Source organism: Drosophila miranda, chromosome XL (assembly GCF_003369915.1).
Source record: "Drosophila miranda strain MSH22 chromosome XL, D.miranda_PacBio2.1, whole genome shotgun sequence".
NCBI classification, from domain to species: domain Eukaryota; kingdom Metazoa; phylum Arthropoda; class Insecta; order Diptera; family Drosophilidae; genus Drosophila; species Drosophila miranda.
The window spans coordinates 5,053,148-5,280,915 of NC_046673.1; the positions used below are offsets into that span (position 1 = coordinate 5,053,148).

Here is a 227,768-nt window from a genome sequence, read left to right on the forward strand (position 1 = left end):
GGTAAGATGCCAGATGCAAGATAACTAAAAAAACACAGAAAAATATTTGGTAGCTTGGAAAAATAACACTGAACCACAGAAGCACTTCTGTTTTTGGTAACGTAACGTCAGGTCTTTTTTTGGCTTATATCTTAAAGACCGTATGTTTGATTTTTGTGATTTTTCTGGCAGAAATCGAAACTCGAATTAAGTACCAAAATATTTCTAGTAATTACGCAAAAGGAAAGGTATGTAAAGTGTTTTAGGAAGAGAAAGGAATCTAGTAGTTTATACAACATGGGGCATGGGTATCTGAGCTTCGTCACAGCAAACATATTCAGTATGGAATTTTACTTTTGTGCATTGCGGCACCTGTTGACGGCATAGCTTGCTCCTGTGCAAGTCCGCCGCCTCTTACACCAGGGATGTGTTGTGTCAATTAATCCCAAAGCGTAAATGTTAGACAACAGAAAAATGAGGGCGGAAATTCCTTGAACAAAATCTCTTTTCTGCCAGTTCCTGTAACCGCCGTGACCTCCCACAGCTGGGATATTGAAAACATCACGCAAATATTCTTTGACAAATTAAGCCGAAAATTGCTTGGCAGATGTCCGACACAAAGCAAAGGCAATTGGTAGAAAATTCTTGCCTCTCTTTAGGCCTCTTTTGGGCCGCAGGGTTAGGACTAGAAATTTCTGCTACAATTCCGAGCTTGCTCCGCTTTTTACCTCCTTTCAGATGGCACTATCAAAGGCCAAGGTGCCTGCCCGAGTCCTCTTACATTGATGTATGATAAATAAGGCGATTGTGTGGCGTCTCGAAAGAGATGTATGTGTGTGTGTGTGTGGTATTCAACGGACCCACACTCATACCAAATTCCAGTCGAGAATAGAATTGCCCGTACAATGGGCTTCTTTGCATGTGTGGGTTTTTTGTGTACATTGGAGAAAGGGTATCATTTTTCCTAGCAATTACCCAAGGATTTTGGTACTTTCTTGAAAATTTATCAGCAAATTCTTTGACCAGCTTTGGCATTATTCAGAGGGGGATATCTCCATAGGGAATAGCATTAGGAAGGATGTGATAATGTGTTCTTACAACACCCAATCAAATGGCCATTTTTCCGGAACATTTTTCGTCGAATTCCCCTTGGTCCAATCGCATTCGTGCGCCTTGGAAACCTTTGGGAGAAATGTAAAGATATTCTTCCTTGCAAGTTCAACTTATTTTAAGAGTCAATGAGAATCTTGCGAGTATAGGCTAATGGATATTATGCTTTTGGGTTAATGTGAATTATGGAAACGTTTTTCGACGTTTTCTTGGAAATTTTCCATCGAATTGGAAATCCAGAATTATTCAGGCATTCTAGCCACCAGCCATTCCCTTTGCAGTGTATCAATGCTTCGTTGTATTGCATTCTGTTAGGGTTTTCTCTCCCTTTTATCCTTATTTTTAGGGGGGTTTTCTTTCTTGTTACAATATTCAAATTGGCCAGGCAAAGATATGCAAACTCAAAGAAGTCTGCTCTCTCCACCGACCCTCTCACGATGCACACACCTACATACGTACATACGTATACCTTCGATATAACTTTAGCTTTTGCTGGAGTATGCGTCCGGGTGCCAGGAGATGTGCAGCTTTGCTACCATATACTGTAAGTCTGTGGCATTCAAACGAGTACAAAAATCTGCCGCCCAGACTCGATTTGATGCACGAAAGTGGGGTCGAGGGCTCCCAAGAGAGGCACGCTAATTTCTCTACTGGAAAGCTGGGGCGAATGAAATACTACCTCAATCGTCATAGCACCTTTGGAGCCATCAAGATAGGATGATGATCACAGTCAATCATGTCTACATATATAGGAACACGATCTATGCGAAGTAGTTGAAAGCCATGGACTTATCATAATATATCGTATGTGGGTTCTGAGGAAAGATAGATCTGCGAGTAGCCACCCTCATGCATATCTACATTTTTTGTTCAGCGTCTAAATTGAAGTGTGGAACACAGACACACGAAATAGGGGGTGTGGCAGCCCTGGCCCGACACTGTTTATCGGTACTTGAGCGCAGGAGGCAGGGGCAGGAATTTCCGTTCGCCGTTGGGTAACGGTACCGGTAAAGGTAACGGTTACGGTTACGGTAAAAGTGAAATGTCTTGCAATTTATTGGATACTACGAAGGCACGAGAGTGCGACACCAATGGCCATTGATTGCAAGTTGATTTGTCGTGTGCCGGAGCTGGGGCTGGGGCTGGGGCTGGGGCTGGGACTGGACAGGGACTGACCTAAGGGCGTGGCTGGTCGGTAAAGTGTTTCAAACTTAAAGAACGAAGGACAAAGTTGATCGTTTGGGTGTCTGGGTTGTGTGTCGGTCTGTGTGTCGGTCAGTGTGTCGGTCGGTGTGTCTGTGGGTGCCAGTGTGAGCATGTGCCAGGCCAAGCCAAGCCTCAAATTTAAACAATTTCGCAGCTAACTTATAAACGGCTGAACGGGGTAATGGAGCAGGATCTGTAGGTAAAACACGAGCAGGGAGCAATGGGAGCAGTAGCAGGAGCTGGGCAGGACTTGCATATTCGTTAAATTTACCGCAGAACGAGAACGACTCAGAGGGAGTGAGGTTTTGTAAGGTCCCTGGCCTGATAGGCGACAGGCAACCGCATAGCTTATGCAGACGAGACCAACAACGGAGATGGAGATGGTGAAAAGCCCCCGGACCCGGACCAAGACCCAGACCCAAGCCCAGACACAGACGCAGACCGAGACCCAGGCCCGGACCAGGAGATCTGATGGGCGCAGGACCTGCAACGGTAACGGCAAGGATATGGCAAAGAGGTACAGACAAAAGCACGTAAAAACTTTGTTGCAAAACACTTAGCGCACACACACACGAGTCCAACATGGATACATATGTATCTACGAGTATGTGCAGCACCCAAGCGAATGGGGCAGGCGACAAAAGTGTCAACCGTTGAACTCCTGTAGGATACGGTCAGGCAAAGCAGTAGATCCTTATTCACAGTCATCAATACTGGCGAGCAAAGCAAATACTGCCTCCAAGATGAAAGTCTTCATCTTAGGACCTAGGAACAGATAAACAATTTGTATGTGAAAACCCGGAGACCCAAGGGACGCTTAAGTCGCTCAAGTCATCCAAAATCTAAAAGTTTTGATACATTTTTTTAAGAGACCTGATGGATATACTATATACACACATACATATCTATTCTCTAGGTAGTTCTACTGAAGTCTAAGTACAAGCTGCTGATTTGCCTTGAATGTCCTTTGAATTGGACGAGCTCGTCGCCTGGCCTTCGCATGTTAAATGCGCCCCGCCACACATATCTCATTGAGTGTGGCCATGCTGTGAAAGTGATGGTGGCCATGTAGTGCGAGTGCGAGTGCGAGTGTTGTGCATTGTCTGGTTAGTCCTTTCCGCATATATTTGAAAATAAAGTTACGACAAGTTGCACTCAATTTTCAGCATTTACTGTCAGCGCACAGGCACGCCACGCCACGCCACGCCATGCCGACCAGTCATCCAGCCAGGCAGTTGAGAAGTCCACTAAAGTAACAAAAAGGCACAAAGCTCCGCTCCCCCTTCTATAAAGAGAGACAGAGGGAAACACGACAAGAGAGAGAGAGAGAGCGAGAGAGAGAAGGAGTGCAGGACATGCCACTGTGTGGCAACAAAAACTGTGTCAGATCCAATGATTGTGGACAGTGGCTAGGACATGGTAAAAACAAAAGCCAAGCAACGCATAAAAACGCTTGAAATGAATACGTGTAACATTTGTTGGTCCTCGTTTTCCCATAGTCCACAACCGGGCCCAGTCCCAGTACCAGTCCCAGTCCCATCCAGAACACTATCAACTATTGCACACGGACCCAGGGGCATATCAACACCCGTTCCGACGCGGGACTGCCAACTAGCAGATGAGCCTGCTCTTTTCTCTTGCACAGCTTCCGCCGGCCTTGTGCGATTTGCAAACCCTTTCATTACACTCTTACGGACAGCATTTCGCTGCGTTCTACTATGATCTGGAAAGCCCTTTCAAGAGTATTCAGAGTGCGCTATAGCCCAGCAGTATTGCCGCGTTTTCCAACAGCTGGGCTTTCTCATTAAAACGTGTGCGTCGGTAGAGATTCGGTGATCCTGAAATCCCCACCATCAAGGGAACCGTTGAAGTCGGAAACTTCTCGCCTTCTACAAACTGAACAAAAATCGTCAAGAAAATTCCTGCAAGAGTCGTGATTTTTGATTCCGCGATCGCATAGCCTTCTCTAAGAACCGATTATGATTAGGTTTAATCACAAGTCCCGAAAGTGGCTAGAAATGCGAGCGACGAAGCAGAGATACCCCTTTCTAGTGCTCCTTAATTTCAGTCCTTCGGTGGACAGTTGTGCTCGTGACATTTTCGCTGTCTCCTGGCCCATCCCAAGCCCAAGGCTTGGATGCGGGTGCACCATTGTTGTGGGACGTCGCTGCTCGACTCGTACCGGAGAGATAAGCTCTGCAGGTGGTCGGGTACGGACCGGACCATGCCGGACATACTCTGGTACATTTGCATACGGAATTTCGTTGTGCGTGTGAGGTGATGCCAGCGTCAACGTAGGCGACGGACGATGGGAAATGTAGAACGTGTGGCATCAACAGCTCAACACCCACACAGCCACTCATCCACTCAGCCACTCAGCCACTCATCCACTCAGTGGCTGGGGAATCGGGAAAGGGAAAATCTCATTTTGAAGAGTGTCACAACATGCCGGGCATCAGGCTGTCACTGCCTCCGGCAGCTGCAAGTGTATTTAAATTTCAACAAATTAGCTTAGTAAATTAGCTGCTCATAAATCTGCGGCCGTAAATGCACACAGACGACACAAGGCCCTGGAGACAAGCAGACAGCTCAAGAGACTGCATCTATCATCGGTTTAGTTACCATTTAGATCTTAGCATGGCCATACTCGTAATTAAGTGACGCCAGTGGCCCACATAAACCACTCGAGTAGTGTTTGGTATCTGTATTTGGGATTACCCTACACTGAATGGCACCTGTTTCTGCTTCTGTTTCAGTTCCTATTTCTGCTCCTGTTCCTGGGGCCATCCCCATCCCCATCCACCTATTCATCACTCAAAGAAACAAACAAAACTCAGACGAATATTCCTCCATTCGACACAATGCCATCAATATTTAATGCACGGAATTCAAGAGATTCCGAAACGTCATTCATCAATCAACAAGTAGCTAAATGCAATGGATCTCGTGGTCGGCATAACTATAAATATCTATTGCCTGGAGTATGCTGAAAAATCGGCGATAGTTTTTACACTCCTTCCCAAAGTTCATCCTCACCCCAAAAATTAAGCAATAAGATATTCAAAAACTCTGCAACAGTGCCCACATTGTATAGATTTTTATATTTTACCAAAAAGAAAAAACAGACTTTAACGAAATGTTGCACATTCGGATTATAGAGCTCATAGTTCTCAGAATGGTTTCACTTTATTCTGACTATTTTATGATAAATGTATTTTAAAATTATAATGGGAACTCTAGTTCGGCCAACCGGGGCTGTCCACAGATTTTCTGAGTCATATGACATAAAGGTTTCAAAAGGGTAGTAATCTTATTGAAAAGGTACTCATTTTGCTGAACAAAAAGTCTGGCTTTAATTGCATGGAAAGCCTGGTTTTGTCAGAGCTGACACATTATGATAATTATTTCCAGAGGTGAATCCCTCCCCTGCCACCCATCTATGATTGTGGTCTTATATTGACCGCAATTTCTGGATATTTTCCGGCCTCGAGGCACTTGCCATCAATTCGTTCGAGGCCCTGGGACCCTTTTGACAAGGTGCCGTTGACTTTTTAATTAATAACAACATTTGCATACCAGTACGAAATAAATTAATTAAATACATCTTTATTAATTTTCCAATGAATAATGACAAAGCCGTATGAGGGGTTCGCTTGGGGTTCCATGAGGGGGAAGCCTTCGACACAGACATCCTGACCGGCAAGATTTCAGTCTACATCAAAGAGTATCCTGAAATTTGGTCTCCCACAGAGAGGAGCCAGAGCCTGGTCTTCAGCAGGACCTGTCGGTGTTGGATGCCGTATTTCTCGACATTGGGTTCCGGGGCTGACGCCTTTGAAAGCACTGAAATGATAGCTCTATTAAATTAAAATTATGAAATAAAATCTTAAAATTCTCTGCGGGCTGCCGAAAATGTAATTAATTTAATTTGCCACATTTTTTCAGTACAAGATATTTCAAAATGGCGGCACCCGCGATGCTGTGTCCAACTAACCCAAGGGATCCAAGTGATAGCAAATAATCCTCCTGCCTATGTAGCCTCTGATTGTAGATGATGATGTAGTCGATGCAATTAGAAATTACCTGCTTAACTTTATTCTCAAAATGTGGTATGTGAAACATCTATTTTCGCCGTTTCCATGTGGCCATAGTTGTGTGAGTTTATTATTATTTTCTTTGCTTTACAATTTGGTACTGCCAAAATATCTTGTCCTGCTTTAGAATTTGTCTAACAACCAACGAACTGCGAATCGATCTTGAAGTACCATCGTATCTACGACACGGTAGTCTACGCACAGCCCCTGAGTTGTATCCTTCGTTTTGACTAGTGCAACATTACTCCAGAAGTCAGAGTAGATTCTCGTATAATGGCCTGTTGCAAGCATTCTTGGCTGTCTCTCTACTGCTGAATATCCACTTGGCTGCTCTCTGAATGCCACATTCTTACAATTAAGGTAATTTTCATCTCCTCTCGTAACATATTATGCCTCCCCACATTGTATGCATCATTAGCCAGCCAACCCAGCAACGCCTTTGCTCACAAAGATACGAGGGCTGCTATTTATATTTCGGGAATTGGCAATATGTGTAATTGGCAATAGTGTCGAGAAAGCACCATCTAAAACGACAGATAATCGCTGGTATGCAGAATTTAATCGTGGTCGTAGTTCAGTCGATGACAAGTTCCGTGAAGGTCGTCTGAAATCATTTGTTGTGCCACGAAACATCGATGGTGTGCGGGAACTGGTAGAGCAAGATCGACATGTGACATATCGTGAGATAGAGGCATCCTTGCACATTAGTTCACTTCAATAACATACATTCCATTTTCCATGAACACTTACTTGTAAAAAAGGTTTGTTCTTGTTGGATACCCCGTAACTTATCAATCGCTGTACACATATTATCACATTCTGCATGTGAAGGTTTTATAATTGCTGGCATTAGGCGACTATTTCATTTTCGGTTTCTGGGCTTACGTAAAGGGTACTTTACTTAAGCATTCTTTAAGTATTATGACACTTTGAAGAAGCTTGCCACATATAAGCAGAAGAACTGTTTTTTGGTATATGCTTTATATGCTAATGAACTTTTAATAATAAATAATATTTTTCATACATGATTTCACATTAGAATAGTTGTCCAATAGGGTATTCAAGGTGTGAAGTGTGTATATGTAAACCTTTTTCATTCAATACATATGAGTATAAAATATATTTCAAATTTGATGAGCACGTATGACACTGCAATCTGTATAGACCCACTTCATGCCTATTTATATGTCATATATGTCCATAACCATCGATGATTATGGCGCAGCACCAAAAAGTAAGATCCACCAGGACGCGAAATACACCATGATTCGCGGGGAAATGGACAACAATAAGGGGGAAGAGGACGGGGCGAAATACACGGGTAACACTGTGACATCACAGAGTCTGGATACAAAATTTGGTTGCCTTAGACTCTGAAACACTCTGAAACTCTGACAGTCATTTGGGGTCGATAGTGCTTCCCTCTGGGTGTTGCACACACCCACATCCACCACAAGACTAATACATATGTACCCAGACTCTTCGAGTAACGGGTATTAAAATATAACAAACCTGTCAAATGCGGTTGTTGTTTGCGGTTTACTGCATCGAAGTAATTATACCTTTGGTTTTAATCTACTGGCAGTAATATTCGCTCAGAGTTTCAATTAGTTCTTTTAATCGCTTCTTGCATGCAAAAAAAAACTTGGGCTTGATCACATACACAATATGTTTTAATTTGCAGAACGAAACGACGATAAAATTTGACATGTTACAGGGAAATTGCGTATTATCATAATTTGTGGTGTGGCCAAGATGGAAGCGAATCTGTAGTGGATGGAGAGTCGAAAATGTGGCTAGCCACTAGCCACTAATTGGAGAATGTATCCTCAGTCGCCCTCCAATTGCGGCAATCGTTGGCGCCTGGGTCCCCAGCGCACTCAGTAGTTGCGGCCAAGACTGGAGTGGGGGCAACCAAGCGGTTCTTGTAGATGCCAGTCGAGCGGAGGCGCTTCTCGACCTCCGCACTCGAGGGCCAGATCGGATTTTCTTTCTTCGGTTCGGCCAATTGATCGGCTAACAGAAGACCGATGGTCAGCATCTGACCGCGACGGGCAATGACGTGTTCGCCACTGCCGTGTCCATCGGTGATTGGTTCTGGTTTGATTGACAGCTTGGCCATTTCAGGGCAGTTGGCTAGTGACTTTGGCCAGGCCATTGTTGGATCGCTGAAGTCGGGATGTGGCCCAACCCTGTTGTAGAGCCTCTTTTTGATATTGTCGCAATCTTGCTGGCTCATCAGATTGGACATTCTATTGGATGCGAGCCCCAGTGGCATTCAGATGATTGCAATCCAAATATCAAGGGTCTTACCTGATTTTCAATCAGAAAAATAATTTCCTTGTCCGGAAAAAATATTTCAAAATCCAAAACTAGATTCGAAACGGTGTAGTTGCTTGACTGTCTGAATGACAATGATTCTGGCTATCTAATGACAGGGTGTTCAAATCCCAGCCTACTTGGTCAAGAGTGAAAACTTGATTTTGAATGTAGCCAGATCTAGTACCCCACCCCATAAAAGTCGTATATCATTTAAACTGAAGAAATGTTTGACAATTTAATTATTGTAATTGTAATTTGTATTACGACGAGGCGCGTCGTCCAGGGGTGGCGCCATTGCCTGGAGGAGGACGGTCATTGAAAGACGAGCCAAAGCTTGGAGACCGCTGGAATCCGCTGATCGAGCTCAATCCCCGAAAGGCCTCTCCTCGGCGATGGGCGGCCTGCCCTCCTGTGGCGCCGTTCAAGCCATTTGGGTTCCCTCGGTTTCCCGGTGCTTGGTTTTGGTTTTGGTTTTGGTTTCGGCCGTGGTAATTGCGGCCATCGTTGCGTGTCGGTGGATCGTAAAAGCCAGAGTTAGTCCACTGGTTGCGATGGCCATGCGGCCCATGGTTCTGGCGGGGCTCCCGCTCCCGATCCCACTGCTGGTGGCCCTGGAATTCCGAGCGGACGCGCGTCTGTTGCCCCTGGCTGCCACGGGACGGTTCTGCGGCAGGAGTGCCGCGATGCCCCTGGTTGCTATTGCCTTGATTGTAGTTTCTCGAGTTCGACTGGAGGCGATCATTGTTGTGATCTAAGTGTCGGCGCCAGCTGCTGCCTGGAGCGGCTCCTGCATCTATTGCTGATTGTGGTGCTGGGCGATCGCGCCAGTTTTCAATTGGTGGCCTGCTCTCAGCTGGATACATCCCCAATGGTGTACATACTCCACAAATGGTGGCATGACGTTCCTTAAGGTAGGAGGACCAAGTCAGAACCAAGGCATAGTCCGGCTGCTCCTGATACACGGGGCCCGACTCGAAAGAGTTGGAAAATAGTTCATCGTCGTCTAGAAGATGATCCTCAGCTCCAGATGCACTACCACGTGCCCCATAAGTGCCACTCCTGTTGCGTGATGGCTCGGCTGGGGATAGCGGTGGCCGGGCCCTCCAATTTTCCGGCTGTTTCACACTCGTCGACTGCTCCTTTCGATTGATGCGCATAAAGTATTCGCGCTCAATGGGCGCCAGGAGCGCTATGTCATAGCCTTGTAGAGGGTTCTCTGCAGTGGCATCAGAGCTGTTGACAGGGGATCTTGGATCTTAAATTCATATTAAAGCTTACCTTTCTCAGCATTTGACTGCATGTTGGGATTGCGGCTCCCCTCTGGGTTCTGCTGGTCGGCCTCGTGTTTGGCCTTTACCGGCTCCTTATTCTCATTTGATGACATTTGGCCAAAAACTTATCCACGTTTTACCGGGTGGAACAAATATAATTTAAACAATATGTGAAGTTGCACAAAAAAAATGTGAATAATATGATACGGAATATTATATGTCCGATCAGTATGAGCACTAAAAATGGTTTGAGAGTTTTGAAATCTGGGGCCAGAACAGGGGCAAAAACAGAGGCAGAGCCGATTGAAATCAAAGTTTGAGCCTGCTTTTCTACTTAAAATTTTGTGCTTTGTTCAAAATAAATGAAAAACGAGTGTTCGGAACAATTTTAAGGGGAAATGGAAATCTTCTGCGCAGGTCATTTTACTCATTTCCACCTGAGTTGAGTTGTTTTTACCCATGCCAAATGCATCATGATTTTGAGCACATACTTGCAGCGGTAGAAAGGGAATAAATCCCCACCCAAACACCCAACCCAAACCATACTTATGTATATTGTACGAGCATATTCCTGGCATCCCTAGCGCTGCTCCTGCTCCTGGCCCTGGCCCTGCCCCTGCCCCTGCCCCACCGCTCGTCTGTGCATCTGTGTGTTTGTTCCATAGTTTTTATTGTAATTGATATGTGGCTGTGGAATATGGTTAAGTACACTACTACTCGTCACACTATACTGTCGTCCCACACTGAGAGGGAAGTCAAGAATTTATTGGACAGGCTTTTCCAATGAATTTCCCTGGGTATTAGGCGGATGTGCCGCATGGACATGGCCTGTATCGCCCCCAAAGAAGCTGTAAACTGCCAGAGGGTGAGTGGACTGCCTCATAAGTGGACGCGGGGAGGAGGGTCGCCTGGGAGGGAGGTGCAATTCCCAAGCAGTTAAAATAATTGCAACAAATTTTCAAGTTTCCTTATTATCCCATTTTGCATGCTCCTGCACATAATCCCAAGCAAACAACGAACTCCCGCCAAGGCTATGACAGTTTCCCGGGCCCGGTGACAAAGGGCAGTTTAACAGACGGGGGGCAGAAGGGGAGAGAGTGTGGAGGAGATGAGCAGGGCAGGGACTGGGGCCCGGCGAGCGCTGGGCGGCAGCCACATAAATGTTTTAAGCTGTTGTGAATTATGGTAATGAATGTCAGCGCAAACTTCCGGATGCCTGGGCATAGACCCCCAGTTCATAGCCAGAGCCAGAGCCAGACCCAGACCCAGACCCCCGAAGCAGACTAGACCCCCGAAGCAGACCACACCAGTCCACCCCAGACCAGACCAGACCAGACCAGACCAGACCGGACCCCCGGAGCACCGTGGCACCCTTTTTGCACTGTCTTTTGTTTTGACCATCTTTTGTTCTCGGCCACGTTGCCACTCGACATTGGCCCGAGGCGATGGCAGTGGCACAGTGGCAACGGCAGCGTCAGCGGAAATGCAACGTTTTCAACTTCATAAGAAACACAATTGACAAACGGTGACTGTGGCAAAGCCAGCGATGGTGCACAGTGGTCCCGGGCCCACCAAAAAGTGGTAAAAAATATGCTTACTTTTTGCAAAAATTTAATTTGACATTTAATGAAAAGCATGCATGTTGGAAATTACTCTGAGAGAGTATTAATGAATAAGTAAAGAAATTCCACCAAAGTGGAAAATTATGACTAATATTTTTTTGCCAACATTCCCAGAGCCCTTTTATAATTAATTTTGTTTGAACCTGCGGCAAATTTTGCCTCAACCTGAAAAAATACAAATTTACTGTTCACATTATCACGACTTTTATTTCTGAAGAACAAAATCAGCTGTTTTTATTATATTGATATTGAAATATTGATGACCAACAAAGCAAAAATAAGTGAGAGCCAGAGCCCAACATTCCATCACAATTTGTACATTCATTTGAATATAAGTTATTCATATTCAGAGAAGAAGAAGATTTCATGGGGATCGAGGGACACTGTACCACTGTATCACAGAGGCTCAACGCGCTCGTTTTCGGTTGAAACAGAAAGGGAATTTTTAATTTCCTTGATGCGGTTAAAGATGCCATCAAAGCCTTTGGACTGATTATTGACCGGGCGACCAACCGAAGGGAGAAAAGAGCTCGAGGCAGTGAGGGTGAGCCCCCGTCCTTATGGGGATGATTACTGCTCTTGCCCCACGGTTCGGAGCGGTCCTGCCCCAAGACAAAGCCGCTTGCCACCGGTCGGTCCCTAAGGGTCTCCTTTGAGGCACCAGGACGCAACGAAAAATAAGCGCAGAGAGGCAGAGAGAGAGTGAGGACCACAGGCACACCTGATTTACGGCGTCGCGCATTGCCACTTTTAGCTGTCCATAACAAATTGGACACCAGTTGATAGAGGCGCCAACTTGTCGCAATGCAGGCAGAGGCCTCCCCTCGTTCCTGCTAACCACAGTCCCATCTCCCCGTCCCGTAGCATCCACCACAAATAGCTTTCAGACAGCGGGCTTCTCCCACACACGATTGAAGGGAGACTACTTACTGTCGAGTGGACACTGGGTCACTGGGGGGGCGGGGAGCACAAGCGTAATCGAAAATAATCGCCACTTATCGATGTGTAAACTTTCTTGGTGAAGAGCACTTGGAGGACGTTCTTGATAGCTTCAGAACTATTGGGAGCAAATTGTATTTGATGAATACTTGGCTGCACAAATATGCGAGTTTTTTAAAGATTCATTTGTTGGCTAATGCGTGGAGAGGATTCTCTGAATTGTTCTCAAACCTGTTTTGAGAGTGGGGAAAACATAGGGAGAAATAGAGGTACCACGACCTTCAGTTAAGCTTTCATTCGGAACTCCAGAATATTTTATCTATTTTCATTTTTATGCTACTGGTTGTGATTCCCCTCTCGCTTCTCACACCAAAACTAGCTATTATATCTCGCTCCCCTCCGCCGAAGGCGCACACTGCACGAGAAAGAGTGTGTGTGTAAGAGAGAGAGAGAGAGAGAGCGGGTTGCGTAGCCACTGCAAATTGATTTGTTTGTTCTGGCTATAATAATAATCTGCTCTGATCGTACCTCGGCAATCTGGTAGTTATGGTCATCCTCTGTGGTTCTGCGGTTTTGTATCATCAAATTTTTGATGGGAACAGTCCCAGCAAAAGTGCAAAGTTTGTCGATAGTCCCGGTTAAATCTCGATAAATCTGGTTTGCAATCAAGCACATGACTTCCATTGACTTTTTAATCTTTATACTCTGCTTCCGTTGGGGCTTTTTCGTCGAATTTTGATTTGATTCCCTGTAGAAAGTGTCCATAAGTGAACGACCAAATGAACCTCTATCTACAGCCGCTCAGCGGGAAGCAGGGCAACGTTTAAGAGGACATTCAACAAGATGTTCATTTAGAACTTGGCTAATTCGCTTGCAGTATCTAAAACAGATATAAACGGGAGTTAGCTCGCTGGAGAAACTTTTAATTGGACCAAAGAAAAGCACATTTCGAACAACTTCAAAATGGAGCCCTAAGGAATTGTTGGCAGCAGCAGCAGCAGCCGATGGCAGGACTAGTGACAACTTAAGTGCTATATTTAGTTGGTTTGTAACTATTGTCCCACCTGCCTCTTGCTCCCTCCACCTTCCGCCCTTCTCTCTCCCCCTGTCAGTGCCTCTAGAGCTGCGAGCGCATGCATACTCCCGATGTAATTCCTTTAATCGATATAATGTCAAATGAACAGTGCTCAACATCGGTAATGACAACCGAAAACAGCCTCAAAGGATGGAGTGGGGACGACAATGCTTTCGACACCGCAGTTGAGCTCTGACCGCTCCACCACCGCACAAAATCGAATTAGGAGGGGGGTGGAGCATTGGGGATCCCCCATGAATACTCCATTAATGCATTTCACACCTCAGTCCCTTTCCCTTCGCTCCCTCAATGTCCCATTAGTCACACAAAGGAAGATGTTTGATTAAATAACCAGCGATATAGTATACACAGATGTTCCACGCCCACATATACTATATAAATGCATCCCCCACGAACTGCCTCGAACTGCCTCGAACCCCGCCCCCGCCCCGCCACCGCCACCGCCACCGCTGTCGATTTCCATTTCCATCTGCAACTCTCCTTCGTGGGGGATCGACATTTGCAATTGCATTTGCCTGATACGCTTCATTTGGCTGAAACTCAAATTCGATTAGCCAAAAGTGTTTGTGTCCGTATCGGAATCCAAATCTGTATTCCTGCCGTATCCTATCGCTGTCTGTACCTGCATCTGGCACCGTGTGTCCATCGTCCATCACCGTGTATTCGAAAAGTCCTGAAGTCTATGTCCACATCACGACGAATGCCAATAACGCAAAGTCCTGGCTTATATTCCTGCCAAAAGGAACTGCCATCGGGCCATGGTACAAGTATGGTTGGGCATGCACGATGGTTAGGTGTTGATTGGCAACAAAATCAGAGGAGTGGACCAGAGTAGCGGCAAAGTACCGTCCAGAGTGGGGGCAGAGTGGGGCCAGAGTGAAGCCAAAGTGGAGCCAGAGGGCGGGAAGGTTGCCGTTCGCCATGCAAAAGTTGCAAATGCCAAAGAACAAACAGCAACAGCAATAAAATGAATCGGTATCGAATCGAATCGAATCGAATCGAAGCGAATGAAATGGAATGACTACTGCAGGAACTTGTTGCATTCACCCCCCCTCCAGCAGACGGGGAGAACCTGCTTCTGGGGAGGGTCTCTCCGTATGTGTGTGCGTCTGTGGCAAGGTTGCACTGTGGTTGGAATGCTGTCGGATGGATTTTCATGCGCAAATACATTTGACAGCTGCTAGCCGGGGTTAGGATAGTGCTCTTACCCTCTCTCTTACTCTGGAACGTTGGATGTGTCTGACCTATGACTGGATTTGTTGCAGATAATATGTGTTATATTCCAATCGCATTTCAATAGTCCACTGTTGCATTCCAATTACATTAATCTTGTAATCTATTATTGAATCTCAGTGTTTTTCCCCACCTATTCCAAGGCAATCCCAATGTTATTCTCGTTTCATTTTCCACCACTGACATTCCAATTGATCCTTTTTCGTTACAGACATATGTCAATGTTCCACTGCATCACTCATTCCTCTCCTCTCTCTTAACAATCGAAAATTGATTGATGCCTATTTTCTGCCTAAAATCCCTGCAAGAATTGGAAAGGGCATAACAGATTCGTTCTTTTTTCCTATTCCCCAAATCTCTCTTTTGTTATGGCGTCCTTTTTCTCGCTTGTTTTTCGCTTCTTTTTGTTGCATACTTTGTGTGATTTTGCAACGAGCTTGTCAACACCGAATGCCGCTCAGGTGGGATTGGTGGGGCCAATGCGATGGCGGCCAACGGATGGCTTAGAAACGGAGAAAGGCTGGTGCTTCCCCAATGCAGAGTTGTGATTTGTTTTTTCCAAATGCATTTCATCTGCATATTGACCAGCTTTTCCTGTTCCCAGTTCCTCGTTCCGAGTTACCCGTTCCAGTTTTCCCAGAGACACAGACAGACAGAGAGAACCCACCTGTGCCGTGCCGTTCTTTTCCATCCGTATTGAGCATAATTTTTTAAGCACATTTCAAATCAATTTGAGTGTTAAGCTCTGTCCGACTGACCAATCAGTTGGCCATGTGGAAATGAATGGATCACAGGTCACGGGTCACAGGGAGGAGCGAATGCGAATGCGAATGCGAACGTGAATCCGATTCCGATTCCAATTCCAATTCCGAATGCTAATGCGAATGGATGGGAGGCCGGACGGGAGGCCCTGGAGAGTGGAATGCTCTGTTAATCATTTAACTCAATTAGATATAATTAAGTTGGGTTGCCATTTTTTATCCGTTTGTTTGTGGGGCATTTTTAATGAACCAGCCAGCATTCTGGCTGACTGCCTGAAACACCGGGTACGGGTACGGTGCTGGAAATTGTATACGACTGTTATATACATACATCTGTACGGGAGTCTGAAACATGCGTATAAATATTTCATTATCAATTAATTCCAAATGAAACGTGCTGCTCTTCCTGTTAATTTCATTCAAATTTTAAGACTATTATTTGATTTCAAAAGTCTGTTTTCATTCCGTGTCATTCCATTCAATTTCAGCTTTTTATACCCGATACTCAAAATGAGTATTGGGGTATATCAGTTTTGTGGTAAAAGTGGATGTGTGTAACGTCCAGAAGGAATCGTTTCCGACCCCATAAAGTATATATATTCTTGATCAGCATCAATAGCCGAGTCGTCCGTCCGTCCGTCCGTCCGTCCGTCCGTCCGTCCGTCCGTCCGTCCGTCTGTCCGTCTGTCCGTCCCCTTCAGCGCCTAGTGCTTAAAGACTATAAGAGCTAGAGCAACGATGTTTTGTATCCAGACTTCTGTGATATGTCACTGCTACAAAAATATTTCAAAACTTTGCCCCGCCCACTTCCGCCCCCACAAAGGGCGAAAATCTGTGGCATCCACAATTTCGACGATACGAGAAAACTAAAAACGCAGAATCGTAGAAAATGACTATATCTTCTAGAGTGCAAAATCTGAACCAGATCGTATAATTATTATAGCCAGAATCAAGAAAACAATTTCATTCTTTCTCGCTCTGTCTCTCTCTAACACACAGGTTTCATGGTCGGTTTTGCCAATTGCAAAATATGAGTTCAAGGATCTCAGAACCTATAAGAGCCAGAGCAACCAAATTTGGTATCCACACTCCTGTGATATCGGACCTTGACCGTTTCGTGTCCAAATTTCGCCACACCCCCTTCCGCCCACGCAAAGGACGAAAATCTGGGGCATCCACAAATCTCAGAGACTATTAAGGCTAGAGTAACCAAATTTGGTATCCGCACTTCTGTTAGATCTCACTATAAAACGTATATCTCAGAATTTCGCCCCACCCCCTTCCGCCCCCACAAAAGACGAAAATCTGTTGCATCCACAATATTGCACATTCGAGAAAACTAAAAACGCAGAATCATAGATAATGACCATATCTATCAGATTGCCGATCTATCAGATCGGATCATTTTTATAGCCAAAAGGAAAAAATCAATTTGCAGTGGCTACGCAGCCCCCGACGTCACGCTCAGACTGATTTTCTGTCTCTCTCGCACGCACTCTTTGTCGTGTCGTTTAATATTAGCGGCGTCTGCCGGAGGAGAGCCATACTGACTTAGTATCGGGTATAACTGTAGAGTTGCGGTGTCCGCAGCAACTCACAACGTTCCACCTCGTTTTTTTTGTCCTGAATTGGAAATTATCTCCTTCATTAGCTTTCATTTCATTTGAGTTCAATAGAACCACATTTTACTGCACTATCTCTATTTCTATCTCTTCTGAAGCTATAGAAGACCTGCACTCCTATTAAACTCCTGGCATTAAGCTCTTGGATACATCCATCCCACAACGCTTTCAAATCAAAGTCCTTCTCAGGCTTGTGCGGCGTACAGCAATCCCCAGAGACCATGGAGTGCCGTGCCGCCCATTGTCCAGGAGATCTCAGATAAAGTACAGACTAGACAGCCACATCAATCCGCTTACACGACAGTGGCTACATTGCACCTCCCGCCTAATAGCTCCCCCCCTCGAATCCGTAACACTTTCCTCCTGTCATTACCTGTAATTTGAATGGTGCTTTTCGATAGATTTTAGATACAAAGATACGGAAAATGTTTGTGTTTAACAACTCATTTTCGAGTGCTCCTTTCGGAGTTTATCCAGTCATTTCCACGATTAAATTCACTTCACATGTCCGCTGTTCCCGAAATAAAAGCAATCAGTAGAGTAGATATATCTACATTTTATATTGCAAATATTTGTAAATATTTTGCAAGTCTTTTATTCGGTTTTGTTTCCAAGATCTATTCGAAGTCTTTCCAGCCCCGTTTTCAGCTCTTTAATTCCACTTGGACTTGTTTGCTTTTCCGCTTCCGTTCCATTCCACAGGTCCGATTTTGTGTGTATAAATTACAAACAATACCATTCGCTTAATGGTATTTCATGTTTAATTTAATCAACTTTTTGTTTTGGCCAATTTCCTTGGCAACCTTCCCAATTTCCTGGACCCTTTTAAATCGCATTCTCCCTCATCCGTTCTCCAAAACCTCATTCTTAAGCCATTTGTTGATGGTGGAAATTTCTCCCAAAGCACCCAAAGGTAGGCAGCACTTTTTTTTGCCATTTTAGATGCAAGAAGCAAGAAAAAAGTTTTCCATGGATTTGTGATTCTGATTTGCGTGTGTCCAAGCGAAGCCAAGCGGAGAAAAACAAGCAAACAACTCAGGAAGAGCGAATCTCCAACTCAAACTCAAAACACAGACACACTCACACTCACTCACACACAAATACTCCAGCCCACACACACGCAAGGAGCACACTTTCCCTCTTTCTGACAAGTTTGACCGACGCGTCGTTGGTCCTCGCCATCGGTTCAGCCAACTTGTTGCACGATTGCAAGCATCCGGCTCACAACAGTACGACTACGAATACGACCTGTGCGTGGGCGGGGCCAGCAGGCCCTGAGCTGAGTGCAAAACGTCGAGCCATGTGTATGTTGTGACGAGTGCAATTATGATGAACCTGCAATTGGATGCAAAAGCACAGTCAAAGGCGTCGTTTCAATCAGTCCAAAGGCACCTTTTTCCCACAATAATTTCCCCTTTTGCATGCCCTACCACAGAGGGTGCATGGACTTCAATCAAACATTTGCCAAGCGAAAAGCTTTCATCTACTAATAATAGTATATGGATATAAAGATATATTGTACATATCTATACATACCTTCTATAATTTCAAGATCTAAGAATTATATAGATAGTTTTAGGAAAAGCTTAAATGGAAGGGGGCTATTTATCATTTTTCTGAATACCCTACCAATTCTTAATTATAGCTAGACTGCTCGGGTATCAAAAACCACGACCGCCGAAACTTTATGGTTTTTTTTGACCCCCGTTTTATCAAAAACCTCCTCCTTTCCGTGTGTGGCTGTGTCTTTAATTGTTGTGTTGATAATTAACTGAAATCGCATTAATAAAGTTGCTCGAAAACGCGCTTTATGTGTGATGTGTGTGTGTGTGTGTGTGTGTGTGTGTGTGTGCCAGGGATGAGCTCGTGCCACTTTCGTGCTCGTGATTGCTTTCCCCTTGAAAATATGTACTTGAAGTTGTGTACATAATGTATGTAAATGGTATAATGATGCAAGAGGAGGCATTCAATTAAGCGTAATTAAATTAAGGAAAGTCTTTAACGAAGCCAACTCCTTTATGATGTACAGCGGCTCCCCTTAACGTTACGTTAATATCACTATTTCACTCACGTTCACAGGGCGATTAAATGATTTTATCGTAATTATACAAATTATATTTATTTATACCTACAATTTCAAACGTACCCTGCAGGAAGCAACTAATAACCCAAACCGGATCACCATAGTGTCGACATATATGCGATGATTTTATCTGTTCCGTGGGTATAACCCTTATTTTCTAGGGTATATGCAATTCGATGCCCTTAGTTCGCTTTTTAATTCGTTAAGGCCTTTGAGCCCTTTTATACACATATGTACTCGAATCCCTTTGATTATCAATTCAAAAAGAACCTGTGCTTATCATTTGATTTAACAGTTGAATGCAAAAGCCACTTTCACGTCAATCATTGAACCCAACTGTACCTATTTTGCTCCTTTTTCCTGTTAACTGTATTCGCTTTACTTTACATTTACATTTTTCCTTGAATTCGCGAGTGTGATTTTGAAAAATGATACATTCCATTCATTCATATCAGATGGAAATTATAAATTTGTAAACTTGTTTGTTTCCCAAGGTTTTTCGAATTCAATGATGTTTTTTATATTATATATACATATATCTATATACATATGTATGTGTGTGCATATTGTATTTTTTTTATGATTTTTTTTTCAAACAACAAAACAATGTGGATTTCTATAATGCTATAAATGACGACCCTATAAACAGAAACAACAAATTTTAAGAATAAATGTACAAGAACAAACCTGAAGCAAGACAATTGTTATATAATTTGAACTCTAGCATAAGGAATGGAACTCTATCCCAAGGAAATTCAAATGATCTTCTATGTACAAAATGGCACTCAGTCAAGGGAAGCAGTGATAGTGATGGTAATGGTGATGTGGATGATGGTGGATGTTGCTTTAGAACTTGGCCTGTGGACCAAATTTTTGGGCGACATCGTAGTGGGGATTGGGGATGTACATACTGTTCCACTTGGTATATTAATGGAATGATGTTGATTCGTTGTACAAATTTCCCGTAAGTGAACGGAAACATTCGTTTTGAATGGCATCCCTCGTTCGATTTGGGACTTGGGATTCGCGAATGCGAATGGCACTCGTAACTGCCTGACGATCGTGAGTCACGCTGCGGTACACAACTCCGATCTGGCATCTCTGGTGGCAGCGCTTCCCCTCCTCAATACTTTTGTGGGCGCCATGGAGGTCGCCGCAGCGCATACAAAGTTTTAATTGGCAGGCGACGAAGTTGACCTGTGACCCCTGGCGGGGGACAGACACGCACACATATGTATGCAGAGAGGAGCGAAAACAATTTTTAAGTGCATTTTGAAATGCATGCACATTTTATTTCGCATCTTTCTCTTGCGTGCTGCTGCTGCTGCTTCTGCTTTTGCACTCATTTGCTGCTCATCCCAAAAGGAGTGGAAACTGAAGGCTATACAATCAGAGACAGAGATAGAGAGAGAGAGAGAGAGAAATAGCTGAGAGCTGGCGACGGAGGCACGCACACAACTTGCAATTGCATTACATTTTGAATACATTTTCGTATGGGTGTGTGTGTGTGTGTATAATTTTAATGCAATGCAGGGGAAAAACGCCAAGTTTAATAGCCAAAATGTGTTGTTAACACACTTAAATAACGAGGACGAAAATGCGAGGGGAAGTAGTCCAAAGAGAGGGCCAAAAGCAATAAGAACTTATTTATTTAGCGCACTCGTACATGCATTTTCCATTAAACCCCTCCTGTACAGTCAATTTTCAATGCGAACAAAAGTTTGCGCAAAATCATCAAAAGTGCGCATCCACTAATTATTATCCTCCTGCAGCAGCTTCCAGCCGCAACACCAACCTGTGGAGGAGTACAAGAACTTTGCCGAAAGTCACTCAAAGACACTCACTTTCATATGTAACCGCCTTCGAGGGGTAATTCTGCTCAGGCCATACTCCAGCGCACCCACGGGGCAGTCATTCGACACAATTGTTAACAAATTTCAAACAGCAGCAGCAACAAAAAACCGTCCATTAATTAGCCTCTGCTGCAGCGATTTTCCCGACGATCCGTTCGGCAGCGCTAGGAGTTACGGTACACCAAAAGTCACTCAAAGACCGTTCAAATGTAACCGCCTTCGATGGGAATCTGCTCACTCAAACGAAGGCCAGGCGCCAGATGGCGCTAGTCGGAGGGCCATTCGCTTACTCCAGCACGAGTGCTTATTCCGATAGGCTGTGGGACAGTGAAACCAAAGGGATTTGCTTTGAGTGATTTCACATTATGGCATTAGGTGATCGTCTATACGACCATTTTCTTATATGTATATGAATGTGCATGCCATAAAGATACAAATATACTCTAAATGACATTATTAAATGGAATTCATGAACAAAATTCACTCAAATTATAATTTTCCCCATCTTTTTATAGCACTATACATACCTTCTTATAGATTTTATTATAAAAAAATTTATATTCGTTTTGATTTTCTCATGAAATATATATTATTATTATTGAATGCTTTCATTTAAATAGCTAAAGAAAAATAAATATTGACTGTAATTTCCATTCCACCTTCCTATGCAGAAAAAACATGCATCGTATATTTATACATTTACTAAGGAAATTATTATTTTACGCCTTTAAACACTACAATGCAATACAACCAACCTTTTGAATCCCTTATGTCCACCAATATCAACAGCTTCACATTTGGCGCAATGCAGACCACTGTGCGACGCTGGCTGGCACTGCTGTGGCTGCTTGTCGCTGCCTCTGCTCGTGCCGACGTCAGCGTTGGCGTCGCCGTCGCCGGAGCCAAACCAAGCTGGCCCACCAATGCTGCTCTTCAGCAGCAGCACAGTTTGTTTTCTGCCTGCGCGCATAACGGTTGTTCTTGCCGACTACGTCGCATCGTCGTCGTCATTTTCGTCGTCGCTCGTCGTTCGTCGCTTTCGGTTGCTCCACTGCTGCTGCTTCTGTGTTTTGAAACACCAGACCGGAGTAGGAAGAAGTCTAACGAAGCAAATGGTTAATAAAAGAAACAACATTAAAAGCAGGCGCAAGAGAAGTAAATAAAAGTTGTCCTATTCCATTCCCCCGATCTCCGTCTCCGTCTCTCGCTCTTTCTGTTTCTCTTGTGTTTTTTTCTGGGAATTGTGCAGCGATCGCGCGCGCTGCTGCAGCGATCCCTCAGTCTCCCTCTCACCCAACATTTTTGTTACTATTTTTTTGTGTTTCATTCTGTTTTTTTGTGAGTGTATGTGAGTGAAAACAAGCAAAACAAAAGGGAAAGAAATGCGCCAAAATGAAAACAAAAAGAGCGCCGAAAACATATTTTATAAACAAAATTAAACAACTTTTTGGTTCGAATTCGAACTTGAGAATGTGTCTGTGAGTTTGTTTGTGTGTGCGTGAGAGAATTGCATATGGGAAAAACTGGTTCTTGCAACCAGTCCAAAAAACAAAAGTCCAAAAGCGAAAAAGGGTTCAAACAAACAGCAAAAGAGAGAGGCAAGCATTTGCCGAGTGAGAGAGTCTGGTCAGAAGAGAGTGGAGTGGATCGTGGTTGTGTGTAGCGTGGCGAGAGAGCGAGAGAGACGATTCCAATTAAATTTGTGGCCTGGCTTTGTCCAAGGTGTTCCTTGTTTAAGGTGAGGCATTGCCGATCCCTCGAGCTGCTGTTTCGGTTCTGTCGCTGTCTATCTCTTATGCTCATGCCGCATCGAAATTAAAATTAGTTAAATTTTGTTTGGCTGCTCTCTGACATGCCTCACCTTATTTAAATACTCCTTGGGCTTAGTTTGGCGGCTGATCGTGATCGCTCTGTCTCTCTCTGACCACAGACGTTTGGTTTTAAAGCGTGCCTCCCTCTCTTTTCCTCTCTCTGACTCAGAGCGAACGCGCTCTGTCTTTCCCGCTGCTGCTACCTGTGGCAGGTGTGCCTATGACTGTGTGTGTGTTTGTGTGTGCGTCTGGGCGAATGACTGACACAAAGCAAATGAGAAAACTAAAATAACGTTTACCATGTTTCATGTTTTGGTTAATGTTTGTTCTCTCTCTTTCTCATTCTCTCTCCCAGAGTCAACATGAATTAAGAAAAACGCAAGAAAATTCAAAAACAATTTAACTTTAATCAAACAAAACAAAAAAAAAACAAAAAAAAAAGCCAGAAGCAGCCAAAAAGAATCAACGATATCGAAGAAAAGCAGCCGAAAGAGAGAGAGCCAAAAATGATGAGAGACCAGCGGCGATCTTTAGCGTCGTCGCTGCGTCGCAGTCGTCGTCAGCGCGTTGACGTCAACGAAGCAGGAACACGAATGTGGCTCAAAATATCGCTGTCGCAGTCGCTGGTAACGTCGCTGCTTTTGCTGGCAGCGCTGCTGCTGCTCAACGCGGACAGCTGCTCATGTTACGCGGGTAAGTGCTGTTCTCCCTTATGAACTCCGCTTCGTGCTTCCCCCTCCCCCATTTTCGGTTCTCGTTTTTCCTTTTGAGGTTCTTTCGGTTTCAAGAAAAACAAGTACATACAAAACAAACAGCCGTGGGAATTTCGGAAGCCCGAACGGCGGGCGCATTCGACTCTTTCGATGTCGAATTTCGTCGATCGCATACGATTTCGATCTGTTTTGCGTCTTATCAAGAGTAGAAACCCCTGAAAGACGTACTTACAGTGGATCTTCGCCCCGTCGGTGGCGGGGGTGGTGGCCCACTTCACATTTTAAACCCAAAATATTTGCACTTTTTTAGAATTTGAATGTGAGAGCATTAGCGATAAGGTTTTTCGTCGTCTGCCACTTCGCTGTGTGAAAATTTTCAACACTTTTCCACGATCTGCCGGAATTTGTGTTCTTATTTTATTTAGTGTTTTTTTTTTTTACGAATTTCTTACTTTATTGTTTTCTGTGAAGTGAAAATAGAACCGCCCGTGGCTGTTATGCGAACCATCAAGAAGTAACTGTAAGATGATAGGCAAGGTTTTGAGGCCCAAAGAGACACAGTGTTGACTGTTCATCCGAGGAAGATTCTCTCGAACTGAGAATTGCAGAACTTCCAATTTCGCTGGGACTGAAAATCATCTCGTGTTGAAAACAATCTCTCTCGAAACATGTGGGAATGCAATTTGTATAATCTCCGCGCGTACCTTTCGCTGGGTAATTCTTCGACGAGATGTTCTGCCTTATCGCCTGTGAGCCGTACTGTACACGCGTACACGTTGCATGCCCCCAATTGTATTTGTGCAATATTTGCATACCCGGTAGGCCTGGACAACCAAATATAAGCTTCAGGGGTACAACGTATATAATACCCACTTAAATCAAATATTTAATACAAAATCAACAAATTTCCGATTCGAATTTCGCGGCACTCGGATAACCTCCAACCCCTCCTCGCATTTTCACTCATTTGTGGGGCGATTGTTGCTGTTGTTGGTGGTTGGGGAGGGGTTAGGGGGTACCACAATGGGTCCCTCAGGCTGATTGTTCAGGCTCTGTTTGTGCTGTTTGGAGGCTATTTCGGTATTCGGAATTCGGGCCTCTGGTTTTTGCGGGGGCGTTCCTTGAAGCTTGAAATCGTTGTTCGAATTGTTCAACTCTACAGATACAGATACTGTCCAGAATCGAGAGATTTTCCACTGACAAAAAATATTTTGATGTACCCATCCCTCTTTTCGGATGTTATCCGTTCGCTTATGATATTGCACGACTGATTTGCACGAAGGCAAAAATTCTATGGACTTTGCTGGTATCGCAATTTTCTCTCTTCTTGTTCCTATTTTTTTCTAGTGGCAGGTGCATGTCAAACTGTATGCGTCCCTCCACCCCTTGCCCTACACGAAAAAAGGGAAGAAAAGAGAGGAGAGAATCATCTAAAATCTGACAGAAAATGCAAATTGTTTGTCCAGCTGTTTATACTTTCGTCTCTCATCTGTTTCTTCTGCCGCCTTTGGGTGTTTCTTGCCTTCTTTGCTTCGTTTTTTTTTTCTGTACCGCCTCCTTTCTGCTTTGCTAAGACATTTGTGGCATCATCTCTCGGGTTACAAGGCAAACAGAACAAGTGACGTCCAAACTGAATCCGAAACAGCACTACATCGAAGACAGTTTTATAATTGGCTTCAACTTTCAGTTGTTCTGTTGCATGCACCTTCTGTCTATGCCACGGACACGACTGTCTGCCTGTCTGCCTGTCCGTCCGTCTGTCTGGTCTATTCATTAACTTGTGACATCTATTTAACAGCGCATGGAAATCGCTTTTCCAACCAAAAGCGAATAACAAAGAAAGCTAAATTCCAGCCAATCCGAAGATTGTACACCTTTCCCTCATTTCTGCCCCTCGCTTGCCTCACAAAGACCGTCCGATTCAATATATTCCCATTCTCAACAACAAAAAGTCCCGAATTATTCCTTGATATCTAGAAAAAAACATATAGAAAAATAAATATATTTATTCATAATAACCCTAGAGAGTCTAAGACCTTAGTATAGCCTATAGCTCCATCTCTCTTGATAGTTTCTAATTCAATACTATGATCGTAGATACGGAAGACGGAAAACTAGAAGAACAAATTCTAGAGAATTTGAGCAACAGAAAACAACAACTACATAGATCAAAATATTTTGCAAAATATTTAAGAATAATATAACATGAAATATAATTCATAAATTAAGAATATGAAGGATGAAAACTATATTCAGAAATCGTGTTGGGGAATATCTTTTAAATTGGCAGATTAAATGACAGGAAAAATGCACGGAAACCGCCTGTTGCTGTGTGACTCATGGGGGGAGGGGGGTTTCTTGGTAATACAGATGCTTGGCCAAATTTATAACACCCTCAACCTCGGCGTAGGGCATAAGGAAACCCGCAAAACTGTAAAATCCGTCCAAAAGAAACACGAAATGGCTTTTTAAGCTCTTTTTGCGCTGCGTAGCGTAGCAGCGAAGGGTGGGGAAGGGTGGGTTATGGTGGAGAGGGGAGGGGAAGGAGGAAGGTTAAGGCGACAAAAAAGAAGCGAAAACGTTTAAAAAGATTGTCCAAGGGAATTGACTGTGAAAGATACTCGTATAAGATACTCCAAGTGGGGTACACGGGGCATATATAGAGCATGATGGATGGATGGTGCGTTTCGTAACTGTAATTCACAGAGAAGAGTACATAATACCATGTAATGCTTTTCCCTTTGTTTTTCTCCGTTTGCGGTGCGGGGAGGCTGATTTTAGCGAGAGTTTTTTTTCTGCATAAACATCTTGGTTTATGTTTTTGCAGAAGAAAACATCATTTCAAAACAAGAACCACCTACGGGAAAAATGTATCGAAAAATGTAGTTACACTATGCAACAGCCAATTAAACTCTGGCATTAAAAGCCCACCTTTTCCGATAGACTCCAAGAATGGGATGCAGCTTATCCGTTTATACCGTTTATCCGTTTACAGATCTTAGACAGCCTTTACGAATATTATATGAAAACAAAATAATTCCTTGCTCGACTTTTCCTGAGTTCAAATGTAAAAATTGGTTGGAAAAAAATACGACAAAAAAATGATTCATCTTGCACTCGAAAGCTTAATATTTCCCACACGATAAACAGTTTTTGAAACCAATTGATTGCTGCATTCATTTACATCTACAACATTTGTGTTGCAAGCTTTTTTCTTAAAAAATAAAATAAATTATAAAAAACAAATTTTTTTTGTTGTATCTAAATAAAAAAATTTGTAAACAAAAAATTAAAATGTTTTTTTATTTTAAAAAAGTCAAATAAGCTAAATATTTAATTGTAATACTGAATATAGTAAAATAAAAATATTCTTAGAATAAAATTAAATTATTTAAACCTTTTTTTTTAATAAAAAAAATAATTTAATGAAAATTATTTTTAAATAAATATTTTTTAATTTAAAAAAAATCAAATTTGGAGAAACACCAGAAGAGTTGTTGTCCTGCCAAGTAGTAAAATATTTTTAAAAATTCCAAAAATATCTTCAGATGGAATCTTGTTTTCTTCGTAGATTTTTCCATATAATTGAGCAAACGTTTCAAAGAAAAGCCATCGTTATCCCGATATCTATATTTGTGCCCATCATTGGATAATGTATGTAATACTGGGAAATCTATTGTTGGTTTGCTTTGAGGACATGGAAAATCATTCAGCTTTCATTAACCATTTTCGATTTGGGAGGTAGTCCAATCCCCAGAGAAGAAATCATCAACGGACAAAGGCGCGGCATTAGAGATTCCCCCCCTTTGGGGGCCATGATTTTTGCTGCATGATTAGTTGCGTTTCATCCATCCATCCAACCATCGCTATGCTGCAATTATTCAAATGCAAAATGACAATCGAATTTAAATTTAAATTATTTAAAAAGCATTCCCCCGCCCCGTTGCAACGAAGCGGCTAAACACTACAGAAACACCATTTGTTTTATGGGTATTTTTTGAAAGGTTTCCCCATCAGCATACCCCTTATTCGAGGGTATGCAAACATTTTAGCTTCCGACTAATTAAATGAGGAATTTCGTGTTGGCTTTTGTTTGAGGCGGCACCCGAAATGGATCATCGCCGACCGCCATCGAGCGACCGCATTCGATAAATCACATTTTTCCAGCGGCCGCCGAATATTTTGCTGCGTCAAAAATTGATTGACCCACAAAATGGGTTTTTGTGGAGGCACGGGGCAGGCGGCTAGAGCATTATTCTTATTCATTTCTATTGACATTTGTGAGGCGGGAGAATGCGACGATCGGGATTTGCATTTGACAAATATTTTTGTGCACACACGCAATGATTTTGCTCACAAAAAAAACAACGGGAAAAGCCGCAGCCAGCAGGCAGCAAAGGCACACACGACACGTTTTCCACCGATGGAGGACTCTAGAGCGTCGGTAAAGTTTTGCCATTCCAACGAGGCTTCCATTTCATGAAGAACTGTCACAATTTATATTTATTTTTTATAGTTTTTAGCGTCCGAAGGGAAGCGGAGGCATGATCATATTTTTATCGGTTCATCGGTGCCATGTTTTGATGGAAAATTGCATTTATTTGTGTAATTGAACGATTTCATGGATGAAAAGTAAAGGAATTGCAGGGGAAAGAGGCACAAAGAGCGATGAAAAGAGAGAGGAAGGGGCGCTCATAAATAACAACAATAACAGTTATCAACGATCTGTTGACACTCGGTACAGGGCCCAGCCTCCTCTATGGCGCCCCCTCCTCTCGGCCAAAATTGTTGTGGCATGTGGGGAAAATCCAGGCGGGGGGATGGGGCGAAAAATCAGCACAAAAGCTGTAATGCCAAATTACAACCAACGCAACGGGGAGGCGGGGGGATGTAGGGACATTGTGTTTTTGACCATCAAAAGCGGTGTCCCCTGATCCCCTGGCTCGCCCCTTTGGATTGTCGGCCCCCTTCCCGCAATGCAGTTTTCCACAGAATTATTTTGTTTTTTTTTTTTTTTTGGCTAAAACCCATATATGATGGGGCTTTTGCCTAGCCGTCCCTAAAAGTCCATTGGATTGGCTCCCAGGGAGCGCCGAATGCGTCTCGCACAGTTTGAGATTATGCCCAAAGGAAGTGCATTTCAAACCCCAAAAATAGAGCTTGCAATGGGCAGAGCTTTGAGACTCGTGAGGCGTGTGGAAATCATACAATATAGTGATCCTATCTTTCCCACTTGGTCGAAGAATCCGTTTTGATGCAGAAATGTGAGACTTTCGATATTGAAAACTGCAGATCGATTTTCGGTATCCGAAAGTAGTGGATCTCAAACTTCAGACATGTGGAACTGGGCTTAGTAAAGTGCATTTCAAACTGCATTCCGAGCGGGATCTTTCGAAATATTTGGCTTACAGTTTTCGAGCGTCGAGTGCGCGGCGGGCGAGTGCCCCTCAAACTGTGCGTGCCCAATTTCTGTTAATTGCCCCGAACAAATACATACACACACCGGTGGAGCCACACAGGTGCTTTGTGCTTTCGTGTGTGTGTGTGTGTGTTTTTTTGCTTTGTTTTATTTTATTTCTGCTTGCCACGCATTTCAATTAGCATTGAAATCCACTTGCCACACATAAAAGAAACTTCAAAAGAAGCACAAGAGCGCAAGAGCACAAGAGCAATAAATGCAATCAGAAATTGTAAAAATCCACCCATGCAACCACCCACCCACCCACCCGTGCACATCCACCGATGCACAACATTCTCTTTAACCTTACCCGAAAATTTTCATTTTTTTTTCCTTTTTTTATACATTAATTTATAAATATATATTACAGCAACAAAGAGCATAGTTTTTCGGTGTTGTTGCTGTTAATGAAGCACGTATGAATGAATGAATGAATGCCATTGGCTCTGAAGTACAGTCAAAGTTGACTAATTGCATTGTTTTCTTGGATTCCACAAGAATTTCATTGCCTCAAACCCCCGCTCCCCGCCACCATCCAATTTTGTGTTCAATGTTCAATTAATATGCGAAAGAAGTAGAAACCAAACAAATCGACAAAAAGAAGAACTCGAAACAAGAAGCAAGGGAGAGAGAGAAACAAAGCCATAGTCAAGAGTCAGAGATACCCTGTAATCGGGGGTACATTGGAATATTTGCAATCTTTTATGAGATCTATTCGTATCCATTCGGAATGGAATGCGGAATGGAGAATGGAGAATGGAGACCCCTTCAAAGGGTATACGTAATGACTGAATGATGATGATGAACCATGCCAAAAAGGGGCAGAATGGAGAGGGACAGAGAGAGATGGTTGGGTGGGGGGTGCCTTGCAGACAGTGCATGTCAAACCGAGGCGCGAGAGCCGACTGAGCCGAATGATTGAGTGTGGAATTTCCACATGCAACGGCGCGGCAGAAGCAACGCCACGATCAAGGCCAGGCCAAATGGGTGAGGCCTAGAAGTGAAGAGTGAGAGAGGAGGGGGGAGGGGGGATCTGAGACGTGAGCTGCACATAGGTTACGGACAGGGGAAGGGGAAGGGGGGAATGGGCATAGGCATTTGCATAAGCGGCAAAAAACAGCAGCAAAAGCAACAAACAGAAACACACACATCGCTTCGGCGACTCGCATACAAAACAGAAGCAAAAGGACGGAGCAAGAGCAAGAGAGCCATCACAGCTGATACCCTGTACCGCAGTTTATTCCGCTTCAATTTGATGAAACATTCAGGGTGCTCCACCCGTGCACTGGGGAGCAGCGAGTGGTAGGACCCATCCAGGTGCAAATTGAAGGCACAAACAGAACGAACATTCGCCAGCCTGTGGAATAGTTCTTTCGTTCTTCGAGGGGCCTTTGACTGCTGCGAGGCGCCGACGACGACGCTGCCCGACGAATGCTATCATTAGACATTTCCGGTCTTTGGACTGCATTCACACACACTCACACAGATAGCCGCACTCCCTCCCACACACACACACACACACACACACTCACTCACACATGTGCTGCACACATGGTCTCACGTTTCAAGGGAAGCAGCAGCAGGTAGCTGCCACCAAATGTATGCCTCCTGAGGCAGACAGAGGGAGAGAGAGAGAGAGAGAGAGAGAGAGAGAGAGAGCGCGCGAGGGAGAGCGAGCGAATGAGCCCACAAAATAGGAAAATAATCTGTGGATTGGAGTTTCAAGAGGTTTTCTTTTTCGGGAAACCAAGCAAACAACAAAAGGAATAAAATAATTGTGGGGGAAAAGTGCAAGGAAAAGTCAGAGCATCTGGGGGATTTTGTTTCGCAATTAACTTTAGCAGCAAAGTCTTTAAAAGGTGGAGAGCTTTTCGAAGAAAATAACTTTCGAACGGAACGGAAGATGGCAAAGAGATCGTCACTTTTTGAAAATGATCTCTCGGACAACGGATTGAATCAGTGGCAAATTATCGCATTAATATCCCCCTCTCTCTCTTTCCCTGCCCTCCCTTTATTCCCTACACCCTTGCTACCCCCCTTTTTTGAAACCCTTTTGTTGGGGTCGAAAACATTTCATTAGCTATGCGCTTACACGTTCTTATCTTTTCCTTTTGGCCTACATAACTGTCTTGCAGCTTATACGCAGGGTCAGGGGTTGGGTGCGCGACTGTACCTATCGCTAATTTTATTATGCACACACACACATTCCTATTCCTCCGGCAAACCTCCTCTTTACATTCTACACGCTTTATCATCTTTTGCTTCCACTGGAATCTGGTCACACCTCTAAACCCCCCACCCCCATATTGTGCCAGGAGTATTTGTTCATTTTTGGCCCCCCTCCCCCCCCGCTCAACCACCACCGCGGGCAACGCCTTGTTGACGCTTTAAAATATTAAATAACAACAAAACAAAAAAAGAAGCAGGAAAAAACAAGCACGAAAAACAACGAAAATATAAAAAGACTGCAGAAGGACGGAAGGAGCGATAGGGGGGGGGGGGGGGGGCAATAGAAAGAAAGGAAAGGAGAGGGCAGTGCAGGGCAGGAGGAAGAAAAGGTGTACGGCCAGAAGACTTTTTCCAGGCAATAATCATCCGGTACGCGTATCTTCAGGCGAAATGTCAAATGAATTTGCTTAGGTTTTTGCATACGCTCTTCACGGATATTATTATTGTGTTGAGAGGTTGGCAAAAATTGCAAAAAAAGAAAGCAGATCCCTTGGGTTCTATATCAAGACAGTAAGAAACAAGAGAAACAGCCGTTTGCAATGAGTCGATCAGCGTCCACGCACTGCCTCCACACACCGTGTGCATTTTGTTTTCGCATTCTCGGCCCCGAGCTTTGATCTCCTCGCCACTGCGCAGTCGACGTGAATGCCCGAGCATTCTCTCTCTTGCAATCATGCAAGAAGTTGGTAGCAAAAGGGTCTGAATCCTACGCGTCTCCTATCGATACATTGCAGGGATTGCAAGCTCTCTTTTTCCCTCACAGAGAAAGAGAGGAGATACGAGTACGAGGCATCCCTTGCTCTCTTTTTTTGTATCGTGTTCTGATCGCCTTCTATGTACAGTGTCCTGTTTTTTTTTTCCTTTTGCCTGCCACGCTGTTGGCAAGATGCCGCCCCCTGCCCTGCTCCTCCTCCTGTTCCTGTTCCTGTTCTCCCCCCTTGTGGGTGGCTCATTGTCTTGTCGCTGTGGGCTACTTCATCTTGTTTCCCTTCGCTTCTTTTGCCACCTTGCCACTTAATTGCGGCCACTTGATGGTGGCGTGGCGGCAATGGGAATGGGGCAATGGGGCGGGTGGCGGGTGGCGCATGGCTCGAGGGGGCAGGTGTATGTCCTGCACCTTTCGCTCGCTTACTTTTTATTGCTTTTGTGTTTTATGGCGCCTTGGCGTATGCTATAATTTATTTGAATTTTCATACCTCCTTCGTTTATCCTTGACATCCATCCTCCGACAATCTCCGCTTTCTGCCCCGCCCCATCCATTATCCGCCGCCCCTCCTCACCCCGCCCCGCCTTATCCGATGTATATTCCAATTAAGCTGAAACTCTAATTTCTCATAATTTGCCAATTTAAGTGTGGAAATTTCGCCTAAGATAAACGAACCTAAATCCCAAAGGAAACTTAATTCTAACGAAATAATTAAACTTAAACATTCACACATTATATTCTATGAATATTCCATCGCTTTATAGCTCGTAATCGAACTGCCTATCGCTCAAAAGTTTTCATCTTATCATTGGGAGATATATAATCTGTGGAGAACGATCAATCGCCGCAAATTGCAGTTTTCCTGATATAAATTCGCTGTATAGAAACCTTCGTAATAGAGATGTTCGACTGTGTGTCTCTCTCTCATTTATATTCATATTCTTCCCTGTTTTTCTTTCATCTGCTTCCCTTTTCCAATTCAGACTTGATCTCTTTTCTGATGTGGGGCCTATCACTTGCAGAGATTTTACCTTTCATATCTCTGCAACTGTCTCATCAGATTCCCTATACCTTGGGGTCTTAGCCGATTTTTGGTAGCCTTTCGTCCCCTTGATTTTCGGTTTCCTGCCACTTCAAACACACACACAGCACACATTTGTTGCACAGACAATCTCCGCTCAACTCTGACCGAATTCGCTCCTGCCAGAACCCGCTCTGATAATACTAATAACAGCAGACATAATGAGTCCAAGAGCCGTAGACGGTGGCGGTGTGGGACGGGGAGATGGCCAGAAGTGGAGCACATGCATAATTTGTGATAATGGTTGCCACCGCACCGCAGCGGCCAACCCCAATCCACAATCAACTGCAACAAAAAGCGAATCGACGAGAGACAAAAACCCCAAAAATCTTATCGCACACAAAACTGTTGACAAAGACAAAAAAAGAAAAAATAAAATATAAAAGAGTTATGTACCTGTTACCTGGCTTTTGTTTGCATTGAATGTGCAACCCCACCACCACCACCACCACCGCCACCACCATCATCATCGCCCCACTCTAATGAGCCTCATGTGTGCTGGCTTTAATGTTTCAACATTGTATTTTGTCTTTTTGCGTTACTTTCCATTCTATCGCTGAATACCCTCACGGACAGGGGAGTACGACGATTCGAAAGTGGTGATTATCATTTGGTTTTTTAATTGATTAGGTTTTAATTAGTCCTGGCTATATCTGGAATCGGTTCCACTATATTTGTATCGTATTTTCTTTCAAGAAAACCTTTCTTCCTCTCGCCAATGGCATCTCCATAGCAACACTATCCGTATCCCTCATCCCATACAAATATTTCCTTCAGTTGTGAAAGAAATGTTCTTTATTTCAACAACGCATATGCGACCTTCTGCTTCTGGGGACCTTCTGCTTTTTAAAGGAAACGCAAGGGTATCCCCAGCTTCGCTCTTCTTTGCTCTTTGTTCTCTTTTTCGTTATCGTTTATCAATTTGGGTTTCACTTGTGGCCGCCTGCCATGTTCCATGTGCTTTGGTACTCGGTATCGATGATGGATGTTGGCCCGGCGATTAGCTAATAGCCCAAAACACAGCACACAACAGCAGAAAAGGCTAAAGCAAAAGCCAAAGGTATAGCCAATACAACGGCGAGGTGTATGCCATGAAACCGAAATGAGAAATCGGGAAATGGGAAATGAGAAGTTGGGGCCGCGAGGGCAAGGGGTGCCCCCTTGGGCAGTGCGGTCGAATCGAATTGAAACGAGTTCCGAGTTTTTGTCAACCAAAAGAATGGTGCTTAACTCATAAAGACCGGCACCCAATGGCTCGGACTTGGACTCCGACTCCGACTCGGACTCGGACTTGGACTCGGACTCCAAAAGCCCACCTCTTTGCTGTGCCCCAGCTCCCTCTTTCAATATAAGAGTTCCCGCATTTCTAACCAGATGCATGCCAGTGGCATGATTCATGAATATTGATCTCCCTCTCCGAATCGAGTCTTGTGTTTGTGACTCAGTTCTGCTGTGGTTTGCCTTCGGTTCTGCCTCCGCCTCCACCTCCGCCCTGCTGCCTCGAATGTTTCTCTTTCTGACTGTTGCCAGCCAGCCGCTTTTTGGCCAAGTGCATTATGATGGGAAGCGAATGAGTACGGGGCAGGGGGCGAGGGGAACCCATAAACAAGAAACGGAAATGGCCAACAGCAGTAGCAGCAGCAGCAGCAGCAGCGGCGGCACAAGTTGAATGTATTCGAAAAATTTTCAAAATGAAATTAGCATCATCATCGTTTTCGTGCTGCGGCCATTGGCGACACCTGGCGGGCGGACAATGATATTTGCATGAGGCATAATGACGGGGAGGGGGAGGGTGGTGGGAAGGGGTAGGCCCCAGTACGGGGAATCTCTTGATGAATCAGCCTGGGAATAGTGGATGAATGAATGAATGAACCCATTCAAAACCTGCCTTACAACGATTGGTTATCGATGCATCGATTCATCGAGATTTATCGATCGATTATAAACGATTGAATTATCATCATGTATGTATTAGCAGTATCGAATCGTCAATTATTATAGTTTATTGGAAGAGTGATTCTAGATTTATAGAGTATCGAGTATCCATAAGATTATCGAATTGTCTATTATCGACTACTGAATTATAGATTGTCGAGTTATAGATAACATTCTATGATCACTGATCCATAGCAGACGACTCTGTATTTGCGTGATCAGCGATCAATGGCTGAATGGATTAGAATTCACAGAGGTCTACCGAAGATCCCAATCTATGGGGACTGTATGAACTATGATCGAAAGACCCCTTTTGTAATGCAAAATCCCAACCTGGAGTATATATCCCTCTCATCCTCTAGTTTTTTCTCATGTGACATTCTCCAGAGGTGTTTTTCCAACCTTTGACTATGACCTTCGTTTCAACTTTAATTTAAAATTAATTCGAGCTTTCTGATATAAAAATTCTCAAACGAATTGCTGATTGATGTAACATTTGCCTAGACTTTTTCCTAGGCCTGCTTTCTGGTGGCGCTTCTCCCGCTCATCCGCCGCTCTGATGGGAGCCCTCCCAACAGTCGCTTCCCCTAATTGGGGTAAGTGGCATAGATTCTTTCAGCCCCTATTTACCTCGCCCCAGGCCCTGCCTGTCCCTCTCCCTGCCTCTGGCTTTTGTCTGTTCATTGTTCAACTAAATATTTGAGTTATTTGCAGTTTGCGTGCGGGCCAAGCATTTGGCATTCCCATGGAATGTTTTCGAGTCTCTGCCGGAGTCGGAGACGGATTCGGATACGAGCTCGGATCCGGACTAGGTCCCTCCCCCCTCCGTTCCCGTCTACCAGACCATGTCTCATGCAATTGTTGAGATTTTTTCCTGTCTAAACTGGCGACTGTAAGGGGCGGGAGGTGCTTAAGGGTTGACCGATTGAAAGCTTTGAAAAACGCCACAAAGAAAGCCGGGCCGAAGTCTGAGATACCCTTGCATATCGATCGATTCCCAGCATCAGTCACATTCGTGCCTGAATGGCACTTTCACGTGCTAATGGAAATTTCCAACTGGGTTTCCAGTAATGCGTACTGAGATATTGAATAATTAATTTATAAACTAAATCAATTTGACAATTAATAAGTAACGGTGATAATAAATCAAGCAATAATTCGACTAAATATAAAAATATAAAAATATAAACTATAAAAATATAAACTATAAAAATAATAAATTAAAAATAATAAATAAAAAATAATAAATAAAAAATAATAAATAAAAAATAATAAATAAAAAATAATAAATTAAAAATAATAAATTAAAAATAATAAATTAAAAAGAATAATCTTAAAATAATAAACTAAAAATAATAAATTAAAAATAATAAATTAAAAAAAAAAAAAAAATAATAAATATAAAATAATAAATAAAAAATTTAAAATAATAAATAATAAATTAACAATTAAAAATACTAAACTAAAAATTAAAAATATTAAATAATAATTAAAAATAATAAATAACAAATTAAAAATAATAAATTAACATTAATATTGAAATACATATACATATATATTAATATATCTCCGTTCGTTGCATTCGTGTATCAACTGTGTCCATTCGCTTATGGGAACATTTTTGCAGGCAATCTCGGGGATGCGTCTCAAGCCTCGCCCTAAAATTCATTAACCCTCGCGGTGGAAGAGTGCACAAAAAAATGAAGAAATTTTTGTATCAAAGCGAAGCAAAAACTTTCGTTTTGATGTAATTTTTGTTGTTGTCTTCTTTTTTATTGTGGCTGTTGTTTCTGTAGTTGTTGTTGTTGCTCCAAAGAAGAGCAGCATTAGGGGAGGGGCGGAGTGGGGGTGGCGTGGCACCCCATACTTATATAATTATGTGGTAATTATGTTGTTCAGCTCTTTGTCCCAATTGTTGTATGTCTGGCTGTCTTTCTGTCGGTTTGTCTGACGGTTTGTTTGTTCACCGTTATAATAACAGTCGCCGCAAATTGTATGACAATTGACAAACGAGCGGGTGAGAGGGAGATGGGCTGAGGGGGCATGCCTCGCTCTTTTAAATCGAAGTTTAAGTGGTCCCCACGCCCCGTGGGGACCACCCAAACAAAGAGGCATCTGCTGCCTCGTTCTGTTACAGTTTTGCTACCCAGCATTCAAGTGCAACGAGGGGTATATTGTGTTCGTGCAACACTCAAGAAAAGCCTTTATAAACCTTTAAAGGGTATGTGGAATCCCCAATGACTGAAGGGTATCTCTACGGTCGTGTGGCTCTTACTCTTTCTCGTGCGAAAGCATCTTCGTAATTAATTTGACATAAATTTCAGGCAAAATAAAGTGCAAGAAAAGGACAAAACATGTGCATTGGGCTACAGAGATACCCCCGCCACAGAATTCCATGCCAAATACTACACACACACACGCACATACGCACACAGTCACTGCCAACCAGTTGCACAGTCAGTGGCAAAAGTTTGCGCTCAGCAAATTTGTTTGCTTAAGCTCTTTGTCTGCTCGGATGTGTGCGTGCGTGTGCGTTTGTGTGTGTGTGCTGTTCTGTGCCGTGCTGTGCTGTGCATTCGAGTGTCTCTGCTTTCTGTTTGTTTGGGCCGCCCTGAAAGGACGATTGGGCAATGTAAACTTTTAATTGCACTCACTTTGCCTCCCACACATCCGCATCCACATATCCACATCAACGTCCGCACACATAAGTATCTATAGACCTAATTGGGTATACTATTGGTCGGGGCGATGCATCGGACGAGGGACTCCATTAGGCTGCTTTTCAATAAAGTAAAAGCTCTCCACTTTAATCAGTTGATTGATTAAAAGTAATTGAAAAAAATTCCCCCAACAATGCCAATCAATTTCTCCGATTAACAATTTCATTGCAAAAGTATATTTGATTTGCATTCGAAATTTCGGAATAATACAGAGGATATTTTAATTAATTATATCCATTGGATATCCATATCCCAGGTGTTCCATGTGGCATTTTTAGTAGATGATCTCTCTAGATTCCTAGGATTCTATTCATCATCTATAACGGGCTTCATCGAGCGCAAACGGCATTTTGTTCATCTCTTTTACATTCCTTTTTTTTCCTTTGGTTCATAAACTTTTTGCATCAACTGTTCTGATGCATTTTATCGCAGCTTCCTTAACTTGTTTTTTCTTTCTCTTTTTTTGTTCTTTTGTTTCTTCCTACCGGGGGTGCCCCTTTCTCGTTCCTCTGTGGGAATCCCCGACTGTGCTTCTGTTTGTGGGTGGATTGTAGGTTGCTGCTGCGATAACCTTTTGATTCGGTACATATCTCAGTGGGCTAACGGTGCTTTAGATACCCTGAAACATCCATGTTTCTTATCGGAGATACACAGATGATATCATCTTTGGAAATAATTGCTTCCCATTGAAGTTCTATGATATAGTGATCCGATCTGCAGCCGAGTCTGTGAAAAGTCTACAGGCTATGAATGGATAGAAAGGTGATAGGGAAACAACAGGTAGGACCTTCGGTTACTCTCGTGGATTGCATTGGATTCCCACAATGATCCGAACAGCTTTAGCCCTAAAAACTGAGAAACTATAGCGCTATCGAATCGGCTATCGAATTGTTGTTCAGAAATATCCATACGGAGCTTCTCTGCTTCCACTTCGTTTATATTAGGCCTTGGGCGCAGCCGCAATTGTCTTATCTCTTGATCTGCATTTTATCTACGAGCTTTGCTCCTCTCTCGCAATGCATGCTCTTGCAATTTCTGCATTCTGTTGCGCTCCCTCTCTCTCTCAGCGATGCCTACTGCTCTTTGTTCTATCGCTCTTTCGCAGCAGTTCCGACTGCTCCGTCTTCGTTAGCTCTCTCGCAGCAGCAACAACATTCGGGCGCTTTCGCTCCTCGGCTCTCAGCAAATGCAAAGCTCTGGGAACAACGAACGGGACTCCGACTCGAGTTTGCGGTGTAGCTTCTTGTCTTTATTTCGATCTTCTCTTATTGCTATGCATTTTGACTAGACGACTACAGGTGCCCTTTGATTCTTTATTCCCCGACTTGCACATGTATGTATGTGTTTACTCTCTGGGGATGTGCCCTTTTTAAGATGCAAATGTCTGCTGGAAATCATAATACCCTCGTGGCGCAAGGGTACGATTCAATGATTCCGTGGATGAGTGGGTGAGTGGTGGGGACCGTTGGGTCATCATCATTGGGAAAGCCAACAGCACCTACATACTTCCATATTCCCACCTATTTTTCTGCATTTTCTTCGCGTTTGTTAATTTTAATGCCGTAATTTTTGTTTACTTCTGTTGGGCTCTTTATTCCTCCCTCCCTCTCTCTACCTCTTTTATATTCATTTAACGCAATCGTAGTCGAGAAAAACCGATGGTGAATTTTCCATTTGCTGTTGTTTTTACCTTTTGGCTCTTTTTTTGTCGCTTTCCTTTTGCTTTTGCTTTTCGATTTTTAATTTCAGTCGCAGCTGAGCGTGACGAAGAGGGAGGGGAATGGGGACTGGGGAGTGGGAAGAGGGAAGAGCTACATATTATTATTTGTGAAGTCGCGAAATCTATATAGATACGAGTATTTTGCTTATTAAAGTTGAATGAGTCGAAAAAGAACGGTGGGAATTTTGACATGTTGACAGATTAGATGAGAAATAAAGCTGTAAATAACTGGATATTAACCCTCGAGAAATCCGAAGACATATGCCAAAGGGAGCTCTCCATCGCGACACGAGAGGCACGGAAAGTGATTAAGAAATTGGATTCGGAAAGAGCTCCCAAAAAGTCTTCCTTTCTCCGACTCGGCCTTTTGTATCCTAGCTACAAACTGTCCTTCAAATCTCGCTTCATTCTTGCAAAGTCTTTCCTTAAAGGCTAGCAAATATTTTCAGCCGAATTCCGGAGTCAAAGTTTTACTTTTGTTTTGGGAACTCATTCAGAAAATGTTGCAGAAAGTGAGAAAACAAATTGAATGAGACGAGAGACTGGTTCTTACACCTTGAGTTGTTTTTCTCACTCTCCCACTCCCTCTCTCCCCCTCCCTCCCTCTCTCGCTCTCTCTCCCTCTCTCTCTTGCCGTTTGTTATAATTGTTTTATTTGTTTTTGCTGTTTTGCTGTTGTGCTCTTTCATTTCTCTCGCTTTCCGCCTTGCAATTTCTTCATCTTCTTTTTTTATATTTTTATTTGCTTCCTTTTTTCGTATATATATATATATATTTTTTTTTTTTTCGTTGCGTCGTTAATGACTTTCGGTTTATTTACGAGTATTTACGAAAATTTTATCACATTTAATTATAATTTTTAATAATTTTTCATTCCTTTCAACTTTTGCCTCTGCCACACACTTTCTCACACTCTTTGTTTGCACTTTTTGATGCCCTGGACTAGGGGTATGATGGTGAAGCCGGCATTGATCCATATAATACCAATAAATTTTCACAGAGAGAGTGGAAATTGATGAAAGTCAAAGTCAAAGTCAAATAAATATATTTCATATTTAAAATAAATCTATGCATTTATAGATTAAATAAATATCCTAAAATATTTACGCTTGAAGCAAAGTGAATTCTATTTTATTCATTCTTTTTGTGTTTTTAAAAGCACCCAATCCGGAGTTTTCTTTTGGTTTTCCTCATGAGTTTAGCGATGGATGCTTCGAGGGTATTTATAGCGTCGGTGCCCCCCTACGAAAGGTAGTCTTACTTTCTTGTTTATTTTTTGAGCATATTTTTGTTGGTCTGCTCTGCTTTTCTGTTGCTTTTTGTGGCATTACGCAAATATTTACACCGCATGACGGTTCGCCTTTTGCAGCAGTTACCACACGACCCACACACCCACCCGCTACCCCGCTACCCCGCTACCCCGCTCTTTGCCTCATCTCTGTTTTCTAAGTGAATTTTTCAATAATTGCGCAAATATAATTCATTTAAATTCTTCCTCTGGTTTTGCTTATGCGATTACATCGTTTTCCTTTCGGATTTTCACTCAATTTATGGACAATAAAGAGACCACTTTAGCCCTTTTCCCACAAATATGCGCCATTGTTTTCCGAATATTGGAAATTCTGGGGATATAAATCGCCTGTCAGACGCTTGGGGGTTAGAGCATCTGAGATTCAGTTTAGAGCATGTTAAGTCTTCAAGCCGGATATTTCCTTCCCTTCGAGAGCTTAGGCCCCCGTGAAATTTTCGTGTGAAAAGCGGTTTTGATGTGGGGGCGGCTCCACGTCGCATCCACACCCACACACACACACACACACACACACACACACACACACACACACGTATGAGCGCCTATCTCTTCAACATTTATGTTGATTTTAATTTTCACTCTTTTCTTGTATTTTTACTTATTTTTTAATGGTGTTTTCGCTTCATTAAATTTGGTTTTCCTTAAAACAAATACAAAAAACCCGCAGAAGCAACATCAACAAAAAGAGTAGCGAAGAGCGGGAGAAGAGCAGCAGAAGAGAGGCGCAGAGCAGGGCAGAGCAGAGCTGCTGTGTCACCGTCACCGAGACTTAAGCACTGGCTGAACGAGGTGGCAGCTGCGTTGCTCCATGAGCGATTAAGCGTAATACAGTGTGAATCGATCAGCTGATTGAAAACAGCTGTGAATCAAAGGTTTGACATTTGATGGAATTTCAACTATCAGTCGCGCCTTAACACTCATTTGCTATATGCCCGTAAAGGATTATTCAAAGTATATTTTTATGGTCGAATTTATTATTATTTATATTGTGTATCATAAGTAGATGGCCTGCTGTTCAGCTGCTGCATTGTTTGGCAAGTACTTCCAACATTTTGCCCTGTTTTTCTAATTCTTTTGCCGCACCCTCTGCCGACGACGCTGCTGCTCCTCTCCTGGCGCTGCTTTTTGCTTTGCATTTCTGCTGCTGCGTTTCCATTTGTCTCCGCTTTGGCGTGGCTTTGGCTTTGACTTTGGCTGCAGCTGCATTTTGATGCTGCTTCTGTTTCTGTTTCTGTTTTTTGTTGCTGCCTTATCTTCTGCTGCAGTTGCGCTTGTGCTTTTTTTTATTCTCTGTCGCTGTCGCTGCCACTGTCACTGTCTCTGTCTCTGTCTGTGGGCTTTCTCTGCTGCCCTTCTGCTCTACTTCTGCTTTGGCCTCTGCTCTGTCGCTTAATTGAGCTTCAATTAAAAATGTCTCGCCTCATTAAATATACGTTAAAGAAAAGCAAAAACACAAAAACCAAACATCGATCGGTATATACCCTTTACACTAAAAGGGTGTTCCCCCTGCTATATCCCCCTGCTCATGCCCCAGAGAGGGTGTACAAAGGAGGAGCTTCAGTCTGCTGGCGATCTGCAGTCTCTCCCCCCCATATTTTTTGCACGGCTCTGTTTATCGGCAATTATCACAACCACCCCCCTGCCCCCTGAAAATCTCCTTTTAATGGGAGCCTCTTCGCAAGCGAGTTGTGTATTCTGTCATGACTCGTTTGCATATAAAAGCCTCTCTCATAGGGGGATGGGGTCTCGAGGCATGAATGCAGTTATTTATCAAGAGCCCAAGCGGGCGGGGCACGTTGAATCATCCGAAGAAGAGACACAGATACAGATAAAATGGCTGAGAGTGCGAGGTGGTATGTTGGTCATCTGAAGGTCAACGAAATACGGACTTAACTCCCGAACGAAAGTCGCCACGAACTAGGGAGAGTCTGTTGTAGCGCTCGAATCGCCATAGAGGCCAACGAGTACATCGAGCATTCACATGCGCTTCGAGTACGAGCCAAATATTGAATATTCCGCTCATCCGAAAGTGCTGATTGGTGCTCACATCAGGATAAGTGCCACTATACAATATATCTTCGAACTGCAGGTATTTCTACCAATACAATGCTGTCAAATGCTGTCCTCGAGAGCGTTTCAATTGCTTTTCTATCATTTGAGTGTATCTTTTATTAGTTTTGATATCTCATTTTGAATGAATGCCATGAAATCACGATTACGAGTACTTTCCCTTTCAATTCTTGATTCTCTGAAGTGTTAATCACTGATTGAACCCCTACAGTCGGCTGATCGTTTTTCTCTGACCTCCAACCTTTGGCCCACTTCTGTCGTAATTAGATTGCATACAGTAGACCCTCTCCCCCCCTGCCCCTGTCTCTGCATGAATGTGTATCTGTCTCTCCCTCTCTTCCCATGACCAAATTAAAATAATTCCAGAGAACATAAATGCCAAGTCCTTGCATATAAATCAAATCTTTTACACTCCTCCAACCGCCGCCCTTTTCGGGCTTGTAATTAAAAGATGCACAGCATCCAGAGGCAGAACCAGAAGTCGAAGCAGAAACAGCAGGCAGTCGGTGGGTGGCTGCTATAGGCAGAGGGGAGGGGTAAGGGTGGGGCAGGGCGATTTTCTTTTTTGGGATGGTAGGTGGTGGGGTCTGTTTCACACATGTTTGACACAGAAACTCACACAGAAAGCTCGTAAAATGCCAGAAAAAAAATAAAGCAAAGGCGAAAGGGAAAGGGAAAGATGTTCCATTTTATGAGCTCAGTTTTTGTAGCAAAGTGTAATGGAGAACAACTATGATGTGTAGTGCAGTGGGAACGGTGGGAGTGGAACGCAAAGCGGCTTACGTACCGCGCCACACGACAACAGCCAATGCTCAGCTACTCTGTGAAAGAGAGCGGATGCGCGGGCACTCGTGCTGACTGCAAAAACAGAACCGAATGAACCGATCGCAGCCAGACTCTGAAATCTTGTAGATAATCTTTTTTAGATTTTCTTGCCTCTTCAGAGGACACATAATGATATCGGATTACATTCTGTAGAAGACTGAAGCCACTCTGTACTGGTCCTTAAACAATTGAAATTCCTGTGCAATGTACACGCAGAGAAAAAGGGCTTAGTAAAAAGAAAAGCACACCCATATTTAAATTAAAAATTAAATAGATTTGATTCCAACATAAATGTAAGATTCTTTTTAAATCTCAAACACTTCAAAAAAAAATATTATGTACTTAATATTTGGGAAATATATTTAATTTAAATATGCAAGATATCGAATCATCTCTATTATTGGCATACATTTTTAGATCGAATTTTAAATAGGGAAATTTTCTCTGGTCGTAGTACGGTGTAATGCCACGGAGCGCCAAAAGCCAGAAAGAGGGAAATCAAAAAGGAAAATCCAAGAAAATGTAAAAAAAAAAACCACAAACTGTAGCTTAGTGGTGGATTTAGTATGGTCGGATGGTGTGATGGGGGAAGGGTAACGGAAAAGGGACGTCAGGATCGCGGGGTGCACAAAATGCACAGGGGGGTCAACCGCTGATATGCGACTATCTCTCGTTCTATCATTCATCCAAATGCCGCCGCATGTCCCCCCGAAAACCGCTCTTAAAGCGCATCCTAACCTCACAAAACAAAAACGCGAGAGGGATTCTTCGTGTGCCCACGGGCTCTCTCCCTCTCCGAGTGGAGTACATGTGTGTCCCTCTGTACGTGTGTGTGTGCAACGTGGCGGACTTCCTGGTTGGGGGCGCAGGTTTCTCTTCTACTCCTCCTCCACCTCCTCCTTCTTCTTCTGCTTGTGCTTCCTTCCTTTCCACCGTTGTTCTCCTCCTCCTCCTTCTGTTTGTTAATGAAAAGAATGAAGTAACGACATGAAGAGCATCGAAACGGATATACCCTGTACAAAGAACAGGGAAAGAAATCGGAATACTTGGGGAAATCTGAGAGAGAATTCCCTGAATCCTTCGAGGACTAATAAATAGAGACTCCATAAGATCTTCTTATCGTTTCCCTTGAATATTTTGTACAGGGTATACATAATTACAGATGTGTGTGTGTGTGCGAGAGCAACACGGAAGCGTCAACAGCGCTCCCTGCCGTCTCATCGCCTCCTCAGATTGTTGTTTGTTTGTTCAGGACGCGCGTTCCCCCACGTTCCAGACACATTTTGCGCCGTGGCCCTACCCCTCTCACAGGCACTGCCACTGCCTCTGTCGTTGGTTGCCGCTGCAACTATTTTGCAACAATTTTTCCAGTACTCGTTTGTCAAATTATTTGTTGTTCCATTCCTCATCGTTAAAGCTCTTTTTTCCACTGTGCCACTTTACGGATTGAACCACGGGGGCTTTTCCATCGCGACAGATACATAGATAGATGTTTTGCCGGAGCGTGTTCTCAAGTTATCCCCCCCCCCCCCCCCCCCCCTACCCTGCCCCTATCCATTACCATTTCTATCTACAATTTAGTCTGTGTTTTTGTAGTAATTAAAATGCCAAATGCCCATAAATATAATATCTAGAAATGGGAATGAAGATGAACCAGAAACAGAAACAGAAACAGAGACAGAGACAGAGTGGAGAAAGAGTGGAAGCCTGCGATCGAGACTGGGAATTGAGTGAACAAAAACACAGTCACAGACACACAAGATCTTGTCTTTAATTGATCATAATTCTCTGGAACTGCACTCTGCACAGCAGTCCATTTCATTCCCCCATTCCATATGCCACGACTGACGATCCCTTAAAAACAAAACCCGAAATGAAGCGTACAAAATACTACGAATACTCATACGAACACTCATACTATTCGTACGCTTAAAAAGAAGACGCACAAACATTTTGTCTGTTCGTTCATTCGTTTGGTTTCGATTCGATGGAATCCAAACAGGAAGTTTGTATTTAAAACAAAAACTAGACGCAGGTCACAAACCCGGGGACCCAAGGGACGGACACGGACACGGGCACGGGCATGGCTTTACGACGGACGGATACGGGGTAAAGAGACAATTAGCATAAGAGACCGACCTTTGACTTCTGTGTTCCACTGCTGTAAAGATACACATACACATATTTACGTACACTGTAACTCAATCGGAAATTTAATTAAAGTTTTACAGAGCTACCCACACCGAAACACTAAGATCTATTAAGATCTAAAAAAACTTAAAGATGTTCGTCGAACTTCTCTATGGCGACCTCCTTTACAACTAGGTTTTCTTTATAACGTACGACTACGACTAATCTCAATGACCGATTCGTTTGATAATTTCCACGATCATGCTTGGACTATGCAAATATCATCGGGGAAAATTCCAAATTCAAAAATAATACATCAAAGAAACTTTCAAAGAAAATGTGTGTCCGAAAGTTTTCGTGGTGTTTGCCTAGAAAATGTGCAGAGGAATAGATCAAAAACACTTTCCTACAGGGTCTCTGAGTTTTCTTCATTAGATGGTTCGTACCCTCCTCCATTTGTCTCTTCTGGGCTTCTGTTTGTTTCTCCCTTTATCTCCCACCAGGTTTGTGTTTGTTTCTCCCTCCATCTCTTACCAGTTTTGTGTTTGTTTGGTTTGTTCTCGTTTTGTTCGTCTTCGGTTCTTGGGTTCTTGGGCTCTTGGGCTCTTGGGTTCTGTGTTTGCGTTGGTACTGTCGTTTTAACGCATTTAAAAGTCATTAGTCGCAGGCCTCCATCGGCATTTTCCTGTCCATATTTGTTCAAAGATAGAGAGAGAGAGAGAGCCCCTCTGCTTCCCCTTTCTCCTTTTATTCTGTTTTGATATACCCTACCAGAAGAGGGGGCATTAAGATTCTGACGATGACGTGGGGAAAAGATGGATCTGGAAGGGTATCTAGCACTTGGTTGCCGTCTCCGTCTGGCCCTGTTTTCCTGTTGCTGTGATCAGTTATAGCCAAGTTGTGGCTCTTTCCCTCTCTCCTGGCTTTATCTATCATGCCCTGTCATTAATTGTCGTTTAGTTTGGTCTTGGTTTATGGTTTCTCCAATCCACCTACCCCCTTCGGGCCTGCTCTGCCCCCTGCCCCATGCCCCATGCCCCAGCATAATTATGTCCATTAGCGTGCCGTGCCAAAGGGAACCCAGAGGCTAGAGCCAGAGCCAGAGCCAGCGTCTGAGCAAAGCCCAAGGATGGTCAGCAAAGCCATTTGGCTCAATTGTCTTAGCACGTTTCCTGGGCCCTGTTCTGGGACTTCAAATGAATTTGTGCAACTCACGCACACAAAATACAGAAACAGATACGAATACGAATACGAATACTAGTATCTGTATCTGTATGCGAATAGTCGGAACGGTCGGGATGGCCGGCGTAAAATATTCCTTCTGTTAGAAGATTTATGCTGCTCTTATGCCTGGTTTAAAAATAATTTCCTTTATTTTTTTGTTCCCCCCTTTCTGCTGGTTTCTGCTGCTTTGCATAGGCTCCAACGATGACGACGGCCTATTTATATAAACCAAATCGAGACGAGGCGGGAAGGAAGGGGGGAGGGCATTGGGGAAGGGTTCAGCTATGGATTTTCCCAACGTTTCGACGGAAACATAAACAGAAGATTTCTTCAAGTTTAAGTACAACTATTTTCCCCGAATGCCACGCAACAATATGAGCGATTCCCGCAAGTTCCTTTTTCCCTGTTCGAGTGAGTTGTCTCGTTGTCGTCTTGCATACCTTTCAAGATGCCGCGCGCGGCCCCCTCATCGGTGGCGCCACCCCTCGCAAATGTTTCGGCAATGCAATTCCTTGCGTTCTCCTTTGAGAGGGTCGCCTCGCCATCTCGCCATCTCTCCATCTCTACATCTCGATTCCCTCAATTTTTATTTGATTTTATTTATTTATTTGTTTACTCATGCCACCACGTCCACGTCCTCTACTCGCTCTCCTCCGATGGCGGAGTCCCCGACAGTCAGTTTTTGTTTGTTTGCCTCCACTTTGGCTTTTGGCACACGGCACTCGGCACACGAGACACTGCCGCAATCGGGCTGAAGGAAGGAGTAACAATTTGTAGCCGAAATGCAAGAAAAGCGACCCAGAAGCAGGTTGCGATTCTATGATATCCTTGGTTCTGACGCGATTCTGGACTTGATTAATTTAATGGCACTTTTGATTGATTAAAGAACCAGTGTTCCATACCCACCGTCCCATATGCACTGTTTTATTCTATTATTAGCATGCTCATATTTTCTCCATGATAATTTGATTATCCATTTCCACCGTTCTTTATATGTATACTACTGAGTTGTCCATAATCCGTTGATGTTCCATTTCAATTGTACCATGAATTTGCAGTGTAGTCTGTATTTTTTTAAAATAGCGTTCCATTCCATCATTCCACGTGAATGTTTTTTGTTGTACATTTTGGGTTACATGCTCCAAACTAATGTTCCAAACCATTAGTACCGTTCCGTAACAAATTTTGAATATTTATTCCTTATCCATCATTTACGATCGATGCAGTAATATTCCTCACGTGTTCACGTGAATATTTCATGTTCCGTTCCCAATAGTTCCGATCCTTTTGTTCCATTTACCTGTATTCTTCATCTGTGTGTTTTCTTCCTAATTGCCCCTATTACTGTCCCATAATTTTGTCCTCATCCCATCATTCCTTCGTGTTTCAGACTTCTATATTCGTTCCCTATTCTCAGCCCCGATGCCGAGGCGCCACAGTCGTGTCGTGTCATGTCTTGAGCGTTACCCTTGTCAACAATGAAAGCGAGTCGCAATGTTCCTCTTGCTTCCCATTCCGTACGCCATTCCCCACTCCATGCATTCCCCTAGTTCCCATTCCACATTCCCGTTTCCGAATATGTCTCGTATTTCATTCCGAATGCAGATGGTCAATTTCTTTTAGCCAAACCGGAATGTTTTGACAGCTTCTTCTCCCCCAAAACATACAAAAAAAAAAACAACAGGGGAAGAGGAAGAAGTCGATGTCTGAACCGCATTCCCCCCTAAATCCTCCCCCCTGTTGACAGGGCTCTTGTTTGTTTTGTCGCTTGTAGTCGGCGTTTAATTGGGCATATAACGTCGCGACGGGTTCATCGTCATCGGCATGAAGAAATCATTGTTATTGCTTATGCCCCCACACATCCAAGAGTGCGGGGCAGCCGAAAATAAATGCTCGACATTTGCCTAAATCATCTCTCCGAGCGGCTGCCCCTCACTCGTCTTGGGGCGCCCACAAGTACACACAATTTAGAGAAGTAGCTGCCACTTGACCACGCTCCCACTGCCACTCCCTCTCCCACTTCCACTGCCACTCCCTCTCCCACTGCCACTCCCTCTCCCACTCCATCCTGGACAAAAGAGCACTCCAGTGCTGCTGAAGCCCTCCTTCAAGTGCAGTCTGCAGTGTCCATCTCGTATGCTTATTGCCCTAATCCCAGCAGCCTAACAATACCATATTTTGACTTGGGCGCAGCTCTAATTAATTTTCCCCCCACCCATTGTCTCTTTCCAGGTGAGTTTCCTTCCGCATAATTACAAAATCCAACTCCAGGCCCTCCTCCGGACGATGGGAAGCCTCTTAGCGTTTGGTTTGTATGCGGCCAGCGCACTGATAATCGGTTTAAATTTGTGGCACTCAAATAAGCATGAAAATAATATAGTTATATTGCAGAAAATACATCTAATTTAAACTTTCCATCGACTCAGCTCGTGTAAGCAACGGTATCACAATTCGTGTATATCCGATCCGATCCTCATCTATAACTCGGGATTGAATAAATACTTGTACACCTCTGCTCTTATTTTTTAAATATTTTGTGTGTGTGGAAGTTTGAATTTTCTTTTATGAATATTTAAACAATTTAACGTTTTTACACTTGCATTGCCAGCGGATAGCCGGAAAAAATGCCATATTTTAGTGTTTGTATTTTCCATATTCTCTTTCACAGCTCTATGCGAGTACGGGTACGAGTACGGCCAGTTGTGTGGGCGGTGGCTGGACGGAGGGACGTTCTGCTCGCAGTCGCAATTGCAATCGTAATGAAAAAAATCGCCCGATTTTGTTGCGCTCCTTCCCCGCTGCCACAGTTATCCAGTTCAGCAGCCACAAAGTCAAATTCCTTCATTACGCTTCTGTTGCACAGTTGTTGACTGCACGGCTCGTGTTGGTGCATTTTTATACGAGCGAGGAGAGGTCGAAAAAATCCCCCTGCTCAGCCACAGTGGAAGAGGGGAAACTATACATAATCTATCTTTTTTTTTTGCTCGACATGTATCTTGTTTTTGCATTCTCGGCCATTCCCAGTGGCCTTTTTGTGGGTCGCTTGTGGGTCGTATTAGTGGAAGCAATTGCAACAAAACGAGTACTATCCTTAGCGTTGAGGTCCAAGGACTGTAAATAGCCATCAAGCACACCTGAATCTGAAGATGGGATACGATGCTGAAGGGAGATTTCTTGGGATTTTCTTTTGAGCGAGAATTAGTGGGTATCTTAAGGTCGGATGAGCAGTAGCTGGCGGAGGAGGAGGGGCTCCGTCGCTCTTCATTCTGCTGATTACATTTGAGTGCACTTTTGCCCCAGCCCCAGCAGTCAGCCCCCAGCCCCCATCCCCTTCGCCCATCCATTCATCCAGAGATGTTCTGGGAAAGTGAAGTGTTTTTTCTGTGGCATTCAAGATCTGTCCACAGTTATTCCAAGCGTATTCTGTAAAGTACAAATGCATGCAATATAAATTGTATTTCAAATTTTATAGCCTGACATTTTATTGGCACCTTCGACCGCACTCCCTCCCAGCCACCCCGCCTGCCTGCCCCCTCCCCCCTTTCAGTCTATCACTTTTATGGCTCTCCATTCGTCAGGCCATAATTCATTGGGAAATTCGATTTTCTTCCGCACACACAAACACACACACACACACACACCGGACAATTATTCCATTATAATAAACCAGAATTTATTTATTTTTTGGCTATTTTTAATTAAGTAATTGATAGATTCTGAAGAGACAGACGAAGGCTGAGAGAGAGAGAGAGAGAGAGAGACAGAAACAGATTCTGAAGAGGCCAAAATCGATGAAATTTAATTAAATATATTTTCCGTTTTCTTCGGCATAAAGTTTTATGAATTCAGGGGAGAAAAAACCCTTTTAGCGCTGGCCCAGCTCTCGACTTCCGCTTTGGGGTGGTCCCCCCTCCGCCACCCCCTCTCTCTCTCTCTCTCTCTCTCTCTCTCTCTCTCTCTCTCTCTCTCTCTCTCTCTCTCTCTCTCTCTCTCTCTCTCTCTCTCTCTCTCTCTCTCTCTCTCTCTCTCTCTCTCTCTCTCTCTCTCTCTCTCTCTCTCACTCCCACTCCCACTCGTTTTGCTGTTATTTGATTTTGTTTGTAATTGCCATGCAAGTTGATTAGCTCCACGCGTTGATAACTGAAATCTGGTCACTTGTTTAATTACCGGGCGTCGGGGGTTGGGCGGGGGTGTACTCACCTCCTTCTAACGGTCCTCCCACTTCCTGCTTACTGGTAGGCTACCTCCAGACTACCTCCATTCATGCCATGATATTTCCGTCTCTCTCTCTCTCTCTCAATCAGTGAAAAATCACCCCCTAACTGCTAAGCCACAATGGGAGAGAGAGAGAGAGATAGAGAGATATTCACTCTCATTTTCCACCACTATTTATCAACACTAATTAAAAGCCCCATGTTCTCGAAACTAAACCAATTTTCAAAGTCAATGTCGCGACATGCCCAGCCCCCCAGCCCCCCACCCGAAACCCCACTTCCGGCGCACCCCCTTTCTGGCACATTATCCGTACTTACCCCCTCCCTCCCTTCCATAACCCTTTTTCAACCTAACCCAAGAGTTTTCGCCTCGATCTGGTACCCTTACGGAGCCTTGGGTTGGAAACTTCCTTCCCCAACGTGTGTGTGCGTGAGAAGTTTTCATTATATATTCATGGAAGGCAGCACAAACATTCACACACTCGGCACCCGCATGGAAACACTAGCTAACACATACACCAACACCAACACACACATTCACACACAATTTGCTATTAGACGCTCGTTGAAAAGTTTTCGACTTTTTGGTTCTCACAATTCAATCAACAACAAGAATGAAATTTCAGCTTTTCGGGGTAGTCGAAGCCTTGGATACCTTGGAGGGAAAGGTCTGTTTGGGACCCGAGCAAAGCCACTCGGCTGTTCCGTTCCTGTTCCAGAAATTCCCCATAACCGAACGGCCCGACGAACGGTTCACTGTTTCCCCTAAGCAAACGGCTCGCACACCGAAAATACCCTCGGGCTGAAAGGGTATATGCAACGAATGCAATGGCAACCACTTTCTTGTTGAAAGTAGGGCCCCTCGAGGAGCAGCAGGAGCAGGGAGGTAGTTATAGAAGCTGTATAACTATTCAGACTTGGATTTGTTCTCAATGAGTACCAGAGAGAGAGGGAGAGAGAGGAGTGGGTGCTATAACAAAAACGTGTTGATTTGCTGAAATGATATTCATTTTGATTTTCATTGCTTGCACAAAAGTTTTCCCTCGAATGTGGCAAAGTCAATTGTTTCAGCTTCTTCTTGATTGTGTTGTTTTTGGGCACAGATTTTCTGCTGCCACTCTCCATCTCTGTCCCTCCCTGGGCTTCTTTCCATTCTTCGATTTGGTGTTGACTTCCGTTCAACTGAATCCAGAGAGCACATACTTCTATATATGTACATATGTGTATCTATATCGCCACGTTTTGTATTGTAATGGAAAGTGTTTCCCCTGAAAGGAATCCACTGGCATTCGTATACGAATAGTTTTGCTCTTTTTTTTCTTTTGATTGAATAACCAAACCAATTCCTTGATTGAAATTTGTGTTCTTTTATTGCCTTCTGGCGGTGCACAATAGACTTCTAATCGACGTTCCGACTATAATCGACTCATTCATAATTGATTCCATTCGCCCAAATGATTCGTAGCCCGTTAATATCATCTTATTCCCGATTTAAACCCGACTCCAGCCAGTCCCGCCCCAAAAAGTTGCTTCAATGAAATCCCAACTTTTAGGGCAATTTCCCACAATTTGTGGGCGTGAACTTTTTCCTTATTTTCCCACTCCAACAATCTCCGTCTCTCTCTCCCTCTATCTATGGTTTTTCCGTAACACAGTCCCGTACAGTGAGTCCCGTAAATATTTTCCACGCAGCATTAGATCAGCTCAGCCCCGTTTCCATGGAAAATTGTCCCTTGTGCCAATGTTCCGCAAAGCGTGTGCCACGGCAAAAAGTCGGGGTTTTGTAAAGATAAAGCCCCGCCTCGTTGGGCGGAGACACCCCATGCGGGGCGGGGACGATCGATGAAGAGATGAGATCAGCCTTTTCGACGATTGCGCCAAATTTTCAGTTAACCAGGCTTAGATTTCTTACTGAATGAATTTAGTAACAATATTAATAAATATTAAATAAATATTTATTTCCCTTGGCTCTTGATTTGATAGATCTGCCTTACTCTGCAGGCAGCCCATGAGTCGGAACCGTCCAGATCAGATCACATTATCAGATCGCGCTCTTTCCCATTGTGGCTTAGCAGCAAGCGTGGGCATTTACTCCCAGAGATCCGCTCTATGTCTGTGTGAACAACAATGAAATAAATCATCTAAAATGGTTCCAGATCGTCTGTATCTTCATCTTGCATTCACGCCATGGGAAGTATCCATCCTCCAGGGTATCTGAAGTCTCCAAAAGTCGCCTTTCTTAGCTGCTTTGCTGCTTTCCTGCTCTACTCGTCGGGTATCTGTTGATGCGAGGAACGCGAATAAAAGTCAGAAAGCAAAAATTGAAAAAGGAACAATTTGTTTGTCCATATGCTGGCGGTGGGACTGTCGGAGTATCCTGGCGGTCCTGGGGGTAACTGTTGCATTTCGTCCTGAAATGGAAATAATTGGAGCTGCTGTGTCGACAGCCGGCAGTTGGACGCTGATTAGCTTTTGTGAAGATGCGATTCCAGCCGGAACTCTGGCTGCAGTTGCCTGCCACTGCGTATCCGTGTACGGGTCCTGTACCATCGTATCCGCCTGTGGCCCGGCAACGTGCGTCTACCTCTGAACTGTACCTTTGGCTCTACTTTCCATGGGGCTGCCCTCGCTCGGGTTTTGGCATTTGATTGATCAAAATATTTTGTGTGTCCGTATTGTCCATCCCGTCCCGCACTACAGGGGTCCGACAGTTTTTGGTCAAATGTTTGCGCATCCCCAAGAAGGCCGAAAATCAAATCAAAATACGGTGGAAGCTGTTTGCTGTTTGTTGTTTGCTGTCTGGAGATGTAATCAATTTACCTTGCTTCATGGCTTTTGTGACAAGATTCCAACGAATTTTCATAATATTCAAAGCAGAGAATGGAATGTGCGTCCAGGATACACAGGGCCTGGAATTTACTTGCTTTGCGAGCGTTGGAGCTCTTTATGTGTCCTTGATACAAAATAGTAATATCTCCCCTTTAAGAGTTCTTTTCGTTATTTGCTTTTCCTTTGATTAGTAATTACGCTGCTCCCTGGCCCCCTGGCCCCCTGGCCCGACTTTTCATCAACAGAATGCCCCGCGCTTTGATGGATGATTCACTGAGTGAATGAGTAACCAAGTGAATGAATGCATCCCCGATAAGCCACTGAATAAGTTGTGCAGCTCTGTTTGCACAACTGCATTTATTTTCCTATTTACTTTCCACATTTCCGCACCCCCCCACCATCCCCCCCCCCCCCCCACCACCACGTCCCCCGTCCCCTGGACTGTGACCATTACTATGACTGCAATCATTTAACTTTCTCCTGATTTGTGTGTTGTCCGAGGGGAGGGACGCTCTCGTGCATTCTTCTTTATTTTTGTATCAGTTTTGCAAATGTTATTCATACTCCTGGCCTTTTCTATTAGTCGCAGCAGCAGCAGCTGGAATGATAAGAAAACTTTTCATTTTCAAAAGGAAAACATTCCGGAACGCAGACTAAAAAAAAGACCTATGAAAAATATTCCACACAAAAATAAAGCAAAGCTTGTTGTCTTTCAAGTTGTTTTTCCAATTGGATGTACGCTTAGAGTTTCTTTATTAATTCTTAAACTTATTTTTTTTGTAATGTAGAAATTTTTGATTTTGTTCTTTAGTTTTAAATATTTAAAAAAATTTTATTTTACTTAAATTTTTTTTTTTTTTTTTCACTTTATCTAAACATTTTCCTTAGATTTTATTTGTATCTAAATTTAAATTTTTTACAATTATTGATTTTTTTTACTTTGAATTTGGAAAAGTTTTCTTGAATTTTACATATTTGTAAAATGGTCTTTTACTTTTATTTTTTAATTTTAAATATTTTTAAATTTTAAATATTTTTAAATTTTTTTTATTTAAATTTTTTTTAGAATTTATTTCTATATAAATTAAAATTTTTTACAAATATTTTTTTTTATTCTTTTAAATATATATTGCTAAAATTGATTTATTCTTATTTTAAAAATGTAAATTTTGTTTTTTTTTTTGTTGGATATATTTAGGATAATTATCCCCCTGTATATAGACACGATCTCTCTAGCGCTTCCCTCCCCGTTCCCTCTGTGGTAGACAAGACCTCATCCCCAGCGGAATATAGAGTTTCCTCTCTTGCGGATTTTTGTTCTATTTTAATTAAATAACTCGCCTCAGACGATGTAATTACCCTTGGATCCCGTCCATATAGCCCCTGCTCCAGTCTCTCCGTGATCCCGCTCTCTTTGAGTCTGGGGGATGATGCATTTTGTGAGCTAATTAAAATTAAGAAAGAAATAATAATAAAACAAAAATGAGCTGGAATGATGTGAGTGTGCTCCATGGCTTATCGCTGTATTGGGGGGCAGACATAGGGGCATTCCCTCAAAGGGCAGAGGGCGGGGGAAAAGGGGAAATCCAACTTTTGATTCTTGGCTGCTGTCTAGAGAGGCGATAACAACAACACACAAGTTGACTGCACTTTTTAGAGTAGTTTTTCTTTTTTTTTTTCTGTCAAAGATTAAAGGAATGGAGAGGGGAGCGAGGTGGAGGTGTAGGGGGGGGGGGGGAGTGAGGCAGGCACTCTTATTTGGAAATTATAAAACTTTGCCTCCATATGAAATGGGGATGCTCCTTTTGATGCTGCTCTTCCTCCTCCACCATTTCCATTTCCATTCACATTTCCGTTTCCGTTCCTGGGCTTCGTGTGTCCTGAAGTTGTCAACAAAGTTTTTGGAATGATAGCCTCTCTATCCTCTATCCTCTTCCTGCTTCCCCTTTCCCCATCATCATCATCGTCGCCGAAGATTTTAGCCAAATTTTGGTTTCAGCTGCGGGCTTCCAACAAGAAACTCTCCCCCCCTCGCTCTCCCGTCAAGTGTGGGGCGGAGGAGGAGGAGCTGCAAGTGCGGAGCGAGGGAGAGTCTTCTTGACGACTGCCCTGCGACTGATTGCTCTGATTACAGCCACCGACAGACATCAATTCCTCAAGCGAAGGGAGGGGCATGCCGCACGGACAGGGACACGGACTAAGTGGATGAGCTGAAATGAGTTGAGATGCATCCACTTCAGCCGGAGAGGGAGATAGAGAGAGGGTTAAGGGTCATCTAGCGTTCGCTGGTGGACTGCAGAAACTTCCCCCTAAGCGAACGGACACATCGGGAGCAGTCCAGCTCTAGCTTACATCTAAGACAACGAAAACATTACAGAACGCCTTGTTCTTGCCCCACTTTACATTCGGTTTGCTTTTGGGTTAGCTTCGTTATCTGCAGCGCGATAGCGATAAGAGTGAAGCGCAAACAACCCCCCCCCCCATTGACCCTCCCCAGCACCCCCACCGCCCAAATGGTATGTAAAGATGTGTGTCTGGTGTGTCCCTGTCTGGTGATTGGCTTTGCAGCCAAAAGAATGGATCGATCGTCGGCATTGTCGGACATTTCGATTCGAATTACTGTTCAGAATGACACACACTCGTTTGTCTGGGGCTTTGCGTCATGTGCTATCGATGATAATGGCTATCGATATGATAAGTTTTTAATGCCCTGTCTTTTATTTCTGTCCACGAATCGTGCTCTGATGCAATGCAGTAAAAGTAATTTATTTGATGGCTATCGTAATCGCTTATATCGTTCGATTGTACATATATCGATGAATATTTTTATATTTATAAAACCAGTTTTATTCACTGGTTATCGTTTATCGCAGAAATGTTTACTTTTATCGATGATTAGCTAATCGATTGTTCGTAATCGAAGGTATTTTTTATTTGTTTTCCCTTTCCATATCCGATAATTGTACCGATAATTGGCATTCTTGCTTGGACATTTACCCAAAAATGTAGCTTTAAGCCATCGAAGAAACAGAAAACTGGGGCTAAAGCATTAATTGAATTACGTCCAAGCTTCCCCGTCCTCCTCCTGGTACACTAGCGGATTTCCAACAGTAGAATGTCCAGGATTCTACATACCTTCCCGAGATTCCTTTGCGTCTTAGTAGGGGACTATTGTGGAATCCGCCATAAGATCACCCGTGGCTGTGGCTCCTGCTTTGGATCTCGTCGTCTCCCCCACATCGAGTGAAGCCTAGTAGTTCCCTCTGTGGGGCAAAAAGATGGCCTCCAGGCCCTCAAAGAAGGCACATATCTTACGGCTTTTGAGGGACGACCACCCAAGCCGGAAGTCGGATTGGTCATCTTCCGCTCGGTGACCAAAGACGCTTTATGTTCCTGCTCGTCTCACACATGAAAGGAAATCGGATTTTTACAGCCGACAGTATGGTTTTTCTTTCTCTGCCATGGCCTTGCGGGCCACCTGTGGCAAGGTGAAAAGGTGGAGACGGAGCGAAGGTTTGAATGCCTTGTTTGCGCCTCTGTATGTCCCTCGGCCTTGGCACCTCATCTTTGGACAATCTGGACATTGGGCTGCTTCGATTATGATCGCCTCTTGATGCACATCTGTATTCGATTATAGCTACGATTTACGACTCGCATGTCGCAAAACTTTTTACCTTTATCGATGGTTCATATTCGATAAACATTGCATGCATGCATTTTGCAATTTTATCGATGGTTCATGTTCGATAAACATTTTAAGAAGAATAATTGTAATTGAATTTGTACTCGAATGTTATCGATTATCGACTTACCTACACGAATCGATAATTTAGAAGTTTGGACCATCTGTCGCTAGTCGTTCAAGAGTCACATATGTATGTTGTGTGTCTTGTGTATCTGCTTGTTTGGTGCGGCTCCAGCCGCCCCTCGAGCGGCGCTCGAGTGGAACGAACCATCGGATCCACCCTCGTCTGGCGCGAACGATAACCTTGCCACCGGGCTTCACCTGGCCTGCTGCTGCCGCCGCTGCGCCGGCACGCCCGCCCGTATCCTGAAATATGAAAATTTAAATTAACAAATAAACGAAATTGGCCCGTGAATTGAGTTAACTTCCGTTGCAGTTGTTCGCATTCTTTCGGGGTGTATTCCCCCGGTGCCCGGTGCCCGGTCCCCCACTCCCCGACTCCCCGAGAGCGTTGCATGATGCATGTGACTCGCTGCTGTCGTTGTCGTTGTTGGGGCAGCTCTAGAGTTGCCACAACAATTTGGGTTAAAATGATTGCCGAGCAAATGAAAGAGCAACAAAGCGAGAGGCAAAGGCAAGGCAAGGCAGCAAGGAGCATCGGAGGCAGCGGCGGAGGAGGCCTGAAAAGGGGAACAAAAGTCAATAGCGCGCAGCAACAAAAGAAGCGAATAAAAGAGCAAAACAAAAAGGCCAAATTCAAAAAAATGCGATTCCTCTCATTCGCATTCGCATCTCTCTCTCTCTCTCTCTCTCTCTCACTCTCCCTCCCTCTTGGATTGTGGGTGTGTGTGTGTGTCTGTGTCTGTGTGTGTTTGCTGCAGCAACATTTCATTTTATTTTTTTTTTTGTTCTCATGCTATCGACACTTGGCGATTTGTTGCAGCGTCCACTCTTGGCTTTTGTCGATTGCGTCGCTCGCCGCGCTCTTTGTGTGTGTGTTCCACTTTCGAGCACAGAAGGTGCTACCCTGTACGCCGGCAGAGGGGCGACTGAGGTGTTTCGGCAGCACTCAAGCAGAGAGCTCTCCAACAGAGAAAGACAGAGGAAGACAGAGAGAGAGAGAGAGAGAGAGAGAGAGAAAGAGATGTATCCCTCCTTGGGCATCAGAATCACTCAAATCTGATTCATCATTCGATATTTATGTCTTACAGAAATCATCAAAAGATCACACATTATTCGATAGCTGCATATATCGAAAGACTAGTCAAGAATCTTCTCTCATCGATATACATATCGCTAAAGTAGTCGATTAATCGATTTCGATGGATATCCATAAGACGTCTCAACATTTTCTCTTCTTTGGCTGAGACTTTGGCTTTTGGTGATGGGAGAGATCCCCCCCCCCCCCCGATATCAGATCAGAACTTGTACTGTGATTCATTGATTGATTGACCGACTGACTGATTGATTTATTGCCCTGAGATTACAGGTCATCCACACGGTCGGTGGCTTCGTCTCTCTTTGGCTTTTCTTAGCCGTTTCTGTTTCGATTTCTGTTGTTAACTGCTGCCACATGTGGAAACTGACCCCACCCAAGACTGGCAGGGGGGAGGGGGGGCAGTGCAGCAGAGAGAGAGAGGGTAAATCTATGGAAAAGAGAAAGAGGGGCAGGAGCAGCATGCAAAAAGGCGGAAATAAGCCACTTGAAGTGACCTCAAAAGGAGGAGCACCACCAGCAGCTAAGAGTGCCGGCAAAAGGTGGAAGATGGGAGGGGAGGGGGGAACATGTGAGTAATCGTGCGCGCCACTTGCCACACACACACACACACACACACACACACTGGTGTACACACACTCGTACACTTGCACAGTGGCCACCAAAAGTCTCCCAGCGATTGTGTTCTCTCTGCCGCTGCTGCTGGAGTGGAGCCCCAGCTGAATGGAGCTGCCACAGTTTGAGTCGCTCTCTGCCTGCTTGCCACCACCCCCCCTCCCCGTGACCCTCTCTGTTGCACACCTGAGCCGAGCTGCTGTGGCAGTGGCACTGGCACTGGCAGCTGCTCTCCCTGCCCCCTGCCCCCTGCCCACAGCTCTGAATGAGTTTCCTTCGATTCTTTTTCTTTTGTGGAATAAAATGCTTGAAATATTTCAGATGCAGGCAGGAAGGCAGTCTCCAAGCCCAAAAGGTTAATACTTTGACGACCAAAAACCAGATTTACTTGTTCTCAACGAACCCCCTCCATGCAGCCCCATGCCACATGCCCCATGCCACAGCATGACTCTGCCTCGACTTTTTCTACAGCCTTTTGTGTACCCTTTGCAGCGAGGGTAGAGGCCAGTTTCTTCGCCATGCCATGCATATTATATTCCCTAAATACATCGGCTATAATTCTGCCAAAAAAGGTCTGAATCGGTTTTATATCTCCCAGTGTTTCAATGGAAATGAAAGCGAAGAATGTAATGGTATATATCGGTGTCAACAAAGTATAGATAGGAATCCTTATCGATATTTAGCAATGGTATTTATACTTCAACATAAACGATAAACGATTGATTTGTAATCGTTTCCAGTGTGGCTTAGCAGGTTAAAGGTGACTGATCATCCACTTACGATACGATATATAGCAACCATCTGACGATCTATCTGCAATCCCTTCTTGCCTCTTGCTGGATGATCTGCAGCAAGCATTTTTCCAGCCCTCTCTGAATTTTCTCCCACATCTTCTCTGTGGTGAATACGAGTATGTTGAGCATATGGCTTCCGAGTGCAGTTCTTCGGGTATCTACACACGAGTATCTATGAGAGTAATTGCCTCTACGTGTGTCTGTGTGTGTGGAGTCTATTGCTGCAATTTACTCCCTCCTTGCCACCCAAAACCCAACGCCAAACACCGAAAATAGAAAAATAAACAATACCATTTTTAGACGATTTCATCATCATCAAGCATCGAACATCGAACATCCAACGGATGCAGCAGCTCCACCGCTCATGCCGCCCACCCCGCCCGCTCGTGTACCTAATTCCCGACGTGCTCCCAAAAAGATTCGTTCCCTTTCTGCGTTCTTCTGCGTTTGGTAAAATTGTTTATAGATCCGAAGCAATTGCAATTTGCTTTGATGGGGCGGGCGGGCTGACGGGCTGGCAGTCAAGCGATAAGGAGGGTATACCAATTCCAGTCTCTCTGTGGAGCCTCTAAGTCGCAAATCCTGGCAATCAAGGGGTAGGGAGGGGCACGGAGGTCCGGCAGGGGTCGATTAAAGTGGGAGCGCCGCGCGATGCGTTTTGTAAATTGGGTTAATGCGAATCACAATTCGAAATCTATCGAGTGTGTGAGAAAACTTGCAACTTGCAACTGCAGCTAAGTGATTGGAAAAGTGAAAAATCGGAGAAGAAAAACAAACGGTAACCGTTTTAAAGCGTCTGCGAAACGGTTCAAACTGAGGATTCACCAAAAAAGATATCCTTTGAAACTCTTTTGGGATCATGCACAAAACAGGCTGTTGAAGCGGTTATAAAACGGGTAAAAAACTGCTATAAAAAAAAAACGGCATCATAATCAGGTGTAAGAGGTCATGCAATCGGCTAAAAAAAGCATTCAAAATAAAGACTAAAACGGTTACTTATTTTTATTTTTTTCCCCCCCCAGAGTTTGTGGCTCTCTAAAAAATATATTTTATTTTAATTTTATTTTAAATAGTAAAGCCTTTGTATTTTATTATAAAATAATAATACTAATTATAATTGCAACTTATACAACAGTCACAGAAAAAATATGGTGATTTAAAAAATAAAAATTAAAAAAGCGTGTTATCAAGGTCGAAGAATTTGGCGGGGGATATCATTTGGTTCAGATTTCTAGGGTAGAGGTCTTCTTAGATTATCCTGTTGGGCAGGTCGACTGGGTGCCTTCTGCGCTTACAAATATCGGTATGAAACGGGGTTTTTTTTAAGAATTATTTGTTATATTCAATTTCTATGGAAATAGTTTTTCAATGAAAATATTTATTTTCCGAAAGAAAGACAGAAGAAGGGCACAAAACGATTATTAAATGGGTATAAAATGATTATACAAAAAAAAAGGGAATGTGAATTGGGAGAAATCTCTTAGAACTTCTGGGAAAAGTTAAAAACTTAATTTCCCAAAAAGAGACGGAAACGGTTATTGAAGCGGTCCTGAAAAGATAGTTTTTTAAGAACTCTCCAGACAATCAAAAACATAAGTCTATTGGCACGAAACGGAAAAAGGCCAAACATTTAAGGACCTCGAAAACCAAACCACTTGAGTATCCATCAGGCCCACTCCCCTACCGCCTCCTACCGCCACCCACCGCCCTCTTGGGTCTCGTGCTCTCGAATGGCCTGTGGAGAGGGTGGCGGAGGGTGGGCAGAGGTCCAGAGGGGCGTTGTAAAAATAAATTGCTTTGCTCAATTAGCGGTTTCTCCTCTTATTTCTCCACCCGCTATCTCTGGCTCCCTGCCCATCGCTTTCCCTCTCTCTTGTCCCTTATTGCATTTCTCAATTGCCTCGAGGAGACTCTCGAGTCCGAAGCTCTTTTCAATTTGTCGACCCATCATCATCCATCTACTATCTGAAGCGGTGGGCGGGGCCCCGCCTGCTTCTCCGCTGGCCATTTTCCCAATTGATAGAGGGCCCCCGCTCTGCCCGCACGCCCAGCGATTAGTCAGGTGACCCAGGTCCTCTCCGCTCTCGCCCGCTCCTTTTCTGGTGGCGTTTTTTTCATTTCATTTCGTTTCCGTCTTGGCCTGAAATCTGAGTCGGACGAGCGTCTCGAATTGTGAGAGTTAATCGAGCTGTAAATTGTCAGACATAAAGCAGCTGGTGGCGGTGGCTCCCCCGGCTCCCCCCGGCTCCCCCCGGCTCCACTGGCTCCTGCCTCCACCGCACATGGCAGGCCCCGACGCATCTCCAATGAGTGTTACGCTTCAGCGGCGGCAAACAAAACTTAATTATAATAATCAGGGGCACAAGAGAACAACTTACATATGACAGAGGGCCAGGAGTGATGTGGGGGCACCCTCAGAGATGGCACTTCCAGACGCCACACAGATGATGCAGCTCCTTTGTGAGGACACATTCCTTGCAGTGTTTGTTGCCGAACTATCGGGATCTGTGTCACGCTGCCATCTCGAGGCGATGAAGCCGAGGCATTGTTTCAATGTCACGTTATCATGCCATGCCATGCCATGCCATGCTCCCGCGCCAGACTCCTCCCCCTCCGCCCTGGCAGAGTGCGTGTTTGAAGTGCCAGACACTCTTAAGTGGCGAACGGGTGGGGCATGCAGGCAGGGGCAGGGGCAGGCAGTGCCAGGCGTTTCACGCTCCTCAGACACGGATGATGCTCCTGTTACAGCTGCTGCTGCTGCTGCCACTGTCAGTGGCACGAAGGAAATGCGCTAATTATGTTGTTCTTGCCGCACTCAGGCGAACTTCCTTCAGTTGCAGCCACGACCTTGATTGCAACCGAAGAAGGCGAAGACCCAGCAAGTGCAGGAGGATGGAGTGGATATGGAAGCAGAAGGAACAATAGGCAAAGTTTTGATGCTATGAAAACGTCAACAGGAAGAGAAGACACAGAAGACAGAACACAGGAACAACAAGTGCAACAAAGCGAAGAAAGAAAGGACCTTTGCCTGATTGTGGCCAAAAAAAAAAAAAAAAACAAACGGTTCCGAAGGTAAACTTTGCAAGAAATCCTATAATGATTTTAACAATGAGAAGTGAAAGATGATGCCAAGAGAGAGGCTCTAAAGGATCACTCGGGGAACAGAAGAAAACTGATCGAGAAGAAGGCCTCCCATCCTCCATACAATCCCAGGAATCAACGGATGTTCCCAAAAGTAGAACTCGTTTAATGGCTTCAAGCAATGCCAAAGGGCGGCCCCCCAAAGTTTTGTGTAACTTGTATTTCATTAGATTTAAATTTGTATCCCACCAAAGCGGATTTTAATTTTATTTCTTCCGTCTGTCTGTCTGTCTTTCTGCCTTTATCTGGTGCTTGTTTTTCGACAAGAAAAAAACCCACAGGCTGGACAATAAAAGGTTCAGAGAGTTGGGTGGGGTGGGGGGGAACATGGAGTGCTTAAAATAAAAAATCATTTATATGTAACATTCATACGAGTCTACTCGTAATTCCAAGAAGCTGCCAGCCCAAATTAAACTACTTAAAGCACATGAAACGAGGGGAAGGGGGCTTTGGGGGGGGCTTTCCTGCTTTATGTTGGTGTGTTCGTTGCCAAGTTCGTGTCCAAGTCGCAACGAGATGGGGCAGGTTGTTCCATGTGTTGCCAGCCAACCAGAAGACAACAGCGACAGCTCTGAGAGAGCTTGTCTGGGAAAGGAAAGAAACTACATAAATAAAGGGAAAGGGACGACAGGAGAACTCTGGAAAAACGGCAGCAAACAGACAATGACAATTGCTGGAAAATCATATTAAAATAAAAGCGCAATAAACAACAGAGAGAGAGAAGCCCAGAGGAGGGGGATACTCCTTGTCCCACCACCTGGCGAGAGTCGGATCAAAGCAGTCATAAATTACCCAAGATTTGGCCAAAAATTTCGGAATTAAAGGAACAAAATGGGGAGACTGCACTTTTTTCTGCATAAAAATAGCAAAAATAAATGATAGGCATCTCCGATCAAGGCTCAAATGTGCTGCAAGGACCCCAAGGATGTCCTGCAACGCTGGTGTGCGATCACTTAAAGGAAATATTTAATTGAGTGTTCGTACAATGATGAATTCCACGACTGCTCCGCAAACAGTTTCGCAACAAATTGCACTGGATTGGAGCCCCCTTGAGAGGAGCCCCCTTTGCGCTGTACCACGGAAAGTACCACGAAATGCAAAGCAATGAATGAATGAACTTCCTTGTTAGAATAATTTAAAAATATGATCTATATACTCGTGCAGATTGCGTCCTTCATGCTCAAATGATTTCCTCCGACGTCCCACGTCCGCCGTCCCCCGTCCGCTGTCGTTCTCTGTCTCGTTGTTGATGTTTTATGTTGATGCCGAACGAGCAGGAGACGGAGCAGGAGCAGGAGCCGGAGACGGAGCCGGAGACGGTGTCGCGCTGTTTTGTTGCTGTTCTGCTTGGCACAAATGCCTTTCCACTTCTGGCTTTTCTTTAGTGGATTTGCCAAGCACGGCTCTTGTTGTGTCTTGTGTTGTGTTCCACATATTTTCCTCTATTTTTCTTTCCTGCTGCTGCTGCTGCTGCAACTCAGGTGCATTGTTGCCCCACCGCCTGTTTATAATGAGCCAGAGAGTGAGAGTCTTGGGTAGCAATGGCAGCAGCAGCAGCAGCAGCAGCAGCTGATAAAGAAGCTTGACAGCAAAAGCAGGAGAATGGCCATGCCAAAGTCTACTAAAAGAAAATTGCATGCCAACCGAGCACAAACACCAATGGAGACAGAGACCAAGACAGAGACCAAGAGCAAGACGGAAAAACAGGTTTTCCTGTGCGAATTTTCATCTAAAGATGAGAAATTGTTGGACGCACAAGAGAGCACTATACCTAAGGACGGCGATGCAGATGGAACTGGTTCACTGAACATAATGTGGCTAAATGCTTTCGGTTCAAGCCCCATGCCCGTGCCCGTACTCCTACCCGTTTATATGTACATACATACGTATCTGCGTATCTGCGAATATTTCACTGCCTGGGAAACTTTACGTTTGTTAATTGTTGCCGGCAACTGATTATCGCTTCTATGCAAATGTGCGCCAGGGGCAGGTCACAGGCGCGGCGCAGTGTGGCAAAAAAAAAAAACTAATCGAAAAAAATGAACAATAATAATGCAGGGGAAAAATGAGGATAGTACAGCCCTGCCATGCTCCGGTTTTCCGATTTGTGAAAACGTAAGAAACTTGCGATTTGCGATAACCGGAGCATGGCTGTACCTACAATATATATCGTGACTGATTTATCGTATTATAGATTTTAATGTGAATGTTAAAGCAGTTAAGTTAGGGGATTACCTGAACCAAGATCGATTCGGAAGAGGTTTGATTGAATCCCTCAATCTTTCGTTCGAAAGACATCCCACTTTAACCAAGACTCAAGGATATTTACACACGATGCCTAGCACAAGGAACCTGTGTCGTAGAGTTTTCTTTTTGGCATGTAATTCCCACAGTAATACTCTTTTGTGGTAAAAAGAAAAGGAGGGAGCTCCCTTTTCTGAGAAAAAAAAGTTCTTGACCAACAGCAGATACATATATGTATATTCGATTGTCGCAGTCCATTATGAATCGAGACAACAAACAAGCAAAACACGCATCGTTCGTTGGCTATTTTTATCCCAGATGCAGTTTCAGTTACAGTTCTCTTTCCCCACAAAACGATGGCCGATGGCCATTTGCCTCGGAGTCTTAGCAAAATACATGCTCGTACTCGTATATTTTTCTACAACTGGCCTCACTATCCTCTTGGCCCTCTCGCCAACCCTCCGATCCTGTCGGACAACGACCACTTTTGTTGGCCATGGCTGTTGTGTCAAATGGCAAACTAAATGCCTTCCAGCGGCATCCATCGGTCCAGCAGAAGCAGCAGAAACAACGGCAACGGCACAACTTGTGTGAAAAAGAACGAAAACATCGTGAAAATCAATAAACTCTGAACTTAAGTTTTTTGAACTTTCTTGTTCGAGTTGTCGGGCCAATTCATTGTCATTCTCGTACAATACATATATGCACGGGTCGGGAATCGGAAGTCGGGAGTCGGGAGTCGATGCACATAAATATATGTTCGGTCCATGTTTCGGGGCATAGCCGCCGGATCGGGCGGATTATTGTCTGATGTAACCGGATGGGGATGGGGATGGTGCTGGTGATCCACCTTCATCTTCAGCCGGCAAGGTGTGCTCATTCGAACGCTAGTGATTCGTAACTCACTTTCACGAGTCGGAAACTGTTATTCGTGAGTGGGATTCTGTTCTTCGAGAGTGAAGTAAAAAAGAGCAAGAACTAGCATAGAAATAAATATATATATCTTATGGGTTATACTGCTTGAGTATCAGGTACAAATGCAGAGCCGCGGCCCTTGCCGCGTTCCCGATCCCGTACAATATATGTGCATATATTTTGAGCTTACTCCATCTCCTACAATACTCGTAAGAGCATTCAATATTCAGTTATAATTTCTTTTCCCATCGGGGTATTGCTTCTGTTAATTCAGTTTCGAGTTGTGTCGAGGAGGAATTTCAGCCTGCCAGCACACATACTCATGGACTCGTGTACTCATGTACGCATGGATTGGGTGTATGTGTGTGTGTGTTTCGCCGCTTGGGTGCCAAGAATTTCGGAAATGTCATTTTAATAGTTTCGCCTTCGCTTGCAACATGCGATTGTTATAGCAGTTGTCCTTGCAGTTGTCTAGTCACAGTTCTCCTGGTAGTCCCAATTTGGCCATTTGTCGCATTCCAACTTTGCATAGATTCAATGCCCCACAGAGACGGGGCATGCGAATTGGAAGTTTATCTTTGGTCTTTGGTCCTTGGTCTTTGGTTCTGGGCTTCATTGATTCTGCTGCCTTTCGCTGACGACACAAAGTCACTTGAGTTTTGAAATGTTTGTAAGTGAATAATGTCTTGCATCCCCTGGAGATGTTCCCATTTTCGGATCTCATCCGCCATTACGTGACTCCACATGGTCGCCATAGATTAAAGCTGAAATCACGGAATGAATTTAAGGAATGAACCATATAGCACCACCAGTGAAAGATGGGATGGGAGAGCGAGGGCCAGCAGAGAGGAAGGACAAGTGATAGGTGCAATTTCTCACGTGACACAAGAGAGAGAGAGAGAGAGAGAGAGGAGGGAGAAATAGAGGGTAGGGCGGGAAAGGAAAACGCGGATTAGGCAACGGACCAGCGACAGCCATGAAATTTATGAGACGTGTCAACGGCGGCTGTTGGTCAGGAAGGGAGTAAACCCAGAGGGCGAGAGGGATAACACAGGGGAAAGGCGAAAGAGAGATAAGGAGAGAACACTGCTGGAAAGAGGAGGGTCAGAGAGGTGTACTGTGGGTAACCTCCGTTTGACAAACGACAAAAACGTCAGCTGGCAACGAAATAAAATGAAATTAAATTAAACGAAACGAAACAGGGAAAGTGGTCCAAAGTGGCCCAAAGTAACCTTTGGTTACTCTCGTGGATTGGATTGGTTCCCCATGATGACCCGATCTTGATCCCATCAGATTTAGCCCTAAAGACTGAGGAGCTATACCGCTATCGAATCGGCTATCGAATTGTTGTTCAGAAATATCCATACGGAGTTTCTCTGCTTCCACTTCGTTTCCATTGTGCCTTTGGCGCAGTCGCAATTGTCTTATCTCTTGATCTGCATTTTATCTACGAGCTTTGCTTCTCTCTCGCAATGCATGCTCTTGCAATTTCTGCATTCTGTTGCGCTCCCTCTCTCTCAGCGATGCCTACTGCTCTTTCGTCTATCGCTCTCTCGCAGCAGTTCGTTCGCTCTCTCGCAGCAGCAACAACCTTCGGGCGCTTGCACTCCTCGGCTCTCAGCAAATGCAAAGCTCTGGAAACAACGAACGGGACACCGACTCGAGTTTGCGGTGTAGCTTCTTGTCTTTATATTGATTTTCTCTATACTTTTTGACTGGCGACGAATATCACACAAAATTATATACTTTTTGTGTTGGATATGCTTCCTGTTTTGCTTGGAACTGAACGAAATGGAATGGCATTCAATGTAAAAGTGGTTGGTGGAAAATCCTCTGGGTTTGCAGTGACACCCGCTTCTTTTCTCCCTCTTCCACTACATATGTACATCCATCCATCTCCCTCTCCTTGCACATACTGTTTCTATCCCTCTCCCTTGCCCGCCAGCACGCTCAAAAGTAATTTAAGGCGTCACATGCGGTTTAAGTGGGATCCGGAGGGGTGTAATTTTGGTTTTTGTGTTTTTTCTGTTTTGTTTTGTATAAATTATTCGCTTCTTGAGTTTGGAAATCTCCCACAAAACCCTAGGGGAAAACCGCACCACACCCGCTGTACTCCGTACCTCATTCGAAGTCTATAATTACCGAAAATCCTCCTCCTGCACCACCGGCATGCCGCCCAAAATGGTGTACTGCGTGGTTCCCCCGCCCGGCCTAAAATACTTTATTTTTTTTTTTTGGGGGGGGTGAGGATTTTTATTATTATTGAAAATTTGTTGCCCATGTATCTTTAATTCTAGTCTCTCGTTCACTTATTCTCATTCTCCCTTTCGTTCTCTCTAGCTCTCTCTCTCTCTCTCTCGCTCTCTCTGTTAGTTGTAGTATTCGTGCAAGTATTTCTATACATATTTGAAGGAAAATTGAATAAGATCATTAACGTGAATGTTCCGCCCATTTATAGGGGCCAGCGACGGATTTAACGAGGCCGAGAGAAAGTACGAACCGAATATGAAAATAGGTTTCAGAAATATTCTAGCTTTAAATTTATGTAATATCTATATAATATTAGAGATCAAATAATTGTTGTCATCAAATGCATGGAAATATCACAATATCACATCAGTCATCGTGCGATGGCTCCTAACGATAGTTGGAATCCGTAAAAACATCTCAAACGATATCTGTCAGGCAGAAGCCAACATTTTCTTCTTCCTTTGCTTAAGCTCCTCCAATATTTTCGTAGATTTTTAACTTCTGGCTCTGAAATATGGGTTAAAGAGTAAACTGGGGAAAAAAGAGGCAGATAGAGAGAGTGAGAGAGGAAGGGAGAGCAATGAGTGGGAGTGGGAGCCGGAGACGAACCATAGCTAAACCAAAGAAATCAAGTTTGAATTGTTTGTGCGGGTTAAAGTTTGATTGATGTGCCGTGCTCGTCGTGCAGACAACATGAAAATTAGTTGAGAGACTCTCTCGAAACTTGAATGCTGAACCCCCCGACAGGGGGAAGGGGAGCATTTGTGTGTGTGTCTGTGTGGCCTGCAGTCGGATTGATTGACAGCCAAACAAACGAGACGGCACTCTGGAAACAAGTTTCGGGGCAACAGAATTCGAGGGATATAACTTGGTCTAGGATAAATCTTAGAATTCGACACCTACCAGATACTTTCAGTTTCTAAATGAGTATCTAAAAGAACTTGGACGCGTCTGAGCTACTCGTTCTTTGATTTTAGTTTTCGGAAGTCCCAAGAGAGAAGCCAACACACTGATAAGAAACAACGCGATAGCTGGCGATACTTTTATTTACATTATCAGCAACAGATTGTCAACCATCGGCAGTCCCGATCTGTGACTGAAAGTTACTGTTGCTCCATCCATGAACTTTCCCTGCCCCTCACTCGAGTCCATCGTTTAACTGGAACATTAGATACATATATGAGGCCTTATCCTGTGGGATCATCGTATCCTTTACTGTCCGGGCCCACCCAAGATTTCTGGGCAACTGCAATGCCTCCTCCTCCTCCTGGAGCATCATCCACTTGAAAAGGGGACGGACGAGCAGAGGAGGCCGATGCTATCACAACTACTCGAAGCACTATCCCATTTCACACTCACAGCATGGGTCCGTAAGTGTGTGTGTGTGTGTGTGCGGTGTGTGTGTGTGTGTGTGTGTGGCTGTTTTATCATTAACTTGAGATGCCTCATGAGGAAGTTACTTGGGAATCTGCCTGCCTGGCGTTTCTTGTCCTGCCTGCCGGAGAATGGATGGAGGGAGAGGCGGCGGCCGAGGGCCTGGGGTTGGGCTGGGGCAAGCATTGGGCAAACAAATTCAGGCAACAAAAGCCCAGCCCAATATACGGAGGACAAGTGTCGTGGGCTGCTGGAGAGGGTTTGAGGAATGAGAAATGAGGCATGCGGCATGCGGCATGCAGCATGCAGCATGAGACTAAGGCTGACACAGTTTCCTGTCTGTCGTCAGTGGCCTGCAGCACTTGAGTGCGTGTTGCAAATTGAGCGCATCACTAAAAACAGCAGCAGCTGCCACAGCCTTGCAAAGGGGCAGTGTTGCAGTTGCGAAGCAATCGAGGCAGCAACAAGGTTGTCAGACCTGTAAGTGTCATAGCATATCAAATGTCCCACACTCCCCCGCCCCATATGGACACTAAGGGAAGGGGAGCCGCTGCCGCTGCCGAAGCTGAAGCCCTGCAATACGCGGTGGCTGCGCATGCGCAGAAACCAACCGCAGAAACCCCAGAGACCAGAGCAAAGCAAATTAAACCAAGAGCAGCAGCAGCAGCAGCAGAATCGCTGACAAGAGCGTGCCAGCAACAGCCCTCCCCTGGATTCCGTGTTGGCAATTTAATGCCTGCTTTGTTTGGCGGGTGGACAGGACACTGGGGGCTAGGGGGCTAGGGGGCTAGGGGGCTGGGCGGCTGGGCGGCTGGGCGACTAGGCGACTAGGAGTGTGAGTGGGTCAACTGCCAGACCAATGGATAGATGGACGGATGGCTAGTTGGTTGGATGAATGAATAGATGAATGGATGGACGGTCATCATGGCAACAACGCCTCCAGTGGCTGCCTGCGGCTGTAGGCGCCATTGGCTTGAACCGAAACCAAACAACGGCTCAAACAACAGGAATATAAACAGCCAACATCGAACAGCCAATATCCAACAGGCAGGACGCACGCCGCCGCCATTCAGGCTTGCACTAATGAATGGGGCGCCGGCGTTCCATACTGCACACTGCACACTGCACACTGCACACTGCGGCAACGAGCAATGAGGTGGCAAACAATCTACTCGTAAAATGAACATTTGATAGCCATTAGATCAACAATCAACGGACAATGGGCTGTCCGGAATCGGCAGGGGATTGTTAGCGAATGTTTAAGGGCTTTAATGCAGGTACAGTTCTGTTTAAACTTTAAAGTCAACTGACAACATTGAAGTACAGTTGTGCCGGAAATTTGACATTCAAACGTCTTTTCAGTACAGTTGCAATTTTAGCCCCTAGAACTGATGATTTCTCTATCCTGTATCTGGATCTGTGTCTATTCTGAATCAATAAACGCTTTTGTCTAGTAAATATCCTGCATTATTTTGCGATTTCTATCACGATTTAAGGTCCAATGAATGCAAATTGTCGCTCCTTTGATAATTGTCAATATTACTCCCCATCTGTAGCTGTGTGTATCTGTGTGCGTGTGCAGACATAAAACGAATATTTTATAAAAATAATTTACTCTGCCACTATATTCACCGCCCTCTCCTGTACCCTTGTGCCAGCCCATTGGAGTCCTTGGTGGCAAAACGTATAAAATATTGTTCTGCAAAACGAATTTATAATCCCCACAAACGGGGGTGCACAAATGTTTGTAATATCAGTGTGGGAGAGGCAGTTGAATTCTGTTTATTTTCCGGTACATACTCTACATGCCACAGGCCTCATGCATCACGAGAACCCGTTTCTTCTACAACAGATCTCTTCGGGAATTTCAGGAATTTAAATAAATAATTATTGATGATTTTTCTGCTAAAGATTGCTCCCTTCCTTCGTTATTTCTTCTTTCCAAAACAACACACATTGCGTGTGCATGACTCCCACTGCATATGGATAGGGTATAGGTTATGTTTGTGTACATCCGGTTCTTGGTAAATGGTGCCCTTTCTGATGGTGCATATTGCCACCACAGGAGCGGTTCGAATTCAGTTTTGGGTTCGATTTGTGTCTGAAAATTAAATAAAAATGCAAATAAAATAAAAACAGGTACACAAATAAAACGGCAAATATATTTACATACATACATGAAATGTGATATTTTTTACACAAATGAAATAATATGCATAGGGGTTTTTGTACCCGATACTCGAGGAGTATAGGGGTATATTAGATTTGTGCTAAAAGTGGATGTATGTAACGCCAAGAAGGAAGGAATAGCCTCCGGCGGAGGAAAGCGGGATGAAACGGCTGGTGTTGGTGTGAAAATAAAAGAGAGACAGAAGTAAATAAAAAATGTTAAGCAAAATGAAAACAGATAAAACCTAATATATTATATAAAAATCTCCAAAATGGTTCTGCCTGAATACCGGGTACAAAAGTAGAGCCGCGGCCTCTGCCGCGCCTCACAACATGCTCGCTCGTATTCTTTCGGCTATGTTTTTCATTAAGGTTTCAATTTATTGTGGCCCTCCCACCATATTGCTGTTGTTCCGCTAACAAAATATACTTTGTCCAAAAAACAGAAACAGAAACCACGGATGGCCCCTTCCAACCGAAAGTTGGACACAAAAAATCAGAAGCAGAAATGAGAAATGGGAAATTTGAAATGCATCTGCGACTGCAACTACCATCGATCTCTGTTGTTCTCTCTATCGTGCACTCGTATGAGAACAGAGTCGGTTTGTCTCCCCACCTCCCGGTGTATAAATCACGCATTTCCATCTGTAAGCCTCTCGGATTTAAGCCAAAAGCCGAACCAAATCTCGTGTCTCTTCCACAATTGGTCTGCAAAGTATATTTAAAGTCATTTCCTTTAAAAATATGTCATTCTATGGCTGGATTGTGGGATCTGTACAGAATAAGACTTCGAAATTTGGATATTTTGTCGCTAATAAGCAGAAGGACTTTTGGTTAGGAGTTCATGAGTTGGCCACCTTTTAAATTAGTTTTAATGAATTATTGTTGGTATATTCGCTACTCGCAGACTATAGGGGATGTGTGTGACGCCCAGAAGGAAGCATTTCCGACTCCATAAGTATATATATTCCTGATCAGCATCAATAGCCGAGTCGATATATAGCTATGTCTGTGTAACCGTCTTGTTTGACGCCTATTTCTCAGAGTTCATAAGATCTGGAGCAAGCAAATTTTGTATCCAGACTGCTGGAATATTACCCTTAATCAAGTTGTATTGAACTTTGCAATTCCGACAAGGTAATAAATGCAGGTAATGCACCCGACATGTATTTTGTTTCGGGCATTTCTCAGAGCAATTTTTGAGAGATCAGTCATTGGTGGTTTCCATAGAGCTCCCATGTCTAACGTGACTATATCGTGGCATCGGGAAGCATCCTTTTGATCTGCCAAAAAAGTTCCCTTTCCATCTTTCATCCATTCCCCGAAATTGTCCCTGCGCCCCTCCTGTAAAGCGGTCGGTAAAGCCATAATAAGAATTACTTAGACCTAAGTTGGGCAAATTCCGTGAATGCCTTGAGCCCAGGCCCCCTCCCCCTCCCCCCTTCATTGACAACTGAAACTTAAAGTGTCCATCACTCTTACCCTTACCTCTCTCTCTCTCTGTTTAATTCCAGATGCCAATCCGCAGCAGCAACAGCAGCTGGTCCAGCAGCAGCAACAACTCCAGGCGCCACGTTTCACCACGCACCCATCGTCATCGGGCTCGATTGTGAGCGAAGGCAGCACCAAGATCCTACAGTGCCATGCTTTGGGTAAGTTTTTCTCTCCCACCTTCTGCAGAGTGGCCCGTTTTCGTTCTAAACATAATACTTGTCCCTCAAAGCGCCCTGACAGCTAAAACGGGGATCCGGATTGGAGTTTGGGTCTTTAACTTCGACTCCGACGCATTTGACTCTGACTCCGGGGCTGGGGCTGGGGCGGGGGCATGGGGTGTAAAATGAAACCATAAACGAAAACACTTTTTCTTTCTTTGGGCACAGCGCCCTTTTGAAAGATAATGAAGTAGAAAAACAATAACTTTTATGAGGTTTCCCCCCAGCTGGGGCGTGTGTCCGAGCCGTGTCCGTGTCTGTGTCCGTGTCCGTTCCCGTACCCGTTCCCATGCGGCCGCTCGTGTAATCCTTTGAGCGCTTAAGGGCGTTGCCATGGCCGAGCTCCGGTCCGCCCGGACCAGGTCTGGCAAGCTCGCACAATGGCCAGGTACACGTAATGTTTCCTCTTGGGCCTCTTGGGCTTCGCCCTCGTTCACGTCCTTGTCCTGCATTTGACAGTTTCGAGTATCGGTTTTATATTTTGTGTATGTCTGTGTGTTTACCTTACAATGGCCCCCGGTGTGTGTGTGTGCCCCCGGTTCCCCGAAAAAATGAAATGTTATGAACTTCATTCTAACCATGTCCTTCGGCTTCTGCTGTTTACTGCCCGCCACCCACTCCCCTTTGCTTCCCACGAAGCCCGGGTGCTAGCAGTATTTTATGGCCGGCGGATTCGCAAAATTAGTCGTGAAATGTGTACTCGGACCGGGGACTTTGGGGCCTGCCGGGCCTCTTGGGCCTGTTGGGCGAGTATCTTATTTAAGATGGCAAATTACAGCTAAACGGCGGCCAAAGGTACTCGCACATTTATTTGAAGGTATTTCCGGGCCAACATTGTTGGCATAGGCAACATCCAACAGACAACAGATTAAAGGCTCGATTTTAATGTCAATAAAGTATCAAACGACTGCATATCCCAGATTTTCTCCGAGAGTAAAAACTGTTAAAAGAAATTTTTTTCACTTACATTTTGATAAAAATATGAAAATATTTTATTTAAAATAAATATATTTCAATTAAATATGTTTTATATTTGGGTTTAATATATTTTATGTTTAAGATAAATAAAGTTAATATTTAAAATAAATATATTTCATATTTAAATTAAATATATTTCAAGTTGAAATGAAGTACGCTTCATATTTAATTTATGTATTAAATATTTCTTAATTAAAATAAAATATCATATTAGATAATAATGGGTAATAATAATTTTTAAAAATCTTTGAATACATTTATGTTTAAATCACAGTGAATTCTTTCCAGTTTCCCGAATATTTATTGTAAATATGGGTGCCATTACTATGCCATTTTTCTCTGAGTGTAAGTGTCCCAAGTCTTAAAAAAGAGTTTAGAAATTTAGTCAAATATATGTCCTTGTCGCAATTGTAATAATTATATTAGCTGGACTGGCTTTATGGACTCCGAATCCTTTTCTTTATCACAAATAAATAACACGCATGAGTACCGGAGGCATCTAAATAGTAATTATCAATTGTCCTGTGTCCATCATATTTCCATAGGGCAGTGGAGTCCCCATCGAGTGAGGGGTGAGCTGTCGGATGTGGAAGTATTTGATTTTACTTTGATGCCACCCGGTGGCTTCTGCGGTGTGTCGTCGCGCGGGCGTTTTGATGCACATTTGAGCAATTCAATCTGCCACACACGGATACCTTCCAGGGCTTTCCGCGTCCTGTGTGTCGTCCTCGTTGTCTACGAGTATGTGGGGGATCTACGGAACGTATCCAAGAGCCATGCACTCTGCATAAGCGGCAGGCCCCGAAAGCCGAAGCTTTAGACACTCTTTTGCTGCAACCCAAGGCTTTTACATTCTATATGCTCTGCCCAAAGAATATGGCCCTTTAAAAGGGTATGCAAAAAATGGCAAACAAGAAAAAAAAAAATGGGAATCTCTTAAGCTGCTCTTTGGGGTACATACATCATGATGATGATGATGATGTAGATGTAGATGTTGTTGGTGTTGTCACATATGCCGCAACAAGCGTTGGCGTTGGCGTTTGCAGTCACTTTGGCGGTTTTAGATGTCAACACACACGAGATACTCGCGCCAAAGCTCGTCCCTGAAGATGGTTGATGGATGGGGGGGAGGGTTGGGTTAGGGACACGGATACGGCTGCGATGGAAAAGGGAAAAGCAGGTGGAAAGCCGCGGCTGTCTATACGAGGAAGTTTTTCTTTTTTTCTTTCTGTTTTTGGTCCGTCGCTGATGCTGGATGTTTTTTCGCCTAGTTTTTCCGATGGATTCTCAAGTGAAAACGAGTTCCCCCCCACTCCCCACTCCCCACTCTGTCTCCTCTGCCGTGTCTCCTTTTGGTCTTTGGCAGCGTTTCTTTCGCGACAATCATGAAAACTACACAAAAATAAGAAAACGGAGCGAGTCAGTGTCGGAAAAGAAGCTATCAGAACTATACCAATACCCTGTCCTGTACGAGGAGATCCATTACTTGAGTACACTTTCATTGAGACCCAAGGAGTCGTAGGTCCGAAGTCCATTCGCACTTGTGGAACGCTTATTCCTCTCCAAGTGAATGCCCACAGATGCGATTTTGTGGTGTAATTTTGAGATATGGATGATATTGGATTCTCCCGGACACCCTAATGAATATTCCAGCTTAACCCCTCCCCAGCCACCCATCAAGTGTAGGGCATGCAAGCGGCACAAAAAGCTAAGCAAAGTGTGTGTGTGTGTGTGTGTGTGTTTTTGTGTGTTGAAGGAATTGTTTTCTGGCCAACAAAATGAAATGCGATGTGGCAGCATTAGAGTGTGCGAGAGAGAGGAGGGGCAGGAGCTGGAGCAGTCGGTTTTTCTTGTGCTTCGTTTTCTGTTGTTGCTTCTCTCAAATGTAGCGCATTCACTTGCAACAAAGACTTTTATATATGGAAACAGCAACAAGAACAAAGCCGCCAAAGCTGTTTTCAGCGGCAAATGCACCCAGAAGCATAGGGGGCGGAAAGAGGCTGTGGGATGGGGCAGCAATAGAGGAAACCTCGACAAAAGAGATGCCCAGTGCACTCAGTGGTGGCCATTGCGGGGGGATCTCCGTACATGAGCCCATAGAATAGGCTCACAGTTCCACGGCGATGCTTCCCATTCAGTTTAACAACAAAAACAGATCATTTTCTATATTCCTTTCAATCCTATTACATATTGGCCCAAAATATTGGCAACATCCATATCTGGTTTGTCAAAAAACAAACCCTGTATCGCTCGGGGTTCATCTTATTCAAAAATAACTGGGCCGTTCGCTTATGGGAAATTTTCACAGCTAATGTTGCAATGTGCCCGAATGTATCCTAGAAGAGAACTTTATGGAAACAACTTTTGCAGAATTGTGGATCTCATACTTTTTTCTATTTTTATACCCGATACTCAAAATGAGTATTGAGGTATATTAGATTTGTGGTAAAAGTGGATGTGTGTAACGTCCAGAAGGAATCGTTTCCGACCCCATAAAGTATATATATTCTTGATCAGCATCAATAGCCGAGTCGATTGAGCCCTGTCTGTCTGTCCGTCCGTCCGTCCGTCCGTCCGTCCGTCTGTCCGTCTGTCCGTCCGTCCGTCCGTCCGTCCGTCCGTCCCCTTCAGCGCCTAGTGCTCAAAGACTATAAGAGCTAGAGCAACGATGTTTTGGATCCAGACTTCTGTGATATGTCACTGCTACAAAAATATTTCAAAACTTCGCCCCGCCCACTTCCGCCCCCACAAAGGACGAAAATCTGTGGCATCCACATTTTTAAAGATACGATAAAACCAAAAACGCAGAATCGGGGAGGATGACCATATCTTCTACAGTGCAAAATCTAAACCAGATCGTATAATGATTATAGCCAGAATCAAGAAAACAATTTCATTCTTTCTCGCTCTGTCTCTCTCTAACACACAGGTTTCATGGTCGGTTTTGTCAATTGCAAAATATGAGTTCAAGGATCTCAGAACCTATAAAAGCCAGAGCAACCAAATTGGGTATCCACACTCCAGTGATATCGGACCTTGACCGTTTCGTGTCCAAATTTCGCCACACCCCCTTCCGCCCCCGCAAAGGACGAAAATCTGGGGCATCCACAAATCTCAGAGACTATTAAGGCTAGAGTAACCAAATTTGGTATCCGCACTTCTGTTAGATCTCACTATAAAACGTATATCTCAGAATTTCGCCCCACCCTTTTCCGCCCCCACAAAAGACGAAAATCTGTTGCATCCACAATATTGCACATTCGAGAAAACTAAAAACGCAGAATCATAGATAATGACCATATCTATCAGATTGCTGAATCTGGATCAGATCGGATAATTTTTGTAGCCAAAAGCAAGAAATCAATTTTCAGTGGCTACGCAGCGCCCGACGTCACGCTCAGACTGATTTTCTGTCTCTCTCGCACGCACTCTTTGTCGTGTCGTTTAATATTAGCGGCGTCTGCCGCAGGAGAGCCATACTGACTTAGTATCGGGTATAACTGTAGAGTTGCGGTGTCCGCAGCAACTCACAACGTTCCACCTCGTTTATTATCGATTAATACCCATTAAAATCAACAAAAATTGATTCTATCGGTTTTTATTTTATCATTTTTTCTCTTTTTATTTTCTATAAAATATATCATTCAGGATAAAAGTACTTACACAGAGACTTTGTGTGCTTATTCAAATACCCAAAAAATCCCAGAAAAGTTGTTCATTCTCGGCTAACGATATATATTTTTTAACTTCTTAAACCTTCTTTTTACCTAAAAAAAGATGATGTAATTTGTAGGTAAAATCGAAAATATTTTTAAGAGAAATCAATGCATTCTGGTATTTAAAAATTGTTCAAATTGAAATATTGCCTCAGATATCTTGAGAACGAGAAATTTCCCAATATAAATCTTAGCAGAAATGATTTATTTATTCACTTCAATTGCATTTGAAATGCCGCTACATATGTATATCGATCTTCGGGTTGGAAATGATTCTTATGACTGTCGAACAGGATATACCTTTGTCCTTTACGAGGTGCGGGGTATAAGAGGAAAAAGTGCTGGGACTGGGGCTGTTGGAGGGAGAGACATAGGATACAGTTGGAGACACAGTCGTCATCGCGTGCGTGGTTACTTACAGCGTTTCTCCCTTGCCTCCAGTCTCCTCGGGCTCCTCCAGTCTCCTTCCACTGCGTCTGCAGCTTCTTATGCCCTCTCCTCTTGCATTCTATCCTTTCCCCCCACTGCATTTTCCTCGTCGTCGCTTGCAAACAGCAACAGAGAGTGGAATAAGTAGAAGATGCTGAAAAGGGAAAGGGAAGCGGGGTGCTGAGGGGCGGAGAGGAAGGAAGAAAAAAGTAAGCTGAAAAATTGCAAACTATTGTTTTTGGTGGTGCCAGGTTTTTGTCGCAGTTTTTTGTACCCTTTCAGAGGGCATCACGAGGTTACAGAATAACATTTCCGATCCATTTTTTTGCGAGCAGCATTCCCCTTTGCAGATATACCCCTGTCCAAGGGTCTCTTCCAACGCTGAACAGATCAAAGTACGTGTATCCTTCGACCAAATGTGCTTCAATTTGTTTCTCAAAATGGAAACGGCACTCGTCTCGTAATCGAATGATTCAAATAAAAGAACAATTAATTTGTAAGGGTATTAGTAGTTTTCTTTATTGCAATTTCTCGCCTCTGCTGTTGGTGGGGCTTTCCTTTCTCTCCTTTGTTCCTTCTGTTCCTGGTGATTGCTGTTATTGTTGCTCTCCTTCTTTCTACTTGCTTTTAAGGCTGCTGCCTTCCTCCTTGCTCCGGCTGGAAATCCCCTTGTTTACGTTTGCCAGCAGCATCTTATCGGAAGGGTTTAGGGGGGCCGTGGGCTGCAGCTGGAGAAAGCCGAGTAGGGAAAGAGCATAAACGATATGCCTATGTGCAACTCGTGTCGTCATCTTCGGCTCAAGTGTGCTGGAAGGCTGTTTCTAAATGGTTTTTGAAGGAAACAAACAGACGAGAAACTTGAAATTCGGAATTTGGCAAACATTACACAAAAAAAAAGGGAAGCAGAAAGATACAATGTTTTCAGGGATTAATCATATACATAATCTTGCAACTTTATGATGGATATACTCGTATGTAATCGCCACTTAAATGGGACCCCCTTAAGTCTGTTTTCTGTCATCCACTGACTTTATTATATCGAACGACCAAAGAGAAGGTTTAGTTCTAATGCTTTAAGAAGGCCTTAATCCAAGGCGGCAATACCAGCAAAGTCATCGGCCTTCAGCCGAATTACCGGCTAAGCGATCCAAGAGATCTCCAGTGAAAATATTGGCAAGGATCGCTCGTCTCTGACAAGGAAAAAGACGAAAAATAACGAATGAATAATAGATCAATTAATTTTAATTTTAAATATACCTGCAGTGGTTTCATCTCATTTTTCCCCATTTTTAGAATATTTTTTGTTGGCTCTAAACAGCCAAAACGGTGGCCACACCCGAACCACTTTCCCTACGTATTAATATTAATAATATTCATTAATATTAGTTTAAAACAGAGGAGGGAGAATGGGAGAAGAATGAAACATATACTCGTACTTGTATGTAAAAAGCTCTACTGTATCCTGGAAATACATTGGCACCTCGAGGGGTATATATTCAGATACATTCAATCTGCATTCATCTAGAAGATGGAAACCAAATTGGAAGCTTGAAAAATGCCACAGAAATACGGGGATCCTTATAACGTATATCCTCAGGTCAGGCCAGTGGATCCTGCTTACGTAGTACTCTAATTGTTCACAGAAGAATAGCATCCAGCAGAACAGGTACCCAAATACCTTAAGCCGCAACGTGTGGCAGCAAAAATAAAATTGCCCTGACCAACCAATTCCGTCCACTCGTGTGGTGGACAGTTGCCAGGCGGAAACGGGGCCCGGCGAGGAGGAGCAAGGGAGACTAACAAAATGTGTAAACAATGGCAAAGGCACAAAAGTTAAATGCATAGCAACTACGACTACGACTACGAGTAAAACGAATAAAACGAATAGCAGAAGGGCAGAGTAGAGCAGAGCAGAAAAAAGAAAACAACGAAAGCGAAAAAAGGCTTTTAGGCACTTTTAAAGTTTACACCACGCTTCGCTTCGAGTGTGCTGCAACGCAACCAGGGAACAGCCGAACACCCGTACAGCCGCGCACCCGGACACCCGTACCCCCGGACACCTGGCTGATGGTTGTTGGTTTTGTTTGTTTGGCTGGTTGTTTTGTTGGCCAGTTGCAAAAGGTGTCAGCGCAGTGCACTGTGCATAATTTAGTAAACATGTGCCACGACTGCCACAACGACAACAACAACAACAACAACAACAACAGAAGGAACAAAAGTAGCAATTTCTCAGAGACATTTACGATAGAAGGATGTACATCTAGAGAAAAAAGCCCTGAGAATCGAATAGTTATGTATACTTACATTTTAATACTTACACCAATATACTAAATATATACCACAACTAAAATACTACCAAAATACTACTAATATTAATACCGTTTTAAAAAATCTTGTAGATACACTTATGTTTGAATCAAACTGATCACTAAGTTGGTATTTAAAAACCGAATTTTTAATCTAAATATGTGTGTTTGTCTATTTCGTATAGTATTTTTCTCTAAGTGTACTTGCTCTTGGGTTCGGGGGTGGGGGAACAGGCCGATATTCAAATTGAAGATTTGTAAGAAAGACCAAAAAAAAGACCAGAAAAATAACATGTTCACGGTTACAAAAACAAGAACTCCAGAAAAGAAAAACAACGAAAATTCCATCAAGCTCCTGAAGGAGGAAGAATTTCCAACACAGCACTGAAATGAAAGGATTAGCTTCTTTTAATCATAATAGCATCGGAATCACAGACTTAATTACAGTAGATCGCATTATTCACAGCAAAAACTCCCCCTCTCTCTCTCTATCTCTATCTCTATGTTCCCTCGATTCCTTTCGAATACGAAACACTCTCCAAGGGGCCGCCGGGGAACCCGGATGACCAGATTATGTCAGACTTTCGCTTCAGACTTGGTGAGCCATGAGCTCTATACTAGGTCAAAGTCCTCAGACCTCGCTTCCGTCCTCTCGTTTCGCTGAAAGAAAATGCCCGTGGAAGTTCAAATGACTGTAAATATAACGTATACGCACTGTGTGTGTGTGCCTTGGTGAATGGGCGGGAGGTTGCTGGGGGGATTTTGCGGAGACAGAGACGGAGACGGCGCATAGACTGACGGATTGGCAAAGGGACTTGTGGGCACCCCCCCCGCCCACGGTACATGTACTCGACAAACACTGATAGACCCGAGAGTTATGAATGGCGTCCCGTACCGTCCGTAGGGTAAAGAGGTTGAGAGCCAGGTCTGGGTCGGTTCCTGTTCCTGTTCCTTTTTTCTGTTTCTGCTCTCGTTTTCCCTTCTGTCTCGACCGTCTTTGCTCTGTTCTGCGTCTGCCTCTGCTCTGTGTAAATGCAATTGATTTCGCAGAGCGGTTAGATGCAGTCGATGGCTATGTGGCTCTAGCCACAACTCAAACAATTTCCTCTATGCGTGCCACCAAAAGGGCCACATCCCACATCTAAACTCAGAGCCAGAGCGAGATCCAAAATGCAATTTGTAGCATTGCCTTGGCTGTTTATTGAATTTATTTATATGCAGGCGGGGCTTGCGCTTGCTTCACTGACTGATTGATTGATTGACTAACCGATTGACTGTCTCACTGGCTGACTGGCTGGCTGGCTGGCTGCATGGCTGCATGGCTTCATGGCTGATTGAGTGAGTGGCATTTGGCTGCTGACAAAAACCACAGCCCACAAAACAAGGACTTGTTGCGAGATGAACAATTTCATAGCATACTTCACAGGGGGTTTTGGGCGGCAAAAGGGGGACGCGCAACGAATTTCAATCCTGTGGATGGCTGGAAAGTGGATAAAATCTTCAGAATGATTGAATTGAGCCACTTGATAACATTCCTCGGCTACATTGATAAGCGAATCAACAAAATTTGCTTAAACTTTTAGGGCCCGCAGACCCAGAGGCGGGGGCGGCAGCGCGTCAGATGTCTGGCGGCGGCGGGACGGGGAAAGGTAGGGGAAACCAGCAGGAATAGGAAATGGAATCTTTAGTTCGGAATTCTGTTCTTTGTCAATTCCATTTTGGGTTTCATTTTGCTTAAAGAAAAGAGGGCGCTCCCCTCCCCCACCCCCCTCCTGACACACTATCTGATTGACTTTGGCCGCTTCCCAAGAGAATGTAAATTTCTTCTCTGTGCTTCCTCTTTCCTTGAAGGGACGGTGGGTGTTTCTTTCTCGCCTTCGCCTTCGTTTTTGTTCGCTTTTCTTCTCTTCTCTTTTCTTTGGGTTTTTCCTCTCCTTTTGCTGCTTCTTTGGAGTGACAGTGACTTTGTATGGCTTCGGCTTAAAGGATTTTTGTCAGTTTAGTTATTAAAAACTCATTACACATACACAAACACACATGTGTTTGCATACATACCCGTACATGTGTGTGTGTGGGTGTGTGTGTGTGTGTGGTGCCATTGAGTCCGTCAGGGACCTGCTGCCTCTTCTCTGTCTGCCCTTTGCCTTCATACCCAGTAATCGTGACTCCCAGGGGGTATATTGTATTCGATTTTTGAGACACATGTGACTGGCAGAAGAACACAATCCCCACACAAAAAACACCCATATTTAAATTAAGTATTCGACTTTTAAATGAAAACATAGCTAAAATGGAAATATAAACGGATTAATGCTGCCCATATTTAATTAAATTACAAAATACTTTCAAATAAATATGTAAGAACACATTTGTAGGAAATATATTTAATATAATTATGAAATATTCGTATTTAAATAATTGAAAAATATATTTGTAAATCGAGTATTTTCATTTGAATGTCAAAATGTAAGTGAAAACAATCTCTTTTTACAATTTCCACCCTCGGAGAAAACTAATTGTTATGCATTTTGAATACGTATTTCAGGGCATTTTCTCTCCGAGTATATAGTATATGATGTATCTAATTGATCGATTTCGTAATTAGTAGACATTTTTATAGTGATCATCCTTAGATATTCATGAGGGGGTGAACTATACTTTATTTTATTTTATTTATTCATACAATCTATAGTAAAATGTACACAAATACATCTATAGATCGGCTTTCAAAGTAATTGATCCGAAAACTTAAAGATATGTTGATGAAATTCGATTGTGTTCTGGCATACACCTACTCTATACGGAACTGCGAAAATAGGTAGCAGTCAGTCCTCTATTGTAGAGAACTAATTACAGGGTATTCCCCTAATAGAAGGGATATACTGGTAGGCATATATGTACCTCTTTCTCTCTCTCTCCCTCTGTCTCTCTGTCCCTTTTCGTCTCTGCTTATTGGACTATCGCTTCGATTTAGCGCTGTCACATTTCGCTGGAGAATGTTTGTTTCCCTGCTTCTCCTCTCCCCTCCACTCTTCCTAGTCTCTTACTCTTTGGCTGCTGCTGTTGACTAACGGCACTCTCATGTGTATATGTGTATGTATGCACATACATACATATATGTCTCTGGCTGTGTCTGTATTTGCCTTACAATTCCCCAAATTGTAATTTTATAGCAGCGTCATTGCCCAAAATGCTCAAATAGACTTTTGGTCCGCTTTTTTTCTTTCGAGGAAACTTTTTTTTCTTCTGTTGTGCAGCTTCCTTTTGCTCTTGGCTCGTCTTTTTTTATCCTTGGGGCTTTTTCCTTTTTCTTTGCTGCTGCTGCTGTTACTGGGCCAACACTTGGGAAACTTTTGGCTGCTTCTCCGTGTCCGTCTCCGGGTCCGTCTGCCCTTCTACCCTTCTGGCTGGCTCTTCTTCCCTTCGTGAAGTTGATTCCAGTTTGCTTCCATTTGATTCTTATTCTCGGCCTGTAGTTTCTAGTTTCGCCTCCTAACTCGGGCTCAATTCGATTTTGTCTGCAAACTGAATGAAGAGAATTGCATTGCCATTGGCCACGTTTGGGCCATCATGATGTTGGGGGAGAGATACCCTGTAAGTGGTAAGGAGTCAATCTGAGAGGTGTTTGGTGTTTGGTGTCGAGGGGTATCCAAATAGTAGGGTAATATCTACATCCTCACGATTCTAGCTGACGAATCGATCATCGATTGAACGAATTATGGATATCCCATGACTGTGAGGTGTTTGAAAAGGGATATATTACATGCCAGAGACGCTCTGGCCCAGAGCTCACTTCGGACCAATTTCTGAGCCTGATTAAAGCCTTGCTGACGCGTCGAAAGCACAGCCATGAGTCAGGGTTCCCCCTGGCTTGATGATCCAATCTGTCTGCTCCCGTTTTGACCTCGCTTTGACCCCCCCGCTGCAGCGTCCTGTTGCATCGTGGCCGTCCCGACCGTCCAGGCCGTCCGGCGGCCAGGCCAGTTAGGTGAATCTCATATTTTATTCAGGGTTTCATTTAGTTCGGTCAGAGCCCACTCACATGTAATTTTTGTTTAGCCATTCCAATTGCAATTCCATTTCGCAAAGGGAGATGGGCTGACGGTCTGACGGACTGATGGGGTGACAAGCTGACGGGCTGACTGGCCGGAGAGCCGTATAAATCAACTTTAATTTAAATGCTTGACTGCTGCTGCTGCTGCACCGACATCCAGCGTCCAGTGGATGTCGCTCGCTCCCAATTCCCGGAGAGTGTGGACAGTGGGACAGTGTTCCGGGCATCGGCATCCTGAACCTGTCCCCTGATAGGCGACGGAAGTTCCAACAACTGTTGGCCGGGTGTCCGAATCTCTCACTCTTTTTTTTTTTTTAATTTTTATTTTATCGCTGGGAAAGTTTGCGAGAATGGGATTTCCATGGATTTTGTATAGTGTTTTGGTTGTGGGGGCCAGGGATGGCGCTAAAAGGGTCAAAAATGATCTAATGGAAAGGTTTTCCCAACAAAAAAAAAAACGAAATAAAAAGTGAAAGGTGTTACCGGATAGTTTATCAATGATTAATCAAATAACACCCCACTTTAAAGTTCAAACTAATCTGATGGAACACCCAATCTCCATTAGAATATTGCAGTTCCTTTTATTTTATATGCTGTACGAGTATGTCTGTTATCGAATCTATTGGCAGTGCCATGCCTCACGTCTCTGACAATTTCTATGATGTTTATTGATATGAATTTCTATCTCTTGTTGCAGGCTACCCACAGCCCACATATCGCTGGCTGAAGGACGGCAAGCCCGTGGGCGATTTTTCATCGAGCCAGTTCTATCGGTTCCACAGCACACGGCGCGAGGATGCGGGCAGCTATCAGTGCATTGCCAAGAACGACGCCGGATCCATATTCAGCGAGAAGAGCGACGTTGTAGTGGCCTGTAAGTGCGCCAAGGATTTGGAAGGGAGTGTAGGGAGTGTGCTTTGCCTATAGGTCCATTCTGTTGGGGCAGACAAAGAGCCGGGCCGGGCCGGGCCGGAACATAAGCGCATTATGCCTCCATTACATCCAGTCGATCATTGGAGGCACCAGCAGAACCAATAGCAAAGGAAATGCACTTCAATCGAAAGATGCAAATGTGCGAAATGAGAGAGAATTAAGTTTCGGGGATTAAGTCTTTCCGAGAAGAACGAGGAAGCAATCAAGCCATAACAATGGGACTTGAGTTACCAATTATACCCCGAGAATACTCAACCCGTACCCCAGCCCGATAGCATCGCTCGTTTCATTGGCTTTCGGGATGAATCGACCCTTCCAAGTGTCGATTTTCCAGCGAAGAAGAGGTCGGAGGTCTTCTACGTTCTGGTTCTAGGTGGAGTCTCTCCTCTTCAAACACTCTTGATGAATGTTTAGCTGCTAATTTTTCTTTAATGCGAACTTAATTACATCAAGACCGACGGGGACAGAGATCGACGGGGGATGGGGGATGGGTGATGGCTGATGGGTGACGGGTGACGAGGGATAGGGGATGCTGGGGAAGCCAAGTAACGAACAATTAGACAAGTAAGTGTGAGTGACACTTGAGCTCTCGTGTGTGCCTGTGTGTGTGCGTGGACGGGTGCTTATTACCCCACTACTTGAACCTAATAAATCGAGCTCTCGGCATGAGACCAACCTCCGAGAACTCTCCACTGCTGCTGCTGTTGCCACTCCCCTTTCGCTCTGGTGACCTTCTTTTTGGGGGGGTAAGCACGAAGATGGCGATGATGGCCGCCCATCCGGGCGTTTTCTTGGGAGTGGCTCTCACTGACAGACTCACGGACCCATTGACTGACTTGACTGCTTGACTCGGAGCAGTCGAGCAACGCCTTGAGCACTTAATTAATTGTAGGAGTGCGCTTAAACTGAACTAATAACCTTTAAAGCTCAGTTGGGGTCGGGACCAGGTCAGAGATGGCTTGTGGATGGAATGGAATGGTCTGGAGTGGAGTGGAGTGTGCCTCGTGAATCCGCAAGGCGATGACGATGACGATGAGCGAGGTTAAACTGCCGTGCCCGCAGGCCGGCTTGCCTTCAATTCAATTAGCGATTGACACCACAGGAAGAAACTCCAGAGTTCCCAGGCTGCTTCTGTGGCTGAACCACGCTCTATATGGACCGGGGATACGGGGAAATCCGGCAGTGGATAAATGGAGAAACGAATAACCGGCAATCAAGGACTCGACCTAAATTTATAGAATTATCGATAATTCTCGACTATTGGTTTTGATCGATAATACAATCTAGTTTATGGCATCGATAGGCGTAAAGTAATCGATTGTAGATTACAGATTAGAGATAGATTATAGAAATGTATCTTTTGCATAGAATATTCCTTGCCATTAATCGTCTCTGTCTATCGATTCTCCCGCCTAGACATGGGTATCTTTGAGAACGTCACCGAGGGCCGGCTAACAGTCGTGAGCGGACATCCGGCCATCTTCGACATGCCGGCCATTGAGTCGGTGCCCACGCCATCGGTTCTGTGGCAGTCGGCGGACGGGTCCCTCAACTACGACATCAAGTACGCCTTCACCCAGTCGAACCAGCTGATTATCCTGAGCGTGGACGAGAACGACCGGAAGGGCTACCGAGCGCGGGCGATCAACACGCAGCTGGGCAAGGAGGAGATCAGCGCGTTCGTGCACCTCAACGTCAGTGGTGACCCCTACATCGAGGTGGCGCCCGAGATTATTGTTCGGCCGCAGGATGTCAAGGTCAAGACCGGCACCGGCGTCCTCGAGCTGCAGTGCATCGCCAACGCCCGACCCCTGCACGAGCTGGAGACGATTTGGCTGAAGGACGGTCTGGCCGTGGACACGGCCGGGGTCCGGCACACCCTCAACGATCCCTGGAACCGCACCCTGGCCCTCCTGCAGGCCAACAGCTCCCACTCCGGCGAGTACACCTGCCAGGTGCGTCTGCGCAGCGGCGGCTATCCAACGGTCAGCGCCTCGGCCCGCGTCCAAATCCTCGAGCCCCCGGTCTTCTTCACGCCCATGCGAGCGGAAACCTTTGGCGAATTTGGCGGCCAGGTGCAGCTGCCCTGCGATGTGGTGGGAGAGCCGACGCCCCAAGTTGAGTGGTTCCGGAATGCAGAGTCCGTCGAGGCGAATGTACAAAGCGGAAGGTGGGTAAACCAGGCACCAGAGTGTCTGAATATAGAATCATCATGGTCGATGATTGCATCTCTGATCTAATCGCTGTGCATTCAATCCGTTTCAGATACTCTCTGGGAGAGGACAATACGCTGATAATTAAGAAACTAATCCTGGACGATGCGGCCATGTTTCAGTGCCTGGCCAGAAACGAGGCCGGCGAGAACTCCGCCAGCACCTGGCTGCGCGTGAAAAGTAAGTCCAGAGGAGATCCAAGACCCAAAGCAAGCGAATGAAACGACTGACTAAACAACGATGCCTGCCCCCCGCCCCTCCAATCTTCATATCTATATGCCATATCTATATGTATCTCTCTCTCTCTCTCTCTCTCTCTCTCTCCCTTCTATATACTGCATACATACATACATATATTGCTATGCCCTTAATATCGTTTTGCATTTTGCATTAACCATTTTGATTAACATGAATCCATATAGCAGAAGCAGCCAACAGCCGCATCAAGCGCTTGGCCCAGCCACGAATCCTAAGAGTAAGAGCTTCGCATGGTGGTTCGGGATCGGTCGCGGGATCGGGATCGGTATCGGGATCAGGACCTGGTTCCTCCACCAACTCCCATCAGCTGGGTAGACGCAAGCAGTTTCGCTTTGGTATGGGCATTAAGCAATGCAACACGCACTCATACTCACACTCACACTCACACTCACACCCACTCTCACTCTCGCACTCATGCACTCAAAATCACACTCACGCACTCAAGCAATCAAGCACCCCCTACATAAAGCACATGCATGCCACACGCACACACACACACACACACACACACACACACACACACACTGGTACACACTGAACTGCACTGCACCCCCGAATCCCTCGTAGAATTTTGATTGTTTTGTGATGGAATTTGTTTGTTTATTAGCCTGGCTTGTTGTAAGTTTTCTTCGGGTGCCGGCTGCCTGTCTGACTGCTGCTTCCTGCCTCCTGCCTGTCTGCCTGGGGTTGTACTAAGTCTAAGCTAAAATATTATCTTTAGTTCTCCATTCTCCCATCTGTACCATTTTTGCCATCTCTACCATCTTTGCCCTATTTTCCATTCCTAATTTGTTTGCGCCCTTCGGCTGATGAAGCTTTGTTTCAGTCAGCTGCAGCTACTACTTAGCTCTAAAGGGCACTTTGCTCGGGGCCAGAGCAAGGAATTTCATTTGCCCCCCTCCATCACTACTCTTTCACTATCTCCATCCGCCGCTCGAAATTTGTCGAAACGCAAAACGAATTTTGTATTCAAGTTGATTACCCGAAACCTCCTTCAACCTTCCACCACCCTTCCTCCTCATCTCTCTCAATTTTTTAACATGCTTGCAGAGTTTTAATATCATTCATCCCAAAAGTTTACGAACGCACAGATTGAAGTGTAGAAAATGTTTTTGGTTTTAGTAGCATAACTTTTTAGTAGATCCAAAGGACAGATCGAAATTTCTTTACACACACATTACTCGTATTTACAGTGCACTAAAAAGTAAAGCAAAATCGGTTAAGTATGTACATATATGTATACCAGACCATACCAATCTTAACTAATAAAATGTCATAAACCAGCGGTGGGCACGTCCCGACTCACACACAAAGTGCCACCTTGATGCTCGAGCGAATGCTGCAAAACTGCAATAGCAACATATGTACATTGCGTGTGCATGATTGGCCTATTGCTGTGCGAATCGAGTTTCTGTTGCTGTCAAGGCCTGCCCACCGCTGCTCTAAGCACCCCATCTAAACATCATAGACAAATACTCGTACTGTATATCTGTAATTTTAGGTTCTATGGTAAACTCGGATTATGAATTGCTATTAAGTGACAGCAGATAATAATGGGTAAACTCATTTGGAAGCTGGCCGACTTCATTGCATTCCTCCGCCTGCCAACCTGCCACCGTGGTGGTCTGTTGCGCATTTGTTGTGACACCCAAGTACCGTTAAGTGCTTGACAAATGGCTGCCTTAGGGTTGCCACCCACACCCAGGCAGCTCTCCACACAGCCACACAGCCGGAGCTACAGGCCACTCTGGCTGTGGGACAATTTTGCATTTTAATGAATTTCATAATGCGAAAATTAAGACTGACACACACAAACACAAACACACACACACACATATATATACTCGGAGAGGGAGAACAGGGTCCTTTCGTACTTATGGTAGGGTTGTCAGATATGCGGGTGTTTTTCTTATTTTTTTTGGGAGCCCAGCTCTTGAGAGACTTATTCATTCATGAGCCTAACCAACGGACTCCGCTGACGTTTTAAATATTTGACAGACGGACAAACAGACGGACGGACAGGCAGAACTGAGAGCCGAGAACTGAGGGTCCTGCTCCTGCTGCTCCTTGTGCTGCAATCGTTTGGCTTGAATTATGATGCAGGAGAAGAGCAAGAGCTGGGGGAAGGAGAAGGAAGGAAACTTCCAGCTTTCAACTACGAGAAGAGGAGACATATTGTTTTGCTGGGGCCAGAATAAGTTTCTATCTCCCTGGTTGTTTGATGGGACTTTAAGCAGAGTTTCTGCTCTGCTCTGCTCTGCTTTTGCTCCAGTTAAATTTTGATGGCCAGTTGTCGGAGCTGTAGCTGGAGCCTGGGACTCATGTAAATTTCAAATTTCTATGCATATTTTGTTGAGTTATTCTTATGTTGCAGTATCTCCATCCTTTATCGTCTGTCTCCCTTCCGTTTCTGTATCGCCCGCCGCATTGTATTCGAGTTAAACTAGTTTAAGGATTTTGTCGTCGTCGTCGTCCTCGGCGGCGGCGGCTTATTGAAAAACTTTTTAGCATCCAGCCCCCCTCTGCCGCATGGGAACCAATCGTTGCGGCTCATTTAATTTTATTTGCCTAGGATAATTCGAGTCAATTTGTTTGTCTGCGCCAACGCACTTTATGAGAGTCGGCCATCCGCCAGCAGCCAGCAACCAGCAACCAGCAGCCAGCCATTCGCCATCCGCCATCATTTAGCTGAGCCAAGTCTCTAATTCTCTGCCTTCAGTCCGCCCTATAAATCTCCCTGCGAAGGGATAAGTTTTATTGCTGGCAGGAGTTTCCTTCTGTTTCGTTGTTTGACTGCTGCCGCTACCTCTACCGCTGCATGCAATCCGTGGGCGAGTGGGTGGCGGCCGCTACGGACTTGTCTCTTCTCTCAGAACTCCGGGCCTGGCTGGGTCTAATTGGTCTTCTCCAAGGGATTATCCATATCAAGATCAAATCCGTATTATAAACACCTTTCTCTGTGCTTTTGTGCATCTCGCATCTCGTATCTCTTGCAATTGGCTTCTGGAGGGCCCTTCGCGGAGCTACCCCAAGGTGCGCACTTGGGAATCGCTTGATTTCATTTGCAATTTCATTCGTTTATTGTTCGTTTCTTCATTTCACTCCAGCTACTCTAGTACTTGCTCTCGCTTCTGCCCCAGCTCCAGCTCCAGCTCCAGCTCCAGCTCCTGCTCCTGCCTCTGCTCCTGCTTCTGATCAGGCTCCTTAGCCTTCGCTATGGTCACAAGTGTTTAGCATTTGTAGCGCTGATACCCCTGGCCCGCCCCCTTGCTGCCATTTTCCGCTTGGAAGGCAACTTGAAGGATAATCCTTGTGCAGGAGCACTTTTCACTTAGATAGAGGGGCAGCTGAAGGAGAAGTTGAGTTGCGAAAAAATTTTCCAGCTAGCCGCGTTCAAGGAATCCGGGGTGTGGGAAGTGCTGGCAAAACTGGCTACATTTTAATTGCAGCCCGTTGCCACCCACCCCCTCCCCTCCACAATGTTTATCAAAGTTTTTCATCGCTCTCTCCCTCTCTCTCTCTCTGTCTCTCTGTCTCTCTTTCTTTTTGGCCTCTGATGGAGCCCCCACCCAGGTTTTTCACTTCATTTTTGTTAAGTTGGCGCAAATCGTCGCTCCCTCTTCTACATCTGCTCCGTCTCTCGCTCCCATTAGCACTCCCCGAAAAAGTTGCACCTGCCACAGTCAGAGCTTTCCACATTGCTGTTTCTGTTTCTGTTTCTGTTGTTGCTGTTGGGTGTGCATTTTCCGGCTGCCTGAGCTTTCCCGCCCGTCGTCGTCGACGCCTCAACTCGAGTAACATAATTTCGTAATTTCCCGAAACGCAAAAGTGATTTTAATCGCTGCTTCCTGCCATTTCTAAGGCGCCCTCCACACTCTGGCTCCTCACCGCCCTCTCTCCCTGTCTGTGTGTGTGTGTGTGTGTGTGTGTGTAATTAGGTGACTTTTGGGGGTTAGGCGTGGCCGGACATCCGTTGGCTGACGGCTCAATGCGGATTTCACTGTGGGAATTCGCTTTTTGCTGCGCTGCCACTTGCCTGCCCGACCGCCAGCAACAGTTGGCACCCCCGAGGTCATTGGTGGGTCCCCCAAAAGGCGACGGCGACGGCGACGGATTGTTAGGAGTGGAGTGAGGTGCCCTGGAGGGTGCCCTAAGCTTGATTTGGCAGCGACATGCAAACCCCTCTTCGAATCGGATGTGACCACTGCCTTTAGCTGAGGAATATCCAGGGACATAAACATGGATTAGAACTCAAAGAGCAAATCGTATCCGCATTGGGATTCTTGATAATTCCATATGGTGGATTAGGTTTATTTGGGCCCTGTTCACTGGTCTCTTAGCGTTCCCCTTGTTCGGTCTGATTAGCGCCTAGAAATGGTGTAAAATTGCCAGCGGAGTTTCAGGGCAAACCGTTCTCAAAGGACCTGCCTTTATGCTTATTAAAATGCGAAAAACGAGCCACAACTAAAAAAGGAAAACTGAAACGAAAAACCATTTAATCGGGCGGCGGGCGAGAGAGGTCCGCAGTCCGCTAAGTTTTAGCGCGAGCACAAAAGACGTAGGCAAATGGCGATGGCGATTCCCATGCAAATGTTGGAGCTCCCAAGGATGGGTGGGTCGGGTGGGCTGACCATACCAGACCCACTTCAATGGCCAAGTAATGGCAATTATTGCCATCGCATGCCATTCCAGAGCTCCTCTGGGGTCCGGGGTCCTGGGGTCCTGGGGTCCTAGGCCCTGGCTGACTGAGCGTTTTATTATGACTTTAAGTTGATGGCGCGCAACCTCTTTAGTGGGTCAACTTGAAATTAATTACGTTCAAACGTAACGACTATGGCAGGGATGGCAGGCACGGCAGGCACGGCAGGCATGGCGAGAAGTGGCAATGCGAAATGTGGTCGACTTGGGCCATTCGATTGCGAGTACGCAACCTCGAACGTCGAACGTCGAATAAATCAGTCGGCCACAATTATCAGTTCGTTTGCAGTTCAATTTCGTTGGGTTTGGTCGGGGCTGGTCGCAGATATATCATAGATACGAGTAGTACACGCATAGATGCAAGTGTAACCATTCCGTACACTTCACTTCACTACACTCCGCCCTGCAGTGCAGTGCCCTGCCCACCCGGGCGGGCCCGGCGCGAAGTCCTGTCCCCTTTTCAGGCTTCCCCGGCTCCGACTCAAGTGTGCCACAAATTGTTTCTCAGCTCTCGCTTGTAGGGTCGCTCTTCGTGTCTTTAATATGCGCCTTGCGTGAGCCATAAAAACCCTGTTCTCAAAGGCGGGGTTGCAGCAGCAGCAGCAGCAGCAGCAGCGGAAGACCGAAACCGAGACCAAGAAGCAGCAGGAGAAGAGGCTGAGGTAGAGGTAGAGGAGGCTTAAGCACACTTAACACGTTGCTGGCCAGAAGAGTTATCTGGGAATATTTTTCTTAAATTTCCCACACTTTTCCGGGTCCCTGTTTGCCTTTGTCTTGCCTGCTGGCTGGGAGTATGATAATATTCACCAGACGAACAATTTGCGTACATATGTAAGCATGTATTGTATGCACATAACTGAAATAGATTCCATCGTAAACTTCTATTTGAAAACCTATTAAAATCAACAACAAATCATTTGTTCGGCATATCTAATACATACCATGTTATTCTTTATCATTATTTCCAATAACAAAGGTTATTCACGATTATTTTTGCCACATATTCTATTTATATACCCACAATAAAAATGCCCCAAGCTCGGCTAAAGGTATATACTTTGTAACTTTTATTAGTTACAGATGCATAAGCTTTTTTTTGCGGATTAAAACGAAAAAATTAACAAATAAAATTACATTTAACAAATTGGAAAATGAACACTCAATATTTCATACGAGCCGAGGTACTTTTAGTACAAAAAAATTGTACATCCGTAATGTTCCAGCCCGATTCGCAGAGTTTGGTCAAAACCCACTTCTGGTTTTTGCAACGTCACGCCAGGGCTTTGGCTTATAGATTTTTGTATTATTTTTTGATGTACCAAAATTAGAGTTACAGTAAAAACTGGTTGTTTCTTTTTTATTGGTTTTTTATATGTTGTACGATTGTCATGTCACGCCCATAGATTAGTGTCCCCCAAGTGGATGTGCAGACTAGTGTGTTACATCTGTTATTTTGATACCTTTTTATCCTCTTTATGGAGCTCTTTATCTCTCTCTCACAGAGTAGCTTTGCAGTTAAAGGTGTCAGTCTCTGCCTCTCTGTCCTAGTGAGACCCGTACTCGAAAAGATTGATCACTGTGCTTTGCCACGGAATGCAACAATCAACGAGAGTTGCTAAAGCTTCAGCTTCCCTTTCCTTTCTGGTTTCACTATCCTTTTATTAGCTTAATGGTCCTCTAAGTGGATATTAATAAAAACCTCAACAGCCACCCTCTTGGCGCCCCCCCGTCAGCCCCCGCTATCCATCATCTTTTGTGGGATTCTGGCTTTAAGATACTTGGAGGTCTGTTACTTCCCCGCGGAGCCTGTTTAATCATACAATGTATTGTGCTAACCCCCCGTTAAAGTTGCCCGCATGATGTACCCCCATTTACATACATACATATATGCATGTACACACACACACAAATATATACCCATATATGTACATATGTATATGTAAATATCCGTTTTTCCCAGTGATTCACTGTTCAGTCCTTAATTTCAAGCAGAGTTGATGTCTTTATGATTTCCAACAATTGCACTTGCTTGCTGCTTGCAGCTGCAACATTGTTGCATACCTTGTGGCGTACCACTCACACACACACACACACACACACACACACACACACACGTGGAGCACTTAATATCTTAATGTTGAAGGAAAACAGCAACAGTCGGGAAAAAACTTTTATTGTAATTTTATGCACTTATTTACATAAGCGTAGTTAACGGGACTGCTTCATCATGGGAAATTATTGCGAAGATTATTACATATCGGGCAATGGAGTCGGAAGAGAAACGAGGCAGCTATTGGGTACACTACAGCACTGGCTATAGCCTTAATATGGCTTTAACAGCGCGTGGCATTTGGCCATAAGAATGAAAAGCAAGCGACGTTGCGACGTCATCATCGCCATCACCATTATTCGCCAGTGGCACGAGCTGGAGAAGGAGAGCTGCAAGGACCATGGGCAGGGGCAGGGGCAGGGGCAGGAGAAGGAGCAGGAGCAGTATGTGTGTGCCACTCAAAATCCAATAAATAATTTACATTATCCGAACCGCCAGCAAAAATGGAGAAGGATAAAGGAGTGCACAGCGCAACTGTGGAGCTGTGCAACTGTGGAGCTGTCTGAACAAAAAGAAGCATCAGGCATCAGGCATCAGGCATCATGATTAATTGCCCTGCCTTTAATTCCGTGTAATAATAATTGCAAAAGTCAGCTCAGTGGCAGGGCGAAAACAAGAAGGAAGGAAGATTGCCCCAATGAAGCAGTTAATCGCTGTAATCATTGGTTGGATAAATGTCCAAAGAGAATATTGATACGACCGCGGGGTGGGGCCAATAATGGCTAACAAAAGAGCATTGCATGAATGTTGCTAGAACAAGTAAATGTAAGATCTAGACTTAGGAACAGAAACAATTAGCGTAAATAGATGTACACCTAGGATATATATATATATTTGTGACACACACACACCTCGCCGCCACAACACGTACCGACACCCCTTTTACTTACGCAATAATTGATTTGATTTGATTTGATCTTCCATCGAACGGTGTCAAGTCCTTGTGGAACACCACACCAATATTGGCATTGCTCTAATCCATCGTGATCTGTCTCCTTCGTTTTGTACAGCCTCAGCGCCCGTATTTGAGCAGCCGCCCCAGAACGTGACCGCCCTGGATGGGAAGGATGCAACGATCTCATGCCGGGCCATTGGCTCGCCCAATCCCAACGTCACCTGGATCTATAATGGTGAGTGTGCCACTGCCAGTGCCAGTCTATCTGTCCCGTGTCGCCTGCAGCATGGACCAGACGGACAGACCAGCCACGGACCAACTAATGCTAATTTCATGTTCTCTTTCGTGTCTCTGTGTTCTTTTTGTACGCCCTCTAACCAATTGATAATCCTAACATACAAAAATGACCAAATGAAACCGTTGTGACCGCTTGACAATTGCTTGCTGCGGAACCCGTATCTGTACCTGTACCTGTACCTGCTACTGCACCTGCTAACTACCAACCTACTACTACTACTACTACTACTACTACCACTACTACAACTACATCTCGGCCTCCAACTGTCGCATGCCTGCCGCATCCGACGGACAATCGACGCACAATCAACGACTCGCCCATCGCCTATCGCCCAACAGAAACCCAACTGGTTGAGATATCCAGTCGCGTTCAGATACTCGAATCGGGTGATTTACTTATTTCGAATATCCGGCCCTCGGACGCGGGCCTCTACATCTGTGTGCGGGCCAACGAGGCGGGCAGCGTCAAGGGCGAGGCCTTACTGAGCGTGTTAGGTAAGTAATGCGAATGCCCATAGCCCCACGTAGCCCCATAGCCCCATAGCCGCATAGCCGCACAGCCCCATAGCCCCACAGACCAGCTCTAGCCCCGGGTATCATCCTCCCCCACTGAGTCGCCGAAATTTAATTGCTTGCTGGCTGCTCTACCACTCTGTCTGCTAGTTTTAAGCGAGTCTGTTTTGGTCTGGTCTACGTCCGACCGAGTTGAGTGTTTAACGTTTAGTTAACAAGGCTTTCGACTGTTTTTGTGCGCTCCCCGGTTTCGTTTGTGTACCCGGTAGCCGTGTGGCAGGGAAGGGTAGCTTGTTTCCGTGCTAGTGATGGTGACAAAGCAACAGTTGCAGAATCGAATCGATTGCTTTGTACAGCAATACATAGGTGTGATCTATCATTTAAACGGACAGCATTAGGTATCCCCGAGTCGGATCCCTCGACGCTAGTGCGGAGCTAAAACTTGTTGTTGTTGTTTTTACTGTTTTTTGTTGTGGCATTTTCAAGTGATTGCATTCCATGCGTAAGAGTTCGGCTTGTGGCACAGCAATAACAAAAGCCCCAGAAATTCCCTATAAGCCCAACCTCCAGCTCTGGTTTCGGCCGGGAGAGTGCTCCCTCCACGCCCATCAATTGTTTGGTGACAGGGCTTTGATGTGGCAAACGCACATCCTTCGACTGTAACTGAAATGTTGTCAGCCGTGTGACCACAAAAGAGATTCAAATTGAGTTTACTTAACGAAAAGTTCTCTCCACCTGATTCTGGTCGTGGGTAGGTATGGTGCCGCCCCAAAATCTCTATGCCACTCACTCTCTGCTGTATCCTGTCTGTCTGATTGCCAATGACATTTGAGAGCTGCAGCAGTAGACTGACATTGTATCAAATCAACTAAAATGCATGGTCCAATAATAATAATGTACGAACTATGACATCGCGGCTGACACAGCAACAGCAACAGCAGCAGCAGGGCACCATCACCGATGGACATTCAGGCCACAGCCACGCCACTCGCCGTGGCCCCAGCAGTGGTACTCGTGGTTCCATTTGAAGTACACCCTGATGCCCCTGGGCAGCATCAATTGCTTTTGAAATAATACAAAAATCTGCTCTCCGCCAGCCATAGATGGCATGGCGGGGCTTTGACTGCCCCACCACAAATGCCCGATTCCCATGATTCTTTAAAAGCTGTTGATGCTGTCGCTGCCGCTGCTGCTGCTGCTGCTGCTGCTGCTGCTGTGTGGCACAGAGGTCCTCCATTGTGTTGTTTGTGCAATTAAAGTTGATTCGCGGGTCTGGGGCATGCAATTCATACACATACTAACTCGAATTTTTGGCCATGCGCTAAGCTCTAAAAGGAAACATCGTAGTGCAGCTAATTGGGAGAACACGCTGTCGCTCAGCCAAAACCAGGAGCACCACCACCACCACACCAGCACCACCAAAATGATGCCAGTTTTCCACCACTCAAAGGGAGTGTGTGCTGTGCAGTGTGTGATGTTGCATAAAATACAGTGGTGGCCCAAGTCCGGCAAAGAAATGCAAAAAAAAAAAAAGCGGGAGGGGGGGGAGCCACAGTATAAAACTTCCATTTGCAAGGACCTTTCGCTGGTGATGGTGCTAATGCCATTCAGCTCAGCCGAGGCCCAGTTCGGTTGATCCCGTCCCGGCCCGTCCCATCCAGTCCCATCCCGTCCCATATGGATGTGTGGGGGGGGGGGGGGACTAGCAGACCCCACAACAACACCAAAAGCAAAACCAACAATGTCTGGGCCACGGGGCACGTTGAACTTTTGATGCATGCGGGCCAAGTGACTGAAAAGAGCTAAAAAATGAGCAAAAAAAAAAAATAAAATAAATAAAAAAGAACGCGAGAGAGAAAAGAAAGAAAAAAACAGGGAAGTGAAAAAAACATACATAAAATAAATAAAATCAAAAGAGAAAGCCAAACAGAAAGGAACCAGCCAGAGAAGAATGAGACCCCGACGAATCATTGGCCCCGACTAAGGGATACCCAGTAGTCCTCGAAGCTGGCAGCCAACCCAGAGAATGCCTAGCACAATCCGTAGACTCGCGATTTAAGCTCTATTTGTTGTTAATTTGCATGTTTGTCCCCCCCGTAGTTGGAGTCGTTTCACTAACAAAATAAAGAAAAAGAAAACAAGACTGGCATGAAGCGAAGCATGTTCGAACCCTCAATGGGAGTTCCGATGGACGATGGAATCACCAAGGGAAACTCAAAAGCTCCCCACTGGAAGGAAATCCGTAAAGCCGTATCTAAAGAGAAACTCCACTTTAAACTTGTGGACTCCATTACCGCTATTTACCTGTGGCATGCGCAGCCCCTGGCCGGGCATGCCCCGCTATCTGGAGCAGCCTGAGACCAGGCTGCCACCATGCGGGCCTTGTGTGTCAGTCTGTTTGGGGCTTTAAAACTTAATTCCCTTACTATCTTCGCGAGTCCACACGGGGGGATCGAGAGGTGGCATAGTACGTCTGTCTGCCTGTCTGCCAGTCTGCCAGAGGGGCTGGTAATGAAAAGGGGAGGGGCGCTGTCACGACTTGTCATTGCCACTTGCGGTCGGTGCAACATTGGCCGTCGTCTCGCGGCACTTTTAATCTGCATTGCCGTGTTGTTAATGTTTTCCCGTACCCATTTTTCTCTCTCTTCCGTCTCTTCTGGTTTTGCCCGCAGTGCGGACACAAATCATACAGCCGCCAGTGGACACCATCGTGCTCCTGGGCCTGACCGCGACACTGCAGTGCAAGGTGTCCAGCGACCCGAGCGTGCCGTACAACATCGACTGGTACCGAGAGGGCCAAATGGCGCCCATCAGCAACTCGCAGCGGATCGGAGTGCAGGCGGACGGGCAGCTGGAGATCCAGGCGGTGCGGGCCAGCGACGTGGGCAGCTATTCGTGCGTGGTTACATCGCCGGGCGGCAACGAGACACGGGCGGCCCGGCTCAGTGTCATCGAGCTGCCCTTCCCGCCCAGCAACGTGAGGGTGGAACGTCTGCCGGAGCCGCAGCAGCGCAGCATCAATGTGTCCTGGACGCCCGGATTCGATGGCAACAGTCCAATCTCCAAATTTATTATCCAGCGACGTGAGGTCTCCGAATTGGGTAGGTTTCCCCTCTTGTTGCTTGTTTTGTTTTTTTTTTTGTACTTTCCTTTTCGGGGTCCTTTTTGGTACTGTAGTTTTTGGTTATTGGTTGCGGGTGGCCTCCTCCGGATCGGATCGGATTGGATTGGATTGGATTTATGATTTATACCCGAAAAGGGAGAGCAGGTGGAATTTGAAACGAAGGAAGCAACGTAAAATGAAGATAAAGATAAACATTAATCCGTTCCGCGAGGAAGGGGCAAGGGAGAACTTTTCACAGCATTTTCAATAACAAACAAATATTCCATTTAGACAACAAAATACAAGATTTTGATACATATATTATGTTTTCTTTCTCTCTCTTGCTCTCTCTCTCTCTCTCTCTCTCTCTCTCTATCTCTCTTTTCTTCTAATAATTATGTATATTTTATTATATTATTTTATTGATTATTAATGATAACCTTTGGTACATACGTTGATTGACTAATTTTCAATTGTAATTTGTTGTTTTGCACTTCGTTTTCATCGCGTACACACATCACACATCATCAATACACACCATCAACACACGGAACACGCTGTAAACTCCACCCTCTTCACCACATCTCACCCACTAATCACCATCCATTCATCCATCATTCATCATTCCTTTCCCACCACTAATCGCCCATAATCACCACTCTTTCTCTCACAACTGAACCTATTCTCACTACACACTCACTCCATCTTCTACCTTTCCTTCGACTGTCCCTCTGTCTGTCTGTTGTTTTTCTTCAACACATTAACATCACAGAAAAATTCGTAGGTCCAGTTCCAGATCCCCTTCTCAATTGGATCACCGAACTGAGCAACGTCTCGGCCAACCAGCGCTGGATACTGCTGGAGAACCTCAAGGCGGCCACCGTCTATCAGTTCCGCGTCAGTGCCATCAATCGCGTCGGCGAGGGCTCCCCCTCGGAGCCCAGCAACGTCGTTGAGCTGCCCCAAGAAGGTGAGTACGGAAGATGTCTCCATCAAGGCATCCACCCCGTTTGTCCATCCAAATCAATTTGTTTGCTCATTCTCCAGTTTATTTTGTAAGTCGTATATCGTATTATGTGTCTGCGTGTGTTGCTTTTCCTCAGTTGCTCAAAAATCATCTTGATTTCATGAGGCATCCTCAGTTTATCCTCATTATATACTCTCTTTGATTATCATCATTATTTTGTATGCAACGGAGATTTACCCAAATTTTTTTTTTGCCTGATTTTCCTGATTTCCTATCCGAAATATAAACTCTATAAAGTCTGATATTTGTGTCCATCTCGGATCTCGCTGTCATAAGAGAAAATCCAATATCTGAAGAATTTTTGTAGTACTCGTATAGTTTTGATAAGTTCTAGAAGACATAATGATGGATCAATCGCCCAATCCCACTTTTCTTTTTCTTAAAAATCTGTACTTAGAGGGCCTTATTGCACCTCTTCGATTAATTGATCACTTATACCGCCCAGTTTTTCCGCACTGTTTTTCCCCCCAAAATGTGGAGATCTCCTTCTATCGAATACCGGCCATTCACACGGGATGTGTTCCGATGTTTCCTGCTCAATTTCACGGAAATTCTACTACAGAAATTCTTCTACAGAAGTCCTTCTCTACTACTCTACTACATAGTTTCATGTTCAGCGATAGTGCCCGACTTGATTTCTGTTTAATGATGGAGTTCTCACGATAGTTCTGGTGCACATATATATGCTTTGTAATTATGATGAATGCAATCATGGATCATGATTTTCAAGAAAGGAGGGCGTAAACACGAGCGTGCGATACCTTTCCTGTTAGCTTATATCGATAGCTGACAAATCGAGCCGCGTCGTCATAGGCATTCATCAGCACTTACAAAATACCTGATACATGATCCATGATCACAGATACGTTTTCCTGGTGAACAAGTTTCGGTTCAGTGGGCAGCGGAGAGATACTTAAATATCGAGAAATTATAATATCGGACTGTGTTGCTAGATTTTCGATTGCAATCGTTTTTGATTTCTTCTGTTTTGGTTTTTGTATTTTATGATTCGATTGCTATTCCGATTGCTTATCGTTTTGTAAGTATAAACTTTGAAATACCTTTACCGCCTTTGATTTGATGTTGTTATTGCAATCATCCAGCCGTATAAGAGCATACTATATTATATGTGTACATATGTATGGATGTAGTTTTGTATACTAGTGTAAAGAACTAATGCTGAAACCCTGTATGTATTGTACTTCTAATTGCTATCGTTGTCGTCAAAATCGCATTTCGCCATCGCCGCCCGTTTGGGATGATCAAACGCGCGTAGAGTTTCCGCTTTACCGAGGTACATGGTACACACTCACACTCCTCCACACTACACTACACTACCCTAGACTACACTAGAATCCAGAGTCCTCACCAGAGAACACACACACCCACTGAGAACTGGGAGGGAGAAGTACAGACGTGTACAGACTGCGCTCTCCCCGCAGAGCACACACGACACTTGAACACCTCCACATTCCTCCAACGACTTTAGAAATCAACCACTGATAGTTCTCCTTTGACTCCAATCCCACAGCTCCGTCGGGCCCGCCTGTAGGCTTTGTGGGCTCCGCACGGTCCATGTCTGAGATCATCACACAGTGGCAGCCGCCGCAGGAGGAGCACCGAAACGGACAGATCCTGGGCTACATTCTGCGCTACCGGCTCTTTGGGTACAACAACGTGCCCTGGTCCTACCAGAATATCACCAACGAGGCGCAACGTAACTTCCTCATCCAAGAGCTGATCACGTGGAAGGACTATATCGTCCAGATTGCCGCCTTCAACAACATGGGCGTGGGCGTCTACACCGAAGGGGCCAAGATCAAGACCAAGGAGGGTGTGCCCGAGGCACCGCCCACCAACGTCCAGGTGAAGGCCATCAACTCGACGGCGGCACAGATCACGTGGAAGCCACCGAACCCCCAGCAGATCAACGGAATCAACCAGGGCTACAAGATCCAGGCGTGGCAGCGACGGCACGTCGATGGAGAGGAGCGCGACATAGAGCGACGCATGATGACGGTACCGCCCAGCCTGATCGATCCCCTGGCCGAACAGTCGACGGTTCTCGGCGGGCTGGACAAGTTCGCCAAGTTCAATGTGACCGTCCTCTGCTTCACCGATCCCGGCGACGGTGTGGCCAGCCAAATGATGCCGGTGGAGACCCTGGACGATGTGCCCGATGAGATAACGGCCCTGCACTTTGACGATGTCTCCGATCGGTCCGTCAAGGTGCTCTGGGCACCGCCGCGCTTCGCCAACGGCGTACTCACCGGCTACACGGTACGCTACCAGGTCAAGGATCGTCGAGAGACCATGAAGTCCTTCAACCTGACTGCCGATGACAACGAGCTGACGGTGAACCAACTGCAGGCGACGACCCACTACTGGTTCGAGGTCTGCGCTTGGACGCGGGTGGGCAGCGGACCGCCCAAAACGGCCACGATCCAGTCGGGGGTGGAGCCAGTGTTGCCGCATGCGCCCACCACCCTGGCCCTGTCCAACATCGAGGCGTTCTCGGTGGTGCTGCAGTTTACGCCCGGTTTTGACGGCAACTCGAGCATCACCAAGTGGAAGGTGGAGGCGCAGACCGCGCGCAACATGACCTGGTTTACCATCTGCGAGATCAGCGATCCCGATGCGGAGACCCTCACCGTGACCGGCCTGATGCCCTTCACCCAGTACCGCCTGCGGCTGAGCGCCACCAATGTGGTGGGCAGCTCTCGGCCCTCGGACCCCACCAAGGACTTTCAGACGATCCAGGCCAAGCCGATGCATGCCCCCTTCAATGTCACCGTCCGCGCGATGAGCGCCCTGCAGCTGCGCGTACGCTGGATACCCCTGCAGCAGATGGAGTGGTTCGGCAATCCGCGCGGCTACAACGTCACCTACCGCCAAATGGAGCGCACGGGAAAGCCCTCCAAGCACCCACCACGCTCTGTGATGATCGAGGATCACACGGCCAACTCGCATGTGCTGGAAGGCCTCGAGGAGTGGACCCTCTACGAGGTGATCATGAACGCCTGTAATGACGTGGGCTGCTCCCTGGACAGTGGCCTGGCCATGGAGCGCACCAGGGAAGCCGTACCCAGCTACGGCCCGCTGCATGTGGAGGCCAACGCCACCTCCTCCACGACGGTGGTGGTGCGTTGGGGCGAAATACCGCCCCACCATCGCAATGGCCAGATCGACGGGTACAAGGTGTACTACGCGGCCACCGAGCGCGGCATGCAGGTGTTGTACAAGACGATACCCAACAACAGTTCTTTCACCACCACCCTAACAGAGTTGCAGAAATTTGTGGTGTACCACGTCCAGGTGCTGGCGTACACGAGGCTCGGCAACGGAGCCCTCAGCACGCCTCCCATTAGAGTGCAGACGTTCGAGGACACCCCCGGATCCCCGTCCAACGTGAGCTTCCCGGATGTGACCTTTTCGATGGCACGCATCATCTGGGACGTGCCCATGGACCCCAACGGCGAGATCCTGGCCTACCAGGTCACCTACACTCTCAACGGAAGTGCCAATCTTAACTACAGCCGCGAGTTCCCGCCCTCGGACCGCACGTTCCGGGCCACCGGTCTGATGCCTGAGCGCTACTACAGCTTCAGCGTCACGGCCCAGACACGCCTCGGATGGGGGAAGACGGCCTCGGTGCTGGTGTACACCACCAACAACAGGGACCGTCCGCAGGCACCGTCCGGGCCGCAGGTGTCGCGCAGCCAGATCCAGGCCCATCAGATCACCTTCAACTGGACACCGGGCCGCGACGGGTTTGCCCCGCTGCGATACTACACGGTGGAGATGCGGGAGAACGAGGGCCGCTGGCAGCCGCTGCCCGAGCGCGTCGATCCCACCCTGAGCTCGTACACGGCCCTTGGTCTGCGTCCGTACACCACCTACCAGTTCCGCATTCAGGCCACCAACGATCTGGGACCATCGGCGTTCAGCCGAGAGAGCATTGTGGTGCGCACCCTGCCCGCCGCCCCTGCGGTGGGTGTGGGCGGACTCAAGGTGGTGCCCATCACGACCACCTCGGTGAGAGTGCAGTGGGGGGCTCTGGAGACGGGCATGTGGAACGGAGATGCGGCCACCGGGGGCTACCGGATACTGTACCAGCAGCTGTCCGACTTCGCCCCGGCACTGCAGTCGACCCCAAAGACCGACGTTATGGGCATTAATGAAAACAGCGTGGTGCTATCTGATCTGCAGCAGGATCGCAACTACGAGATCGTGGTGCTGCCATTCAATTCGCAAGGCCCGGGCCCGGCCACGCCACCAACCGCAGTGTACGTGGGCGAGGCGGTGCCTACTGGGGAGCCGCGAGGTGTGGATGCAACGGCCATATCCAGCACGGAGGTGCGTCTGCGGTGGAAGCCACCGAAGCAGAGCAGCCAGAATGGAGAGATTCTGGGCTACAAGATATTCTATTTGGTCACTTGGTCGCCGCAGGCCCTCGAGCCGGGCCGCAAATTCGAGGAGGAGATCGAGGTGGTCTCGGCCACCGCCACATCGCACAGCCTGGTCTTCCTGGACAAGTTCACCGAGTACCGCATCCAGTTGCTGGCCTTCAATCCGGCCGGAGACGGGCCGAGGTCCGCTCCCGTCACGGTCAAGACGATGCCGGGCGTGCCCAGTGCCCCGCTCAATCTGCGCTTTTCGGACATCACAATGCAGAGTCTGGAGGTGAGCTGGGACCCGCCCAAGCTCCTAAATGGCGAGATTGTTGGCTATCTGGTCACCTACGAGACCACCGAGGAGAATGAAAGTAAGTCCAATCCACGACCGCAGCTCTGAACCTTTCATCTAAACCTCATCTTTCATCTTTATCTCGCATAGAGTTCAGCAAGCAGGTGAAGCAGAAGGTGTCCAACACCACGCTCCGTGTGCAGAATCTTGAGGAGGAGGTCACCTATACCTTCACTGTACGCGCCCAGACGAATGACTATGGACCGGCGGTGAGCGCGAATGTGACCACTGGCCCCCAGGACGGCTCCCCGGTGGCCCCACGCGATCTCACTCTCACGAAGACCCTGTCCAGCGTCGAGATCCACTGGGTCAATGGACCCTCGGGACGCGGCCCCATCCTGGGCTATCTCATCGAGGCCAAGAAGCGGGGTGAGTACTTAGTGGAGTTCAGGGATATCTATGGCGGATGGTACATGCTCTCCTTTCCATACGAGTATATTTGTTACTTATACGATGTATCTATATTTTTTATCTATTTCTATACCCTTCTATTCGATTATTCGTTGGTGGCTTGGTTCTAAATCCAAAAATTACTTTATCTATATATTTAAAAAAAAAAAAACAAAAATCATTCTCCAAATCAAATGCTTGCGTAGAAAATGGAGAGCCCTCATTTATTTGTAAGTATTGCTATCCGGTAGATATTAGAACCGAACTATTAAAGTAACTAACTAACCAAACCCGACCCGATCCCACAATTAGATTTATTCTTTCCACTTCATTTGATATTATATTTCACTGTATACGAGTACGAGTGTATTGTATATTCCCTTCAGTTATACCCAAATAATAGCCCATTGCAACACCCAACTAATCGTAGCAAAAAGCAATACCCTTAACATCTTAACGTCTTAACCCTCCCTCAAATCGCAGCTAATAGAACTCCCTATCTTCGCTTAGACGACTCCCGCTGGACTAAGATTGAGCAGTCCAGAAAGGGAACCATGAAGGAGTTTACCGTCAGCTACCACATCCTGATGCCATCGACGGCGTATTTGTTCCGGGTAATTGCTTACAATAAGTATGGAATATCGTTCCCTGTTTACTCGAAGGATTCGATACTGACGCCCTCGAAGCTGCATCTGGAATACGGCTATCTGCAGCACAAACCCTTCTACAGGCAGACCTGGTTCATGGTCTCTCTGGCGGCCACCTCGATCGTCATCATTGTCATGGTCATTGCTGTGCTCTGTGTGAAGAGCAAGAGCTACAAGTACAAGCGTAAGTGGAGGCGTTAACTCGTGGAAGAGATCTTAAGAGTAATCAAATGTGGCACGTGCTTTTCTTGCAGAGGAGGCGCAAAAGACGCTGGAGGAGTCCATGGCCATGTCAATTGATGAACGCCAGGAGCTGGCTTTAGAGCTGTATCGTTCGCGTCACGGAGTCGGCACCGGCACCCTGAACAGCGTTGGAACTTTGCGCAGCGGAACCCTGGGAACCCTCGGACGTAAGTCTACCAACCGACACCAGCCTGTGAGTGTGCATTTGGGTAAGAGTCCACCACGACCTTCGCCCGCATCGGTGGCGTACCACAGCGATGAGGAGAGCCTGAAGTGCTACGACGAGAATCCCGACGACAGCAGTGTTACGGAAAAGCCATCCGAGGTGAGCAGCTCGGAGGCATCCCAGGTATGTCGGCTCTAATTGTGCGATGGTTTTCGCACTCGTTGGACCAATAATAACATGACGACTCTCTTCCACAGCACTCTGAGAGCGAGAATGAGAGCGTAAGGAGCGATCCGCACTCGTTCGTCAATCACTATGCGAATGTGAATGACTCGCTGCGGCAGTCCTGGAAGAAGACCAAGCCGGTGCGCAACTACTCGAGCTACACAGACTCCGAGCCGGAGGGCAGTGCAGTGATGAGCCTCAATGGTGGCCAGATTATTGTCAATAATATGGCCAGATCGAGGGCACCACTGCCCGGCTTCTCGTCATTTGTCTGACAATCAACCGAATTCTAAGATCTATGCCGTGGTAGCAGCAGCACCGTCATCCGGGAGACTTTTGTCTGAGTTGGAAACGATAACGGAAAATGGAAAACGGAGGCTGAAGCCGACCCGGAGCTGGCGTTGCAGTGGGAGCGTTCTAAGGAGTTGGACACGGAGCTGTGGACGATGTTGCGAGCGGGCTAATCACACAACAAAAAATACAAAATCGGACACTGCCCCCTGGCCCTGCCTGTAGCTGCTGCTTGGCTCTGAGACTCCCGCTGGTCTTTTCGTTTTCCGGCGAGGCGCTGCTACATGGATAGCTATAGTTATCTATCTGTATGTCCTTAGTTTTAGTTATTAGTTACGAGAGATCTGAGATTTACCAGCATTTAGTTTTAAAGTTTTTAAGTGTGTGTTCGTTCGTTCCCCATGCATCCCCTCAAGCATGACTCTACTCTACGCTCTTTAAGTTATTATTTTTTTGGTAGTAGTATTTTTTTTTAGTATTTATTCTGTTTGTGTGTCCGTTGCCACGTTGTCCCCTGGCACTAGCCACCGCAACTCTTGGCATTTATCGAAGGCGCAGGTCCTGTGATAAAGCGACTCTCGCCCGATCCAATTTTATAAATGATTTTCACGTGTGTTCAGCGCGTGGCACGGCACCTGTGTGGCTGATGAATGGTTCAGCATGAATGATCTGCTCGTTTGCGCAATCTCATTATGTTTAAACGAAAATCGACAAACTCGCTCGAGGGTAAATGTTTTTTTTTTTTTCGAAAGGAGTAGATAGAGAAGTTTTTTTAGAAGACGGCCACCGATGCAATCGGTTGGCTAATGCAAACTGCAAATATAAAAGAGGAAAAGTTCTAGTAAATGCTGATGAGAATGAGAAACAGGACGAGGAACAGTAGGAAAAAGGGCAAACAAATAACAAAAACACGCATGCGAAAACAAAAATCATATCTTATAAGAAAAGGTATATATATTTTTTTTTTTTTTGGAAGAAAGATAATGAAGAGGAAAAGATTTTATGTGCGGTATGTGCACGATAAGTTGGATGCGCAGAAAAGGTGGCAGCAGCAGCAGCAGCAGCAGCAGCAGCTCCACCGATAGGTTTATACGATAGGTACTTATATGTGTATTCATATAGATATATAGGCCATATTAATGCAATTTTCTTTAAAATGTAAGGGACAGCAACAAAAACTGCAGCACACAAAACAAACACAAAGAGCGAAAGCGATAGCGATAGCTAGCGAAGGAAACAAAGCGAGTACGACACGAAGTAAGAGATGCAAAAGAAAAGGAGAAGATGCAGATTCTTTCTGAACGAAAGCACGATAGCGTAGCACTTAGAATGATTGATATACAATATTGTATACTAGCGGGTAAGAGATGATTTTTTTTCCCGGCTCAGTTTGAGGCGCAAACAAAGCCTGGGTAAAAATCTAGGGTAAAACTCTTGAAATGTTCGATTCAGATCATACATAAATGTAATTTTAATTCTAATTGTAATTGCGTTAATGCAACAGTTCATATCTAATCGTATGTGTGTGAATATGAATATTATAGCGACACGCGTATGTGCGCGTGGGTATTGTATATCTATATGTATGTATATTTATATTTATATGTATGTATATGTATTGTATATCTACAACTTAAATGACTGATTATATATTTTCCCTCGATTAATTGTATACTTACTTATATCTCCTTTTTTGTACTAGCCTATGCATTAACTAAGTTTAGACAACTTTGACGCATTTTCGCATGAATGTGGGCAATGCCGCGGCGTAATGAGTGTGTAAGGTGTGAGATCAAGGTTTTTCCATGCTGAAATCGATTTTTTGAAAGTTAATCCCTACTTCAAAGACTCGGTGCACAAGTTCATCTCTAGATAAGTAAATGTAATTTTAATTGTTGATTGATGTATTGATTGGACCGATGCTGGAAGGATGCTGCGGACGCTAGCGGAGCGGCAGCGGTGATGGTGATGGGGGAGCTCCAGACACGGGCTGGGCTGGACTCTCGGATTAGTTGAAATCGTCGTGCAGCAAGCGCAAAAGTATTAGAATATTTATAAAGATACCGTATAAATGTGTAAATGTACTTGATGAAACATACGAATTCGACTTAATAAATGAAAGTGAAATTATCCAGAAATCGGTTACAATGAGTACTGTTCTGTTGTCGGGAGAGGTACTTACCCTACTGAAGTACCGTACCCTACCGTACTGAAGTATTAATCGTGAAAATTTCATTCAAGCGAGTTGGATTTACGGCTCTGATCGCTAACTGAATGTAAAGGCTTTGCAAAGGGAAAATAGTTTCCTGTGGTCGGATGAAATCAAGTTTGTATACCCTATACTCAAAATGAACATAGGGCTATATTCGATTTGTGGTAAAAATTGATGTGTGTAACGGCCAGCAGAAGGCGTTTCCGACTCCATGAAGTATATATATTCTTGATTATCATCAATAGCCGAGTCGATTGAGCCATGTCTGTCTGTCCGTTCGTCCGTCTGTCCGTCCCTATTAGCGCTAGTTCTCAAAGACTATAAGAGCTAGAGCAATGACTCTTTATATCCGGACTTCTGTGATATGTCATTGTTACAAATCAATTTCAAAACATTGCCCCGCCCACTTCCACCCCCACAAATGGCGAAAATCTGTGGCATCCAGAATTTCAAAGATACGAGAAAACAGAAAACGTTAAATCGTAGAAGACGACTATATCTTCTAGAATGCATATGCATATATTTGAACCAGATCGTATAAATATTAAAGCCAGAATCAAGAAAACAATTTCATTCTCCCTCGCTCTGTCTCTCTCTAACACACAGGTTTCATGGTCGGCTTTGCCTATTGCAAAAAATAAGTTCCTAGATCTCAGAGAGTATAAAAGCTAGAGCAACAAAAATTTTGATCCACACTTCTGTGATATCGGACCTTGACGAGTTAGTTTCCACACCCCTTTCCGCACACGCAAAGTGCGAAGATCTGGGGCATCGAGAGAACTAAAGACGAACAATCATAGAGAATGACCGTATCTATGAGATTGCTTTATCTGGATCAGATCGGATCATATTTACGCAGCGCCCGACGACATGTTCAGACACGTTTTCTGTCTCTCCCGCACGCATACATTGTCGCTCAAAGAGGCCATACTGACTACGTATCGGGTATAAATGTAGAGTTGCGGTCGCCGCAGCAGCTCACAACGTTTCCCCTCGTTTTCTTCTGAATTTTCCTGAACGAGGCACACCCGAGACTGGGACATCATCCTCTCTCTCTTATGTCGAATGCAGAGAGTATTCGACAAAGTAAGCCACGTTAAGCTTCTGTATAAGGTCTGGGAATTCCAATTTTTCAATTTCAAATTATCATAAGTCTCCCTAGTAAAATAAATCAACAACTTTGTCCAGATATATAATATATTTGTAGTCTGAAAAACAAGCTAACAACGCAAGTATATCATAATTTATTCAGCTCCGATATTTTGTGATAGTAAAATAAGTTTTGAACAAATTTTTTTATTTATTTCCCTAGATCAAAATGAATACGATCGAACAGAAGAAAGCAGTGCGTCGAATCCATTCGTGTGGCAATAACTACTATAAAATGTTGGATGTGCCTCACAATGCCACAGAAGCTCAGATATTAATGTCCTTCAAAAAGATGGCCAAGAAAGTACATCCAGATAAAAATTTCGACCCCAGAGCCACTGAGACCTTTCAAGCCCTTCTTCACGCTAAAAATGTCTTAATGGATAGTACCATGCGCAAAGACTTCGATCAAAAACTACGTTGCAGATCAAATGGCGAATCAAATGGCGGATCAAATTGCGGATCAAATGGCGGATCAAGTAGCGCCGGACGTAATGGCGGCCGATTCTCGTCGTTTAAATCTCAATGGGCCTTTATCGCATTGATAATCTTTGTCTTGATAATGGCCTCTCTTCTATATTCCCAGCTATAGCCTGATTAGCTCGGAGAAGTTTCCAGTAAGGTGCACGACCACTAACTTTAAGGTTCCATATTATTTAGCACGGAACCGGGACTGCTTCACGAAATATAAAGCTTTGGGAAAGATGTGGGAAATAATGGTCGAAAACTAGAGATGCATTACCGTGATACCTTGTTGGAGTATGCTCGCAAAATGCAGATGCCGTCGTGTGACAAGCTGGACTTTTTTACAAACGGATACTAGTTTTCATATAATTTGCTACTACTACTACTAAATTTATTTTCGATAACTAAATATGCTATAAGCTCAGTTGATGATAATCTCGTTTGTTTTAATTTTACCCGATACTCAAAATGAGTACTGGTGTATATTAGATTTGTGGTGAAAATGGATGTGTGTAACGTCCAGAAGGAATCGTTTCCGACCCCATAAAGTACATACATGTATATTAATCAGCATGAATAGCCGAGTCGATTGAGCCATGTCTGTCTGTCCGTCCGTCCGTCCGTCCGTCCGTCCGTCCGTCCGTCTGTCCGTTCCTATGAGCGCATAGTGCTCAGATACTATAAGAGCTAGAGCAACGACATTTTGTAACTGGACTTCTGTGATATGTCATTATAACAAGTGTTTTTTAAAACTTCACCATAAGTACATAATTTGTATGTTAATACTTATTATATTAGTTTTGTTGTGAAGATGTATTCCATTCCCTCCTCCCCTCATGACGGATAGCAATTCCAATATACAGAGAGAGAAAACGGATGAGGCAGTCATCAGACATTGAGAATCATAAGCTGACATATGTACATATGTACGTACTGACTGACTAAAATATGCCTCAATGATATAAGCTGAAACTGCAATATTCTTCGTTTTGGCCGTGCAATCGCTTTGATAACAAATGCAAATAAATTAAATATAAACTTTACCGTTTTTAAGGCTCGCAATTTATTTTCACGTGGAATAAATGTGAGAAAAAAAAGAGTTTAGGGAATTTTAATCATAAGATATAGCTAGAACTGACATATCCACCCGTGCTCAAATCAGTCAAAGTCTTATTAATACTATGGAGTGGACGTGACTGGGCAGGCGGCGTTGACTAAACGGGGCTATTCGATGTCGTCTCCTGGGGGTCGGGCAGTGCTTTGGTGACACCTTCATCCTCCTCCACGTCCTCGTCATCGTCATTACCCTCAGGGTCTCCTTCCACCTCTGCATCCACATCCATATCCACAACCGCGTCAGCCTGCATCTCATGGCTGTCGATGTGACGCGCCGCCGGGTTGGATGTGGACGCACTGCCGACGGCTACTGGAGCGGCAGAGGTGAGGGAGTTGCTCAGGCTGGGCACGCTAACGGGGCACATGCAGGGCACGAACTGGATGCGAGTGCCACCCGCTCCCGCTCCCACTGCCACCCCCGGCTCCGCCAACCCTCCCTGCGGCTGGTAGTTGAAGTAGTCCGGGTACGGATACTGGGGTCGGGCGTTGTACAGATTGTTCACCCGCCGGGTGTATGTCGGATACTCTCCATAGCGCAGCAGGGAAGATGAGGATCCAGAGGCCCCGCCCGAGGAGAACGAGGCTCCTTCCGAGATGCTATTGGCGGGAGGAGGCGCCGTGGTTGTGCTGCTGGTAGTCGTAGTCGGGACCGGGGTCGTTGTCGTCGTAGTGGTGGTAGTGGTCGTCGTGGGAGCGGGTGTAGTGGTGCTAGTAGTGCTGCTAGTGGTGGTGGAGCTGGCCGGCGGCGTCACGCCTGGCTTGGCGGCGACATCGTGCCGCCTGGCAGCCGCGTAGCTGGTCACAGCATACGGGTCGTAGTGCGGACTCGGCGAAAGGAGCGGCGTCTGAGCGGCTCCGAAGCCAAAGAAGGGGACGCTGAAGGGTCCGCTCGCCAGCGGCTGGTACGTGTATGTGCGGAAGTAGGTCAGCGGGATCTGCTGGAGCATCTGTGCATTGGGTGCTTCCCTGAGAGCAGAAGGGTATACATGAGGGTTAGGATATACTCGTATTATCCTCCAGAACCTCCAGAGACTTGTGTTAAGGACTCACGTTGTGGTCCTGGGCCACCAGAAGGCACTGGCGCCGCCCATCCCAGACCCCAAGACGGCGAAGATCTGTAAATCAAGATAAAGAATCGCATGAGTCTGGGAAATCCATTTCTTCTGATTCTTTTGTCTGTCTTTTGTCTTTGAGGGTTTCCCCATCGTTTCACTATGTGCAGGGGGTATTTTTTTCTATTTTTCCTTCACATACCACAAAATATTGTTGCCACATTTTTGATTTGCAATGCACTTCACTAGGACAAGTCCCGTATCCTTTGGGAGTGTAATAAAAAAAAAACCAGCAAAAACAATCTGTGAATCGTTCTGTATTATCGGGTATCTGCTCGAGAACCACTCGCGTTCGCTGTTGCTTTTGTTCTAAGGCCAGAAAGAGTCGCGACCCGAGCTTTTATAGCCACCATCTCGGATAAGCCGACATATGGGATTGGAGTGAGGATGGGGATGGGTGTAGGCTCAGCAGCGTCTTTGACTGCCCCACAGCAATGTGGGGCTGGCCAGAACATAAAGGGCCGACACCAGGCCAAGCGGGTTTCTGCCTGGAGTTGGAGGCACAGCTCGTAGAACAACTAGAAAATTAATTGCAGCCCTGAAGAGTCTCCGTGTTGGGCAGAGCGAAAACTAAGCTGGGAAATCAATAATAATAATGAACGTGCATCCAGTCCAGCATGGAGAGCCACATCATTGACAAAATGATTGAATGAATGATGGATCCGATGCCTGGTCGGCCTAGAGGTACGGGAGGTACGAGAGATACCTTTGCAGCCAGCAGAGAGCGGGGAAAGGGAAGGGGGCACGGCTCGAAGGGTCTTCGATGGGGATCGCTTGAAAGGGCCGCACCGCACCGCACACCATTCGATTGGCCATAAAAATTTGTTGATGACTTTTCCCCGGGCTCCCCCTCCCACCACACCCGAAAAGTTTCCCCCTGCTGCTGTTGTTTTCCGTCTTGCTTTTTAACACATTGAAATTTGTTTTTCTTTCTGATTCTGATTCCGAGTTCAGGAATTTGGGTCATACGTCTGCCCGACGAGGCCCCTGCCCTGCATTGGGCATTCTTTCGCACAGCTCGATGGGGCTATGGTTATGCAACTGGGTGTGTATGTCATCCATGGGTCACCCAATAGAGATGTTCCATTCTTCGGCGCCCTTTCTTTAAAGTCCATTCCCCGATCCCCGGTTTACGATCACTTTCCAAAGCAAGATCGTACCACTCTTTGTGTCCCCCAGGAATTTATGGCTGCTCTTTATGGTTTGTATGACTGTTCTACTTTAGGGGACTATTACCATCTAAACTGTCTCAAGGGGAGATCTTTCTCTGGTCTAAAATGTGTATTTTGGAGAGGCGTTAATGATCATCTGAATCATTGTCATAATTCTCATGGGTTTCAGGGAGTCCACACAATGACATCTTTGATCTAAGTCGGACTCCTTCCACTCTTCTACGAGTATATCACTTCCACGTGAATTTGTACAGTCTTTATTTGCTACATTTAAAACACTATACACTATCTTCGTGGTCTGAATGCACTCTGTATGTACTTGGATGTGTAGTACTTGGTATGGTTGTCCGTTCCCATTCCCGGCCATCGGTGATGAGGTCCCTTGTACCTGAAGATCAAAGAGCAGATTGAGATCGTTGGGGAGTGCGTTGGCCCCAGACCCTTTCAAGACTTACCGCGAGTTCAGGATGAACCAAGTGCTGGGGGCCTGCTCAAAGGAGCTCCTCGCTGATCGTTCGATCTTCTCCTGCTTCTCCTCCACCTGGGACTCAATCTGAAGCTGGGACTGGGACTGGTGCTGCGGCTGGAGGAGCTTGCCCAGCGTGTAGACTGGAAAGGCATAGTATTCCCGCTTCAGGGCATATCGGGAGCTCAGTCGCTGCGGGGGGGAGATAGTGGTGCTGTCCAGCGCGTCAGATTCGGGTCGCTCCAGGCTCTCATCGAAATACACGATCTGGAAGGGACTGACGCTGGTTGAGGTGGATATTTCCTGCTGCTCGATCTCTTCCACAGCCTCGGGCGGATCATCCTCTGTCAGCCAGTTCTGCACCTGTGTTTCCTCCTCCTGGGGCTCTTCCTCCTCTTCCAGCTGCTGCTCCGCATCGGAGCCTGAGTAGTGGCGGTGGTTGTCTCCAGTGGATCGCCGGAGCACCGACTGCCATTGGACTACCTCCTGGGGCGAGTGGAAGGCGTTGTACTGCTTTGCCTTTTTCCGCTTCCGTTTCTTTTGGCTTCGCGGCAGCTGCGTCTCATAGGACGTGGGCAATGGTGTGGTAGGTGGCAGCTCCGTGGTTGTGCTGCTGGTGCTGCTGGAGGTGGTGATGGCCTCGTGTGCGTAGAAAGGAATGAGGGTGAGGTTAAGCAGCTGGCGCTGGCCGGGCATCCGGAACCGCTCTACGATTGGTTTGGGCCGGAACATGGGCGTCGAGGGGGGGTAGAGCACCTGGCCGGGAACCGGCTCCTGCATTGGATAGCGCTGGCCACTCAGCATAGTGTTTAGGATCATTTCGCCCCTGGTCCCATTGTAAACGAAGATGGGATGCTCTGCCCCGGCCAGGGCATTGTCCCCCGGCCCGTTGTCGAAGACGGGCAGGTGCCGGCGCTGATGGCTCAGCCTGCGGAGGCTTCGGGTCCTGCTCGGACTCGCTCTGCGCTGCTGTACATACTGGTGTGGCAGCTGCAGGCGCTGCGGCATCATGAACCGTCGCTGGGGCAGCGAGGCAGCAGCAACACGAGTTGCAACGGGACGCTCCTCGTGACGCACCAGGAAGGTAATGGAGCCCGGCTCCTGAGTATGTCGCCGCCATCCTACGGGCTTTCTAGTTGTGGTCGCATAGTCCCCCTCCGCGCGCTCTTCTCGTTGCCTCTTCGCCAGCCCATCCTCGAGTATCCAGAGCGGGCGCTGCTCTGCCCCTAGGGCGTAGGGTCCCAAGGCAGTGCTCCAGTTAAGCAGCTGCATTAGCCGCAGCAGGGCCAGTGTCCAAGTGGCAATCGCCTCCATGTGAATGGTCAACGAGGGACAGTAAGCCCATGGCTTTATACGGTCCACGTTGGGCTGGGCTAGGCTTGGATTGGGGTTTGGGTTCATTTTGAGTTCCGGTTGGACTATGCCGTAACTTACTTTCGTTTTGGGCGAAAATCGCACAACTCGTTCTGGGCTCGGAGTGGGTCATGAGCCAGTTGCCAGGTGGGTAACACAGTGGGTCAAGTCTCAACCCACTCCGAACTGGGTAGAAGGTGCCTCAATATCTGCACCAATTCGAACGGTTCTAAAAGGATCTGTTGCTTTTCTAGGATCCCCTTAGAATAGATTAGAGGCTTCTGTCTGTAAGTAGTCGTACAGCTGCCAGCTTTATCTCTATCTCCATCTCCATCTCGTTCCGAATCATCGCCTGGACAGCTGTCAAAACTGAGATTAATCAAAACACTCTTAACTGATGCCTGCGATGGTTCCCCCACTCTCCTTTGGAAGTGAAATTCTGGGGGATTCTTTGATGATCAGCGGTTCTAAACAACCTTCAACCTATCCCCTCTCTGGGTTTCGTTTTGCGCTCTGGTTTCTGCCTTGGCCTTTGGGGCAACTTGTTTCTCAGGGCCCGAGCTGGGAGCCGCGCAAGTGTGGAACAAGTGGAACGTTCTACCCAAAAATGGGGTTAATAGCCTTTGACAGACAGACGAACCGCCGCGGCGGACAGACGGCCCCGGGCGATCGTGAGTTCTCACTTTGGAACTGCCCATGGGCCTATGGGCCAATGGGAAGATGGGTACGGTACTCACTAGTATATGTACGTACACTGGGAAATGGAAAATGGAAAAATGATTTATTAGCCTGTATCGCGGCTTTGATCGATCAATCGGCGCTTGCATGGTGCATGCCACATGTAGCGCTTGTAAAACTCGGGCTAATTACAGAATGAGAAAATTCATTTTCGTGGCAGGGATTCTGTGCTCTGTGCATCTCCAGTCGAGATCAAGGGAAAGACGAGAAATTGCCCAAGCGAAATGAATTTCCCAGCCTCAATCGGTGTCCGATCCATTCAGAGTTCGATCCATTCATGCCCTTGCCTTTTATTGTTTTATTCTTGTTGGATAGCTAGCTGCCGTTGAGGATCGCCCAGCTGGACTCAATTGATGGCGTGACTTGACAAGATTATTAGGCCAGGGACTGGGCAGTTCCTGCTCAGCTCAGGTCACTCCGTGCGGAGAGCTCCCTGGATTAATTCGCTTTTAATGGCTTCTAATGCGTTTTAAATTCCCGAAGTGTCGGAGACTTTCGATTCGGAGACTCTCTTGCCTCAGTCTCAGCCTCAGCCTCATCCTCTGTTCTAGTGTCAGTCGCAGTCCCAGTTGAGAGCCCCTAAACGCTTGGCTTGATTTGAGGTTCGGTTCTGCAGTTGAAGTAAATATCTTAAATTCCACACATCCATGCATCCACATCCACATCTACTCGTATCTGTTCATCTATACGTATATATCTATGTATTTATCAGTCACGCCAACTCGTGCCTATAATTAACAGCCAGAAATATTTGGACAATCATAAAACACACACATACATACAAACCCTGATGGATGGACAGAGATGCAGATGCAGAGTTGGGGGAGCCAAAAGAAAGGCATCTAAATCATAGGAATAGTCTGAAAGGTTCTCCATCTTGCCGAAAGGCAGAAAGGCCGAAAGGGTGGGAGCATTTTTGACACCAACAATTTGTTCTATCAATTTGGTATAGAATGCATTTTATGTAAATGAAAGTTGTCCTCAATCGACGAGACGAGTATCTCGTGGCTCCATGGCCGATCTCTCTGATTGATGTCCGGCCTGCAGTGAGCTATGAACAATAAACCAATCAAGAGCCCCAGCTAGATCAACAGATGAGTAGATGACCAGATGCAGATACATCTTCCATCCAAAGATACAACCACGCTCTGGCTACACTTGCGCTCTGACAGATGTGGAAAATGTCAAACGATTTGTTTGTTCATTGTTTCTACCTTTCTCCCTTTCTCTTTCTCTCTCTGTATATCTGTTCGTCTCTGAGCTTACGGGTATTTACATGGGTGAGGAACATCGTTAATGCGATGCACAGATAAGCTATCTAATGGATGCAATATTGCCCGGGCTGGTCTGGTCTGTTCCGGTGCTCAGGTGTAGAGATTCTTATCCGTAGGTGAAGAAGCAGCTAGTGGCTAAATGGAAACGTTTCTTTAAGAAATGTTAAGCCTGTTTGACGGCTCTTTAGATACCACTTTGGTTCTAAGGAGATCTTTGGCATGTGACATCTGATAACGAAAGACGGACACACGATTACTCGTTCAAATCAAAAGAAATTATCTTCAAGAGGAGAGAAGGATGAATGCCATAAGCGAATGGATAGAGGGCATTTTGAATGTCTGGTTTGTCGCTTCATTTAACATAATATTAGACAATCAATCAATCAATCTTTTTATCTATCTATCGATCTATCTATCTATCTATGTATCAATCTATCTATCTATCTATCTATATATATCCCTACATAATTAGCTGCTATCCTTCCTCTATCTTATCTTTTCACCCAAATCGGACCTGCAGCCACTCACTCGTTAAATGTCGTTCATGCTCGTTCGTGCTTCAGCTATTTTACAGATAACCTAATTGTATTTTTATTTATCTAGTATATTCCACTCGTACATCGATTTCCTAATCTCTTTATCATAAGAGAGACAGCTAGATAGTCAGTCACTTGTACGGGTTTTCTAAGCTTTGCAGAAGCTCCCTCAGGCTCATCAAAATTTTCCATTGACAGTTCCCTGCGCCCAGTCCCTCCCACACCAGCCACTGTCCAAAAAAGAGCTTGCTCTCTGTGTATCTTTCAGATAGATCTTTGGAGCTTTTTCAGCGATCTGAGAGAACCATTATCAGAATCTAAGGCAACAGAAGAGCTTTTCGCACGATCGAATCGACAAATTCAATTAGCGACAGCCCACCCGGCGAGCACTTCCAGCACATGCCACTACCGGTTCTCTGTTCTCAGTTCTCAGTTCTCCGGCGAAAGCTTAGCCCCGACCCCGTTCCAGCACACCTCGCCACCCCCTTGAACCACCAAACCCCTGTTGGATTTACCGAATTCCTCTGCTCGGACGGGGCTCGGCCTCTGCCGCGACCTACGGTTCGGGTCCGGCAGCTGCTTCGGCGCCGCGCGCAGTGCGAATTGCGTTCTCGAAGCGTGCGGCGGCCCCAGAGCGTTCCACGTATCATTTAGTTAATATTATTTACTTTTTTCCCGATTGTTCTTCTGGCTGTGAGTACTGCTTTTGTACTACTGCCTGTCGCCGACACTTGCAATCGGATAACAAAGTGAGCACTGACCCACTGAACCCAAGCCACTTGAAATTCGAAGTTTGAAAAATTCGTTCGTATCAATAAAGAACTGAGCAGAACTGAAAGCAAAAGATGACTTCTCAGGGCGTGCAGACACATGAAATATCGGCAGCGAAGCGTGCCGCCTTCCAGGTGCTGGCCGGCGGATCGGCCGGCTTCCTGGAGGTCTGCATCATGCAGCCACTGGACGTGGTCAAGACGCGCATACAGATCCAGGCAACACCGGCCGTCAGTGCCGTCAGTGCCGCCACTGCCGTCACTGAGGTAAGTACTTTGGTACTGGTATCCGCCAGTGCCAGCTGTTTTCACAGCTGGCGTTTGGAAAAGGGCACAGCAAGGTCACGCCCCACCCACCACGAACCACTCGCCAGACAAGTCTAGACTTTCCAAAATTATCCACAAATAGTTATGCTCTCTTGCTCTCTCTCTCGCTCTGTTTCTCTCTCTTTCCGGGTTGACATTCCGTCGATGGGCAATCCATATTTATCAGCCCCAAGAACTGCTCCGAACAGAACGGAACGACCACAGCCGAAAGTCGTGTCGCGCGTCTTATCAGCCGCGTCAGACCCGACCCCACGCCCATGCCAGACACGCCGAGTCCGGCCCTCTGACTGAGCACAGGGCCCCAACAATCGAAATGGAAAACTAAAAACTTTCGATTCCGGTAGGGCTGTAGGCGTAATCTCGTCTGTCCAGCACTGCAAGCGTGTTCCTTAGAACCCATGATAACAGACTCAAAGTTTGGGGATGGAAATGTGTTATGTTGAATTGCTAGCAAACCCACACTGCTATCTAATCGGAGTTATTATGAGAATGTTTTCTACATCTTTGGGTTACCTCGTAAAAACCATTAAGCTGATAATTTTTTGGTTGAGTAGAAGATTTTGTGGCAAGTGAAAGTTAAATATGGAGCAAGGATAGATATAGGGGCTATAAGGGATATGCAGAATCCCGACTGCAGTGAGGATCGAGTGTGGAAAAGCTCTGCTCTAGTCGTCCCGGCGAAACAAAGCAATATCTTTATTTCGAGACGGAATTTTATTTTCCCCTGCATCATATATGTACGTACATATGTACATATATTCGTAGTAGAAGAAGATTAAATAAATTTATGGATGCAAGCAAATGCAAAAGAAAAAGACTGAGAGTGTCACACAGAAGGGGGAAATAAGCACAGAAGAAATGTGGGACAATGCACTCGGTTTTCCTAAAGTTGTCCAGTCTGTGGCAGCCTTGCGTGCCGTGGGCAAAGAGCTGAGAGTATATATCAACAGATCAAGAGAGAATATCGACAGATCTTTGCACCATCCCATATCTTTCTATATCTATTAAGAGAAAGAGCGACAGCAGCCTAACCATCTCATCATCTATCTTTCAGGTACACTACAATGGCGTCTTCGACTGCTTCTCAAAGATGTATCGACAGGAGGGAATCAGCTCGTACTGGAAGGGCATCATGCCACCGATCCTGGCGGAGACCCCGAAGCGCGCCATCAAGTTTCTGGTGTTCGAGCAGACGAAGCCGTTGTTCCAGTTCGGATCTCCGACACCCACTCCGCTCACCTACTCGCTGGCGGGCTTGACCGCGGGCACCCTCGAGGCCATCGCCGTCAACCCGTTCGAGGTGGTGAAGGTTGCCCAGCAGGCGGATCGCCAGAAGAAGATGCTCAGCACGTTCCAGGTGGCGCGTGGGATTGTTCAGCGCGACGGTCTCGGGCTGAATGGCCTCAACAAGGGCGTGACCGCGACCATGGGCCGCAACGGAGTGTTCAACATGGTTTACTTCGGGTTCTACCACAGCGTGAAGAACGTGGTGCCCGAGAACAATGACAAGACTCTGGAGTTCCTGCGCAAGGTGGCCATAGGCTTCACGGCCGGCACGCTGGCCTGCTTCGTGAACATCCCCTTCGACGTGGCCAAGTCGCGCATCCAGGGACCACAGCCAGTGCCCGGTCAGATCAAATACCGCGGCACCCTCAGCTCCATGGCCACCGTCTACCGGGAGGAGGGCTTCCGAGCCCTCTACAAGGGTCTCGTGCCGAAGATCATGCGCCTGGGACCCGGCGGTGCCATTCTCCTTCTCGTCTTCGAGTACTCCTATGAATACCTCCTGCACAACTACTCCTAGTCCTAGTGGCACTTCCCCCCCCTTCCCAACAGCATAATCCTAAGACCTCTTTGTTTTTGCGTCTTGCTAAGCATTTTGCTATATAGATACATACTAGGTACTAAATATTTGATGGATCGATCAGATCGAGGAATGAAGACACATTTTGATGTGTGATTTGTTTGTTGTATTGTCTGTGAATAAACACGAAAAATAATAGTGTTGAAATGAAAATAAAAACGGTCTACCATGCCAAAAAACATTAAAGGTCAATAAAAACTGATTTCCTTATCGTATTGTCCCGATACCATTGTCTAAATATATTGAAAGTTAACCAATTTATCTGATTGAAATACAATTTCATTCGATTTGAAATATTTTTCTTTACTCTTATCTCCATAAGAAAGATTATTATTGATACAAGTTTTTTGCCAAAGTCTCTCTAAGATACTATCTATCTACTATCTAAAAGAAATATCCCAGAAAAGTGGCCCAATCTCGGCTAATAATATTTGGTAACGTAACGCCATCAGTAACGAACATCAGATGCAGGAAAGGTTTTTGGATTTAGTAACTTGAAAAATTAACGCCTAATACAAATGTTATTCTGATTACAGACACAATTTTTCTTTTTCATTATTATATTTATTATTATTAATTTTTAAACGTACGACTGAATGGAAAATTTAAGAACTAAAAATTCTAGTACATCTCCCAAGCAGCAGATGGCAGCAGCTGACTCTCTGACATGTAGAGGAAACTGCATGGTTGCGTGTCTAAATAAACTCATGTGTCATATAGATGGCGCCACTTATTGAAGCCAATAGCTAGATGGCGTCGGCAGGGAAGCCAAATGGCGGCATTTTCGAATCCCTTAAAGTGCCGTTACTACGCTGTACTGCGTGTGTTTTTTGTGTGTGTGTGTGGGATTCCCTCTTTAACAGCGTTTCCCCGGAAACGTTCCTTATAAACGGAAACCCACGCGAATTCGGTTCGATTTTTAACCGGTTTAACCACCCTGGTTTCGACAACAGCCAAGCACCTGCTGCTGCTTCTCGGGCTTCGCTCGCTGGCTGGTGTTACATCCACGAGGTTACATTGCACAGGCCAATTCCCAATTCCACCCCCGTGCCAGTTTCGCGCTTAATATCGATCCTGGGCACGCGCCGTGCGCCCCAGCGCCAACGAGTCGAATCGAGTTCGAAGGAGCAGAAGCCACTGGGCGCCCGCTGAAGGCGACGAGTTGCTCATGTGGTCGGTGCCACTCGCAGTCGTTTGTGAGCGTTCGCAGCGCAAGGTACTTACAGCTCCAGCTCTCCAAGCCATCAACTGGGATTGGAACTGAGACTGGGACTGAGCCTCTCAGTCCACAGCTCCCAAGCTCCCGCTCTCACCAGCCTGGCTCGGAGAGCTACCGAGAGAGAGAGAAAGACACTCAAACCCTTACCCAGAGAGAGGGAGAAAGAGAGAGAAACGAGAGGGAGAAAGAGAGACAGAGAGAAGCGAAGAATTCAATTACCACCAAACTGTTTTGTTGTTGTTCTTGTTGTGTCGGAACTAAAGAATTGTTGTATCCTTTTTTTTTGCTGTTCATAAAGTCGTTGTTAAAGTGCGAGTGCAAAGCGGAGAGAATAAAAGAGAAGATAAACAGAGAAACTGAGTGATAACGAAATTCTCACAAAAACCGAAGAAACGAAAAAGAAAACTTAGATCGAGTTCGATTTGTTGTGCCAATTTGACAGAGAAAAAAAGCAACTTTCGTTTTGCTGCTGAATCCGAGAGAATTGTCCCCACTGCGCAGGACTGATGGGAGCGTGGAAGAGTTAAAAAGAAAGAGAGAGAGAAAGAAAGTGCGTGCGCAGAGCCCCCATGTGGACGAGGGCTGTTGCAGGGGGGAGTGAATATTTGCGGTCTTGCGTGGGAGCTGCTGGCCCAAGTAACGGAACGGAATGAAACGAAAAGACACGAAACGATTCGAACGATACGACATGGAGCTAGCCAAAACCAGAGCCAGGCTGCAGCTGATATTTTCGAAGAGCTGGGGGCAGAGAAGCATGAGAGACTCCATTACAGAATGGGGAGGGGGGAAATTATATAACTTAATAAATTTTCAAATGGGTGAAAAAATGGAATTGTGTAGTTCTAGATGCCATTCATTGAGTTAGTGGGTGATGTACGACGCAATTTTACAGGGATTCTTTAAAAAAATCCCAGCCGCAAGACAACCAACGAGTACGGGACACACACACACACACACGCAAAAACAGAACATACAGTGGCAGTGGAGAGGCGAGAGCCCTAGCGCACTCACTTGCTCTCTCTCTCTCTTTATCTCCATCAGTATTATTCTCTCTCTCTGCGTTTCCATCTACTACGTTCTACAATCAAATACTACGACGAAACACACACGTAGACACATACACGAGCAGTCGGATTCCACAGTTGACGTTTTCCGTTGCATAGCTTTTGGGGCAGCTCAAAAGGAAAGCCAACGCGGAGGAAAACGCAATCAGAGACACAAGCAGTGAAACAACTTAAGCGCCACAAATCGAAATCAGAGACCGAGCCAAATCGTAACGAAAAACGAAACGAAACGAAAAGCACACGAAACAGGGGACAAAAGAAAGAACCCACAAGAAAATAGCTATACAAAAAGAAAGATACAAAGAAGTTAAGGTTTTTTGTTCATTCGTTCGCTTGCTAATGAATTTTTCTGTTGTTGTTTTTTTTTTAATTTCTTGTTGTTGCCGCCGCTGTTGCCTCGTCTTCGGTCTGCAGTTGCAGCATAGTGTTAAACGAATAAGCCACCAAAGCAAATACTCGTACAATTAACCCGAGCATCCCGAGACATCCGTTCAGAGACAGCCGCATCTGCAGCCAGAGGAGCCGGATTCCCTTGGAGAAGGAGGAGCTGTTCGACAAAGACAAAGACCAAAAGAAGGCGACACAGCCGCACAGCACAGCACAGCACAGCACAGCAGAGCCGAGCAGAGTTGAGCCAAAGGCCGAAAAGAGTGCGAACAATGTGCGCCGCTCTGCGTCAACGCAATTTGTGGCTGCGGAGCCTCTGGGCCGTCGCCGTGGTCGTCCTGGCCATTGGCACTGTTCAGGTGAGTCACCCAGTAAAGCATTCTTGTCCCAGTCCCAGTCCCAGTCGCAGTCCCGGACCCACTCTCAGCCCCCTCTCAGTTCAGGTCCCGGCCAACGAAAGAGTACGCCGAAACCGAAACTGAAACTGAAACAGAAACACAAATCCCAACCACACAGACACACACATATATAGACACACACAAATACGCTAATACGCACAGAGAGGCACATACACACACTCACTCAGTGGAAGACAAGGAGACAGATACACAAACACTCGAGCAGGGACCTGTGTTGTGGCCGTGGGCAAAGCAGCCGCAAAGTATGCTTTGAAAAATGTGCCATCGCTTAGCAGCGCACCAGCAGCAGAAGCAGCAGAAGCAGCAGAAGTAGCAGAAGTGGCAGAAGTGGAGTGCGGAGGGAGGTGCCATCCACCAGCTCTTGCCAAAACTAACCAGTCGACAGAAGGCGCGAGTGTGCGCAAATATTGGCTTAATTGAACCGTTTTCTTTTCGTCGTCTGTTTCGTTTTTCGTTTTTCGCCTTTCGTTCTCGCTTCTGAAATGGCCTTTTTTGGCCGAAATCAGCTTACACAACGCTGCCACGGCCCAGACAGCAGCTAGCAGCTGCCCTCCAACCAATTTGCATATGAGCAGGGGCAGAGCCTTCCGCCCCACAGCCATCGACTGTCGGGAGGTGCACTGTCCGTCATCCAACTAATGATGGCAGTTAAGCATTTTGATTTGGTGCCACCATAAATTTCCCTATCGTTTTAGCTATTTTCCTTTTGGCTTCGTTTTTCTAAGCGAACAGTAAAGAGACACAAATTGCTCACAATTAGAAAGGAATCATCCTGGAAATCGAATGCAGACCAGGATGGGGCCGGTAGCAGTCCCTTCTTCAATATCAATTGATTCCCTTTCTCAGATACCAGTCCCTATGCCGTTCCCATTCAATTGCTTTCAATTATTACCAAACTCAGCAGCAACAGCTCGGATAGACCCCAAGCTCTGAGGGATAATCCACAAATTGTGCGGTTTCCTTCGTCTAGTTCCTCAGATTACGACTTGAATAGCACTCTCTATTGCCGCTTCCACTGCTTTTTCCTTTTTCTTTTCTGCTGCGTATTCATCAATTCCTGGACAGGCACACAGATACGAACGCACACAAACACACATGCGTAACGGAATATTGTTGGCTTAAACTGAAATGCTTTTTTGAAATCATTTCAAAACAATTTCAGCTCGGGGTCGAGACATCTCCCTGTTCCTGCTCCAGCTCCTGCTCCTGCTGGTACTTCTGTCTGTTCGCACTGCTCGACCCACAATCAACGACGTGCCTGGCCTTAACAATTCTCCGTATTTTCTCTTAAATAACTCAAAGCAATTTGCCTTGGCAACGGACAGCGGACAGCAGACAGCAGACAGCACCGGCCCGAACTAGAGCGTTTTGTGGGGAGACAAAGACCTTATCAAATTCATATACATTCAAGCTTAAGTAATGTAAAGAAAGGAGAGCAGAAGGTGGAGCCAGAGATGGAGCTCTGAAGGATGCGAATCCTGGCCAGGGGAGCAGTTAAGCTGCTTTATGGGGGCGCCTTCTCCTCCTTCTCCTCCTCTTGCTGCGGCTTCTGCTTTCTGCTCCTCTTTTACTCCTTTCAGGGCTTGTGCTTTGTATGCAGTCTGCAATTTGTTGTGCCTTCCTTCATTCACCCCACCGCTTCATCGCCGCCGTCTCTTTCTATATGTGTGTGTCTTTCTCTTTTGTTGGCTGATACTTTAATGCCGCTATTCATGCCAGTATGTAGTTTGTTGTTGGCTCTGCTTTTGCCTGCAGTTTATGACTGGGTCCAGCTCCAGCTCCAGGCATCGGGTGGCTCTCTATGTTTAACCCCATGCTCAGTTCTCTCCTTGCTCCTTGCTCACCTCTAGCCAGCAGTTACCGCTAGCGACACCATCACCGTCCCCGTTATCAGTGGCACGCATCGCATCGCATCGCATAGCACTGCCCGTCATCGTTTTGTGGTTGTGCTGTTGCTTGCGTGGTTGCTTACACTTGGTCGCGCCCTCTCATTCTCTCTGCCCTTCGTCTACCCTTTCTCCTTGCTTGCCCCTTTCCCCTGCCTACCTTTCTCTGCCCTTCCACACCTCTCATGTGCTCCGTCTCCCCGCTTTCCTTGTACTTGCATTTTTTTCAGCTTTTTCCACAACGTTTTTTTTTGAAGGACTTCAAGTTCGTTCATGGCTGACTCATCCATGCCATAGCGACATAACGACAGGATGGGGGTTGGGGTGGACACACAATGTGCAATATGCCCGAGCATCTCCCCAAACACTCGATGCACCCTGCACCCCCAGCACCCCTAGCACCGCCAGTACCCCGTATCCACCGTGGCACAGCGGGGAACACGCAATCGTTGCTGCCAAACAACCCATACAAAGTTCCACTACTCATGAGGAATGGGTGGGCCATGGGACAAGGGGCAGAGGGTATGTGCAGGGTACAGGGTACAGGGTGCAGGGTGTCGTTGGCCATTTGATTGTCGGCTGGGAACCGGGAACAGTTGGCCAACTTTAGCTGTCCTGAAACCTCCTTTACTCCCACTGGAACCACCCGCCCCGCTCGAGCCTGGCTGGTACTCACCGAACTGCACCGAAGTCAACTGAATTAGTTGGTTCGCTGCTTTGCTGGTGGAGTACAGAAGGGAAGAGCTGTCCGGGGGGGGTGCATGAGTTACCCTCTGTGCGAAAATGATTCATCCGGGAATGCGATCCAGCCACCAAGCGGAATTTCTGTCCCACCCACGGTCAAACTTTTCGGGGAATTCGCATTTCGATCCAAACTAATTTTCCGCATCGGGAATCCTGTGGCCCACTAGTACCTAAGCGTCCTCTAAATTAATCATCGGAAAATATCCGGGCAACTACTTACTTAGCCCCTGCATAGCCATATATGATGATTCGATTCGATTCGGTTGGATGGTCAGCAGTCCCATCCTGCTCGGCGCTCCTTAGTGGCCGGCTTAGTCCCAACTACTCGCTGAGCATATGCCATTCCTGCAGCGAATGCTCCACAGTCATTGCTTAGCTATTATTGAATCGTATTCTATTCGTCATTCGCGTTTCGCGATCCGCGTCAGTGTCTGCAGTTGAAGATCTCCCTTGCGTTGGACTCGATTCGATTGGGTTGAGCAAGCTTTGCTTGGATGGAGAGTTGTCGCTTGGAGTGGGTCACTCTAGATCACAGATCTTTCGGTGCTACGCCTGCTCTATACCGGGCTGGAGGCTTCCATAGCCTGTGTCATTTTTCTGTCTCAAAGCCTCTCCATGACTCGTTCATTGGTTGTGGCATCGGTGTCGATGTCCCATCGCAGCTCTCACTCACTCCATCACTCATTCGCTCCACAGTGGAACACAGAGACAGGGACAGATAGAGGTAGAGTAGCTGTGCAGTGACCCCAACTTCCATACAGTTTTCCCCGTTTCCCCTCGCGGCACAGGTCCCTTTCCCCTTGTCCCATTTCCATTTCCACATCTGTGTCTGTGTCTGTCTCTGCTTCGAACTCGTCGCTCGGGTTTGCTTCGTTTGGGTTCCGCTGGTTTCCTTTGGCTTTCATGTTGGCTTGGATCCACATGGACATCGGTATAAGCTTACGTTTGTCCTGCCATAACCTCAGTCTGCTATCCACTCTGCACCGTGGCTACCCCTCGTCCCATTACTAGTGCCGTATCCTGTTACAAAGCATTTACGCTTCAATGATTTTTTTCGATTATGCATTTTGCTCATTTCAACGTTGACAAAGGCATTGCCTACCCAACCACCGAAACCCCCACACTGCCCCTCCCTCTCCACCACTGAATGATTGACCCCTCCATCACCCTTCACCCACCACCCACCACCACCACCACCAATACCCTGGCGTACCCCTCGATTCGCTTAGGCTAATGTGACCATTGTCTGTATGGCTCAGTTGATGTGTCAGAGTTGCCAGAATTAAGGTTAAGTGTTGCCACTGCCCCATAAGAGAATGTTCTCTCCCTTTCTCTCTATCCTTTTCTCTATATAACTATTCTTCCTCTATATATATATACATATATATATATATATTTAGTATAGTATAGTAAATGTGTGTATGTGGGTTCCGTTCCTCTTCAAGCGAAAAACACCTTCACGAGCAGCATCGAGTGAGATATGGGATTGTGGTGGGGGGTAACTGAATTCAATGCTAGGCCCAACGTGGGTCAACAACTCTTATCCGGCCGTCAGGCGCAAGGTGACAGCCCTTCAACGAACAGGCAACCCTAGGCCATCCTATGCCGCCCTATGCCGCCTTGGAAACTCTGACGATGGCAGCTCTGATAATGATGATGACGATGACTCACAATTGAGTAAATGAAGCAGAATGAATGACAAACGTAAAAGAAACGAAATGAAACCAAATGAAACCAAATGAAATGAAAAGAAAGGAGGCATAAAACTGTCGCTGGTAGAGAAGCAAGTGAAGGAGAACAAAATTAGAATCTAAAGAAAATAGTCAAAGGGATGGATGTTCAGGAAAGTTCGGTGTGTCATATTCTTTTCGAATATATTTTGGACTGGATCGGCTGGACTATCTTGAACTAGATCGATAGATCTTTTTTGTTCAGGGCAGATCTCTTGTCTTACATATGTATGTATGCATGAATTTATCCTGCACATATGTACATGTGTATGCACACACTCACACTCTCTGCTCTTTTTCCAGGCTGATCTAGTTCCTCCATTCTACACGACCGCACACTCACGGCACTCACGACTCTCACCTCCCACTCAGCCCTGAAGAGAACAGGGGTTTACACTAACAACGGCACCCACACCCACAACGACAACGAAACTCAACCAATGCAAACGATGGGGCGATGCCAACGATGGTGCGATGGGGCGGCAGAGTGGGATAGGTTCAGTGGTTCAGTGGGTGGATGTGGATTTGGGGGGCCAGGCAAAACTGCTCGAATACGAATATAAAAAGTTCATCTGCCTCCCGGTTTCCAAACGCCTCTCTTCCCATTTTATGTTGCACGTCTTTGGCAGAGCCGTGCGGTAATGTTTTATACATTTGTATGGCAAACATTTACGAGTACGAGAAGGAAAACTTCCCAAAACCAAACCAGAAAAGAGAGAGCGAAGTGTAGAGGTGGAGGAGAGGCCCACGCCTCAGAGCGTGGAGTGGGCAGCGGGTAGCGGGAAGCGGAAAGCGGGCAGCGGGGGAGTAGTGGAAGCGACAACGTGCCGAGCTAGAATTGTGGCAGGTGCTTGAATTTGGCATTTTGTTGACTGAGCCTGAACGACTTTTCTTGTAGTTTAGCCTCAGCCTGCGCTTTAGCTCCTGCCAGGAATCCAGCCTCCAGCCTCCAGCCTCCAGCCTCATTCTTCGCTCCAGCTTCATCCTCATCCTCGTCCTCGTCCTCAGAATCCTCTTCAGCTTCTTGTTCTTAAGGTTGTTGTTTCCACAGCCGCATGCATTATTTGTTCGAGTGGCTTCTGGGTGGTTTCTGTAAATGCACTGGGGTTGGCGCTGGCGCTGGGTCTGAAGGTGTCTGATGTGGCTGCCGCTTCCTCGATGCTCAATAGTTCGTTGCTGATTTCATTTAAGTGGCACGAATGGCATTCTACCCACGCCCCACCATCCCCACGAAGTCACGTTGGTACGAAAATCCGCAATAGGATTCTGATTTGGGCTAGAGCTGAGCCCTGATTCGACGCATACGCGGGGAATAAAGCTTGACTCGACTCGAACCGACTCGACTCGAGTTGACTTGACTTTTCCACTCGAATTGCTTTGGCAAAGCTTTTCTGGAAATTGAAAATGGCAAGCAGATGCTGGACGGAGAGGCGATGTGGGGGAGCGGGCACTGAGAGGGCGGGACACAGAGTTGAGTAGCGGGAACAGAGCAGCATTATTATCGATGGTGTCATTAGCAATGAGCATCGAGTGGAGTCACTCGAGGGAGCTCCTCGAGGAGGCTTAGTGCGAATAAATTTCCTCGAACGGGCTTTGCCTGATGCCAGGATGAGATGCAGCAGAGTCCTGGAAATGAGGGCTGATTGAAATGCGTAAGGGGAAAATGACCATCAGATGAACTATAGGAATGCAGGTGCTGTTTGATCAAAGAAACCGAAGGCTCCCTTCCCCCTGATTGGCTCATCAATAAAGGGGAAGAAAATTTCCTTGAATTGTTCCAGCATTGCCATTCTGACAATTGGATATAGATTGTTAGGAGTAAATAGATATGGTTTGATACTCACTTAAGCCAGCTCAATTGATTTGTAGAACCTACTCGCATGACTCTTAATTTATTGCGGAACCAGCAAAAAGCATTAATTTTCCCCTTAATTTTCCAGTCTCTGCTACACTTTCGTGTAATTGAATTTGCGATTTGCAGAATCCAGTCTATTCATTTCAGGTCTTCACAATTTTAAAATCCGATCAGGTTCACCTCTCGCCTGAGTCCTAATTGATCACGCACCCGCACCCAATCAGCAAACAATGAACCCGTAATTTTCCAGCCTCTGCCACACTTTTGGGTAATCAAATTTGCGATGCGCAGATATGGTCGTGTCCCCCCATATTCCTCTGCGAGTATATGCATCAACATCGGCAAACAAGCTGCTAATTACGTGACCCAATTAAATCTAAACACACACGCCCACACGGCCACACGCCCACACGCCCGCACGCCCATGGGTCCAGAGGGGAAGCAAATTTTCGTTGGCTTTTCCAATGATTTTTCGCTTATTTTTTGTTGGCTTTTCATCTGTCGTCTGACGACGACAGTAGCAGCATATGAGTGTGGGAAAACTCGGACTGAAATGCTGAAAACTCACACACACACACACATACACAGGCAAGAAAAAAACCGAAATGTTTATTTGAAATGTGCGCCAGGAAATACATTTGGAGCAGAGCAGTACCAACATCTAACATCCAACATCCAGCACCTAGCACCCAGCACCCAGCACCCAGCAAGCCGTAACGGGAGCGAGACCAACAACATTTAATTTTGCTGCCTTTTTGTGCGGCACGGAAAATCCAATTTTATTTGCATTTTCATTAACAGCAAATAATAAAACGGAAATATGATTTTTATGCCATTCCCATGCAGAGTGGTGCTGTAGGAGGGGAGTGGAGCGGAGCGGAGCACGAAGCCGAGCCCGGACCTGGAGCCGCACCCGGAGCAGCTGCTGCTGCTTCCCTCTCTGCCGCATTGCTCCCTCTGGCCACACTTTATGGCTGTTCCCAGTACCCTGTCCATAAGCCGCCCACTTCCAGGCCATTACAACGTGCATTTCCGCTTTTTCCGCTTGCTGTTACTCCTCTTCCTGCTCCTGCTCTTGCTGCTTCGACGGATCCTCCTTCTCCCTCCCATCCTCTCTCTCCTGATGTTTTTGCAGTTGTTGGTGTGTCTGTTGGTGTAGCTGTATTTATATTGGTGTGTTTGTTGGTGGTGCAGTTCTTGTAGTTTCTGCCGCTGCTGTTGGATGATTATAAGCAATTTGTGTTATAAAATCGCAATATTGCATTTTCGGCTGCGCTTTTTGTGACCTCTTTCCATTCCTTCCTGTTGACCCGTCGCACCACCCCTCTTTCACCATCCAGCCTCTTGCCGCTCGCCCCTTGCCACTTTCCATTTTCCACTTTTCTGCCGGCTTCCACGATTGGATTATTTTTCAATTGGCAGAGCTTTCGCATCCTTGGATTTTCTTTTCAACATAATAAGTTTGTATCATTTAGCATTCGCGCTTTTAGGACAGTCCAGTCCCCAATGAAACGTTTGGCACAGTACAGTCATGGAAAAGGGTTTATTGGGAAGATAAGTGATCGTGAGTTAATATTCTAATGCAGTAGAAAAGGTAGTTTCATGCAGTGTCTTGATCAAGGTATTCAGCAACCTTTTAACATTGACTCAGAGATCATTCATTTAGCACTCATTTATTGTAAGAAAATGCATCCATATATCTGCACAAATTATTCAATAGCTTCAATTTGAAAAAAATGAATTTACAAGCAGTTATCTTCTCAATGAATCGAACTCTGAGAAAAGACAGACCATTCATTCATTCATCAGCCGGAGTGCCGGACTATAATTCCCCCAGGTCATTGCTTGACCTCTTCTCTCTTTCTTTTCATTTCATTGGCAAATGTTGTCCGGAGAAAGTTACAGATGGCGAAAAAAAACCTGGGAAGAGAGAGTGAAAGAATGGGTGGGAGACTGGCTGGGGTGGGACGAACATTTGACAGAGCTAACAATGAAAGAAAATCAAAGGCCAAGCCCTCGAAAATCCGCCGTCGGGCAACTTCAGTTTGACACTTTAATGCATCCACACGCCCCTTTTCACTCTCCCAATTTCGTTCCCATTCCCTCTTTCTGCCTCTATCTCCCCGCCTTCTCATCATTCCCTTTCCAATCGTCGAGCTACTCCCGTTCGTCATCATCAGCAGTGGCCTTGCCTTGGTCCTGCTTCTGCCTCTGCTCCGGCTCTAGATCCATTTCCTGGCCCGACTCCATTTACATCTCCCATTCGTGGTCCCCAGTCCGAGTCCGTGTCCTGGCATATTCCCCAAATCCCATTTGGCTATCAGCACGCCGGCAGTTAGACCCCCAGAAGCGGAAGGGGCAGGGGCAAAGGCAGGGTGCACATCGCTTGTTGTCAACTGACGCCCTCCGATCCAACGGACCATTTGAGGGCCATAAAAGTTGGCTATGCGCCTCATAGGGAAGAAAGTCTGGAAGGGAATTACGAGGGGTGCGCAGAGTGGGGACTAAGGGTGGCGCTAGAGTGGCGAAAATATGGTGTGGTGGAGGGGAAGAGCGGGCGTGTGGCAGTCAAGTGAAGCGCAATATTTGTCACATAAAATTTGCTATTAAATTTAATTTTATTTGCACATTCATTCAAAATAAAACAAAATACATACATACTCGTATATTCGAAGGAGAAAAGCGAATATCCAAGCTTAAAAATCGTGGGTGTCATGATGGGAGGGGTGGGGAGGGCAGCCAGAGTTTGTTACAGAAATTGATTTGATGTCAAAATTTTATGTGCGCGTTTGCAGATAATGAAATTTATCCGCACAGACATCACAGAGATAGACAACAGTGAAGGATAAACCACACAGCCGGAGACGGACAAATAATGGATAGACATCTTAGTCATTCGTTCATTCGTTCATTCGTTCACCCACTCTCTCAGTTAACCAGTCCGTCCGTCCGATCGTCCGACCGTCCTTCCGTCAGTCAATTGTACGTGCAGACAGGTCCATGTCTGAGCAGGGACAGCAGCAGCAGACGTGTCAATGGGGATTGAAGATTGATGTTGAGGTTGACGATGATGATGATGATGGGAAATTATGAAACTAAACGAACAAATGAATCTACTTAATGATGTGGAAGTGTTTGTGTTATCGCACCTAAAACTCGATGGACATCGGACATCGGCACAAGACTATCGATAAGGATAGTAGAGTATCGCTTGAAGATACTATGGGATACGTTAGGGTTAGGGGATCGCCTTATAATATGTACGTATGTTTGTTTATCTTGTTCTTACCATGCACATACGGACACAACTTCATTTAATTGAAAGATGGCTTCAAGAAGATTCATTGATACCTATGTGGGTACATATGTACATATGTACGTATGTAAGTAAATATGTAAAATGCATGTGCGAAATGAATGTACGTATGTAAATGACTCTGGTGTCTCAATCGTTTGGTACTGTTTCTGGTTCATTCCCACTGATTGAGATGGAGAGGGTAATACAGTGAGAGGTAAGGGCGATGAATCATCGCCTTTTTGCAGGATAGACCGCATCAGATGCCTCGCTTTTGGTCTGCTTTGGTGCTGTGGCATGCAACCGCAGAATGTGATCTCAACGGTGCCAGCCTCTGTCGTTATTCCACGCCCCATTCTGTGGTTTGGCGGACTTTGTCTGACACGTTCCGCTCGTTGGAGGAATGGGTAATGACTGCGATGGAGACGGCAACGCATATTGTTTCGCCCTATCCCCCCCCCCCTTGGTTGGCCTCGTCTCACTTAATAAAATAATGTTGTATGCGTTGCGGCGCATAATGGTCGACACACCAACACACACACACACACACTATGAGGGAAATGCAAGTCTTGTACTGGTGGCGTCTCTATTAAATTCATCTGCTGCCACCAAATTTCCAAACCTTCAACCATCTCGCCTCGCCTCGCAGATGTGGCAGCAGCAAGTTAATGGCCAGCGCAGGCCCAGGCATAGACCCCTGTCAGAGTGTGCGAGTGTGTGCGGGTGTTTGGATGCCTTTCTCGCTTGGGTTCTATTAGGCACAAGCAAACACAGACACACACACTGACATCGCGCACATACAAATTGTGACTTGGTGTACTTTATCGTTTAAATATTTCAAGTGCCATACCCACAAGACTACACACACACACCCACACATCCACACATCCACTGGGAGGAGTGGATCGAAAGAGAAGGCGAAACAAGCTCATCGTGTTGTCTATGCAAGGCACATTATGTATTATGTGTGTGTGAGTGTGTGTATGGCACTTGGATGCGACAATAGCGACCAGACGACAGCCCCACTGTCACCCCCACCCCTCTCTGACAAGACAAATTTTTAGTGCTGCAGTCAAAGTAATGACTTTTTAACGTCTCGCATGCGCGATCCAGTCTAGTTTGGCACTGTATGCGTGGCGGCCTCTGGCGGCCACATGTGTCGCCACCGCACAGCGGTGGGGCTCCACGAAGGAAGTCAAAGGAAAGTGGAGGGGCGGTGGGTAGCAGAAGGTAACCATAAAAGTCAATTGCCATTTAAGCGCTGATTTGTGCTCTTTATTGATTAATGGTAATGTACGAGGACAGAGATAAGGAAGCTAGAGAGACAGAACGAGATAGAGCGAGGGAGCGACAGAGAGCTGCGATATACATGTACTTACTGTATTATCGATAGTTGTGCTCGTATCGCATAATCGAATGGCTTTATCGATGCATGTTGTAGTCGTCCGGCGATGTTCCACGCACTTTATGAACCACTCGAGCGGTAAATTTGATGATGTACAACATTTGACCCACAATCCTGGCCACACTCATCCCCTTCATTCATATCACGCTCACTTTTATTATTAAATTTCTGCGTCTGTGTGTGTGTGTGTGTGTATGTATGTGTGGAGCAGCGCTTATGGGCAAACGTGTGTGTGGCCAGCCAAGCAGAAAACGACTAACTGAGTTGAAGGAGACACAACTAGCACGGGAGGGTGGGGAGAGGGGTAGATTATAAATTTATAGAGAGGACCAGAAGCCATGGCTCTGGCGGGGAAGTGTGGGGGCGAAACTGAAAGCATTCCCTGCGGTTGTGGAAGGAGAAAGAATTTTCCATTGAGTTCCGATTTTGTGTGTTTAAGCCACTCGACAGCCGAACAAATCAGCCCACCACATCGCTCGCCCCACCCGAACTGGCCACGCCCATGATTGCGAGCAGGAGCAAAATGCTTATGTCGTAAATAAATCGGACATAGAATGAAACAAATGCAAAGGCGACAGAAACTGCGCACAAAAGTATACTACATAAGTCAGTGTTGCGAGCTGTGCATTGATCTGCGTGTGTGTTGTAAGTCTGTATGTGGTTGTGTAAGGGGGACGAGGATTTCGAGCGCAAATAAAAGCCTATTGATATTCGTCTCTGCCTCCCCGTCGCCTTTGATGGTGTCATATTATGAGCTCGGGGCCAGGATATGTACAAAATACTTTATCGCTGGCTACCCCTTTATGCCTTTGACCATGCTTCGTGTGTGTGTGTGTGTGTGCGTTAGTGTGTGTTATTCAGGTCCAGATCCAGATCCGGATCCAGACATTTTAGAAGGGTCCTCGAAGGGGGGCACAAATACAGTGATTGAGTGGCGACTGTTCTGCATCTGTTGTGATTTTGCGGTTGACAGTTGAGTTAATTTGTTTTCCCCTCCTACCACCTCTTTCACCGCACCAACCCTCATGTACCGTCTTTCAGGGTATGTGTGTTGGTGGGTTTAAGTAGCGGCAATCGCTTTTTAATATCCCTTCTCAATGATACGGAAAATTAAGTGGTAAACACTGAATGCCAGAAGATAGTTTTTTCCTTTCCATCTTTTGCTGATTTTCTGTTTTTCCGCAGCTTTTGTTACCATCTGTACCCCAACCATTTTGGGGCAATTCATGTGTGGTTAGAGATGGGATTAAGAGATGGGTAGAAGGAGGAGAAGAGATATCCTACCGCTAAGCCCTTTTTCGGATGAATTTCGTGGGGAATCGTTTGCTACAGTTGCCTTAAATGTATATCAATCTATTACATACTTCACTTATGGAAAGTTTAATGGCAATTCCATGAACAGGCTCTTCAAGTTACCGAATAACTTTTACAAGCCAATTATTGAATTAAAGCTGAATAAAATAACTTTGCTTTCTCCAAATATCATCGATAACTTGTCCATTTTATGCTTAATCGAATAAAAGCTCTGCAACCCATCTCCTGACCCACTGTGCACCTCAGAGTCCTGACACAATCCGACAGCGACCTCAGCCAACAAGCAAACCCAAACCCGAAACCAAAACCCAAATCTAAAGTTCACACAAACCTTCGCGCATGCATGGACTTGTTTGTGCGTGTGTGTTTGTATGTGGCTATGGTGTTGGCAAAATGTTGATGTCGACGTGTTTTTAATTTAAATTTTTGCCTTTTGCTATGCTTCGTTTCGCACGATTCGGCATTTTGTTGCTGCTGCTTTTGCTCTTGCGTTTGCTGTTTAGTTATTTCGCCTATTTGCATTTATCTTTGCTCTTTTTCCCCTCATGGAAAGGCCAGGCCCTTGGTGGAAGGGCCCTTGCCCTGGACAGAGCAACTTTCGGCCAGGCCACGATTTCTCATGTTTATTGTGAATGAAGTGGAAAGTGGGGAAACAGAAAGGTCCGGAGAAAGAAGAAGCTAAAGCTTAGGGTAATATGCATATGTATGTACATAGTAGAAGGCAGGATTTTCCATCTGCAGTAGCCTGATCCTGGCATGGAATTGGGATTGTACAGCTTTGTTTGGGGTGTATTTTGTATTCATAATTTAAATGAGTTGTTCCTGCTGAGTTTTTGAATATTAAGTCAATCGGGCTTTCAGTTAAATGTTTCTGGTGATTGAGATGGGTTTGGGTTCGGGTTCGGGTTCAGATTTGAGAAAGGACGATTCAATGGCTTGAAAGCTGAATCTGAATCTGATTTTGAATGCGAATGCAAATGAATGCTCGACCTTGCCACACTCGCACAGTCACAGCCGTAGATAAATGTGTTTTCATTGTGCAACACGGTGGCAACAATAACTATTGTCTGTCTCTGTATGTGTGTGTGTGAGTGTGTGTACCCATAGGGAGCTGTTGGGAAATGGCAACGGGTGGAGCAATGGGTGGAACAGTGGGTGGAGTGCCTTGGGCACAGCGCAACTTTCTCAAGAGTTGCTAATGCTTGAGCTTTATCTGTGCTCGCCTCATGAGCCTCCAGGGTTCGCTCTCTCTTTCTTTGCCACTCTATCACCCACTCACCCCCTCTGCCTCTGACTCTGCCACTTCAACCATTCCCTCTCTCTCTTTCACTCCGCAATGTTTGTTAAACTTTTGGCCTTGTTGAGGAAAATACCTTTTTGGCAGCTTTTTAGGTGGAATCCAGCCCTGGTCTGCCTTTGGCGAGGGGCACTGGAGATGGTTGTGGGTGTGGGTTGGTAGCGTTGCCACCGTTTTTTGTGGTAGGTTCTCGATGCCGGCGGCAGATTTCACCACGCTCATCGCATGTGTCGTGCTGCCCGAGAAACGTGTGTTTGGTTAGAGGGTGGGTTGCCGGGTGGTTAAGGGGTGGCGTCGACAACATCGTTTGCTGCTCGTCTATTTTACACACAAATTATTTTGAATTTATTTTGGTTTACCTGTGTAGCCAGGTCCCGCTGGCACTCCCACTCCCACCCCCTCCCCCAACCCTCACTGTCTCTCTCTTTCTCTCTCTTTGCTGTCTCTCCTATTTTCTTTATCCCCGATGCTTGTGTGGAAAATATTTCGTAGTATACTTTTCTGCGTTCGCTGCCAATACCAAAAGAACACAATTTCAAGCATTCATTCAAGACGCAACGGTGCGACCGAGATAGCGATAATAGGTGTGTGTATGTGTGTGTAGGTAAATGGGTGCTGAGCTGGTTTCGCCCGAGGCTCTTTTGCATAGTGACTACAGAAACAACCCCCTTCCTGCCGACACGGCTTTGAAATGCGCTTCAAATTCGCTTTGATATCTATTTAATTTGTTGGGCTACGGCCACCGCCATCACAACCTCATCCTTTCAGTCATCTATGGCTGGAAAGAAAAGTTTTGTTATGCCTGGACGACCCCCCGCAACACGCCCCGAGAGGAGGGTTTCAATGTCTTAATTAGAACATTGTTTGCCTCAGAAATTTCATTTGAAAGAGGAGCAGGGCGTAGGGCAAAGGGATGTAGGCAAATGAGATTTAGGTATGTTCTTAGCTTATGTATTATGCTTTAATCGGCCAAATTCCAGAGCTGCAACAAACGCAATCAAAAGAAGGGAGTACAGAACGTAGGAGGATGTCGATGCCTTGCACGAAATACAAACGTACACACATACAAACGTGTATGCCGCCGAATCATAACTATAATTGCGAGGGCAACCAGCGACTCCCAGAGTCCCAGACTTGCATTTAGGGCACTTCAGCAGCAGAGTTCCATACTCCTCAAGCAGCCTCCACCGAGCCCCATCTCTTCCACATGCCATCCCATCCGATTCGGTCGTTCCCATGTTGACATGGCAGTTCTCAAGCGATTTGAAGCGACTACGCGTATGTGGAACAAAGTTGTTGAACCCGGCCAAATTGCCAAAAGAATGCGGGCAAACACAGAGTAAGGCAGGAGCAGGGACCAGCCCAAGGGGGGCGCCACAATATCGATTTTATTTTATTGACACGAAAAATTGCGCCTTGAAATATGCAATGCAAAAGTGGAAAATTCAAGAGGGGATGGGTGAGGGTGACAGGAGGCAGTGGAACAACAACACAAGACAAGATAAGAGTCATAAAAACGCACACACACATACACACTCACACAAAGGGGGAGGGATGGAAGTGGGTGTGGGTGTTGGTGTATGGATGGATCCGTGGGTCCCTTCTTTTGGGTGCTTTCTTAACTCAACAAGGAACTGTAATACGATGGGAAGTGGGGTGGTCGTGGAGTCGTGGCGGACAGTGACAGCATGTGCGCCCATAAGCAAAGGACAGAGAGAGAGAGAGTGTGGTAGAGAGAGAGGCTGATAGAGAGTGCCAGCTAGTGTGTGCGGGTGAGTGAGAAAAGAACTGACGATTATGATGATGACGACAAAGGGAGAGGAGGAAGCGGCAGAAGAACAACAACAGAATGAGAAGAAAAAATCAAGGGAGAAGAAGTAGAATCAAAAGCAGCCGCACAAAAACAACAGAAAACACAGAAAAAAACAGAGCAAAGGCGTAGAGGCAAAAGGAAAACGAACGTCAGTGACAAAAAAGCCAAAATAAATGACACTGCGACAAAGTAAACTTCCTTCGCCCAGCCCCCTGTCCCCCCAATCATCCACATCCACTCTAGAAATAAGCAACAGAAAAGGACCAGGGACGAAACTACCTATGTATACCCTTGCAGATCCATTGCTTCTATTGATAACGATGATTGGGTTTGATAAAATGATATGATGCTTGCTTTAATTATCTCTTGAAAAACAAAAAAAGATCCTGATCTATCTAGAAATATGAAGAACTCGTTTGAATAGAAACCGGATGACGAAAAGAAGGAAATGGCGTCGACTGGGTTGTTTCATGGGGACGAAAATGCTTCTTTCTTCCCGTGCGTTGCAAAGATCTGATTAAAGTAATAATACCCTTTGCAAAGGGTATAAAAAGAGCATTGGAGGAAGCACAGGGGATATTCCCGGCGAACTGTTGTTCCTGCTTGCCATTTTTGGGGGTGGCTTGTCCACCGACCGCGCATCCTATCCTCCCTCCCTCCCCCGTGTTGTTTTCTCGCGTTGTTTTTTGAGGATTTTGAAGTAATGCAGACTTTACAGATTACAACAAGAACAATGCCGCAACAAGAATACAAAGCAGGCGAAAAACAAGAACAAGGAGTAGAACAAGAGGACGCACGCGGCGGGGCGGCGGCGAGGGCGGGGGCGGACAAAAGCAAATCCAAAGAAAGCCATTCGAAATGCTTAATGAATGAGCAGAGGACCCAAGCAGAGGACCCAAGCAGAGACCAAGCAGAGTGCCCAAGCAGAGCCAAAGCAGAGCCTAAGCAGAGAACAATCGGGGGCCCAAGCAGAGACCAGGCTGAGCCCAAGCAGAGGTAATAACAACAAAAAATACAGAAGAAAGATACAAACAAATTGGAACAAAAGCCAGGGATGACACAAGGCGACATTATTAAGATGCATAGGCGGCCACCCTGCTGTCAGTCTGCAGAGCAGATGCGATGCAGCTTGGGTGGGAATGGGAGTGGGAGCGGAAATCGGTTCACAGGAGCTCTAGGGCTTTTCACTCCATTTGCTCGATTGGTATCTCCATTTTCCAAACGCACGACTCAACGCATTTTATTCATCGAGTTGAATAAGTAATTAGAATCTATAACCATTCAATATACATTTGTATTTAAGATTGCTTAGAAAACATAAACATTCAAAAATTAATATATTTGATTACTAGGGGACAAGCCCCCTGCACACTCGCTGCTAAAATATTGGACGACGACTTGAGCAAAACTTGTATATTAGTAATATAAGTAAAGAGATGATATGTAGTTAAATGAATGTACTCTATTTAAAATACCTGTATACTGCTACTGCCTTATCTTTGATAGGGATTACTTCGACTAACCTAATCTGATCACAGTTGACGTTCGCCCATCCCCAGTGCACCTACATATGTTCAAAATGGGATTGATTATCATTACCCCATCCCGTTTCCTACCTTTCATGACTTCATGCCTTCATGCCTTCATGCACTCTTATGTCATGAGCTTGAGAGGATTACAGTTGGAAGTTTGATTCTGTGTAATTTGGGTGCCATTCAGAAGTGTCCAAAAGCTGAAAATGCATATTTTGTCATTATGAACTTGTTAACGCTCCACCCACCACAACCACCCAACCACCCAACCAGCCAACCTTCTAACTAACTATCTAACGCTAGGTCCAACTCGTATACCCCTTCCCCTTGGAAGGCGTCACTAAAAATTACGTCAATTAAAGTTAATTGTGCTAATTTTAGCATTTCCCTGGCCCTGCCTCTGCCTCTGCCCCATGGGTCGTTTCCACTCCTATTCTGGTTTACTTTTCCATTCCAGCATTTTATGTTTTTTTTTTTGTTGTTTTTTTGCAGAATATGCACAAAAATTTCGTGGACAGAAGTAAGGCTGGATACAGGGTGAAGGGAGGGCAGGAACGAATAGCAGTACAGTATAGTACAGTACAGGCTTAAGTAAGAAAACAAAATGGCGTCAAGCTGACAAAAGCAACAACAAAGGCGAGAGAGTGGCGTGGCGCAGAGTAGAGGGGCTAGGTTAGCGAAAGCGCAGCTGGAAAAGTTTCTGTTTAGTTTTTTTCCTCTGCACGAAAATGAAGCTCGTTTACTTTTATCAAAATGAAGTTTGTTTTTCCTTGCTGATTGTGCGCATAATGAGGGGGGAGGTGATGGGGCAGTGGCAATGGGAATGCCGACGGGGATCGGGGTGGGAGGATATCATGGCCTGGACCTGCACTGGACAGGATAGGCAGGGAAAGGAGAGGAAAAGAAAGGAAACGCGAGGACTGGGCACTGTGGTGTCAAGAGCAGCGGAACGGAAAACAGAAAGCAGGAGGAGGAAAATGTTTAAAAAGTTTTGTGACCTTTGCACCAGGAGCAGGAAAAGGAAGAGGAATGTAGATGTTTAGTGGGTGGGTGGGACACAAGCGGAGTATCATTCAAAGTTCGTGGACAGAGGTGTGAAAGTTGACAGCAAAGTTCATAAAAGAAACATTTTTAATTTATTTTATTTACACTGCAAACTCTTAATAGAGAATGAGGGGGTGAGCAAAGGTGGTGCGGCAATTCAATCACTTAAATTGAGCATTGGCAAAGCGTCTCCTGCATCCCTTAAGATCCAGATACCTGGACAAATAGGGTAGGTACAGAAAACACCAGAAAGGGTACCCGTAGAGGTAGAGGTACCTTCTTGGTCTGGTCAGATTTCCCAGCGATTGTGTCACGCCACTCGAGACCTCAGACTCCTCCGACCTCCCCCACTCTGCTCTTCCCAGTCAAGGACAAAGCCTTGAAGCAAAACTTTTGCCTCGCCCAAAAATCCATTTAGAACCGCAAAACCTCTGGGCCTGCCTCCCTACCGCATTTTATAATGGCATTGCTCAAGAAAGCAGAAGCAGCAGAAGAGCGTGGAGCGTGGAAGTGGGGCAGGATGAAAGAAGGAAACAGGAAGCTGGAGCCAGAGCCAGAGGAAGAGGATGAAAGAATTACGCAGAAGCATATGAAGAATTTAATTAAAGTTCATTTGCTTGGCGCTCCTTTGCCACAGCTCTCCTACACCCTTCTCCCCATGCTCTTCCTCAGAAAACAGCTTAAAGGAGGCGCCAGTTCCAGTGCCAGTGGAGCTCTACCATTTCTGACTCAAGTAATTGCAGTTGTCAGACATACATATGTGTATGTACTCGTTCGCAGCTCCATCCCACTCCCTGGTGACCTATTACCACGCGCAGGGACTCTATGGAAAAGCTTTTGCATATCGATTGCCATCGATTTTCGATATCCGTTGTACTGTACTGTACTTTGTGGGAAAACACTATAACAAACATGACATGTTCCAGCTCTCCCCCCAATGGGACTTTCCACTTGCCTGCCAGAGGAGCGCCATGTCTTATTTGATTTTAATATTGCGTTTGAGTGGGGAAGCGTATACATTTTTCGACTTACTTTTGCGAGGGGTGGCGGCAGTTTCCTCATTGATAAGTAAGCTCTGTATTGTAAAGTTTTTAATATTAATACAAAAAATTTTTTTAAATGGTCGGCAGTTTCACGACCCTTTGAATACAGATGCTTGGGCAGATGGTGAGAGCTCTGGGGCTATTCATTATTTGAGGATCGCTCCCTTTGTCAGTGATTTATAAGCCGTGGCCTGGCACATCTTCACCCTCTGTAATTGATTCGTTCCCCCCTTCAAGTGAGTAATGGGCCCTCCTGTGCAGTGCTTCTTTTCCCCTTTGTTGCACTTAATTAAAATGTATACCAGCGTTGCCCGCTTCCGTTTCCGCTTCCAACGCCATCTTGCAACTCAGCTCGCCTCCGCCTCCGATCCGAGTGGCTTCTTTGCTTAGCAAAAGTATTCGATATGCATCCTGACGTAGATACTTATGCTTTTATTTCTTGTCCTTCATATCCTGTCGAGGGATCAAGGCTATCTGGCCCACCTTTCGGGAAACCTTTGGCAATAATTTTAAATTGCATGTGTCTCATTGAGTGTATGTGAGTGTGTTGCCAACACCTTGTCGCTGTCAACATTTTTCTCTCTCTCGCTCTCGCGCTTTGTCGTTTTTGGCCAAATTGCGCATACACCCCGTGCGCTCGCTTCTGTTTGTAATTTATGCACGTAAGTCACGCCTCGCCCCACCCCACCAGCTCCGCCAACTGCAGTTTCGAATGAACACATTCATTGACTTTCTTCCCCTTTACACACACATACACACAGACACATAGACAGACGCTGAAGGACAGAGGAAAGGAGATAATGAGAAAAGCGTAACAAGAAAGCACAGCAAGCGGGGCAAAGAAATTCGAAATACGAGTTCGTACAAAAAGCAATAGGGGAGCACAGGAGGGAGCAGGAAACTGGAGAGGAGGGCACACAGTGTGAGGAGCATTGGGAGGAAACAGCTAAAGCGGGAGCTGATTTAATGAACTAGCTGGCTTACGTACCCTTCTCCAACCCTAACCCCAAGCTCCAAGCTCCAACCTCAATCCCGAAACCCCCAACAACCTTTCACCCGCCATTCAATCATGGCATTTATCTGGTGAATGTGCTTCTAAGTATGTGTGGGTGGGACGCTGACTCTTAATGTGAGTGCTAGTGCGAGTGTGAGTGTGAGTGTTTGGGTGTGTGAGTGTTTGAGTGGCTGTTCCTTCACGGTGCTCTGTCTTTAATGAGTGGGCCAAATGCTTCGACGCCTTAAATCGACGCTTATCAAAGCGACTGCGACGTAGCCAGGGACTTTGACTTGAAACTACATATTCCACTTCCCTCTTGGCTCTGCCTACCCACCGTAGCAGCCGCAATTATCCTGAGTTCAAAGGGGAACGATATGGGGCCAGACCTAATCACAAATGTGTCAACAACAAATGAATCCACTGGGAAAGCGGAATCAATCAGCTCCGAATCGATATAGCCTCTAGCTCTGCGGAAGCCATGGGGAACGTAAGATTATGTGCAAGCACTGCATGCGAGTAGATATAGTGATAACTAGGTATGATCAGACTTTTAGTGATCATAAAACATTCAGAAGTATTTGAATATATGTAGCGATGCTTTAATCATGGATGCTTCCGACCGTACAACATCGACGAGGTTAAGCTAGATAGGCCTGAGGCTGTGGAACGTTGAAGTAGACCATACCCATTCGCAAGACTAACTTTCGTGTGTTCTCCCCAGTCCAAAATTTACAATTTCTGTATGGATTATGGGAACAAATATCTTCCAGAACCATCGGTATTAAAGTTATGACTGAATTGAGCCTTTATCGTGGTCTCAGACCAAATTTAAACTGCCCTGGGAGGGTTTTTTAAGCGTTTGCACAGGGATCTACCTCTCCGACATGTATAATACCATGTTGCACAAGTGATACACATGCAGGATGAACGCATAAAGATTGCACTCGGTTGTTCTCAGCTCCAGGGCTGAAAATAAGCATTGAGCAGCTCTGTCTCTGCGTCCTCTGCGTCCCGACTATGTCAGAGACCCAATCTGCTTGAGTTTTCTGGAGGAAATTCTATTCTAAGAGAGCATAAATTATGCACACTGAAATGGCTATTACCTGTGCCATTGTTGTAGGTGTTATTGTTGCTCTCAGCTCTCGGTTATTAAATACCGGATAGCACACAGGAAAAGGAGGAGGGCTGGAGGAATTGGAGGCGCAGCAGGATGTGGCAGGCAGATGCAGGAGAAGCAGGCAGCTCCGGCTTCAACTTTTCTCCGATGATTAAGTATTCTTTCGGATAGGTTAGATACATAACATCTTTCTCCTTCCATCCCTTAATATGAGGTGAGTGTGTGTGTGCTAACAAATTGAAAAAGCTTCCCGTTTGGCTTACGCTCATACGATTAAAGTGAATGTGAGAAAAGGAGTAAAGAGGAGGGGGTAAAAAAGCGGGCAAGAGAAGTAGAATTAGTCGCTGTCAGTAGGAGCGTGTCGGAGGGGGCATGAAAAGTTTTTCCCTCCCAGTCTCCTTCAGTTGGCTGGCAGGCCATTAGCTCCAAGTGTTGTCGAAGTCGCCATCTTGAAGCACGCACGAGGAGTCATCCTCTGGCAGCCCCTTCTGCTCCGCTTCGTGTGCCTTCCTGTCTTCCCTTCTTCCCTACTGGCTTTCAGCTCTTGCTGGATATTGCTCCATGAGCTTCCAATTTCAATTTGTTGGCAAGGCGAAGCCAAAAGTTATGCCAAAAAGTATGCAAGCAACACACATGCAAATATCTTACACGCACACACACCACCCGTCAGTGGTCGAGTGAGTGTGGGTGTGGGCGTGGCTGAGTTTAGGCAGCCGTGTTGCATACTGTCCTGTTCTGGCCCCCTGGCCATCGGGCCATCGGACCCTCGGTACGAGTCACTTAATTAGTTTTTACAGTTAATTGAATTGCAATTGCTGCCCGAAAGTATGCAACAATCTCCCGACAGCCCTGTTGCCATCCGTAGCTCTCTACCTCTCTCTCTGGCTGGTCGTCGCTCTGGTCCTCGTTCTGGTCGTCGTCCTGGTCCTCGTCCTGGCGCTGCTCCTGTCCACTTAGCTCCCATAATTTGTTGATTAGTTTTTTGTTTTGGCAGCTTTATTGCATTTTGGGCAAACACTTTTACCCCTTCCACACACATCACGAATGTTTTGTGGCCAACTGTACTAAGTACTCACCCTCACTGTCTCTCTCTCTCTCTCTCTCTCTCGCTGTTCTGCCTATCTCTTTTTGGCCAGTGTGTAGGCTTTTATTTTTGTAAAATTAATCATATTTATTATCGAGCGAACGTTTTAAGCCTCAGCAATTTGTGGCCAGGATTATAATGTTGTTAGCCAGCATTTTCATTATGGCTGCAACATACGTGGCTGTCCATTCTCGGTACCCCTCGTCTTCCGCCTGATTCATCGCTGCTTGCATGGCCATGAATGTTGCGTAATTTTTGTTGATTACGGTGCTGATTCAGCGTTAATTTTTCAGTCAACTTCGTTTCGTTCTTTTCTGATTCTGTTGGATTTTGAGTTGGAGGAAAGTGGATGGAGCGTGGCAGGGGTATAGAAAGGCTCCGTAGGAGAGAATAATGAAGCGGACATGAGAGTCATTGGATCAATTGACTGATTGGGAATTGTGTTGCAGATCGGGCGATTAATAGAATATACAAAATAAAACATTCAATGTGTGTATAAATCAAATATCACGAATCAGAAGGATCGCGAAAAACCAATCGATATCATGAGTGTGACACCTTTTCGTAAACTTTAAGCAGTTTTCAATCAAAATTTCGTCTGGAGCCCATTATATTGGATTAAATTGAAATGTACAAAAATTATAGCTTACAATTACTTCAAAAAATATTCAGATAATGCAAATGCAGAACATTTTATACACATTTTCCGCTTAGTTTTTGTTCCAGACTATTGACACTCCTTAATTGAACTCTGTCTTTTTCTCGGCTTGCACGAGTCTGCACCTTTCTCATTTTTTCAGGCCTGTTTTAACATCGTTTTCGTGCTCTTACTTTTACCTATCCTGACTCAATTGGCAACCGTGTCTCAAGTCTCTTTCTCTCTCTGATTTTCCATAACACTTGAGCGGCCCTAGTGCCTGTTCTCAGTATGCATCTAATTTCGTTGAATGAAGCAAAGCCAACTTTTGGGCAATTGGCAAGCTAAGTATCGCTTGAAAACATCCACATTCACCCATTACAAATGAGTTTCCAATTGTCATCTGGAGCCATTAAACGCACTCTTACACTGCTCGCGCTCAATTAGCTGCATAAAAAACCGAACTGAAATAAGACGAAGTGAAATGAAATGAAGGAAGCAAACAGAGGCCGAGATGTGGGAGCGGGTGATCTGCAGGAAATCGACAAATAATGAACCGCCCAATAGACATTCGATTCGTGGACGAGAGCCAGGACGAGAGCTAACTGGGAGTGGAATGACCCAAATTATCTGGACGGTGCGGGAACATCGTCTGAAGTCATCGAGAAATCGAAAATTCACCAAGCTATGCGCAAAGAGAACGAAAAGAGAAGGAAAACACAGACCAATCCCAGCCCAATGGAAGCGTGGAGCCAAACTTGAGTAATTTCATTTTGGGGCCAAAAGTTCTATAATTGAGGAGCTCCTGCAGGAGATAGATACCGACATAGATACGCTGCAGGAGGGCCAGCAGTCACAGATCAGGCCAATGGCTATGCAAAATCAATTAGATGCAGGGGTAGGGGGCCGCTGGGAAAATGGAAAACTGTGGGAGGTGAGAGGTGAGAGGAAAAGCAGTTGCACGATAAAAGTGCAAAAATGGAAATTGAAAATGCCATTGAATCAATGATGAACTGGTGGGCAGCTGGCTATCCAGCTGAATCTAGTAAAATAGCCACAGCCACTTCCACTGCCGCTGATGATGATGATGATGATGTTGTCGCTGATGATGAAAGTGCTGACTGCCGATGAGCATTCGCCAGCTTATGAGGGAAGCACTCCAGTGGCAGGTTTCTGCTCCTAGCGCCTCCTAGCCTTTGGCAGGCACCTCCCGCAAATGTAATTAAAAGCGTTTTCAAAAGCATCAATTAGTAGAACAGTACTTTGCACATATACACACACAGATGCAAAGAGGGACACACGCATACTCCTTGTCACGTCTAAAAGTTGGCTTGGAAAAATTGTGTTGCATACTTGCAGGCACTTTTCACAAAATTAATTTCAATTTGCATGGCAGTGTTAGTATGTGTGTGTGTGTGCTCTGTCAAAGCACTTGTCTGACTTACCTGAGAGAGAAGGAGAGTGAGAAAGAGCGGTAGGAACTCGAAGAGATGGAGCAAGAAATGAAGAAATTTTTAGGATTTTACTTGATGCCAACTTTTCTCCAAAAAAGTTTCCGCTTCCCGTTTGCGTTTTCTTCCTACCTTATTTCTCAGATTTTTCATAGCAGTTGGAAGCAGCTTTCGATCTGCATTTGTATGTGTGTGTATGTTAAATTCCTTGCTTCATACACTCACACTCACACACACAAATACGCACTCACAGAGAGAGAGATAGACTGACACATGTTTGAGTCCAAAGATAGAAAGGAGAGGCCAAAGCAAAGGGAATTTCATGGCAAATGACCAAAAGCCTCACGCTCCACATGAACACTGGCACCCCTCCGAGGCAGTTGCAGGCTTAGTGTGCTGAGTCATCAACGAACAACCAACAACAACCACATCGCTTTTGACACTCGAAATTGAGCCACAAGCAAACGGAACGAAAAAACGACAGCTAAAATTAAAAAAAACCAACAAAGAAAAGATGGGAAAATGATGCAAAAAAAAGAAGTTAAATGGCAAAAAGCGAAAATGCACAAAAGACAGCAAAACGTAGAAAACTCATAAATAATAGCCAAGCGACACACAAGACTCTCTCTTTCTTTCTATATGTGTATGTCTACATGTGTGTGTGTGTGTGTGTGTCAAAGAGAGACCAGCTCTGGCCAGCTCCCAAAGAGTCCCGCTGCCAGAAAGATGGGGCAAACGTTTCCTCAAATTCCCAAAACTTTAACTTACTTCGAGCGACACGCTACTTAGGCAACACTGCCCACTTTACCACCCTCCTTCTCCCCCTCCCCCTCCCCATCCCCTGTTCCAACAGTCCCTCCCCCATTGGTAGCACTTGCTTGTGGCTATTTTTCACAATTTGTTTCTTCCTATATTTTTTGTTAGCTTTTTTTGCACTTGCTACGTGTTTTTTTGTTGAAGTCCCTGCTTTTCCATTTCCCACTCTTTTCTCCGCAGCCCCCTCTGCCCCGTTTCTCCCCCTTTCCTCCTTGCCTCCCTGACCATTTCTTCTGCTTGGCTGTTGGCCCGCCAATTTAACATGCAAAGCATAATTCGAATGCCCTAAACACTGCAGGAAGGTGGCCTGGACAAGGTTTGGGGCACATGGTCTGCGGTTGCTCTACCTTTTCCTACCTAAACTCGAGCATACAATACTCAATCATTTCTATAAACAATCGATAACTGTTATAGCTAGGGGTTTTGATTCGAAGCAAATTTAAAATTATAGTATTCATATTTGGATTAAAGAACAGATTATTTAGATGTGTTTAAACTTTAAAGATACAGTCGTTGAAAATATTCATATAAATATAGATACACATTTTTCTTTTAATAAGTTTCAGCCAATTTCTGTCTGATAGATTTGGTTGAAGACTGTGGTACAAATCAGACATCGAACGCACTAAAAAGTGTAAAAGATATTACGGAAAAGATTTATCCTTTATTTATTTATTTATTGTGTACTTATGTCAGCTTCCGCTACAGATAAAACGTATGATATTATTGAAATATAGTCGAATCGAACAACTTTCTCAACAAAATTACTCGTGGTACACAAGTACACAAGGGAGCTGCTACAAAAATCAGTCCATATAGCCACGAAACGGTCTGTAGTTGTAAATTTAAACCGATCAGAGCATTTTTTATTCCTTTTCCATCGCCCTCGCTGCCTGGGCTCCGATAGATTACGGGACGCAGACCAAACACAAAAAAAGAAGCATTTTCGTTTTATTTTGCATTAAAATTCTATTTGTCTCCAACTCAGATTAAGCATAACGTTGGGTAAGACGGAAAAGAAAGAGGCTATGGGAAGGACGAACTTTTTTACGTGTGTTATTATAACGCAATTTTCTTTTGTTTGTTTCGCTTTGCTCCCGTTTCCCCTTCTGTTCTGTTCTCTTCTCTGTTCCTTCTTCTCGCAAAGTTCGAGCTCAGCTCGCTCTCTCTCTCTCTCTGCCTCTCTCTTTCCCAAGTGTCCTGTTCTGGGCCTGTTCCAGGTTCCCGGTTCCTGGTTCCCAATTCCCGGACCCTGGCTCCCGCTTGGCTGAAATTAAAATATCATAAATTTGAGTTAATTACGGTCGAGTAAACATTAACATAATTGTGTTTCTGTCGTCTCAGGTCGGCCCTGCTTTCACTTACGGTCCTCTTTTGGCGCGTCCCGTGACTGCGCCGGCTCTGCGCCGTGACTTCGTTCTGGCCATTATAAGTAGCCCCCAAAGTACTTATTGCCGGTTTGCTTTGCTCTCGACATTCTACCCTAGAAACATTTCCATATACATCTTCAGTTCCCTCCACCATGCGGCTGGAGGGAGACGGCTCTGAGTTTTTATATCGAAAGTGAGAATTGAATGCGGTTTGATCTCGCCCGTTTTTCAAAAGTCTACGTATGAGGAAAATGAGGAAAAGAGGTATATTTTCGTTTTCCTCCACTGCAGTGGACTGTACTGTCCTTGGGTATTTCTCGAAAGTAGTTTTTGTTGCACACTTTTCGGTGCTGGCCCATATGGTTGATTGTTAAGTTGGGCACATGCGAAACAACGAGTTTACGGGGAGTAAGCGGAGTATTTTCCGAGTCAGCAGTTAATCAATGTCCATTCACTGCCCTTAAGCGTGTTTTTTCCGCTCCCCTAGAGGTCGGGCAATGCCAAAACCTGTCGCACCGCCACGCCCACGACCATTGGGGAAACATAGAGACACTCATGCGTGCATTTGATTACAATTTGTCGCCCTTTCAGCTTGTTCAGCAAACACAGCGGATGCAGTGGGGAGGGGCGGCGGAGGGCTGCGGGGCTGGGGGTGCTGCCATGATTGCCATTCAGCAACGAATGCAGCAGCAACGAATGCAGCAACAACAATTACGGCAACGGAAGAAGAAGGAGAAAACGAACAGAGACGATAGCTGCAGACGGAAGCATAAACAGACGCGCAGCAGGTGGAAGGACTGCCTGTTTGGTGGGCGTGGCCTAGCTTGGCCTGACAACTTACTGCCGGCGGCTGTTGCACATGCACCACGGCCCATCTCCAATCTACCCCCCACACTCCTTCTCGTCAATGTTGTGGATGTTCGCGATGCAATATTTTCTTTTGTCGCTTGTCCCTTTGTCAGACACTGTCTGTCTGTATATCCGTGAGTCTGGTCTTGGCGGCAGTTGAATGAATTTCTTTGATATCAACTCAAAGGCGCGCCGAAGTCGTGCCTGGATTATCGTGGGGTATCCTTCAATCAACTACAAAGGAGGAACTGTAACTTATGTTCCTTTAAGAGAGTTTTTCTGTGTCATTCGCAAGAAGCTTTCCTGTCTCCCAAGCCACAAAAACCTAAAATTCCGCATAATTGTCGCAGGACATGCATTCGTTTGCTCTCTCTAGGGCATATACAAAAAAAGATATGACACTTCCGCTCTCTTGGACCCTCTCTCTCTCTCTCTCTAACTCGCTTGCTTTGGCTTTTCGCGAACACACACACACAAAAGCATGCATGTCATATTATTTTGCGGCATCCGTACATTAGTCTGAGGTCCGAAGTCTGCAACGGAAGGCAACTTAAACTGATTTGGTTGTCAAATAGAGGTCTCCCTCTATCTCGGCTCCCTATATCTACATGGGAGTATATGTTTGCATGCATATGTGCCTCTCTCTCTGGCTGTGTAATACTCTAAATTTCTCCCTACTTTCCTCTGTAAAACTCTTCTACTCTCTAGTCTCTGCCTCTCCCTTTATTCCTGTCAAATTTGTCTTTGTGGCTTTGTTTGCACATTGCGTTGCCATGGTTAGCGACATTATTATTGCCCCACTCAGCACGCCCTCAGAACCACCTCAGCCCACCCCCCCCTGTAACCCATGTCACACTCGTTGTTGTTTGTTGTTTGGCATATGCCATTGTTGGTGTTAGTGTAAACAACGTAGCAGCAACTTGGCCCAGCAGTAACGGGGGGCGTGGGCAACAACAAGTGCAGTCCTGGTTCCAGGCCCAAAGCCAAACAAAATCTGCATAAGCAAACACTCACACACACACCCATAATAGAGTAGAGGGCATTGCCCAAGCCCATGCAAATGTGTGTGTGTGTGTGGGGGGGGGGGGGGGTGGTTCTTTGGGTCTATGTGTGTGCATGTGTGTGTTGTTGCTGTTGTTTTGGTTGAATTATTAGATTGCCTGGAAAAATGGCTGCACATCCTCTCTGCATTCTGCTCCTGTCGGAAGGCGTCTGAGGAGCAACGGACAAACTGATAAAAGCTTCAGAACCACATTGGCGCCTTTTTGCCAACTTAATTACTTTTGAAATAGTTGAACGCACACCAACATACACAAATGCGAGAAGGAAAAGTGCAGGAGGAGTGAAATGGAAATGGAAAAAGGTAGAGATAGAGGCAAAAGCAGAGAAAGGGTTATGGACTGGCGCACACCCAGGAACTGAGCCAAGACTCAGAAGAAGCTCGAAGTACGTGTACGAGTATAATGCAATGCATATTTCAGCTGCCTGGCAGCCGGAAGTCGGCTTTAATGAAGTTTTACAAGTATCCGTTACTTTTGAAGCAGTTTAATGCGTACGGCCAGGCGTGCACATGGCGTGTTGGAGGTGGACATGGAGGGTGCATCAGCTCGTAGAGCGTGTGTGATGAATATGAATAGCTTCACTTTGTTCGTTTCTTTTTGTGGGAAGTGGGAGGTGGGAAGTGGGAAGTGGGAAGTGGTCGGTGATAGGTGGGGGACTCTGGGAATTCGTAGGTTTTTCCATCAATACCTATAAATATTGATTAAGACCGAAGAGACGCTCAGTGTTGGTTGGTGTTGATGCAGTGTCTCTAAGGCAATCTTTCTTCAGGTAAGCCTCTAGACATGAATAAAAGCCAAGACTAAAAAAGGATAGTCCTTTTTCCTCAGAACTAAGATTAAATGTAACGATAAATATGTTTCCTTCTACGTGTATTACTTCGCTTTAAGATGGAAAGGGATAATTTCTGTAAAATGAGGAAATAGAGGAGTGATGAAAAGTTCCCATGAAGGACATTCCATTATCTATCAATGAGTATCCTGCCACGTTCCCCGTTGGAGTTTAAGCCCAAAGCTGGAATTGCATTTCAGTTTGAAAACGTGTCTCTTCAGGAGATATTCCCAATTCGATGCAAACTTCTGGCCTCGCAGAAATCATCGTTTTGCAGGTGGTCCGTGAGTGAATGAGTAAATATATTTCGCGTATTCTGGGAGTCGCTTGCATCCAGCAAGCTTCACGAAACAATGCAGGAGCAGAACAAAGGCAAACCCTGGGCGGGTAAACTCACTTGGAGAGAGCCGCCTGCTCCATTTTGATTGTGCCAGCCCAAAACTGTAACAAAGACCAGGGACTTAAGCCCCCAGTTTTGGGAAAGACCAGACAGAACGCAGGGAAGAGCCAAATAGAACAGAGCGGGAGGTGGCACGGAGGTGGAAATTGAAGCTGTGAATTAAAAGCAAAGCGCAGATCGCAAAAAAAGTTGATTGTTCCCGGTCATAATTGAGAGCTGGAAAGCTTTGATTGCAATCAGCGTTGGCATTGTCTCCGATCTCTCCCAGGCCGTATTACCCTTACCCTGGCTGGCTGCGCCATTCTGATTCTCTCGAATTGTCGGCCATTGTCTCTGGTGATTATCCATTTTATGGGTAAGCTAGAGGTTCATATAAACTGGTAGAAATAGAAGTGTTGACGGCTGACTGAAATGCTGTTTTTCTCTGTTCTATCTCTGCATCGCCTCTGGCAGGACATCAATCAATCAATGTATCAATTGATATCGTTATGCATAATTTGCCAGAACATTCATCATCTGTAGAAAAGAGAAGGAGAGAGAGAGAGGCAGGGACTGGCCTGGCCTGTCCTGGCCTGGCCTGTCGACCTGACTGCCCATGTCATGTGGTAATGAAGCGTTTACCCTCTCCTTCCTAATGACATCCATTAATTGCTCTTTGGCACGGTGCTAGCCTCTCATGTGAGCTCTCCTCTGCTGCCGTTCCTGATCTGCCTCTTCAGCTTCTGTGCCAGGCTTTGGCTTGGGCTTGGGGCATCATTTTTTATCGCTTTGGCACGCCTCCCCCACACAGAGAAGAGGCTGGTTGGGGTGTTGCCTCAGGAATGTGGGATGTGCACAATGTGGCGTATGATTAATGTTCCTTGCGATGTCTTTGTATACGTATACCGCTCTTTGCTGTCTTCTTTCGTGTTTCGTATTCTTGTCTTTGGCTTTCTTGATTCCCCATTCTCCCCCCACACATTCACAGTCACACGCACAGCAGGACACACGTATACACATATCTGGCATTGCGTATACGCATTGCTAAAATTTCCTGAATTAAAATTTTCGAAATATCTTGTATGATTTCGGCCGCTCTACAGTACCCGACTACTTTTTACGCGTTTGAAAGGATCTGAGGGATGGGCTAACAGTACTGAAAGTCAATTAGAAATATCTGATTTAAAATCAAATAACCATTCGTATCAAGCATTTCTATAAAATCTGTTTTTCTATTTATTCTATGCCGTTTCTCTGCAGGGCGCCTCGCCACGCTGGGAACCGCAAATAGCTGTGCTCTGCGAAGCCGGACAAATCTATCAGCCGCAGTATCTGTCCGAGGAGGGACGCTGGGTGACAGACCTGAGCAAGAAAACAACTGGCGCCACATGTTTGCGTGATAAAATGGATTTGCTTGATTACTGCAAGAAGGTAGGTACTGACCAGTTGTTGGAGGGGGGAGGGTTGGAGGGGAATACGGGAATGGCCCATAATGCGGTAGTGGCTGTAGCTCTCATTCCATCTGCGCTGTCCCTTGCATTTGATTGAATTGAAAGCATAAGCCAAAGAGGAAGCCGCATGAAAATTTGCAATTTCCATTGCACTTTGCATATGGAAAAGTTCCTTGATTCCTTCATTCCGTTCCTCCCATGTTGGGATTGCGCATTCCCCATGTGGTCAGCCAGTGGGAGTGGGGAATGGGGTGTAAAAATGGCACCGACAGAGGGCAGGAGGAAATGAAGCTTGCGGCGGCTGCGAAAATGTAATTTTATAGGGAGGCTAACGCTCAACTGAGGATCTACAATGCAGGAGGAGCAGCAGCCGCAGCAGGAGCAACAGGAGCAGTGGAAAATACACACTGGTGTACATATAAAAAAATTGTTGAAGAAAACCAATAAATCAAAAGCAGCCACCAATGGTGTGTGTTGTACAGGGGGCTGAAGGGCGGGGAGTTTGGCACAGGAGTGGTTCTGAGTGGTTCTGGGCGTACGTATATGGCATCAACAATTTAATTTGCGCTGCGTTGAAAGCGTTTACATTGAGACAACATTAAACGGCACTTCATTAATTTTCCATTTATTTTCGCTTTTTGCTTTTTGTGCCGCTTCCATCTCCAATACGTTGCATGTGTGTGTGTGTATCTATCTCTGTGTACATGACATCTCTGTCGGCGCTGTCATAAATTGGCATTCCATAGTCAACATTTTGTCCTGCTTCTCCTGCTACTCTTTGTGCTCCCACCCCTGCCCTTCCCTCCTGCCTCCTGCCTTTTGCTTTTTTAATTAAATTTTTCTTTTTCCTCTCGCTAGCTAATGTAACCGTGGCTGCTACTCATGATAATGACGAAGCTGCTTTTTTTGTTAAATCATCATCATCATAATCGTCATCAGAGACTCAGCCACGTCAAATGTTCAATAAATACTCATAGTTCATAAATATTTACACCTCATTGGCATTTCTCGACGGCTCTTACTGCGGGTACCATGGAAATGTGTGGAGAGTGACACATGGCAGGGAAAATGAAATCAGATCACAGACAACAGTTTTCCTTCCGCGTTTGTCAATGCGAAGGATTGTTTTTTTGTTATTCTCTAAAAACTTAAAACCTTACTACCCAGAGCAAGAGCTTCAAAAGCCATCAATGGACGAAGAATTAGAATTCTTTCAATGAATCGTGTATTTCCTATCATACAGTCATTAGTCATGAGCTTTAGTCATTCTCTTTCTGACATATACTTGGATCCCCACTTCACTTAATCTTCCATTGATCGACCAACGAGGCGTAGTGTTCTTCGTAATGCGCTTTTATGCACTTCTCAGCGATGTATACTTCGTGTACACTTCAATCGTATCTTTACCGACTCAAATACTGGTGTTTCACAGCATACCTAGAATTCACATATTTTATATACTATGACAGTTTACCAGTATAACAATTATTAAAACCTAGCATGTCTCCCTAGTAAAATCAATCAACAACTTTGTCCAGATATATAATATATTTGTAGTCTGAAATTGTTTATTTATTTCCCTAAATCAAAATGAATACGATCGATCAAAAGAACGCAGTGCGTCGAATCCATTCGTGTGGCAATAACTACTATAAAATGTTGGATGTGCCTCACAATGCCACAGAAGCTCAAATATTAATGTCCTTCAAAAAGATGGCCAAGAAAGTACATCCAGATAAAAATTTCGACCCCAGAGCCACTAACACCTTTCAAGCCCTTCTTAACGCTAAAAATGTCTTAATGGATAGTACCATGCGCAAAGACTTCGATCAAAAACTACGTTGCAGCTATGGCAAGACCAGGTGCAATCGCTACGGCAATTGCAAGCGAAATGGCGGATCAAATGGCGGATCAAATGGCGGATCAAATGGCGGATCAAGTAGCGGATCAAATGGCGGACTCGACGCCCGACGTAATGGCGGCCGATTCTCGTCGTTTAAATCTCAATGGGCCTTTATCGCATTGATAATCTTTGCCTTGATAATGGCCTATCTCTTCTATATTCCCAGCTATAGCCTGAATAGCTCGGAGAAGTTTCCACTAAAGTGCACGACCACTAACATAAAGGTTCCATATTATTTAGTACAGAGCCGGGACTGCTTCACGAAATATAAAACTTTGGGAAAGATGTGGGAAATAATAGTCGAAAACAATTTTTGGAATACTATGCGGCAAGCATGCAATGCGGAGATGCATTACCGTGATATCTTGTTGGAGTATGCTCGCCAAATGCAGATGCCGTCGTGTGACAAGCTGGACTTTTTTACAAACGGATACTAGTTTTCATATAATTTGCTACTACTACTACTAAATTTATTTTCGATAACTAAATATGCTATAAGCTCAGTTGATGATAAGCTCGTTTGTTTTAATTGTACCCGGTACTCAAAATGAGTACTGGTGTATATTAGATTTGTGGTGAAAATGGATGTGTGTAACGTCCAGAAGGAATCGTTTCCGACCCCATAAAGTATATATATTCTTGATCAGCCTAGTCCATAGCCAATAGCCAAGAGCTAGAGCAACGACATTTTATATCCAGACTTCTGTGATATGTCACTGTTACAAGTCAATTTCAAAACTTTGTCCCGTCCACTTCTGCCCCCACAAAGGGCGAAAATTTGTGGCAGTAGGTGGCAGTAGGTGGCAGTAGTCGTAGAGGATGACCATATCTTCTAGAGTGCACAATTTGAACCAGATCGTATAATTATTATAGCCAGAATCAAGAAAACAATTTTATTCTCTCTCGATCTGTCTCTCTCTAACACACAGGTTTCATGGTCGGCTTTGCCTATTGCAAAAAATGAGTTCCTAGATCTCAGAGACTATAAAAGCTAGAGCAACCAAATTTTTGATCCACACTCCTTTGATATCGGACCATGACGAGTTAGTTTCAAAATTTCACACCCACTTCGGATCGGATCATTTTTATAGCCAAAAGGAACAAATTAATTTGCAGTGGCTACGCAGCGCCCGACGACATGTTCAGACACGTTTTCTGTCTCTACCGCACGCATACATTCTCGCTCAATGTAGCCATACTGACTATGTATCGGGTGTAAATTTAGATTTATTTTGCGGTCGCCGCAGCAACTCACAACGTTCCCCCTCGTTTTCTTCTGAATTTTCCTGAACTCCCGAGACGGGAACATCATCCTATCTCTCTCTTATGTCGAATGCAGAGAGTATTCGACAAAGTAAGCCACGTTAAGCTTCTGTATAAGGTCTGGGAATTTCAATTTTTCAATTTCAAATTATCTACGGGGCTAATATTGATCAGTCCACAGAAAGGACAAAATTCGAATATAAGTCTCGAATTGATGCTCTTAGTTTCGGCAACTGTAAGAACTGGACCATCAAAGTTTGTTGTAACTAAAATCTGTTTAACGTTTGTATGCGTATCCAACATTAGAGGAATATGGAGTTGCGATTAGTTTCCGAGTAGCGAAGTGAGACTATCGTCGATATGTGGACTATAGCTCTCTCACTAAAGTTAATTTGTTCTTCAACAAATTCCGATTCAATGGTTCATGCTTTCAATTATGTGAGAAATGTCTGAATATCTCGCCTAAGGATGTGTAGAATCGGGGAAACAGTCTGCAATAAGTGAATGAAGCTTCCCCAAATTAGAAGACAAAATATACTCTACAATACATATATATATATATCAAATGGACACCTTTCTGTGCTGTATTCTATTTATACAATTAACGCCGAAGCAAGTGCAGGCACATACTTTGGGCCTCTCCCCAAGAGAAACTTCTTTGAGGCTCTCAGGGTTAGGCCGGCCAGCTGTGACTCAGGGTATCTAATGCGGTTTCAATGTGCAAGCATTGAAGTTTGGTTTAAGGTCGAATCGGGTGGAGTAAGGTTGGTATGGTTCGTCTGCGTCCATGGCTTTGTGGCCTTCGCTTTGTGGGCTCCCTGCCTTGGCTCAATCATCGGGGGCGTCATAACGTCATCTGTATGCAAATAATGAGCCCGACGCGCTGTCAAAACTGTCGCATTTGAATCTGACAGTCAAATTGCATGACTCTGGTCTGGTCCTCATTCTGCTCCTGTTCGCCTCGATTGTTCTGCTTGTCGCCTGCAGTTGCTGCCTGTTATTGCCACAACATAAATCGAAATTATATAGAAACTCACACTCTCTACACACCTACATACCTACACATTCAAAACATATGTATCTGTGATGTATGTAAATGACAAATATTGTATTGGTTTATCATTTGCATTTTGCTTTTCCGTTTCATTTGGTGTCCTCTTTTTTTTGCGTACGAATATGTGTTTTTTTCTGTGATATATTTTATGTAATTTTTGCTCGCGATTTATTCGATGCTGCTGTTTCTGTTGCCCCGCTACTCCTTTCATGTTAAATAATTATGGTAATTTATTTATTATTAATGTCGGAGGCAATGTTTTTGATGCGGCTCCTGCCGCCCCTAGGCGGTCGGCTCCTGTCCATGTTGTGGCCACTCGTCATGAAATGCAATAACATCATAATTAAAGACAACAGCCAGTAGCCATCGAATCGAATGGTATTTGGATGTATGTACGTATACTCGTGCTCCATGTGTATGCGAAATTTGGAAAGAGGATGTGGTTGGTACGCCGCTGGCTAAGCGACTTGTTAGGCCTTGCTGACCGCACACACAAACTGTTTCTGATGATGGTGATACTGCACTATGTTGTGCGTTGCCCGTTGCGCGCTGCACGCAATTTTCAATCCGCGCCGCTGCCCCATGAAAAGCCTTCATAGCAGCCTGGCGCACAAATAACGAAGGTCCCGCCCCCACGCCCACGCCCAGGCCCAAGCCCAGGTCCAGGCCTCAGCAAAGGCAAAGTGCGAGTGGAGTTTTTCCCTCCATTAATGACAAGCATGGTCCAGAGCGGGCGGGCCGGAAAAATGGGGCAGTGGCAGAATCACTACAAACTTCAACCTTAAACATTTGGGCCGGGTAAATTTGGCTATTTGCATGCAGTTTTTTCACTCACTTAATTCACACTCGCACACAGAGATATGGAGAGAAAGAGGAGAGAGGAGAGCACTCTACGCGTTCCATTCCACTCGTTTCGCCACACGCTAGCAAATAAATCAGGCCGCCCCGAAGTATGCAACACTTTTTTGAGCCACAGCCCCGAAAAAACCTAACGAATGCTTCGCCCTGGTCTTCCCTCTTCCCACCTCCCTTTTGACTATGTTTTTTGGCTTTACCTTGGCGCTCGACGGGAAAGAAATTAATTAAAAGCCTTTTATTGTCCTTTTGTCCATCTACTCCCCTCGACTACCACCCCTTAGCTCCCCTCAGTAGTCCCCATTCCTCCATCAGAGGCTGCGCTTTCTGCTGCCACCCGCTGGAGAGTGCTGCACATAACATATTTATGTTGGTATTTATTTTATTCTTTTCAATTTTTTTTGCCAGTTCCAGTTCCAATTCCAGTTTCAGTTTTTTCCTGGTCTTATTTCCATTTTGGTGGAAACTCAACTTTGCTCCTCCATGTCTCACCCGTCCGAACTCTGGCAGTTTGCTCGCTTACTCTGCAATTCAAATGGAAATTAATTAATTTGCTGGCAGCCCCGGTTGACGGGGCACTGTTTGCCTTGCGGTGTCAGACTTCAAAATGTTGCCAGCTCTGTATTTATTCCCCTGACCCATCTCTTCCGCGGAAAATCCCCGCTATGTTTGCCTGTTTGGCTTGGCTAATGAGTTAAATTACATGTCCCATGGATGGAGTAGAATGCCCCAAGGGGTGGATGCGAGTACTAGTACGAGTACGAATATCAAAAACATCATGAATATCTGTTCTATCTGTTCGGTTTTCTTGACCTCCCATTGGCAATTCGAGTATTCTGGCTATTTTCAGACGAGATTTTCGAGCTGGTTAGTCAGCGGTTAGTCAGCGAATTCGGGCAACTCCGCATTAATAATGATAAATGGGACTTTCTGATGAGTTGGTCTCCTTTCAGCCGCCATGGTCAACCCATTTGGTAGTTTGCTTGGTAGGGTTATGTCCTTCTTCATTTATATAGACAAGAAACTTTCATTTTGCGGGCATAAGTCCCATACAAATTCAATTAACCGCATTCAATTCGATAGGCACTGCGGGAGTGCGTGGGGGCCTGAAGTGTAAGCTCATTTTGTTGAAAATCTTATTAGGGTACTGGACGAGGGCCACGCATCCGCGGACCAGAACGTTAATTAGGAAGGCTTGTAATTGAATATCCCCCAAAAGCGTTTACCGCCCACAGAGTCCATTTGTGTATGTACGAGCATTTGTGTTCATATGCTTGCGAGTCCACACATGTATACTTGTATACACATATGCAGAAGTGTGTATCTGTGGCTATGAAATTCCTTATCAGCCAGTCATTAGTCACGGGCTTTAGTTTGTCTATTTCTTGCATTGATTTGGCATCCCTCGCACACTTCAGCGACGCGACTCATGTTCCATTGATCGCTCAATTAGCAGGAGTGCCCTCTGCTTCCCTCTGCCCGTCTCCTCAAAATTTATATTTCGCCGTAGGCCAGGCCTTCTATGAGCTTCTCAACGAGCTGGGCTCAGCCGGTTGGACTCGCTTTGCATACGTGAGTAGGTTAGTACGTTAGTCCATGCCAGCTATTTAGCCAAATTCGATGCGCTAATTATACGCTGTCAGCGTCTCAATTCAATCCGATTTGAGAGCAAACTCGTGCTCATGGCGCTCCAAACAGATACACGCCTGTTTGTGTGAATTGTGAGTGGGGCTGCGTGTGTGTGGGGAGAAGGGCGTTTATGTAGAAACGTCGCTTCAAGAGATGCACAAACACGACTGCAGCAGAGATGCTGCAGAGTCAATTGCCCTTCTCTTTGGCGTTTGCGTTGTAGTTGTTGTTGTTGTTGTTGTTTTTGTTTTTGTATAATTGTATGCTGGCTGAAATAGTTTACGCTCCTTGTAATTGCCACTCATCTGAAGTTGGCTGACCCCATCCTGATACTGATAACCATCCTGATGTTGATGCTGACGTGGATGCTGATGCTGACGCTTATACTCGTACACGTATGGATGGTGATGCTGTTGCTGTTTCTGTTACTGATGCGGTGGTTGCGGCTGACAGGTGAGCCACTCACCGTTAAAGGACACCAACGGCATCATCAGGCAGCCAGGCGGCAGTGGACGGGGCTTGTTTTTGAACTATATTTATGAGACGCCCCATAATGGCCGTATTGAAATTCAGTGAACAGGCAAAAAGTAGTTTAGTCGCTAAATAGTTTAGCCAACCATTCAGGTCCTGTGGCCTCCAGCCTCCCTTCGCCTGCTCCTTCTCCTGCGATGAGTCTGTGTGTGTGTCCAGCTTATGGCTTTATATAGTTAGCCCGGCCTCAGTGCCCATTCGCTCTCTGAGCCAGACACGGCACTCGGCAACAAATGGGTCCGCTTCACCGTTCTGCTAAGCCGCTCGCTTAAATGATTCCAAAATTGCACCACTCTAGCCCACAAAGAGGCCCATCCTGGGCACTGACACTGGTCCCGGATCCGGCGGAATTGGGAGCTGTAAAGGGTCCAGCGGTGGGTGGCTGTGGGTGGCTGTGGGTGGCTGGGGTCGGGGCCTTAATTCAATTGTTTGTAATGTTATTGGACATTTAGAGTTAAATGCTTGCTTACACATAGTGCCCATTAAAGGTGATGTATGTGCGGTCCGTTTGGGGATACTGTGCCCGAGGCTTCAGCTGTGGAAGGAAGGTGGGAGAGAGATGGCTAACAAAGTTGGATTGGTTGTTGCGTTGGCATGTACCGACGCAATTATGGATGTATTACAATTTGTCTGTAATACAGTTGACAAAAATTGAACAATGCTAAAGTGAGTAAGTATAGAAAGATGAAATATAGTTATGGTACATATGTATATATTAGTAGTATAGTATGGTATATATTTGAAGTATAAATAAGCATTATTTGAGCAGTTGAACAAATTGAATATGAGATATGTATGTCCACTTAGTGAAGTTCCCCGCCGAAAATCCCACCCAGATCCGCTGATTAGAGCTTAAAATCCCACACAAAGTAGCGCATGCAAACGAAATCCAATTGTCGCTTATAGTACTGCTAGCCCCGTGCACAAAGCCGCGTGCTGTACAACCGTTGCCATGGCACAAAGTACAGTCGCTATTACCCGTCGTATTGCCTCTTAGTGCGTATCAGCGTGCCCCGGGGAAGGAACGGGGCATGTTGGATCTCTGTCCCTTTCCGGGGACACGCAATAAAATAGAAGCCAAGCACTCAACTGACCCTTGCAGAGGAAGGAAGAAGACCGTAACGATTGTCAAAGCGAACCTTAAACACACATGCGGACACGCTAACACACCGTAAGCCACATACAGCCCCATGATGGCACCTTAAAACTGTGTTTACTTTCTACCCATTTTGTCAGGAAAAAGGACTTTCCAACGCAAAACTTTGAGCTGAAAAAACTCGACTAACGACAACAGCAAATGTGGGCATCGAAGCTTTTGATACTCCTGGCCCTTGCAGAAAATCAATTCGTCGGAATTATGTAAAAACTCATGAAACTACAGCTCCGTGAGCTTTGAGTGATAAGAAATAAGAAATTATTGGATGAAAACTACATAAAAACTTTGATAAAGATTTATATTCTTTACGTAACGAACTTCGTACTTCGTCGTTAAAAAGAGGATTTGGAACAGATAGTTTCAGTCAAATAAGGCTTTATATCGACTAATCTGATTCATAAAATATGCGCTTTATGAAGTCGGAGACGCTCCTTTGTACGCCCTCTGTAAAAGGTATCAATGAAAAGACTCTGAATAGGCTCCAACAATAATAACATTTAGCCTTTTGGCCTTAATGCTGTCCTACCCTTTCCACTCCTTCTTTTTCTCTCCTCACATACTGCGGTTTTGCCGAAGGGTGTGTGTGTGGCTGTAGGTGTAGGTGTACAACAGAGCGTATGGGAAATTATTTTTACAATTTCAATGTCAACATGTTGGCGGCGAAGAGCAAAAAAGCAGGCACGCGCGAAGGCCAAGTGGCCAAGAAGGGAAGGGAAGCGGAGGGGACGCATATGCAGAAGGGTAGATGGTAGTTGGTAGAGAGCTGCTGGTGTTTGGTGCGGGGCTTAGTCATTGAATGGAATGGACGAACTAAAAGCGAGCCTCCAGTCGGAGGAGTAAACTAAAAATACGTATACGCAGCGTGGCCACGTTTCAAACTCGTTTCACTTGGAAACGGAAGCTTTGACTGGGGTGGAACGAAACGAAACGAAATGGAGAAGAGAGGAGAGGAGACGTGCGACGAGGTGCTGCTGAGGCTGTGGATTGGGGCGTGGCGTAGCAGTGGGGCTCTGGCCAAAGTTAAATTAAAACAAGCTCAGCGGCCTGTGCAAACAAACGCCACGAGGCATGCTACACCGCAAGCCTCTTTCCGCTCCATCCCCGCCCCACAACTTCCTGTCATTGCAAAGAAGGCAAAAAATGCAAATAGAAAGTTTCCACAAAATGATTTGCCCGAGCACGCACCAGAAAAGAGAGGAAGTGAGCGAGATGCTGATGGCAACGTGATGCTGGTGGCTTCATGTCAGTGCCACATTAAAAAATCATTTTCAATAACGCGCTCCACTGCCGAGCGCAGCAGAGCAGGGACTCCCTCGTCCTCATCCGCATCCGCATCGCCATCTTCATTGCCGTGCCCCGTTGGGGCCACCAGCTCGATTGTTTGCATTTGGCATGCATTGACTGACAGAGCACACATGGGAGCTGAGCTGGTCCCACCTCTTATCCACTCTTATATAAAGATTTTATCCGGATGTGAGGCGCTGTCAAAAACGTACATCTAGCGCTGCTTTTAGCGGGACTTGTGGCGCTCACGTGGCCAGCTTAGGTAACAATGAGGTGTGGAGGTGGGGAAGGGGGTGTTGCCGCGTAGCATGCAACAGTTTCTTTATAGAACCAATCAAACGAATAATTCTGCGTTTGCGTAAAAGCCCCATCCAAAAGCTGGTGAAGCAGTTGGCATAACAATGCATGCCACAAATACAAGCAGATACAGGATACAGAATAGAATCTCAAGGATAGCCATTAAAATAGCTAGCGAAATTCGTTAATGTACTTTTTCTCATATCGAGATCCCTTGAACTTTTCAAGGATTCTTATGGCACACCCGATGGACAGCAACAATGGTTGGAACAGGGATCGCGACCCGTGTGTCCTGTTTCCATTCCTATTCCCACGTGCATACATATGTATGTACATTGTGAGTGTGTTTGCGAGAGACAAAGCGAAATGTCAAGTTTAATTGTTTGTCTGTAATTAGCGCACACACACACACACATGTCGAACCAAAGGGAAAGCGGTGCAGCGGAGCGTGGATTTTTTTGCTCTCTTCTAATTTTATACAATTAAATTTGCTTGGCTCATCCCATGTCCATGTGTATGTGCATGTATATTTATTATGTATATGTATGCGTACATGTATATGAGTATGTGATTGGCAGGCAGTGTGTGTGTGTGTGTGTGTGTGGGTGGCTGAAACAAAAGAATCAAATGCTGTTACAATAACTTGAGCTGCGTGTATTTGCCGCAAACTCTCTCAAGCGAGCCACTTAAACAGCATCACGCTCGGTTGAATATGTTTTGATTAAGCCAAGTATAACGAACACATTTGAGCCAGGACGAGGACGAGGACGAGGACGCGGACGCGGACGCAGAGAGGCTACATGCTCATGGGGTATACGAAAGTGAGTCTCACTTTCCGCAGATGTTGGTCTGTGTTTGCTTGTGTGTGTGTGTGTGCGTGTATTTGCGTTTATATACTCCAGCGACCAGGGCCTACCGGGCGACCATCGACCGCTCTGGACAGGCACTGGGCCGTGTGAATGACATGACGTCGTCGTTGTGGCCATGCCTACCTCCCACACGGTCTCCACCTCTGCCTCTGCCTCTGCTGCTGATGATGTGCGTTTCTTTATTTTTAAAGCCAACTGTATGTAAAGTAGGTGAGAAGGAGGCGGCGGGTGGCACCAGGCGCTTGTTGGTGGCATGGCTGTGTGGCACGCACGCAACGCAAGGCACAGACACCCAAATCGAAAACGCAGCTCTAAAATAGTGGATGGCCTCGAGCCACTCGCTGGACTGTGTAATACTTCAATGGGAATGTTCAAAAGTTCTCTATCAAAACCGTTTAGACAACATACTTATAGTAACTTTCATACAAAACTGTTTTACTTTCTTTATTAAAGGACTAAAAGCAGATTATCGGTTGACAAAATATTCTGACTCCAAATATCAGCTTGTATAACAGTTTTTTTTTTTTTAATCTAAGCAAACGGTTCCACACATCTATTCTACATATGCATATGCACATGCATATGTACATATACATATGTATCGTTTGCCACCAGCCCTCAATCGTGTGATCCCTGGCAGTGCAGTGTCTCCCCACTGTGCCATTATGTGTTCATATATAGGCGGCATATGGAATGACCACGGCACAAGGCCTTGCCAAGACTTGTTTTATTTTTTGCTGATTTGGGGGCAGGAACTGTAGGTGCCTGCCGCGCGGGGAAGTAAAAAGGAAAGGCGTGGCTATGAGGACGCAGGAGGCTTCACAGGAGAGAACTTTTGGGGTTTCGGTTTTGAGTTTGACTTGACATGCATCAGCATCATTATTTTGTGCTTTTAATGTTTTATTTAGCCTGGTTGCCGACAGCAATATACTGCTCGCCGATGTGGAGGGGGGTGCGAAGGGATATTTATGTACATATGTGTGTGCTAGTGTGGGTGTGTATGTGGGTGTTGTCTGACCGCCTGTTCTGTGGCAGTAGCAAGCGAGAAGCGAGTGTTGCCTACGTGCCGTTTGCACTCATTGCTTTCACTCTGCTTCTCCCTTTGACTCTTCCCCCTCCTCTTTTCGCCATCCCCATGTGCGCCATTTGCAACGAAGCACTCAAACAACATTTAAAAAGGCCTCATTTTCATGAGCCTCTCTCCGTGAGTGTGTGTGTATGTTCGTATGACTATACATACATATACGAGTATGAGAAAGTGTGTGAGTGTGTGCCACTCGGCACATAATTGTTTGAAACAAATGTAGTGCACACACACACTCTAACAATCGTACACACATGGGTGCACACACAGACACAGATACAGCATGTGGGATATTTTATTAGGCCATTCAGTTAGTCAGTCATTTAGTCAGTCAATCAAACAAGTCAGGCAATTAAAGTTTTACTGGCCATTGTCGGAAGGCAGAAACCAGAAGCCAGAAGCAGTAACAAAAAGGGGGAAACAAATATGGCCTAAACAAAGCCGGCTGGATCCAACAGAGAATCCTTTCAGATAAATGAATTCCTCATGGGAACTAGTTTAATAATGCACTAAACGGAATCGGCATCGGAAAAGGAAACTAGGACCTGTTAGGACTTGTACGCAGTTATTTATCAGGTATTATCACTATTTATTCCAGGCCTATCCCAACCGAGACATTACCAACATTGTGGAGTCATCGCACTACCAGAAGATCGGTGGCTGGTGCCGCCAGGGCGCCCTGAACGCGGCCAAATGCAAGGGATCCCATCGCTGGATTAAGCCGTTCCGTTGTCTGGGTGAGTACCTTGAATAACCCCGTCCGTCGGTTGCTACCATCTGATCCACATGTGCTCTCCACACTATCAAATACCACACCCACAACTCTTCGACGACGATCCACAACGTTTGGCTTCAGAAGGACCATTCCAATCGGACGCCTTGCTGGTGCCAGAAGGTTGCCTCTTCGACCACATCCATAATGCGTCGCGCTGCTGGCCGTTCGTCAGATGGAACCAGACGGGCGCCGCCGCCTGCCAGGAACGGGGCATGCAGATGCGCAGCTTCGCCATGCTTTTGCCTTGCGGCATATCACTCTTCTCCGGCGTGGAATTCGTCTGCTGCCCAAAGCACTTCAAGAGTGAGTCCAACTCAGTAGCTCCCTTGAGCCCCATTGAACCCCCAATTCTTCTCTTTGATCAGCCGATGAGATTCATGTGAAGAAGACCGATTTACCGGTGATGCCCCCCGCCCAGATCAGCAGTGCCAACGATGAGCTGAACCTGAACGCCAACGAGGAGGATGACAGCAACGATTCCAACTATTCGAAGGATGCAAACGATGACGAGCTGGACGACGAGGATGATCTGATGGCCGATGACGAGGAGGACGAGATGGTGGCCGACGAGGCGGCTGCGGCAGGCGGCACCGGCACCGGCACCGGCTCTAGCTCAGCCGCGGCTGGCGATGCTAGCAGCGGCTCCCTGGACGACATCAATGCGGAGTATGACAGCGGCGAGGATGGCGACAACTACGAGGAGGATGGCGCCGGCTCCGAGGGCGACAATGACTCGGACACTTGGGACCAGAACGGCAGCTCCAGCGGCGCCAAGCCCGTGGGCCTGAAGGTTCCAGTTTTCTCCATGGCATCCTCCTCCTCATCGCCGTCCAGCCTGCCCGTGGGCTCCGATGGCATCTCCGGCAAGACTCCCGTAAAGCCCGACCAGGTCACACGCATTCCCATATACTCGCCTGCACAGGCTGCAGCCAAAGACGCTGCGATCAGTAATGCCAACCATATCAATCGACTTGCTGCCGCCGCCGCTGCCGCCGCTGCTGCTGCTGCTGCTACTGGGGCTGCTGGGGCACCTCCGTCGACGGCCCAGCCCACCTCTGACCCGTACTTCACCCACTTTGATCCGCACTACGAGCATCAGAGCTACAAAGTAAGTCAGAAAGTAAGTGTTTATGACGAGGGCGCAGGTTTATTTATCGATGCAACACAAAACGTATTCTAAACAAAGGAAGCCCAACAGCGCCTTGAGGAATCGCACCGCGAGAAGGTCACCCGTGTGATGAAGGACTGGTCCGATCTGGAGGAGAAGTACCAGGACATGCGCCTAGCCGATCCTAAGGCTGCCCAATCTTTTAAGCAGCGCATGACCGCCCGCTTCCAGGTTAGTCATCCATGTGACGCACTCATCTCTCACTCTCTCTCTCTCTCTCTCTCTCTTACTCTCTCACTCTCTCACTCTGTCACTATGTCAGTGTGTCTATCTCTATTTCACTCACTTGCACTCTCCCCGTCTCTCCATCTTCAAATCTAACTTTGACTGCCTGCCTATCACCTAACCTATCTCTCACATCTATTCTATGCCCTGTATATATTCGTATATGCTTATATATGTATATCTGCATCTGTATGTATGTGTGTGTCTGCGTCTGTAGCGGCGGCGTCATTTGGCAAAGGATCATAAGCTAAGATCGGAGATAGATCGATAGCAATCGATACACGATGAAAAACACTTGGAAGATTCGATATTGAAAAATCGACGAGTAGCACTGTGGTCCGATCGGACCTTCCTCTCGCTAATGAAATTGCGATCGCAAAAAACATTCGTAAATATTCGTATGTTCACCGGTAGTCGGCCACCGATAACCCGATAACCGATATAGATAGCCGAATAGACCCTTGCCAAAGGACGTCACTGTTGCTACGTGCCTTGTAATTTGTATCTACCCCATTTGTACGAGTAGTATTAAATACCTCTACACCTTCGATTATAAGTTTTTTAAGTTACTTCCGATCCTGCTTTAACCCATTATCGTATCGTATCGTATCATGTCGTATCGTATCGTAATCGCTTCCTACTCTTTCTATAAAGTAGCTCATTAAGTCGTGTTCATTGTATCGCCTGCTTTTCATTTATGTACATACTTGTCGGCACTATCCCGATCCGCACGCTACGCATAGTGCTCTGAAACGGTACTGTACCATGCTCTGGCTCTGGATAGTGCGGGCAGGGCTGTTTTTGATTTTTTTGTGTATCCATATGTATGGCAAATGGGAGCGAAAGAGGCATCAGATTGTAATCATAACAGCAATAACAATTACAGTAACGATAATGCTAATCTAACAAATTAACGAAAGCAACATTAACCCAGTACTGCGCTAACAACAATTACAACCGCTACAACCGCAAGAACAAGAATTACCATTACCTAATATACTCAAAATACGTATACAATACTTACCTCCAAAAAGCTTTGTAGTTGAACTGATTGATTGGCTTATACATACATATACCCGTACTCGTACCATAGTCAAATCCTTTAATCCGTAATCCTTAGTTTTGACGCCTTTTCGTTTCAATCTAACCAAATAGTGCAATCCCCGCCCCACCCCGCCCCGCCCCAAGCCCCCCTCCTCCCACCACCAGAACAGAACAGACAAACCAACCCGATCCGAGCCGAACCGAAACGATCCAGTATTCCCATTGGACTGTCAGTCTTGGCCTTGTGGCTATATACATACATATATACCTACCTACACATACGTATACCTGTGTGTGTGTGTGTACTGCTCGCACTTCTCGGCAAATAATCTTACAAGCGCTGCTTACATAGCCGCTGCGCTTCTCCATTCAGAGCACAGAGCCATCTGCATCCATGTGTACATATGCATATACGAGTATCCATCCATGTCCCTGCCAGACCCGTTCCGTTCCGACCAGCCTCGAATGCTACTGCATCTGTCATTTGTGGCCTGCACATTGCACCGCACTCTCGTTCTCGCTCTCCCTCCCCCTCTGTCTCTTTCTCTCTCCCTCTCTCTCCTCTCTGTCTCTGTCTCTGTCTTTCTCTGCAGCACCAGTTCTGTAGCGGCACCACCCACGCAATTCTTGGACATTGTTCAGACATTTCTCCATCTATCCTATCGAGCCCTAATGACAGGGCTAATGACAAAAAACCACCTGACACACCCTCAACCTGTACCCAACTGCATTTCACGCGATACGAACGAACCACAGAAAATTTGAAAAGCTAACTGAAAAAATCCGTTTAAGAACCGTTTAACCGATCGACTTATTGATACCGATCGACGGAAAATTCCCCATGCTGATAATCTTTCTCTCTTGGTGTGCAATACGTCTTTATATGGGAATGTAATTTTAGACTTCTGTTCAGGCACTCGAGGAAGAAGGCAACGCCGAGAAGCACCAGCTGGCCGCTATGCACCAGCAACGCGTCCTCGCCCACATCAACCAGAGGAAGCGCGAGGCCATGACCTGCTACACCCAGGCCCTTACCGAGCAGCCGCCCAACGTGAGTATACAGCCACAGCCGCAGCCCCACTCCGTCCGGTCCGGTTCCATTAGATCCCTTCTCCTTATTAAATCGATAAGAGCGATAAGGCGGGAAGCGCATCGAAGCATTATTTTAAGTTATCAAAAGACTCTCCACCACTCAAATAATAAATGCCAGCTATTATATTTGCGGAAAACAATCGAAAGAAATATTGACAGCTTGTATAACGAATTTAATCAAATGTCCTAGAAAGTAAATTGTTCAAAGATCCGAATCGTCGAAACTTATCTTTCGTTAGACAAAAAGAGCGCTTCCCATACTCTACTGGATGCCTTATTCCCCTGGTAGATATAGAATTGGGATACCTTTTTGTGAAAGATTTTGCCCATTTTATTGTGCTTATAACGTACGGGTAATAATCTGCTGATCCCCGACAGGCCCATCACGTGGAGAAGTGTCTGCAAAAGCTGCTGCGGGCCTTGCATAAGGACCGAGCCCATGCACTGGCACACTACCGACACCTGTTGAACTCGGGGGGACCGGGAGGCCTGGAGGCGGCTGCCTCAGAGCGACCCCGCACTCTGGAGCGTCTGATCGACATCGATCGGGCGGTGAACCAGTCGATGACCATGCTGAAGCGCTACCCGGAACTGTCCGCCAAAATCGCTCAGCTGATGAACGATTACATCCTGGCTCTGCGCAGCAAGGACGACATTCCCGGCTCGTCGCTTGGCATGAGCGAGGAGGCAGAGGCGGGCATTTTGGATAAGTACCGCATCGAGATCGAACGCAAGGTGGCCGAGAAGGAGCGTCTGCGTCTGGCCGAAAAACAGCGAAAGGAGCAGCGTGCCGCCGAGCGTGAGAAGCTGCGCGAGGAAAAGCTACGTATGGAGGCCAAGAAGGTTGACGACATGCTCAAGTCGCAGGCGGCCGAGCAGCAGTCCCAATCCCCGTCCCAGTTCCAGTCCTCCTCTCAGTCCCAGTCCCCAGCCCTGTTGCAGGCACAGCAACAGCAACAGCAGTCGCAGCAGCAAGACAAGAGCGTCAACAGCAAGGAGCTGGGCATCGACGGCGGCCTCGTAACCGCAGCCAACCTGAATCTCGACACCACCAAGAGCGAGAAGGACCTGGCCGATGCCGAGTACGCCGAGGCCACTGTCAGGTGAGTACTATCCCCTGATCTGCAGATCTCTTTCTCAGAGTAATAGCATGACTGATTTGTCTCCCTCATTGCAGCACCAAGGTGCAGACCGTGCTGCCAACGGTTGACGATGATGCCGTTCAACGGGCGGTGGAGGATGTGGCTGCTGCCGTGGCCCACCAAGAGGCCGAGCCGCAGGTGCAGCACTTCATGACCCACGATCTGGGCCACCGCGAATCGGTATTTGAGCTGCGGCGCCAACTCGTGCCGCATCTGCCTAAAGCCTATCCTCTCTCGTTCTCGTTGCAGAGCTTCTCGCTGCGCCGCGAGTTCGCGCACGCGCACGCGGCCAAGGAGGGACGCAACGTCTACTTCACTCTCTCCTTTGCCGGCATCGCCCTCATGGCGGCTGTCTTTGTGGGTGTGGCCGTGGCCAAGTGGCGAACATCGCGCTCGCCGCACGCCCAGGGCTTCATTGAGGTGGATCAGGTGCGCATAATACTTGGATTGGAGGGAAAAGTCTTCTGTGCTGTGTGTTGTATTATAGTGTAAAGGATTTTAAGCATCTCTGGGGATAGCGAAGCCCTTTCCCTAAAAAACAAAGATCATCAAAGACCGCCCTGAAGAGGATCCCTTTAATCGCCTCAACTGATTTATTGGGCTCTTTAAGCTGCAGCCTGGACAAATCATTCATAAAACAAGTTCTTTTCGCGTTAATGTTCTTCAGATGAGCTCTAGCAAAGCCACGAAATTTGATATGCGTGACACGTTAGACGTTAGATTTCCCTTGCGTATAAAACATGATATATTAAAAAGTTCTATAACGATAACATTTAGCACAGACGGGCTGAAGTATAACTTTATCTTGATTTGTCCAAATTTTTTGAGTATAACATTTACTGATATTGTATCTCTGTTTCGCTCTCTAGAACGTGACCACACACCATCCCATCGTACAGGAGGAGAAGATTGTGCCCAATATGCAGATCAATGGGTACGAGAATCCGACCTATAAGTACTTCGAGGTGAAAGAGTAAGCGCCCCAGGCAGCCAGGCAGCGGTAGAGCAAGCGAGCAGGCGAGAGCACGGCACATCAACAGCAAACAGCAAACAGCAAAACGCAAAAGCAGCAGCAAAAAACCAACAATTTCAAAAGGAAACTTAAACATAATATTAAATACAAAAAATGAAATGAAGAAAAGGTTTTTTTTTCGTCAAAAGGAGCGCAGTTCCAATAAGAGATAAAAGCAGTTAAGAATGAAAGGCAAAACATGCAAATGAAGGAAGATTCGGATGAAAGTATCCAATGAATGGTAATGCATCTATATATTAAATTAAAGCAAGCAGAATGGCAAATAATATAAAGCAAGCAATTAAATTTAAGTATTTAAATGTTTAACAAAATGCAGTCAAACATCCTCCCTCTCTCTCTATCTCAAGCTCACTCGCTGTCTCTCTCTCTCTCTCACTCACTCCCTTTCCCTTTTAGACACACACACACACACGCAAGCATACAGTTTTCTCTTTCACAAAACATCCGTATTCGTACGAGTACACCGAAAAACAGTATTCTGTTGCTTTTCCCAACATTTCCCAATATTTGAAATGTGGCTCTACTTGAGAAGGAGAGAGTACTTGAGTTCAGCGAGGCAGTCGAAAGCAGGAAAGCAGGAAAGCAACACACAAGCACAGACATACATACATACATACATACATACACTAAGGAAGGAGCTAGAGTTGGAGCAGCAGAAGGACTAGAATAAAGAGAAGAGCAAAAGCAAAAGCAATGCAAAATGCAAAAAAAAAGATATTCCTAGTAAATAAATTGTCAAGTCACACTCACACAGATGTCCACTCATAGATACATTCACTCTCTTACAAACACCCACTCATATATGCAGTCACTCTCTATCACACACACACACTCGCAGACACACAGTCATGGCGGCCTCGTAGCATACTTTCGAGCATCGCCAGATCGTCAAAATGCTTGCAAAACGGATATCATATCTCAGCAACTCTTACCAAATTACGCAATACTCGTACAATTAAAGCCACGCTAAGAGCTGAAAGCATAGATACACACACATACTGAGACACTGAGACACATGTGAACCTAAGAGCTACCTACGCGTACTAATCCTTATACGAGCATGCATCCGTATATGCAGGACTCTCTATATACACACACACACGCTCCCAATATACACACACACATACAGCTATATATACGGCAAGGCAGAGGCAGAGTAAAATCCCAAAAATTATATATACACACATATATATACATATATATACATATATATATATATATATATATATATATAGTATATATACAATATATTTAAAGCAAAGCAAAAGAAATGTCCATAAATGTATTTATGTATCTATACACAAGCAAACACAACCGAAAGGTCAGGTCAGACCCATGAATAATGAATAACGATTGATCCGCTGATCGCTGACAAATGGGTGGTCTTGAATTACGAGTACGAGTATATATTGTATGAATCCGCTACGTAAAAGAAACAGAAACAAAAACCAAATGCAAACGCAAATGCAAAACGCGAAACGCTAAGCTAGTTGCAAATACAAAAACCAAAGAGAAAGCGAAGAACTTTTAGAACTTTTTCAGCATTTTGTGTGTTAGTCGAAGGAAAACATTTTCTCTCTCTCTCTCTCTTATGTTACATGTTTCACTCAAAAGCCAGCACAAAACACTCACACTCACACAGAGAGGAGGAGAGCCCTTGTTGAGTAGCCATTGAAATCCATATTAAAACTCGAACTGCAATCGAAGTGTTTGCATAATTTCCTTAGCGCCAAATGTCTGATAAGCACACAACAGTCGGAGCCCCAAATAGAGACAGCCCCGGACCCGGACACGAAGACGGAGACGGAGACGGAGGCGGAGATAGAGACAGACCCCGGAGACAAGGACGGAGACAGAGACAAAGACAAAACCTGGCACCGACTAAAGTGGACGGAGCCTCACAGATAAACCATTTCGAAATGGCTAGTTTCATTTCTCAGCTCGATTGCTTGGCAAATATTTGGCCCGCATTGTTCGAGCAGCCAGATTGTTACTCAATTAAATCAAATAATCGAAATTTCCTCCCATATTGGCAGTCGAAGCGAGAATGCCCTTCCCTTGCCGCAAATTTAACTGAGAACAAAGATTAAAACAGATTTAAAATCTGTTGCAAATTGATTCATCTCAGATTAAAATGGAAATGCTTACACGATTGATCGTTAAATCTAAATTTAAATTGTTCAAATCACTAATATCAATTATGTTGAGACTTGTTTTACGATTAAGATTGATCGTTAAATTGTAACAAAGATTGAGACCGATGCTGAAATTACAACTGGGATAAAAACTGAGATTGCTATTGAAACAGAATGATGTGCAACTAAAATTCAAATTGAAACCGAAGTCAACAAAAGTCAAAATTGTAAATGTAATAAAACGTGATATTTAAATTGAGATTGGCGCTGAAATTCAAAGGATAATTTTCATTGAACTTAAGGCGGAAATTGTAATTGAAAACGATATTGAGGCTGGGAATGTAATTGACACCGAAGCTGTAATTGAAACTGGATTTGATATGTGAATTAAGGCTGCCATTGATATTGTCAAATCAATATTTGCACTCGGCGATCGATGATTTGCTTCAATTGCGAACTTAATTCCCATTTCGGCTTCAATTTCAACTGCAACTCCAGCTTCAATCATTATTGCAGTCACAATACCAATTGCAGATTCAGTTTCAAGTTGCGGTCAAACGGGTACTTTAAATTTTAGAGTCAGACCCAATTTCATTATCAATTTCAATTACAATTTTATTATCAATTATGCTTTCACTTTATATTTTAGCATCTATAGCAATGGCAATTTCAATTTCAATTTTTGTTGCAACTTCAGTTTTATACTCAATTCAAACTTGTGGCCAATATCAAAACCAATCAATCTCAATCTCACAATCAAAAGTAGATTAAAATTCCACATCATGTTCCTTTTGATATGCATTTCAATAAATTCGATAAAATCTTATCTGGAATCGCAAGCTCATTCAAATTTCTTTATAAATTGTGATATCAATTCAATTTTCAAGAAAATCAAACCGATTTGAGCAATAAAAACCAAATAATTCGTGACGTTAGCTTCCTAAGAAATGTATTATAACATCAAATGGATTCAAAAAGTTCTCCCATTTCTAGACGGGAAAGTATTTCCGTCCACATTTCAACACGTTGTCCAAGTCCCAAGGCTCTCTCCTGCGCTCTCTCACACATACACACTCTTTATAATGCTAAATATATTGCAACAACAATATATACATATATACGAATATATACCAAAACACACACACCAACACATAGATATATTTCAACAGAAACCAAAAACCGAAAACCAAAAAGGCAAATCAACTACACAAAAGCGTACGAGTAAATAAGAGAAAACTCTAACTAGTCAAAAAAAGCTTGAATATTTTTTAATTTATTCATTAATACAACAAGAACAACAACAAAATGGAAAAGTATACATATATATATATATAAAGACAAAAAACAAAAAACAAAAACAAAAACAAAAAAACAACCACAAAAATGGCAAAAAAAGCATAAAAAAAACAATTGATATTTACACTTAGTGAAGCAAAAAAGTAAAAAAAAAAAAGCGGAAAGTAAAATTAAAAGCAAACAAAAAAAAAAACAAAAAGAAAAGAAAAGAAAAACGATGCAAATGTGTAAGAAATAAACCCCGTCCTGCATAAATAAAATTAAATAAAAGAATAAATAAATGGAAACGTAAAGAATATCATAATGCAAAAAAAGATTTACACAAAACTTAAAAAAATGCAAATGCATATAAGAACAACAAAAAAGAAAGAAAAAAGCAAAGAAAAGCTGCAACTAAATTGTAACAAAAATCGGATGTGTTTTTGTCGTAGTCTCATCATTGAAATTAAATTTAAAACAAAAAAAAATGGAATGAATGAAAATTTAAACAAAATGGAAGGAAGCTGCAAGGAAAAGCAAAGTAAAATTTGTGTAACTCTTTTTGTCCAACTATGATTTTTGCATAACGGCTGGCCAGAGAGACGTATAAGAAAATTTAAATATTAAATGTACTCAAAGACAATTGTAATTGCAACAATAATTGTACGCTATATATACTATTATTAATGTGGAAAAGATTTCAGCATTCTGCATTGGTCGGTCCCTGGTGGATGGTCTATGGTCTATGGTCCATGGCTCTTGATCTTTGATCCTTATGGATCGGTATTGGGGTGACCTGATCCCGAGATCAGAAACACAAAGAGAGATAGAGATGGGCTCCTGCTTCTACTCGTACTCGAACACGTACTCCTCTTCGAATGGGCCCAGGCCAATGCCAGGAAATGGAAAATTGTATAATGTTTCACACAAAACCCACAGATGGAAAACCAAAAACATACAACATAAGAATGCAAAGGAAACAAACAACAACAACAAGAATGAAAACCAAACGCAAAACAAAAACAAACAACAAATTTCAATGTATAATCATTTAATTTTATTTTGAATTTTTGTGTTCTTTTTCGAAATATTTTGCATAAATAAAATAAAGTAACAGAAAAACAAACAATCCCCCAATGGCGCAATTTAAAATGCTTTATGGGGTTGGGTAAGGGTGAGAGGACGGGAAGGGATTGGTAACCTCAAGATTATATTGATTTATATAACATAGCTCGCAGCCACCTGTTGGGTCATATATTTCAGTGATATATCGCCTCGAACCTAATCAATTTCCCCTGTTGCCATTCGGATTAGCATTGATAAGGAAACGGATTCAACACCAACAACTTTTCTTCATCTGAAATCGAGGATAATCCAAATCTCACTTGAATGCTATTTGGATCGTGCTTGAACATAACTGTAACTTAACTCTTTAATAGGGGAAGCTATCACAGAAGCATTCCCATCCATGAATCAAACAATCACACCAACAATTATACGATTACCATGACAGACCATTGCTAGACCTCAGCCATATCTCAAGTTGAAAGGGTTTACGTTTAAATACATTAAATAGGTTAAATTACACGATGTATGTCACATATGTTCCCATCCTTCATTCTGAAGAGCTTCTTCGAAAGGCAACCACAGATAGAAATTGTAATCGAGGCAATACTCTCTCGATACATATTGTATCATATAATTTCATAGATGATCTCAATAACTCAATAGCTCAACTATAAAAGATAACCTTATCTTCAAGTTACGGTACCTTGAGCTCCTCTAGTCTGTTCCATCTTTAAAGTACCGCAGCTTAAGCCCACGAATCCCCCATAGATAGCTAACGCCTTAGCATTGTTATGCCGATTTCCAAGAATGCCAACGAGTCTGACCCGATGAACTATGGACAGCCAGGCAGACTTCTAAGCCAAAGCTCTAACGGAGATGGTGAGTGAGGGGGAGATACAGATAGAGACATGTGTACAGGTGTACTGGTGTGTGCTCATTATGAGTTTCCAGCTCGAGTGTGCCTACAAGCCTTTACAATAAATCACTTGAAAACGTATATGTGAAATCAATGTAAAGCACTTCAGTCTATCAAGTGTCCGAAGCATGAAAATTGACGTACATTTTGATATATGGGCGAAAGAGCTGCTGCTGGTGCTGCTGCTGGTACTGTTGCTGCTGCCTCTGTTCCTGTTTCTGTTTCTGGGTCTACTTGCTAGCACTAGGTTTCCGATTGGATTGGTTGGGTTTGGGGATGGCGTTGGGGTTGGGTTGTGCTCGGTTTGGTGTGTTTATTGGAGCACTCGCACACACGGTTGATCGATGTAGAACTCCGCTATGTGGAGCACAGTTGGACAGATAGTGATCTTTCTTTGAAATAGTTCGAGTGCAGCTCCAGTACCGACACCGGCACTGGCACAGACAGTGCAGGCTTTGTCCATCGGTGAAACTTTCCAAAGTGCATTCTGCATTCTGAAGTGTGTTCTACAAGTGGCGCACTGTCCACAGTCCTCGGCTACATGACAAATGACAAACAGACCACTTACCGGTCGTGCAGCAGACAATTGAGGAACAATGTTACACACTCGCGGAGACACACACACACAGATAGAGTGGCAAATACAGTCACAGATATCCAGGTGTCTTGGCCGGGTCTGAACCACTTTGGAATGCACTTGAGCGAATTGGGTGTTGAACATGCGACCAGCGGCTGGGAAACCAAAGATCCAATTCAGGCACTCACTAGACAGATTCTTATTTGAACTTGGGAGCAATCAGATATAGCTGGTATTTGTAATAAAGGATGAAAGATCTCTTTGGGAGTGACCTACGTCATGAGTTCCTCCTATTTCGTTCCTACCCGTTCAGAATATTGAGATTTTTATCAACAAATAACTGGGAAACAAAGAAATAAGTGTCCATTCAGCTACTGTTTTATTACACAAATTGGGAGAAACTCCCTATTATATATGCATCGATGCCATATTCGAAACCCTTAGAAAAGCTCCAACAGCTTTGAATCGATTTTTCAATTCCATTCAGTTTCCATTCCCATTATCAATATCAGTTGTGTTTGGCTGTCAAACAGAGCCGCGCAACGGATGTGACAAGATGTCAGTGCAGAGATACAGATACAGATACAGTTTCAGAAACAGCGCCAGCGCCAGTGCCTGATTGGGATCGGGGAGGCAGTCTCAGAGAAGCTTTCGCGAAAAAAATAAGACAGGGCCAACCATAGACCAGGGGGCGGTCGATGTCGATGTCGATCGGCCATTCATGGCGGTTTGCATTCGTAGGTCCCCGTCCCCGTCAGATAAGGGTATAAACAAAATGCTCGCAGAGGGGCCTACAAGTGTGTGCGATAGAGACGGCCAGTGTGACGCCACCAACATCAACGACAGCGACATAGGTTAGTGGGGGCCGCCCCACTCTGGTGGGGTGGCCAGCGATAACAAGCGAAGATTGGAAACGGTAGCCTGCTCTCCCATCAGATAAGCCACGGAGGAAGCCGAGCCAAATAAAACAGAACTGAAACAGAACAGAACAGGGTAGAGCTCGAAACTAAGTCAAAACATGTTCCTACAACATTAAAGACCGAACCACATTCAAATTCTATTGATTAGCCCAGAAAGGCAGAAAGAGAGCTGCCCTGGTACGCTCCCATCCCAATTCCAATCTCTCACTCCCACCGAAATAACCGTCCCCATCCCCATCCGCATCCCCATCCCCGTGAGCAAGCAACAGCAGCATATCAGAGCTGTAATATCTGTTGGAAAGGGTAGCAGGCAGAGGCATAGGCAGAGCTACCTCGTACGAGTATGTATGTAGGTTGTTTCCATAGTGTCCGGGGCATTATCACGGGGTCCCTATCGTCACTGATATCGCCACCTCGACTCTTGTGCAAACAGAAACCAAAATAAAACAAAATACGAGTGCCCGTACACAGTGCTAAAGGTAGACGGTGGCCGATGGGCGATGGACGGAGCTACACGGGAGTTTTATGGCTCAACTCCCGATCGGAGAGCGATATTATTTGACAATAAACATACGCGCCACATAATCGCCCATAATAATAATATCGTTTGGGAATTATTATTATTATTATTTTATGATTCGGCTTGAGCTCGAGCTTGGCGGCCCTCTACGTCTCACCTTGGTCTATGGGCTACTGAAACATCAAGTGGAGGTCTTACGAATCCCAATTAAGATATTTATCGTGAAGTACTCGACAAATTTATTCATTCGCCCACTGATGGATTGCTCGGAGAGTGGTTCCGTTGTGTCTTTGGCTCTGAGTGAGTGCTCAGTAATGGACACACTCTCGAACGGTAGCTCAAAGATTACTTTGGGAAGTAACAAGCCTATTTCAAAGGGTTGTAGATGATATTCGAAATAAGAGATAGATCAAATGTCAATCAGGTTCACCTGGTAACGAAAAGATCCAGAGAAAATGTAAAACATGGAGGATTTCAGAAGAAGATACAAGAATTCAAAGCTTTTAGTATAGGATTTAGGAATGAAGTTTGGAGGAATATGTTACACCCTCAGCACCAAAAAAAATTCATTGATTAAGGATACCCAAAAACGACCACACCTTTGAAGAATCTGTTTAAAGAAATTACCTAGGAACCGTTTGAGGACAGATCTGTCTGATCAATATGAATATATTCAAACAAGCTTTAGTGATGTCTTTGTGTGATGTCGACAACATTCGGGTCGCTTTTTGGGAAACCACTGCACACCACTGTGCACTGCTCAGCAGCAGCACCACCAGTAAATCGGTTCAAATACAAGAAGAAAAAAAGGGGGGATACAAGAACAAATATAAGCAAAAACCCCGATTTGGGCGTTGCGAGCAAGTATCTCTCTCCGAGTGGAATATCTCTCTCCCGGTTCTGTGGATGTATGTACGTACATAGTTATGCCAGCGATATCTGCAGGGCCCGCACACACGGACACCGGACATGGCCACAAACGCGGACGCGGAATGCTTTATCGCAGTCCCAGTCCCAGTCTCTGTAGCTGTCGATGTCGATGTTCTTGTGTACACTTATTGATATTTGTTTAACTCAGTTATTTCCCTCTCCGGCCGCTGTCCGCTCTCCTGGTGCGTGTTTTGTTTAATACCTATTTGACTTTAATAAGTGATTGTTGTACCATTTAAAGTGTCCCTCGTTGCGCCACTCCAGCTGTCCCAGTCCCAGTGCCAGTGCCAGTGCCAGTCCCAGCGATACTCCCCGTTCCCGCCCTACTCCCAGTTGCAGTCCTCGTCCGTGTGTGTATGTGGATCATCGTGCAGCAAGAGCTTCTGGCCCAGGTCCCTTTCATTGGCAGTACGATATCGTCAGTGGGTACCATTCGACGTGGAACCGTTGGATCCGCATCGAACGCATCGCAATCATCGAATGCCGATCGCCAGCTTCGTGTCGCGTCGCCTGTGCTAGAGCGAGAGCTTTCACTGCCAGTGCCAGTGTCAGTGGCAGAGCGGGCAGGCAAGAGCGCATGCGCATCTGCATTGGTCGTAGCAACGGACAGGGGACAAGCGGACACTCAGACAGCCAAGACCGGACAGATTGTTTTCGCTGATTGCGAGAGGCAGCGTTTTTATGGCTTATTGAAATCGGCAAACGGCAGTCAAAACGCGCGCGCTCCGCAGCCCACAACTCGGAGACCTCCACTCGACACCGTAACCGTAAACCGTAAACCGCGAACCGTAAACCGTACACCGTCGACCGTAAATCCAGACTCTTTCGGAACCGATAGAGAGAGAAAAATGTAGCTCTCGATCAAGTGCAATTGAATAAGAATAATAAATCAAAGTTCGCGCCACAGCTTAATGGTTCTACGAGTACACACAAATTATAAAGTGATCGTGCATTAAAAACCGATCGACAACTATAGCCACTCCACTCTATATCACAGCACATCAGCATTCCCCAACCCCAAGCCCAGCCACATCAGCTGTCATCGCGGAGTGCAAGTAATTAACCGTCTGTCGCGAGCTTAAAAATTAATTCAATAAATGTGCCACTAAAATCGAGCGCTCCGGCCACCCACCTCTGACAATCCCCAATTTGTAATTATTTCATCGCAATCTTTTTGTTTCTGTTTCCGTTCGGTTGAGTTCTGGTTCTGTCCCGATTCCTTATCCTGGCGGCAGGCAGCACGCGAGAGCCCTAATTATGAGCAATTATAATCCGAATTGCGGTTACTTCGAGGATTACAGCTACAGCTACACGAACAATGTGTACCAACAGGATTATTGCATGCAGCAGGATTACGAGTATAACAAGCATGTCTACGAGTAAGTAAAACACCCAACACCCGACCCGAGTTGCCCACAAATCGAAACGGTCCGTCATTCTCAACTTGGCTGGGTCGTCGGCGTCCAATCAGCCCAATTCGACCCACTCGAGGGCTGATTATCGCACTACCTATAGTACAAAAAATCCGCCAACTGCCTCCGGCACATTGCGGGATATACTCGTAAAAATATAGCCTTGATCATCTCTTATTTCGTTAATTTTTGCTTCTATATCTATATGATATATGCCAACAATCAGTTAAAGAATCAGATGGCTAATTGCTGATTATTGGATTAATGTATTTATTATTATCTTCCAATCCACTATAAATCCAGGCAAAGAACGGATCAAATATGGAGATTCATATTTTCTAATTTATTGATCAAAAATTGATATCCAAATTAACTCAAAAATATCTATATGTAATAATCCAATAATCCGGAGATCAGTAGAACAGTATATTACGTGGGGAACATTCATTCATTAAATTTTTATCAGTCAAATGGATCGTTTGCGGCTTTCTTGGGCCGTATCAAGTACTTGATCAAGGGAGCAAAGTTTATGAATTTTTTCATTCACGTTTTTCAGGCATCAATGAACTAAATGAGTTGATAAAAATAAGGAATGACTTGTAAAAAACGTAAATTGATTTAATGATCGCACGCAGAATACAACATTAAGATACCTGAATATCAATAAATTATCGGTCATTATGTATTTATTCCCTGATTGGTGTAATGGAATCAATTATGAACTGAAAAGACTTATCATCAGCAAATTACTTCAACTTAGATATATGTATACTTGGTTGCTGGTCAGTTGTGGGCTTTTTCTTGACTAATCCGTGAGGAAATCCTTCCAACAGATCGCAGGTGCTCAAAGACCCACACACACCGGCAACATGTTGACCGAGGCAGGGGGAAGTGTCAAAATATTTCCTGGAAATCGATGAGGCAATTAAAAACAATTTAATTTAAAATCAGCTAAGAAAACACAAGCCGACCAAAGAAAACAACAGACACAGACACGGACACGGACAGAAAAGAGGCGGACAAGCAGAATTGGGAAATTGGGAAGCAGGATCAAAGCAAAATGTATTAAAATTTAATGGCATAACATAATGAAATTGTATTGGCTACCGAACCGGATCGAAATGAACTGAGTCTCTACCTCCCTCCCTCCCCTACTCGATGTTTGTCTGTCTCCTTTCGTTCCTCTGATCGCATAGATCGTATGCTTAAATCCCTGATTTTCGCACAACGCTCGCTACGGCTCGGCTCGTCGTGTGTTGGCCCTAAGCCAATGTTACGGCATTGTGAATGGACTACAGTTAGCCAGGATCCCCGGCTCACTGACTGACTGGATGGCTGGCTGGAAGATAAGCCGAGGCAAAAAGGTGTCAGACGAGACCAGACCAGACCAGACCAGACCAGGACAGGATAGGATATGGTAGGGTAGGGTAGGGAGCTGAACAGAACCATATATATGAGAACAGAACAGAACATAGCCGAGAACCAACAATGCGCATTATTTCCACTTTGTCACCTTTCATCCTGCCCTTGCGAACTGCGGCGGGGTTTTTGAAAACCAAAACACATGTTTAGTGAAATCGTTTGGAAAATCACACAAACAGAACTGAGTGAGAGAGAGAGAAGCCGAGAGGGACAGAGAGAGACAGAGAGAGAGAGAGACAGAGAGAGAGAGAGAGCGAAGAGAGCGGGAGACATAGCACACATTTGACAGGCAAAATTTTCGTTTAATTGGGTTTGTCCATAATCGTTGCATCGAACCCTCGGATAATCTGGGATAATGCTGTTTGTGCCAAATAAAACCAATTCCATTTATTTGTACTTTATGTCATGTTCTGTTCCCTCTCTCTCACTCCACTTTCTACAACCTTATTCATTGATGGATCTGCTCAGTCTCAGTCTCTGTGTCTCAGTCCTAGACCCAGTCCCAGTATCTGTACTGGAATTTCCAATCCTCCTTCGTGCCTCCTTCCCCATATGGTAAGGTAGCAGGTTGGGTTTTCCTCTAGTGCTCACAGGTGTCCGTAAACCATTTTTTTGGTTGTGTGATCGGGATCGCCGGCGACTGATGTTTTTTGTGTGGTTGCATCGAGACTTTTAACGAAACTTCTGCCTGGCCCACTTGTATTTGGAATGCAGGGGAGGGCTGGAACTTGAAGGGCACCAAAGGACACCAAAGTATATGGACACGGACACGGACACGGACACGCTACACTTGTTTGAGCCAGCCCTGAAATATGAAGTTCGAAAAAATAATTTCATTTGATGCCATCGCCGCGAACGCAGCTCCCCAAAAACGCAGTCACTCAAGTTGAACGTACTCCAAAGAACAAGAACAAAATTCAAAAAAAGCGGAAAAAAGATACAGAAAACATATACGAAAACCCGGAGAAACCATCAAAAAGAAAAAGTCGAAAGCTTCAAATGCCTGGGAATGTGTGCACATGTCCCCGCGACAACGAAGAAGGCGAATGGATGAGCCAGGAAGTAAACAAGGCCCAAACCCAAAAAAAAAAAACCAAAGGAAGGCTGACATCGGGTCGACCCTTGTGATACCCTTTGCGGATTGCCCGTTCATATATCATATAGTGAAAGCCGATCTCGGTGGGTCTAGCGTGCAGCAAAAGAGGTAGTTTGGGCAAAACTGGAATCCAGATATCTTCCACTCCAAAGTACTAGTTTGCATAGGTAGGCGGACAGATGGACTTGGATATATCAACCGAGTGGATGATGATATCGAAGATGTTTCTTTCTGAAAGCTGCACTCCAGCTGGCATTCTGTCTCAGTTCTCACAAGCACCCAGAGGTGCCTCAACATATTCCTTCTTTTTTAGGGTATTTGTTCTTGTTTGATATGCCCAAGTCGGTTGCTCAAAATGAGTTCAATTTGCGACCCTTACGCTGTGATAATTTGTATTTATGTTTTTTTCTTTTTTTTCGATTTGTGCTTTCTCAAATATTAATGCCAAGTCCTGGCTCCGGCCCACCAGGGTTGTCATCTATTCAAGTAAATAGGCAGAGTCTTCAAACTTAAGTTTAACGTACTCCCTGAGCCTTGAGAGAAATATCTATTGAGCTTCAGAAGACTTCTACGATGGCATCTCCCAAGGCTTAAATTTGGGCTACCCGCCAACCCTGGATGACTGGCTTGCTGTCTGGCTTCCATGTCTTTTCTCAGAAAACTGTCACCCGCCAAATAGAAGGAAACTTTTTCACCTTTTTTCTGATGTTATCTGGTTTTGGCTGGCTTAAACGGTGCTGTCAAAGCGACGGCCACTTGCCCCAGGACCCATGAGGTGGTTCAGGGCCCAGTCCTATGTCTGTTCTCTGCATGTCAGCCAAATTGTCAGACCCGAAGTTGGTGCGGCAAAAACAGGAACGGAACGAAATAAAAATCAGAAATTGATACATTTCCCAATTTTGTTGCAGTTGCAGCTCGTTTGGGCGACGCGTGACTTTGTGACATTTAATGCCAGTTTGTCAGCCAGAGTTTTGCCAGTGGCATTGCATGCCCTGCCGTCTCAGGCTGACTGTTTCCGTGCACGCGGATGCGGATGCGAATGCGAATATAACACAATGAAATTTGCATCCAAGACAGTCGCGGGGTTCAGCTTTGATGGGCCTATAATGAAGCATGTGATTGCCTGAAGTGTCACGGACGAGAGACGAGAGGCAAATGGGGCGGATCGTGTCTCAAGTTGTTTTTGGCACATTTCTAATGTGACATGAGCTTCGAATCGGTCTGGGAAACGCCAAGGAAAGATACTTAGATACCTATGAAATACTTGAAGATACTCATGATTGTATGTGCGCAAAGGAAATAAATATCTAGGCACATGCAAATATATAATATAAGCCAGATAATAATAATTGCTCTGCTATACGCAGAGTACGTTTATATATGTAGATACATTTCCTTAAAGATGAAATTTAACGATTTGTTAAAATTTAAGATAAACTTCCCAATGCAAAAATGCTACTTACCCAATGCTACTTACAGTAGGAAAAGTGTCAATAAATATGAAGAAAAATATTTGTCCTTACGTTAATAAATAAATATTTTTGGATAAATATCGAAGGCTATATATACGCATTGGTACTGATACAGATATGGATACAATACCTTAAATTTTAGTTACAGAATAAGACTCACGTAAACAAGAGTCAGATACTTTAAATAACATTGCGATAGTATGATAAAAGTAAATGCCGATATATCCACATCCATACTTAGGCAATTTATATTGTAATCTGAATTGACCATTTTAGATAGAGTTTTTTCATTAGCTAGCTGTTTGAGTGGATTTTGCAAAGATTCCGATCATACTCGTATCGGATCATTTGGGCTAGGGACCATGACCACAGCAAATGGGCAAGGTGATGTTTGAAAAAATGAAATTAGAAAACAAAGCACAGCCAGACAAAGAGACGGAGGAAGGAGGATGGAGTCGAAATGAGCATTGTGCCGCTCCGCACGCTGAGCCATTCATGAAAATATTGCAATTGAAACTGGAATTGCCTTGGCATTTGGAATAAATTGCAAATGTATCTCCTGGCTGCCCCCAGCTGTGAAGGAAGTAGGAAGTGTGCAGAGGAAGTTGGCCGCATCGCACCGCACCGCATCGCTGTGGAATGACTGACCAACTGACCCGGGAACTGGCCGAGCAAACGACACAGTGGGACACGGAACTCAAAAAACGGAAAGGAATCGGACGAAGCAACGCATCAAAGATGAAAAACCCATTTGTCAAGTTACCGGGCACACTCGCAGCTCCTCAGCGATTCTTACAGCTGCACAGGAAATATGTACCTCTGCCGCTACAGACACTCGTACGAACACAGTGGAAGATACATGCCTTTTATCCTTTTTATTAGTCAATGAGCTATTGAATGATCCAACCTCTACTGAAGAGAGGCAGAAAGCGGTACAGGCAAGGGGATGAATCCAGGTCCGAAAGTAGGAAGCAATTTGTCTCGAATGCTCCTCATCCTCATTTTGCATCCGAAATGTACATAGACTTTGTCTCTGATTTGTCATCTGCTAAATGATAATGATCCGCTCTAAGCTGGTAAACGGAACTGATGGATTGATCACTGCAAGAGGGACAAGATGTTGGAACTTCTTTCCGGATATGATTCCTTATTCGAAACACTAATTTCTCATAACTTAATTTGAATAATCTTGTGGCTATTTCAAAGACAAAAGAGCAAAAGAATTGCTCAATTGAACTTGATGAAATCCTCTAGGATCCTTCGATCCCACCTCTTATCAGAAAGAACCCTTTAATTTACATTCGTATCGCTACATATTCCTCAACTGCAGTAAACCAGTCAACCAGTTAACTGGTGCGAGTATCATCTTAAAGATCCTTATTACTGTCCCATGGTTAAGTTGACAACGTTGATTTATTCTAAGCTGACTTAAGAAACTGATGGATTGACTTCTGAATGCAAATCGCCCTCATTCGATCATTAGGGATCTTCTGCCACCCCAAAAGAGATGGCCAAAAACAACCCAAGTCAGGACCTATCCCAAAACGAAATAAACAGATCCCAGCTGTGTTTGCTGTTTGCTCAGATACCTTCCCATCTTGAGGATCCCTTTTGTCTGGGCCATGGTAACGCCTTCTTCGTGTTGCCGTTCCCTGCTTTCCCCTCCTCTCCTTCTTTGACTGTCCCTCTGCATAATAGATTTTGCAATAAGGCAAACAAATTACCCGGAATCAATATCAAACAGACAGCGACACAGATCACGCCAGGACAACTGACCAAAGGACAACACCCCAAGAATCAATCAGGAGCAGAGAAATAGCAGCTCGAAGGGGCAGCGGCAGCGGCAGCGGAGCTCAGGAGTGTGGGTAGGAGGTAGGAGCTGTAAAGGTGAATGAGGCATTTCCGCTTCCATCCATCTCTCAACTTCAGCTTGGGCATCGCCTGCTCTGCAGCTTCTTCTGGTTGCATTCAAAAGTCAGTATCTTTTTTTTTGGGTAAATCACTTCCGCGCAACGAATCGGCCAGCCCAAAATTGTCATGGCCGTCAATTGAGAACACGAGCGGGCCAACAACATATAAAACATAGAGCAGGGAGAAGGAAGGGAGAACATAGGGACCAGAGAGGGTCAAAATGGGAATAAAGGCAGAAACCGGAAGGTAAATTAAAATGGATGACAATGGGATGAACGGTGGTGTGGCAGGAGGGGCTGACATTTTCAAACGAGCATTGAATGAATGCGTGAGTGCGTGAGTGAGTGAGCGAGCGAGTGAGCGAAAAAACGAATGAATGGTTCGAGTGTGCATCTGTATCTGTGTGCATCTGTATGTGTGGCACGCTGCTTTGATCGCATCTCGAATTGAGGCAGCTATGGATGCGCTTAATTGTATCTCAGCTAAGCAAACACCTTTTGCCAAAACTTCTCCCTGTATGCGCAGTATCTGTGAATGGCAAACGAAGCGTTTAATTGGGGTTGTTAGTCCCCCAGCCCCTGGGCCTGGGCCTGGGCTCGACGAAAATTGTCGCGCGGTTTCAGCCTGCAGCAGAACAACAACAGAAACATGACGGCAATAGCAACAGGGATATGGGCAATCGTCGTCTGACACTGAACATATTTTATTGCATTTTGTGTGGAAAGAGCCGCAACTAAATGGAAATCAACTGCCGCTATTAATTGTGTGTATCTGTCGGATACGGATACGTATACGGATACGATTGGTGGTACTCCTGGGCCAGGCCTTGGCATTGTCACACTTCAAATCGAATTGCTGCCAGCTGCCGGGCGACATTTTTGAGTTTTCTCTTGAGTTTTGAATAGCCCAGCGAAGCGAAGGGCCTTTACGTACAGCTTTACGTCCGGATTAAAAGTGTACATTTATCTACACATAGGCATTTTTAGTCTATGATACAAATATAATACAAACATATGCACATTTGTATATGGTTTAGCTTCGCTGGCTTTGTAGTGTCCGTGATCTTCAACCTCGAATGTTGTCTCGAATGTATTGAATGTACATATGTCTCAAGAATAATCTTTGGTTTTTCACACTCCTTTAACTTAACTTCATAGCTCACTTTAGGATTGCACCTATATATGGTAATGCTTTAGTTCTTTCCAATTTATTTCTTAAGGTTCTGCTATCTTTTCAACTTTTTCAATCTTTTGTTCCTTCTTTCGAATAATTTTTGACACTGCATTTGAGATTTCAGACTTACTGCTGAAATTAATTAATAGTTGATTAAAAGCTATGGAAACTATTTTGGAAAATAACAACTATAGCGCGAACTAATGGGTAACACATTTTTAGTTACACATTTCCGGACTTCCCCATTTGTATAGCCTCTATACACGATACATGATTGTTATCCCTCCTCTCCATCGCTGCTATGTAAATAAATTGAAAAATAATTCAAAAAAGTAGCGAAAAGGATGCCCGAAATTCCACAAAAAACAAAAGGGGAGTAAGGGGACGACAATGAGTGTTGCGATTGAAGTATTCCATACTTAGATCCTAAATAGAAATAAACACAAACAGCAACAACAATCGGTTAAAGTAGTTTGAAGTGCAAAAAGGGGAAACAAGGAAAAAAACAAAAATAAGAAAATACAAAAAAAATACGGAAAAATAACAATAAAAATAAACGAGTTTTTGTGCGAGAATCGAATTGAATTTGTATGTAATTTGAATGCCAGAGCAGACAAAGATACTCGTACAGATACAAATACCAGATACCAGATACATTTTGCACTACTGCTGTTTCTGTTGCTTTTGTTGTTGTTGGTGCTACTTAAACATCCTGCGGAAGCTAAACTATAACAACAGTCGAACGAGGCAGCAGCAGCGCTGCTTGAAAGGTTTTTACTTTGTTAAATGCAACATCATCATTAAGCCCATAACAATGGCCCATCTACACCCGCCCCTCCCCACCCCACCCGTTTTCTTTTCCTATGTGCAAGAAGAGAAGAAAAACCCAATTGAAAATGGGCGTGCGCAGGCCCTGGCCCTGGTAGATACAACAAAAGATACAGAATATCCCTTTTCGTTGCCAGAATATCCTTCGCACACAGAACACTGTGCCATGAAAATTTCCCTAACATGCGCGCACTGTGCAGAGCCAGCCATCTCGCTCCCTCTGTGATCTGATTGGCCAGGGCCTATGCTGACGACGCGCCCACTTGGCAGAACCGAACCATCGGTGACGGTGACAGTGACGCCGACGGCGAGAATGGCTGCGAAGCCGACGGCATTACAAGTAAAATTCCCCCCATTCCTATATGCTCTTGTATGTTGGGGGATTGATGATGGTGTGAACGTCATGAGCGACAATGGAGTGCCACTTCCCTGCCGGCTGCCGGGGAGGGGGTGGGGGAGGTGGCCAACATATATAAAGAGGCCCTCCATATAGAGATACTTCTATGTATAGAGATACTACTGGTATATACTCCTGCAATCTTTCGAGTATACATATATGTATGAAGATGGGATCCAGGCACGCCATGTGTCTGGCAATGTAGCACTTCCCTTTTTTTCAATTGCTCCATAGCTCCAGCCCCTGGCTCCTTTTGGGTATTGTTCAAGTTAGCTTAATGTTCGTGTTGATTATGTTTCTTCCTATATTTTATTTCGGGCTGCTCTAAGCCCCATTTGAGTCTTCTGGGTGTGTCCTAAGTGGAGAGAGCGGAGCGGGGACTTACATACGCGAGTATGTATTGGCATGTGAAGGATCTGAGCTAATCATGGGTTAGCTTATGAAATCGAAATTCAAATCGTTTTGGGGCCCTCTGCCAACACGAAAAGAACTTTGATATGAGTTTTTTCAAGCGGAAACAGTTGTAGAACTTTTCCATATACAAACTTTCCATGTTCCGTGTCTGCAAACATTCGATACTATCCGATAAACTTGAATCAAAAAGAGAATCGGGCAATACAATGTTGATAACGACGTGATTTTTAGATGCATCCAATGGATTTTTTTCAACTTATTTTATTCGATTGTGGAGATTTTCCAGTAGAAATATGCCAAAAACTTCAGCGAAATATTCGACTATCTAAAAGAGATAACTTTATCAGTACCATAACGCCAGGCACTATGAAATAGTTTAAACATTTCAGCGCTAATTATTTTGTATTAATCCAACATGGAAAACACCATAGAACATTTTTTAGATATTTAATCGTTAAGTGAAAACTTGCAAAAACTCAAAAAAAATCCTATTTACTATTTAGTAGGGCCTACCCGGCATTCAGACAGTATACATATTTATATGTATCTGACAGACAGGCATGCCTTCATCGACTCGGCTTTGGATGCTGATCAGGAATACTTTATGGGATCGGAAATAATTCCTTCTAATTGATACTCACATCTACCACAACCCTAATATATTTTATACCCTTTGAATGCAATGTAAGAGCATAAAAAAGGGTTTTCTGTCGAACTAAATCAAGAGAAGCTGAGAATCCAGACAGCGTTCGAACGGATATGGCTGTATCGATTTGTCTGGTTTATGTTTTTAAGGTTCGTTCAATGCACTGCAACTTCTACCCTCTGCAAGGATAACCACTGAAACAGTAAAGGAATTCGTTTACTTATACAATGCTTATCTACTTCTATTCAGAACATTTTCAGAAAATCGCCTAAGAGATTGAGGTAGAACATATACGTGTTGGATTCTAATAGTGTTTGACTTACTATGAGATTATCACTGAGACAAAATGAAATCACGTGTGTTGCAATTTCATCCAAGATCCATTTGTGACAAGCTAATTATTTAAATTAAAAGCTAATCTACTAGACTAACTAGCCTTTGAAGTTAAAAAATTGCTTTTCGAAGTTATTATTTCGTTTCTATATTAAAAAATTGTAATTTCGGCACATTTAATTTGAAAAATACGAGTAGATATGCCGTTTCTTATAGTTTTCCATGACTGTATTTTGGCATTTTTTATTTCAATTAGTTGCACACATTTACTTTTAGTTATCATATGTTTTGGTGTTCTTCGAAGAACCCCATTTAGCCTGACTATATGTACAGAGTTCTGTATCTAAATTAATTCCCATAAACATGCGAAAAATCTTTCGGATGGAGCATATTTTATCTTTCAAATACATAACTCAGAAAACTGTAGTGGGAAAATCGATGCTTGGATCTCCAGTATCGAATCATTCTGATGGTGTTCGCATAGAACTTTAAGTTGATTTTCCCCATGGCCCTATATATTATTACTCATATTGGTATCATTTTGTGGCATATCTTTTTACGAGTTTTCTTCCCCATTTTTTCAATTATGTACATATATGCATTTATCTATGATATCATGTCAGGGCTTGACCATAAAATCATGTCCTGTCGCTCACCTCTAGACACACATACACATCCTCGGATCTGGGGATGTCGTAGGTGCGTCGTCGTTGTCCCCTGGCCTGGCACTAGAGCGATGATAATGATAAATACAATATAATGACGCGGCAATTGTTGACAACATCAAGTGTAGGGCAGAGCCAGGCCGGGCCCGGGCCAGGAAGAGATGGAAGAGAGAGGAAGAAATTTTTCGGCTCAAAATGTGAATGAATGAAAGAGTTTTCCGAGCTACAAAAGGAACTTGTCTGACTGGCTGGGAACCAAGCCTGGGCCGCGGTACCAGCCCTACCTAGAGAGTGTTTCCCTCTCCGCTGCTGCCACTACTCGAGCGCTACAATGGCTCACAAGCACACAGAGACACACACACAAGAGAGGCGGCTCAAGTGGCACTCGTCGGCTGGGGTAGAGCAGGGCAGCAATAGCAGCCAGTGGCCCTTGCTGCAGGGGTGCAAGCGAGACACACGGACAGTCACAAGGATCTGTCTCGCTCTCGCTCTCTCTCTGGCGTGGACTCGAGCCGGGCTGGTGGTGGGTTCCAGCAGTTGTTGCCGGTGGTTGAACGAGCCACTCACAATGTGGCTGTTGTTGTTGGTGTGGCTTCTTCAGCGCTGTATCCTTGTTGAAAAGGACATGAGAAGCCACTTAGCGGGGCCCAACAACAGAGAGTGTCTCTCTTCAGGCACGGGCACTGGTGTTGGTGCGCACTGCTAGTACGAGTATATACCATCCAATGGTGGAGGGATGCAGCTCTGCAGGCCGTATACCAAAAGACACCCTACACACAGATGCACACACACACAACACACACAAATGCGCGTGGACGTGGACGCAATGAAAGAGAGAGATTTTTTGGTACTTTTCTGCCGTTGGCTGGTTGGACTCGTGTCGAGTTCTTGATGTCTCGTTAGTTGTTGATGACACTTCAGTTTGGAATGTTTAGAGTGCGGCTAACAGTGCAGAGACCGAACGTGAATGCCCAGTGAATGCCCAGCCGTATCCGTGTCCGTAGCCTTCTACTCCTGATCCTGATCTTGATCCGCGATAACAGATATTTGAGAGCCGGACGGACCAACATTGATTATGATTGCCATCGGCTTTTGCTAGAAGGTCCTTAACTCTCAAGTGCGATTGTGAGTGTGTTCCGAAACTCTCTGTGCGCGTGTGTGTGAGCTTTTTTTTCCGTGCCCCTCATTGCCCCGTACCCGGGAGAGCAACAGCCACAAAGTGGCGGAGAAACGCAAGAGCCAGTCTCCGTCGCCCGCCGCCCACCAGCGGCGCAAATCGAACGGATCACCTACCCCCACATCCCAACAGCATCCGCCAGAGGGCCGACCGCCCGCCGCCCTAGAGATGACCAGCTCGGGAGCCCTGGAGCGGACGCCCTCGAAGCGGAACCGCGACCGTGAGAGGGATCGCGAGCGGGAGCTGAGCAGCGGCAACAGCAGCGGCTTGGGGAGCGCCGGAAGCTTGCCCGCCTCGCCCCAAAGCGCCATCACCGTTAGTCCTGCCTCGCCGACGACCCCTACAACGCCCAAGCGACCGTTGCGCACCTCCACCCCCTCGCTAGATCGCGAGGGAGAGCGGGCCAGGGAGCGTGAACGAGAGCGTGAACGAGATCGAGAAGATCGTGAGAGAGAGAGGGAGCGAGAACGCGAGCAGGACCGGGAGCGCTCCTCGAAGGTCTTCAGTACCGCCAGCACCACTGTGCCCACGACGACGACGCCCTGCGGCACCGGACTGGCCGCCAGCGAGCATCTGCGCATCCCCACAGGAGCAGCCGCCTTCAGTGGCTTCCCCGGCCTCCACGGCATGGGCAGCCTGATGGTGCCCTCGTCGGCGGCAGTGGCTGCTGCAGCTGCTGCCCCCTTTTTACCCTGGTCGCCCATCCTGCTGCCGCCCTGGAGTCACGCCCTGCTCCCAGCTGCCTTCTATCCGGCGGCCCTGCGCAACGCATTGCCCGGGTAAGCACGATCGGGGGGAAAAGGAATCAAAGAAGCACTTACTTATGCACATTATTAAATATAATTATGCGACATAGTATATAAGTATGTATGTACATACATATGAATGGTATGCAAAGGGTATAGTGGGAAACATTTAAAGTCTTAAACTAGGGTTAAGATATATATTTCCCAGATCCGTAGGGAGCAATCAAAGATACGATCCCGTAATCTCATCTAGAATTTCCACTATCTTATGTGTATTTTAATTTCGATGGCGTTTCGTGCTATATTATCTTCTCATTTCATCTGTGCCTATTTACGTATCGATCTATTTATCCTTGGAATCAGACTTTTGTATACTCTTGGGGTAATATTGAAATTGTAATGGGTAATCTCTTGATCCATTTCTGAGGTATTTCGAAGATACATTTGTATGCTTATGTATTCGTGTAAATTACAAACGCCAGTTTTTCTCTTGCAATGCTCCGAATCTCCCACAAAAGAAGTTCTGCCGGTATCTAGATATTTGAGCTTTAGATTCCACAGACTTCCACTTTTCTAACCGCTGAAGTAAACAACCAAATAGGGTTCCATTACTATCTAAAGAGATCCCCGGCTTGATCGGTCCTTACTCTACGCATAAGCCGCGGTTTGCCTTCGCCTAAGCTTCGGCTCATAGTCACACCCATGAGCGAGCCCCTGCCCTAGTCCTGGCCATGCCCAGTACTATGTACATGGCTAGCTAATAGACTTTGCTCAGTAATCCAATGAGGCCACTTGCAGAGCCAAATTAGCCAAATCCTGCCGAGAAGCATCACGGCATAGCACATCACAAGAAAACGGCGAATATGGGACGTATTTCCCCCGTTTCTGGTCGAGCAAGTACTCAAGGTCCTTGCTTTTGGATCGAAGAAATTCAGCTTGATTTACCCTGTGCTGGCCTGGCTTAGAAATTCCCATCCATCCATGGACAGTAGGTGAGAGTGGTCAGGGAAACTCCAATGACCGGCCAACATGTGTGCGGCAGACAGCAGAGGACTCGGTGCAGATTCGAGACACCGGGCTGACACTGCCGCTGACGACAGGGAAGATGCAGACGACGACGTCACACTGTCTGGCGAAGGGAATTCCCTCTGAGCAAAACATGTGTCTCCGTCTTTGTCCCACTATCGTACCAACGCTGGCGTGGGAATTTTGGAAAATTCAATGTGGAAAAACCGGAAGCAGCGCGCGAAGAAACTTGCGCCAACATGTGGCACGACCTGAGCCGACCTGACCCGATCCGATCTGATCTTCGGATGGACAGGTAGATGGCAACCAACAGGTCCCAGCGGTGGTCAGTGGTTGGTCTAAAGCAGATTTGTGTTTAATTGTTGATGGTATTAGTGGAAAATCAAATTTTCATTAGCCTCTGGGCCCAGTACAGGATTTGGCAAGTGGAAGCCCAAAAGGAAAAGGAAAGGAAAGGCCACTGAGACTAGGTGTCAATAATCCAGCGATTTGGGTGCACTTAATCAAAGTTAATTCTCGCCCGAGAATTTTTCAGGGAGATCAGATCAGATAGATCCCAATGTCTCAGATAGTTCGCTCGCTCCCTCTGCAAAAATCGCAATCTGCGAAAGTCAGGGCATCGGCAGGTAGCACAGGTAGAACGGTAGAACAGGCTGTGTTCGAGCCACAGTGTTAAAGCCTTTGTTGGACCTTCCGGCCATTCATGATATACCGATACCCATACCCATACCGGATGTAGAAGCAATGGGCATGAAGCTGCAGTTTAAAGATGACAGGATGACAATAGAAAGCAACGCAAATAGCCATTCATTCAAGCCTCAATCGAAGCATCAATCTGAGCATTCATTTGAGTGTCCCGTTTATCACATACCCTCCCAATGCTCCACACGGACTATCCATCGAATCAGGTTTTCTTTGAATATCTATTCCATATTTTTTTCCAATATATTCCTCTAAGATATTCCGGGTCTTTCGAACCATTTATCCTATCATATTTTCTTACAATATACGACATCCCTTATATCTCGCATAGTTATTGCATCTATGGAGAGATTCCATAAATACTTCCAATAGTTCCGTATTTTTCACAATTTTGTCTAATCCATCATTCATCTCTGTCCTTTCAGTTTGTTTGATGCTAAGGTGCCATCGTCGCAGCGCTCCGGCTTCCACATATCGGACATCCTCAACTTGGACGGATCCGATCTGAAGAATGCCGCCGCCGCAGCTGCCGCCGCTGCTGCTGCCCAGCACAGCAGCGAACTGAGCCACGCAGCGGAAGCTAGCAATGGCCATGGACCAGCAACGCTCTCGCCGACGCCCACCCGTGCGGCGGCGCTGGAGGAGCACGGTGCTGGTGCCGGACATGGCGACCACCACACTACAGAGCACAACCCACAGCAGCCGCACCTCCCGCCGCAGCATCCGCATCACCACCAGCCGCATCCGCAGCACCACCAGCAACAGCATCCGCATCCGCATCCACAACACCACCATCAGACGGCAGTCCCTCCCGTGCCCCTGTCGCACCACCAGAGCAGTACTGCTGCCGGCGGTGCAGGCGGAGGACCCGCCCATGCCCACGCCGCCGCCCACCTGCTGGCCAGTCACAATGCGGCGGCCGCCGCCGCAGTTGCTGCCGGGCAGTATCTTCCCAAGAATTTCGCTGGCACCTTCGGGGACGAGATGTCCTCCTACCACCACATGGCCCAAACCATGCTCCAACATTCGGGACGCAGTGCGTGGATCAAAGAAAACGAATTATACGGTGAGTCCAAATCAAATGCTGAATTTGGGGAGGAAAACATTATAAATAACGCAAGCTTGAAATGTATCTTTAAAAAAAAGGGAAAAAGTAATGATACTCGTGTTTAATTCGAATTTGTAAGTAGGAGAAGATCTCCCATCTTCAAGGGTACTTCGGAGGTTACTCCAATGAAAGATTCTACAGATCTTAAACATGCTTTCATTGAAAATTAAAAAGATAAAAAAGTAAACTGCAAGAACAAGCCGCCGATGAATCTTGGTTCTTAATCAGAAGGCTATTCGGTAATAACCTACCAATATTTTCATACTATTCAATTAGGATATACCAATGGATATAATTTACCAACAGAAGAACTAAGAACGGCCATGAAGGGTGCAATATAAATTTGGCGGAGTGTGAAATTTCTTCGAATTCCGTATAGTATAACGCCAGAACGAATCCCGTAATCAGCTTACCAATAACGGTTGAGGAGTGCCATTCCTTTGGTTTGAAATCTTTGGAGATTCCGAAGATGCCAGCAATATAAATAATTCGGGTGAAAATCGAACCCCCTAAATGGCCTTTCGTGGATGTAAATGTAACCCACGAGAGAGCCGCACCACCGATTAACTGCACGACTAATAATATTGTTACGAATTTTCCTCGCCATGGAAGGGGTGCTCACCCATCCACTTACCCACTCATCCATCCATGCATCCATCCATCCATCCATCCATCCATCCATCCACCCAGCCACTCATTCAGACAGTCGGTCGGTCGGTCGATAAGGCAGCTGTGTTTGCATATATGGGCTAGTGCTGTTAACCCTCTACTCGTATATGGACTCAGGTGCTTCCAGGGAGCGCTGAGCAGCGTGGTGACGAGCCATTTCTGATCCTTGCACACTTTCCAGTCGTTTGCTTTTTTAATTTTTTTATTTTTCACTCATTCATTGGATCGAAATTGGGAATGAAAATGTGGCCAGGATCTGGGCCTGGGCCTGGGTCTGCCTCTGGGGTTGGGGTTCTATTATAATCTTGACTAATAGTTTGTATGCGCTTCACACTTGAGGATTAACTCTGTTGTTGCCCTCTGGCAAGGATGGTAGTCAATCGTTCCCTGGCCCGTCCTTTGTCTGTTGTTGTTTCGGGCCAAACATTTCTCACTCGTCCTGGCAATTTATGGCACGCACTTCCGCCTGGTTTTCGTCCCTTTTCGATTGCCCCTCTCCAACTCTTATGCCCATTCCCATTCTCAATCGGTCTTCCTCTTTTTTATTATACCTTTTTTTTGTTTGGCTACAAATTATAATTGCTGCCCGCTTGCCGTTTTTTTTTTTTTCGTTCTTTTTTCTGGTTGTTTGCTCTTTTTTTGGGAAACTTCACAGCTGTATGAAGGAGCGTCGAGGAGGAGTCGTTTTGATTATATTAAGTTATTAATTTGTTGAGTTGTCATGGAAGCATCGGGCCTCGGGCTTGGGTAATGGGGTAATGGATGAGCATTAGCCGCTGGGCTTTGTTTAGTCAATGGTACGAATACGAATAGATGGAGCATGGGTCTGAGATTGTGGAATGGGAGAATGGGGTGTTTCCTGCCCGGTTTTCTGTTCTCCTTACTCGGATGAGATCTCTTTTCTCTTGCGACTTCTGATTCCCTGACATTGACATTTGTTCATTGACATATTTGCTGGAGCCCTTGCGGTTGCATAGATCACACCCCACGAGAGGGGCAGCCACGCCCGGAGATAAATCACCGTTCACAAAAGCCTATCAAAAGTGGGCGGTCGTTTTGCAGTCACCCCATACAGTCCATAGAGAAAGAGGAACGGAAACCGGAAGAGCCTCGAACTGCCATCGATGTTTGAGGTTTGGCTTTTGTATGCCATTGTCCCCGTACACATTCCGAGACATTCAAGGCACGGCACTCGTAAATGCCTTTTCATTAGCATCCCATCCCATTCCATTCGCTTCCATCCCATCCCATTCAGGACGGGGACAGAACCATAGCCCGAAGGTCAGCAGTCAGCAGGAGATCGCACCGAGAACACGTCAGAGAGGAGACCAGGTAGAGAGGTAGAGATTCCCTGTCAATTCTCAGTGTCTCTGGTGCCTAATTGACATTATTAGCCCGGACCCATGCCCATGCCGAGGCAGGAGCAGGGGTAGGTTTTTGCCAGCCAAACATCTGGCCCACCCCAAAGATCGACCACAGCCTCATGTCGGGTCTAATCCAATTGCTAGAGTTGACTCTCTCCCCTCCCCCCTTTCGAAAATTTCCCCGATCATGCCGATCCGATCCGATCCGTTCCGATAAGGGTGGAATACCTGGTTAGGGGTGTTATGGGCTAGGTTAAGGGGTGTGCCAGGGCATTAATTTATTGGCATTGCTGACAAATTCGTTGTCCATTGGCAGGGATCCTTTGTCTGCCATCTCGCTAAACACAATTCTCGTCTCTCTCCCATTCTCTCCCATGCAGGCACCCAGCAGCCGGCCAGTCCTGATAGCACCTCGCCGGTTACATCGGAGGTGTCCTACACCTACATCGGTTCCAATTGCCAAACCTCGCCCGCCCTCTCCGGCGACTACAAGAGCTACAGTCGGTCGGCAGACAGTGATGCCCTGTCGGTGGGCGATGCCCTGCACACCATCCATGGCGGCGCTCCTTCTGGAGGACCCTCTGCGGCACATGCCCTACACAACAACAACAACAATAGCACCAGCAACAACAACAACCACAGCCTGAAGCACGACCCCATCAATGGGGGCGGAGGTGGAGGAGCGAGCAGCGGGCATGATGACAGCCTCAACGAGGATGGCATCGAGGAGGACATCGACGATGTGGACGATGCTGATGGCAGCGGTGGAGGCGGCAGTGGCGGCCTCAATAGCGACGGTCTGCCCAACAAGAAGCGGAAGCGCCGAGTACTCTTCACCAAGGCACAGACGTACGAACTGGAGCGACGATTTCGACAGCAGCGCTACCTGAGCGCCCCGGAGCGCGAGCACCTGGCCAGCCTCATCCGTCTGACGCCGACGCAGGTGAAGATCTGGTTCCAGAATCATCGCTACAAGACGAAGCGTGCCCAGAACGAAAAGGGATATGAGCACCCGGGCCTGCTCCATGGCCACGCCACCCACCCGCACCATCCGTCGGCCTTGCCCTCGCCAAGGCGCGTCGCCGTGCCCGTGCTTGTGCGCAATGGAAAGCCGTGCCTAGGTGACGGCTCCAAAATGGCGCCCGACTGCGTCTCGGTAAGCTCAGCCACGGCCACGGCCATGCAGAATGCGGCTGCCGCCCACCACCTGGTGGCGTTGAATGGGGCCGCCTATCAGCATGCGGCTGCCGCTGCCGCCGCAGGACTCCATGCTCATGCCCATGCCCACGCCCAGGCCCATGCCCACGTCCATCCACATGCGCACGCGCAGCGCGCCGCCTGGTGGCCCTAATACTGCTAGATAGGGAGACGGCGTGGTATCGGGGGGCATGGACACTCGAATAGTCGACAAGGAAGCGGCAGCGGTAGCGCTGGAGTTTGAGCTGGAGCTGCAGCTGGAGCTGAAGCTGGGAATTCGAACAAAACTTTGGTGCAATAATGGAACATGACATTTTCACAGCCGGCTCGCCAGGCCCCCAAAGAATGCGAAAAAGCAACAGGGAACCGAATGGGAATGGGAAAGAGAATGAAAAGGAGAAACAGCCAAAAACTAAATATGTGGACAAGGTAGAGCATAGTCAAAGTAGAAGCCTCTGTCTATCCTGTACATAAGTCAGACAAAGGAAGAAAATATATAAAACAAAACAAAAAAACTAAGAAATAGCTAGACGAGTTCTTAAAGCGGATATCATAAGTGTAAAATATAATAAGTCCCCAAAGCCCCGTGTAGCTTAAAAGCTCTTGGGCCCCCACTTAGTCATAGATTTTCTAAACCTCTACCTATAACCATTCCCAACCAATATTTACATAATTAAATAACCATATAAACATACTTTTTTTTTTGCACTAAAGTTGATAATACTTATAAAACTAGAAGTAGAAAACCTTTTTTTTTGTTTGCCTAAGTCTTTAGAATAATAATAAATCCAATTCCCAATGGAAACCCTGTAAATATACTAAATGAATAACCTATAAACTGAGTAGGAGGTCTAATAAATATATGTATATCCCAGATCGCAATGCAAATAAATCATATGTCTGTACTATATAATACCTAAAGCATAATTAGTGTTCAATTTTTTTGTAGCAAGAATTTAAAGATATGTATGCATATGTACATTTATATATTATATATAGGCACTTAGTCGTAACCGATATTTTTTTTCATATGCGTGTGAGTGTATAGCGAGTAATGGAAAAACTCTTTGAATTTATAGCGAGTAATGAGTTCATAAATGTTAGCAAGAACCCAGACAAAGACACATTGGAAAAAAACGAACACATCTATACGAACACGGACAGACACGGAGACCGGGACAAGTAAAATGTATTCGACACAGGAGCAAAGCGAAGCAACCAAAAAAGCTGCAACATACATTTTACAGATATAATAAAACTATTTACAACAATTTAAACGATAAACTGTTATATTTTATTGGATACTTATTTCGAATTTCAAGCGTGCATCGCTGGATGTGAAGTAACAAGTCCTTCAAGGGCTCAATCGTCAAAAATTCCCATTATTCCCACTAAATCCAATGAAGCACTTCGAAGTGGGACATAGCTTCATTCAGAACACTTGGAAAACAGAACATATGTACATATAAAACGAGGTGGAACGTTGTGAGTTGCTGCGGACACCGCAACTCTACAGTTATACCCGATACTAAGTCAGTATGGCTCTCCTCCGGCAGACGCCGCTAATCTTAAACGACACGACAAAGAGTGCGTGCGAGAGAGACAGAAAATCTGTCTGAGCGTGACGTCGGGCGCTGCGTAGCCACTGAAAATTGATTTCTTGCTTTTGGCTACAAAAATGATCCGATCTGATCCAGATTCAGCAATCTGATAGATATGGTCATTATCTATGATTCTGCGTTTTTAGTTTTCTCGAATGTGCAATATTGTGGATGCAACAGATTTTCGTCCTTTGTGGGGGCGCAAGGGGGTGGGGCGAAATTCTGAGATATACGTTTTATAGTGAGATCTAACAGAAGTGCGGATACCAAATTTGGTTACTCTAGCCTTAATAGTCTCTGAGATTTGTGGATGCCCCAGATTTTCGTCCTTTGCGGGGGCGGAAGGGGGTGTGGCGAAATTTGGACACGAAACGGTCAAGGTCCGATATCACAGGAGTGTGGATACCAAATTTGGTTGCTCTGAAATTGTTTTCTTGATTCTGGCTATAATAATTATACGATCTGGTTGAGATCTTACATTCTAAAACATATAATCATCCTCTACGATTCTGCGTTTTTGGTTTTATCGTATCTTTAAAAATGTGGATGCCACAGATTTTCGTCCTTTGTGGGGGCGGAAGTGGACGGGGCGAAGTTTTGAAATATTTTTGTAGCAGTGACATATCACAGAAGTCTGGGTACAAAACATCGTTGCTCTAGCTCTTATAGTCTTTGAGCACTAGGCGCTAAAGGGGACGGACAGACGGACAGACGGACGGACGGACAGACGGACAGACAGACATGGCTCAATCGACTCGGCTATTGATGCTGATCAAGAATATATATACTTTATGGGGTCGGAAACGATTCCTTCTGGACGTTACACACATCCACTTTTACCACAAATCTAATATACCCCAATACTCATTTTGAGTATCGGGTATAATAAATTCAGAAAGTATTTAATTACCTGGTAAAAGTAAAAGAAATTCAAATCCCTGCCTGACGGCTGACAATCCTATCTTTATGGAAATTTTTAGGCAACCTTTAGAGCGTTCTGTGGGCGAAAATTCAAATTGAAGCTCCGATTATTATATATGCAGAACTCTGAGTTTGCACTTTCTGATACGGTACGAGTATACTGCATTCCGAAGTAAATACATATATATATATTATGTTACAGCGTGAAGGAGCTAAGTAATGGAATGGTGAAAATTGAACTCAAATGATCCACTTTGTGGGATCGTAAATGCCTATACGTACACACACCGGTACTCCCATATCGTTGGGGCGAATAAACATGTTGGACACACCATAAATATGGTCTTGATTATGGTAGTTAGCTACCGTTCTGCGATTGGAACCGTAATCCATTAAGTTCAATTCTGTTGATTACGGCACCACAACAATATTCGTGGATAGCGACGGGCCGCAATAGAGCCTTTAAGCCCGATAAGCAGACGAGACCCGGGCAGAGCTGGGCAATCGGACTTTAAGCTATAATACTATCTGAAATACTCTGTCTGGTAGCTCCAATTCCGACCAAATTATCAATCGATCATGGACGTTTCATCACTTCGAATTGTGTGTAGGGGTGGTAGTCAAAATGCCGACGGAAAATCAACTGGAAGATATAGTATTTTGTCCCACTCCCCAAATCTCCCTCTATTTGTATCTCCCCCTGTGACACATTTGGCAAATAAAGAACTCGAAGTCAAGTAGATGGGCTGGAGTATCTCATAAAATAAAATGAGTGCTATTCTAATAAACGACAAATTAAATTACTCATCAGTGGAATACTCGTACTTGACTTGACCATTCAGGGCGCTGGAGTGGAGCCACATGCTCACCCACTCATCCATGTTTTCCTACCAGTCCATTCGATTCGATCGCACCCATTATGCGAGTAGTCGGAGAACATAAACAACAACACCAACAGATACAGCGGGCATAATAATGACATTTTAGCGGTATTAATAAATATCGAGTGCCTCTACCATGTACACAATACACTGCAGGAAGAACAGCAACGGCATATAGAGCAGCCTAAAGAGCGAGTACAAAAGTGCGAAATCGGTACACAGTTTTACACGGGCCATAAACTCAACAACTGCAACTGAAGTACCATAAATGTTGCCCCCTTATGTGTACCTTGTATACTGGCATACTCGTATACTGTAGAATTATACCTCTACGATCGTTGGGATCGATCGTAATGGCTCTTTAATACATCTTGAGGGGAGTACTGACCGGGCAAATCTGGTTATTGGTTAAGGAATTTTTACCTTGTTAATTAAAGCAAAACGCATTTCTGGGGATCGTCCCAGTAGATACATGTTACATTTATATTACAAAACACTTATTGCTTCTGCATCGGATCTGTCAACGCATATTTCACCCCACCGACCCATTACCCACTAGGTAATAAAACATGTAGGTTTCTACAAAGAAACGCAAAACACTTGAACAATATCGGATGTAAATTTATTATTTTTAGACTTATTGAATCATATTAAAGCAGGTGTGTAGGTATGTTTAATAGGATGTGGATGCAACCCCTAGTCTCGAAGGGGTCCCAGTACCATCTGCACTCTCGTCCATATTTTTCTGTTAAATAAATATATACAGATATAAATCGGATCAATGGTATTTACATTTTACCTCTATTAATGGCTTGTATAAAAGTGTACGTGCTGGACTGGAACGTTTTCCGATCTTGCATTAGCCATTCTAATAATTGTACATTGTAATTGATTCTTGGTTTGTGGACCCAGCACCTGCTGTCGTGCTGACTACAACGCTAATCAGGAATTAAGTATTTAATAGATTAATGTATTGTCTTAGATCTTACCAATATCCTCCGTGAGCGACTTTCAATCTGTAACAGCGATTTCCTTTGTGTGTCAGTATATGATTCTTCTTCAACAAAATGCCTCGGTTCTACTGATCAATGTTTTTGATCAATATATGCCCTACTATTAATGTTCAGCTTCAGTGGCTTGGTTCTGGGAAAGGGTTTATTAATAGCGTTATGCTGAAAGATTGCACAGATGGAAAAATCTGTGGGCGAGGCTGATCGACACTTAGAAACCAATCAACTAAAATACAGAAAAGTCATTTTATTTGTATCTCCAAAGCGGTATGCACAACTTGACCAAGGGTGACGTAGATAGCCCTGATCTGTTGAGCCGCATAAACTTCACAATGCCTATTGGATTTACTTGAAACTATATACCGTCGTTTAGGGTCTTATGCTCGGATTATAATTCCCTCTACCATATTATATCCACCACTAATTCCCGTCCTCTTATTAAATTACTAATACTCACATACCTTTCTCGTAATTAGTAATTGTAGTGGAATTTTGTATTTTGAGCGCATGTTTAGTTCTCCTAGTAATGTTTAGTTCTAAATTTCCGCGCATATTAACGCGTCGCGCGTCTTGCGGAAGCGCCCCTCGGTCGGTTTGGCGGGAGGAGGGCTGCGTTTTGCCTGGGATCCGCGCAAAACAGCCTTCTGCTAGTGTCATACGGGCCACTTGATGGTGCAGTAATTGCATCGCTTCTTGAAAGATGCAGTCATTGCATGTCAACCTCCAATCAATACCAAGGTTCACTTTACCTGATATTCATATTAGGCCGTCATTACTTGAAAAAAGGAAGGAGCAAGGAGTCCAGGTGAATTTCGTAGAAACTACACAAACAACAGAAACTCATCACGGAAATTCTTTGCAAATGATGACATTACTCCAGAAAAAGCTGGAGTTGATTGATTGAAAATTTGAGGAATAAGCCTCGAAACAGGCAGAGCTGTTATTAATTATCCTGGAAATGAGCTTAATGACACTCTTCATACAACGCGGGAAAATAGTGTATTTATAATTGAACATCTTCCATTGGAGAGATGTCAGAGGAAGCCCACCCAATTTGTGGCGCAGGAGGAGGACGATTACCGTAAATGAACAAAATTAAGATGAATAAAATTAATAAATTACAATTTCAATATAATCGACTACCGCCTATAATCGTAACTGTCTGCATTGCATGTTGCTAGGCGGCTTGCGCTTACTATCTTGTTTCCCTCCAATTTTGTTGCGCCTGCACTGCCTGATCGCCAGCAAAAATAGATTATTTCTATGCTTCGCTCCTGTCCACAGAAAGACCATCTATTACCTTTCTAGTCGGTAATAGGTATTTCATATTTCTGATCTGACTAATAGGTAGCGAAAAAGAGCAGCATCGTCGACAAACAGGGATGTTTTTTAATCTTTTCTATACGAATATCATCTCTGTTTTCCAAAGCTAAGAGTTTTATTTACTACGCTTTAGTAATAAAAGATACTAGAGTGAAGGACAGAAATGGCAAATGTTTAGAAGGAGACCCAATAATAAGTGTGTGTTGATGTTTGTGGTTGTTTGGTTGAGGCCAGCTTGTACTTTTGAAGTAAAATTCTGCCATAAGTTTTTTAGCGTGTCTCACCAAGCTATCAGTAAGTTTAAGTCAAATGAGGATTACGGGTATTAGTAATGATAGTATTGCACTACACATCACGACTAATCTTCTCTGGTCCAGTATCTGACCTCACTGCTTTAACCATAACAGCAGAAAACAGAGAATTGCACATTGAAAGTATATTTTGTCTAGATTTAGTGTTACTGAAAATGGCACTACTGAAGAGCCACAGTTCTTTGATTAATAGCACTGTGGAGACGGCTAGCCATTTTGTTTTGTATCATACTATCTCTTTCTTGCAGTTTAGATAGGACTTGAAGAAGGTGGTGTCGTAAGACCATTATTAATTCCACTGTGCTACCCATTCTCTTCACTAATCAGTTTATCTGTCATCCTCCTCTTTTTCTGTCTACAAACTAATTCTGGTAGGTGTGATCCGTGCAGATGGATCCCGAAGCGAACATCTTGGATCACAAGCAGCCGAATACAGTCTATTTCGGCGATATAATCTGAGATGAGCTTATATGAACTAATCGGAGATGATCCAAGTGGTATAATTTTCTGTATTAGTCTCGAAACCCAGCGTTCATTCGCAGTAACAGCTAGCAGTAATATTCAAAATTATTGGAGGTAAGCATACTCATTATTCACAGAACAGTCCTTTTATACTCCAATGCCAGACCCGGGTCGACTCGGGATAGCCTGGGAAACAATCTCTGCCGCAATCTGCACTCCCTCGAGTGACTCCCCTAAATCAGAACGCGTAATTAACTTTGGCCTACAATCTGCTATATAAATACATATACGTACATATCTACATATATACTATACATTCATGAACACTTGTGTACATACACATGTGCGTGTGTGTGCAGCCCCTGTCCAGATATTGGAAGCCACGAAAGGCCACTTATCGATTATTTTATTAATTGTAATCTCATTTATTTGCCCTACTCTGCGCTTTCTGTTCTGGGCTCTCTGCGTTTAATTTCTACGTTTATTTTGTGATAAATTTATTATTTGATCGGACCATATGTACACACACTTATGTATATGTCTACTCGTATACTTTAATCAATTTTTCATTACATACGACTGACTACGATGTTGTCTGTCTGTCTGTCTGTCTGTCTTTATCAATGCCAAATTTGAACGGACCCACTGCCAGTAGCGGACCCATTCGGAAAGCATCGCTGATCAAGTGCTGTAAGTACTAGACACGATCGATTGGAGCTCCTCTGTCCCAAAGCTCCACATGTTGGAGTACTCGAGCACAAGTGCCGCTGCAGTAGGGCCTAGAGTTGGATGCGCGCGAGCTTATGTTTTCCTTGATCCCATTCGATCTTGCCTTGTTCCCATTTCACATTATTTTCCTCATCAGCGGCACATAAGCTTCATAAATATGAAACTGAAAGTCATCATGATGTTAATTCTCAGTAGATGTCCGAGAACGACCTGTACGTATGCACGATGTACCTGTAACGGACTTGGAAGATTATGTGGCAGAACCATCCAAACTATAGCCAACTATGGCATCAGTTTTTTGGGTACGGTTGAAATGTTATGCCAAATAGTATTTAGCTATTTTCTGCTAAACAGAAAGGAGAATATTTTTGAGTTTATTGTAATAGTTTCGGGGCGTTATAAAGTGAAAATGAATTCAATTTTTCGCAACAAGTTGTGTAACCTTCTGTGTGTTTAAGAGCACTGAACAATTGGCATTCTTAATATGCAAAAATTATAGGCAGCCTTTCACCCTTCTACACGCCTCACAGCACAGCCATGTCTGTGGCAGTGTCTGAACAGACGAGCGAAAATACTTTCCATTTTTAAAACCCATGTCCCTTTAGTTTCCCCTTTGAGAAATGTAGGTGGTATTTTTGGTTTCCTCCTCCTCGTTAGCACTAAAAGTTCAACAGGTCCGGTTCGCAATCAGATATTTCTAAGTATTCAATTGCGAAGTATTAATTTTATTTATTGAATACTACATGCTTCAATAATTGCATGGTCAAACTTAAGACGCGATTCTAAGCAATTTTTAAAATTTTGAACTTCAAAAGTAATTCTTCCCAATTTCCTTAATACACACTTAAACCGCATTAAGGCTGTTATCGATTGCGATATTGCTGATCTATTCGCTTAAAACTGTTCAAGCTGTCTCTAAAGCTCGGTGATTTTCCCATCCTCTGGAAAGAATCGGATGGGCTCCAAATCGGATGTGTCGAATTTCCATGGTATTTCCAATTTATCCGCCATCCTAAACTTCTAGAAAAAAACATTTCTTCTCAGCACCAACACATTTTTAGTTCCTTGTTTTGGGAATCCCACCACGTATCCCACCACAGTTTTCCAGCTTTGCAGCTGCTGGATTCCTAAAACAGCGTCAAACTGATGTAGTTTATAGCAAATTATAATCTTCTTATCCATAAGCTATCTTTTCTTGGATTTCCGACTAAACTATTCTCTGGACTAACGCCTATATTTGCAGTCGGTCTCAGCGTGTTTGTCTCTCTCTCAACATATCTCTCTTAACATATTTTTGTAGCGTCTGGAGTACCTGAAGGTAGCCATATTGGACCTAGCCTGTTTCCTAATGCATGCTGATGATGAACAGCTAGAGCACCCGAGACCCCACTATTTCTTCTATCTGATCTTGACGCTCTCAATAATTGGGATTTAATAAACATTCTTCCTCTTAACTTTGCTAAATCTAATGTTATAGGTTTTCACCGCAGCAACGCTTACCTTTTTGACTCTAATCGATAACCTTTTCTTAAAATGTCTGTATAAAGTTAATGACTTTGGCATTATCCTCATAACTAATGTATGCAATATATCTGCAATTTCGAAAAAAGGCAAGGGATCCTTGGTCCTTGGTTTTATTAAAAGATCTAAGGAATTTACCGTTCCATATACCTTATTTTCAGGCCCATTTTAGAATATGCTTCATGCTTCTTACTACCTAAAATTTCAAGCTATGCTGGAGTCCAAACAATTTCTTATCTTTGCCCTCCGTTGACTTAATTGGGGCTCTTCTTATGAAAGTACACTGCGTCTTATTACCATCCACACCCTTAAAAGCCGAACCATTTGCCAGTCTTTTGAAGTCTTTACTCTTTGGCAAGGTAGAATCCGGGGCCCACATCAGTCTTATTAGTTTTCTGTCCCGTACCGCCCGATTAGGCATTACTTTCCATGACTTTAACTCTGTCATTTTAACTACTCTGAACATGTATTTTTTCGTAATACATTTCTCTATTTTTTGTTTTTTGACCCTGTGCTATGAAGGTCAAAAATACTTTAATGAGTAATTTAATTCAATTTAACTTTTTTCGTTACTTTTTGGGACATTGGCTATTCTCAGAAAATAAATCTGTTTTTTGTTTTTGTTTTTCTGTGTCCACCTGATAATATACATAGCTCAGTTAAGTAAGTTTCCCCTGACAGGTTAACTGTCCAATAGCAATAAACAATAAACGAAAAGGTAACGGTAAGTGCTACGCGTTTCGTTAAGATGGTTCCTCACGAAAAATCATTGTAACATGTATCTCCCACAGAAAGCAACCCTAGGGGAATCCATAAAAGCTTGGCTGCATCCAAAAGCTTGCTCCCACTCGAGGAATTCATTCGGGCCTATTTGGTATCACCTGCTCCCCGACGGACCCCCCTCGAGCTGTGTCAGCACACTGATAAGCCGGCACGTTTGCCCCTGAAATGACGGTCATGCATGCCTGACCACTCACCGGGGACGGAGAAGTAGCGAGCAAGCTCTGCCCGAGCAGAGCAGAGCAGTGCAGAGCGGATCGGATCGAAACGAAACGATCGACCAAATAACTGTCCTCGCATTTGTGAGACATATCGGTGATATGGGCAGAAGAGGAGGAGGGGCCCCTCAGGCAGGTGGATCGGGTGCGGCAATCAGCCTGGCGTAGCGTGTAAGCGTCGAGCGTTGTCCAACAGTCAGCCGGGTACGGTACGGCTTATCGCTGGGAGGAGACGGTGGAAATATTATTATATTATTTCACGATTGTGCCAACTAGCGCTGGTGCTGCTGCTGCTTCTGTGGGCCCCGGCAATATCAGTCCCCTGTGCGGCCCAGTCCGCACCTAATCTAGATCATTGAATCGTATTGAAATGTACTCGCCGGCCATATACGGGCGGAGTAATCAACATCCTGTCCGATTCGCGATACGCGCTCTGGCTGTATGCAAATCATTAATCGACGATTACGGGCTGTACTTGGGTTGGATTGCTGCTACCCCCAGCCATTATTCTTATCCAAGCAGTCAAGCGATTGGTTTATGACCAGACTACTTGCACACGCACTCGAAATCGGGCTGGGACTCGCCATGCGAGTGGGTTATGGGCACCAATTATGTACTTCTGGTAATTTGCTTTGCCACTGCGGCAGTTGGAGTGGTTCTATGAGGTAGAGATACTTACATTCTCTAGAAAATCAGAAACTATTTCTCCCGTTGTTTCTGAGATTTATGTAATTTTCTAACTTTTAACATCTATGGAATGTACAGAATTTACAGTACAAATCAAAGGTATAATAAATATAATTTACGGATTACGGCTTCATCGTACTAAGTCATCTGTTTAGCTCTTCAAAAGAATTTCCAACAAATTAACGATTAATATCGTGCCTTATTAATATTTTTAGATCTTCCTCAGATATTGATCTGATATTCTGAAATAAAATACCTTTTTCATAGCCTACGTCTGCGTCATTGCGTTTTGCCGGAGACGTAGTTCTTTTTACAGAGGAAAGCATAGGTCACAAACACAGATGTGTTTATTCGAAATATTCGATTATTTAGTCGAAAAATAGCAGATCAAAAGTACAAATTTTTGGCGCGTAAAAAGGTGAAAGTATATGTGCATTTAATCCTTAAAAAAAATACGTAAAACTAATTGTTTCAGCAGACAAGATATTTATGTGAGCCCCACAGCTGGGTATATGGGAGGAGAACATCCATGGCTTTCACGGTGTAATGACGAACTCCCACAAACTCTACAAAGAAATGGCTGAAAATAATAAATAAATATGAGCATCAAGTCTCTTTCGTCCATTATCCTGTCATTTTCCATACTTTTGTTGTTGATATCCTCCTCATCAAACACAATCATGACGCAATAGCTGCGTCCGCAATACGAGCTTTTTATTTTGGCTCAAATAGCGGAATTCTTCTTTATTCTCCAAATAAAGAGCTATGAGAAGTTTTGTGTTGCTGGGCATCCAGCTGTTTGTTCCAATATCGATAGTTTGTGATAGTTTCGCGATAGAAAGCTATGCATAATACGCGTTCACCAGCACTCAAAACATGATGGATGCAATTCTGAACTGATTCACTGAGCGCTGATCAATTTGTACTGGTTCTGCATCATTCGGTTATTCGGATATCGATGGCAAGTGGCAAGAAGGCACTGTAACAAGGCTATAAAATGGTGTTAAGAAGCCGAATCACGTACAAGTAAGTAATTGGTATAGCTGAGTATATAGATTTGTGATTTTAGTAATTTTGCTTTTCTTACACCAATCTTTGAACAAATCTTTCGCAGTCCCATTAGATGTGCAACCTATCTGCATACGTTGGCAGCGCTATTCAAACGGCGTGCTTTGACAAAACGTGAGCAAGAGGAATAACTTTTACGGGAACTTTCAATTTCGATTAAGTTATATCCCTCTCAGGAAAGTGTGTTTATTGTGTTTATTGCAAACTTCCAATATTCTTTATTTCCCATTAGAAACATATTTTTTAGCTTAACCCAAAATACTTGCAATGGGGTTCAAATCTGACCCCAGAACGGCCCAATCTATTACATTAATGTAAAGTATTCTTTCCTTTCTTTCGCATAATTGTTTCTTAGATATCAACATAGACATGTTGATCCATCACCATGTGCCATGTATTATATCTCCTTCTCAATACGAATATCAAGCCCATGATGCTTGTCCCTCTAATTAATATTATTTAATTTACGGTCTATGGGCACTCAATTTATATGCTTGTAATCAAGATCTGCAGGTACTTGCCAATTTTTTAAAATGCTTTTTAGCTCTTTGGCCGGATTAAATGGGTCCTTATTGCACTCACGGACCAGTAGTTTTACCAGAAAAAGCCCATATTTCTTCCACGTGTTTCTGGTTGGTAATATATTTTAAAGCATTTGCCATTCATTGCGAATCAGTTTATTTAACAACCGGCTATTTGCCCCACCTTAGCATAGGTGTTGTCTTCTTAAATAAATGTTTTCATCCTTTGGCTTTTTTCATCACTAAAGCGTTATTAGTGCTATTTTTGTTGGTGTTGCATTTCGCTCCCCTTTCGCAAAATGGTCAAGCAAAATAAGAACCGCTATAATTGAAAGAGGAAACACACTTTTCTCAGAGAGGAGACAAACCTACTTGATATAACAGTAAAGTACAACAAATGTTGGACAGTGGTCATGTTTTTAAACAATAAAGACTGTTGTACCCAGCAGTGCTTTTTTTCGCCGCCACTGTATGTACTAGTTTAGATATCTATTTTAAGTAGAATGGTCCCTGCCCTATGGTGTAGGGCATGTAGGTTCCCTCATGTAGGCATCCTTAAGCTTCGATCTAGTTGCCCGGTTCGCTTTTTTGATCACAGTCCCAGCTGTGCTCGTAGCCGCAGGCCAAATACATTGGTTCTTTGTTGCATGGTCCGTAGGGAGCCCTTTGTGTCAGGGGCAGGCCAGAACAAAGTCGCGAACGCAATTCTAATTAGCCAATGCCGGGCAATAAGCCGCCGGAAAGAAAGCGCCCAGTGGGGCGTCTGGCTGGGATGAAGTTGGCTGAAGATTGGCTGGATGGGTGGTTGAGGCCGTCGCCGTCCCCTTTGTGGGCTCGCTGGAAAATCAAATCAAATTAAGTCGAAAGTTGATGGCGCATTTTACAGTTCTGGGCGTTTGTGCGGAGTGGGAATTGAATGGGGGACTGGGCTTGAGACTGGGTCTCGGACTGAGACTGAGACTGCCGCGAGGTGGAACGTGGGTGCACGTTGAGGCAACGTTTTTAATAATGTTGTTGCTCATTTCGCGGCCATCGTCATTATCTGCATGTAATTTCTCATTTTCATAGTCAATTAAGTCAATCACACGCCCTTTTAGCCACCGCAAGCGTTAGCCCGCCGCCCTCGAGGCTGCCTCCATGGCGTTGGAAACACTGAAAGCCACCCTGCAACACAATTAACACGTTGTCGTTACTGATTCTCTTGGTCCTATTGTTGCTGGTGGTGTGTTTCCGTTGTTGCTGTTGCTGCCAATAAATGGGACTGGGCCGGACGCCCTCCCGCAGCTCTGGGCTATACCCTTGCAGAGGGTATCATAGATGTTCCCTGAACAATGAAACTGGAGAAGCTATCGAATGAAAGCTTCATGAATATTTGAGAAGACAGTAAAGACATCTGCAAGGCGGCTATCATGGAGAATAAATTGTTAAATATAACGACCTTTGAGTAGATCAGATCCACTAAATCTTCCCCTGCCATCGTGATCCTGGTCCAGAAATCGAATATGAGACATTTTATTTAAATAATGTGATGTATTTGTTATACATATCCGTTAATATTTTGATGAATTTTTCTCATCTATAATGTGAACGTAGTGCTTAGCCCCACAGATATAATTGTTGTAAGCACTCGTACATTTAATATGAAGACGAGGCAAATAACGCTTAAGGCTATGCGAATATTAATCGGCCAGAAAGTAAATGTCTGAAAGAAAGACTAGATATTTTACCTTAAACTAATCGATCGCTGGAAAATGATGTTAAATTTAAATGAAATTCGGCCTGTAATAATTAAAGTCGTTGCTGATGGAATTATCCTTTGTCATCCTCTATACACTAAGTGTAGTGTATGTTCTTCTGCGGCCAGGCAAACGCAAAACACCTCCATCCTTTTCTGTTTATTTGTAATGCAATTCGGCAGCGCGTTTATTGCTCAATTTCCATCGACGACGAGCGTTGGCCAAGAATAGTGGGAATAGGAATTACGTATTCATATGGCCGGGATCATCGATGGTTGGATGTTTGGATGGTTGGGAATGACGGTGACGACGGGTGATGGTTGATGGACGATGACTTGGAAAAAGGAACAGTCATCCCCTCAGCCCAGCACCCTCACCCTCACCCTCACTACACCCCTGCCTACAATTCCACCTCCACCCCACCCAATCTAAAGAATAGAACCCATAGAATCATCCCCGTGGCAGCGAGTGGGGTGGGCAATAACTGTAACAATTTCAAGCACTAAAACGACACGTGGCAGCTGCTTTTAAAATTGAATTTCCTGCATGTAATCTTGTCCAGAGTCAATTGTTTTTGTGTGTGGGTTTTTCCAGTCCACCCAACCCTACCTTCCTCCCACACCTCATTCTACGTCCGCATCCTAATCCTCCTGCTGCCGTTTTCCGTGTTGTTGCACGTGCAGCTTGCTCTTCCCGGCTCTGTTTTGTGGGTGGGTTTTTGTTCTATGGGTGTGCATTGGCCACACTTTCTTATTTATGAAGATGCGGCCAATATGTTGACGGTTTGCTGACCCACAGCTACGGCCACGAGGTGGGGTGACGTGGGATACATGGTTTACTTTTTGGGTGTGAATGAGGCCTTTTCCATTCACAGATTGACTTTCTAATGGGGTGTGAAGAATGTGGTCGGTGGATGGGAAGGGAAGGTTCCGTGAGTGCCAGGAGGAGTTGACACGGATATGATGGGATAACATGGATAAGCAGGTCTTTGCGGGCACATAAATGGTTAATTATTTAATCGATGGAGACATTAAATGATCCTGAATGAGGCATGAATATCGAATCAGGCAACGGTCCAGATCGGAGGCAGACTGGGGTTCTCTGGATTTGAGTCCCGACAGTCGGGACTCAAGCACCTAAGATCCAACTATACAAATCTAAAATAATTTAAAAAAATTATGCTTAGACTCTAAATATTTATATTACTTAAAAACAAGACATCTTTTGTTGAATTTATAGTCATATATCGAATAATAGCTCATCCAGATAAAAGCTTTCGAAAACCTGCTAAAAATTGGTTTAATATACAGTAATAGCATTCATCTTTCACCGATTCCCACACAGAACCCATGTTAATAACTCGATTGCCAGATCCAATTAACATGTCAATAGGGCAGATCCCGATTCTGGCCAAGAGAGCCTCCGATTGAAGTAACCCTTAATGGACAGATAATGGCAAACAGAGGCGGGAAGAGAGACAGAAGTTGCGTGCGGAGACGTGAAACGTGCCGCCATTAAAAAAGCCACGTAACATCAATTTAAATATTGCATTACATAATGATTTGCATAACAGGCGCACGCACACACCCCTTCCCCAAACACCCACCTCCTGGCACACCCGCAACCATAACCATCGAAATCACAGACAAAACAGAGGGGAAACCCCATTAAAGTAATATAAATTTGCACTTTCACATGACCCGGCGCCGTCTCTGGTGGTTGCTGTGGTGTCGATCGACTCGACTAATTTGAATATGAGCACTGCCAGGGCCGTTCTGTGCCGTGTGTGTGCGCCCCGTCCTTCCCACGATATCGATACGAGTCCTGGTCGGGCCTGGATGGGGGACAAACCATTAGCAGCAGACAAAAGAACCAGTCGCAAGTCACCTGTGGGGACTGGGAACCCGAATCCCCTTTCGATGGTCAGATTCCATGCTCGGAGTACTCCGAAATCCTACAGCACTTGGCAGAGTTCAACCTTTTTGGCCTTTTATTGCATTATTATTGTTAAATAAACAAAATTCAACAAACAAAGCCAATATTTTCCCCGATCGCGGCAGTCTGGGCACAGACACTGCACTGGGAGCTGGAATGGAGAGAAATCAATCAATGGAAAGGCTTCTCAGTGGCAGCAATTAGCTAGCACCCTGGGCCACAGATCACCCCGAACGGAAGTCCTTAAAAGGGTTGCCTTGGAGTGTGTCCTATCCGCCGTGTGTGCCGCCTAATTGCGCGGGAGTTGGCTGTGGAGTGGGTTGCGGGTCACGAAAGGGTTCGTCCCGTAATTCGAGTAGACACGCTCCAACAGAGCTGGTCGAGTGGGCCCCTGGAGAGGCTGTGGCCTACGAGGGCGGGTCAGACCCTATCCTCCGTATAAGCCTGCCACCTGTCCAGGTCCGGCAGAGTCGAGAGGGATGTTTTATCTTTAGAAAATGATTTCAGTTGGAAAAAACTTTCGGGAAACGAATCAATAAGCGCATAAAATATGTGAACTTCTGAGTAAATTTCAGAAATGTATCTCTATTAAAAATTCAGACTGAAGAGTGGGTTCATGGGGTTTAATATTTTTAGACACCTTCTATTTTTAGCGGAAAAATGGAAAGATATAAAATATTTTAAAATTCTAGTCAAATAGGGCATAGATAAAGAGGATAAGCTGAGTGCAATAATTGTCACTAGACCATTACTAGCGACCATTACTCTATATTTTTCTCATCTCTCATGTCAAGCTCGAGCAAAATTGAAAGAGATCGCGGACTGACTGACTGAGCACCGAGTAGAGACGCGGCCCTTTCCGCGGCTCACAACGTTCTCGCTTTCATCTTTCCAAAGGTTAGGGATCTACGGATTCCTGGATGCCCCAATAATGTTTGGGCTCAATTGAAAGGTCCACTTGTATTTCATCCGATCAAAACTTGCTTCATACTTAATTAAACTAATTTGTAAATTTCAAGTATGAACATTTGAATATCTGATTCAATAATACACGTATCAAACATTATTTTCCCTCGCTTTCAGATCTTACCTGGACTTTCGGGAGACAATTCCATTCAGTCCTTACCTTTTCAATTTAGAACTCCACACTCTGGATAACTCAAGAGATATTTCCATATATGAAGGTCTTGCTTTGACTCCAGTTAAATCCAAAGAGACATTAGCATATGGTCTTCCCCTCTACTTTAGAGAACTCACATGAGATTCCCATTCTTCTGACACACTGAAAGTGGCATAAAGAAAGAACTTCCATACATCAACCCGGCCCAGTTCAACCCACACGCCCGGACAAGCCAACCCGGACACAATGGGAAGGACCTTGGAGAAGGAGCCAACGAAGTGGTCAGCACATCCATTCATAAATCAGATCCCAGGGCCAAAAGAGATGGGGGCAGGGCTGCACAACAGAAGCCGGACAATTGACGTCAACAATAAGTAACAATGATGTCAACTTGTAATTGAATTGATTGACAATATTTTATGTGAAACTATACCGAGAGTGGAGCTGCCAGCGAAGGGCAGACACATCCGGTCGAGAGCGGCTGGCCCCGGGTGGACCCTTAATGACAAAATTTGTTTAGATTAGCATTAATAGATGGGCGGCGAGAATGGTGGGGTAGTAGTTGCAGGGTTGAACCACTGTGTGAGTGGCCATAAAAAACGATAAGAAGATTCAATAAAAATACTTTAAGCGGAAAAACAAGCTTGAATGCCGATCAAAAAAATAAAGAACAGAAAACAGGGAAGCAGGGAAACAAACCGAAGATGTGGACGAAGAAGGGTCACGAATAGAGCTCCGCCCAGGCGATTTTGCAAGGGGAGTGGAACTGTGAACCAAGAATCAGCAACAAGGACATGGACATGGGCAACATGTGCAGGACACCCCCTGAGCGCTGGGCATTGCGCTTTTTAGCTAATGAAATCGTTTGCTAAATGAAACGTGAACAGTCAAATCAAATGAATCTCGGCAGCCGAGAAGCCGGGAAGCCGGGCAGCGGAAGCGGAAATGTGTCGCCGTTCAGTGGCAGACCAGAAGAGAAGGGCCGCGGGAGCAACAAGAGCCATTACAAATAGCTGAAAACTTTAAAATCGCATCTCGAGACTCGAGCAGCAACTGCGGTTACAGAATCCAATTTAAATCCACTTGAAAAGCAAAGTTTCCTCCGGATTTATATTCGGATTTGGATTCGAATTCGGATTTGATGTGCGGCTAACTGTGTGTGCGCTTCCGTTTCCGCTTCAGCGGTGGAAGAGGGGCTAGAGCTGGGCTGTGGTCCGCTGTGGTTCGGCTATGCGATTAATTTGTTGATTTATTCGCAACGGAAGGGTTGCTTAATTCGTGCTGACGGCCTTTTTATTTATTTACGGGAATAACCATTACTCCTCCCGTTCGACTCCTAGCAAAACAAAAGTCGCGCTTCGCCGGAGTTTGACCCCGGGTCGGACAGGTTGATCGGGGTATTCCAAGCCCAAGCTTAACAAAACGTATCTTTCACGGCTGCTATGGGTAGTCTGGAGTTAGGGATGGCATCATACAGAAGCAATAGCCAAAATGGTCTTGCTATCCATAGATGCATATGTGGGTCCACAGATTCATTTCAATCCAATCATTTAATGTATATATATTGGCTAGTACCCAATATAGCTTATGATATTGTTAGGTATTATATTAATATCTATATACGGTCACACCATCCAAGTGAGATAGAATAAAAGAGAATCTTGAAGACAACGCGTGCTTAAGTCTGAGTGTCAATACACTACAGATATAAATAAAGCTTGGATATTTCAATAAAAAAATGTTGTTACTTAAATGTATTCCCTAGAGGGACTATATAAATACCGAGAGAAAAAAGCCCTGAAATTCGAATATTTTCAGTTAGATTCAAACATTTATGCCATTCATTTGCCCCGAGAGTGGAAATATTAAAATTGAAATGTTTTCAATTACATTTAGACATTAATATGAATATTTACTTTACAAGAATTTAAATGAAATCATGGATTATATTACTTTCGATCCATTAATTGGGCAGTTTTCCACAATCTCCAGCTATAGCCTTTCAATACCCACTAATTATATAGCTGTACCGATAAATGTATGGATATGTCCCTGTACAGGGCAGGGTATCAGCTTTGTCACTCAATTATCCGGCTAGTGCCCCTGCTTCAGACACCCTGAAGAGAATAATTTTTAACGGGCCAAAAACTTTATCGTGGATCCTTTTATTTTGATTCATTTTTCTTGCCTTCCTTCGGTTTCTCTTTGGGTTTCGGTTACAGTGTTGGTGTTGGAGTCGTTTTGGTTTTGCATATGCACAAAAGTTGTTGTCGGACTGTTGTCGGTGGCTCAGCAGCCAATTACTGCACTGAGCAGAGAGACACACATAAATATTCCCAGTCAGGACAGCCAGAGTCCTCGTTCCGTGGTCCTTTTGGTCCCGCTAGATTTGTATACTTGTTGTCTGGTTATCAACTCGCTTCCGGAACTTAATGGCCTGAATCCTTTTGCTGCCTTGATTTGACTTTCCGTGCACCAGCCCCAAAGCCCACACACAACCGGTCGCCAGGCTGGGTGCATTGGCCTGTGAGAGCCGGCTAACCCTTGGAATAGTCAAATGAAGTCATCGGAAGCATTGGATTAGATTAAATAAGCAATCCATGAGCGAGTTAGGTACATGTTAAGCTTGAAGCCTGGGCATTCTTCATGATATGGCATATTGGATATGGGAGAGCGATGAGCCGCAAAAAACTTAGATTGAAAACCAAGAAACTCTTTTCGAAATTTATGTTTACAATATTTCAAAAGATACCCAACAGATTTATTCATCCAACAAGGGATTACCACAGAGTATTCCATTATATCGCTATATTTATCGAATATCTTTTCAGATACATATATACAACTTTTGGCATCCAGAGATAGGAATAGATAATTATTCTCCTCTCGCTGGATCGTTTATCTTCCAGCAGTTTGTACAAAGTATATCATTTCGGCCAGTTGAGTTACGGCGTTTTACGAGCCAGAGCCAAATGCTGGCCAGGATGAAGGACGATGGCTGCCAGGAGTCCATCCATAACAGTATTCCCCAACCTATTCCGGGACCTTTTGTTTGGGCTGACTTCGGTTTTGCTTTGTTTTTAATGCGCTTTTGATGAAGCCATCATGTCACATTACATCAAACAAACCAAACAGAACACAGCAGAACACAATGAAACGGAACAAAGGGAGAAATAAAATCAAATATATCAGACCAGGCAAACACACAGAGGTCCTGGGTTCGTTCTGGGCTCGCCTTGAGCCCTCGTCCTGCGTGAGGGTGTTAAGGCAACAAACAACACGGTCCCAGGACGAGCCCAAGTCATCCCGGATTTTGGCCATTTAGCCGCAGCAGCTCGAAAATCTCATAAACACTTTGCTCGGCACAAATTGAAATCTGGTTAGCAGGGGGCGGGCAGGAGAAAAGTGGGTTGCTTCAGAAGGACAGGGGGAGGTTGCTGGAGGAGAGGAGGTGGTTGCACAATGGCTGTATGGGTGGGGTGGTAAGCAAACATTGACACGCCATTCAAGCCGGGAGGCGGGGGCAAATCAAAATCAGCTAAGCAAGTGGGGCAAGCGGAAAGAATGCCGGAGCAGGGGCGGGGTGACTGGACTGGGGTGTTAGGTGGGTGGAGGCAAGGAAAACGTTTAGCCTTGATGCGCATTAGCCGAGGACACATTCAGTTCAGTCTCTTGTGGAGCTGAGAGTGATTCGCCTGTTATCCCCAGGAACTGATGGACTGGCCAAAGCCGTGGCAAAAGGATTGCCCGGGACATACCACATTTTATTGACATTTTTATGGAGGATCGTTATGGGGAACGTTTAGAAGGGGTTTTTTTACGATAGCTTCTCAAAAAACGCTAAGATTATATCATTTTACTGCTACTAAAGATTGCAAGAAATTTTCAATATAAATTGAAAATGTTTCAAAAATAAAATTTTTTTTTTAACTTTTTAGCGATTTGATCGAGCTATGGATATGGATGAAACAGGTAGTTTCTGACTCAGTTAGGCCAATAATCAAAGATCATTTCCCCTTGAATATCGCACCAAATTCCATATCCATTTAATTGCTGTTCTCTAAGTACTCTCGATAATCCCCATCTGGATTGAGTCAAGTATCAGCCCTCAGCAATTGACTGGGAAGCAGTAAAAAAGTGAATTGCATTTGTCTAATCATAATTTATGGACCCTTTGGTCAACGACTTCCACCAACTTGTTCAGATTTGAGATCTGTTGAGAATGAGGCTGGCCAGGCTCATCGGCAGGGTCAGGGGCAGGAACAGGAACAGAGTCTGAGGAACGACGACAGTGACAGGCACTCCATTCATTCTTTGTGTGTGGGTTTCTGTCCATTGTGACTGTCATTGCATCTCTTCGATCCGGCCCGACCCGTCCTGGCCCTCTCCTCTGGTTGTCCATTTTTTAGTACTTCCTCAAGAACAACACAATAGCCTGGCTCTGTGGCAATGTGTCATGCTTGTTGATTTGTAAGGATGCAGTGCAGCCGCTTGAATTGTATTGACCGGAAAATCATAAAGCTCTTTGTCCCACACGAAAAAGAGAGACAGAGAGGAAATCAAATCGAAGCAGCCTCGTCATGGCTGGACATCATTTGGTCCGTTTTGGTTGGGTTCTGTTCGAATCTGCTCTTTTCGGTGTGGATGGTGGATTGGATTGAATTGAATGGGAGCTGCTGCTGAAACCGGAAATGTTGCCCCGTGTATTTAATCTCTCTGTCTCTCTGCCGCTCTTCGATTTCCCATTTCCCATTACTCGATTATAATCCTTTCATTCCCCTTGTTCGTTGTTGGAGTTTTCTTGTAAAAAGTCTCCGATTCTCGCTTCCGCCGCAAAAGTTGCTCGTTGTTCTGTCTTTCTCAGATCGGCATCATCATGAGCATCATCATTATTATGGAAAATTTTGTATAAGTTGACGGGCAGTAAACAGGATTTGACTGCAGGCAATCGGAAATGCTAAGAAGTCTATGTTCCAGAGGGATCAAAATTACCATTCAACAATCGGAACGGGAAGTCAATTTTTTTTCCTTCATGTGTGGTCGGGCTTTTCTTTCTTTGCGACAGCGAGGAATGTGGAGCAAGTGAAAAATCTGATCCAGGTTAAATTTTTCGCGTATACTGTACTATGTACAGTGTACAGTGTACAGTGGAGAAGCCTTTTATGGAGCGACGAAACTAAAATAAATTTATTAGGGAATGAATGTGAAAGCAATGTAGGAAGCCTTAAAAGACGGAACTTTGATCCATGTTTCACAAAAAAAATTTGTCAAACATGGAGGTGCCAGTTAAAGATATGGGGCTGCTCATCCTGGTACGGCGTAGGTCCATTTTTCCTGACAACGAACAGAATGGACGCTGAGCAATACAAACCCAGATTGCAGACAGTTATGCTATCTTATGCTGAAGAAAACATGAGTTTCCATTGGATATTTAAGTAATATAACGACCCAAGGCACACATCCAAGCTTTTGACCAAATTTTTTGAGGACCAAACAATAGACTTTTAAAGTGGCTTCTTAAATTTTCCGACTTAAATCCAATCGAAAACTTGTGGGCAGATTTACGAAACAAAATTAGCTAAGTTTTCATTTTCAAATAATCAAAAATTATGCGAGGGCATCCAAAAATTGCGGTATGAGACACCTGCCAGACGCTTATTAAAAGTACGCCAAAAATAATTATAAAGGTGACAAAAAATAAAGGTGGATACATCGGATATTAACTATCAAATCCCATTTAGGCAACAAAAAAATAATAATAACCAGTTAACAAACTTTTTTCATAACAATACTTGAAGTGTACCTATTATTTTGAGCAGCATGATATTGACTGTGAAGTACAAATGGATCTATTTTCTTTTATAACATTATCTTATAATATAATATTTGATTGAAAACAGATACTTAAGGAATAGTTGAGAACTAATTTTAAGTTTAATATATTGCATAAAACCGTTTTCTGTTATGTTAAAGCTTACGTAGATGTGTGTACCTATTATTATGATCAAGTGTGTATGTACCCCATTTAGTAATAAGAAACCCATTTGAATGTATTTCTTAAATTAGTTTTTTGAGAAAAACTTAACTTTAGTAAATAAAATAAATAATTATAATGGAACCGAAGATTATCCGTAAAAATTAAATATAGCTTATAATAGTTTCGGTCTCTGTTAAAATTTCTTTTTAATACGTTCCATGTTTAATCTAAATATAAAACACTTTAAAATAAATATACAATATTAAATTTTTAGGAAATATATATAATTCAAATATGAAAATATCTAATTAAAATATGAAGTATATTTATTTAAAATATGAAATTGAATATTTATTTATTTAGGCATACATATTGAAATATACGTGTAGCTATTCGGTGCTCGGGGATTTTTTCTCTAGGTGTGGAATATTATTAAAGACTTTGAGGTCTTATAGTGTTTCGTTTTTATTCCATGAGGTTATTGTAGATTTTGGCGAAAATCCAATAGCTACAAGAAGTTTTTAAGTGGTTTTCACATGTACCCAAGGAAGTATTTGGGACCAATATTAGACCAAGAGTAGTTATTAATTTGTTTATATTTTCCGATGAGCTAAAAATCCCCAATGGAGCATACAGAGGCTCAGTTTTTGTCAATGAACATTTTTTTTTACAACTAATAGAATACTGTGTAGTCTAATTGATCTGACGCCAGCACTGATCTAAACTTCCCCACCTTTCCTTTGCTTTCCAGCTCGATTAGCTTTACTTGTTGTTCCCTCGTGGCTTCCATGGCAAATGACCCATAAATGACACGCACACAAAACAATTTCCCTCTGCCTGTGTTGGCCCGACTTGACCTGACCTGAATGAGCAATGTCCGCCCAATCCACATCCCACTATCCGCAATCCACAATCCATCTGCCATGTCCCATGTCCCGTATCTCGCACCCAAAACCATTCACCACTCATATCCATATTCGCCATCACGTGCTGTGACTCCTGCTCCGGTTGGAGCATATGGACTGCCTGGCTTATCCATTTATGAGTGCACATTAACCATTATGATTTATACATACGAACATATACTCTTCGTATGCGTATGCGTATGCGTATGCGTGTGTGCATGTGTGTTGGCCAGAAGCTCCGGGTGGGAGGCAAGGACGAGCGTCGTCCGGTAAGTGCCGCTGTGCAGTTGAGTGGAAACTATAGATAATATTTTTATAGTTGCACTGCCTTTGGGCGAATGAAAGGAAACTTACTGACTGAATCAATGACTAAATGACTGACGAGTGACCGACTGAGAG

At 45.0% G+C, this 227,768-nt stretch overlaps 9 protein-coding genes across 32 annotated transcripts; 5 read left to right on the plus strand and 4 right to left on the minus strand.

The window, feature by feature from the left end:
• Nucleotides 1–8,040: 8,040 nt before the first annotated feature.
• Nucleotides 8,041–8,813, minus strand: LOC108151486. Its single transcript, XM_017280128.2, has 2 exons — nt 8,703–8,813; nt 8,041–8,641 (listed from the first exon to the last, which is right to left on the minus strand). Exon 2 carries the CDS (start codon nt 8,638–8,640, stop codon nt 8,200–8,202), a length of 441 nt encoding a protein of 146 aa, XP_017135617.1. The 5' UTR covers nt 8,641; nt 8,703–8,813; the 3' UTR covers nt 8,041–8,199.
• Nucleotides 8,814–8,933: 120 nt separating this feature from the next.
• LOC108165562 lies at nt 8,934–10,250 on the minus strand. Its single transcript, XM_017301639.2, has 2 exons — nt 9,990–10,250; nt 8,934–9,927 (listed from the first exon to the last, which is right to left on the minus strand). Exons 1-2 carry the CDS (start codon nt 10,093–10,095, stop codon nt 8,972–8,974), a joined length of 1,062 nt encoding a protein of 353 aa, XP_017157128.1. The 5' UTR covers nt 10,096–10,250; the 3' UTR covers nt 8,934–8,971.
• An 11,874-nt stretch (nt 10,251–22,124) lies between these two features.
• On the plus strand, nt 22,125–110,359 carry LOC108154618 (protein sidekick). Of its 15 annotated transcripts, none has more exons than XM_033397702.1 (17): nt 22,125–22,346; nt 23,358–23,695; nt 74,083–74,220; nt 86,461–86,637; nt 88,113–88,866; nt 88,962–89,089; nt 89,332–89,502; nt 96,986–97,105; nt 97,507–97,662; nt 100,353–100,781; nt 101,556–101,753; nt 103,342–106,575; nt 106,647–106,925; nt 107,153–107,176; nt 107,430–107,777; nt 107,848–108,185; nt 108,260–110,359. In XM_033397702.1, exons 2-17 carry the CDS (start codon nt 23,509–23,511, stop codon nt 108,500–108,502), a joined length of 6,924 nt encoding a protein of 2,307 aa, XP_033253593.1. In that variant the 5' UTR covers nt 22,125–22,346; nt 23,358–23,508; the 3' UTR covers nt 108,503–110,359. The 15 variants fall into 15 exon arrangements, with proteins under 15 accessions (XP_033253593.1, XP_033253616.1, XP_017140430.1 ...); XM_033397725.1 differs by having other exon boundaries at nt 107,848–108,161; XM_017284941.2 differs by having other exon boundaries at nt 107,457–107,777.
• A 3,033-nt stretch (nt 110,360–113,392) lies between these two features.
• LOC108150958 (flocculation protein FLO11) lies at nt 113,393–114,868 on the minus strand. Its single transcript, XM_017279295.2, has 3 exons — nt 114,715–114,868; nt 114,511–114,575; nt 113,393–114,426 (listed from the first exon to the last, which is right to left on the minus strand). The coding sequence occupies exons 1-3, from the start codon at nt 114,733–114,735 to the stop codon at nt 113,559–113,561; spliced, it is 954 nt and encodes a 317-aa protein (XP_017134784.1). The 5' UTR covers nt 114,736–114,868; the 3' UTR covers nt 113,393–113,558.
• A 1,161-nt stretch (nt 114,869–116,029) lies between these two features.
• Nucleotides 116,030–117,611, minus strand: LOC108161692. The gene is made up of 2 exons (XM_017296407.1): nt 116,200–117,611; nt 116,030–116,132 (listed from the first exon to the last, which is right to left on the minus strand). Exons 1-2 carry the CDS (start codon nt 117,609–117,611, stop codon nt 116,030–116,032), a joined length of 1,515 nt encoding a protein of 504 aa, XP_017151896.1.
• A 3,076-nt stretch (nt 117,612–120,687) lies between these two features.
• LOC108165064 (mitochondrial 2-oxodicarboxylate carrier) lies at nt 120,688–123,258 on the plus strand. The gene is made up of 2 exons (XM_017301112.2): nt 120,688–121,148; nt 122,263–123,258. The coding sequence occupies exons 1-2, from the start codon at nt 120,957–120,959 to the stop codon at nt 123,010–123,012; spliced, it is 942 nt and encodes a 313-aa protein (XP_017156601.1). The 5' UTR covers nt 120,688–120,956; the 3' UTR covers nt 123,013–123,258.
• A 944-nt stretch (nt 123,259–124,202) lies between these two features.
• LOC108164903 (amyloid-beta-like protein) lies at nt 124,203–176,313 on the plus strand. 9 transcript variants are annotated; one of them, XM_017300871.2, is made up of 12 exons: nt 124,203–124,288; nt 125,770–126,101; nt 156,970–157,140; nt 169,684–169,822; nt 169,942–170,163; nt 170,226–170,980; nt 171,047–171,199; nt 173,199–173,348; nt 173,768–174,492; nt 174,567–174,711; nt 174,781–174,960; nt 175,401–176,313. In XM_017300871.2, exons 2-12 carry the CDS (start codon nt 126,015–126,017, stop codon nt 175,506–175,508), a joined length of 2,835 nt encoding a protein of 944 aa, XP_017156360.1. In that variant the 5' UTR covers nt 124,203–124,288; nt 125,770–126,014; the 3' UTR covers nt 175,509–176,313. The 9 variants fall into 9 exon arrangements, with proteins under 9 accessions (XP_017156360.1, XP_017156365.1, XP_017156364.1 ...); XM_017300876.2 differs by having other exon boundaries at nt 173,211–173,348; XM_017300875.2 differs by having other exon boundaries at nt 171,059–171,199.
• Nucleotides 176,314–183,984: 7,671 nt separating this feature from the next.
• Nucleotides 183,985–184,445, plus strand: LOC108162461. The gene is made up of 2 exons (XM_033392505.1): nt 183,985–184,087; nt 184,147–184,445. Exons 1-2 carry the CDS (start codon nt 184,009–184,011, stop codon nt 184,422–184,424), a joined length of 357 nt encoding a protein of 118 aa, XP_033248396.1. The 5' UTR covers nt 183,985–184,008; the 3' UTR covers nt 184,425–184,445.
• Nucleotides 184,308–204,940, plus strand: LOC108164702 (homeobox protein vnd). 2 transcript variants are annotated; one of them, XM_017300577.2, is made up of 3 exons: nt 184,308–185,284; nt 199,751–200,391; nt 202,847–204,940. In XM_017300577.2, exons 1-3 carry the CDS (start codon nt 185,163–185,165, stop codon nt 203,815–203,817), a joined length of 1,734 nt encoding a protein of 577 aa, XP_017156066.1. In that variant the 5' UTR covers nt 184,308–185,162; the 3' UTR covers nt 203,818–204,940. The 2 variants fall into 2 exon arrangements, with proteins under 2 accessions (XP_017156066.1, XP_017156065.1); XM_017300576.2 differs by lacking the exon at nt 184,308–185,284 and adding an exon at nt 196,303–197,630.
• The last annotated feature ends 22,828 nt before the right edge of the window (nt 204,941–227,768 follow it).

Excerpts from the sequence above, each read along its gene's own strand:
- LOC108151486 (XM_017280128.2), bottom strand. The coding sequence starts at position 8,640 with ATGTCCAATCTGATGAGCCAGCAAGATTGCGACAATATCAAAAAGAGG.
- LOC108165562 (XM_017301639.2), bottom strand. The coding sequence starts at position 10,095 with ATGTCATCAAATGAGAATAAGGAGCCGGTAAAGGCCAAACACGAGGCC. Across the intron at positions 9,928-9,989 it reads GCAGTCAAATGCTGAGAAAG|AGAACCCTCTACAAGGCTAT; the intron begins GTAAGCTTTAAT and ends ATGCCACTGCAG.
- LOC108154618 (XM_033397702.1), top strand. The coding sequence starts at position 23,509 with ATGATGAGAGACCAGCGGCGATCTTTAGCGTCGTCGCTGCGTCGCAGT. Across the intron at positions 100,782-101,555 it reads ACGTGAGGTCTCCGAATTGG|AAAAATTCGTAGGTCCAGTT; the intron begins GTAGGTTTCCCC and ends TTAACATCACAG. Across the intron at positions 106,926-107,152 it reads CATCGAGGCCAAGAAGCGGG|AAAATGGAGAGCCCTCATTT; the intron begins GTGAGTACTTAG and ends ATGCTTGCGTAG.
- LOC108150958 (XM_017279295.2), bottom strand. The coding sequence starts at position 114,735 with ATGTGGCAACAATATTTTGTG. Across the intron at positions 114,576-114,714 it reads TGTGGCAACAATATTTTGTG|ATCTTCGCCGTCTTGGGGTC; the intron begins GTATGTGAAGGA and ends CTTGATTTACAG. Across the intron at positions 114,427-114,510 it reads TGGTGGCCCAGGACCACAAC|GGAAGCACCCAATGCACAGA; the intron begins GTGAGTCCTTAA and ends TTCTGCTCTCAG.
- LOC108161692 (XM_017296407.1), bottom strand. The coding sequence starts at position 117,611 with ATGAACCCAAACCCCAATCCAAGCCTAGCCCAGCCCAACGTGGACCGT. Across the intron at positions 116,133-116,199 it reads TGGTTCATCCTGAACTCGCG|GTACAAGGGACCTCATCACC; the intron begins GTAAGTCTTGAA and ends TTTGATCTTCAG.
- LOC108165064 (XM_017301112.2), top strand. The coding sequence starts at position 120,957 with ATGACTTCTCAGGGCGTGCAGACACATGAAATATCGGCAGCGAAGCGT. Across the intron at positions 121,149-122,262 it reads CCGCCACTGCCGTCACTGAG|GTACACTACAATGGCGTCTT; the intron begins GTAAGTACTTTG and ends TCTATCTTTCAG.
- LOC108164903 (XM_017300871.2), top strand. The coding sequence starts at position 126,015 with ATGTGCGCCGCTCTGCGTCAACGCAATTTGTGGCTGCGGAGCCTCTGG. Across the intron at positions 126,102-156,969 it reads TGGCCATTGGCACTGTTCAG|GGCGCCTCGCCACGCTGGGA; the intron begins GTGAGTCACCCA and ends GTTTCTCTGCAG. Across the intron at positions 171,200-173,198 it reads GCATGACCGCCCGCTTCCAG|ACTTCTGTTCAGGCACTCGA; the intron begins GTTAGTCATCCA and ends ATGTAATTTTAG.
- LOC108162461 (XM_033392505.1), top strand. The coding sequence starts at position 184,009 with ATGTCGATGTTCTTGTGTACACTTATTGATATTTGTTTAACTCAGTTA. Across the intron at positions 184,088-184,146 it reads GGCCGCTGTCCGCTCTCCTG|TGTCCCTCGTTGCGCCACTC; the intron begins GTGCGTGTTTTG and ends TACCATTTAAAG.
- LOC108164702 (XM_017300576.2), top strand. The coding sequence starts at position 197,020 with ATGACCAGCTCGGGAGCCCTGGAGCGGACGCCCTCGAAGCGGAACCGC. Across the intron at positions 197,631-199,750 it reads CTGCGCAACGCATTGCCCGG|TTTGTTTGATGCTAAGGTGC; the intron begins GTAAGCACGATC and ends CTGTCCTTTCAG. Across the intron at positions 200,392-202,846 it reads CAAAGAAAACGAATTATACG|GCACCCAGCAGCCGGCCAGT; the intron begins GTGAGTCCAAAT and ends TCTCCCATGCAG.